General features: G+C 36.5%; 24 protein-coding genes and 1 non-coding gene across 41 annotated transcripts; 14 read left to right on the top strand and 11 right to left on the bottom strand.

Annotated features, from left to right (window-relative positions):
* The first annotated feature begins 14,094 nt into the window (after positions 1–14,094).
* Positions 14,095–16,424, top strand: LOC127789740 (L-type lectin-domain containing receptor kinase IV.1-like). Its single transcript, XM_052318692.1, has 2 exons — positions 14,095–15,633; positions 15,699–16,424. The coding sequence occupies exons 1-2, from the start codon at positions 14,117–14,119 to the stop codon at positions 16,183–16,185; spliced, it is 2,004 nt and encodes a 667-aa protein (XP_052174652.1). The 5' UTR covers positions 14,095–14,116; the 3' UTR covers positions 16,186–16,424.
* Positions 16,425–20,486: 4,062 nt separating this feature from the next.
* Positions 20,487–22,168, top strand: LOC127790100 (putative cyclin-D7-1). The gene is made up of 5 exons (XM_052319387.1): positions 20,487–20,723; positions 21,062–21,160; positions 21,276–21,483; positions 21,695–21,828; positions 21,929–22,168. The coding sequence occupies exons 1-5, from the start codon at positions 20,487–20,489 to the stop codon at positions 22,166–22,168; spliced, it is 918 nt and encodes a 305-aa protein (XP_052175347.1).
* A 2,560-nt stretch (positions 22,169–24,728) lies between these two features.
* LOC127790101 (amino acid transporter AVT1E-like) lies at positions 24,729–28,246 on the top strand. The gene is made up of 11 exons (XM_052319388.1): positions 24,729–24,916; positions 25,736–26,037; positions 26,150–26,364; positions 26,454–26,477; positions 26,564–26,744; positions 26,843–27,062; positions 27,183–27,318; positions 27,422–27,587; positions 27,697–27,740; positions 27,825–27,887; positions 28,033–28,246. Exons 1-11 carry the CDS (start codon positions 24,729–24,731, stop codon positions 28,126–28,128), a joined length of 1,635 nt encoding a protein of 544 aa, XP_052175348.1. The 3' UTR covers positions 28,129–28,246.
* Positions 28,247–30,118: 1,872 nt separating this feature from the next.
* On the top strand, positions 30,119–33,063 carry LOC127789531 (laccase-17-like). The gene is made up of 6 exons (XM_052318416.1): positions 30,119–30,272; positions 30,407–30,558; positions 30,863–31,107; positions 31,228–31,356; positions 31,610–32,569; positions 32,664–33,063. Exons 1-6 carry the CDS (start codon positions 30,144–30,146, stop codon positions 32,792–32,794), a joined length of 1,746 nt encoding a protein of 581 aa, XP_052174376.1. The 5' UTR covers positions 30,119–30,143; the 3' UTR covers positions 32,795–33,063.
* Positions 33,064–40,165: 7,102 nt separating this feature from the next.
* LOC127790565 (cyclin-dependent protein kinase inhibitor SMR4) lies at positions 40,166–40,646 on the bottom strand. The gene has a single exon (XM_052320136.1). The coding sequence runs from the start codon at positions 40,471–40,473 to the stop codon at positions 40,249–40,251; it is 225 nt and encodes a 74-aa protein (XP_052176096.1). The 5' UTR covers positions 40,474–40,646; the 3' UTR covers positions 40,166–40,248.
* Positions 40,647–43,084: 2,438 nt separating this feature from the next.
* LOC127790670 (probable WRKY transcription factor 49) lies at positions 43,085–44,445 on the top strand. The gene is given in 4 exon segments (XM_052320260.1): positions 43,085–43,421; positions 43,526–43,669; positions 43,797–44,226; positions 44,228–44,445. Coding segments are annotated over 4 exon segments (885 nt in total). The 5' UTR covers positions 43,085–43,155; the 3' UTR covers positions 44,273–44,445.
* A 7,347-nt stretch (positions 44,446–51,792) lies between these two features.
* LOC127790699 (ATP-dependent zinc metalloprotease FTSH 8, mitochondrial-like) lies at positions 51,793–71,437 on the top strand. 2 transcript variants are annotated; one of them, XM_052320313.1, is made up of 8 exons: positions 51,793–52,107; positions 52,185–52,413; positions 52,534–52,605; positions 60,768–60,901; positions 63,000–63,467; positions 66,552–67,319; positions 68,523–68,750; positions 70,806–71,437. In XM_052320313.1, exons 1-8 carry the CDS (start codon positions 52,060–52,062, stop codon positions 71,289–71,291), a joined length of 2,433 nt encoding a protein of 810 aa, XP_052176273.1. In that variant the 5' UTR covers positions 51,793–52,059; the 3' UTR covers positions 71,292–71,437. The 2 variants fall into 2 exon arrangements, with proteins under 2 accessions (XP_052176273.1, XP_052176274.1); XM_052320314.1 differs by lacking the exons at positions 51,793–52,107; positions 60,768–60,901 and having other exon boundaries at positions 52,267–52,413.
* Positions 71,438–78,173: 6,736 nt separating this feature from the next.
* Positions 78,174–80,974, top strand: LOC127789634 (uncharacterized). The gene is made up of 9 exons (XM_052318570.1): positions 78,174–78,336; positions 79,069–79,143; positions 79,247–79,312; positions 79,396–79,493; positions 79,576–79,613; positions 79,722–79,809; positions 79,893–80,219; positions 80,305–80,370; positions 80,527–80,974. The coding sequence occupies exons 2-9, from the start codon at positions 79,083–79,085 to the stop codon at positions 80,677–80,679; spliced, it is 897 nt and encodes a 298-aa protein (XP_052174530.1). The 5' UTR covers positions 78,174–78,336; positions 79,069–79,082; the 3' UTR covers positions 80,680–80,974.
* Positions 80,975–83,729: 2,755 nt separating this feature from the next.
* Positions 83,730–87,485, top strand: LOC127790567 (uncharacterized protein At5g02240-like). Its single transcript, XM_052320138.1, is given in 8 exon segments — positions 83,730–84,012; positions 84,458–84,729; positions 85,160–85,196; positions 85,302–85,399; positions 85,950–86,011; positions 86,903–86,934; positions 86,937–87,025; positions 87,130–87,485. Coding segments are annotated over 8 exon segments (993 nt in total). The 3' UTR covers positions 87,250–87,485.
* Positions 84,007–94,017, bottom strand: LOC127790566 (scarecrow-like protein 9). The gene is made up of 2 exons (XM_052320137.1): positions 91,387–94,017; positions 84,007–84,153 (listed from the first exon to the last, which is right to left on the bottom strand). Exon 1 carries the CDS (start codon positions 93,633–93,635, stop codon positions 91,449–91,451), a length of 2,187 nt encoding a protein of 728 aa, XP_052176097.1. The 5' UTR covers positions 93,636–94,017; the 3' UTR covers positions 84,007–84,153; positions 91,387–91,448.
* Positions 94,018–94,857: 840 nt separating this feature from the next.
* Positions 94,858–102,859, bottom strand: LOC127790286 (oxysterol-binding protein-related protein 3C-like). Its single transcript, XM_052319699.1, has 10 exons — positions 102,606–102,859; positions 101,420–101,513; positions 99,995–100,111; positions 99,835–99,907; positions 99,631–99,749; positions 99,232–99,353; positions 98,678–98,854; positions 97,711–97,855; positions 96,449–96,627; positions 94,858–95,274 (listed from the first exon to the last, which is right to left on the bottom strand). The coding sequence occupies exons 1-10, from the start codon at positions 102,707–102,709 to the stop codon at positions 95,025–95,027; spliced, it is 1,380 nt and encodes a 459-aa protein (XP_052175659.1). The 5' UTR covers positions 102,710–102,859; the 3' UTR covers positions 94,858–95,024.
* A 6,808-nt stretch (positions 102,860–109,667) lies between these two features.
* On the top strand, positions 109,668–114,334 carry LOC127790287 (RHOMBOID-like protein 1). The gene is made up of 6 exons (XM_052319700.1): positions 109,668–110,137; positions 111,293–111,456; positions 112,421–112,584; positions 112,697–112,956; positions 113,394–113,520; positions 114,055–114,334. The coding sequence occupies exons 1-6, from the start codon at positions 109,824–109,826 to the stop codon at positions 114,175–114,177; spliced, it is 1,152 nt and encodes a 383-aa protein (XP_052175660.1). The 5' UTR covers positions 109,668–109,823; the 3' UTR covers positions 114,178–114,334.
* Positions 114,335–122,282: 7,948 nt separating this feature from the next.
* LOC127791045 (expansin-A4-like) lies at positions 122,283–124,526 on the top strand. Its single transcript, XM_052320777.1, has 3 exons — positions 122,283–122,530; positions 122,748–123,066; positions 123,676–124,526. Exons 1-3 carry the CDS (start codon positions 122,389–122,391, stop codon positions 123,986–123,988), a joined length of 774 nt encoding a protein of 257 aa, XP_052176737.1. The 5' UTR covers positions 122,283–122,388; the 3' UTR covers positions 123,989–124,526.
* A 2,920-nt stretch (positions 124,527–127,446) lies between these two features.
* LOC127790731 (receptor-like cytoplasmic kinase 176) lies at positions 127,447–130,928 on the bottom strand. 5 transcript variants are annotated; one of them, XM_052320363.1, is made up of 6 exons: positions 130,408–130,925; positions 129,605–129,918; positions 129,227–129,362; positions 128,901–129,043; positions 128,611–128,734; positions 127,447–128,117 (listed from the first exon to the last, which is right to left on the bottom strand). In XM_052320363.1, the coding sequence occupies exons 1-6, from the start codon at positions 130,454–130,456 to the stop codon at positions 127,702–127,704; spliced, it is 1,182 nt and encodes a 393-aa protein (XP_052176323.1). In that variant the 5' UTR covers positions 130,457–130,925; the 3' UTR covers positions 127,447–127,701. The 5 variants fall into 5 exon arrangements, with proteins under 5 accessions (XP_052176323.1, XP_052176324.1, XP_052176325.1 ...); XM_052320364.1 differs by having other exon boundaries at positions 130,394–130,924; XM_052320365.1 differs by having other exon boundaries at positions 130,390–130,924.
* Positions 130,929–139,130: 8,202 nt separating this feature from the next.
* On the top strand, positions 139,131–141,578 carry LOC127790371 (transcription factor AS1-like). Of its 4 annotated transcripts, none has more exons than XM_052319856.1 (3): positions 139,131–139,508; positions 139,788–139,890; positions 140,231–141,578. In XM_052319856.1, exon 3 carries the CDS (start codon positions 140,314–140,316, stop codon positions 141,412–141,414), a length of 1,101 nt encoding a protein of 366 aa, XP_052175816.1. In that variant the 5' UTR covers positions 139,131–139,508; positions 139,788–139,890; positions 140,231–140,313; the 3' UTR covers positions 141,415–141,578. The 4 variants fall into 4 exon arrangements, with proteins under 4 accessions (XP_052175816.1, XP_052175817.1, XP_052175815.1 ...); XM_052319857.1 differs by having other exon boundaries at positions 140,252–141,578; XM_052319855.1 differs by lacking the exon at positions 139,788–139,890 and having other exon boundaries at positions 139,132–139,508.
* Positions 141,579–145,635: 4,057 nt separating this feature from the next.
* On the bottom strand, positions 145,636–146,772 carry LOC127790372 (metallothionein-like protein type 2). The gene is made up of 3 exons (XM_052319858.1): positions 146,610–146,772; positions 146,114–146,194; positions 145,636–145,994 (listed from the first exon to the last, which is right to left on the bottom strand). The coding sequence occupies exons 1-3, from the start codon at positions 146,672–146,674 to the stop codon at positions 145,901–145,903; spliced, it is 240 nt and encodes a 79-aa protein (XP_052175818.1). The 5' UTR covers positions 146,675–146,772; the 3' UTR covers positions 145,636–145,900.
* Positions 146,773–151,541: 4,769 nt separating this feature from the next.
* Positions 151,542–151,614, bottom strand: TRNAK-CUU (transfer RNA lysine (anticodon CUU)). The gene has a single exon. It is a non-coding gene; the product is annotated as a tRNA-Lys (tRNA).
* Positions 151,615–151,829: 215 nt separating this feature from the next.
* Positions 151,830–157,146, bottom strand: LOC127789540 (uncharacterized). 6 transcript variants are annotated; one of them, XM_052318436.1, is made up of 9 exons: positions 156,788–157,146; positions 155,755–155,999; positions 155,621–155,671; positions 155,265–155,332; positions 154,748–155,029; positions 153,268–154,675; positions 153,061–153,141; positions 152,883–152,963; positions 151,830–152,778 (listed from the first exon to the last, which is right to left on the bottom strand). In XM_052318436.1, exons 2-9 carry the CDS (start codon positions 155,915–155,917, stop codon positions 152,174–152,176), a joined length of 2,739 nt encoding a protein of 912 aa, XP_052174396.1. In that variant the 5' UTR covers positions 155,918–155,999; positions 156,788–157,146; the 3' UTR covers positions 151,830–152,173. The 6 variants fall into 6 exon arrangements, with proteins under 6 accessions (XP_052174396.1, XP_052174395.1, XP_052174394.1 ...); XM_052318435.1 differs by having other exon boundaries at positions 153,268–155,029; positions 155,265–155,329; XM_052318434.1 differs by having other exon boundaries at positions 153,268–155,029.
* Positions 157,147–163,434: 6,288 nt separating this feature from the next.
* LOC127790830 (probable protein phosphatase 2C 4) lies at positions 163,435–166,261 on the top strand. Its single transcript, XM_052320533.1, has 5 exons — positions 163,435–163,913; positions 164,100–165,096; positions 165,238–165,351; positions 165,489–165,753; positions 165,844–166,261. The coding sequence occupies exons 1-5, from the start codon at positions 163,435–163,437 to the stop codon at positions 165,957–165,959; spliced, it is 1,971 nt and encodes a 656-aa protein (XP_052176493.1). The 3' UTR covers positions 165,960–166,261.
* A 2,128-nt stretch (positions 166,262–168,389) lies between these two features.
* On the bottom strand, positions 168,390–179,229 carry LOC127791232 (dol-P-Glc:Glc(2)Man(9)GlcNAc(2)-PP-Dol alpha-1,2-glucosyltransferase). 4 transcript variants are annotated; one of them, XM_052321089.1, is made up of 9 exons: positions 178,994–179,228; positions 178,813–178,901; positions 172,895–173,228; positions 171,713–171,983; positions 170,298–170,435; positions 169,971–170,175; positions 169,411–169,553; positions 169,249–169,333; positions 168,391–169,113 (listed from the first exon to the last, which is right to left on the bottom strand). In XM_052321089.1, exons 1-9 carry the CDS (start codon positions 179,081–179,083, stop codon positions 169,074–169,076), a joined length of 1,395 nt encoding a protein of 464 aa, XP_052177049.1. In that variant the 5' UTR covers positions 179,084–179,228; the 3' UTR covers positions 168,391–169,073. The 4 variants fall into 4 exon arrangements, with proteins under 4 accessions (XP_052177048.1, XP_052177049.1, XP_052177050.1 ...); XM_052321088.1 differs by having other exon boundaries at positions 168,390–169,333; positions 171,779–171,983; positions 178,994–179,229; XM_052321090.1 differs by having other exon boundaries at positions 168,391–169,333; positions 172,895–173,187; positions 178,994–179,053.
* Positions 179,230–180,215: 986 nt separating this feature from the next.
* Positions 180,216–183,793, bottom strand: LOC127789526 (actin-like). The gene is made up of 5 exons (XM_052318410.1): positions 183,636–183,793; positions 182,183–182,252; positions 181,630–182,023; positions 180,669–181,282; positions 180,216–180,566 (listed from the first exon to the last, which is right to left on the bottom strand). Exons 2-5 carry the CDS (start codon positions 182,240–182,242, stop codon positions 180,501–180,503), a joined length of 1,134 nt encoding a protein of 377 aa, XP_052174370.1. The 5' UTR covers positions 182,243–182,252; positions 183,636–183,793; the 3' UTR covers positions 180,216–180,500.
* Positions 183,794–193,589: 9,796 nt separating this feature from the next.
* Positions 193,590–195,003, top strand: LOC127790493 (cyclin-dependent protein kinase inhibitor SMR3-like). The gene has a single exon (XM_052320031.1). It carries the CDS (start codon positions 193,925–193,927, stop codon positions 194,369–194,371), a length of 447 nt encoding a protein of 148 aa, XP_052175991.1. The 5' UTR covers positions 193,590–193,924; the 3' UTR covers positions 194,372–195,003.
* A 3,298-nt stretch (positions 195,004–198,301) lies between these two features.
* Positions 198,302–203,649, top strand: LOC127789810 (uncharacterized). Its single transcript, XM_052318813.1, has 6 exons — positions 198,302–198,944; positions 200,474–200,531; positions 200,612–200,729; positions 200,831–200,948; positions 202,023–203,202; positions 203,342–203,649. The coding sequence occupies exons 1-5, from the start codon at positions 198,459–198,461 to the stop codon at positions 202,074–202,076; spliced, it is 834 nt and encodes a 277-aa protein (XP_052174773.1). The 5' UTR covers positions 198,302–198,458; the 3' UTR covers positions 202,077–203,202; positions 203,342–203,649.
* A 1,765-nt stretch (positions 203,650–205,414) lies between these two features.
* On the bottom strand, positions 205,415–243,219 carry LOC127790102 (transcription initiation factor TFIID subunit 1-like). Its single transcript, XM_052319389.1, is given in 21 exon segments — positions 205,415–206,003; positions 206,006–206,096; positions 206,945–207,330; positions 207,333–207,951; positions 208,029–208,076; positions 208,349–208,468; positions 208,608–208,810; positions 209,246–209,569; positions 212,875–213,034; positions 214,911–215,117; positions 215,576–215,720; positions 216,109–216,275; positions 219,129–219,252; positions 220,525–220,916; positions 226,099–226,258; positions 227,061–227,119; positions 235,091–235,197; positions 236,390–236,469; positions 239,065–239,140; positions 240,128–240,187; positions 243,108–243,219. Coding segments are annotated over 21 exon segments (3,897 nt in total). The 3' UTR covers positions 205,415–205,746.
* Positions 243,220–258,746: 15,527 nt separating this feature from the next.
* On the bottom strand, positions 258,747–260,679 carry LOC127790384 (dof zinc finger protein DOF2.4-like). The gene is made up of 2 exons (XM_052319880.1): positions 260,494–260,679; positions 258,747–260,292 (listed from the first exon to the last, which is right to left on the bottom strand). The coding sequence occupies exons 1-2, from the start codon at positions 260,545–260,547 to the stop codon at positions 259,411–259,413; spliced, it is 936 nt and encodes a 311-aa protein (XP_052175840.1). The 5' UTR covers positions 260,548–260,679; the 3' UTR covers positions 258,747–259,410.
* Between the last annotated feature and the right edge of the window lie 4,438 nt (positions 260,680–265,117).

The raw sequence follows: 265,117 nt of genomic DNA on the forward strand, positions 1-265,117 counted from the left end.
AATGTCATCGAGTTGTAGCTGCTATGTTTAGTTTTCGTAGGGTTTGTCTATGATTACGATGTTCAGAGGTTATGTAACATTTTGATATTGTAAAGGAATTGTCGGTTATATATCATTGAGGTTTCGATCTTGCTTCCGCTGATGTGATTGTTGATACCTGTCTTAGTTTATTATTAAATTTTGATATGCTAAGAAGGTACGATCGGGATTGACGGGAAATGATTATGATGAAGGTATATGTATTGAGAGACTTATGTTGTGTGTTCGATGTTGAAAAAAAAAAAAATATTCCCGAAATCTCGAATTAACGCTCGTTGTGGGAAAATGGGGCGTTACATTTGGTATCAGAGCAAACTAGCAAAAACCCCGATTGGAGACTCAGGGGTACTAGTGGAAATTGAGAATGATTGAGATAGGTTTGCAAATAGGTGATGTGAAGCATTGAGGTTCTAGTATTAGAATGATTTGATATTTGCCATGGATCCTAGGGAAATGAGAAACCTAGGATGGTTCGGTTAGTGTTATTGAGAATAGAGTCTAAGGATTCTAATGATTGAGGTTACCTCTAAGAAAGTGTCGGTGTTTTCCTTTTTCAGATGGTGAAAACTCGAAGAATCACGGATCTCAATGAGCGAGATGAGGAAAGCGGTAGTAGCAGTCATCGAGATCGCTCTGTGAGTCGTGCCACGAGCAGTCGCCGTAGTCGCTCTACAAATTCCGCTACGAGTAATCACCGTAGTCGTTCGACGAATCGTGCCACGAGCAGTAGACGACAAGAAGAGCAATCAGGTCCTAGTGAAAGTAGGCTTGATCGAATAGAACGAATCTTAGAGGGCGTGCTGACACATGTAACAAGAGACGAGCCGCCAAGGCACACCCCCCATGTGCTGGATCAGTATCGTTGGCAAAGACCCCCGGTGTTTAGAGGAAAAGCGGGAGATGACCCCAGTGCAGCTGAGTACTGGATAGAGCAAACTGAGAAGCTGCTCCAACATCTGCAATGCAGTAACGAAGAGAAGGTTAACTGCGCTACATTCATGCTAGAGGAAGAAGCTGGACGATGGTGGCAATCAGCCCAGCGGGCCCTACAAAGGACACCCAGGCAGGCAGCACAGGATCTAAGGCCGAGACAAGCTCAGGCGATAACCTGGGAAGTATTCAAGGAAGCTTTCAATGCTAAGTACTTTCCCCAAAGCTGGAAGGAAGAGAAGACTTGGGAATTCATGAATTTGAGGCAAACTGATGAGTTGTCGGTAACTCAATACGATGTCAAGTTCACCCAACTAATCAGATACGTGCCTATGTACGAAACGGACGAAAGACAGAAGGCGCAGAAATTTGTGAGTGGATTAAAAGTGGATCTACAACAAGCCCTCAGCTCGTGTACTATCAACACTTACAACGAGGCATTGGACAGGGCTCTGACCACCGAGATGAACCTACTGCGAGTAGGATTGATAAGATCTGATGAAAAGAAGAAGGATTTGAAAAGCACGGAACATAAGTCAGGAGGGAAAAATTTCAAAGATAGCAAACCGTGTCCCCGATGCAATAAAGAACACCCAGGAAGAAATTGTTCTCAAGGGCATGTCACGTGTTTTTCGTGCGGCGAAAAAGGACACAAGGAAAAGGACTGCCCTAAGAAGAAAGATGCGCCTCCAACTGGGAATCGAACGGGGATCATATGCTACTCGTGCAATCAACCCGGTCACTACGCTAGTGAATGTCCGAAAAGACAGAAGATGGATCAACCCGGGAAGATAACCATGACGCCAGGACCTCGCACCGGACGAGTCTTTTGCCTAACAAGAGAAAATGAAGAGGTTTACCCTGGCTTGGCAAGAGATGACGAAGAAACCCATCCGACAATGACCAAAGATATGCCGAGTTAATTCAATGTTATCAATTTCTGTGCCATCTTGGCAGATAAGTTAAAGTTCAATGTTATCAATTTCTGTGTCATCATGGCATTGGCATTAGAGTCGGTTGGGAGTCAATGAAATGTATCTCGAGGACACAATTGGAAATAATAATAAGTGTTATGAATTATTTTGGGATTCGTGTAACTGCCTGTTCAAAGCTACAACGGGATATTCTAGAAAATAAAAACATGTCTGGTGAGCTCGGATCATAAGGAGATATAAGCAATGAATAATTGCTAAGGATAATGAGTGGTACTTAGGACATTTCAATTAAGAGTCATTAGCAAGTATCACGGATTAAATTTCGAGGACGAAATTTCTTTAAGGGGGGGAGGATGTAACACCCGAGAATAATTTTGAGGATAAAAATGATATTTGATAAAGGGCATAATTGGAATTTTGGGAAAAATAAGACTATAGGGCACACTAACACAGCTTTGGACGACCGAATTAATCAGAGGGAGTACCTCGGACCCTAGATAGCCAAGGAAAATGGTATAGTATCGACGAGCAATTAAAATTATGATTTTTAGTGATGAAAGAAATGAGATCGGGAATAGTTTTCGGTACAGCAAAAATACAGCTGCCAATTAGGCCGCATTACCGAATTATTATAAACGATGTCCAAAAAGTCAAAGGAGGGTATCAAGGACTAGTATTCGATGTATAGAACAACCCTTAAGTGGTTTCAGGTTGAATCGAGTGGATTTGAGGTCAAATAAATCAATCGGGCCTAAGTGTAATTTTCTAAAAATGCCCGAGGGAGGTCAAAACGGTAAATTTTCAGAAATTTCAAGGGGGAAATGAGAAGTAGTAATCTTGAGGGTCTTAGTGAGGGTGTTAGAAAGATCAGGGGCTTGAGGATAAGGGCCAAAATGCAAAAGAGAAATTTCCAAGGACCAAAATGCAATTTTGAGAAAGTAGTACAAGCATGGCCGATTTGGCCATGGATTTTGTAATACCCGAGAGTGATTTGAGGTCATAAATAATATTTGATGAAGGGCATAAATGGACTTTGTGGAAAATAAGACTATAGGGTACACTAACGCAACTTTGGACGATCGAATTAGTCAGAGGGAATACCCTGGACCCTAGATAGCCAAGGAAAATGGTATAGTATCGACAAGTAATACGAGTTATGATTTTAGGCATCAAAAGAAGTTGGATCGGGAACGGTTCCCGGTACAGCTAAAAAAAAAAAAAAAAAAGGCAATTGTGATTTAGGCTGAAATACCGAATTATCGTACGGGGCATCCGGGAAGTCAATGGAACCCCAAGTAAGTTCATATTTGGCATATAGAGTAACCCTTCAGTAGTTTTTGGAAGAAACAAAAGGGTTTGTAGCTAAAACGAAGATTCGGGCCTAAGTGCAGTTTTTTCAAAATTAACGGGGGGAGATCGAAACGATATTTTTTCAGAATTTTAAAGAGAGTGTTTTGGGATATTTCAAAGGGTTATAAAGGTCTTTAAAGAGAAGTTCAGTTTTTGAGCCGGGGGCAAAATCGTAATTTTTGAGGTTGGGGTAAAAGTGTAATTTACCGAAAAATTAGGGGCATTAGCGCAATTAGTCCATTTTTCAGGGACTAAAATGTAATTAAAAATTAGCCCGGGGACCATGTTGAAAAGGGTCTAAGTGCAATTATCCAAAAGTTCGGGCCAAAGTGTAATTCTTGAAATCTTTTTACTAGGGACATTTGGGAGATTCAGGAAAAAGCTTCATAAATGACTTTAGAGATAAGGATGAAGTCTCATGATGACGTTAGAGATAAGATGAAGGCTCATGATGACTTTAAGGATAAGATTTGTATAAGATTTGATTGGATAAGAAAAGATTTGATTTGGATAGCAATGATTGCAGAAGATCTTACAAGATTTTGGAATAAATATATAAAAGATATTAGAAGATTTGGAATGATTATAGAAGATTTACAATGATTGTAGAGAATCTTAGAAGATTTTGGAATGATTACAAAAGATATTAGAAGATTTGGAATGATTATAGAAGATTTACAATGATTGCAGAGAATCTTATAAGATTTTGGAATGATTACAAAAGATATTAGAAGATTTGGAATGATTATAGAAGATTTACAATGATTGTAGAGAATCTTAGAAGATTTTGGAATGATTTGCAAAAGATATCAAAAGATTTGGAATGATTATAGAAAATATTAGAAGATTTGGAATGATTGGAAAAGATTTTGAAAGATTTGAAATGATTGCAGAATATATATTTCTTGGTGGCTAAGTTTCCTAAACATATAAATAGGGGCTCAAGGCTAAGGATTCTCTCATTCGAAGTTGTGATACATTTGTGCTAGACGAGAGTGCTTCGGGTTTAGTGGATAGAGGGTTTTTAAAAGCATACGCGAGGCATCACACGCGTAAAGCACTTAGGCAGCGCGTGAGGACCTGTAAGGAGGTGGTTTGGTTAAAAGACTTGAGGAGTTGCACGAAAATTGAGGTTGGGCACAAGATTCGAGGTGTTCTGAGTTTCGTTCAAGGTGAGTTGTTCGCTACCAAAATTTGGCTTTCTTATGAGTGGTTCTCCTCCAAAACTTGATTTATTGTGCTTGTTCTATCTGAACATATGGTGATTTCATGCAAAATGGTTTTGTGCATTAAAACGGTAACCGGTGACGGTTGGATTTATGAGGGAGGTTTGTCCCTAAACGTTTTGAACTGTGCATTGCATTTTATAAATGTTGTTTATACGATGCATTGAATTGTGAATTGTGGCATTGTCTTGAGTTTTATGTGTACGTATGGAATGTCAGCCTCGGATGTTGTCTGGATAGTGTAGCCATAATTCTCCAATGGCGTGACGGAATAATAGGGGTATCTGATGCTAGTGTGCATGTCAGGATAGCCGCCTTGGTTTCCGTGCCAGACCGTTTGGTCAGGGAAGTTACACTAGGACGACTAGGTGATCCATACTGTGTTGTTCATGTGGGATGTCAGCCTAGGATGTTGTCTGGATAGTGTAGCCGTAATTCTCCAAGGGCGTGACGGAATAATAGGGGTATCTGATGCTGGGTGTGCATGTCAGGATAGCCGCCTTGATTTCCGTGCCAGGCCGTTTGGCCAGGGAAGTTGCACTAGGACGACTAGGTGGTCCATGTGAAATTTTGGAGTTGGGATTGTATGGTGGTTCCTGGATGCTTAAGGTGGGAACGTATTCTGGTGAGATGCGTTGGCAGCCCCATTTAAGCTAGAATCGCGTCGCGTCGTCGTGTCGTCGAGTCGGTGTGGTGGCATAGCTTTTAGAGAGATTGCTCTTTCCCCATGGTAGGGTTAAGCGCGTGGGAATTCTCTTGAGCTAGGGCTTACCGGGTATATTGGTTTATTTCATGTCTTGCATTATTCATGAAAAATGTGTTTTGAACTCTCACTTAGATGATTCATCATCTAATTTGGACTTTGTCCCTGGAATATTCAAACGTTCCAGGTGAAGGCAGCGGTGCAAAAGGGAAAGGAATCGTCGAGGAGTGACGGCGATTAGCGGATAGTTTACATTATGTCTTTTCAGTTATGTTATTTACTTTTGAAAACGTCATGTAAACGTTGGTGCAACTTTATATATAAATAAAGTGGTTTTGGTTATGACCTGTTGAGGTTTCGATCTAGCTTCCGCATTTGTGTTGGTGAACCTGTCTTGGTTTATTAATGGTTCATAGTTGATATACTGAGAAGGTGTAACGGGATCTTCGGGGAATGGTTTTTGTGTTGGATTTTTGTTTGAAAAAAATTTATCCCCGGAATCTTACGTTACGTTAACGCTCCCGAGAATTGGGGTGTTACAGATTTGGCCGGAAAATCCGGCCGTTTGACAGCTTAGGATCGGCAGAGAGTGGCCTAGGCTAGTCTAGGAAGCGTGTGGGGAAAGATTTGGCCGGAAATTGGCCACGTGGGGGTCGAATTTTGGCTATAAATAGCCAAGGGTTTCGGCTGAATGAAAAGCAACAAATCGCTCAAGTTTGAGAGCGAATCGAGGGAAACCAATAAGGGGCTTTTGATCCTTGAGGGAAGAGGATCATTTCTGGAGATTTTGGGAATTTTTGGGATAGTTTAGAGGGTGTTTTCGCATATATATACATTCGGCCGTATATATATATATATATATGCATATTGCGTGAAATACCAAATCGGGTTCTAGAGTGATCGATCCAGCGATATAATAAGGGGCTTTTGTTCGCAAGGTGATGGGTAACTGATCTGGAAAGTTTCGTGCCAATCGGAGTTCGAATCGAGGGTCAATTTGATTCGCCGGAGTTCGGTGGCGGGATAGCTTCGGCCGGATGTTTTTGGCCAAATCGGAAAGCTTCCGGTGGTCTTTTCCGAGCAAGGTTGGTACCATTGGGATCGACTAAGGGAGAGGAACAGCCTGGTGTCGTCGCTTCAATTTTCCGGTGTGACGTCGCCGGAGAAAATGACCGGAGGTATTTTTTGTATTTTTTTAAATACTGAAAATATAGAAAATTCGATAAAAAATAGAATTAAAGGAATTAAAATTCTGAAAAAATATCAAGAAATTCAAGAAAGATGAATAGTTTAATTTGGTGAATTTTTATCTTGGAAATTTCTTGGGGAAATAATTATTTTTGATTTGTGAAAGGAAATGTAAATAGAAAATAAATAGGAGGAATTTTTAGAAAATTCTGAAAAAATTCCATAAGTATAAGAAATTTATTTATGAGTTTTGGTGATTTTTCTTGAAGTATATTCGAAGTAAATAGATGAGAAATAAATTTTCTCAAGGAAAAGTAATTATGGAAATTTGAGAAAATAGGAGAAAAATCTGGAAAATTTCCAGAAAATCCCAGAGGTTTATAAATATTGTTTTATGAATTATCATGTAAAAATATTAGAGAAAATAGTTGTGTAGATATTTATTTTGGATTATTAGAGAAGAAAATGAGAGAAAAATAGGAAAATTGTGAGAAAATTAAGGAAAATTATAATTGTTGGATAAATGTGATGATTAGGGTGCCTTTATGGTTGAGACGAAGTGACTCGTGGAAAGTTCGAAGAAAGCACGCAAATCGAGACAGGCACGCAAATCGAGGCGTACCGTGCTTGTCGAGAAGAATTTGAAATTTCGTCAAAGGTGAGTAGTTCTATCAAAAAACTCGTTTGTGGTATATGAATGGTTATTGTGAGCGTTCGCCCCCAACTTTGTTTTGACTTGTGAGCGGTTTTCATCCCTATGGCTTGGGTTTTTGTGATGTATTGTCTAAATGATTGTTTACACGTGCATTAAACGTTGATTTTAAGTGATGCATGTTATGATTTAAGTGATGCATGTTATGATTTTCGACCATTGGCATGTTTTGTGTCGTCCATGCGGGATGTGGGTGGTTAACCTGTGACGTGGCCCAGAGTGATAGCACTCGGGATGCGTACCTAGGATTAATGCTAGGTGACCCACTTGGGACGGGGCTGAGACGGACTTCACCCTACGGGACCCAAGTGGCGGGGCTGAGAGTGGACACCACCCCGGTTGTTGGCTCAAGTGGCGGGGCTGCGAGTGGACACCACCCCAGGTTCCTTTGAGCAATAGCATTAATGCCGAGGTGACGTCGATTTCGAGGATAGTGCTGATGTGACACTCTTGGGGCTAGGGTTGCGTTGGATTTTGGATTGCTTTTGAGTTGGAGCGTAAAGCCTAACAATGACAATGGGGTGATTCCCGGGTTCATATGTCGAGGTTGTCCCTCTTAAGCAGGATCGGTTTGCCAATGGGTCGATGTGGTCGTGTCGCCTTTAGAGAGATTGCATTTTCCCCGGTTAGGGCTAAATGCTGTGTGGGATTCTCTTAGGCTGGTGCATGTTGGGATTTATCGATTTTGGGTACATGATTTTGCATACATTCATGAAAACGTTTTTGAACTTTCACTTAGATGATTCAACATCTAATTTAAACTATGTCCCTGGAATATTCAAACGTTCCAGGTGAAGGCAGTGACGCCAAGGGAAAGAATGTCATCGAGATGTAGCTGCTATGTTTAGTTTTCGTAGGGTTTGTCTATGATTACGATGTTCAGAGGTTATGTAACATTTTGATATTGTAAAGGAATTGTCGGTTATATATCATTGAGGTTTCGATCTTGCTTCCGCTGATGTGATTGTTGATACCTGTCTTAGTTTATTATTAAATTTTGATATGCTAAGAAGGTACGATCAGGATTGACGGGAAATGATTATGATGAAGGTATATGTATTGAGAGACTTATGTTGTGTGTTCGATGTTGAAAAAAAAAAAAAAAATATTCCCGAAATCTCGAATTAACGCTCGTTGTGGGAAAATGGGGCGTTACAATAACAGATCTAAAAAATTAGTCGACTAACATCTTTAAAAACTCTTTTTGCCTTATACTTCAAACTCATTTAAAAATATTTTAAACTTTTAATATAAATAAAAAAACATGAGATACTTGTCATTTGTCTTAAGATATGGTTTTCAATATCATTTTATTTAATCTCTCATTGATCCTGATTTGAGATTGAAAGATGTACGCTTGAGAGATATACACTTGACTCAAAATTTTAAACTTAAAACTTATTTTGTTTTAATTCTTTTAAGCTCTTTGAAAATATTTTTGAACACTATTTTTAATTAAATAAAAATACAATATTCTAAATGCCAACAAAAAATTTATCACAAGATTTTTAACATTAGATTGCAAGATAAAATTTATTTTCATTTAATATTTTTTAATATAATATTCTAAATGCCATTAAAAATTTATAACAATATATTTTGGCATTGAATTTAATTTTCATTCAACAATTTTGATCAACTAACATTTCAAATGTCATCAAGAAATTCATAGGAGGATTTTGACATTCAATTAAACAATGAAATTAATTCTTATTTTTGGTACTTGATAAATCATATAAAAATAATTTAAAGCACCAAGTCAATAAGCATCAATACAATTAATTTTCATCATCAAAACTATATCAAAAGCAAAGACATCAATCTATCAAGAACATACACGGTCTTTTGCCCTTAAAAATGTTTGCTTCATTTGTCGAATTGTTCAAAATCAATTTGTAAAAATCATTTAGGAGATTCTTTATAATACTTGTTTGTGCAAATTTTCATCTATAGAAAATTATAAACTATTTGGTTTTCATTTTAACAAAGCACTTGAAATTGATCTTTGTTTCTAAATCATATACTTTGATTTAGAGTATAAAACACTACAAGAAAAATAGTATTTAGCGACGAAAAATCCGTCGCTACAACATCAAAATTCGTCGCTAAATGCTAAATTTTAGCGACAGAATTTAGTGACGGCACAAATCAACAATGAAAATTTCTGTCACTGATTAAAAAAATAAAAAATAATTAAAAAATTAAATATTATTTTAACGACGAAAAAATGTCATTTAAAGATTTTTTGTGAAGAAAAAATATTTTTTTCATGGCCTAATGTTTTAAGCCAATTGATGGCTTAGTTTAAGCCGAATGAAGGTTTACAGTAAATTAGTATTTGATCTTGCATAAGTTTAATCAACCTAAGTTGTACAGAAAGTTTTTGGACAAGCTAAGTCAACCAAAGTGGTAACTTCAGTTGACCAAAATTAGCCAGAATGTCGGCATCTTATCTTAGGTCGATTAGGCTTTTGACTGAAGTTATGCGTTAGGTTGCTAGACGACTTAGGTCGACCGAAGTGGCAACTTCGATAGACAAAATTCCAACGGACTTCTCTGTTTGTCTTTATTTTCTGCATCCTCTTTGTTGCTCATTCAAAGATAGATTTATATAGATATTTTTCTTTTCTTGTACTTTAAAATCATATCTTGATAAGTGTACATTTTTCTTATGCAAAAAAGTAAAATCTCTCTTTGAAGAAAAAATGGTTTGACTTCAAATTTGTTCACTTTCGTAGATTTTGATTTTCTTGTCTCTAACCTTATGAACTTTTTTGTCTCAAAAAGCTTATGGCTAATTTTGATATCAAGTTGTCTCCTCAACTTTCTCTTATTGAATTTTTGTACAATGTATTTTTTCTAAGGTGTTTGTAAGCATAAATTCCTATAGATGTTGAATTATATTAATTGGAGTCTGAAAAACTTGAAGATTTTTTGAAATTAAAAATTACTTTTTGCTCCTCTTTGTAATAACTAGTTTTTTGGAGATTTATATATATAGGGTAGGTTTGGAGGCTTAAAAATATATAGAACAAACTAATTGGAAGAGCTTACAAACAAGAGTGAGAAAGTTCAAAGTGATGAAAGTGTGTTGACTAGTAGAATTCTCAACATTGGTGACTTATTTGAAATTGTCTCTGGTTGTAAATTTTTTGTTTTACTCATTTGTTGTGTGAAGGGTTTGATTTGCTAACAATATGCTAGTGGTTCTTGATTAAGCTAGTAATTATATGATTGGTTCTAATTCTAATTAAAAGTTAGTGCATTCTATATTTCTCTAGAGAAATCTTAAGCATTGTCTTGAGAGAAAGGAGTAGGTTCTTAAAAGTTAAATCTCTATAAAAATTCTCGTGTTCTTTGTGGTTATTTAATTTTATTGGTCTTATTCCTATTGCAGCCACCATTTAACAAGATCACAATTTAAGAGTTTTCAGCAAGAGCTAAAATCATAAAATTGTAAATCCTTACTTCTAGCCAATTCACCCTCTCTCTTAGGTATTTTTTGAGTAACACATATATTTGCTGACTACAATTCCTAGTAAGGCAATTCCAAAAACTCTTTTTGAACTATGGATAGACAAGAAACCCAGTTTGAGGTGTTTACATGTTTGGGATTGTCCAACAAAAGTAAAGATTTACAATTCATATGAAAAGAAATTGGACTTTAGAATAATTAGTGGTAATTTCATTGGATATTCGAAAAAGCCCAAAGGGTATAGATTTTATTGTTCTAGTCACAATACTAGAATTGTTAAATCTAGAAATGTTAGGTTTATTGAAAATGGTGACATTAGTGGGAGTGAAAGAAAACATGATGTTAGTATTCAAGAAGTTAAGGTGGAAATTCCTATGCCCAAGACTGATACGGTTGTTGTTACTTAAGTTGTAATTCAATCAAATAAAAATCAAGAACAAATAAATGATCAAACACTCTATGATGATAATGTCAATAATGAATCGATAGTAATTAGCATATTAAGGAGATTTCAAAGAGATAGGAAATTTGTTATTTCTGATGATTATATAGTTTATCTATAAGAGTCGAAATTTAATTTAAGAATCAATAAAAATTCAGAGCAAGCCACGAAATGTGGTAATTTTACTAAATGGTTAAATGCTATGAAAGAAGAGTTAAAGTCTATACATCAAAATCAAGTCTGAGATCTCATTGAATTGCCTAAAGGGTGTAAAAGAGTTGGATGTAAATGGTTCTTTAAGATCAAACATAACTCTAAAGGCAATATTGAACAACATAAAGTCAAACTTATTGCCAAATGTTTTACTCAACATGATGGAATTGATTATAAAGAGACTTTTTCGCCATCTCTGAAATAGATTCTCTTAGAATCATTATGGTTTTAGTGGCTCATTATGATTTGAAATTACATCAGATAAATGTTAAAACTGTCTTTCTTAATGGGGATTTAGAGAAAGAGAATTATATGGATCAAACTGAAGGCTTTTCAATTAAAGGAAATGAACATATGGTGTGTAAGTTAAAAAAGTCAATATATAGACTTAAACAAGTCTCCCATTAATGGTATCTGAAATTTAATAATACCATCACTTCTTTTGACTTTCTGGAAAATATTGTTGATCGGTGTATATATATGAAGGTTAGTGGGAGCAAATTTATTTTTTTTATTCTATATGTTAATGATATTTTGCTTACAACTAATAGTTTTGATTTGTTACATGAAACCAAGAAATATCTCTTTGAGAATTTTGAAATGAAAAATATGGGAGAGGCAACCTATGTGATAGGAATATTTCAGAATAGAAATATTCTGTGAAAAATTACTAGGATTGATAGAGTTGTCTCAAAAAGTCTATATTAATAAAATTCTAGAGATTCAAGATGGAGTGCTCAATAAGGATAATTCCAATTCAGAAAGGAGATAAATTTAACCTTATGCAATGCCCAAAAAATGAATTGGAATGATAGAAAATAAGAAATATTCTTTATGCGTTTGTAGTTGGGAGGTTAATATATGCTCAAACTTGCACCAAACCAAACATTAGCCTTGTTGTTGGAATACTTGGTAGGTATAAAAATAATATAGGTCTTGATCACTGAAAAGTTGCAAAAAAAAAAGTTCTTTGATACTTGTAAGGAACAAAAGATCAAATGTTCACTTACAAAAGATCCAATCATCTTGAGCTGATTGGATATTCAGATTTAGATTTTGCAAGATTTGTTGATACTAAAAAATCTTGGGTACCTGTTCCTATTAGCTGGAGTAGCAATTTCACGAAAAAATGCAAAGCAATCTATTATCACTGCATCCACTATGAATTTGAAATCGTCGCATGCTTTGAGGCCACTAATCATGGTTTATGGTTTGTGGAATTTTATTTCAGGGCTTTAGATTGTTGACAATATTGCCAAACCATTGAAAATTTATTGTGATAACTCCGTAATAGTATTTTTCTCTAAAAACAATAAGTATTCCAAAAGTGCTAAACATATGAAAATTAAATACTTAGCCGTTAAAGAAGAAGTTTAGAAACAAATATTGTTAATTGAGTATATTAACATCGATCTTACTATTGCAAATCCCATGACAAAGGGACTATCGCCCAAAATATTTAACAAACATGTTGGATGCGTATTTTTGGGCGTCATTAGTGATAATGTAATTTGACTCTATTAAAGTTTATACATTTAACACTTTGAGTTCATTTATGTGTTTCTAATATTTCATGTTTTCTATTTGTATGCATAATTGTTTTAAATGATGTTGACAAGAATATATAGTTTTATAAGAAAGACATTGAAGTTGGACCATTATGATTATCTTTATTTAAGGTAATGTTAAGTTTAAATTTAGTGTTGTAGTACATGGATGGGATTGTGTTGAAAAAAATTGACACACAAAGTGGCACAACTCACATTAATATTTTAACTTAAAAATGACATAATATTATATATAACCAAAATGAAAAGAATTTTAAGTATGACATTCGTGCACATTACGTTCTTTTTATTAAATCGTAAAAGTAATATTATATGAGTCGAGTGGAAGAATATAAAAATTATCTTATGGTTCACATTATAATTGATGAAAATATCTCATTAAATAAATGAGTAACAATTATCTACTATGTTACATGGTAATTGAAGTGAATATTTTATCAAATATGATAGTGTTAATTTGATGAAATAATTAAAGGGTTTAATAAGATAATTGATTACCTTAAAATTTAATTTGGTTTAGAAAATATGTATAACTCTTGATGAGTTTTGATGATAAACTATTTCTACTATTATAAATATGGGTTTAGTCATCTCCCTACTCAATACAAAAAAATAAATTACAATTATATTTTACATCCATCATTAGATTGGAATTAAACGAGAGAAACCAAATTTTGGCTATTTTTGTCATCAACCAGCAATTTCCTTTACAAGCTTAATTTATAATGGATCAAGGTATGCTTTTATCATATTACGTGAATTACAGTTCTACGATTTATAGGCATGATGATTTATTATTTGCTATTATTTATATAAATAATATTATAATTTATAAATAAAGTACACGATATACTCTGTTCATATCAAAATATATAAGTTAAATTGACTCTAAAATATAAGTTCAGGGATATAATCGAAATAATAAAAAATTTAAATCCACCCACTTTTAATTAAACAAGACATAGTTTTAATTATAGTTTAAATCCACTCACTTTTAATTTCAGCTGGGGATTTAACAAGCTTCCAAATGAATTGGCAGAAACCTCTTAGACCCACAGGTACATGCATCATTATTAAATGGTAAGGAAACCAAATTTTTATGTTGGCAGTAACATAAAATTTATCTAACGGAAATAAATTGAGAGAAAGGTGGTGATTAGTATGCAACCTAATTACCATGACGTTTCCACGCGTGGGTTTTTCTTTTCTCTTCGGCCTTTCCACGCTTGACTTGTATGCAAACCAATTAATTAAGGAAAATGCTATTAGTAATTGTAAAACGTAATTAGTAATCATTAAATAGACAGAGATGGGGAGTTGCCCGCAGTCACAGCCATGCTACTCAAGCTTCTGGTCCTTCTTCTTCCCTTGCTCCCCCAATCTGCGACCGCCGATGACTCCCACTTCGCCTTCAACGGCTTCAAGCCGCCCAACCTGATCCTCGACGGCATAGCCACGTTCACTCCCGGCGGCCTCTTGGCCCTCACCAACTGCACCACACAGGTAAAAGGCCACGCCTTCTACCCGAGCCCCGTCCACTTCAAGAACTCGCCCGCCGGCCCGGCTCTCTCCTTCTCCACCACCTTCGTCTTCGGCATCGTTCCCGAGTTCCCCACTATCGGCGGCCATGGAATTGTCTTCGTCGTCGCTCCACAACGCGGGCTTCCCGGCGGCCGTCAGAGCCATTACCTAGGCCTATTCAATGAGCACAACGATGGCAAGGAGACCAATCGTGTTGTGGGGGTGGAGCTCGACACGATCTACGACAGCGATCTCAAAGATCTGAATGACAACCATGTCGGAATTGACATCAATGGACTGATTTCAGTCCAAACCCAGCCAGCGAGCTATTACGTCGAAAAAACCCACCGGTTTCAGAACCTGAGTCTGATCAGCGGCAAAGCGATGCAAGTCTGGGTGGAGTACGATGGCTCGGAGAAGAAAATGGCCGTCACAATCGCTCCGATCGGTGTTGAAAAGCCGTCAAAGCCTCTTCTGTCTTTGTCTCAAGACCTTTCTCCGATCATAAACCAGGCCATGTACGTCGGCTTCTCCTCCTCCACCGGCTCACTCGTCACATCCCACTATATTCTCGGCTGGAGTTTCAAGATCAACGGCGAGGCTGAACCGCTTGATCTTTCTGAGCTTCCGAAGCTACCACGAATGGCACCCAAGAAGACATCCAAGTTTTTGACAATTGGGTTGCCTCTGATTTCCTTGGCTTCGGCTATTTCCGGTCTGGTTTTCCTTCTGGAAAGGAGGAGAAAGTTCGCCGAAGTGGTGGAAGAATGGGAACGTGACTATGGCACTCATAGATTCAAGTTCAAAGACCTATACATCGCCACTAAAGGATTCAGAGATAAAGAGCTTCTCGGCAGTGGCGGATTTGGGAGGGTTTATAGAGGAGTATTACCAACTTCAAAGCTTGAGATTGCAGTGAAGAGAGTCTCCCATGAATCCCGGCAAGGAATGAGGGAATTTGTGGCCGAAATTGTCAGCCTCGGCCGGCTCCGACACCGGAACTTGGTCCCGCTCCTAGGCTACTGCCGGCGCAAAGTCGAGCTCCTTCTGGTCTATGATTACATGCCCAATGGAAGCCTTGACAAGTGTCTCTATGACCAACCAAAATTCACCCTCAATTGGCAGCAAAGATTTAAAGTCATCAGGGGTGTGGCGTCTGGGCTGGTTTATCTACACGAGGAATGGGAGCAAGTGGTGATCCACAAAGATATCAAGGCCAGTAATGTGTTACTAGACGGGGAATTGAACGGAAGATTGAGCGATTTTGGGCTTGCAAGATTATACGATCATGGAACTGGTCCCCAGACCACTAATATCGTCGGAACTATCGGGTATTGCTGAATTGTTAATCACCGCTTCATCTAAAGTCTTATACTTACACATTTACTTTGAATAGGTATATCGCGCCGGAGCACGCCAGAACCGGCAAGGCCTCGACAAGCACAGACGTGTACGCTTTTGGGGCGTTCTTGCTAGAGGTGGCGAGCGGGCGGCGCCCAATAGAGGCTAGCAGCATGGGGGGAGGTACGGTGCTGGTTGATTGGGTATTCTGTTTGTGGAGCAAAGGCGAGATTTTGAGGGCGATGGATGCCAATTTGGGAGGCGAGTATGTGGTTGAGCAAGCGGAGTTAGTACTGAAGTTGGGGTTGCTGTGCTCGCACAGTGAGCCGGCGATGAGGCCGACGATGCGACAGGTGGTGCAGTACTTAGAGGGAGATGTTGGACTGCCGGAGCTGGCGTCGATTGGCATCTCGACGACTGAGCTCACTTTCTCAAACCCAGAAGGATTCAGTGACTTCGCTTTGTCGTATCCGTCTTCCGTGGACAAAGGGTTTACACACTCGTCGTCTATTGCGGAATCGCTTCTCTCTGGTGGTAGGTGATGCCGCCATCGATCCATGGCTATTCCATGAATTGAAGTGAAAGCTTTTTGTCAGCTCTATCTCTATTGTTAATTCTCCGTTAACTATTGTCTTGTATTCCAATTGGTAGCTTCGTTCTCTTATATTACACTTAAAGACGAACAATTATGAGAAAAATTATGTAATGGTGAGAGTAAGTTGGGATAAATAATGTTGTTAATGTTTTTTAAATTTTATTCTTTATAATAAATTAGTTTTTAATTTTAATTTTTATATTAATTATTAAATTTTTAATCTTGTTACAATTTAGTTCATTATTAAAAATTTTGTTAAAAAATTATGGTGAGGCAGATATATAAAATAAAAATAAAAAATACAGAAGTAATGAATTGAAATACCATTCTCTTTAGAGACATTAATTATAATTTAGAGACATTTTTTTAAATACATTATAATTTTTTTAAATACTTTTAATTCATTCTGAAATACTCAATTTTAAAGACATGAAAAAAATTCTGATATCCCATCCAAAAATCTTTAAAAGCCCTTAAAATAAATTTTTAATTCACTACAAATCAAAATATGAATGTAAAAAAGTTTTTCGTTTTCATTAAAATAATATAACGTGCTTTAAATAAAAATTTAGTTTGTACTACGAGTTTGAAATGTTTAATAATATTTGATATTATATATATACATACATATATATATATTGATGTGGCACCAACTGAAATTACTAAAATACCCCTACGCGCTGATAGTCTCACCTGTCATGCAGATCACCTGAGAGACCGACACGTGGCAAGTCAACACTCCGGAGCGGAGCCCGGGAAATCCGGGCCGAACCGTAAGACCCGTTCCAACTTGACCGAGATTCTCGGGGGTCGTGCCCGCTCATTTCGGGTACCTCAAAAGGGGTTCGCCTATAAAAAACAAGGACTCTCGCCAGGTATATTCACGTTCTACAGCTCTCTCATTTATTACTACTTGCCTTTACTCTACTTATTTGAGCGTCGGAATCCACCCCGGGGGATCCAAGCCCCGGCTCTCCATTGTCTTGCAGGTTCTACACCCGAGGTCCGACATCCCCAAATCCGAGGTACCGTTCCCGAGGTCCAGTTGCTGAGGTGGCACGTGATGGTCAATCCCAAAAACCATCATCATATATATATGATTCTAACACGCTACACAAAAATATGCATGGCGTCTATAAAATGTGATATATCACAAAAATAGTGAATTTTTCGAAATTTACGCATCAAAAATTTCTTTTCTCTTCGAACTACTTATTTAACCTAAAATTTTTGAATATTTCAGAGAGGTGAACTCAAGTTAAAAGATGAGTATTCTAAAAATAATATAAAATATAATATTTATGTACAATTTATATATAAAAGAAAAAAAATATTTTGACATATTATGCGTTACATATCGAATCAGATGAGTTCTTTTTAAAAATTTCTATATTTTCTTTTTAATCCCTTTTTCTTCAATTTTTCAAAAAAAATTCTGCTAAAATTAAAGAGATCGTTCTCTTTCCTTACCAAAATTTTACTACATATTTTATATATATGTAAAATTATATATATATATATAGATGGATAGATATTTGTGCAAAATATTCAAAATGCTAATTAAAGCGACAGCACGTCGGCAATTGGGTGGAAATTCAGGAGTCTTCCTTGGCGGCTGCCTGTGTTGGAGAAGATGAAAGAAGGCGACCTAGCTAGTTATCAATTCAAAGTACAATTAGTTTCGTAGATGTTTCAAAAGATCTGTTACATCTATATATATATACTCTCATTTTGAAGTTATGGCTTGTGGACCCTTAATTAGTTAAGTGTGCGAATGAAATCATGGCTTGTGAAAGAAGGCAACAGTTTTCTAAGCATCCAAACAGTTTTGACCGGTTGGTCTTTGTTAATGGGACAAACTGGATTATATTGACTTAATTGTGGCAATATCATACATGATCTGTTTAGTGCATGCTAGTTCGCCAACTTAGACCTTTCATATATCAACTGAATTTGCTACATATTGTGTGTGTGTGTGTGTGTATTTATATGTTGAATATATTGGTTATAATTCCAGATTGTACGTTGTTATCTGTTTTGTATGTCTATTTTCAGTTCATGATGATGGTTGTTAGGTTTTGCTTTAATTACTTTGAGCATGGATCTTTCAACTCATCTTAATTCCTTCACTTATTATATATGGGTTTGGGTTTCTCCCATGTTTCATATATATGTACTGAAATTTGCTGATCAGTGAAAAAAATCCCATGCTGAAAATTGAATTCTGGTCTTTCAACTTAATCTTTATTTATGGTATCTTATAGCAATCAGTTGTTGGAATCCTAATTAAGTAGGTAATATATATGTGCTGATTACCATTGAAGAAAGAGGACCAGAAGTTGAGAACTTTGCTTAATACTTAAAGCATTCATCGTCAGTGTAATCTTACTAAGCCTGCTGAAGGTGCATGGTTGTATTCACCATCAATGTACGTAAGCATGCTCATGATGTGCTGATGATTACCCATCTGCTGATTTTGTTGTTGAATTTGCCCTCTGAAGGTTGTGAACTTTTCTGATTGTAGCTGGCTTTATAAAGCTCTTGTTTATGGAGACTAATCTTCATCCATTGTTACTGCAATATATATATATATATATACATAAATATGTATGTATGTATATATGGGTAAATTTCATACATGTACTACGTGGTTTGATGCGTTTTCGAGTACATTTTCTGTACTTTAAAATTAACCCAAGAAGTACTCGTGATGTTCGAACAACTGATGAAATTTTGCGGGTCAATTCCATAGTGTTGGCTAGAGAGAGAGAGACCAGAACGATTGGTTATCAATGCTTTTAGCAATTGGAATCTCGAAAGCCATATGGAGAAGTCAATTTCAATAGACTTTTAAGTTAGAGGTGAATCCAAAGAGAGATCGACTCCGCGAGAAGGAAAAGGTAAGGCCTTGTTTGGGGCAGAAGAAGAAGAAGAAGAATCAACCACAAATATTCAATTTTCATCCTAAATCAAAAGAAGCCCTAACACTTAATTTCATCTTCTTCCCAAATTATAGAAATCCCTAACCTCAAATTCGATCTATATGTATGTATGTATGTATGTATGTATGTATGTATGCATAAATATATATCTATACACACGCAGATATTAGACAATAATTCATCTTCAAAAATGGCATTCTTTTGATCTTCATCTTCTTCTCTTTACATCCATCATTAGCCATCATCGACTAATGGGTCCATCAATTAGCAGCGATGATTTCAGCAATTAGAATCTCATCAATCATATATTATTTTGTTATTTTAACTTATAATAGACAATATTAACATTTAAAAATTGAGGGGGTGTGTGCTAAAAAAATATAAACTTTAAAATTTAATTTTAAAATATGAGAAATATCCTCAAAAATACCATAAATCACAAAGGGTCAACCCTATATGTATATACAACAGATGATTTTCTTCCTTCGCATAAATCTACACACACATACATATATATATATATATAAAATAATTAATGTATCACTTATTTTAACAAAGAGTTTCTTAAATGTGCGATAAAAATTGATATTCGTGAGAATTATAATTCCATGAATTGGGAATTTTGCCCTAAGGATCAATATACCATTAATTTTTAAAAAATGAGATAAACTATCTATGTTTATATTAAAGGTCTCAAGTGAAATTTACTTTAAATTAAATAATAGGGTGTTACTCTAAAAATGATTAAGAAAAAGAAAAAATTAATTTCGGAGGTAGTTGAGGTGTGGAGCCAGGATGACGTGGCAGGAGAGTAAATGGAAGGGCGAACAGTGGAATATCCTCGTGTGCTCACGCAATTGGTTACTGCAGTCAAAAAGGCCAATAAAATGTCTAAATGAGCGAACACACGCTATACAATCTCCACACCAACGGCAGCATTAACCCCTTTTCATGAGGAACGTCTCCCCATGTTTATGTCACTCTCTCCACTCTCCAACCACCCATAACCCCCACCCACGGTGGCCACTCTCCTCTCCTCCTCCACCGCCACCCACAACCTCCTCTCTCTCTCTCTCTCTCTCTCTCTATCTGTCAATCTATATATATATATATATATATAAACTTATCATGAATTGATGATCAGATGGAAGCTGTACAAGTTTTGTTTGGAAAACAAGCAAGAGAAAATAAATGTACGTGTGTTTAAAATCCTTTCTCCAATGAACATGTAGCAAGTAGTCTACTATAGCACTCATATATACTCATGAAACGAAGTTTTGAAGTTGAGAGGTTTGAGGGAGAAGCAATGGATCATAGCTTGCTGTGTGATGAAGTTTGGCTTATGAGTGCTCCTAAGCCAGAGAGTCATGGCAGTATCAGTATTGCTCCATTCGACACGACTGAGGAAGATTACCATCAAGCTTTCGCTGCATGCCTGCAGAAAGAAGCAACTTTCTTGCCTCAATCTGGATACCAGCACCTTCTTCAATCTGCCTCTCACTTGAATTCTCTTCGACTCAAAGCAATGCAGTGGCTTGTAAAGGTAATTTTCTCCACGTACGTTATAAAACTGCTAGATAATTAATTTCATGCACGAATCAAAAAACAAATTAACCTCTCTCTCTCTCTCTCTCTCTGTCTCTCTCTCTCTGGTAGTGTAAAAGCCGGCTGAATCTTTCATGCCAAACTGTTTTCAAAGCTGCAAATTATTTTGATCGCTTCTTCTCTATCGATCATTGCAGAGTAAGTACTAGCTTTTTCTTATATGAATTCTCTCTCTCTCTCTCTCTCTCTCTCTCTCTCTTCATGGATTAATCATATTCAATAATTGTAGTATTATTCTCATGTTAGACGTATTTTTTTCCTTAAATAAACACGCAGAGATGGGAAAATTCGATGGTTGAGTTAGTGGCCATTGCATGCTTATCTGTAGCCTCCAAGTTTGGTGAGACAACCCATCCTTCTTTGCATGAAATTCAGGTAACTGTAACCATAATTAAGGACCCTTTTCTATATTTTGTGCATGCGTGTGTTGTGGTCCAACCTGGCTCTATAACACCTTATTCTTATATATATGCATATGGTGAGACTGCAGATGAAAGATCTGGACCATTCCTTTCAGTCTAGCTTGATCCAACGGATGGAGTTGACACTTCTCAAGGCCCTAGGCTGGCGGCTTGGCTCTGTAACGCCTTATTCTTATGTAGAACCACTGTTGATATGGAATAGAGATGCCCTCGGTTCTTCGCTATTTGAAGAGTTGACTGCCAAACTCACTAAGCTGCTTCTGTCCACCCTTTCTGGTAAAATTAATGAGTATATTATCTATCAATTGAGTAAAATGTCAACCATTTTCTAAACCCTTTTCATTTTTGATACATATATATATGATCTTGATGCAGTTATAGAGTAGAGACACCCATTTCATTCAATTTTAATTCATCTTGTTTATTTTTCATAGTTTTCTAGGTTTATATATGAATGAATCCATTAAAAATCCATTTAATTTTGCAGATTCGAGGTTCCTGGAGTTTCGGCCATGTGTCACCGCCATTTCTGCGCTAAGATGTATCATCGAGGACTCTGCTCCATTAACAAATAATCCTCACCTCGCCCATGTCACAAATCTCATTCCAGAAGATCAAAAGGTGATAATTATTAGATATTTCATTCATTTGCTAGCTGTGATGTTAAATGAACACTGCATGTCTTGCTTAGATGTTTAATTTCTTCTGCTTTTAAATCTAGGATTATTTGATCAAGTGTGATAAGATAATGGAAGAGAAGCTGGTTCACCCAACTCAAAACTTAACAGCTCGACGATGTTGCTGTTACTGTTGCTGCCCTTCGAGTTCAGTAACTTTCGTCACAATGGAACAGGTCGATGAATACCATTGCCAATTGGAATTGCCGCTCTTGAAGATGCCTGCTTTTAACATAATCAATCACAGAAGCAGCAAAATGAAGAGGAAAAGGGAATTAGAATGAGTGAAAGTTTGCATTGCAGCATCCTATAGCTATCACAATCTCTTGATCATATAGATAGTTGGGTGGTTAATGTAACTTGAATCTGATCACAATTCTAGGGTTTTCTTTTCTTTCTTTTTTTTTTTTTCTGGTCTTAGGAGATCATTAAATTAATTAATAATGATCCATGAAGATGGCGTGAAACATTCAATTACATCAATGAAGTTTCAACTCTATATACCTTAAAGATTGGAATTGCACAATAGGAAACAAGCTCCAATTGTATAGTTTGAAACAAGCTCCAAGAGCTTGGAACAACAAGATTGATTTTTATTTCCAACAAAATGAACTTCAAAAAAGCCCAAATAAACCATCTCTTTATGTGAAAAAAGCAAAAAATGGAGATTTTCTTATAATTTGTTTGTATGTTGATTTGATTTATATGGGAACAAATTGGAGGATGTTAATTTGAAGATTTTAAAAAGGCATGATGGAAGAATTCTAGATATGACTAATCTAGGTGTTATGAAATATTTCTTGGAAATTCAAGTTAATTAAGCAATCAAAATGGGAGATTTTTCTGTCCCAAGAGAAGTATGTTGAACATTTATTGAAGAAGTTTCATATAACAGATTGCAAGTCTATCCACACCCATGTCTATTAGTGAAAAATTGTAGCAAGACGATGGAGCCCAAAAGGCAAATGCAAAGATGCATCGAAGTTTAGTTGGTTCTCTTATCTATCCTTCTAATACCAGACCTAATACCATCTAAGTTGTGAGTGTTGTTTCCATATTCATGAGTAATCCTAGCAAACTTTATTATGTAGCAGTAAAGAGGATTTTATGATATTTGCAAGGAACAAAAAACAAAAAAAAAAATGGGCATTAAGTATGTGAAGGAAGCAAGTAGCAAGCTAGTTGGTTAGACCGACAGTGACTGGGCTGGAAGTTTGTATGATCGGAATAGTACATCAGATTACGTTTATAGTTGGTTAGACCGACAGTGATTGGGCTGGAAGTTTGGATGATCGGAATAGTACATCAGATTACGTTTATATTTATAGTTCAGGGACAAAAATTATCCCTTGGAGTTCAAGAAAGCAGAGGATTGTTGCACTATCTTCTGCTGAAACTGATGAATATTCAACATGAATTGAAGCTACTTGTGAAGGTATTTAATAGTTGGTTAGTTAAGGAGACCTTTGACTGATTTGCAGCAGGAAGTTTCAAATGCTACTACTATTTGCTGTGATAATATATGTCAGTTATAGCAATGAGCTAGAAACCTGCTTTTCGCACAAGAAGTAGTAAGCTCATTGAACTCACGCATCATTTTATTAGTGATTGGAGAAATTTGTTTGGAGCTTATCAGGACAGATGAGCAACCTATAGATGTACTCACCAAAGCTATAACAAAGCAAAAACTTGAATGGCTGGAGGAGATGTATTTAGTTCAATATTAACTAATGAAAATATCAACTTAAAAATTTTAAAAAAAAATTCTAATGGACTAATCATGAAAATAATTCAACCCTTTTCACAAATTTTTAATTTTATCAAATTCTTAATTTTGATAATTTGGTCCAAATTGAATCAATTGGATGCGATTTTATCCAAGATGTAAAATCGATTTAGAGGAAGTGTGTATATCTAACTTGACATATTAGGTGTTAGATAATAATAATATTTGTGAGATTCATATGTACACATAAATAAAAAATATATAATTTTTTACATGTAATTTGTTTACTTTTTTTTTCTTTCATCTTTTTTTCTTTTTATATGTTACTTTTTTTTTTTTACTTATGTGTTACATATAACTCTCACAAATATTATTATTATGTAACACCTAACATACCAAGTTAACACGAAGATACTCTCTCTAAATTAATTTTATGTTAAATAAAATTATATCCAATTGAGTTAATTTAGACTTAATTGTCAAAATTAAAATTATTGAATAAAACTACAAATTTGCACCCAAAAAAAATAAATTATTTTCATGCACTTCTCTAGTCTACTAATTAAAATCTGCAAAACCACCAACTTATTCTTCCATCTTCTTTGATTCGTTCAGGGCTGGCAATTGTTGGATGGTCACGAGTGACGATAGATATCTCATTAATTAATGCCGCTCGTGAGCTTGAGATTAATCTACAACGTTGGACTAATTAATGATTAATAAAGAGATAGAATTATATCGCTAGTAACAGTAATGTTTGATTCCCAAGACAACACGTAATTACAATTAATTAAGATTACTTACGTGAAGTTTATGATCAATTCATGATAATTCATTTATGACAGACAGTAATCCTAATCCACTTCGAATCCGACTTCTTCTCTTCTTCGTATCCTTGTTCTTCCCTCCTTGAGACTCTTCGTCGTCTTATATATTTGCATTCCCATGCAAATTCCTGTCGAGAGAAAACATCGTACAGAACGCTGCGTTACTCGTCATTCCATCACGTGATACATAGATCCAGCACGCATATATAGAAACATAGATTTAGGGATTGTAATCAAATAGGATCGATATATCATATATATATATATATATTGAGAGAGAGAGAGAGAGAGATGAAGGTGGACGAAGATTTTGTTATGGATCGCAGGATCGATTTCGAAACAGACGACGAAGAGAACCTGGCAGAAAGGGTTTGTGATGCCGACGGAAGCGACGACGACACGGATTCCGACACCATGGTTCCATCTCGAACCGCTTCCAATGTCGGCGGCGACAACCCTACCTGGCCGCAAAGCTACAGGTTCTATGCCTACACATGACTAAACCTTTCTTTTATATGTACACTCATTCGGATTTTGATTTTGAGTTATATATATTTGATATCGATATATGTTGGTGTTCTTTTCTTGATATTTCTTTCAATCCCGGAGAGTATCATTTAATTCTTTCGCTTGTGTTGGGCTGTGCTAATTTTTTATTTCACCCAATTATATATATTTTTCAATGGGGAAAGGCAAATTCACATTAGAATAATCTTATCTTTTTATATTGGGTAACATACAATGTTTTGAAAAACGTAGTTGGGACATGTTCTAAGGCTTGTCTAGGGCGAGACAAGGCTAAATTTCTTAAAACTAATTGCAGAAAGCAGCTGTCATGGGTGAGACGAGACTAAATTAGCTAGGGTTAAATAGTTGTGAGAAAAGTAAGGTTTTTTAGATGAACACCTAAGTGGGTGGGTATGAGGCATTATACGAGACGATGAAATACTTAAATTTTAATATATATGTATTATCATTAATTATAGTTGTTTGACACTTTAACTTTGATTAGAAAACTTATGATAAATAAAAATTTGAGGCAAGAGGGCATGATTTTAGTCCTTTAGACAAGTATGATAATCTAAATGATGAAATGATTGAGAGAATTACTAGCTTGAACTTAGCTTAATTATTTCACTAAGAACGATTTGAATTGGCTAAACAAGTGGAGAGACACATGAACATATATAAACGTATATTAATTGATGATTGGTGAATTAGAATCAATACAAACAGACATGGCATGGTAGGATAAGGGATGATATATTAATTGTCATTGTTCGAACTGTGACTTGCAGGCAGTCGATCGACATGTATACGACCTCAACGCCCCCCACCTTCAGCTTCCTTACCGGGTCGAGCTTGACAAGAATAACCAGCTCTTTCGGACCAGCACAGAGGAGACCTGGTGCTGCTGCTGCTCCTGGTTCTCCCCTGAACGAGCCCCTCATTTGTGATTCAGCCATTGAAGAAGGAGAAGGAATGCCTGCCTCATACCTCCCTGTATATTGCTCTGCAACCAGCAAGCTTCCAAGTCTCTCCACCTTTGAATTGCCCCAACCAGAGCAGAAGTGTTCATATGCTCAATCCCTCCTTAATGGTTAAAAAACTTTCATTCCATAACCTTCTTTCCTACTTCGATATGTTCAAACACTTTGCTGGCTTGACAATGGTCTTAGCTTGGCTCTGATACCACTTATAACACCATGCAGCCGTCAATGTCCTATGCGGGATAGGCCTCCTTTCGACTCCTTATGCATTCAGAGAAGGAGGCTGGTGGAGCCTTGCCATTCTCTTCGTTTTCGCCATCATCACTTGCTACACTGGACTTCTGCTGAAACGATGTCTCGAGAGCTCACCTCATCTCCAGACCTTCCCGGATATTGGCCAGGCAGCTTTCGGGGTTCCTGGCCGCGTATGCTTATCCGTAAGTTTGATCTGCAAATCAGAATTTATATAGGTTAATAAGAGCTTAGTTAACTAGCATGGCTAACACTTGGATCTTGGTCAATGCAGATAATTCTGTATGTAGAGTTATATGTAAGTGCACCTTCTATGCCCCTTTGTTTATTTTCAGACTCTGTTTGTGTTGTCTAATAGAACTGGCTCTGTTCTCTTCTATGTAGTCATCCTGCGTGGAGTACTTGATCATGATGGGTGACAATCTTTCAGCATTGTTCCCAAATACCCACATGGCTTTTGCTGGGACTTATCTGGATTCGTCTCAAATCTGCAAGATTATATCGTTTCTCGTCATTCTTCCAACTGTTTGGCTTCGAAACCTTACCTTGCTTTCATACATTTCGGGTTCGCCTTCTTCTTCTTCTCCTGCTGCGTCTATTCTCAAGTTGCGCATTTGAGCCACATTTACGTACTGATCTTCGCGACATGTTTTCTTTTTCCAGTTGGAGGAGTGGTCACTGCTCTGCTTGTGTCATTCTGCTTGTTATGGGTTGGGGTAGTCGACAAAGTTGGATTTCATCCGAGTGGAACAGCTTTAGACCTTGCCAAACTTCCTGTAACAGTTGGCATATTCGGTTTCTGCTATGGCAGCCATTCAGTTTTCCCAAACATTTATTCCTCCATGGAGGAACCATCAAAGTTCCCATCTGTTCTACTAATCAGGTGATCGATCGTTGGCACACTAAAGCCAGCCCCTTAACACTATTCTTAGACTCCTCTAACATACCAAAACTCTGAGTGTAGAAGCATTGATTTGGCTAACATTTGGTTACTCTGCTGCAGCTTTGTCACATCGGGCCTTTTGTATGCTGGAGTTGGGGTATGCGGCTTTCTAATGTTTGGGAACTCAACTAAATCTCAGTTCACCTTAAACATGCCTCCAGAATTCGTTGCCACGAAAATCGCTGCTTGGACAACAGTATGAAAACAGAATAGTCTTGGTTATCAGCATGAAACAGAGCTTGTCAAGAAAATTGGAAAAATTATCTACTTGTAATGTGTTTGATCTGTTCCCGTTGCAGGTTGTTGCGCCACTCACGAAGTACGCCTTGACAATCACTCCGGTGGCATTCAGCCTCGAGGAACTCCTGCCCTCAGCTCGGTTCAGATCTTACAGCGTGTCGATGCTCATCAGAACAATATTAGTGTTCTCAACTCTGATTGTGGCACTGTCTTTTCCATACTTTGGTAAGAACACTTTGAATCCCGTACTAATTCTGAAGCAGGGCAATGAGCTTATATATATACTATCCTAGCCTGGTCTGGTAAAGCTGATTCTTTCTCTATGAAATTGCAGGCTCCGTCATGGCTTTTATTGGATCTCTACTCGTTATGCTCGTGGTAAGTTTATCGCCACATTCACCCGCTGAATCGACTGCCTAATCTTGCAGCACTGCTAATTAACTTTTCCCTGTCCTACTGCAGGCTCTAGTTTTCCCTTGTGCTTGTTACCTCAGCATTTGCCGCGACAGGGTGACAAAATTACAGGTGACACTTCGTTTATGCCCCCGACATTCTGCCTCTATTAGTCATCTTTTCACATAACCAAATCATCTTTATTATGCTCCACGCGTCTTATCTTTGCGACCACCTCAATAATCTTCTTCTTGTTCCTCGTTTTTTCGATCTGCAGATCTCAGCTTGCATTCTTACAATCATGGTAGGGCTGATATCCGCAATTGTTGGCACATATTCATCGATCACAAACATAGCAGACGAAAGCGGATGATCCAAGTAATTTCAAGGGATTAATTCAGATATATATCCAGCTTCAATCTAGCTGCCAAACCATTTGTAAATCCCAGTAAAAATCATGTAATTAAACAGAAACAAAGCATAAGGAGACCATCCCAGTAATGCATTTAGATAGAGATTAATTAGTAGCTGTTATTAATCACAGATTACTTCTCAATTTGTAATGCTTATCTCCTTTGATGAGAAAACAAATTTTCCATTTTCTTTTCCTTTTGTGTGTTTGTATAGAACTTGTTCTTTTCTAGTCAAATGAATGATCGAAGACGGGCTTGCAACAACAAGGGGCGGGCTCCAACAACCAATCCGTAAGGGACAATTAGCACCTGCAAGTACTCTGATACGAAGTAAATAAAGGAGTAAAGTAGTTAAATATGGGTAGGTTAGAAAGAGAACATACCTTAATCCTAAAGAGAATTGGGTTATATATAGGAGGAGAGTGCTCTACATACATACTTCGTGTGTTTGCAAGGTGATGGGATTAGGTATTCAAAGTCGATGAAAATTCTCAAATGGTAGTATAGTGTCGATGGAACCTTCATTAATGTGAATGGAATCCCCATTAATGAGAATCTTGAGTGAACACAAGAACACCTAACATGCGATCGTAATGATGCTAGCAAAGGGCAGAATTTAACTTTGGCTAACGATAAGATCGCGGGCTGAGATTGGGCCGTGGGCTAACACAATGCCAAAGGCCGACAATTGGGGTGTGGATCAAAGGCCAAAATTGGGCCCATACCGTCCAAAACTGATTGTTTACTTTAATTACACTGAAATATAGAAAAAGCTTGATATGACCGAGAAAACAACAGCTTCTGGTATCTACTGTCCTTCGAGGAACATGACAAGAGGAGATACCAAACGTTGCAGATACCAAATCAAGCGTTGGATTGAGGCAACTGTACGTGGCACTCCAGAAACAACATATATATATATATATATTATAATCTACAAAGAAAATTGTCAATTAGTAACCCAAAAATATGATTTGTAAGTCAAAAAAAAACTGATTTGGTTATGATTTAATCCCACGTTATTTGTTTTCCACGTTGTCTTCGTAGACGAAAAATTTTGAATATTTTAAGAATATATATGTTTTTCAATTGGTATTAGGCATAAGTCTAGAAATTGAAAGACACCTATGCTAGAAACGAATATGCATAGTGATAGAATGACAATATATCATATATTATTTAGGTTTTAATAATAGTATCATAAGTTGCTTCATTCTTAAACCTCATTTATATAACAATGAGATTCAACTACTAAAGAATGATAAAAGAGAAGGGTGAAATTCCTAAAAACTCAAGTAAATTCTTGTACAGTTGTACTCATTGGGCTTAAAAGTCTTAAAGAGCAACACAGTATCATCCACCAACCCAGCTTCTTCAACCCTGTCTCATCAGTGAACAGGACATGGCTAATTCTTTATTAATCAAGTACTTCATAAAGATGGTAATCGGTCAATTGCTGCATAAATACACAATCATAAACAGAAAAATTTTCGACAAAAATTCATGCTCAAAGCTCACGTAATCCTCATCAATTATATCTTATCTCACGTTAATGATGCTGGTTTTGGTGAGATTAGATGAAATGTCACATGTTGGCATGGAAGTTTGGATCATTTGGGAGGCAAGAAAATTACACAGATAGCTAGCATGCACTTTCCCGCATCTTTCCCATGAAGAGTGAGCTTTCAACTCAAATATTACAAATCATAATCAGCAAGGATAGGTTGACACATAAAGATGAGAAAATTGGTCGGGAAAGTTTCTAAATAGATTTTCTTTGGCAACACTCTACAGTTATTCTCCAACAACGGTTGGTGGCATGGTGCTACCAAGATTGACTTCAGACCCAGTTCTACATTTGTCACCTAATCAACCAAACCAAACACCCTTTCTGAGCTTCTATCTATTTATACACATATATATATACATATATATAGCCATAACGTTTTGGGTAGAAACAACATCAAATAGAGAAATGGGTGTTTCTTCTCTTCGTCACTCAAGAGAGGTTTTCAGAGTTTTTTTCTCAATCTCAGCATTCTACCAGATCTTTCTGGGGATTTCAGTGACCCAGGCAGCCATAACCAGGCACTATAAGTTTAATGTATGCATAAATGCTAGAATATTTGTATCATTATTGGTCCTCCCTCTCTCTCTCTCTCTCTCTCTCTCTCTCTCTCTCTCTATCTATATATATATATATATACATGACAAGATTGTTTTTCTTTTTTTGCTTAGATTCAATTGCAGAATGTGACGCGATTATGCCACACGAAGAGCATGGTGACAGTGAATGGGAAATTTCCAGGGCCAAGGATTGTGGCCAGGGAGGGGGACAGGCTGCTCGTCAAAGTGGTTAACCATGTTCCAAACAATATCTCCATCCATTGGTGTGTACTACATATATATATATATATATGTTCATTAATGTGCTAAATGTTTGCAATTGATTGTGAACAATCAAAAACTGATTTAATTTGGAAGAAAAGAAATATCAATGATGGTGTTTTGTAATTGCAAAAGGAGCACTATCAAATCAATTATCTTAGTACGTACCACTCTTTATTAAAGTTCTATAAGTACATCATTTGACCTAGCAAACAAATGAAATTATATAGCTGTACACTGCAAACGAAATCGTCGGGATGAACATTGTTAGTAAAGGGTTGACACCATGTTTATTTCAAATTACAGGCATGGAGTTCGACAGCTTCGAAGTGGATGGGCTGATGGACCAGCGTATATAACTCAATGTCCCATACAAACTGGGCATAGCTATGTGTACAACTTCACCATTGTTGGCCAAAGAGGAACTCTATTTTGGCACGCCCATATTTCATGGCTGAGATGCACTGTCTATGGCCCCTTAATCATTCGTCCAAAGCTTATGGTGTCTTACCCATTTGCCAAACCCTACAAGGAGGTGCCCATAATCTTTGGTAATAAAACACTCATAAGTTACAACTAAACAAACCTACTTAGACTCTCGTACGTTTTCTCTCTATGAAACCCTAGAAGATTGCCTTGCTAATACAGACTAAAAAAACTTGGATTTTCAGGGGAGTGGTTCAATGTAGATCCTGAGGCAGTGGTAAGCCAAGCTCTCCAAACTGGTGCTGGCCCAAATGTCTCAGATGCCTATACCATCAATGGTCTTCCCGGGCCTCTCTACAATTGCTCTTCCAAAGGTGTAGATATAGTCTATACCTCAATATATACATATATATACATTTATACGGCATGCATGCATGTTTCTCGTTTGATATTTAGAGCTCTAAATATTTAAAAATGCCATGCATATGTTGTTATTTTACGTAAGAATAATGGAATAATAATATTTAGTCATCTCTCTTGTAGTTAGAAGGCAGCTTAAATGAGCGAAATATACTATACTACTGTTGTATTGGTTTTAATGCATAATCTTGTGCTGATGAGTGGCAGACACTTTCAAACTAAAGGTGAAGCCCGGAAAGACTTACCTTCTCCGACTCATCAATGCTGCACTTAATGACGAGCTCTTCTTCAGTATCGCTGGCCACACTCTCAAAGTCGTCGAAGTCGACGCCATCTACGTTAAACCCTTTGAAACCAACACCCTTCTCATCACCCCCGGCCAGACAACCAACGTTCTCCTCACGACAAAAGCCCACTTCCCCAACGCCACCTTCCTCATGGCCGCCCGGCCCTACGCCACTGGCCAGGGCACGTTCGACAACTCAACCGTAGCCGGAATTCTCGAATACCAATCACCACCCAAATCCACCCCAATCAAAAACCTTCCATTGTTTAGACCATCGTTACCTTCTCTGAATGACACATCTTTTGCAGCCAATTTCACGGGAAAATTACGCAGTCTGGCAAGCTCTCAGTACCCGGCCAATGTTCCCCAAAAGGTTGACAAGCGATTCTTCTTCACCGTTGGCCTAGGAACAAACCCTTGTAACCAAAATCAAACTTGTCAAGGTCCGAACGGAACAAAATTCTCGGCTTCTATCAACAATGTTTCCTTTGTATTGCCATCTACGGCTCTCCTCCAAACCCACTTCTTTGGACAGTCGAACGGAGTTTACAGTCCAGACTTTCCGTTCAGTCCTGCGAGGTGGTTTAACTTCACCGGAACACCACTGAACAACACCATGGTGAGCAATGGCACGAAGGTTTTGGTGCTACCATTCAACACGAGCGTGGAGCTGGTGATGCAGGACACGAGCATTCTTGGAGCGGAGAGCCACCCTCTTCATCTCCATGGCTTCAATTTCTTTGTTGTGGGACAAGGGTTTGGGAATTTTGATCCTAACAAGGACCCTAAAAATTTCAATCTTGTTGACCCCATTGAGAGGAACACAGTGGGCGTGCCCTCCGGCGGCTGGGTTGCCATCCGGTTTTTGGCCGACAATCCAGGTACATTCCCATGCCACTTGATCTTAGAACAAACAAATTAATTGTTCTTAAACAAGTATAAAAATCTTAACTTTAACTAATGCTGTGTTTGAAGGGGTATGGTTCATGCATTGCCACCTTGAAGTGCACACAAGCTGGGGTTTGAAGATGGCTTGGCTTGTGTTGGATGGAGACCTTCCCAACCAGAAGCTGCCCCCTCCGCCGTCCGATCTTCCCCAATGCTGATCTTGACTCCCTCACAAAACAATTCCCTCTGTTACTTGTTTTTATTTTTTTCCTTTTAGTCTCTATTTGTGTATTTTCTTTTTCACTGTTTCAACCCACATGAGTTCCTTTTGATTCATCCTCCGAGAAAGAGTAGGCAATTCTCTCTTTTTTTTATTTCCCTTGTAACATTTGGAGTGGAATATGTTGATGGGCAACAATGCCTAAATAAGGCTGTTTTTTATTCAATAGCCAAATCCATCTTTTTCTCCTTAAATTTTATATGAAAAGTCTACGTATCACTTTTTGGAACTTTAAATTTGACTTATTATTAAGTACTTAATATTTATAATTTATATCTATTAACTATTTAATAATTATCCATTCAGCATTGAGCACGGAATAGACATGCTATTAAACACTGAGTAGTGACCGAATATTCGACCAAAAAAACTAGAATATATATATATATATAGACTGATACGCACATATACATATACCCACTTATATATACACACATGCTTATGTTTACAGAGTATTGTATAGGTCGCCAGTCGAAGCGAAGAGGAAAATGAAGGAGGGTCAGTCACAACTCACAGGTTGTCGATTGGACCGAAAAAGACAAGGAATGGTGGCCTGCTCGTTAATAGCTAGTCAAAGTAAAGAGGATAGAGAATGGTAGGTCGGTCATGGGTCGTCGGCTAAAGAAGGGGAAGGATGGGTCGATCATGACTTGAGGGTCATTAATTGGAGCAAAGAGGAAGGGTTGGGATTAGTTGAAACAACAACGACCGAATGGAGATTCAATTCTTCTGTTCAAGTTGAAGGTAGATGAGGAGATGAAATTAGAACTTTAATTTTATAGTTTTAGTGATTTCAATTGAATCAGAATCTTGACTATTTTATTTGGATCAAAACACTAAAAACTAGAATTGAATCTAATCCTTGCGTTTGAAACTAGGATGGAAATGAAATTAAATAACATATAATTTGACCATGCTATATACAACATTAAAAAATTACTTTAATTGTTAGGCGTTACTCTTTAAAATGAATAACATCGAGTTACATGTGCATGCTTCTATATTTTAATTAGAAGAAATTTAATTAAAATTAAAGTAATTAACCAATAAATACTAAAAACATATTAATATATATATAATTATAATGATAATTAATTAAGTACCTAAAATGTAATAAAAATGTATCATTCACACACAACCAAATTGGGAAGGGATAAAAACCCATCTATTTAGGTATAATCTTTTACAAAATACTTCAAAAACAAAGATTGCATTATCTTTGTTTTTTAATTTTTAATTTTTAATTTTTAATTTTGAGTTTTGAGTTTTAAATTTATTTTCTATTTTTTTATTTTGATAGTCTATTTTTAGAAAATTAAAAATACCTTCTCTTTGTTTTTTTAAAAAATTATTTCTCAAAACAGAAAATTAAAAAACGCGTTCTCTTTGAAATTTTGAAAATAATTTTTTAATGATATTTTATTAAATAAATTTAATTATTCAAAAACGTAAAACTATTTAATTTTAAATAAATAAATAAATTAACTTGAAAAAAAAAAAGCAAGTGCAATCATAATGTGATTATAAATAGGAAACATTAAAATAAAAATTAAAGACGTAAACTAATATTATATAATGTGATTATAAATGAAAAGATTACATCAATAGAAAATGCATTTACTTTAGAATTTTTAGAAAAAATATTTTATAATATTTTATTTAATGAATTTAATTATTAAATGATAAAATTAACTCTTTTTAATAAAATTTTACTATTAAAATAAAATAATAAATTTAATTAATAAATTACTAACATCTAAATGATAATTTATATTAAATATTATTATACATAATATGTGTAATATACTTAATAATATATTATATGTTATCTCATATTTTTAATTATAATATAAATATATTATATTTTTTAAAATTTTAAATAAATATATAATTTTATTTTTAAAATTTAAGAATAATTTTTGTTTCCTTCTTTTCTTTTTCAGAGCCAAAATACGGAAAATAGATTGTGTTTTCCATGTTCTGGATATAGAGATTATTTTAGTTGAAAACAATCAAAACAACATTTTATTGTTTTGAGTTTGTTTTATAAAAATTTTTCTTGTTTTCGAAAATATATTTTTGAAAATGACAAAGTAAACTCATTTTCATTGTTTTAGAAAAATAAAGACTAAAAATAGTCTAAAAACAACAAAAAAAACGTAGCCTAATTAATAGGCTTAGATTATGTGTGTAAATGGGGATTTGGTGGTGCTCCATGTGGATATACTTTTAGTTGAGGGATTTGTGTAAATATGTGTTGTTACATGGATAAAATAATTAAATTTGTTTAAATTGAAAAATAATTTAGTAGAGTCAGGTGAGAAAATAGGGAGTAAGGTTTGCATTTGTGGGCGGCACTAACAAGCGTTCGGCTAGGGAACGACTCGATCCGTAGTTCTAAAAAGCAGAGTATGCAAGGTTTTCCTTAATCCTCTATCCGGGAAAGTTGGATGGGTGCCCTAGAAAATTCTCTAAAAGGGTGCATGGCCTTTGGATGGCTGATGGCTCAAAGAGTTTTCAAGAGTGGGTGGTCCCTAAGAGATCTTCGGATGGGTTCGACTCCAGGAGAGTTGTGGGGGGTCTTTGGGAGGTGTTACGGCTTGAATGTCTCTAGATGGGTCTTTCGAGTCTCCAGATGGTTTGCAACAAAGAAACAGTTAAAGGCACACGAAGAACTTTCCTAGGCGGGCCTTCCGATCCCAAAGTTAGATATTTTCATGATGCAGAAGATTGTATGCGAATGGGTTGTGTGTGTCTTTGAGACCTTTGGAAAGGTTTAGGATGATGGATCTAAAGTGTTGGGTTTTGCTTTAGGTTTGGATCTTCGGGTGTTAGATTTGGATCTCAAAGATGCAGGTCCAGGGGGTATTTATAGACGTCAAGGACTGGGCCACATGGCAAAGCGAGACACATGGCACATTCATATGACTCGACCCTTCGACTAAGGCACCTAACTCTTCAGGTCTACAGATGAAGGTCAAAGGGCCTAAAGGTACCTTCAGGGATCGAAAGCCTTGAAGAGTATCCTTCATAGGCTTTCCCCCGAAGGCCCCGAAAACTCTTCGTGTCTTTGGGATTCAGGGGCTTTTTATAATACCCAAAAAATTCTTAAGGTTATAAATGGCATCATTACAAAGGGTATAAGTGGAATTTTTGAAAAAGTGGAGCTATAGGGTACACTATCACAGTTTTAAGTGATCGAATCCACCGAATAGAGTACCCCATACCCTAGATAGTTAAGGAAAATGGGATAGTACTGACGAATGACTCGAGACATGATTTTAGGTGTCAAAGAGAATTGGATTGAGAATGATTTTCGGTATAACTATGGATCAGGTTGAAAAATTGAATCGACGTAGGAAATTTCTGAAAAAGTCAACGGAGTGTTTTGAGGACCAATATTTTATATATAGAACAACACTTGAGCGATTTCGGGTTGAAATGAATGGACTTAAGGTCAAATCAATCAATCGAGCCAAAGTGTAATTTACTAATTTTACCCGATGGAAGTCAAAATGATAGTTTTTCAAAAATTTCGAGAATGAAATAAAGAGTACAAAACTTGTGGGCCTTATTGGTGTTATTGGAAAGATCAGGGATGCTATGGAAATGGTCAAAATGGCATTTGGAATAAACATGGGGGCTAAAGTGAAATAAACCAAAATGCAATGTGAAACCTACAAAAAAGGGCCGTCGCACTTTCGCCTCACGTGGAGCCATTTTCCGGTGATGGGACTGCCGAGAGAAGGCTGGGGAAGGTTGTATACGGCGTGGGGAGGCTTGGGGGCCAAGCATTGGCCTTTGATTAGTTCAAAAATGGCTAGATTTCGCCTATAAATAGCTAGATTTTCGGCTGAGACTTGGCACACAAATTACTCACGTTTGGGAGTGAATCGAAGGGAAGGGATAGAGGGCTTTTGTTTTTGAGGGATCAAGGATAAAATCTAGAGAATTTGATGAGGTTTAGAGCACGTTTGGAAGCTATTCGAAGCTTGGCCGGAAACGCAAGGTGGATGTCGGAGTTGTGCTTGCAATTTCCCTTTTGGGGCATTTTTTGGTGACCTTTCGGGCAACCAAAGGTGCCATATGGATCAACTGAGAAAGGGCTTCAAGAGGGTGGGATCAGATCGATCATCCAAGTAGTTGCCAGCGGCCGAAATCGAGGAAGAAGATCGACGCGTGAGCTACACGCGCCAAAATTCACCTGCAGACACGCGCTTGGCGCGTGGCATAGGCGGAGTATCCTAGCTTAAATTTGAGTATAAAGTACTGGTGTTTGAGGTTTGACACGCAAATCAAGGTCGTGCATAAGGATCGAGGCATTCTGAATACGTTCAAGGTGAGTGTTCGCCCCCAAAACTTGTTTTATTGTGAGTGTTCTATCGAAAAACTTGGTTTAGGCTTGTGAGTGTTCACCCCCAAAACTTGGTCTTATTGTGAGTAGTTACATCCTAAAAACTTGGTATTTGTTCTATCTAAATGTGTTGTGATTTCATGCAAAATGATTTTGTTGCATGCAAACGGTAATCAAAGACGATTGGTTTCATATGGGAGGTTCGTCCCAAACGTTTTATACATGTGCGATGTATTTTATAAAATGTTGTTTATATGATGCATTGAGTAGTGATATGTGGCATTGTCATGCATTTTGTGTCGTTCATATGGAATGTCAGTCTGGGATGTTGTCTGGATAGTGTAGCCATAATTTCCCAAGGATATTGTCGAAATAACATATAAGGGGTATCTTGTGCTAATGTGTCTACCAGGATAGCCACCTAGGGTTCCATGCCAAGTTGTATGGCCAAGGAAGTTACACTAGGACAATATGTGCCCATATGGGACATGAGTTGGGAATGGGTAGTGGTTCCTAAATGCTTGAGTGAGAACGTAATCCTTGACGTGACTAAGTTCTTGTGTTAATGTAACCTTCTTGGGTCAGGAGTGGTAACGATTGTTCCCTATGTATTGGGGAGATGCGTTGACCTTGCCCCTCTTAAGCTACGACCGTGTTGTGTTAATGTGTCGATATGGTAATGTTGTCTTTAGAGAGATTGTTCTTTTCTTGTAATTGGGTTAAATGTTGTGTGGGATTCTCTTGGATTAAAGCTTGTTAGGTTGTGTCGGTTTGTTCATGTCTTGCATACATTCATGAAAACGTGTTTTGAACTCTCACTTAAATAATTCATCATCTAATATGGACTATGTCCCTGAAATATTCAAACATTCCAAGCGAAGGCAGCGATACGAATGGAAAAGGAATTGCCGATGAGTGACTGCGATTAGTGGATAGTTTATAGTATATCATTTCCAATTATGTTGTTTATTTTGATGACGTCATGGAAAACATTAGTTTGATTTTAAAGTTATGAATAAGATAGGTTCGGTTATATATTATTCAAGGTTTCGATATAGTTTTCGCATTTGAAGTGATTTACCTGTCTTAGTTTATTAATAATTCTAAATTGATATACTGAGAAGGTGTAACGGAATTTTCGAGGAACGATTTATGTGTGGAGTTTCTGTTGGAAAAAATATATATATTCTCGAAATTTTAAGTTATCTAACGCCTTGGAAAAGTGGGGTGTTACAATTGGTATTAGAGCGAAAATTATTTGAGGATTATAGATTTCGTTGGAAATTTAGAAACTATTAGTTGGAGATCAATAGTTGAAATCCTTACATTGAGTAATGGGATAACTAGTAGTTATCAAGAATGATCAAGTTGGGAATAATTCGGTTTGGATCGAGGATTTTAGGGATATTGAACTTAGGATAAGTCGATAAGTGCTATAGAAAATCAAGTTTGAAGATTTTGAAGATCAATTTTGAGAATAGGGATCTCGAAATGGATGTTGTGAAGATTGAGGTCAAGGTGTCTCACGGAAACGATTCGTGGGAACGAGTCAAGTAGATTAGCTCAAATGTTGACTTAGAGAATGAAATAGTCAGGATGTAGTATTGGGTCTCGTAAAGGTTATTAGAGATTAGAAATTTTGACCATTCATGATTTGGGATTAGAAATTTTGACCATTCATGTGTCGAGCGAGAGCAACGGTGAGTGGCCTAGGAGTAAATGATGATGGCAACAGCAGTGATGGCAGTCGCGACTAGTAATGGTAGTGATAGATTGAGCGAAAGAGAAGGCGAGCGAGAGGCAACAAGTGAGAGTGACGGTGAACGGCCGAGGAGTGAACAGCGATGGCAGCAACGACGGCCAGTGACAGCAACTCCTTCATCCTTTTGTGGGTGTATGTATATTTGGTTTATTTTTTGAATATTTTATACATGTATATTTGATTTAGTTTTAGACAATTTCTAAAATTTAGTGACAATCAAACATCAAAAGTTGAAAAAATATCATAATTTCTAAGTAAAAAATTAAATTAACCAAACACTTTCAATTGACATTTTCTCTATAATTTAATTCTAAATAATTTAATTATCTAAAAAATATATTTTTTTCATACAAATTCAATCAATTAGTTTTGTTTTGGGCTGTCTTTGTGGTTCTGTTTTGTGAAGTGTGGCTGAGGCTGTGTCTAAAATGGAGGATTTCTTGGGTTGGAGTTAGCTTATATCTAATAATAATAATAACCCACCTTTTTCCAACTACACCGACACACCGCCCAACAACACCATGGTGGCAGTGGTGCTTCCGTTCAACACCAGTATTGGGGCAGAGTCTCACCCGTTGAACCTCCATGGGTTCAACTTCTTCATTGTTGGCCAGGGCTTTCGCAAATATGATCCAAAGAAAGATACAAAAGTTCAACCTTATTGACCCGGCGGAGAGGATCACCGCCGGCGTGCACTCTGGTGGTTGGGTGGCCATTCGAGACAATCCATATGATCATTAAAATTATTCAAAAAATGGAAATGGAGTTCAATCACCGTTTATTATAATTCCAATGCTTTTGCTGTGGATTTTCGTCGTATAACAGGTGTATGGTTCATGCATTGCCACCTGGAAGTGCATAAGAGCTGGGGCCTGGATTGTGATGGACGGAAAGCGCCCCAATCAGAAGCTGCCGACTCCACCATCCGATCTTCCAGAATGCTAGCTGAGACCACATTTTGATGGATTCCATTGTATTTCCCCGATTTTCATACTCATTCTTCGGCAACATCATTCATTTTAATTTTAATTTTTTTGTTTTTTTCTTCTCCAACCTCTTCGAAGGAAGAGCATCGGAGAATTCTTTCTTTGATTCGATATTTGTTGTAACTCTTTCGGATAATACATGAATGAATTCATCTTTGTTACTGAAACCCTACTATCTCTGATTGCATCTCACAAATATCAACAAACTAAAGAAATAATTCCTTTTACTGCTAAAACGAATTAAGCATAAGAAAATTACGGATAAGCGTGTACAAGGAAATACCGCCGGGCTAGAGGCAAGATTCAGCTCTTCGGCCGACAGCGAATAGAGCTTCCAGATCAGGCGGATGGAAGTACCCGCTCTTCGGCGGCTCCCTCTTTATCCGACTCGACGACTTCTTCTTCTTTGGAGCCGGCGGGCACTCCGAGGCCGCCGGAATTCGGCTCTCCTTGTGCTTCGGCGTCGTGCAATAATCCTCCTCGTCCGCCGCCTCCACTTCGCGACCGATCTCCATCCTCCGCTGCTCTGTATTGAATCTCCGAAACGATGAACAGTTCGACGAAGAACAGTTAATTGCAGATGAAAGTTTGCGATTGAGAAAAGGTAGAATGTGGAGGAATGGGGCGCAATGGCCGGCGAGTGGCGATGTGGATTTGGCGACAGTTAAGAATTGATTGTCACCGACTGGGCTTCGCGATGCGAATTGCGTGTTTTGACTTGACGTGGCCCACGAACGACCGCGTTTCGGGGTTTGTTAATTCAAATAAGGCGGCGCCTGCCTTGTCACAGTTCATTTCGGGCTGCGCCTTGCGCGGGAACCCGCCCCGAGTTTCCTTCATTTCAATTTTAACTTTTAATTCGGGTTCGGGGGACACGTTACATGCCAAATTCATTCTTCTATTTTTATTAAATTAGTTATTATACTTTAAAATTAATTAAATAAATTATTATATTTTTAGATATTAGTGGGTCAAATTGATCAGTATAATGATCCCATATCACTATGTTAAACGTTTAACATGTGATTTTAAGTATAATTTTAAAATTAAGCTTTGATCATAACATAGTTAATCTCGTTAATAAATTTAAATGTTATTTAGTAACATAAAACAACATCTAATATAATAAATAAGATAATTCTAGATTTAAAAATATAATTATTTATTTAATTTTTAAAAAAATATAATAATCAATTTAATCTTAAACTAAAATATGATGATTAATTTTAAATACAATGATTAATTTAACACACACCTTTTTTTAGTTTTAATTATTTCATTTTTAAGGCCAAGTGAAAGGCCCAGCCCAGTATCGAGCCTCGTTAAGGTCAGATATGGGCCCTTTATTAGTGGCCCATAGAAAAGTTGGGCCCATTGTCAACCGCAGCCTGAATGCTGTCCCATGCTTCTATGGTTGTGTATATAAATGATTATTTTCATATTTTTATTATTATATTTTTACATTTTTTTATATAGTTATTCAAATTTTTTATCATTTTAATTACACGTTTAAATTTATATTTTCGATTTAATTTAATCCATGTACTTAGATATTTTTTTGTATGATAATTTAAATTTTTATTGTTTCAATTACATCCCTTTATTTGTATTTTTGAGTTAATTTAATTTTTATATTTTAACGTATAAAAAAAATTGAAGTAGAATAAGTTAATTTAATTTTTATTTTTTTCACACTAAAATATAAGATTTAAATTAATTTAAAAATATAAATATAAAAATATAATCGAAATAATAAAAAGTTTAAATAGATATACGAAAAATTAAAATATTTTGTTATTAATTATTAAATTATAAAATTTATTTTTCTAATATCAATCACGGGCACAAGTACCAAGTCTATATTGTGCAACAAAAACAAAATATAAAGATAAGTAAAGATATTGGTTAGGGTTCGTGTCGGGCCACGGCGGCCGGAGAACCTCTACCCCAAACCAGGCGATGGATCGAGTTGCTAACCTAAGCCCACTCTGCCAGGTCAACCCTTTTGTCTCCATTTGAAGGGGTCGGTCTCGCCTAGTATTCCGTGACTACCAAAAGTCAACCCCGCAACGTTACAAAACGTTCCCTGGCTCCCAGGTAACCCACCCGTTTGGATCTTTTGTTTTATTTTAGCTGCTACTGCTTCTTCTTCTTCTTCTTCTTTAGTGGTTGACTCTTGCTCGTGTCTAACAATTGGCAAACCAAAATCCATGTAAAAAGTAACCACCGGTGGTTGACTGGTGGTTCTGGTAAACTGGCCAGCCGGGGTCCACCCTTACCTTCAAAACAATGCTGAAAGACAAGTTAGATATGGGCACTTGAATTGAAAAATGTCAACTCATACACACACACACACATACATACATATATATGGCCCCCTCAAGGCCAAGAGTCAAGACAAATAACTAAATAAGAAAAATGTGACAGATCATATGGGGTGGGAGCTGAGATCTCCTGTCTCATCCCTCGTTCTCTTTGTCTGTAACTCTAATTAAATTAAGTTACTTTATCAAATTAATATATAATAATGTATATTAATAACATTAAAATATTTAATTTTTTTCTTTTAAAATTCTTTCTACAATTCATAAAAAAAAAATTCATCTCTTTCAGATGAAGAATGAGTTTTTTCTAAACAAAATATTTCTATCAAAGTATTTTGTTTGAAAAAAATTTATATTTTCATCTAAAAATAGATTTTTTATTAATTATAAAATAATTTTTAAAAAAATCAATTTTTTATTGTTATTAATACATATTATTATAAATTAATTTGATAAAATAACTTAATTTAATTTAATTGAAGGGACAGAGAATAGGACAGGAGATCTCAGCTCATGTGGCGGTGCTATGGTACCATATCATATATATTATATAATACAATTTTAGAAGATGAAAGATCAGCGAGGTGATATACCCTTGACCTGCATGAAACCTCAAAAAGTCAAACCTAGGGCCTACATTAATCATACACATGGTACATTACCCTTTTATCTCCACGACCATAGAAAGTTGGCAGGCACAAAACACTGCCTCATAATCTGAGGGCAAACACGTAAAATCACAACCACCCCTTCATCTACTCCACCGTCTGTCTCACTCTCGCAACCCTTCAGCTTCCTTCCTCCAATATTATTATTATTCCATGCCACCATTATTTCTCAACAGCCGAGCTTCCATTCTCACGGGCCTTTCTCATGGAGGAGCTGATGAAGAACACGAGTGCCACTAACTGGCCATCAAATGGCACTGAAGATGATAATGATGAGCTTCTAAGAGAACTTCTAGACGATGCGTCACCATTCTTACTACTGCCACAACAGCCGGCGAGTGATCAATGCAAATCCAGCCCTTCCGATACTGAACCAACCGCAGTTAACAGCCGCGCCTCCTCCGCCACCCCCGGCGGAGAGGTTGAATTCGGCGCTTCGCCGGATACAACCTGTACCACAACGTTTCGCATGTAATTTAATCAATCAATGTTTCGTAGTTTGGATCTTTCACGCGTACTACTGTTTGAGATGATGAGGCTGCGCGCAGCTGCTTAATTTTCTTTTATTTGTTCAGGATTTCGATATTAGAGAAGGGTTGGAGTAAGGTAGAGAACAAGTACACTCTGAAGATCAAGAGCTGGGGTACGGCCATGGCCGACGATGGCTATAAATGGAGGAAGTACGGCCAGAAATCTATCAAGAACAGCCCATATCCCAGGTGTTCTCCGTTTCCATATTCTTTCTATCCCCTCCTCTCTCTCACCCGTTGGTTTGATTTCTGTCTTACAGTTGCAGAAAAAAAAAATTAATAAATGACTTATCTTCTCCGGCGAATCTGTAAACAGGAGCTACTACAAGTGCACGAACCCCAGATGCAGCGCCAAGAAGCAGGTCGAGAGATCCAGCGACGACCCGGAAACGCTCATCGTCACCTACGAAGGTCTGCACCTCCACTACACCTACCCATTTTTCCTCCTCAGCGAGTCGCCGCCGCCGCCGCCGCCGCCGCCAGCCGGGGCGAAGAAGCTGAAAATCGGCCAGGCGGCGTCGGGAAGGCCGGAAGAAAAGTCTCCGGCGGGGCCGCTCCGTGAATCGTCTTCTGGGGACTGTGATCAACAAGAGGGAATTACGTTTGCAGCCCCACAAGGCTTGCTCGAAGATGTTGTGCCTCTGATGATCAGATACCCATCAAACAACTGCCCCTCCAACTCCTCTAATTCCTCCTCTTCTGATCCTTCTCCACTCCCCAATTCTCCTTCCTCTCTTTCTTGGTCGCCCCCTAGCTAATTATTCATCTTCATGCTTTAATGTTGGGTTGTGAGCCAGCTCTGGTGTTGGCCGATGATATCTAATTAATGTAAATTAATAAGAATATTCATAAGGTATTAAATTTTCATCTTACTGCGAGTGTTATGTTGTAGAATAATGATTTTTGTGATAATGATTTTTGTATGTGATTTTTAATTTGTATTGACACTTATATGTATGGGTGTTTCCCGATTGAATCAGATCAGTCTCAATGGCCCAAAAGTATATTTATGCTTTTAAATTTTTGTGTTTTTTTTTTTATTGTTTCAAAAGTGTTCCTAAACTTAGACCAAAAGACTTATTTATGTTTCTAACCTTTTGTGTTTTTTTCTTGTGAAAACTAAAATTTTTCGTGATTTTAAATAGAAGTGTTCAAAAAAATCGGTGCACCGCAGAAACCGGCCAGACCGAACTGAACCAGACCGAACCGATCGATTTTTTTTTTTCGCGGTCGAAAACGGTTTGAAGGCTGTCCAAACCGCGCGGTTTGCGGTTTGGGCAGCAAGCGGTTCGGTTTAAAACCAAACCGCCTAGAAAATAAAAAAAATTAAAAAAAATATATATATATATATAAAGGCACCCAAAGCCCAGCGCAACCCCCTCCCCCACCCACAACCCTAATCCCTAATTGCAATCTGCAGAGCCCCCTCCCCCACCCGCAACCTAAACCCTAATCGCAATCGACAGCCCTCTCCGGCCCTCCCTCACCCTCGCAACCCTTCCCCAGTTCCCCTTAATCGGAATCATCTGATCGCCCCTACTGCTGCAACCTTCCACCGTCTTCCCTTCTGCTTTCTCTTTCTCCTCCTCGTTGGATTATCGTGGTAGCCCACGCCCAAGGTTCCACCACCGGCTGCGACAGATCAAGGCAAAGGAGAGGAAGCTCGGGCCGAAGCGGAGAGAAGAGAAAGCCCGACAGATCGAGGCAGAGGAGAGAAAGCCCGACAGATCGAGGTAGATAAGAGGAAGCTCGAGCAAATCGAAGCAGAGGAGAGGAAGCTCGGGACATATTGACATAGCTGGGGCCGAAGCAGTTCACCGATCTCACCAACGAGGATCCTTCCGTGTACTTGGCAGCGAAGATCGGTTCTCCAATAGGTAGGTATGTGTATTTTTGGTATTGTAATCCTTTGGTATTGTCTGGTTCCTCAAAATGTGCATCATGGTGAGTTCTGAAATCTTCAGGAAGAGACAAATGTGGTCCGTCTGAGTAGCCCTTTGGCTCGAGCAATTTGATTATATATACTTAGTCAATTTTTTTTCCCCCCTCTTATGTTTAATAATTTATGATACATTTATGTTACAAATAAATGTATATAATTATGTTTAAAACAAACACAAGGTGATAAATAACAATTGACAAAGTACTAAGAATACATACATGTTGTTACATGTTTCATGTAAATTTTGTGATTGAATGGCATCAGTCATGTAAGTTGGGTATGTATCAATCGTCCAAATGTCTAAAACCCATGATGTAGTTAGTCTTTGAGGTTCCAAATAATAATTAATTACCATCCAAATGAGGGGGTTCATAAACAGAGTAATTGTTTCCAATACTCTTTAATTAACATACATTATGTTTTGGTTAATTTTTAGAATAAGAGACAATGGGGATTTTAAATCATCACCATCTTCACTTGAACCCAAGAATCATCTCTCATTACATTGTATTCCATTCCAGAATGATGCATTTTAGGATAAACAATCATAAACAGACAGCATGTAAAGTAAAATAAATCAGAAACACACAGAAGATAGCAATCAAACTAACAAGTAGTAATCTTTCTTTTAATGAGGAACATGAATGTATCATAAATTGATTCATAAATATATACTTGTTTGATAATTGCTATGACTTGGTGACAAGAAATGAAGTTGCTAATATTCTTAGGTCTATAGTCAATGTTAATTCCAAAGAATTCATTTCTAAGAAAATATCTCAATAAAAGTAGCACCAATGATTCATTTCAGATTTTTTATTGCTTCAATGGCAGATGGAAACAGATAGTAGCACCAATGATTCATCCATTAAAAACCTCAATGAAGGCAGTGGTTCTAAACCTCCATTACCTTCTAAGTTTAAGGACAAAGGAATGAAAAAGAAACCTAGGCAGCAATCTGAAGTATGGGATCATTTTATAAGAAATGAAGATGACCTTTCTGACCCTAGAGCTGTGTGCAACTATTGTGATAAAAATTATGCAAGTGATACTAGAAAAAATGGGATAAGTACTCTTTGGAACCATGTCAACAATCAATGTAAGAAGAATCCTTACAGAGTAGAAGATAAGAAGCAGAAGATTTTACATTATCTAAAGAATAGTGACAATAAGGATGGAAGTGTTGGAGGTAGTAATCTTCTAGCTGTGGGATTTAGTCAAGCAACTTGTAGGATGGCATGTGCCAAAATGATTGTCATTGATGAATTGTCATTTAGGTTTGTGGAGCAAGAAGGTTTTAGATTATTTTGTGGTGTTGCATGCCCTAAGTTTGATCCTCCTTCACGCACTACAATTGCTAGGGATATAATTAATCTTTACAATGATGAGAAGAAGAAGTTGAAGTCATTTTTTGTTAAGAATTCACAAAGAGTCTCCCTTACCACTGATATATGGACTTCCATTCAAAATATCAATTATATGGTGCTTACGGCTCATTTTATAGATTTTGAATGGAAAATGCAAAAAAGAATCTTGAACTTTTGTCAAATTCCAAATCATAAGGGAGAGACAATTGGTAAAGCAATTGAGGCGTGTTTGAAACAATGGGGTATTGAGAATGTTTTCACAATCACAGTTGACAATGCTGCTTCTAACAATGGGGCTATTGGGCACATGAAGAAAAGATTACAAATTTGGAAGAGTGTTATTTGTGATGGGGAATTCTTACATGTGAGATGTTCAGCTCATATTCTTAATTTGGTAGTGGGTGAAGACTTAAAGGAATTGGACTTCTCTATTATGGCTATACGTAACGTAGTTAGATATGTTAGAGCTTATCCTTCAAGGTTGGCAAGATTCAAAAGTTGTGTCAAGAATACTTGTAAAGAAGAGAAGGCTCTTGTATGCTTGGATGTGCCAACAAGGTGGAACTCTACTTATTTAATGTTGGAGCATGCACTGAGATTTGTTGACGCGTTTAAATTGTTGGAAGAAGAGGATTTGCTCTATTTACAATATTTTTGTGAAGAGGATAAAAATGGGAAAAGGCCTATTGGGCCACCAAATTTTAAAAATTGGGAGAATTGTGCAACGTTCTACAAATTTTTGAAGACTTTTTATGATGCTACCCTCATGTTTAGTGCTTCTTTGAATGTTACAATAAATAATTATTTTCATGAAATTTGTAATGTACTTGGGAGACTAAACAAATGGTGTAACATCCCGCATCGAGCGATAGGAAGGACCGGAACAACTTACCCTGATGGGCCTACACGAACTTCCCAGGGGGTCACCCATCATTGGATTGCCCCAGGTCAAGCACGCTTAACTTGGGAGTTCTTTGCCAACATTCAGCCCAAAAGGTATCCAGCTGGTGTTGTTTCCTTTCTTACACTATCCTCGATATATACTAACTTCTCTGGGCTCTCGGGGTATTACATTCTCCCCCCCTTAAGCACATGACGTCCTCGTCATGCGACCTTACAACTGGTCCCAGACCTTCTCCCCTTGGGGGCTGCCATCCTAGAAGCCTGCCAGAAGCCGCTCCTTATACAGGCCCTCAAGCCCCGGCGCCACTCCCCGCCCTCATCGAACTGCTTTCGCCAAGGGTCGGCTCTGATACCATCTGTAACATCCCGCATCGAGCGATAGGAAGGACCGGAACAACTTACCCTGATGGGCCTACACGAACTTCCCAGGGGGTCACCCATCATTGGATTGCCCCAGGTCAAGCACGCTTAACTTGGGAGTTCTTTGCCAACATTCAGCCCAAAAGGTATCCAGCTGGTGTTGTTTCCTTTCTTACACTATCCTCGATATATACTAACTTCTCTGGGCTCTCGGGGTATTACAAATGGAGTTCATCTTACGAATCAATCTTGAAAGATATGGTTTCTAGCATGAAGATAAAATTTGATAAGTATTGGGGCAACATTGAAAAACAGAATATACTTCTTTATGTGGCGGTTGTGCTTGATCCTAGGTACAAGATGAAATATGTCGCTTTTTGTTTACGCAAGCTTTATTCTGAAGATGAAGTTAAAAACGTAATGGATTCTATCAAGAGCGCTCTAGGGAAGTTAGTGCATTTTTATGCAACAAATAACTCAAATGGACAATCAGGAGAACATAAACAGGGTGGGACAAGTTCTGAACAAAAGATTTCAGTTGTGGATTCTGATGAGGATGATGATGTTAACATGTTGAAATCTGATTTTGAGAAAGAATGTATTGAAGATAATGCTTTTGAAATGAAAAATGAGCTTGAAAGGTACTTAGCTGAGCCTAATGAGGATATAAGAAATAATACTTTTGATATTTTGAATTGGTGGAAGGTAACTTCATCAAAGTACCATATCCTATCAGAGATTGCTTGAGATGTTCTTGCCATCCAAGTGTCAACAGTCGCTTCTGAGTCAGCTTTTAGCACTGGAGGTAGGGTGCTTGATTGCTTTCAGAGTTCATTGAGTCCATCTATGGTAGAAGCTTTGATTTGTTACCAAAATTGGTTGAGAGGGACGTCTTTACCATTGGATATGACTTCAGTATTAGAAGAGCATGCTACTTATGAATCAGTTGAATCTGGTAATTTTTTATTCACTCATTAAACATGTTTATTATTTTATTTATATTAACTCTTAACATTTTATTTTTCTAACTTTATTGTTTCTCTTAATATTACAGATAAGTCCACTATGACAACAGATACTGTAAACATTGATTAGTGATGAAGTTGGAGTTAGAGGCTTGGAGCATGTGTGGTTGTGTTATGAACTTTGAACTTTTAAGTTTATATTTCGATCGGATTGTAACTTATCTTATTTTGAATGGTTATGTTATTGCGTGGCATGTTTTTGCCGTTTTGAACTTTAAATACTTAAGTTATGATTGATGGTTGTCAACTATAATTCATTGTTAAATAGTTGCTAAATATGTAATTGCCAATAGGTTATAATTGCTAAATAGTTGCCAACAGGTTATAATTGTTGAATATGTTGAATAGAATAATTGCTAAATAGTTAAATATGTTATAACAATGTTGCATGTTTTATTTATTTATAACAGGTTGGAGATTGTATGTTAAACAGGTTATTTTCAAACCGCGGTAAACCGCACCAATCCAGACTGCAAATGCGGTCTGGATTGGTGCGGTTTGGCTGCACCCAAACTAGACCGTGGTTTGGTTTGGTCTAACCGCACTAGCGGTTTGACGTGCTAAAAATGGTTCAGACCAGCCAAACCGCACCGTGCACACCCCTAATTTTAAATGTACCACAAAACTGCACAAAATCACTTATTTAAATGTTTAATCAAATAATGATACACACATGCACTGTTATAGCAGTTTTCTAGCATTTTCTCAACTTTCTCTCTTTTCTCCTACATCTCTTCTCTCTCCAGTGTCTCTTGTCTTATTTTCTCTCTCTCCAACGACATCTTCTAAGTTCATTCTCTCTTTCTAGCATTTCTTCAATTCAGAAAACACAATTAGAATCACAAAAAGTTCAGAAACATAAATATATTTTTTGTCTAAGTTCAGAGACATATTTAAAACCACAAAAATTTAGACTGCATTCTCTTTAATTACTGTTTTCAGTTCGTTTTGATTTTTTAGTTTTTTAAAATCCTAAAAACGCATTTACTTTACTATTTTTAAAAATGTATTTTCAAAAATAAGAAAAAAATTTATAAAGCAAACCGAAAACATTTCAATGTTTTCAACATGCCAAAACACACTGAAAACATCAAAATGAAAAAATGAAGAAAAAATAAAATAAAATAAAATTATTCTTAAATTTTAAAAAAATAATATATCTATATTATAATTAAAAATATAGGATAACATATAGTATATTATTAAGTGTATTACATATATTGTGTATAATAATATTTAATATAAACTATGTTCAATGTCACAAATTCATTAATTAAATTTATTATTTTATTTTAATAGTAAAATTTCATTTAAAATAGTTAAATTTATTATTTAATAATCAAATTCATTGAAATAAATATTATAAAATATTTTTTAAAATTATAAAGTGTATGCATTTTTTAGTTTTTTTTTAAAAAAATAATTTTTTATAATAATAAAAAGAACGCGTTTTCAAATATTTCAAAATAAATATTCAAAATACAAAAATAAAAATAAATTAAAAATTAAAATACGAAAAAGAACACAATCTTAAATTTTTTTTAAAAAAATACAAAAGTTCATTAACATAAACATGTTTTTAGCCATCATGATATGTATATATGTGTGTATATGTATATGTGTATATATATTTGTGTTTGCATATAAGATATATTTTAAAAGGTTAAAAGTTAAAAATTGTTATACGCTATTCCCGCATCACCCCTTATGGGTCAAGTTCAGTTCAATGGATCGGCCCAATCACCTAGAGCTCGAAAAATTTCGGCAATCTCGTCAAATGAAATCCATACATCATCGAAACCCGAAACTCATAAAGCAAGCATCTTGCGAGCTCCTAGTAAAACCCCTTAGCGAGCTCTCAATGATCGACTAACGGGCTCGCTATAAAACTCTCAGTTCGCTGGACCGCCCAAGTCGCTGGCCTAAAACCGTCAGCTCACATAAGTGGTAAAGCTGTTGAAAAGTCAGAGGTAGGGACTATTCACTTTATCTGCAACAACTCATGCCCCTCGTAATGAGGATCCTACTCCCGATTTTGTGTAGACAATAAGGGTTGTTTGTCCCATATTATGTAATCATCGTATTTCTATATGTTATCTAAATTGTAAAAGCCTTTCAGTATAAATAAGAATCATAGATATCATGAGGGGCGGGGACAGAGACAATAATCAAATACCACCATTCTGAGAAAATAATCAGAAGGCGGTTATGGAGTAGGTATCGTTCTGGCCGAAACCACGTAAAAATTTCGGTGTCGATTCACGTCCGAGATCTTTATTTTCTTCTTCTTGGCATTTTGGACTTATTCACCGTGGCCCAAGACGAATCAAGGGTCGACTGAAATTGAACGTCGACAAAAAATATTAAAAAGCTTTAAAATTTAAAGTAGGAGTAATAAAGTAACAATATATATATACATTGTTTTTAGATAATGTGTATTTATTATTTTTTTAATATTTAAATAATTTTATTTATTAAATAAAAATAATTTAAATTTAATAAATAAATATAATTAATAAAGTTATTTAAGAGTAATGGTATTCAGAAATGAACAATAGTGATGTGCATCATCAATTTTACTAAAGATAAATAATATTATTTATTATTTAAATGTCAAAAAATATAATAAATATATTTTGTTTTAAAATATAAAATATATTTATAACTTACTTTTAAAATAATATAGTAAACTAAAGATTCAAAAACGGCAGATGATGCAATCTGTTTAGCGCGGGGGCCGGAAACGGAAACCGACGTCTAAGCAGAAGCCAATGGCGGTCACCTTTCTCTCTCCGGTAACAAACAAGGAAGAACCTCTTCTCTCTATCTCACTCACTCACTCACTCACTCACTGCAACAGCCTTCGGACTCTCTGGAAATCGTAACAATGGATATTGTAATCGAATCTCCCAAAAGTAGCCCGTTACTTTGGGTGTAGGGTTTCCAAATACCAAATCAATACATGTTTAGATCATCGTCGCAATGATTTATTCATGGCTCGCTCGCTCCTCTCGCTCTGCATTTCGTACGGTAATTTGTTTATATATTTATACGTAAATGCGCCTTTTCCGCGGTTGATTTCTCATTTTATTCGATTTATCGGGCAGAATGTTATTTCTGGCAATCGCTGTGTGAGGAGAGTCGCTTCCGAAGAATTGTTCTCTCCAAATGCTTGCACTGATTGGGGATTAGGGCTCGTGAGGGGTTATTTGACTTTGATTGGAGCTGGGACCGGGAAACTGCCTATTCCTAAGGCTTGCTTGTCGGAATTTAATCCCATTTTTGCAAAACCTGGGCATAGGCGGCTTTTCTGTAGTCAAGCTCCAAAGAAAAGAAGTAAGAAGGATTTCGTTTTATGATCGCGTGTTTATGTTATGGTTGTTTTTCTTTTCTTTTTGTTAATTTGGTTGTTGCGGTTGTGGATAATTGTTGTGTTTTTCTGATGTGTGTTTGTAGACTATGAGAATTATTACCCAAAAAACAAGAAAGAAACACCGAGAGAGAACAACCAGAGGTCACAATCTAAAGGTACGTGGGCAATTTCTGGAAACTTTTGATGAATTGGATGGGCTGCTAGCTACTTTTACAACTGGAAGTATGTTGACCTGTTAAGCATAAGTGTTTGGGTTTTTAAGTGTTTTTGACCCCTTGGGAAATGTGGACAAGTATGATTCCGTGTATAGATACATATAGTGGATTGATATGGCTGGGTTACGATTTGACAAGTCTCGAATCTGAGACTTATTCAATTCTGGAAATTATAGTAGCGTGGGAATTCAAATTGGAGGGAGAGAGAATTTGAAAGAAGGAGAGATAATTGAGAGAGAAAAGAGGGAAAGATATTGGAGGGAAAGATTTATGATCTATTTCCTTAGCATAAATCCTATCCTCAGTGGCTGTTATCCTTTTATAGGCGGGCTCTAGTTGTAACCGAAATTGTACAAGCTGTTAGAGCTACAACCATTTGGTACAACTATGGCTTATTACAGCTACCAGGCTAACTACAGCCTTGCATTTAGCTGCTAATTACGTCTATGCCCTTGTCCACCCTTTAGGGTTGTGACATTTCCCCTCCCCTTGAGATCTTTATTGTCCCCAAGAAAGAACAGAAGTTGGGCTGCTTGGGGGTACTACTTTCGCAAGTCCAGGTAGGTACTCCCAGGTTGGATTATCTGGGTGCAGGTGGCTCCATTGGACTAGCACTTCAATTAGGGGCAGTGTATCCTTGTAGGTGATCCTTCGGTCCACAATGGCTTGGGGTTCCGTGGGCACCTCTTTGTCTTCGTCTACTGGGGGAAGATGGGGGCTGGTAGTGGCTGTTGGCTCCACCACTTTCTTTAGTAGTAACATATGGAACACCGGATGAGTGGGTGTCCCCTCAGGCAATTGTAGCCTATAGGCTACCTTGCCTACTTTAGCAAGAACCATGTATGGCCCAAAATACTTAGGGCTTAACTTAGAAGTAGGAGTTGTTGAGAAAGAGTACTGGAGGAACCTCTTGACCTTCAGGTATACTCTATGGCCTAAGCCTTTAAACAACTCTTGCCAAAAATGGCTTGTAAAGATCTTGTCCTTGTCGGACACTATTGATTTTGGAACCCCATGAATCTTGACTACCGAGTCAAGGAACTGTCTAGCCACCTCTTGGGCCGTGAATGGGTGGGTGAGACTTATGAAGTATGCAAACTTTGTTAACCTGTCTACAATCACCAATATAGCGTCCCTGCCTTTTGATTTAGTAATCCTTCAATAAAGTCCATAGATACCCCTTCCCAAGCCTGTTCTGGAATGGCCAATGGTTGGGGTAGACCCTGGTAGGGCCACATGCTCGTGCTTGCATCTCTAATAGGTAGGGCAGGACAATACAATTCCACTACTTCCTTCTTTAATGCTAGCCAAAAGAACATCTATCTTACTTTGCGATATGTAGCCCAAATTCTAGAATGGCCCCCTAAGGGAGAGTCATTTAAGGATTGCATAATCCTTCTTTTGAGCCCCTGATCGGCCTGATCATTCCCCACCACTATCCAGTTGTGATATCTAATCAGCCCCTTTGTCACGTACCCCCCCTACTCCCAATAGGCCCTATAGCCAGTTGCTTTTGTAGTTCTGTTAGCGACTCAGTATTTTCATAGCTCTCTATGACCTCTTTTACCTAATTAGGGACTATAGCTGCGATGGCATTGCAGCTGGCCTGTTCTTCTCTTCTGGAGAGTGCATTGGCCACTTTATTTTCTTTCCCTTGTTTGTAGTGAATCATATAATCCAAACCCAGCAACTTGCATACCCCCCTTCCTCTGGAGTTGAGTGTGTAATTTCTGCTACAACAAATACCTCAGGCTGTCATGATCAATCTTAATGATGAAGTGGCCGCCCTCTAGGTAGTGCTTTCACTTGTCCACTGCCACCAAGACTGCTATTAGCTCCTTGTCGTGCACACTTAGTCCCAAATGATTTGGAGCTAATGCCTAATTGAGATATGCCAATGGTTTGCCCTCTTGCATGAGTAGTGCACCCACTCCCAAATCTCTGGCATCTATCTCCACCATAAAGGCTTTTGAGAAGTCAAGGAGAGCTAATACAGGGGCTTGTGTCATAGCCACCTTAAGCGTTCCACATTAGTGCCCTCAATTCTTCGAACTTATCCAAGTACTTCGTCACCGTTCCCACCTGCTTTAGCATCTTAAACTCCTCGATCATGTCGGACATGTTTTTCTCCCCAAATCTTACACATAATTCCTCAGCAAACTCATTCCATCCAGCCTCTACCTCCCTCGCCTTAATCCATCCCAGATACCAGGAGTTGGTAGTATCATTGAGATGAGTTGATGCCATGGTTACCCTCTGCACCTCAAATACATTATACAGTTGAAAAAATCTCTCTCACCAACAGATCCATCACCTAGGCTTGGATCCATCAAACAAGGGAATCTCTAAACGGGGTATAGGGGTGTGGACATTAGTATGAGAATTTAGACCTCTTACTGGCACTCCGATGTTCGCCTCTAAGGGCTCACTTGGCTCCCTCAATCTGTCGGGTTGCGAAAGTATTTTGTGGTCTGAATGACTGGGATCCGTCGGAATGATTGGGAATTCAGGCAGTAGCCTGAATTGTGGAAGGGCAGAGAGCATATTGAATATGTTGTGGATCCTCTGTCCGTATTGATCAATCATCTCCCGATGTTTTCCTAACTCCTGTTGCATGGCTTCTCTAGCAGCAACTTGATCCTCCCTTCCTTGAGCAATTTCCTCACGAGTCTGGTTCATTCCAAACTCCAACACCTCCATGCCCGTCTCCAGTTGCTTCAAGCGCGTTCCTTCCGCCATTGTTTCTGCTCAATCTAATACTGCCTTCAATCACTGAGGACGTCCGCTTTGATACCAAAATGATAAGTCTTGAATCTAAGACTTATTCAATTCTAGAAATTATAGTAGCTGTGGGAATTCAACTTGGGGGGAGAGAGAGAATTTGAAAGGAGGAGGGATAATTGAGAGAGAAGAGGGAATGAAATTGGAGGGAAAGATTTATGATCTATTTCCTTAGCATAAATCCCATCCTCGGCGCATGTTATCCTTTTATAGGCAGCCCCCTAGTTGTAACCGAAATTGTATAAGCTGTTATAGCTACAACTGTTTGGTACAACTATGGCTTATTACAACTACCAGGCTAATTACAGCCTTGCCTTTAGTTACTAATTACATCCGTGCCCCTGACTGCTCTTTGAGGTAGTGACATGATTGAACCTATAGCTGTAATGCAATAACACGACGGTTCTGATTGGTTATCCACTCTATTCTCCACTTTGGTTTTGTACTTTTGTGTTTTATTGCTAGCAGTTGGGGCCTACTGTTGTTCATACAGAGTGTTAAATTCACAGCTGTCTTTGCAAATTATGATAATGCCTCATTTTTGTAGTTGATGGCCTATTATTACTGAAATTGGACATTTTGTTAATTATGAATAAAATCCCAGCTATGTTGGCCATGAACGGTGTTTCCAGTAGAGGCTGATACTGAGAAATGCAAGCACTTCAAGAAAGTGTTTTGTCATATTAGACATTGATAATTTGATATTTGATGGATGTTACTGATAATTGTTAGATAGTAGTCTAAAGGAACCATATTATTATTATTTAACTTTTCTATAATTGGATATTTTGACAATTTCTTTTGTTATTTGTTCAAATGTGACCATTATGTAATTCGACACTTTAGGACACTGGTGTATAATGGAAGCTGTGTACATATCTTTACATTAGTAGGCCCCCGTGTTGCAAGTTTAAAGTTATGTTTTTAGTGCAATCAAGATGATTTGGAGATAACTAATAAAGTTATTATTATCTTTTGATTTTCGATATTTTGATTTTATCTTGATGTATTTAATTTTATTAGGATGCCTATTGCGTTATATGGTAGAAACTTAGTAGTGTTAGTATGATACTATGGGTGGGCACATGCTATAAATGATTATATAAATACAAATAAATGTTCAGATTTTTTTTTTGTTTCGTTTGTTGTGTTCTTTTTTTTGTAATAAAAAATGTTACAAGCAATTTTGCGTAGATAGTTTTGGGTGGTTATTACAGGAAATTTTATGTGTGTTGATGGAGAAACCAAGTAATTGGTTAATGAATTAAAGGGCAGTTTGGAGAAACAAAATCTTGATAGAGCTTCAGTGGATGGTAAATAGAATCACTAGATGATGGGTATTTTGGGAATAAAGAAATCTTGGCAGGGCTTCAAAATTAGGTAACATCAGATCTGGTGTTTGCTTGTGTAATAGAATAGATTAGGTAAGATTAGTTTTAGAAGAGTTTTAGGTGTTTTATAAGTCCTCTTCAGCCTATAAATTTCACCTGTTCACTAACAACAATAATACACCAAGCCTGTAATCCCACTAGGTTTTAGTTATATGGATTCTAACTCGCCAATCATCCCTACAAATGATCATGCCATCTCTAAGGTAATTATATTTTATATCACGTCTAAGAATATTTCACCAAATTTTGCTTTCCCGTTCATTACATTTATCTTTTAATTCTATAAGCTCTTCTAACAAGCACATCTATTGATCTTCTTCTCACAAATTGAAACCATTTAAATGCATACAGGCATTCTATCTTTAATAAGTACTGTTCAAATCCTTATGGATAACACCATTTCTAGTTTTATTTTTTCTTGTAGCATCATCACCTCAGCTATGCTAATATTTTACACATTGATACTTGTCTAGCATTCTGTGTCGTATAATAGAGATGGTTTTATAGCCATCCAATAATTTTTGTTTCTTTTTTAGTTTTAGATGGATTTTACAATTGCATAAAATGTTGGAAGCATTTTCTCCATTTTAAGAATCAGCCTTGTGCACATTCTTAGTGTAATGTAATTGTAAATGAAAGAATTTAATTATCTCCTCTACATATCCTTAACACACGTTTTTGCTATGTGATATATGTCCTTAATAACCTTTACTTAAGTAATTCAAACTTCCTGTTCTAGAACTCTTCACTATATCTTTTGCAACTTTGTTATGGGCTTTTTCTAATTTATAGAATCATATATAAATAGTTTTATTTATCTTTAGATGTTTTCATGAAACGTCTCTATAAATAGATAGCTTTTCTTGTTGACCTATTAGGCAATAAACCAAATTCATTACGGTGACATTAATTTTTCTTCTTAACCTTTATCCAAACATTATCCTTCAAAGTAGTTTGATTTTTCTATAATTTTCACAATTTTAAATATCTCATTTGTTCTAATAGACACCAAGGTGTTCTTTTTCTATTCCCTAATTCAGTCTTGAATATCTGATCTTGTATTGACTCGTTCACATGTATCCATAAAACTGCTCCTTCCTTTTTTAAAAGTGGTGGCTCCGCTTGTAGAAGGATTAAAATATCAAGATGTTTAAATGTCGTCAATCCAAATTCTTAAATATCAAACATATAAAAAGGTAAATTATAGTTGGCACTCTTGAGCTTTAGCCTAACTATAGGCAATACCCTTTACATCCTAGAAATTAGACTCACCTCTTTTAACTTTACAAAATTCGTATCCCTTTGCTCTCATCATTAGATGAAAAAACAAATCATATCAAACCTTTATTCCCTTATGTGGGATCAACCACATGAATTCTAGATTTTCATTCATTTATCTTCTATAAGGCTGCCCATATACTTAATGTCAAACCCAAGTGTCTCATATCAAATTTTTTTGGGCTTCCCTTACCTCATTTAGTAACTACTTGCTCCATTCCATCAACTTTTCTTATAGGAACCTCTATTGGTTTTGTTCTCACATGATGAAACCATCTTAATTATGCCTCCCACACCTTATTTCTAATATGACCCCTCTGACCTTATTATGAACATCCATCTTAGGATCCTTATATCTATTAATGCTCATATTTTGCACATACTACCATTTTACCATGCAACATTTTGTGCCATACAACAAAGCTAGTTTTATAACTATCTTATAAAATTTTCCTTTTAGCTTTAGTGGAATTTCACTGTTACATAAAATGCTAGGAGCACTTTCTCATTTGAACCAATCCGCCTTAATTCTATGAGTAATATCCTCATTAATCTTCCCTCTTTGGATGATTAATTCGAGATATCTAAATTGGTATTTTCTTGGTACCGATTTAGATAGCCTATGTTAAAATTTTTAAAATGCCTTCATTTTCTCTCTCCCCTTTTCTGGCAGAACTAGGTGGGTTCAGCTCTTAACCGAGGCTCTCTGGTGGGTTCATCTCTGAACCCAACAGCAATGCTCTCTCAAAAGCGAGGCTAAGTTAAAGAATTTGAACCCTGCAACGAATGGGGCTCTCTCACTCCCTTCCGTCCTCTTCTCAGTGACGGTGGCCTGCCACCACCAGTGCATTTTTTTTTTTTATTTGCAGTGGATTTTTAGAATATGTTTTTTATAATCAGAAAATACATATATATATATTTAGTTTATATATATAAACTATCAAAGATAGTTCATATCAATGTTTAAAAACCAAACCAGGATATTGAACTCAGAAGGGGAGAGGTTCATGGTTCAATTTTTGGACTAGGGTTGAATTGGGATATATTTTTATAAAATAAATTAATATAATCATTAAAACTATAATATAGAAATTAAAAATAAAAAATATCATATAATTATACATTGAACTTTAAATTTTAGGTGACAAGAAATTAACAAAAACTTTAGGAACAAATAAAAACAATAAATAGAAAATCTCTTTATAATGTGAAGATATTTTCCCATCGCCATTTCTGTCCCTGGCCATCATTAATTTGCTTCTGTTCACAGCATTCAAATTCACCATTGCCAATTACATCCTCATAAATGCAACACCAACCCACTTTCGATTTCTCTTTCTTCGATGCATTACTTACAAGTTATGAATTCATCTAGATATCTATTCATATGTTCATCTTCTCCCTTTTCCTCTCTCCATATGCTTTTCTGTGTGCATTCCCCTCTCTGGTTGATCTTCTCCACCCCCTCTTGTGCTCCATAAGCGGTGACTGGTTTGTCTTCTTCCCCTCTCTGTATCTGTAAATTTTTTTTATGTCCTCATCAGTGCCAAAAGTGGATGTTGGTTGTAGAATCAAAAGGGAGTCATGAGTTCATCAATGTGGGCTGTGGATTTGTCATCTTCAACTCTGTAAAATCTGTCTAATTTTTTAATTTTTGGTGGTTTATTGTGAGATCAATTCAACACAATGACTTTGGTTTGTTGGCTATGTGTGAAGGATCGGGGGCAATTCAACCCGCTCAGTTCATTCAGTTTGCTTGTTCACTAAAAAATCAGCTGGTATTTTGGTTTGAACCAAGCCAGATTCCAAATTGGTTCCTGGTTTTTCTGGTTGAATCGGATGGTTTGGTCCAGTTTTCACATCATCAGTTTATATATATTTTATAATTTCAGTGCATTTTTAAATGTATAGTATATTTTATGTAATTAGAAAATATATTTATTTATATTTTTAGTTTCTACATATATATAATTTTCAGTGTATTTTTAAAATATATTTTTTTTGTAATTAGAAAATATATTTATATATTTAGTTTAGAGAGAGAATTTAAAAAAGCATGGATTTATGTTATTTTTTTAATGGCAAGGGAGTTCAACATCATTTTCAGCATGTGGGGGCTTCTCGGCTGTAATTTGACTACATCTCAGGGGTAACAGTGTAGCTACTCAACATACAAAAAATAATTGTGATTATAGTAAATTTTTGATCAAATAATTTTTTTTCATGAAAAATTAAAATAGAAATGATTCCTGTGGGATATTCTTTATAGGCCTGTTAACAACTCATTTTAAATTGGTCAATGAGTTTTGTTGCGTTTTGGTATGTTTGCGTATAAACAGGTAGAAATGTTACTATGAAATTTTTACATTACAGTGGAAAGAAGTGAAATTATGTTCCTTTATTATGCATGAGTTTACATTTATGTGTAGAAGAATGTAAGCTTTTTTCAGCAGTGCCATTATCAGTAGATGTACAATTTGATACATATGAAAGAAATGTGCTTTTTGAATTCTAGAGGTCTGGTCAGCATGCATATAGCTCTGCTCACTAGCTTTTTTCTGAAATAAAATTTAATCTTTGAACTTGAGCTGCTGTTTTCTCTGTCTGATTAACTTGTACGTCCGTTTGATTCATACTAATTATGTTTACCAGAGGAATCAAGCACTGGTGATCACAAGAACTTTCAGGAAAACTTCATGAAACAGTACCAAAGTATAGTCACGCTTTTGTTTTTTATTGCTTTTGTGCTCTCATCAATTTTTGGAAATCCTCATGAGCACAAGCAGGTCAGTGTTAATTTCTTCTTAGTTTTTTCTTTCTTGTTGTCACATTATGATTATGTGACACACTTTTGAATATCAATACTGTAATCTATTTGACATTATTGATTTGCTGCTAGGAATTTAAATATTTTCATTTGGTCCAGAACTTTTAAAGATGTAAAAGCCGTAATGTTCTTGGAGCATTTTGGCATAATTTTTTGCATTGTTTAAAGTAGCATAGCCTGCAAGTAAGGCCATGTATCTACAATGCCAAGCTTGTCTAAAAAGACAGTAAAAGAATAAACAAAAGAAGAATACCCTTTAACCACTGAAAGAGGAAATGGGAAATGTCCCTGATGTAGAACCTGGGACAAATCACAAAAAAAATACACAAAATTGTTGGAGAGCAAATGACAAGCTGAAGTTGACCCTTTCCCTCAATCCTCTACCTTAAAATCCCCATCCAGCCTAAGCTGTTAACCTTTTTAAACATGAGACTACTATGACAATTAAAAAAAAAATGGTAAAATGGTCCTTGTGGCACAGTCCTAACACACACAGTATTGTATCCGATTTCTCCACTTATTCTCAAACCCTATCCTTTCTGAAATACAGTCTAGGAAGGCCCATCAAACATTGTATAAGCTTGTTCTAGATCTGGCTTACAAATAGCACGAGAATTTCTATACAATCGAGATTTCACACTCATTTGCAACAAGCATAGTATCTAGAATCTGCATACTCTCAACAACATTCTGGGGCTCAAAGACTACTGTTCTCTTCCCTACTTTAGTCTCTTGGTTGGCAATTTTGCTAAAATTCTATAAATGTTTTGCACCAAAGCAACAGGCGTGAAATCGTTTAATTCCAATGCTTATCCTTTCTTAGGAATTAGCACTAAGAAAGAAGCATTCAAACTGTTCTCAGATCTTGTGTTCTCATATTCCTTCATTTTGTCTAATAAATTTGTACCTACCATAGACCAACAGTGTTGGAAGAGAGCTATCTGAATCAAGCTAGTCCAGGGGATTTCTCCTAGTTACAGCCTTTTAATTCTTCAAGAACTGACTCTGAAAGGGTCTTTCTAGCCAAACCTTCTTATCCTTCTTATACTTGTTTTATAGTTTTATGCTGGTAACTTGTTCCTATCCACTTAAACACTTACGTTAATCATTCTTAACTTAGGCCAGACAAGGGATGGGATCGGATTGTTCAACCTTTAGTGCATGTGGTATGTGGGATTTGAAGCATTATGTGTTTAGGGTGGAGTTTGGGAAGAGTTTTCCTTATGAAACCCAAGTAGGGTTGACCTAAACTCATCTGGATCTGCCGGCAACCCAATGAACACCATGTTAAAATTTGAAATAATCATTAGAAGTGAATATGAGATAGAATGATTAAAAAAATACAAAATGGGAAATGAGAGAGGGAAAATAAGTGCTTTAGAAGAATAAATATTTTATCAGTTCTACTTAGAAAATTCCAGTTTTAAGGACAATTTTCGTAGGAGTATTTTCTTTGTGGTTGTGGTCCTCAGACTAATTGTTTGCTATGATTATTGGCAAGCTTGCCTTTGAAACAAGCATGAAAATGTCATTGCTTAAATAAGTTTCCCCATCCCCCTCCTTTATTATTATGATGGTGACAGTGATGATGATGATTTTAGGGCTAGGCATCTTTTGGTTTGTTCATTCCATGTGGTATTTGTTCCATATCATTACCATCATTTGTCTAAGATTGCTGTCCTTTACAGTGGTTGTAGACTGATAACTTTTCATGTGTAATTCCTGGGCCAAACTTTCATGGTTTATACTGGTGGGCTTCTGAATTCCCTAATCTATTTTTATCACCCCTTCTTTCTTTCCCTGGTCATTTTCTCTTTTTTAATTTATAGTGTAGTTAAATCATAGCAGACTGTCATACCAGCACTGTTGCTATTGTCATTACAACAGGCATGGATTATCTAAAATAGACTCCTCTTTTCTTGCTTTTGACAAGTGCTCCTGGAAAAATTGCTTGCTAAGGCTTCCCCCCCCCCCCCCCCCCCACCCCCCAAAAACCATCTTCTCTCTCTCTCTCTCAGATCATCTGTCATCTGATTAGTTTCTTTCTATTTCTGCAGATTAGTTTTCAAGAGTTCAAAAATAAGCTCCTTGAACCTGGTCTTGTGGATCACATTGTTGTTGCAAATAAGTCTGTTGCAAAAGTCTATGTGAAGGGCTCCCCATCTGTTACTGATCAAACCAATGATCAGGTTGTCCAAGTTCCTACAGATGGTGTGAGCCAATACAAGTTCTATTTCAATATTGGAAGTGTTGACTCTTTTGAGGAAAAGCTGGAGGAAGCCCAAGAAGCCCTGGGAATAGACCCTCATAATTATGTTCCTGTAACATATGTATCGCAGATGAATTGGTTCCATGAACTGCTGAGGTTTGCCCCGTCAGCCTTGATTTTAGTGTCCTCACTATTCATAAGACGAATAATGCAGGGTAGACCAGGTGTTGGTGGCTCGGGTGGCAAGGGTGCCTGGGGAATTTTCAACATGGGAAAAGCAAATTTTACAAAGATGGATAAGAATTCAAAAAACAAGGTTAGCCGTTTATTTACTTTTTCTTGGATTTCTTGTATTAGCACAATATGTTTATGGTAACAGCTTTATTTACTTTTTCTTGGATTTCTTGTATTGGCACAATATGTTTATGGTAACAGCTAAGTTAATCTGAAAGGGTAATTCGCTTAGACCCAATCATTTGAATCCCAGTGCTGACTGACACAGGCATCCCCCATTGTTGGCCTTCACAATAGAATGTCTTGATGAGTTTGACCTTGTAAGGTTTTGTATTATTGTTGTTTGGCCACAGAAATTTCTGAATACCATTGACTTTGAAATGTGCAAAGATAACAAAGGCCATGCTCATACAAGTGACATATAAATAATTCTTTGACTAGAAAGGGGAAAAATATCACCTCATTAAATCAGTTCCCTACAGAATCTTTAACTAGAATTTGTTTTCCTTTTGAAGTTTTTTTTTTTTTTTTTCGTCCCATGAGTGAATTGATTAGTTTTTAGAAATATAACCCAAAAATTGAATGCATATCATCATCCTCCTGAAGTCTTTCCTGATCAAGCCAGAGCAGTTTCCATGAATTGATTCATGTTTAGTGGCACTGATAAAAAATCAAAAATTTGTTTGAACAAAAACATTAGATTAACCCACTCTAAGGTATATATTGCTAAAAGATTATCATGAACTGGAAAACAACAGAAAAAAAAAAATTATGCGAACCCAATTCAACAGACAATAAGAAAATGGAAATGTTTACACATATATGTTACCATATGTATCTTTCTATCTCTGTTCTCTGATGATTGCAAGCAATAGATACACGCGAGTCCATGCATGCACACATGTTTATTTATGTCTATGTGTTCCTCTATTGTTAAGATTAGGAGCTCTTTAGATACCCAATCAATACTTTATTTGCCAATTCACTCAACACTCCTCACCAGAAATCAATCACCAACAGAAAATATAAACTGCAAAATACAAGAACAGAATTTAACAAAGAAAAATGAAAGAGATACAACCAAACCAACACAAGAGGCGCCCAATGTATCTTGGTTCAGGCTGCAAATACAGCCCTACATCCAGCCACAAATCTGAGAGCAATCCACTAGAAATCTGATGAAAAGCAGTTACAAGACCCCTATCCTCTATCACACGAGTACACTGCACACTCATAGAGATTACAAAGACTCTCCTTCTCACAAAGCCTTTCCTCTCTTTACAGCAATCTCACTTGCATTCAGAGACAAAGAATGATAGTTTGTGTTCTGTCCGATTGCCTTGCCAACGCCTTCTATTTATAGACAATAGGAGGCGGTAATTACAAGGTCTTTTAATTTAGCCTACACAAAGACTAAACTAACCCTTATAATAAAACATATAAGTTAACTTCTCTCTAACTTAGAATTTCCAGCCATTTTCATTCGCCTAAGGGATCTGCTGTTCTCTTAATCTTCTAGACAGATTTCTCAATGCAAAAACCCAACATCTATGTTTTATATTTTGCAGCTTATTGTGAGGCAAGTGATTGCAGAAGATTATCCTGAAGGTGGAGCAAATAGAGCATAAGATTGACAAAGATAAAATGAAACATAAATAGACTGAACAGTGGTACACGTATACCAGAAAATAAAAATGTCACACGAGAACACCATGCCTTAATCTCACCATGTGGTTAGCTACATAGATTCTAGCTTGTCAACCATCTCTATCCATGACTACTGATTCATCTTTTTGTGCATATGTTCGGTGTGTTCTATATTTTATAATCTGAAAAGGAAAGTAGAAGAGGGAGGGTGTTTATGAACTAGTCCCATCAGAAGCAACCACCAGTTTCTCTTCCTAAAATAAAGCCATCAAGCTTTGCTTTGTACACTAGACAAAGAATTACCCTATTATCCTCTTTCAAAAAGGCTGATCAATTTCATTTTGCTTTGTACACTATTCTCTTTCATAGAAGCTTATTATGGATTATTCTTTTTTCTCCTCTTTCAAAAAAGCTTATTATGGATTTTTCTTCTTATTCTTCTTGGAGGTGGCTTGGAGGTTTTATGTGCTGATGGTGGACTAGCTATAGGGGAAGATTTCCTCATTGTATTTATTGGTGCTGAATATGTGTAACAGTGTAGATCAGCAGTTATTAATGACTGCGTAGTCACTAGTCAGTGAAGATGTCCCCATTTTATGTGTTGGTGCTGAATAGGTGCAGTGGTGTATCTTATGTCTTACCAGTCATTGAAGGTTGTGGTGTAGCCAGCATATGCACTAGGGGTTAGACAGGGATTTTGGTGTTGATGGTGATTGTGTTCAATGGAGGATGGCATTGGTTTTTATTCATTTATTGTTTGAATTTGCGTGTTGTCATGACCCCTGGAGGAATTTTGTAATTGCATTGTATTTGTATTTCTGTTGATTGTACTTTGATGCTATTTTTTATTGTAACTGAAACTGTAGAGGATGGGGATGCATATGGAAAATAACAAGAATCGTTTCCCTCGAATTCTCTGTTCTCTCTCCCTCTCGAACCCTCTGTTCTCCCTCTCTCCCTGAACTAAGGTTGTTTTAGGTAGAATCCGGGAATAGAGAGAATTGGAGGGAGAGTTAGACAGAAAGAGAGGGAGAGTAGAAAGAATAGAGGGAGAACTGAGGGTTCAAGGGAGAGAGAACAGAGAATTGGAGGCAAAAGATTCTTGTTATTTTCCACATGAATCCCCATCCTCTAAAGTTAGCCTATTTATAGACTTGCTGCTCTTCAGTTATTGTAACTGAAGGTACAATCAAAAATTGCAGCAAAGTACAATCAACAGAAATACAAATACAATGCAGCAATTACAGTATTGCCCCTGAGGTCGTGACATGTGTGTGTTGGGGGGGATAAACTATGAGACATTTTTTATTTATTATTAATTTACTTTTATATTTGTATGAATGGAAAAAATACTTCCTTTGTAAAGTTCATGTGATTGTCAGCAGGGGAAGTCTCAGCCAATGTGCACTTGTGGGATCAAAGTGCTACTAAAACTAAGGCTGTGTGAGTTTGGTTTATATGTTGAATAATAAGTTATACTGCATTCTATGCCTTGATTGCTCCAATTTTGATGATTTAGGTATATTTTAAAGATGTGGCTGGTTGTGATGAGGCAAAGCAAGAAATCATGGAATTTGTTCACTTCCTCAAGAACCCAAAGAAATATGAGGAGCTGGGAGCCAAAATTCCAAAAGGTGCTCTTCTTGTAGGCCCTCCAGGGACAGGGAAAACACTTCTAGCTAAAGCCACTGCTGGTGAATCTGGTGTGCCTTTTCTGTCCATTGCTGGGTCTGATTTTTTGGAAATGTTCATCGGAGTTGGACCATCAAGGGTCAGGAGCTTGTTTCAAGAAGCAAGGCAATGTGCTCCTAGCATAGTTTTCATTGATGAGATAGATGCGATTGGTCGAGCAAGAGGGCGTGGGGGATTTTCACAGGGTAATAATGAGCGTGAAAATACTCTAAATCAACTGCTTGTGGAAATGGATGGTTTTGGAACCACCTCTGGAGTGGTTGTACTAGCTGGCACAAATAGACCTGATATTTTAGATAAAGCCTTACTGAGACCAGGTCGGTTTGATCGTCAAATTACTATCGATAAACCTGATATAAAAGGTCGTGACCAGATATTTCTGATCTATCTAAATAAGTTAAAACTTAATCAAGAGCCGTCATATTACTCTGAGAGACTTGCTGCTCTGACTCCTGGATTCTCTGGAGCTGACATTGCAAATGTTTGTAATGAAGCTGCTTTAATTGCTGCAAGGAATGAGAGTACAGAGATTAACATGGAACATTTTGAGGCTGCTATAGACCGGGTCATTGGTGGTTTGGAAAAGAAGAACAGGGTATGTTGTTTCTTGCATGTTTGGTTCATTTATTTTTTTGAAGCAACATTTCAATTCTTTATCTGCTTTGTTTTGTAAACACAGATGATTAGGGGTATCAGAGAAGATAATTGGTGGGCATCTTTCACTAGTTTGCAGCTTCATTGATTGCACACTGCTGTCTACATCCTCCGCACAAGCATCTTGTGTTAAATACATGAAAAATAAAAATGAAATGGATAGTGGAGACTTAAAGATTGATAAACGTCCCTGATTTATTTGAAAACTTAAATATAATATAGGAAATGAACCCAACCACGCCCCCCCCCCCCCCCCCCCCCCCCAACCCGCCACCTAAACCCACCAAATGATTTCTTTTTATGGTTTAAACCTCGAACAAGGCCTGGTGGTTGCTATTGTCTCTATGATATGGATGGCTCCTTCTGACCTACATGCTGTTTATTTGGCTAAAAGGAAACAGGAAAGTTAATGTTGGAGAAAGGTCTTACTGTCTGAGGACTAAAATTCCTTATTTAAGTGTGACAAGTCGAATAGTTGCCATCCAACTAAAAAATTTAAGCTATTAGCTGGTGTTACCTACCCTCTTATATGGCTCAAAATCTCTCCTACCTCATATGATGTGAGATTTGTGATACTCTTACACCCAATTCATTTCCCCCTCTGAGTGCGTTGGGCCTACTTGCCTACTCCCAGTGGGGTTTTTGGGTTGAAATTAGATTAAGAATTAGATCATTTGACACCATTTTGTCACCAGTCAGGCACGCTTGCTACTCAACCCAAAAGTTTAAGTTATTAGCTGGGACTACATACGCTTTTATATGGGCTAGACTTCTCTTTTCTTATCCTTACTGCAGGATTTGTGACATAAGCCTGTGGAGAATGGCTGTGTGACTAAAATTTCCAATTTAAGCCCAATATCAATTCATCCTAGAAGGAGGACTGACCTGTGGAGAATAGTCACATGACTAAAATTCCCATTGTCAATGCATATTCATTGCGAGACTCTGGATATACTGCAAAATAGATAGCGATTTCTATTTATTTAGCTGGAAATAAGCTACTAACATGATTGCCTAACATACTTGATAATGGAATACAACTGCAGGCACTGTGAAAATAGAAATCAGGGGCTAAGAGAAGTTATGATTAAGGATGAGAATTGTAAAAAGTCAGACTGATCCATTTACTTGTTCACACATTCAGGTGATAAGCAAGCTGGAAAGGCGGACTGTTGCTTATCATGAATCCGGTCATGCTGTTGCTGGTTGGTTCCTGGAATATGCAGAGCCATTACTCAAAGTGACAATTGTTCCTCGCGGTACAGCAGCTCTTGGGTTTGCTCAGTATGTTCCTAATGAAAACCTCTTGATGACCAAAGAGCAGCTCTTTGATATGACATGCATGACCCTTGGGGGTCGAGCAGCTGAGCAGGTGAATTTATCAAATCTCTGCCCTTTTCATTTTCATATCTATCTTGGTTGAGTTTTGGGTTATTTAGCATGGACATATACTTGACCGGTATTTGATGCATTAAGCAGTGAAGTTTCCAATTGCAATAGGAAATATGTCAAGGCTTGCTCTTAAGAAATTTTGCTAAAAGAATAAACTATTAAAATTCGTGTGACTACAAATTCATCAGACTCTTGCTTTATATTCATGCTTTTTGTTTTTGTTTTCAAGTTTCTATACTCTTGCTCTGTATTGATTTCTTATGTTTTCAAATAAAGACCTGATCACCTTTTTTATTTTTTGTGATTAATCATATCAAGAGCATGTTTATAGAATATTTTTTTTTTATTTACATTACTTATTGGAGTCCTATAATTTGCTGTGTTTATAAATTCCAAATTAGTCTCCTTTTTTCCAGCAATGATTCAGCATGCCAGGGTTTTTTTAAAAAAATTATTATTTTGGTTGATTATTTAGCCATCCATTAGTGGGATAAAGGTTGGATATGTTGTTGTTGTTGTATTTAGCCATCCATTGCACTTTAGAAATTAATAGCTTGGTTGCTTGTCACGAGTGCTTGTTTATTCCTTCTAAGGGAGCGTTTGTTAAAATGAGCAAGATAAGGTGGTATCAAGATAAGATTGTGATGTTTTTCGGACCAAAATATGAAATGGTCAAGATAAGGACGAGAAGCATTCCAAAATTTCTATCAGACTGTTTATCAAATTTTTTAGAATCCACTGGTAACTGTACTTTTTCTTTCCATGTATTTATTAATACATATGATAAGCATCAAGATAAGGGTTTTTTTATCAAAATATCCCTATTACCAAATTTATGATTAAAATAGTATTTTATGATTAATATGAATTGTCAAAAAAATTAAGATTAAAATTAAAAATAATATTTTATTTTCTAAATTCATGTTCAAAAATAAATTTAAAAAGAGTTGAAAAGTATAAATAATAATTGTTAGAATTACAATAATTCCACCTAGATAATTAAAAATGGCCAAAACATATTTTTATAATAGATAATAAAATATAAAATTAAATAAAATAATTTAAAAACTGATGAAAGGAATTATATTAGTTGATAAAATATATAGAGAGAGAGAAATTTAAATTTTAAAAATCAATGAAATGAATAATGTCATTTAAATTTTAAAAATTGTCAAAACATATAATAATTTAAAAATATATTAAATAATATTAATTATAAGAGTTAAATCAATAAGTTTTTTTAATAAATTTAAATCTTTAAAATGCATTAAATGGCATTAATTATCTTTCAAGGGGCAGATAAGTAATTGAGTCTTATCTTGAAAGAGCCAGATAAATTTATCCAAGAGGGGAAGTCAGATACATTTATCTTGAAAGGGGGAGATAAGAGCGCACGTGAGACCTTTTCCGGAAATAGTCAGATAAGCTTAACAAACACGTTGGAAAAACCAAACATCTAGAATGCTTCCCATATATGATATTTTCTCTCTCTTATCTTGATTAATGAACACCCCCGGAGCAAACATTCCTGCAAGATAAGTGATTTCACTGCAGAGAAAAAAAAATGGGTAGTACCTGCAAGCATCAAACAAGAAAGAAAAAAGTGAGAAGGAAGTCAATAGGATCTCATCTCATGAGGATGTTATGAACCTATTAATGATAGAATCTGGTAATAATGCCAAAAAAAGAAAGAAAAATGGTAGAATCTGGTAATAATGCCATTGCGTGGAAGATTTTTAATTTTTCTTGCACATATTCCAGGGTTATATTTCTCACTTTATTGTTATGTGGAAAATGATTCATGGTCCCGGAACATTGCTTGGAGGATGAACATATTTTTGTATGCTTTTTGATTGAATCGATATTGATGCCGTTATGGACAATCATCTGATTTGCAAATTATGTTACTGTAAAATTGCTCATAGTTTACCTCTTATTCCAGTTGATCAGTTTGAACTGGATGTCTGATTTGCCTTTCAATTTACCCTTTGAAACTTATTTCTTTCTGGGGAGTCTGATTTTCCGTGGGAAGCAGGTGTTATTGGGAAAGATTTCAACAGGAGCCCAAAATGACTTGGAGAAAGTGACCAAGATGACCTATGCCCAAGTGGCCGTCTATGGCTTCAGTGACAAGGTGGGTCTTCTTTCCTTTCCCCAAAGGGATGATGCATTTGAGATGACCAAGCCCTACAGCAGCAAGACTGCTGCAATCATTGACAATGAAGTAAGAGAATGGCTGGGAAAGGCATATGATCGCACTGTACAGCTGATAGAGGAACACAAGGAACATGTTGCTCAAATTGCAGAGCTTTTGCTTGAGAAGGAGATTCTACATCAGGATGACTTGATTCGGGTGCTGGGGGAACGCCCATATAAGAGCAGCGAGCCTACAAATTATGACAGGTTCAAACAAGGGTTTCAAGTAGTGAAACGAGATGATAAAGAAACAAAACAGACTCAGGTTGGAACCATAGAGAATGATGGGTCGCCACCTGTGGAACCTGAGGTGGTGCCAGCATAGTGAATAAAAACATTTAAATTATTATTGTAAATTAAGTACATTTTTAAGTGTTTTTGTTCTGCCTGCTCCCTCTATTTGGGGCTTATGCTAAATTGTAGAAACCAACTTTTATCTGCAACTAATGGTAAATGCAATTTCTTCTGCTATTGAGAATGCTTCAATCATCTCATGAAATGGAACAGCTATGATGATTTGTCTAATGTAGCTGTGGGGGGGAGCTGCTATGATTTGATTAGAACTGAAAATTCATAACGAAAATGAAGAATAATGTGCTACATCCTGAGCTGAAGCTGCAGATCCCTTGTCTGATGTCCCAGGCTGATTTATTTATTTATCAGGATGACTAGTTATTTGTTCAATGTGTATGTTTACCTTGTTTGTTTTGGAGTCTAAAACAATGACAGGAGCAGAGCTCTTTGGAAGCATTATTCTTCCTTTTTGAATTTATCATTAACAGCAATACAGGATGCGTATTGTGCTGACTCCTCTCCATGTCAACATTACAATTGCAGAGATAAAAATTCCATAAATCCTTCAAGACCCACAAATGAACGGCCAGAGAAGCTCCATGCCAGGTTAGTTCTAGATCGGAGCTTGCATTCTGGATTACCCATGGACATTTCAAAATAGTTGCGTGGTGCAAATTAAACTCTCTAGCCAATAAAGCATCAATAATTATAGAGCTTTGCTTTCATTAATTTTGTAGCATATAGACAAAGTATGAAGAGGTTATTATCTTTAAGATGATCTTGTGGTTAGAAAATTTGAAAAGGTCATCTTTACCAAATATTGTATCTTTACCATAGTCAATCACTTGCTTGTTTCGTTTGGGTTCAAATTGGATTCTCTTTCATAGAACTCCATCTCTACAAGCCATGTACTGATAAGGCTAAGATTGGGCATATCTTATTGCATCCCAGGAGCCACTTTTGTAGTGCAAGTATTGCTACTTGTGTCTTAGAAAATATGTTGCCAACTAGCAACAACCTAAATGGCTTCCAACTAGGGAAGCTGATTAACAAACAAAAAAATGCTCTCCAACACTGCAAATAACTAATAAACAACAACAAACAAAACACCAATCATTTCTGATGTTGGTTGGTTCAAGCAATTTTTATTTCCTCTTCATTAATAATATATTTCCTTATGTCTGGATCTTGAAGGTTTTTTCTTTTTTTCTTTTTTTTTTTTCTTTGGTGTTTATCAAGTTGGTTCTAAACTCGAATAAAGGATGAAGATTGCAATGAGTAACCAATACCCAATATAAAAATCATCAGAGTTTTTAAATATATAAATTATAAAGCTAAAGATTGTGATGATGGTGATGAGATTAGTAATACTATGATGAAGTCTACAAGATTATATTTATGAATGAATGATCTTTTGGGCATTTGAAGTTTACGGCGCTGCAGTAGTGGTTTGGTTTCCAATGCCTCGACAATGGAATATGCCAATTTTTAAAGCAAGCAAAGTGGTTAGTTCCCTCAACTCTGAACCATGATTTGCAGATTAATTTAGTGGAGTTTGCCGTCATCTCATAAGTTTAATGGAAAGAAAATCATCATTTCATATGAAGAAGCAACAAGTACAGACACCCCTGCACATCAGCTACTAGATTACAAATTGTACCAGTCATCGGACCTCCCCACTTACTCCAAAAGAGAAAAGCACTTCCATTTTATTCATATAAGCCACAAGCTTATGTCACATCAGACTAAGCTTTACCATGCCTTTCTCCCTCAACTCTTGCCTAATGTTCTCTTTTTTTCTTGCCTAATGTTTGTTATGCGAAAAGAAAAAATTAAATCTAAGGAATTTAAGATCATCAGTATTTTCAATTTTATAAGTTATATCGTTTTCTGTATTCTACATAGCACCCTCCTCCTTTGAAGCACACGATCTCCTCTCTTTATTTTTGCATCACACCTCCTTTAGTTTTTACATCATTCCCCTGCTCCTTGCTAATACTGCACCCTTGTTTTTATACATATCTTTTGAGTACCAATACCTAAAAGTAGTGTATCAATCTGCCTTGTCCCACCAAAACTAAAAGTGGCACGAGAGACTTCAACAAACCACAAAGAAGTATTTAAAATACTCAATCTTCTATCTAACTTCACTTGTAATACTTAAACTTCCACTCATCTCATTAAGATTGACTTAAGAATATTTGTCCCTCTCAACAAGAGTCACTTTGGTGACCCTTTAATAATATAAATAAATGTTAAAGAATATTTAATTTTTATTTTATTTACTTTTTAAGATGCAAAATCACTAACTAAATTTTTATATTCAAATTCAGAAAGTAAATCTTTTTCAATTGACAATATAGACAAGAGAAAAAATTTAAAAACATAAGAATTAAATAAGTAGAAAGTGTAGGGAGTTCACATTTAAGTCTTGCAAATTTAATGGTCACCAATTTATTTTTATTTTTTTTCTTTAATGCTTAGATCAAGGAGGATTCCACAAACGAAATTGTCGCCATCCAAATAATCATTTTAACAAATTGTCCTATTAAAATAATATTATTTCTTATCTTTTTTTTTTCTATTACTATACTAATTTACGTATCACTATTTATTACCTAATATTGAAAAATAATACGTGAATTTGAGGAGTTTGGGGACCTTCTCGTTTAAATAACATCTTACTATTCACTACTTAACATTAAAAATAATTTATGGACTTAAGGAGGGAGTCCTTTCATTCAAATAGAATAACAAAATAAACATAAAATAAATTAAAATAAAAATCAACATAAAATAGAATTAATAATTTTACATCTCAAAAAATTAAAAAATATATATATCTTAATTAATAAGTGATTTTGAGCCCATAGATCTTAATAGCTTATGCCTTTAAGTCAGATTGCATTCTCATAGAGATAATTCATTAAATTTTCAAATACTTTAAATAAGACCCTATATTAGAGATCTTTTTATTAACATCGTAACCCCGAGATTTAATCGTAAGACATAAAATATTTGGAAAAAGTGTGGCATTCATGGTCTAAAAAGCTTGAGAAGTTACCATAGAATTAAGTTGTTTTTGTAACAATATAATATGAAAACAATCTGCAATAAAGTTGCGTACACTAAACTCCTCTGCTGACTTTTAAACTACGTTTCCATGATCTGTATGTACTGGCCTTGTTAGGAGGTTAGCAAATTGTTATTATAACTCTACTTCAATATTTGGGCTCTGGCGTGTTGCTGTGCATTATTTGATATCTCAATAATTGAAAAGTTGCTTTCTGAGGATAACAGTGACAGATTAATATACTTTTATTTAATGAAGTGCATTATCTGTCATGTACTTACAAAACCATAGGTTATATATATATATATATAACTTTTGAGACATATTTATCAAGTGCCACCACCATTATTGCACCCACTAATCATGCTTCAGAATCCAATACGCTTTTGATTAACCCCTTAGCTTAAGATTTTCTATTTTAATATTCATATGAAAGATTATTGTTATATGTGTTTGACAAATTTAGTTTGTTTGTGGTAAGTATGCATATAATATTTTGTCCATAGACCTAAGTATCGAAATAGAAAATTGTACCCACACAAGTACAAGTAGGGAGATGGGTACAAGGCCCTCTGTAGGCATGTTTTAAGTAAAATATATATATATGTATTTTTTACTTTATTTAACATAACGTTAATATATTATTATACATATAAGGTTAGATTCATATAATTGAAACCCATGATTACAACGATTTAGATATTGTATGAAAATGTTATTTTCTAATGCTAGAAAGAATGGTGCAATGTTGCTCTCCATTGGTGTTGCTTTACCACAGCCAGTGGAGGAGAGGACAGAAGCCATAAATAAACTGCAAAATTAGATTAAACAATACAGTTATCAGTGGTAATAAGCCAACACAGTTGCATCACAGTCAGGGCCAGCCAGCCAGCCAGGTGGTTGAAATAATTGAGAGGGGAGAAGATTTCAATTGAAAGAGTTGGAAATGATCCTTTCAAAGCAATGTTCTTTTCAAATACGCAACGATCTTTCCCCATATCATAACAAACTAGTCTTATTAATTTATTGTCCATATATTATATAACTGAGGACTACTTTGTTTGAATGGCAAGTATAAGATTAAACAAAGGGTCTTACCTTTTTCCTTTTTGGGCCTTTTGCATTTGCTCTCTCTTTGGCACTTTTCCCACCCTTTAGTTGCTCTCTTTCTCTAACCTTTGATCCAATTATTGTCCTCCATTGCCAAACAACTCCAAGGTCTTTGTCAACATCTTCCCCAGCTCGTCCTTTTCATACTATATTTTTGTGCCACGCAGTGGTAGACATCTTTAACGAAGAGGTTAATTCAGTGATAAGAAGTTATAATTATTTCTTTTTCAATATATATATATATATATATAAAGAGAGATATACACACACACACAACAGCCATGGAAGAGTCTTTTCATGCATGATGAATAAATAAAGTAGTGGGTGGGATCCCAGGAAGATGGCTTTGTGGGTTGGCAATCTTTCAAGGCCACAGCCCCAAGTTTTTTGTGATAATTACAAGGCATTTTATTGGGGAAATAGGGTTTAGCATATAATGATCTTGATTGCTCAAAGTTTTAGGAAGATGATAAGGTTGAGGATCAATAATTAATGCTGTGTTTCATTCTCTTCTTAATTATTGAGATCAATCTCTTTTGTATTAAGATTATCTTAAATTTTAAAATAAAGAAATATAAATCATCAATGTTACATTAGGTTTTGGTGATTTGTTCCTAATTGTAAAATTATGTATTCTATGAATGTAAATGGGGTAATTAAACATAAAATTTGAATGAATAAAGAAGTAACAAGTCTAATGGCAAGAACAATATTACAATATTTCATTACTTATCTATGTTTTATGAAACACGATGCCATTATTACAATTGTAAAATGTCAAATTATGTGAATATATAGAGAAAAATTTGTATAGATTTAGTTCATTTAAAGATTATAAATTATGAATTTTGTTCGTTTTCACTTTTATACACAAATAATTCTCTGTTGCCTATTTAGTTTCTTATCTAATAAAATTATTCAAAGGCATGTTTAAAAAATAATAACCCTATAAATTTGGCCAAATATATATTTTAACTTCTGTATTTGCACATTTTTTTTTCATTTATACATTTGAACTTTTATTGTTTCAATTACACTCTTAAATTATGTAATTTCAAAATAATTACAGGAGTCAACAAATTTGTTGAGCATAATGAATTAAGCATAGTTCAAATGTGTAATTGAAATAATAAAAAGTTTCATAATATAATTGACTTGAAATTATATAATTTAAGAATATAATTAAAATAACAAAAAGTTTGAATATCTAAATAAAAAAACATATAAATACAGAGATTAAAATATATATATTACCCTATAAATTTCATTCACATGCAATTGCAAAGTGGTTTGTTGAAGGGAAATTGAGACTCTTAATTTGGTGGTTTTGGAGGGCTCTTTTGCCCTCACAAATGGGCAGGAAGGAATCAATTCTGGGCTACTTCTAAACTATGGAAAAATCCATCCTATGAGCTGGAAAGCAGTCCCCATGGTGCTGAAAGGGGTGAAGATGGTTTGGGCACACCTAGAAACCTAGAACACAGTTTGCCCTTTTCCCCTAAACTGGAAGGATCTCCTTGTGATGGCCAGCTAATGCTGTGGAAGGTAGATTCATGGTAGAATCCCACCTAAAAGGACTAAAGGGCCATCCCCTTTCTGCATGCTCGAATGTTTGTTTCCCGAGAAAATATGTGGGCTCCTTCCTTCATCAGCACTAGCTAGATGCATTACCACATCTTGATGTTGCCCTTTAATGGCATTCAATGAATCTAGAGGAAGGTATTTCGCAGTACAAGTCCTTCCATCCAAATCCTATAGTTTGTACATTTATATAGTCAATCACATCATATTCTGTGATTATTCAAATATATTATATTTTTTAAAATTATTATATAATTAGTTCTGATCATTCTCATCTATATATCTTCTATTTAAACAAAAGAGTGAGATAGAAAACAAAATAGTAACTAATAGAACACTATCTTTCATTCTCCTTTCGTTTTGTTGTGAAATTTCTATAAATAATTTATCATTATTCTTTTACAATATCTCACTCCATCCCTTTCATCCAAACTAGGGGTGGTAGTACGGGTGGCGGGTCATAATCGTATCGTGTTGAGACACACGTATAATATATATCAAGATAATTCGAATACGACCCGTTTAATAATCGTGTCAATTTCCTTAAAGTCGAACACGACACGCTTATTAAACATGTAACACGACACGACCCGTTTAATTTGTTTAACTAAGCGTGTCATGTCACCTGTTAACCTATTTAACCCGTTTAATTTAAATGGGTCGTATTGTGTCACCTGTTAAACGTGTTATTTCGTGTATAATCGTGTTAACGTGTTCAGATCAACCCACTAACCATTTCAATTAAACGTGTCATTTCGTATATAATCGTATTAACGTGTTCGGGTTAACCGTTAACACGTTTAATTAAAAAGGTCATTACGTGTCTAAAAGGATTAGACGAGTTAACCCGTCCAAGACACGAAAATAATTATGTCACAAACGGGTTGATCCATTTATGACCCGAACCTGATTAATTCCAACCATAATCCGCTTAATTCCGTATTATGTCGTGTAATCGGTTCGTGTCCAAAATTGCTGGCACTAATCCAAACCTAGCTAAAGCGGTAAATGAATAGAGATAAAGGTAGAAGCCATTCATATCTATCATTAAAGATTCTTCAAGAGTTCATCTATGTACAATTTTGTTTTCTCCAGCAACCAGCATTAAAATAATAGTTTTTGTTATTTGTTTAATTATGTTTTTGAGGGAAAGACGCAACGGCGGTTTGGCTATTTAAACTGAGGCCCAGCCTCGTCTTCCTTCTCCCTCCCCACTTCTCCCTCTGTTTCTAGCTCTACCCTGTATCCTCTGCCATTTCATCCCATCCCATTACTTTGCATTCTCTCAACTGACATTGGGTTCTCGAATTTGGTGAGTTCTAGCTCTAATTCTTCTTCCATGTTCTGATCTTCAAAGTTTTCTTGAATCTCTTGCACTCTGTTTACATTTCCTGTCATCGTTACGGCAGAATATTGAGGAACTCTCTGATTCGTCTGCAAAATGGGCTCTTCCAATTCATGGCTTTATCATAGATTTTTCTTTCTCAGTTGAGAACCAATGGGTCCACTTGTTCTTTTCTAAGAAACTATCTTCTTTTTTAGTTTTGTTTTTCGTTTACTTTTCCTCTGTAACTTTTTCTCTTGATGGATCGCTTATCTTAATATACCAAACATAATACCTGATTTGGGAATGGTTCTTTAAGATGTGAAGTGAAAAAAGGGGCTTTCTTTTTTTCGTGTTTTCTCATGGCATCAACTTTGTTTGTGAAACTTCAATTAATAAATGTTAGTGGCTGTCCATTCCTTGTTTGGAGATTGTATTTGTGAACAGCTACTCTTTCCTTTTGGGGGCTTTTACAATTTAATAGATGCCTTAGAGCTGTATGTTTGAATGCTATACCCACAGAGTTGTGAGCTTCAAGTGAACATTTATTGGCTCAGTATGATGGTTGTGGATTTTCAATTCACAAAAGCAGAGAAGCCTTAACTATTGGAATGGATACGGACTTCCATAGTGGAAGTATGAGCATTCCCTTGATGGAAAGCTTTCCATGGTGGTGTCTATTGCTCATGTGTTTTCAATTTTTGTTTCTTTTTCCTGTAGTTCTTTAGAAGAAAATGGAATTCGAGAACCGATACCGCCAAGCTCAGAGGACAAAATATGACTCTCTTCTATTTGGTATGTTACTACGATTACTGTTGCTATTGTTGGGCCTAAGAGACGAGTACTGTTAAACTGAGTTATCTTAAGCAAGGCTAATTAACTGGATTCAAACCTGCAGATTTAGATGATACCCTCTATCCCCTTAGTTCTGGTTTGGCAGCGAAGTGTGGTCAGAATATTCGAGGTAACTCCGCGCCATTCTTATGACTCTGTGTTCTCATTTGTTATTCTGGTTCTCTAACTCAAAATCTGGGTAAACTTGTCCAGATTATATGGTTGAAAAGCTTGGCATAGACAAGAGTAAGATAACCAACTTGTCCAATCTACTCTACAAGAACTATGGGACAACAATGGCAGGTCTTAAGGTATGGCTTTTAGTCCCTCAACTGTCCGCAAGTGTTTAATCCTAAAGCAGTTTTAGTAATTCATCTGGTGTTCCATTTGCAGGCAATTGGCTATGACTTTGACTATGATGAATACCACAGGTGTGGAAATCCTGCCAAACGGGATTAAGGCTCATGATTGTTGTTGTTGTTGTCATTGTTGTTGTATTTTAGATTGTTTACTTGGCTCTTGGCTTCCCTGCTTTGCAGCTTTGTTCATGGGAGGCTCCCTTATGAGAATCTAAGACCAGACCCTGTTCTGAGAAGTCTTCTGCTTAGCTTGCCTATTCGGAAAGTCGTAAGTCCCTTCTCCCAGACATGGAGCATTTTGAAGGCATAGTCGTAAATTTGTTTTCTTAATCTTTGCACTTGTGCTTTCAGATTTTCACAAATGGAGACAGAGTCCATGCTGCCAAAGTCCTCAGTAGACTTGGCCTGGAAGACTGTTTTGAGGGGATAATCAGCTTTGAGACTCTAAATCCCATTCACAAGAACACCATATCTGATGATGAAGATGACATTGAGTTTCTAGGGTCAACATTAGCTTCTACTACTCCCACTAGTAGGACTGAAATATTCGACATTATTGGACATTTTTCGCAACCTAATCCCGGGTCTGGATTACCAAAGACCCCAATTCTCTGCAAACCATCAGAAGATGCCATCGAACGAGCTCTCAGAATAGCCAACATTAACCCCCAGAGAACAGTGAGTAGATCTCCTTCAGGATTTCATACTGTCTTCTTCCAAAATAACCATTACCATATAATGACTTCTCTTCTCGTTGTTTCAGCTATTCTTTGAGGATAGTGTCCGCAATGTACAGTCTGGAAAGCGTGTAGGCCTCCATACTGTGCTGGTAAGTTCTTTTTGTAATTAAATTGCATTGCAAATGCCCTACAAAATTACTGGTAAGCTAGAATTCATGTAGCCTACCCAACCCAATGTAGTGGGATTAAAGTTTAATATTCTTGGCTAAATGGGGTGCTCTTCGATATCTTCTGCTAATGTGCAGGTTGGCACTTCACAGAGAACTAAAGGAGCAGATTATTCATTAGAAAGCATCCATAACATCAGGGAAGCATTGCCAGAACTTTGGGAAGGTGACAAGATCTCTGAAGTAAGTTACTCCGGCAAGGTTCCTGTGGAGACATCTGTGACAGCTTAGACACAAGTCCAGTGGATTGACTGCAATGCAATGGCCCAATTTCAAGCTCAAGTTCCATCAAGGGACCCGTCTTCACCCCTCATGCAATGTATCTACTGTTGTATTTATCTTGTTTTCTGGGGAAAAAAAAAACAAGAGGGAAAATCAAGGAATCTTTGCTCTTGTGAGGGGGAGAAACCATGTTTATGAGATCTTCATCCCAAGTTTCTTTTCATATGATTGAATGATGTTGATGTCTTGTTGTGGTTCATAATAAATTCGATTCCCATCTTGTGGTTTTCATCTTACATACAAATGTTGTATATGAAGTTTTGTCTAATGATAAAAGCTTTTACTCTTTTACTTCTATTTTTTTTTTTTAACTAAAAAATTCATAACACAGGGAAAAAAAAATTTGTATACAAACAATACTAGAACATACCCCGAACAAAAAACAAAAGCACAAAAAAAACTAATAATACAAAATAGAAAATACGAAAACTCTAAAGGTATAGACCTTTAAGAAATCACAAACTATCTAAGATAATCCGGAAGAAGACACCATAAACGCTTTTTTATTCAACTAGTAAAATAAATCAATAGTTCAAGTGGATAGACTCCTAGAATTAGAAAATTATGGAGAAAATATTTGTAATGATAAAATGATTTTAATTATCAAATATATTGTGTTAAATTTATTTATGTATATTAAATATAATTTTGTATTATATTTGAATAATCTAAGCATTAGCACAAAGGTATGGATTGGTAGCAAGGGTAGAGTAACTTCTAGAGATGCTCATTGGTTAAGTCAATTAAAGTTTTTCTAAACCTAGACTTAGAATAATTCATAATCAATTTAAAATTTTGGATTCAAAACCAACCTAATCACAAGGTAAAACTAAATTAACCCAACACTATTAACTTTAAACTTGATTGTGTTTGGTTTCACTTCCATTCCAAAATTTATAATTCAAAATTATGACACAAAAATATTAAGGACTATAAACCTATTTTAGCATAAGTTTTGATAGTATACAAAGCATAAATAAAATAAAGGAGCATAAAAGCATATTAATAGATAGCAGGGATTTGATATTGGATATGTAAGTGGAGCCATATTGGATATAAACTCAATTCAATGTCATTCAAATCCAACAAAAAAGAATCCGAGGTTAAATTTAAAGTTTCAATCGAATCGAATCGAGCCAACCAACAAGTCAATTTCTAGGCTCAAGCTGGATACGAGCTTAAGCTCAGTCTTGCCAAATCTATTTAATTTAATTATTATATTATTATAGTTATTTAAAATTTGATAATTTTATATTAAATAATATATTTATAAACAAATTTGTTCATGAACTATTTGTGAGTTTTTAATCGAGTCTATTAGTATTCACAAGTCTTTATTTGAACATGTTTGCGAATTTTAACGAGCTGAGGTTTATTAAACTCAAGATTGACTGATTTACAAATCGAATTTCAAAATTAGATTCAATTTCGAGTTATTTACCTTAACAAACTCAAATAAATTTTTATCGAGATAAACACCGAGCTACTTGCAAATAAATTGAATCATTTACGATTGTAGTTAAACGAAGTTAAAAAATACTTAAACCAAATTAATTTATTCACATTAGTTCAAAATTTTATATTCGATTCTCAAGTTTAGCTAAACCAACAAACACACATAATTACTCCCTTATAACTAAATAAGTTATATGTTTGAGTTATGAAATTAATTTATTTATAAAATCTAGATATAAAGTTACATTTATAAAATTAGCTTCCCCTATTTATTACAAAATAAAAAGTTATACACACTAAAAATATTTCTATCTTTAATTTAAATAATAACACATATTATGATATAATTAAGCCCTAATGTCACTTCAATCGATTGAAGTGACATGACAATACATTTGTAATTGATATATCACACAAAAAGACTGAAAAAAGCCCAAAACAATTTTTGAGGACTAAAAATAAAAATTAGAACCTTCAGGAGAAAATGGTCTCCTGGAGATCAAGAACACTTCTCCAAAAAAAAAAAAACACAATCTCCTAGAGAATAAACAATCTTCCGGGGACAATTCATCTCAAAAATAGATGATTGAAGGCCAAGAGACCTATTAGCCTTCCCAAGATAGTGAATAGGAGACTATAAGCTGCCATGTCAATTTTTTCTTAATTAGAAGGTTCCAAAAAAAATACAAATAGAATAATTTTGATATTCAAAAATCTTTATGAGAGTTCAGCGAATATGATAGATATTATTTATAAGAATTCTAATCCTAATAAATCTGAAATATTAAGATAGACATTATCTAAAAAAAATCTTAATTTTAGTGGATTTGAAAAACTCCATATTTCTTTATAAATAAATGAATTCTTATTTCTAAAAAGATAATATTAATTTCAATACCATATTCGAGTCTTCAATATCTAACTTTAGTATCAAAGTGTTTACACATAAATTATCATGTATCCTTTAATTATTATTTTTTTACAAAATTCAATCAATTTAACGATGATATTTTTAATTAATAAATTTTTCATAACATTCAAACAACAATAATAATAAATACTTTGTCTCACATAACATACGGGAAGTATAGGCTTTGCTATATTGCCCACTACCGAACAACATAGCATTGGCCCGCTTTGCCTGATAGTGAAAAAACGCGAGCCAATGCATGTGGGGCCAGGCACAAATCCACGTGTATCTCTCAAGAGGCAAATGTTAAGTACACTGCAATTTCACTTTTGAGGACAAAAGAAATGAAAAAGAACTACAGGTTTCACTCGAAGCCCAAACAAGGTGGCCCACGGTCTCAGTGATAAGGCCCAACCCAAATTCCCAAAAACTGGAGAGTGGAGAAAACGCGCGCGTAAATGAGCGTGGGGATCAGTAAATCCTTTCAGTTACGGAGCGCAGATAAGATTATCAATCAGAAAATGGATAACAAAATCCACCGGAACCGAGCGCGTATGTGTATACTCTCGCTCGCGGCTTCGAGATAGAATTTCGCGGCTCACCGGCGATTATCTCCACCGGCGGATGGGCGAAAATGGGACATACTAGCCCCTCTTTAATGGCCACCGCGACACGTGTCCCGCCGGTACCCTTAGCTTCTCCTCCAATTTCAGGCCAACAACGTCAACTTCCGAGCTACTGCTTCTTGGCGAAGTCCCTCCTCGTACCGGCATTTCAAAGAACTTCAGCTCTTGTTACGTCTTCATCGCCGTTTCCTTGGAAGTCAAGAATTGAAAAGAGGGTTTACGTGGTTCCAGTGGCGATGGCGAACTCGAACCCAAGCACAGCCCTTGTTTCGGGGGCTGGAGGAAGAACTGGTATATGTACAGTAATTTATACTCATATATGTACACTTAATATTACTTTATATTAACAAGGGATGAGTCTAATGGAATCAGCTCCATCAGTATAATGAGTGAACGACTTCTTGTATTAACTCAACTGACAATTAGAAGATCCTGCAAGAGATTGAACAAATGCCCTGTAATTAATTCCTTCACTCCTTAAACTTCAAGTGGTCATTATGGAAGACCAGAGGGGAGCGAGTTCAATATTGTTGCCTGAAAAACTAAAATTGATCGGGAAAGTCGTGACTTCATTCTTGTTAGACAACTACACCATTGTTTAGGATAAAGATCTCTTGTTGTTAAGTTACCATGGTGCTGGTAAATTTTCTTCTAAAGATTTCTAAAATTTTCCATTATAACTACTCTTATCTTCTTATTGTAGCAATCAGGGTTATAGCTTGCTTGATTTTTGCAGGACAAATTATTTATAGGAAGTTGAAGGAGAGGTCAGATACTTATGTTGCCAGAGGCTTGGTCAGGACAGAGGAGAGCAAGGGGAGAATTGGAGGTGCAGATGATGTTTTTATTGGAGATATAAGGCATTTTGACACCATTGTTCCTGCAATCCAAGGTATTGATGCTCTTATAATTCTCACTAGTGCCGTGCCAAAAATGAAGCCGGGGTTTGATCCAAGTAAAGGTGAGAGGCCCGAGTTCTATTTTGAAGATGGAGCATATCCTGAGCAGGTAAATACATTTTTGTTTGAGTAATGTAGATAAGAATGTTAAGATGGATGTGTGGCCATACAAGAAAAGAAAATTAGATATAAGGTTATTTATAATAAAGTCAGAGTGAGTTATATTGAAGATAAGATGCGTTAGATACGATTAAACTAGTTTGATCGTGTGAAAAGAGAGCTAGTAGAGGCCATTGTGAGGAGAGTGGATTAAATGGAATAAGTATTTAGCAAAAGAGGTAGAGAAAGACCAATAAAAGCTTGGTGGAAAACACTAAGGTATAGAAATTATTGGAGAGTTAGAATTCATGTAGTTGACCCCGAATAGTAGGATAATGACTTTGTATGTTATTGGTTGTATCATGTATAAATGTTCACAGTTTTCAATCTATTTAGATCTCTCTCTTTTGTCTCTACTGGCTGAATACCTTTCATGTTAGGTTGACTGGATTGGGCAGAAGAATCAAATAGATGCTGGTAGGTTTTCAATTTTCTGTTTCTCTTGCATAGTTTGATATAAATATTACAGGTTAGTTGTAATTTTGGTATGTGATGCCTTGAAGTTTTGGTTTTCTTGTACAGCTAAAGCTGCAGGAGTGAAGCATGTTGTGCTTGTTGGTTCGATGGGAGGAACGGACCCTAACCACCCATTAAACAGCATTGGAAATGGGAATATTTTGGTATTCACCTTCTTTTCATCTCCTTATACTTTTTTTTTAAGCTTTTGCTGATTCAACAATTTCATCTTGTCTTTCTGAATCTACGCTATATAAAAAGCAAGAGTTTGGTTCCACTGCAGCTACACCTTTTGCATTGGCTCCAATAATAAGTAAGACTACTACTTTTTTTAGTTAAACTTAAAGACTTGTACTTCACTATTTTGTATATTCTCTGCCGGTAATTGTTCAAACAAAAGATCTTTTAGACATATAATGAATTAAAAATAGTCTCACGTATAGTGTTGGTTTCTCAAAGTCGGACCTATCTTGACTATAATATATCAAGCCTTAATCCCACTATGTAAAGTTGGCTACATATATTATAGGTTATCAATCCTTTCTAACTCATATCATACCTTAAAATCTCCTACCCAGTTTTTCTTGATCTTCCATAAACTAAAATTATTGCTTCCCCTTTTTCTTTCTGTTTGCTATGTTTATCCCTTAAAACTGCTTTTGTATGAAATTGCAATAGCAAGTAATTTATTATATAATTTTTACCATATTGCAGATCTGGAAGAGAAAGGCTGAACAGTATCTGGCTGACTCGGGAATCCCATACACAATTATAAGGCATGCCATCTGTTTTTAAATTTGTTCCTTTTGATAACTGATGCATTTTTAACACGTAGCAGACTTCATACAAAATAGTAGATAGGTGCTTCAAGCATAGTCTTTCCATGAATTTTGATTTTTAGTCACAAGCATTTATAGAGTATCAGAATGAACTCTCTCATGAAGCTTGAAATGTTCCTAGTGATGGTTGGGAATTACCCTTTCCCTGCATGGTCCAAAAATGGGGCTTAGAAAACACCGGAAGATACCCAATCCAGGCATTTATTATAAACCACGGGGAAGGAACAGAATACCGGGGATAATGCCTAGTAGTTCTAAACACCAATAAGCTTTCTCATCACCAGCAGTTGTTGGGTTTTCCTTGACTGCCAAAACAAACACCAGGAAAATTTTCCCAGCTTTTTTTCATGATTTCCCAGCATTTTACAAACTCCAGGAAATCCTTATTTTGTAGTGACTGCAATGTAGCTGCTCACAGCCAAGGGTAATAAGGACACTCCTCACAATTCCTTCATATTGACTTTCCGTTATAACTAAAATTGAAATTATTTGAACTATTTGATGTATTCAGTGGTTTTTCCTGATTGTTTACTCAAGTTTCTGAATTACTGTTTGACCCTGCACCATTGATGATTCTCAGTTTTCTATGAGAATTACTGCTAAATTTTGATGATTCTGAAGTAATGAAATTTTATGACCCGTGTCTTCTCAAACACTACCATTGAAATTTCTCCAAATGAGGGAAAAGATTACTATTATCAAAGATCTTGATATAATACTGCTATCAACAACTACTTTTGAACCCAGTTTCATTTTTCTTAGTTACATTGTTGTTCAATACTCCAGTAGCAAGTGGACTGTTTGATTTACATATTTGTACTTGTACAGAGCTGGAGGCTTGCAAGACAAAGAAGGCGGTGTGCGGAACTACTTGTTGGGAAGGATGATGAGCTTTTCCAGACAGGCATGAGGACTATTGCTAGGGCTGATGTTGCAGAAGTCTGCATTCAGGTATTGCTTCTTGAGTGGTGGTCTGTGAAGAGATTGTGTTTCATTGGTTCTGTTTGTTGCATATTAGTTTGACTCTGGAATAATATACTCCATCTTGTGAACAGGCCCTACAGTTTGAGGAGGCCAAATTTAAGGCATTTGATCTTACCTCAAAGCCTGAGGGAACTGGCACACCAACAAAGGATTTCAAGGCCCTCTTTTCCCTGGTCACAACTCGTTTTTGATATACAGCAGCAGGAGGTATACATTTGGAGCCATGTTATCCATCTTCAGAGTTTTTTGGTATTAATGTTGTCCACTTTGTGTTGTGCCCTGGGATTTTGATCTAAAAAGTAACATAATTTGAGCAAGAATTAACTCGTATGCATTGTTTACCAAAAGCATGTATGTTGTTATGTGACAGTTGATTAATATTTTTCAAGTCAAATTAATATCTATAAGGGGCATTCCTTGAATTTTATTCTATGCCTGTTGAATAAGTTTTGGCTGGATGAACATTGTGAACAGGTGATCTTTGAGTATTGGCTTATTGTTTTTTATTCAATTGAAGCTTGAGGTTTTTTTTTTTTTTTTTTTTTCGCTTGGCAAAGTCAAGCTTGAGGGTTTCTGAATGATGCTCTTAGATAATTTGATTGGCAAGTCTGTGGAGTTCAAGCAGTTCATCTTAGTGGTTAAGGTCACTATTTTCCCAGGTTAATAATGTGTATGTATATGCAATTGTGTATCATGAAGCAATAGTAGGCCCTATTTCTCAAGCTGTGTTTGACTCAAAATCTGGCATCCACTTCTAAACTAGAAACTTAGAAGATACTAACGTTCAAATTCGAAATCGTATTTTGGGATGAGCGCTTGAAATTTCACAAAGGAAAAATGTTGAAAGTTACCTGAATTTGAAAAAATTAGATGCTGAATCTGTTAAAAGTACACATTTTATGTTTTGTTATGCCCAACTTTGAAGAGGTTACTGATTGAGGTTATGATATCAGGCTGGTGTAGCCCCATGAACAAAATAGTTTTGCCATGCTAATTTATAGTGTTACCTTCTTATTCTATTATTGGCTAAATTAACTGGTAAGTGCTTACTTTTCAAAATCAATCAGATCAGTATCACCTCACTAGTACTCTGGAAGACATCATAATGGTACCAATCCAACAAAGAAAGCACCTAACTGGCTTTCTGCTTTCAACAAAGCAATTTTTGTTTTATCATTGATGGAAGTCCTGTTTAAAACATAGGGTAATGTGCCCTTCACCGAGGACCAACACTGGGCTGCAACCAAGGATATTTTTTCTTTTTTGTTTTTGTTATAAACATCATTTGATTAATATGCATTCATTGTTGATTGAATCATGCTTGTTTGAATCAAATCATGTGTGCTTTTATTCCACATTGAAATATATTTTTCTTTCTCATTAGTGGCAAGGTTTATACGATTAGATCTAAAGACTATATGGAGTCTATGCTTTCAATATCTTGTTCTCATTGTGTTCAAACACCAAAAGTAATGTAAACTTCAAAAATATTCAATGTGTTTAGGACATTGATAATTTGTATGATGGAAGCGGCAGGACAGGGTGTCCAAGGGGGGTGAAATTTCCAGCTTCCTTTAACTCATCAAAGGCAAGCTTGAGGTGAAATTAGAATTTCCAGCTCGCTTTAACTCATCAAAAGTAAGCATGAAATGAAATTAGAATTTCACACACTCCTGTTCAGGTGCTCACATCAGACAAATTTTCGTTATCCTTATTTTTATGTGAATGCCAATGTAGTACCCCATGTTTTTATGAGGTTGTCACGTAATTAAGATAAGTTTGAAATGCCGAAAAATGGGCTTGTAAGGACAACAAGTGACCGAAAATCAGCTGCAAGAAGTGCCCTGAAGCTTATATACCTTAGGAAAAAGGTATGAAATCGACGAGCGTCTTGAGACGAGATTTATGATGCCGAAAGAAATTAAATTCAAGACGATTTTCGGTAACGGCTAAATTATAGCCTGAAAGACTAAATGATGGTAAGGGGCTTCCGAGAAATCAACGAAGTCCTGAGAAAGCTCTAATTCTGTGAATAGAACAACCCATAAGTGGTTTCGGGATGAAATAAAAGGGTTTGTGATCGAAACACGCATTTGGGACCTAAGTGTAATTTTTAATTCTAGTTGAAAGAAGTTGAAAACATTATTTTTCCAAATTCGTTGGGTCAATTGTGAAGCATGAGATTTAGGGGTTCACGTTGTAAAATATCAAAGTCTGAGGACTTGAAATGAGGCCTAAAATGCAAAAAAGAATTTGCAATAGGGCAAAAGTGTAAATTTCGAAACTAGCAACAACATGGCCAATCTGACCGCTGCACATGGAAGCCAAAGTCTGGCGATGGGACGACTGATCTTGCCAGGGTATGGCCAAGCATGGGCCTAGGAAGCATGTGGGCGAAGTTATGGTTGTTGATTGGCTAAAGGGAGGCCGAATTTTGCCTATAAATAGGCGAGGGTTTTGGCCGATTTTGGAGCAACAATTTGCTTGAAGTTCATAGTGATTTTGAGATATTTGATAGAGGGTTTTGCTCTAGAAGTCTTAGGGATCATTTTTGGAGATTTTGGGACATTTTCGTGTTGATTTGAAATAGTTTCAAAGAGTGGCCGAAATCGCAAAGGTCGTCGAAGCCTGATTTTTAAACGCCCGATCAAGGCACCTCCGGCCACTGTTTCGAGCATCCAAGGGTCATTGAGGTCGCCTTGTGGAGTAGGTTCAAACGGTGGAAGAAAAATTATCATCGGAGCGTCGCCTAGCGATCGAGAAAAGGAAGAAGACAACTAACGCATGCATCACACGTGCGAGTCTTCAAGCTCAATCCACACACAGGCGCGTGGGTCGAGGTAATTTCCTGAATTTTTTTTAATATTCTTTAGAAAAATATTTTATGAATTATGATGAGAAAAATTTGGGAAAAACCTTGAGTAGGTAATTATTTTGAAATTATCAAAAGAAAAATAGGGAGAAAATGGAGGAAAATTATGAAGAAATTATGAAAAAATAGATATTGATATTCTTTTGAATGAATATGATGTCTAGGGTATGTTGAGGCTCAAGATTGAGTAATTGTTTGATTATTGAGGCCTAGCACGCAAATTGAGGTTGACATATATTTCGAGGTTATCGTTATACAAAGGTGAGTGGTTTTACTCCAAAAACTTATAAGTGTTATGTTTTGCCTATGTTGAGCATGATATTCATGAAAATTGCTAAGTTATATGTAATTTATGTGCATCTTGACATATCTATACATGTATTGTTGTATCGATAGTCGTGATTTTCCACATGGCATGATATTGTTGGCATGCTGATACTTGTGAATGGGATGGGATGTTGTCCTCATAATGTAGTCGTAATTCCCTAAGAGTGTTGCCGGAACAACATATAAGAGTATCTCGTTGCCTTGTGTGCATGCCGAGATGACTGCTTAGGTTTCGTGTCGGGCTTGATAGTTAAGGAAGTTACACTAAAGTATTTGTTTATTCATGTTTGTGCATCATGCATTTATATAATTGTTTTTAAACCATCACTAGAAGGTTCATCTTCTAATTGGGCTATGCCCCTGAAACATTCAAACGTTTCAATTGGGACTTCCAGCAAAAGCAAGGAAGTGGTTGAAATGTAACGGCACGAGGTGACATGTCCAATGATTTTGACAAGTTGTTCTGGTATTTTGCTTCTTCATGAAAGAATGTTACGTATTACGAATGATGTTTGAGAATCGATCATATAATATTATTATGGTCCAATGTTATTTTGAGGTATTTTTTGATTATATCTGAGGTACAAATGTTCATCCGAGAGATGATTCTCCATGTATTCTTTTTGAAAATGCGATATTATACTATGGTACGATTTCCTATGTTATGATTAAAGTGAATTCGATTATGTACCATATCAGGTTTCGATTCTTACTTCCGCATTTGTAATGATATGCTGGGGATTTTCTTTGAAATACGGTACTTGAAGTGTTAAGAAATGTATCGTGGAAAAAGAATGTATATTTTTATGTTGAGCTCTAACATAGTGACATGCTTTGAAAAAGCGGGGTGTTACAGCTGATATACTTTTTCCGAGGATATCTTTAACATCATGCGTAAAAGAGAGTTGATTGCAACAAGAATGCAAAAGAAAAGCCTCTAGTAATTTATACTGCAATCTGTTGGACTGAGAGTTATTCAATCAGAGGAATAAAATACAAGGCAAGGTCAAATAAGCGGGTAACCATCAAAAGCAGCTACCAAGTATAACATTGACCTAGTGAGTTAGTAGTAAATCCATCGGTTGCAAGTAAACCTAACTAGCAAGAAGGGAAGACACCAGATTCAAACCTGTAAATGTTTTTCTGGTTAGTCAGTCGTGCATGCTCTAGGCACTCATGTCTGTAAGTTCACTAAATAGGTTTCCAACAAGAGAGTGCATAAATGATTCGCCCTTTCCATCCCTGCAGCAGCCACTGGCTGTCTTCATCGATCAGAAAATCCTTGTGGTAGCTAGACCTTACCTTTTCTGTTGCCCCTCTCATGATCTCCCGTTCAAAAGGGAGCTGCATGAAACCTGCCCTCAGGCTACGGACTTGCCATTGCTTATATGTCTCTGGCCTCTCAACTCTCTCCCAGCCCTCACAAGCTATAACATTCAGAGCTTCCTTCCCAAAGATCTCCCTCTCAATGAGCATCCTCTCATGGTGCTCTCGAGGTACATTTGTTTCAAGCATATCAAACAGTGCTGAGAAATGGAACAGAACCTCCCGGAACCGGGTGACAAAGAAAGGGGCACCAAAAGCCCCATTAACAATCCCATGGATGAAAATATCAGGATTGATCCTTCGAATTAGATTAAGAACCATAATTCTAGGACTGTTCACCAGCACGGTCTCATCGTGTAAATTCTTGGCCGCGTACAAACAACTAACTACAACAAACTCATCCTTCTTGATCTTCAGATCCTCAATCTTGATGCTATCCCATTTCTTTGCTATGGCATTGTACTCAAATGGGACATTAAAATACTTGGCATAATCGGTCAAACGATATCCTGTCTCCTCAACTCCTGCTGCCGGACGGAAACCAGGTTGGGGAAATCCTATCCCAGTAATCCGAATCTTCGGAGGTCCTCCCACTCTTGCTGAGATACGTTGAAAAAAGGTGGGCCACTGGAAACCATATAGTATACCGAAATCTACAATGTGGATCCTCAATGCGTCCTTTGCCTTTATCATAATTGTCTTGTTTGAAACAAAATTTGAAATTTTCCTGAATGGACATGATGCAAGATACAGATGGTAAGCTTTCAGGTAATCAGAAGCAGATCTTCTTCTATTGACGAAGGCTTTATAAATCTGGCTACCAGTGCCAGCCAAGCGTGCCTCAAGACCATTGGCAAAGTAATGAGCCAGCCTTTGATTTCCATCTCCAAAAGGAGAAGAATGCAGCCTGATTTGTTTCAGCAACTCGTATGCATTCCTGGGATCAGCAGCAGCAACAGCTTGTGCACAATGAATCAAGAGAGTTCTCAAGTCTACTACTTCCTTTTTGCTATTCTGTTTCTTTCCCTGGCCCTTTCCACTATTAGGCCCTCTCGATTGCCCATCATGCTTCATATTTTTGCTCGTTCCATTCTTCAAAACTTTGCGATAAGCTGCCAAGGCAGCCTTACCTTCCCCCATGCTATGCAGCAAGACTGTATCAAACATCTCTGACCGCAGAGTGATTTCTGGATAAACAGCCGGTTGCTTGCTGCTTCTCTCGTCTTCTTCTTCTAAATCTATAACCTCCATGTGCGGATTCTTCCTCCCCCTAGGCAAGTGCTCTCCCTCTTCTTTCTTCTCCACCTTAACAGACACATCACCAGTTTCTATCTTTCGTTCCTGAGGAGACAGCCCATTTCTCTCAAAATTAATCAACAGCCCTTCACTGCTTGGCAGAAACTTTTGTGCTTCTTCAACCCCCTTCCTGAACTGCCAAATAGATTGGCTTTCGCTCTGAAAATCAGCAACATGAAAGGGGCTGGGAGCCTCCAAGAACCCATCAATAACATTGCTGCCATTATTTGATGAGCTAACTGACAAGTAAGGAGTATATAGAGCAAGATTTTTCGCAGCTGAATAGCTCGGATTGAGCAAGTAATCACTATTACTTCTGGTGCAATACTCGTCATGATCGCTGTTTTGGTGGACAGAAGTTGAGTTTTGATCAGGAGAAGGCGGGTACTTCTTGCCAAGAACCTCATAGAATGACTTCTCTGCGGCTTGAAGATCCAGAGATTCTTGAAGCATGCAAGTTTTGTCTTCCATATCTTCTTCCATAAGCATCTGATTTATATAGCTCAAAACCGCATCAGAGAAATCGCAGTCCTCGTGAGAATCTTCCTCCGAAGTGACAACCGAACTCGAAGCTGCAATTGCATTGCTCAGAGACGGATCATTCCCAAGGTATTCGACTCCTCCATTGCCATTTGCGAAGGTGCTACCATACCTGGATCCTTTCACTAGATTCCGACTCGATAAATGGGACACGGATTGTTCTCCCAATGGCATCCCTTTCATGGATCCCCCAACCCTCCCAACTTCAGGATCCATTATCGTCTAGTCTGCAAATTATCCACTAAAATCCAAGGTCGTCGATTCAAAAACCGAGTAAAATTTCTATACATAGCCGGAATCCAGTAAAAGGCGCAATGTATTTGCTCCAATTAGGCAAATATTAGGAAAACCTTATAAGCTTAAATAGGTGAATCAACAGGACTCGAAAGATCAGTTTAACTTGGCAGTAGGAAGTATGAGCTGCAGATGCGAACAGTCGGATCAAGAGATGGCATTGGCCACCTAATCCTGCATTACGAAGCCATGAACGAAGCACTCGAGAAGCTTCGGAAACCCTAAAAGAAAGTGGACAAGATGGAGAGAGGTTGCTGAGAATGAGGTCTTCACGTTCAACTCTCAGAAGAAGCTCGAGTCTTCACAAAGAGGAGTAAGGACGGAATAATCGCGGCCGTCAAATCGGGTCGTTGCCACCGGCCATAGCCGGTTTCTCGCATGACGCGTGTACGACGAGGTTTGAAAGGCCCACTTACACTGACACGTAAGCTCACGTCTCTTTTTTTCAATCAAAAGAATTCTCCCTTTTCTTTTTTATTTTAGAAAATTAAATTTTTAAAGTTAATCATGAAAATAATTATTATTTTTTAAATCTATAATTTTATCCATTTTTTTAATTTTAACAATTAAATCTAAATTGATTCAATTAAATATAATTTTATCTTATATATAAAATTAATTTAAAAAGTATATTTATATTAATTTGATATATCAAATGTCTTTTAATAATAATATTTATCAAATTTAAATGTACATATAAAAATATATATATTTAACTTTTAAAAAATAGAGAAATTATGCATAAAAAGTTACATTATTTTATTTTTTTTACTTATGTGTACGTAAATCTTACAAAAATTATTATTATATAACACTTAATATGCTAAATTAACATAAACACTCTTTCTAAATTAATAGATAAAATTATACTCAATTAAACTAATTTAGATCTAATTGTCAAAATTAAAAAGAATTAAATAAAATGATAAATTCACAAAAAAAATAAATTATTTTCATAATTAACCCTAAATTTTAACATATTATTAAAAGCTTTAATTTTATTTAAAAACTTTTAACACTTTCTAATTTCATCACAATTAATTAGGAATGAACATTAATTATTAGACTAAAATCTAATTTTAGAGGTGGGCAGATTAATTATTTCTAATTTAATTTAATATTCAAATTGATTTTAGTACTAGTATTTCAAAAGCTCATTTGGTATTTATAACAGATTGAATGATGTGATGTGAATACAACGAACTTGCAGCAGCTACATGTAAAAAATTTCTCAAGCTCACACTGAAAGGAGAGAAATAAACACCCAATTGCTATCCAAAAACACAAACCCAAACAACCATAATGTACATGTCATTCTGCGGCCAAGTCTGGATACTGCCAAGGATTGAACTCTGTTGAACTGAAGTCAGTCTGTTGAATGCTGTCGGAGCTACTACTCGTAGCTGCGCGATACTCCTCGTATTTGCCGTTGTACTCATAAATGTCTAAGTCACCCCATGGTGTAGTGGCGATTTCAGTTGATGGATCGAACCATCTTGGAGTAAATTGTTCACCCCTTGTCTCTCTCATTCTCTTCTCGGCGCGCTGTCTCTCCTCCAGGCTGAGTGAGAAAACCAAACAAAACAAAACTGGCCATCATCAAAACTCTAGTTTCTGTGGTACTTGACGAGCAAAGTTAACTTCTAAGTAAGTAATTGGGCTGCTGACTCTTATTAATATGGAGCCACTCTCAAATTTGCAAGTTCTTGTGTTGCAGGTCGCATTGCCTTTAAGCAAATGGGACCAGAAAGAAGCCTCAAAGAAACTGAATTTCAAAGTATACTATGTGTGCTGGTAATGAGAATCAAATTACCAGATGCTGAGTCAACAAGACCCATCAAAATCATCTAAAGATCAGAAGGCATGCATGCACAGGAATGAAGACTGGGCCTAAGGCCCGATTGCTGGTATTTTGTTATATGGCAAATTCAAGGGTTGAGTTATATTTGGTAGAAGAAGCTTGCAAATAAAGAAGCGTGATATTGGTTTGAATTTCAAAAGTGGCAGCTTGCTGTATTTTGAAATAGTGAGAGCAAGAATTCTCAAAATAGTGGTTTTTTTCTGCTTTTGGAGATTGGTTTAAATCAAAGGCCAGGAGATATGGCAAGCCACTAGGAACCATTTATCCTTGATTAAAGAGGATATGGCCTGCCGAAATGAACAGTATCACGTGGAGAAAACAAATAGAGAAGAGGAAAGCAGATGCTTGACCCTTGCAAGGATTTGGCAACTTTACAAAAAACAAAATCTAATAATCCTCATTACTCATCTCCCTATTGAAAAGAAAGTTCGCATGTATATTGATATTCTAACCCTACCAGAAGTCTAGGACTCCAGAATGAGAAAAGTACAAAACCTTAACTGAAATGCCCTAGCACAAGAGGAGCTCCATATAAGAATCAATAGTACTATCTAACCAGTAACTTTGTGACCCAAATATCCCCAGTATCCTAAATCCAAATGTCAACTGGAAAAATTATAAAATGTTCCCAGCAATTTCAGACTTCAAACAAAAGGAAAAGACTAAAATTCAAATCAGGAAAAAATTTCGTCCCGAGATGCCATAGACATGTTGCATTTGAAATTCTATATTCTGGCCCTTCTTTTTCTTTCTAGTTCTGATCCATGTGTATATTTTAGGTTGCCAATAAGCATGTGCACCGTATACATTAACTATGTGTATGTGCATTTATATATATATATATATATATAGAGAGAGAGAGAGAGAGAGAGACCTGCTCTTTTCTGAACCAGCTTTGGATAAGTCACCCTTCTCAAGTGCATATCTATCTGGACGCAAACGAGAATCTGATGCCAGTAACTTCTTAGGTGCAGTGTCAAAGCTATTTATCTTGTGCGCAAAATATGTGTACTGAAATCTGTCATTTTCAGGAACTTCAGCAAGTCTCCATACCTGCAAAGTAGAAGCATCAGAACAATTGCCAGTCAGTGTTGTTTGCAATTAAATAATTTGTTCACCAGCTTAACTACCAGCAATTTGAAAAACTTTCCAGTCAAAAAAAAAAGTCATTAAAGATGTTATATGGCTCTTATAACATAGACACCACAACAATGACAGCATGCTAAAATATGCAAAAATATGTCAAATTTCAAATTTCAATGCCTTTTATACTCTTTTGAGGCTGACTACAAAAATATGTCATGGAGTAGGGTGATATCCAACTTAATAATCTATTTGCATCAATTTCCAGACCAGTCCAAGGAGAGCAAGACAATCAACGTGACAAACAACACTTGGAACCAATGTAAATTGCAATTGTCCAACATAAAATCTAAGCCTTTTCTTCCTTTTTTCTTTTCTAGATGAAAAATAACTTTAGAATTAAGCTGAATTTCCACATAATGCTCTCCCAAACAAATTGTTTTGGTATTTGAATAATGGACTTTCAGGTCTTCTGCAGATTCACACACCTATAAAATCACTCCATTAAGGGGCTTATACTTGTCACATTCTCCTTTCGGAGTGTGCTAACCATATGAACTTCCATCGTAGCCTTTTCCTGCAACAATAATTCACTCCGTGAAGGGGATTCAGAATGTGCTAGATGAACTTCTCTTTAAAGAATTTTAGTCATTCATTTATCAGTTCTCTATTCTCCAGACTTTAGGTAGGCCTATATGCCATATCAACCCCTCAACTTTGCACCAGAAAAGGCCACACAAGCCTAGTCTGCAGTCCCTCTATCTATAAGTAGGACATGTAGAATGTATAACAATTTTATGGTCGGCCACAAAAATTGACCAGCCAATATACATTAGTGATGACAGCTAACTTATTCTCAAATGCACATAAAGTGATGTGACAGATGAATCAATTGTAGAGTACTCTGGAAATTCGATTTACCACTTTTGCTTTTAAGTTATGGTATTTGATCAGGCAGATGAATCATCTTAACTTTCTTGATGGAAATTCTTTTTACCACTCCTGCTTTAAAAGGAGATTGATGCAGCTAAGCAAGAAAGTTAATGCACCAACCTCTTTCAGTTCAGTGCCTGGTAAGGGTTCCCCTTCTACATCACAAGGCTGATAACTCATTGACTCATTCCATTTCCCAGTCATCAATATCTTTGGTTCTTCAGCCGCATTATACACATAACCATCCACTTCATAGCGACCAGCACTGCATCCAAAACAGATATGTATACAGGCATGAAAACAAAAATATTCAAGAACTTCAGATAATATTCCAAAAGTAAAAGTAAACTAATTGGACAGAAATCCCCAAATCAAAGTTAGACTGAAATCCCCACCCCACCCCCTGGCCAAAGAAAAACAAACAACAATTACGCATTTACTTTTCTAATTTTTCATTACTAATAGATGTAGTAGAGAAAAGGAGATAAATAGAACAACTTCTAGCTGACTTGGAAGCCCCTCTAAGAAGACTACGACTCCTCTGAGCGTCAAATGCTGGTGGTCATAATCAGCTTCATCAACCACCTTTCTTGTCCGAAGTTTATATATTTCAGTTAACACAGATTGCTCTTGCTGACTCTGAATGAATAGTTAGAGGTGAAGAAGGTAAAAAAAAAAAAGTAGTTCTTGACTGTTGGCAGTTAGCTCTACAAGTTATACCCTTACTAAATATAAAAGCCAAAGGACACGTGCCACTCTAGATTGGTCATTCAACCATATAAGAAGCACATTCAGTACCTTGTAGACACATAGCTCAAAGCAGTGGCATATACAGCACCTTATGGACACGTGCTAAATTAGTAACAAAGAAAACGGAAAGGATTGACTAAATAGATGAATCAGAGATTATCTAGTATATTGGCGACCTCACATCAGGAACAAAAATCCCCTGCATGCAGCTGTGATCATTAAAAACAGCAAAGACTTATTTAAAAAAACAAAATAAAAAGGCAGCATACATTCATGTTAAATATAAGTCATATAACAGAGGAAATTGACAATTACAATTGAAGTAATGACATCATACCCAAACCAACCACATGGCTGAAAATACAGCACAACTTTGTCCCCTGTGGTCAAGTTTGTCAAGATCATTTCACCAGGTGAATCAACCCAGGTTCGTCCAAATATCAGATTGTTAACTTTTGTTGCAGGTGGCACCAAATCTAGAACCACACCATCTCTTTTCAGGGTTACCCTCGTCCTGCATATGCATTTATTGATAAGTGAGTTAATGGTTGAGTGCATTTTTCACCACAAAGATTTGAAAAGGACAACTGCAACAAATAGATAAAATTTCAACAACCACCACCACCCTAAACCCTAAACAACAACAACATATCAAGCTTTTATCCCATTATGTGGGGTTGGGTCTCAAAAATAAAGTTAAAAATCACACACACATTTGTTGAGTGGTTAAATGATAGAGGGGGTGGGGAAGTGATACCGGCCTCTCATCTTGTTAAACATGTATATAGAGCAAAGCCTAAAGCCTAATATAATAAATTCTATAACTGCTACAAAGTATAGATACTAAATAATAGAACTATAAATTGAGATTGACAAAACCGAAACTCATACCTTCCAAGAGGATAGATTTCAAGTGAGTTCCCGAGAAATTTGGTCTTCACTTTTGAAGTTATACCATAAATAAAATGGTCATTTTCAGCATGCCCAGCACTTATTGGAGGGTGATGGCTAACCTGAAAGCAAAATTCATTGGAGGACAGTTGTTATTGTGCATAGTATTATAATGCAATTTTTTAAGTCAAAAGAAAGAAAAAAGAGATGAGACTAAGGATACTGATTAAAGTTATAATTGCAATAATGTTGATTAATAGCAAAGTTTCACTATTCAATCTAGTCTAAATCTAAAAACGGCACAAAGCGAAAGTTGCCACTAGGCCATAGTCAAAAGGAATCGTGAAAACCAAACACAAACAAAGAAAACATATCATGTAGAGAGGCACTTAAGCTCACCTGCTCTGAAATAAATGTAATGCCTCCATGATTGACCATTTCATAAGTTTCACCAAGTATTGGATTAAATGGCTTCCATGTTCTTTGGAAGGCATAATAGACTGATATAAAGAAGGATGCTGCAATGGGAAACAATTAATCTCATACCAGGAAATGGACCAGCAAAAAAGGGAGAGAGGAGAGATGGGGCAAAGCAACTCTTACAAGCATACACCAATCGCATGCAGGGATCATCACACTGATCAGCCAAATCCAAAAGGTGGGAATATTCCATCAGCTGTACATTTTTACAAACATGGATATCAAGCGAGTGTAGCAACATCAAAGAAAGTATGTAATGCATACATATACAACTAACACAAACCTCTGCCATTTTCTGAACCATTGACATTGGTTCAAAAATAAGAACTGGTAGTGTCACCATTGATGTGATGTCAGAGCCTATATATTTTTGCATCATCTTCCAATAACTGTCACGATCCTGGGAAGCAATAAAATAGAGATAGTGTGAAAAAATTAAAATAAAAAACAGATTGTAGAAGAGATGGCTTGAAGTTTACATGGTAGGGCCAGATAAAAAAGAAAAAAAGAGCAGTGTCACAGATATAAAAGAAAGAAAAACAAGATTAAAAAAAAGACAGACAGATCTGCCTTAATTTTGTTGAGAGGGAGAGAGATGGACAGCAATAAAGTCAACGGAACATATCCAGAATATAATAGTTATCCTCAATAAATACTCTTCTCCATAATGCACAACATTATACACATAAATAATTTGTTCAACAATACTTAACTGCCTCAAACAATAATATTAAAAATCTTAAAATTTCTCTAGCAAGCCTACTAAAATACACAGAAATTCATGATAAGGCATAAAATAGAAAACAGAGAAAGGAACAAAGAAAACTTGAATCAGTATAAAGAACTGCGAGGGAAAAACAAGGTATTACACCTTCCATCTCACCCTTTGTGCTCCCTCTTTAGGATCTTGAGTCCACCCATCAAGATTTACCAATCATATATAAGAATTAACGAGAGTGTTTAGAATGTGTGTGCATATATATTTGAGTAAACATGTGCAGAAGTGATGGTTTGGATTCAAGGATGTCTTTTCTTCACCAACAAGAAAAGACAAGGACAAAGAGGGGTAACTGATATACAAAAGGGGAAAAAAATAAAAGCCTGCCTAGATTTACTAACAATCAAGTATGGGCAATGATGCATGTTAAAGTGAATACGAAGAAAACTGGATATCAGCTCTCATCAACAAATAATTTTTCTTTCATGCATAACATTTGACAATCAGAATCCACATACACAAGTAATTATTGCAAGCCATGATTCCTAATAGTCATGAATTACATTAATCTAGGTGAATATTTAAATACTCACTGCATGAGTACATATTGCAATTTATGATGCCTAATAGCCTGGATTATACTTATCAATTTAGTTAAATATTTAAATACAGATGTGCACACATACACGTCACCGCTCTTGATGCCTAATGGCCTGGATTATGCTTATCAATTTGGTTTAACTACTTAGGTACACACAAATGTGCAATTCATGATGCCCAATGGCCTTGGATTATACTAATCAACCTAGTTAAATATTTAAATAAAAATATGAGTATTCTTATCAACCTAGTTAAATATTTAAATAAACTTATGAGTATTCTAACAAACACAAAAGGCCATGGAAATGATAAAATGAAGCAGAAAATTCGATAGGTAACAAGGCAAAACTTGCACCAGTGATATAAAATGAAAGAGAAAACAATAGGCACCTCCAGCTTCCATCTTCCTCTCTGTGCTTCCTCTTCTGCATCTTCGGTACCACCTTCGGGATTTATAACTTGCAGGCCCTCATACCCCAACAAACTGGAGGAGAAAAAAAACACCAGCAGGTCATGAAAACCAGATTCTTCAGCACATGAAGTTAAGAGACCATGAATATGTGACACTTCATATTTTCTGACTGGCATTACTCAGCTCCCCCATCGTGCATATGTGATGATAGGGAGGTGTGCAAAAGAATTTCAGGGAATGAACTGTATCACAACTTATAGCGATACTCAAAGCGGGGCAGAATAAAATATTTTAGGAATTCTTAATGATGCAATACATATATCAATAGCAAAGACCCCAGCATCCATGAAAAAGCTTTCAGACACTTCACTCTTGGCATATGCTACTCAAAAAGCTCTATTGCCCTCTTAGTGGAAGAATTAAGCACAAGATCAAGAATTGTGCATGAAATCCGATGACAAACAAGTGAGCAAACAAAATGGAAGAGTTAGCACAACATATACAACATGCATCCATAAACATGGTCAACTAGTAAAAATTGCTAGCTGAAATTCCTGAACAAGAGAAAACAGCATCATAGACATTATCAAAGTAAAATAAATTAAGGTCAAGTTCCAACATTCTATACAGGTAAGAGAGATTCTTTCTGGCATGATAGCTCCCCTCTACCTTCAACCAGTCACATTGATTATTTATCTTCCACCTTCCCCTCCGTCATTCAGGTTGTACAGCCATACTTGGAACTCGGGATGAGTACTACACAGAAATAAATTTTCTCTTCTTAAACATTCTTTTCAGGTTCAATTTTTTTGGTGCCAACAACCTGATGAGCACCCACTAGGTGTAAATAAGTAGAGAAACTAACAGGTTTAGAATATCTATATCTCTACTTAACAGCTCAAGTCAACTAAACATATTTCAACTAATTTGGTCCAGTTATATGGATCCTTCCGACAAATAATTTAGAATACAAGTCCCAAAAAATTAACCACAACAGCTGCAGCATCTGAGTTATTTCTTCTTCTTATTCTCCTTCCAGTCTAGAATTTTATGAATTCCAATAAACTTGAAAGCACAGCCTTCCAACAATTTCAAATTCATAAAAAAAACAGCGGAACTGAGCAATAAAAATAGCGGAGAACTGAGTGGAAGGACGCAAAATACCCGTTGACTGATTTGTGCATAGCGCTGCCGAAATTGGATAAACTGGAGGCGATCGATGAGAAGAAACCGCCTCCTCCTTGCTTTTTGTGATCCGGGGGAGTCATTTCTCCCAATCCCTAAGAAGATCGAACTGTAGGAACAGTGGGCGATCCGAATTCGAGTCACTCGGCACGCAGAGCAACGCAGATCTGAACGAAGAAGACACGCAGCAAGATAAGAGAGAGAGAGAGAGGGGCACAGAGGTTTGTGATTATTTATTGCGTATTGTAATTATATAATAATGAGGTTACAGCGATGAAATGGAAGGATGCCCGTTGGCGGGATCTTTGATTTGAAGTAAAAGACAAACAGACCCATTTTTAGGGGAATTTTGCTACTTTGCGAGCAAAAGGTGAAATTTCTCACCCATAAATTTTTGCATCTCAGTTTTAAAATTTTTGTAGGAGAGTTAAATTACGAAATCTATGATCAAGGTTTGAGTATGAAATTTACAACAGTCTAAGGCCTCTTTTGGAGCAATTCGTGCTCGCCCTCAACTACTGGGATAATCAATGGTGCAAATGATAAAACTACCCCTCATCCAAAATTAAATTTATTTCACCTGCCATTTCCATAGCCATCTCCTCTCTCATCTCTCCTCTCTCTCCCTTTTTCATGGTCACCTCTAACAATCGCCTCGCCTCATGCCACTACATCCTCATTTTTAACTACAGATAAAGAAGATGCAGCAGCGATCAACATGAGGTGAGGTGAAGGCGGCGAGAGGAAGACGATTGCTAGAAATGGCAATGGGACGAGCAGGTGAAGCAAATTTGCAAATGGGTTAGCGGCATTTTTATCATTTGCACCCTTTTCGGTTACTTTCTTTCTTGGTAATCGGGTAAAGTAGCAATTTTCTGTAGAAGGTATTTAGCTTACTATTTCACCACTTATAAGCTATTGAATTAGCTTATAAGTTATGTAATTTATTTTTTGATACGTTTGGCAACTTTTAAAAACTTAAACGTTCTACCTCTCTTCATATTTTTTCAAATAAGCTCATGTGAGTGTTTTGAGTTGACCAAGGAAATATTTAATTTACTCTTAAACAAAATACATATTTCTAACCAAACCCCATTCTTCATCCCTCTACCTTCTTTCGTTGTCGTCACCACAGCCATCTTCAGTCGCCGCCTCTAGCCAAACCAATTTCTTTTGCAATTGCCATCACCATCCTCGTCGTTTGCCGCCCTCTATCTATCTGCATCGTCGTCACCCATTGCCTTCAGTGATGCCTCATCTCTCCATCGCCCCCACCGCATCCTCTGTTCATTGCCCCTTCCTTTGTGTGTGTGTATATATGTGTGTATATATATATATTTAACATATATATTGAATTAATATATTTAATATCTTTATTAAAATTTAGTATTTTTATGAATTTTATTTACATTATTTAACAATATATCTATTTTCATCTTTCTGTCAAATTCTGATAACTTATTAATTTTTTTAAACCAAACATATAACTATTAACTCATAGTTTAAAATCATATTTATTTAAATACGTTATCAGCTGAAACGCTATCTAATTTTTAAACTTTACACAATTTAAAATCTTAGCAGCTTAAAAGCTCTTGAAAGAAGAGGTGAGCCAAATAACCTCTTAGAAAAAAAAAATTAGTGCTTAAATTTTAAACACTAATCTCGTCATTAATAAATAAAGATTCCAAACTTGTGCATGTTTATATAATATATTAAACAAAAGAACTAGGGTCATAAATGAGCCAAGCCATTCTCGAATAGTTAGGTGCTTAACTCAACAAAAATTCATTCGAGTTCATTCGCTAAAGTAAACAAGACGAGTTTGAATCTAAATTTAAAGTCAGGTTTATAAACGACTCAAGTTTGATCTCAGTAAAAATTGACTCATCAAATCTCGTGAAAATATTCGATTTGAGGTTCGTGAATACTAATAGACTCAATTAGAAGCTCGTAAACATGTTCAATTAGAAGTTTGTGAATAATTCATAAACAAACTTGTTTATAAATATATTAATATATTTATTTATAATTGTAAAAATATATTATTTAACATAAAATTATCAAATTTTAAATTATAACAATATAATTAATTTGAATATGTTTAAAATTATTATATATTAATTTAATCATTTAACATAATATAATATATGTATATCTAATAAAGTAAAATAACAAATTAAGTTTAAACAAAATAACAAATTTTGGTGAGCCCGAGCTCAACTCATCAATCTTTTGATAAGCTAAGCCTGAGCTCAAGTCAAGCTTTGAGCTCAACCTCGTTAGAAATTGACTCATGAACCAAGCCTAAGCTTAGCAAAACTCAAGTCGGCTTGGTTCGATTTTATTATAACCATATAAAGAATATTATAAAAAAATATTGCTACATGCCTTCTAAACTAAATCTATAGCTATTAAAACATGAAATTGAACAGATCCTCAGTGTAGGTATGATGAATGCACATGCTCACACATGGAAAAAGATCCTATTGAATGACTTAATCCACGCACATAACAAGTCTAGCCTACAATCTTCTTATTGATCCTCTATCGCTCCAAACCCTTTGGGACAAAATTCAATTATTCACAAATAGCCAAGAGATCCCGTACACAATAAGATATGGCTCCAAATCTAAAAGGTCAAACCCATAAATGTGCAAATGAGACCCAACTTTTTCATCCAAAAATTGTTGCTCCTTTCATAACTTGCTCTTCTGGATGGGAAGTAGAGATAGAAATGCAGAAACAACACATTGACTTTGAAATGATGAAATTCCCTAACACCTTTATTCTATTCCAACTAGTCCTTTTGACAAGTGATTTTTTCAAAAGACAACATCTTTGAGTCAGAGTTAGGTATAGAAATATTAAACTATCTATATTTAGTATGAAGTTACTTTTAAACTTGCTAGGAATGATACTTAGTGGTTATGGTTATTGTGGTAGCCTTACACTTAAGGACTTAATTGGTTTGAAAAAAAAGTTGGTTTAAGGGTTTAGGTTGGAATGAGATATTGATATTTGAGAATTAAGGCTTTAAATATATTAGGGTAAATTATATTTACTACCTCTTAAATTTGATATAATTACTCAAACCCTTTTAATTTGAAAAATATAGAAACCTTCATTGAAGTTTAACATTTTGTTAGTAAACCCTCAAGGGTTAAAATTTAAAAAAAAAAAATACCAATAATGGGCGCTGATTCATTCATTCTTATTTCTTTTCTCCTTCTCTAACATTGATGGTGGTAGCGAAAATAGCAACAGTATTTTCTTCATTATCTTCTTCTTCTTTTTTTCCCTTTCTCGTAAATCCAATACCAACTTGGGTTCCACCTAGCTAGCTCCTTAACCTTATCTTACCTCTATTCATTTTATTTATTTATTCAATAACTTTGTATTAGGCTCCATATTATATTATCATTCGGGCTCGTATCTTTGGTTTGTGGCCACAAACATTTATTTTTTAGAATAAGAGATATAATAGAGAAAGATGAGGGAAGAAAATGGTAAGAGAGAAAAATATAAGGTAAAATTATTAATTTACCTTACTTTTTAACAATAATAAAATCTATAATTTCTCAAACTATTAGAGAGGTATTTGTAATTATGTCATGCTTAAGGAGTGGTTGTTGTGTAACCATCCCTTGAGATTTGGCCCGTGTATAGAGATTTCCTTTCTAGTTTAAGAAATTACAAACAATTCCACAATCGATTAAGTAATAAGGTAAATTAACAATTTTACCCTACTTTCGATCCCTTTAATTTCTTTCTTCTCATTCTTCTTTCCATTTTCTCTCTTATCTTTCTCATTTTAAAAAATAAATATTAATGGGCACAAACTAAAAATGAACTATGTGATAATGATCTCATGGAGTCTGTCTTCTTCGTCTAGTTTTACCAAGTCATTATCAACAATTGGGACAAATTGATTCCACAAATCTCACTTGCATAGTCAATCTCAAACATCGATTAGGATTGAGACTCAATCTTGAGATATGAAAATGGGATTTGTGTTGGTTTGACAAATCCAACTTTCACAATCGGAGTTTGAATCATGATCTTGATTGATGCCTAAAATTGAATCTTTTACAACTTAATTTGAACTAGTTATATAATTTTCATGTTTTAATGTCATTATTATTAATAATGGGACCACAACCTCCAAGATAAAATTTGTAAAGAAAATAAACATAAATTTCCTATCTAGCTCCTATATATTCAATAAAAACTTAAATTAATTAAACTATTGTTAACTGACTTGAGTTTTTTTATCTTAATTCCAAAATACTTAGAAGATTTTCAACGAATTATCCAGAAATAACATTACATATTCAAATAATCTCAAAAAAATCCTTAGATTAAGCAAAGGCGAGCCTCGATGTCAAGAAAATGAGTAAAGGTTAGATAAGGACAGAGCTGGCCCTAGGCCAGGGCTACCAGGGCCACAGCCCAAGGCCCACAAGTGAGGGGGCACAATATTTTTTTAAATTTTATGTATATATGTGTATAAAAATTAAAAAAAAAAATGAACAAAAGAAGTTGCCACTTATACCATGTGAAAAGAAGATTTCATTGCTATTTTTATTTTGTTGGTACATGTGATGATTGTTTTTATTTCGATTAATTGTGGAGGATAAAAGTAGAGTTGTCAATGGTTAGGATTGGTTCGATTCTATAAGAATCCAGTAACTGAACCATTTTTAAAAGTTCCAAAAAAATAAGAATCGTAATCGAATCATTACATATATAAAACCAAGTCATGACCAATCCGTCACACCGGACCGGTTTCAGTTCGATTTCGGTTATATCCAATTAATATTTAACTTCTAAACATTTTCGCAAAATATGAAATTACAAACAAATTTGTTAATTAAAATAAACCCATAACTTCATTAATACTTCAAGTCTTGAAGTAAAAGTATAACAAAATAATTCATAGACTATCTCATCAAATGAGATTACATCGACTATTTAGTATAGCAATAGCGCATAAAAGGTTAGAAATAAAAGAGTTCATGAATCCTGTTAGTTTCATAAAAAGTGATACTATTTATGCATATGTATATATATATATATACTCAAAAAATTATAATATATATAAGTATAATATCGATTCCGGTTCAGTTCGAATCATGGTTTGAAAAAAAAAAAAAACAGTAACCAAACTAAATATATTGGTTCTTAATTTTTTAGAATTAGAACCTAATCATTGAACCATAAAACCAATCCAAAATGCATGGTTTGGTCTGGTTTGGTCTAGTTCACCAGTTTTTTGATATTTTTTGACAACCCTAAATGAAATGAAGATTGATCAAATCAAGAAATACTTACGGAGATTTGGGATGAAGTATATAGACTCAAATATGTTGTTTTCGTTTTTTAATGTAATATTTACAATACAAGGTACTCTTTTTCCTTCATTTGGAATTTTGTCTCATTGAATTTTTTCCAAATAAGGTTTTAATGAGGTTCTAAATTATTTTTTCTTATGTTTTGTAAATTTTTATAATTTTAATAAAATTAATTAATTAATACTTTTTATTTTTTTATTTAATATGTATAAAGGGCACATTTGAAAACATTTGTCCCAGACCTTAAAAAATTCAGGACTGACTCTGGATAAGGGCAAAAATCGAACTAGGTGTTGAAGAATGGGGAATATCACCATTACTATTACTATCATTACTGTCATCAAGGAAAGGAAGAATAGAGAAAGCATTGTCGTCATTAAATAAGGATAAAGAAAGATAGGAGAGAGAAAAGATGATAAGGGAGATTGAAATAAGAAGGGATTATTGTTATTTTGAAAATTTTAACACCTAGCGGCATAGATATTTTTTAATATAAATTTAAAAATTTAAAAAAAATATATAATCTTCTAAGTTAGAGGTTGATGTGTCATAGCTAAAGTTCTATAAAAAGGTTGAAAAAACTCAAGATAATTTCTATTTTTTTTTTTTTGAAAACATACAAAAGGTTATGACCGAAAACTAATAAACCTTCAAGCCTGGAGACCTTGGTCTCTATGAGACGAGGAGTTCGGAGACCTTGTAGTCTTTTGGAGAGAATAAAACTAAGAGATTGTAAGGTCTCTAGGAGATTAAGAAGCTCGAAGACCTTGTGGTCTTTTGCAAATTATTAAGTTATAATTTTTTGGAGATGATATAAACAGAATATCGAAATTATTAAGTGGTCTTTCAAAAAAGATGGAGTCGAGACCACTCAAAGATTGAAAATCATCCAACAACCAAAGACTAAGAGACAAATGGGTCTCCCAGAGACCTATACTGAAGGACAAAAAAGACTATAAGCTCGCATGTAAATTTCACCTTAAGTAAGGGGTCCCTGAACAAAGCACAAAACAAGATAACTCTTAAATTCAAAAGTTTCGCAAAAAGAATAAAAATTATCTATAAAAAATTATAATCCTAGTGGACTCGAGAATAATAAGATAAATATTATCTAAAAAAATCTTAATTCTAATAGATTTAGAAAAGTTTCATACTCCTTGATCAAATAAATAATTTCTCATTCCAAAAGAAATACGTCTTTGACACTAGTTTTAATACGACGTATCATGTTTTAATGTCTGACTTAAATATCAAAATGTTTATACAAGAATTTTTTTGTATCCTCTTATTTATTTTTTTGTTTTTTGCAGACTCCAAGTAGTTTGGCGACAACTTCTCTGGTTAATAAATCTATTGTTTTATTCAAGTGATAACAAAGATAATCTATATAATTATGTTAAAATTAAGAAATAATTAGTGTAATTTACCTTTTTTTTTAATAGGGTAGGAAGCCCATGCCTAATTATAACACTTTTAAATTTGGACTTCAATTTGAATTAAATGGAAAAATGTTACGCCTTTTATATAGTTGACTTGTTTTTGGTTTCATTATGTTTACTATTTCCAGAACTGAAATGTCTAAAACCTATAGAAACATTTTACGTGGTTGTTGTAAATTAGTTGAAATCCTTGAATATTTTGAATTTAATTTTGTGGTCAATAACACAATTATAACCAAACGGGGCCTTAGCTTGCACTCGTCGGTAGACAGAGTCTTGAGCATGACGGCACGATTGCTAATGGCGTGTAGTTTGTTGACCTAACCGATCACATTGGCATTTCTTCAAACACCTCTCGCCCCACCATCATATTAGTCATTACCCACGTTTCCACTTCACCAGCTATGGCCGGAGCACCGCCGCCGCCGGACACTAAGTTCAGGACCCATTCACGGAGGAGCACCGCCTCCGTCGTCCACCCCGTCGACATCGATACCGCAGCTCACCCCGTTGTGTACTCAGAAATGAAGCATTTCAAGAAATGGTTCCCGTGGCTGGTTCCTTCCTTTGTGGTGGCCAATACTGCGATATTCGTGATCACCATGTACGTCAACAATTGCCCCGACAACTCTGCTTCGACGTGCGTTGCTGGATTCTTGGGGCGGTTCTCGTTTCAGCCCTTCAAAGAGAACCCTCTTCTTGGCCCTTCATCATATACGTAAGCTCCATTTTTATCAATATGTATCGCTGTAATTGTACCTAGACGGGCCTAGAGATTTAACTGAATAAGCATGCTTTGATTGCCTGTGGATCTGCCGACCTGTTTCTGTCTTCTCTACTTCCAAGACAGGCTTTTCAGTAACTTTTCTAAAAGTTACTTTTAGAAAATCTATCCGGAAATGGGCAATTTAGAGTTGCTTTAGATAGGTTGTTGCGCGCGCAACCATGTTAATTTGATACTGAATTTTGATATCGTGGCTGTAGAGGAGAATTAATTTTATGGGTGCTTTCATGTTGGTTTTATAAACCTATGAGAGGAATACTGTTTTGTGTAGCTCGAGATAACTACATATGAAGGGTAAGAAGAATTTTGATTCCACTTACTGATAGGCTGCTGTCATCCTAAGGTCCTGGACTTATAGAAGAATATCTCCTCAAATGAATTGATTTTCTCCATGTCATTTGTGGAGATTTAAGTATTTTGAAACCTAGTTTCCCTTTACTCTTCACAAACACACGCACCATATTTAATTAAATTTTTATAAATGAAGACATTGATATGTCAAGTTGGACAAAATCCAACATTGATAAATCCCAACTATTTGTATCATGAACTGGTTTTGCTGTTTGATTTGTCTAAGGATACAGTCAATCAGGCGCTACCGTATCTTTCTTTAATCTTCTTCTCTACAGCCATCAGCCCATGTTCTTGTCCATATCTCCCGTCCTCACTAATAAATATTCTTGGTTACACTGCACATGCTAATTTGTCTCATTTTTATGTCACAATAAGCCTTTATTCCTCTTCCCTTATATGACAACATATGTGTATTTCTTGCATTAGCATGCACAATCTCAGGAACTTTTTTCTAATTTCCTGGTAGTTATTACTGTATAGATTTTGTATCCCTTTTTCTTCCTTCTCAATTTCTTGATAAGCTTGGGAAACTTGTTGGGTGAGTGATTGTGTGAATGCTTCTCTACTATCAATGAGCTGTTTAACATATGGTTTACTGATAAAGATGGATTTTTCAAATTCTCTGGTGTTTGAAGTCAATCAAGTAAGCTGTGACTTTTCTCCTTGCTTGTACATTGAGCAGAAGATGAAGAAAAATGATCAGTAACTAATCAGTTCTCTGTCTTTTGTTTTTAGACTCCAGAAAATGGGGGCTTTAGATGTAAATAAAGTGGTCCATGGGCATCAGGGTTGGCGCCTAATCACTTGCATGTGGTTACATGGTGGAGTTTTTCATTTGCTGGCCAATATGTTGAGTCTTTTAGTTATTGGTATTCGACTGGAGCAAGAGTTTGGCTTTGGTATGTATTAAAATTTTTGTTAAGTGTTATTTTTAGTATCACCATACACAATTTATCTATCAATGTTCTGAAGAAACTGCTGAATTTATTATTGTCTCGTTGTGATTACTTTTACAAAAACATCTCAATCTAAATCCCACTAGGTGGGGTTGAGCACATGGATTCTAGCTCACCAATTTTCTAACAACGTAAATTGGAAATGAAAATTTGAAAACATGGACATTATAGGGATGCAGCCATATAATATATGTATATACACACACACACATATATTGTTTTTTTTAAAGTAACAGTATATTCTCATAGAAGTTGCCATTCATATCATAAATTTGAATATGATTCAACAAATTCGAGTAACACTATTGTTTCAACCATATACCCTTAGGCAACAAATGTAACAAGCATTATGTAGATCCACCAATTCATAAATAGAAGAAATCATCACCCACCAGATAATTGCAATTTTAGTTGTCACATCAAGATATCGCCACTAGGCATGTCTCCCAATATGTCCTGCATACATATTTTTGACATGTCCAGATCATGTAGCAATAAGGCACCCATTTGTGTTGAGCATGCTGCATACCTGTTGGTGGTTTCTATTTTGGAGATCTTGATATATTTGTTTTGATAAACTTAAGATCCATGGATTTCATTTTTTAAACATGCTCTTATCTTAAGAGAACTTCTTGAAGCAAATTGGTGCCAAATGAGTCAAATCCTCTTATATTGTGATCTTGGTCTATAGTCCTTAGTATACAGGCTTTATGAGAAATTTATTCTTGAAGTCATTTGCAGGAGCTATAATTCACTGTTATATTGTTTTAGTTTCCTTTCTTTGCACTCTACAAGCTTATAATTGTTTTTCTAAATATGCCTAGCGATTTCAATCATAGTCAATGTTGTTAGAACTATTTGATATTTCCATTTCTTTGATATCCCTCTTTCTTGCTTGACCATTTAGTGCGGGTTGGGTTGCTGTATCTTATATCTGGTTTCGGTGGGAGCTTGTTGTCATCTCTTTTTATCCAGTCTAACATCTCTGTTGGTGCTTCTGGTGCACTTTTTGGATTACTGGGAGCCATGCTTTCTGAACTCATCACTAATTGGACTATATATGCTAATAAGGTATTTATCTCTCTGCTGTTAGCTAAGGGCTTCTGAACTTTTTTTTTTTTTTTTCCCTTATTGCGATTCTCATTTTTCTTGTTGTCTCACACTAGCCAATTTGTATGGTTAGGTAGCAGCATTTTTGACACTTGTGGTCATCATTGTAATCAATCTAGCAGTGGGGATCCTTCCACACGTGGACAACTTTGCTCATATTGGAGGATTCCTCTCTGGTTTTCTTCTTGGGTTTGTATTTTTGATTCGCCCCCAGTTTGGATGGATTAGCCAAAGACATGCTCCTCCAGGATATTTCTCCTCTTCATCTAAACCTAAATTCAAGATGTATCAGTGCATATTGTGGATTATTTCTTTATTCCTTCTGATTATTGGGTAAGCTGGAAATTGGAACTTTTATTTTGTTTTCAGTATGTTCCTGATTTTTGCTAGATTAGACAACTAAAAATAAAATTCTTTTGAGTTGCAAGCTAGTTACTTTCTGTGGCTACCTTAATTGTTCATGTCAAGGTGTTCATTAGTTTAGAACTCACAGCTCTTTGTAAATCCTTCTTTCCCTGCTCCAACTTTTATCCGAAAATTTACTGCAAACAAAATTTAAATGATCATTGACTTGTAAAAGAATATTGTAAGTAGGAACATACTCTAAGGCTGTTAACGAGTGTGTGCCTGAATGTTGAAATAGTGTAATATCCGTCCATGTTTAGCAGTGCCCCTAAATCAAGCCATTCGTCCAAAATGTCTTAATTCGATATTTTCTGCTTCAAGTGTTTTTATATGCTCTAATTTACTTAGAAGCCTTATTTTAACAGGTTCACTGTTGGGTTGGTTATGCTTCTCCGTGGGGTTGATGCAAATGATCACTGCTCTTGGTGCCATTATTTAAGTTGCGTTCCTACTTCAATGTGGAGCTGCAACACACAGAACGTGTCCTGCTTGGTAAGTAGTGATGGCACACCATTCTTCTTTCTCCTAGAAAAACACGAAAAGGTTCACGTATGTTCATTCAAAATGGGTTAATTGTCTCATAGGATTCATAATTTATAACTGTCAAAATGGAATTCTTTATGGACTGGACCAAACCATCTAAATTCATTAGATGTTAATTGTCCTATTTGAAGAATAGTAGATAAAGATGCATGGAGAAAGAAACTGAAACAGGAAAGTTTACTACATGTCTGCCCCCGTTTCTTCCCAAAAAACACTTTAGAAGCTGGGTATTTTCCTATTTGCTGGATAAAGCATGCTCTTATAGCAGGCTCTGTTCTGGAGACAAGATCAGATTTTACTCTTTTGACAATTCATATTGTTTCATCGAAATTGTCCTAAAGAAACTTACTGTTTTCCGTTTTTGTTTTTGTTTCGTTATCTTGAGGATTCGATTGCCTATCTTTTCTTCTTCCTTCTTTTCAAATTCATATCTGTAATATGTGCTTGAATTTGATTGTGTGATCTCAAATGCCATTCTTGCAGTCCGATCAGATAGCCGACCAACTAACCCTGACATGCTCAGGCTCGGGCAAAAGCAAGACATATACATTGGCAAATGCGACCACTTCACAGATCCAGGGGCTCTGTTCTCAGCTTTGCCGTTAGTTAACACAAACTGCATGGTGCTTATATGTGTAGTTTTAATGTATAAATTGATAGGGTTTTGTTGTTTTTAAAATTCTCCCCATTATTTCCTTGCAGATGCATATTTTCTGTTGTAAATTGACATGTTTGTGGAAATAAAAGCTCATTTTTCGGCTCAGGACTTGGATGAAAAGCAACTGAAAGTTTGTTCAGTATTTGATATTCCTTTAATGTCACAGTGAGGAACAAGAAGCTAACTTACAACAATAACACAATATCGATTTGGGCAAGTCTTGAAGCTCAATTGTAGATGTGGGCCAAGCTATGGGGTTACAAAGATGTACTTAATTTTCATTAAGTTTTAAATATTTTTTCTCAAAAGGATCTCAATTTAGAATTTACTACATAATGTGGATACAAATATTTAGAATACAATTTCACATTCTTCAACTTTATCAAGGGTCTCTCAATAGATAAGATCGTTTTTAACTTCAACAAAGAGAGGAATTTTATGTATTTATAATTATAATTGCAATAAGATAGAATCAAAGTCACAATAGTGTCAATGAACCCTTATTGTAAAAAGAGGTTTTATAGCCTTTTACTATGTTATTAAGCAGTGGGTAAGTGTCGAAAAATATTTTCCACTTGATAAAGGTTAAGTGTCCATGGAAGGGGACGAAAACCCGAGGGTGAGATATAGTTATAGCAAAGGACAGAGAAGGCCAGATGGACTTGGGGGCCCAAAAACCCAATTGGATTATCAGTCAGTTGTGAGGGAGATCTGGTTTGGGGCTCTGTTGTTCCCTACCACCCACACATCCCATCCCATGCCCCCCTGTTCCTCCCCCTTACAAGGGACTTTAGTTTCAAGTATCAGCAACCCTAATCACATCAGTATCAACCTGCTAAAACAATAAGTAAAATGTTACTATCCAATGCACCAAATAATAAAAATACCCTCACCTAATTGATAGATTCACCACCCTTGCCCTTGGTTGTCTTTTCTCTCCTCTATCATGGTTGCCTCCATCAAGTTTCGCCTCACCTCATCGATGCCCCGCATTGCCTCACCGACCGATGATGCATCTTTTCATTCAGCGCCTTGTGCAACCATCGTTGCATCTTGTCGTCGTCTCGTTGCAACACCTCGTGCGATTGTTGCTACATCTTATCGTTATCTCACGTCAACTGTTACTGCATCATCTCGTTGCCTTGTCGTTGCAAGCCTGATTGGGCTTCATTCGTGGATGAAGCCTGATTGAGCTTTTTTGATAAAGGCTAAGTGATGAACTTTAATTCAATCATCGAGCCTATCATCCTATCAGTATAAGTAGCACTGTTCAACTATAATACGGAAACTTGTAAGTTCTCTTCATTTAATCCCAACTCAAGCCCACAATTATACAAATCAGAAATGACATCCAAAACACCATCCTTCATGAGGCGGCCACTACCAACAAAGCAGTTCCTGCCTCCGAGGAAATGCTCTGCCTAGCACCGGAGTTGCTGGAGATGTGTCATTGTGTATGATGGGTACTGGGTAGAGTGGGCGGCCTTCTAGAACTTGTTTGTACAGTTCAATCACCTTCTTTTCATCTCCTTTCTCCATAGCTTGTTATAAATCTCTGCTAAGCTTCTCATCTTCATCACGGACAGCCATGACAGACACCGAAAAGCCTGTCTTGTAAACAAAGAAGACAGAAAACGGGAGTCAGAGCCACAGGCAATCAGAAAGCAAGGATGCGTATTCATTCTGTTAGTGATCTCTAGGCCGTCTGTCTATGCACAATTACAGTGAAACATACGATAACAAAGAGCTTACGTATATGATGAAGGGCCGAAACAAGAACCCAGCAACACACGAACGAAGCAGAAACGAAGGTATTTAAGCCACGGGAACCATTTCTTGAAGTGCTTGGTTTCTCGGTACACTAACGGCCGGGCGGGCTCTGAGGCGGCGGCGGCGGCGGTGCTCCGCCGTGAATGGGTCGTAAACTGAGTGTCCGTCGACGGTGATCACTGATCAATCGGGCATTGGCTATTGAACTACAATAATCTTAATTAAAGAGTTTTTTAGCAAGTAACTGACCAGTAAAAAAATATAAATGAAAATGAAACTAGAGGCCCATCAACAAGCCTCTTCTTCAGTCTTTTGAAACTAAAGCTCGTCCCTTGGGAAGGGGAGGAACAAGGGTACATGGGGTGACATGAAATAACAAAGAGAAGCCATGTGAGTGGTGGGCCACAACAGAGCCCTAAACCAGACCTCTCCTTACCTACTGGCCCATCCTTCAATTGGGTTTTCGGGGTCGATTCCATGTGGCATTCTCTCTCCTCTGCCACCCCATCTCCGCCATCTTTTTTGGGTTTTGGCCCCTTTCCCATCAACACCCCAATTTTTTTATCAATGGGACAATGTTATTCAACCATTCACCGACAACTTTACAATATAGAGGTAGAAAAAGAAAATTAAAATTTCATGTGAATCAATAATCAATGGCCAAAGTACATGGAAAAGATTTTGGGGTCGTTGTTTTAGTTTTTATGAAATATTTCAGATACCAAAACGTTAAGAAATATCAAATGAATGTTTTTGGGTTATTTTTACATTTTTAAAAATATTTCAGAATCATTAGATAATATTAAAAAAATATCGAAAACGAGTTTCCAATTTAAAAATACATTTCTGTCCACAAAAAAGGTTAGAAACGAATTTTTTTTTATCTCTAACCGAAAAGTAATTTTAAGTGTTTATATTAAAAATTATATTTTTAAAAAAGCTCATATATATTTTTTATTTATATGTTTCTTACATTTTCATTTTTTACTTTTTAAAAAATATCATTTATCTATTTTTATTTCGTATCATATTCGTTTTATTTTTCGTGAAATCTAGAGGATCACTTGTTTTATTTAAGATTTTAGAATTTAGTATTTAGGTTATTTATAAATTTTAAAAATTTATAATATATAGCTATATACTTTTTGAATTTTAAGTTTTTAGCTTGATATATCTTAAAATTCATTTAATTTTTAAACTTTTCAAAATAAGTCACGAACCCTTTTAAATGGCTAAATAAATTGAGGAGTGTCGTAGTAGTTAGTTAATTTGACAAGTTTAACAACTAGTTGAATAAATTTATTCACTGTTGCGATTAACAAAGTAAATTTGGATACAATTTTTTTTAAAATTTAGTTAATTTTATTTTAAAACAAAATTTCAATTCTTAATCGATGAAAATGAATTAACCAAAATATGGGTTTTATGTTATGAACAATGATCTGTTGTTCGACACTAACATGATAATAGATTATTAGGTGGATGGGTCCCTCATGTGTGGGACCCACCTACCTCTACCCCTATCCAAAGATTTATTGTGCAATGCCTACAACAAATTAAAACCTTTTATGTTATTTAAAAGATTGTATCTTAGCATAAAACTCTCTTCATTTTCGTTTTAGATTCAATATTTTTTGACTCCTATTATTGTAGTAACTTATTTTTTTACATTTAAATTTCAAGATAAAATAGAATAATTTGGCCACCAATAAAACTAGTAAACTAAAAATATTAATTAAATGGACAAAATCCCCTTAAATTTGACTTTGCTTATTGGGGAAATGAGCGGATGAATTGGCATGAGATATGTAGGGCACCAGCTCATTCACAAGAGGGCAAGCAAAGCCTCCTCACATGGCCTTGTGTTTGAGAGGTCATCATTTGGGCAGCTGGGTGTCCTACGTTTCATCAATGAATCACTCTCTTTCTTAGATCCGTGCCCTAAAGGAGAGGGGGCGGTCTTGCTCTTTTATCATCCTAAATATATTGTATATAATATCCTCCTACAAAACTATTACCGTCAATTTTATATTTTTTATATGTTTATTTAATTTCTTATTATTTTAATTATACCTATAAATTGTATTTTTATATGAAGTAATCCAAATTTTTCGTTATTTTTATTACATTTTGAACTTATATTTTTTAGTCAATTTAACTTTTGTATTTTGATGTAAATAAAATATAACGTTTATATTTTTTTTTACATATAAAAATATAGGGATTAAATTAACTCGAAAATATATATTCAAATATATAATTAAAATAATAAAAATTTTAAATTATCACATTTAAAAAAATTAAAATATAAAAATTAAATTAACTGTAAAATCAAATTTATAAATATAATTAAAGTAATAAAAAATTCGAACAACCAAAAGGCACAGTCAAGAAATTTTTTCAGTGAAGGCGAAATTTATTAAAAAAAATAAAAATAATATAGTACTATAAATATATTAAAAGTTTACATAATTTAGTCAATACCTTATAATATTTTTTTCGAGAATTTAAAATTGAATTATTAGAATTTATAATTTTAATTTATCAATTAATTTTTTTTATAATTAAAATAGTTAGACTTAGATAAAAACCTAACTTAACATGCTAATGTCCTCTCCCCCAGCATGAGCATGCTTCCTCCTCACGTGTCTCGCACATGTCAACTCCTTTTACACGCGTCTCGTTTTTTACAAATCATTTTGTTTTATTTTATTAGACTTGATCTGTTAATTACTTTTTAATCCTTTCACTTGCACGGTTTGCAAGTAAAATTCATATTTTTACTTATATATTTTTATATATTTATTTAAATTTTTTATTATTTCAATTACAACACAAAATCTAATTTCCGATTACATTCCTCAAAACCATTCGAGTCACCAGCCATCTGAATACCACCTTTTTAGGAAATTTTTCATAGTATTCAGATAATATATCTAGATTAGCTTTGGAACTACTCTTTCTCGAACAGGAAATTAACTCATTGCCCTCACAGGCAGAGTACGGCTGGTTCCTCAAGTAGCAGATTATACTAAAAAATGCAAGTTTGAGTCATGACAGTCGTAGTGTTGGAGTTTCACCCTCTTATAGGAGTGACTCCTTGTAGGCACAATGCACTGTGTCTCCTATCTAGTGTGCTGTCGTGTACCGTGATTAACTCATCTCACATGTGTGGGGTAGTGTGTGAGGATCCCCTTAAGGTGAGGAATTTCACTTTTTGCACCAAGGAAATTGACTCATTCTTCAGTAGTGTCATTCACTAGCATATACCTTATTCTTTATTTTTTCACCAGTCTTTGTTGAGTTGTTTTTTAAGATAAATAAATTTAATTATTGTATTTCTATAATAACAAGTTATCATACGAAAAATATATGAAAGTATATAGATTAAATTGACTTAAAAATATATATTTAGAGGTATAATCAAAACAATAAAAAATTATAGTGATCACAAATACAAAAATATAGATTTGGCCAAAAGTTAGAATTTTTTTCTAAATTTTAAAAATTTCACAAAAGTATTCATAATTTCATGTTTTATATTTATAACATTGTTATTTAACATAGAGAAATTCTATTCGCAGCCACTTTTTGCTTTTTGCAGTCATTAAAAAATTATTTTTCTCTTTTATTCTTTGTAACCACATTAATAACTTTTTACAGTTAATTATTTTCAAAAATATTCTCTTCTATCACCACGTAACCATCCTTGAAACACATTCTCAAATTCTCTTTTATACACACGTAAATACACACGCATATATATACACACTGTTACCAGCATAAAAATTCTATAGAAATAGAAAAACGAAGGTGTAACATTTCTCCCAAACTTAAGTTGAGCAAGATGCAATTTTTCCTCCCTTTTTATTCAACGACTTTCATAGTTTAAATACAACAAATCTTCGAAAAAAAATAGGAACCATTAAGTTGAAAATAAGAAAAAAAATTGCAACCTATTTCTACTACCAACATATATATATACACACACAATGGCATAACACACACATATATATACGCACACATACATACATATATATATAAATACACAGTAGGCATGGGCATAATGGCCATAGCTGCCCCATTCATGGCCCCCTGAACCCTACGATTCGGGGCCTTCAATATGCCTTGAACCTTGGGTTCGGGGCCATTAAAGAGCCCTGAACCTTGTGGTTCAGGGACTTTCAAGGCACCCAAACCACAGGGTTCAGGGGCCCATGAATGGGGCGGCTATGGCCGCCATGCCCATTGTGTGTATTTATATATATATATATATGTGTATGTCTGCTCACATGTGTCTATATATATATTTATGAATAGATATCTCTGTGTATGCAAGCATTGCGTGTATACAGTGGCAGAGCCACATGTAGCCAAGGGTGGGTAGATTTTTAAAAAAATTATTATATATAATAATTTAGTATATTTTATTTTTTTTCTAAATGTCCATCCTAAATTTTTAAAAAATTCTAAATTTTGGATATATTAATTGATGAAGATAAGGGTGTCGGGTGATTGGCTCTTATTGTCAAAAACCATCGGCCACGCAATGGCGGAGCCACATGCAGCCAAGGGTGGGCAACTAGCTACCCTAAATTTTTAAAAAAATTATTATATATAATAATTTAGTATTTTTTAATTTTTTTTCTAAATGCCCACCCTGAATTTTTAAAAAATTCTGGATATATTAATTGATGAAGATAAGGGTGTTAGGTGATTGACTCTTATTGCTAAAGACCACTGGCCATGATGGTGGCAATTCCTAGTGCATTTACGTCCATTGGGTTTGGCCAAAAGTTTAAAATTAGATTTATGAAATTTAGCCGTTAGATTTGATCGATTTTTTGTGTCAGTTGGTCGATAGAAATAAGGGTGTCGAGCAATTGTCTCTAATCGTCGAAAACCATCGGTCATGGTAGTTGGTGGCAACTACCAGTGCTTTTTTCAATATTGGCCGGAAATTAAAAATAAGATATATGAAAATTTGACCCACTTTTCTTTTGTGTATGTTAACTTCCATTGACCATTTCTTTAACTATGTTTTAATTAAAGGGATTATTTTTTTTATTTTTTGTTATAAATTTATTAATTATATATTTGAAATTATGGCGGAAAACATATTTTCTTTCATGAAGTTTGTTAAGATTCGGCTACGTAATTGAATTGGAGATCAACGATTGAATGACAGTCTGTCATGAAGTTTATCAAGACTCGACTCGACTGCGCAATCAAATTGAAAATTAATGATTGAACGACAACTTAATTGTTTATATTAAAAAATAGATATTTAATAAAATTAATAATTATATTATTATGCGACGTTATTAAAATATAAAAATATGTCGGTTGTATTATTTATTAATATATGTATTTTAATATTATATTATTTTTAATTTTTTATATTTTTTAATTTTAGACAAAATTTAGAGTTTAGGATTTAATTTTTGTCCACCCTGCCTAAAATTTCTAGCTCCACCACTGCATGTATATATATATTTATGTATATATGTATCTGTGTATGCGGAGATGTGTGTATATGTGCACATGTGTCTGCATTAAAATTTCTAGCTCCACCGCTACGTGTATATATATATTTATGTATATATGTATCTGTGTATGTAGAGATGTGTGTATATGTGCACATGTGTCTGCGTGATTGTGTATATATATATGTGTATGTATTCTTTTCTTTCTTTATTTTCATTTATTTTTTGTTTTCACATCTCATTTTACGTTTTACTCAATTGATATTTTAAGAGAAAATAATTAGATATGGGTGTGAAACAAGAGAAATGAGTGATTTTAAGGAAAAAATAATTTTTCAATGATGGGTGTGAAATAATAAGTAATTGTGACGACCAATGAAAATAAATTACAGAGTTTGATCAATGAAAGAAAATGTAATGTGTGATTGTATAATGTGGGTGGTTAAGCATTAAAGATGAAGAATAAAATTATATTTTTATTTGAGACTATTTTAGGTATATTGAGAAGTTGGTGCAAGGAGCAAAATTGTAGTTGCGAATAACATTTTTTATTTAACATATTTTTCTAAATGACGTGAATAACCCCAATCTTATTTTTTTATTATATTTTATATAAAAAATAAAGATACAATGAGCACCTAATAAAATTATAAAATAGATGAGTAAATGATTAGAGAATTATCATAAATAAAATTATTTTATTAGATATATTGGCTCTAAACAATTTTTTTAGTATTTAATAAAAAACAGAGCATTAAATGATGGGGCTCCTGCCTTGTGATATCTCCACTCCCCTCCCCTCCTTAAGTACTGCTTCCACACTTCACTCCTTTCCCATTCGCCATTGCCCCTCTCTCTCTCTCTCTCCCTCTCTCCCTTCTGTGTGCTTTGTTGAGAGTGAAAATGGCTATACTGAGAGTGCTCCTCTGCGTTTCGCTTCTCTCGGTGGCGGTTCACGCTCGAATCCCCGGAGTTTACACCGGCGGCCAGTGGCAGACTGCCCACGCCACCTTCTACGGCGGTAGCGACGCCTCCGGCACCATGGGTACACTTCTTCTCTCTTCCCTAGCCAAACTACTGCATTTATATCTTTGTTTTATCATTCTGTTACACTTTCCCGTGTTCTCCGTTTCCCTCCATTATTTTGGAAACCAGATCTTGCGCATCTGCTTCCAAGTTTAAACCCTAATATCTGGTACAAAACCACTTCAAAGGAGACGAATCGTGTGAACTTAACTGTGTTGAGATGGTTTTCGATCCAGGCGGAGCTTGCGGATACGGAAACCTGTACAGCCAGGGCTACGGCGTGAGCACGGCGGCGCTGAGTACCGCGCTGTTCAACAACGGGATGAGCTGCGGCGCGTGCTTCGAAATCAAGTGTGGCAATGACCCCAAGTGGTGCCTCCCCGGCAACCCCTCCATTCTGGTAACCGCCACCAACTTCTGCCCACCGAACTTTGCCCAGCCGAGCGACGACGGCGGCTGGTGTAACCCGCCCCGCGAGCACTTCGATCTGGCCATGCCTATGTTCCTCAAGATAGCCGAATACCGCGCGGGAATCGTACCCGTCTCCTACCGCCGGTGAGTTTGTAAAACGAAAAGTCCGTCTTTGTACTTGTATTTGACCGGTATACCCTTCCACTTTTCAGTAAATTGCATTCTCACTAGAGCCCAAACCTTGCCTCGGAATTCCCCAAAAGCCTGCGTTACCGCCATGTGACCCGTTAAGGGCATTTATGGGAAAATGTTCGAACCCTAGCAGGGACTGCTCCCGATTTGTCAGATCTCGGGGCCCTTATGCACTTTGACGAAAATGCCCTTCTTAATTTCAATAATTTGCGGAATCTGCTACCGGTAGATGGGGATCCGCTTTGGTTCCGTGTCCTTTTCCCAAACGAGGCACCCGAAAACCCGGTTCGGTTACCCCCTTTTGTTAATTTTAAAATTGGCTTCATAAATGTATAAGTGAATATGTTTATTGTTATTTATTTATTATTGTTCGTTATAAATAAAATCACGTAAATCGAGATGGGTGCTTGAAAATTGAAGCTTCCATTTGGTGCGCCCCGACAGGAGCTGCAGGGTCCCACGTGGCTGCTGTCGGGTCGGATTTACGTGTTGTTTTAATTATCAAGGTTTATTTAGATAGTGAATTAATCACACTAATTAGTGAAAAATGTGATTGTATAGGGTGCCGTGCAGAAAGCGAGGAGGGATCAGATTCACGATCAACGGCTTCCGTTACTTCAACCTGGTTTTGATCACAAACGTCGCGGGTGCAGGGGACGTGGTGAGGGCGAGCATCAAGGGCACCAGGAGCCAGTGGATGCCGATGAGCCGCAACTGGGGGCAGAACTGGCAATCCAACGCTGATCTGCAGGGCCAGGCCCTGTCATTCAGGGTCACGGGCAGTGACCGCCGCACCTCCACCTCCCTCAACGTGGCACCTTCCAATTGGCAGTACGGCCAGACCTTCGCTGGCAGGAACTTCCGCGTCCTGTAGCTATAAACCCGAACCCGAACCCAAAATCATTTCCCTGCTTCGATTTTTCTCTTTTTTTTTGGGGAAAAAAACTGAAGTTTACGGGCGGGGGGAGAAATGGGAATAGAGAAAGATAGGTTAGGCTAAATGGGTAATTTTATGTGCGTGTACTAATATTTGTTTCTTAGGCTTGCATGGTGTCTGTCTGTGGTGAAGCTGGTAAATATAAGATCCAGCTAAGGGTAAAACTGTCCTTTTAGAAGTGGTGGAAGCTGAGGCGGCTGCAGGAAGGAAGAAGGCGAAACCGTGTAGCCCGCAGCTTATAATCGATAGACCGTAAGTGAAACTAATATGCAAGTTTCTGTTTACAGATGTCAGATGGTGATTGGTGCATTATATGGGCGCACATCAGCGATCAGGCAATGTGTTTGGTTTACAAAGATCTCAATGGTTTTGGACGAGACTTTGTAGTTTATGATTATGTGTTCTTTTTTTTTTTTTTTTATTATTGTTATTAATGGAAGTTCAAGTTAATCTGAAATAGTTTGCTTTTATTTGGATTTGTGATTGATTATGAATAGAATCAACACTTTTATTATGGGATGTTAACACCAAATATCAATAAAAGGAATGATTTGAGATTATAAATTTGGATTAAATGTTAATTAGACACTTAAAAATGATATTTTTATATTAAAGTATTTTTTAAAAAGTATTTTGAATAATAATTTCGTGTATTAGAGTATTTAAATAATATTATTGGTACATCATGATTTATACCTTGAATTATACAATGTAGTTAAAATATTTAAAATACTTATTACTCAAAACAGTGAGGTGAGACGGCGTATAATTAAAATATCTCACTCAAGATAATGAGACAGTGCAAGCGGTATTTTTATTATTTGTGATATATTGTGTAGTTTAAGGTGTAGTTTGGAAGATATCAATAACATAGTGTTGTGGATAATTTATTAGAGAGCAGTTGAAATTATAATATATGTCAAAATTATCAGAGAATAATCATAGAAGGCAGGTAAAAATTCTAACGTATCGTTTGTTATTTGTTTATTCTCTTTGTATTCGTATTTATTTTATTAGTGCGAGCAGATGAATCACGATCGATCAATTTTAAACATCGAGACATTATCCATAACATTTTTATATCTTTCAATGAAACGAGTAAAGATTCTTACCCAAATGGTTATCGTCAACTTATAGCTTTTGTGGAAGTCTCCAAGAAGATTAAAAGAAGAATAAAGTTGGGAATATAAGGGTGACCACTCATGAAAAGTGTCCCAAAGGAAGGATCAATAGTCGGCCTTCTAGATGCCTCTTGATTATGGGTATTCCAAGAGTGTGATATAAAAGAAAAAGAAAAGAAAATGTGGCTTGAAAACAAGGGTGAAAAGTGCCCTATGGTCCAAAAGAACAAGGGTGGGCCTGCCTTGGTGAACCGGCCCATTCTCTTTGGGCATGGGCTTTTTAGCTTTATTCTGGGTCGTCTGCGGCCCAAATTGTTTTGGGTCCTGGTTTATCACTTTCATTTTATAGTTTAGTCCTTACTACAAAAAAATTGATGAAAACCTGTGTGAAAGAGATTATAAGATTGGCTAAAATACATAAATGGTCAATAAACTTTTTATTAAGGTACTAAAAAGTCAATGAATTTGAATTTGTAACTAAAAAGTTATCGAAGTTTAATTTAGTATACAATTCTATAATTACTATCATTTGCTATTAAAAGAGGTTAAAGGAATATTAACGTGACAAACAATGTGGTCAGCTAAATAACATAAATGATCACTGAACTTTGTACAAAAACATAAAAAAGTTATTAAATTTACCACTAAAATATAAAAAGATTATTGAACTTTACATTAAAGTACAAACATATCAATATTTTGTTAATAATTTTTAATAACAATTGACAATACTTATAAAATTATATATTAAATTAAAATTTAGTAATTTTTTTGTATCTTAGTATAAAATTTAATGACTATTTATGTTATTTAATCTTATAAGACGTTACCCAAATTGATTCAAAAACTCTAAATAAAGGCCATACTTTACAAAGAAAGTTCTGATACAAACTTTAGATTGGCATTAGGGGTTTGGATATTAATATAACTCATCTTTGCAAAGAGGTGAAGATCTTGATGGGGAAGTGAGGAGTGTGATTTTGTTCACCCCTTTAATGGGGGTGAATGTAATCCCGTCAATTTTGCTGTCGTCACCTTGCCTCATCGTTGCATTCTCATTGAATGTCATTGCATCCTCCTCTTTTGAGGCGGTCAACGTGCGATAGGCAAAGACTAAAGGCTTGTTGGAGAAAAACAAGAAATATGAGAGAGGAAAGGAAAGCCCCCATTAGTTTCTTTCTTTTTTTCGCGGGGGGGGGGGATGGAAGTGGGAACCGTCTTAGATGCTAACTTAGTAATTGACACGAGTTAGAGGGTGTTTGGCTTACCTTTTTTTTTTTATATAGCTTTTAAGTTATATAAAGTTTAATCGTTAGATAACGTTTAAATTGATAACGTGTTAGGATAAATGTGTTTTTAAACTATAAATTAATAATTATGTGTTTGATTTAAAAGAGCTGATAACCTATTATAATTTGATAAGAAAAACAAAAATGTACATGTTGAATGATGTAAATTTTATAATTAGATGTTGATAAATTATATATAATTATTAAAAATATATTAATACAATATTGTTATATATATTATATATAACAATAATATATATTATTATGTTTTATATATATATATATACATACATACACAAAGACAATGGTAGAGGAAAGGAGAAGCACATATGGAAGAGATGAGGGTGGGGACGGTAACGGGTAACTGTTGATGGGGCGATGAACATCCGATGATGAAGGAGAAGTTGAAGTAGATGGGGGTGACGACAATGGTCGACAATGGTGGCCTAAAGAGTTGGGGTGACAGGTGATAGGAACAGAGGTTGAAGAAAAATGGTATGACTAAAAATTAACAAAAAAATGATGAGAATAAAATAATAAAATTATCAATCAATATAACTTATAAATTAATAGCCTTTTTTTACAAAAGTTGATAGAGCAACCCCCCCGGAAATCAACTTTTACAAAACTTTGTGATAATAGTGTTTAAGCTACCAACTTGAATGTTGATGAGGTATACCAAAACACGTCACCAACTTTTGCTTTTTAACAGCTCATAACCGGTCAAATTGGTAAGTCAAAGACCCTCTTAGACACGTCGTTTTTATAAGTTTGAAATCATAGGTTTAAATTGGTCAACATTTACGGCCTTGGCCTCTCATTAATGCAATGGTATGAAATGAAAGGTAGGGTCAGACCATCACTCTCAACCTGTGTGCGTTACGGCTTTTATCAAACAAAGCGCATCATCCAAAAGGAAAATTCTTTTTTTTTCTTAAAACGCGTTTTCTAGTCCAACCTAAGACAAATAATTAGAAAGAACAAGTGAAAGCATCAAAAGAAAGTCAACATCCATCCATGATGGCTGGCTGTGTCTTTCCAAATTCAGTAAAAAGAACACAAGTCGAAGGTACCTTTTTGAAAACAGCAGCAGGGAGAAAAGAAGTAACTGTACAATGCCGCAATCAACCATAGATACATTACAAGCCTGAATTACTGCAGTTGCTGTAAATTCCACACGGGAAACATAACCACAGAGAGAAAGAGAGAGAGAGAGAGAGAGAGAGAGAGAGAGAGTCTTTTAAGGTTTGGGATCTGCAGTTGTTCTGTTGGCTTCTCGGCCGGTTCTGCAGGAAGAATGCACACGATGATTAGACTGGCGGTCCTTTTGTGCAAGTCTCGCCATGTCCTTCGAGTCCTGGAGCTGCTCTAAAGCTTTTACAACCTCATCCATGCTCGGCCTTAGCTTAGCTTCTGGACTGAGGCATTGAAGTGCAAGGTTGCCAGCCTTGAGGGCCTGACCAAGTGAATACTGCCCTTCCAGACGAACATCCAAAACACGAAAAATTTTACGTTTGTTCTTCAGGTAAGGTTTAGCCCACTCAACCAAGTTATGCTCCCCAGATGGCCGGTTCTTGTCTATTGCCCGTTTCCCACTCAACATCTCTAGAAGAACAACCCCAAAGCTGTATACATCACTCTTGGTGGTTAAATGACCTTCACAAGAAGAGGTTGCCATGTTTAGAAATGGTTGGAAACTAGAATTCATATAGCTAAACCTAGTTAGTGGGATTAAAGACTCGTGTTTGTCAAAGGAAGGCAATGGTTCCTCATACAATTCAGAGACTAACGGAATTCAGATGTCCGATTCAGATGCAATCACTTAGTAGTTATGTCTGGACTAGAAACATAGAAACGGCTCAAATTTTTTGGGAAAGTGAAACTGAGTTGGTCTATGAGATTCCCACATTGGGCAGGTGTTGGGAAAGGTCAGAGTTTCAGGTCTTATGCCGTGTCTGGGGCTGGCACAAACCAACCATTATCCAAAGTCACAACCTCTGAAAATTAAATTTAATAAGGAACAAAGACAGATAAAGCAACATCTAGAAGAAGATAGAATAAGTGTAAATTCATGAAGAAAAGAAAATCTAGAAACAAATGACTTCATCTGGATTGATGAATTTATGGAAAAACAGCGTATGAAAGATACCTGTTTGTAGATAATCTGGTGCAGCATATCCATAGGTTCCCATGACCCTAGTGGACACATGGCTCTTATCACCAGTTGGCCCATCCCTAGCCAACCCAAAGTCAGAAAGCTTAGCATTGTAGCTCTGTGAAATTAAAAGAAAGAGGCAGAAGGATAGCAATAAGTCAGTAAGGAGTCCAGAAGACAATCAGCTATATACTTATAATGCAATCAATGGATGCAACCGTCGTTGCAGAATTTATTTTCTGTGTTTTTAGTGAATTTTCCCAACAAGAAGTAGAGGAACACACTGAGTCAAGCAGGATATTAGATGTCTTGAAGTCGCGATATATAACTTTTGGCTGAGCATTGTGAAGAAAGGCAAGTCCCTTTGCCGCACCTAGAGCGACATTCATACGAATGCTCCAAGAAAGAGGTTGGAAATAAGACCCTCCTGTTTCAACAAGATTATGATGTGTCAACATTTTTCCTACAAGTAATATTCTGAAACATCAATTATAATTCACCTAAGAGCTTTCTGAGTATTGGGATTTCTGAAGCTAAATTTCTGATAAACCAACATGGTACCAAAAATCAACAAGGCAGTAATAGAAGAAAAAGTAAATACATAACTTACGCCTGAATAAGTGGTTCTCCATGCTGCCTTTAGGCATGAACTCATAAATCAAAAGCCTATGGTCATCCTCTAAACAATAACCAATCAATTTCACAAGATTAGGATGATGAAGCTGCCCAAGATAATTGATTTCTGCCTGCACATCCAAAGAACGACTATGTCAGATGGATCTAAAATAATATGCAGTACAACATTGCAAAGACATAATTTGCCAGAAAAACAGAGAGTATAAACGTCATACAGAAGCATTGATTTGGTTTGCATCTACGGTAGCCTATCTTAAACCAGACATGCCTTATCCGTCCAAGTTTTCCCACACAGAGAAGTTTACATATTGGCATAATTGGGGCAGTAAGACAAAGTGAAAATTATACTCACCAACCATTCCTTATGACCCTGTAAACCATCTTGATTAAGCTTCTTCACTGCAATCACCAATCCAGTCCCGGGCTTTGCAGCCGTGAATGAATGCTCATCAATCCACCCTTTGAAAACCGAGCCGAATCCACCTTCTCCCAGTACACTGTCTGGACGGAAGTTCCTAGTGGCCATTTTGAGCTCGTTGAACGTGAAGTTCTTCAAGTTGGAGGATTCCAAGATCTCACCATCGCTCCGAGGTGTAGGGGGTCCTGTAGCTGACTTGGTACTCAAATTACTTAGCTCTTTTCCATCTTTTATTGCATTCTTTGCTCCTACACAAACCAATTTCATATGTTCCATAGTCTAGCAATTCTCAAACTTAAACGTCACTATACTCATCAATTGTATGGTACAAACAGAGCAGTCACAAATACCATTCTGAAATTGAACAAGTAAATTTCGATAGATGAAATACACTAAAAAGGTTTGCACAATTTCCAAATAATCTTTTTTTTTTTTTTTTTTCTTGGCTTTATACATTTCCATAACAAAAAAATCCCCAAACTACACGACCCCATTGAATTAAGAACAACACAATCATATGGCTCAAGTTGGCTGAATGTTGATTCTCCAAAACTGTATAAACAACAATCAGACATCAGAAAACGCAGAATGGGTATTTAATTTCATCCTTTTTCCTAGATATCAACAAGAATCTATGGAACAAAACATCAAACAGATAATAGGATACGGTAATCAAATGCAATCCTTCAATATAGATACGTAGAGCAATACATACATACATACATATATAGAAGCACCTGTAACAAATGGGTCGGCCTTGATTCTGTTGCTCAAGCAGTTCCCCATGGAATAATCAAGGCCCTAGGAGCTTCACACACAATCTCGGCTGAAGAGATCAGCAATTAAAGAGATGAAGAAAACACTAAAGAATCATTTGCTCTGAACAACTTGATGAACCAACCGTCCTGTTCAGGTTCAAGGAACTGCGAGAACAACTCAACGAGGCCCCGTGACGGAGAAACCCAAAAGGGAGAACTCAGATCTAATGTGAAAGCACTGATTTTTCTGTCCAGAATTAGGTGTCAGCCGCCAACCGTCTAGAGCTCTGATGAATCCCCCCCCGCAATTTTCTTTGCCCCCGCAACTTGTTGGGTTTGACGGGGAAATTGGTCGGAAAAGGAACCCAGTCACGGAGTAACTATGCAAGCGATCTGTTCCTTGTTCTACTTTATTTTTCTGGATGTTGGGATTTTGGAATAATTAAATCGAGGACGCCGAGGACAAAGTGTGAAAGTGTGAAAAGGAACGCTTTGACGTTGTTGAGTTTCACAAGAAGCCTTTCTTGAACCTTTGCCAAGCAGGCAAGCAACAGTTGACTGTATTTTTGTCTTCAGTGTGTGTGCGCGCGCGCGCGTGTGAGGGGGGGGGGGGGGGGGGGGGGGAGTCCATTTACTAAAAATGTCTCTGTTAAATCATTTACAATTTAAAAGGCCTTTGATTTGTTCAGAGAGCGAGAGAGAGGGGGGAGAGTCCATTTACTAAAAATGGCTCCCTTAAATCATTTACAATTTAAAAGGCCCCCTTGATTTGTTCTTCAGGGAGCTCTTACAAATCTAGAATCAAGATTTTATAATATATTCTGTCCCCAGACTACTACTGTGTATGACATGGGCTGTGATGCTCAATTGCTCATCAGCAGCCGTTGAGTATTGTTTTGTGATTTATTATTTATTTGAAGACGTAGCCCTTCAATCAATCATGAGCCTAATCAGTCTTGTGTTGGCATATCATCATCATCATGTGCCATTGTTAGGGGAAGAATGAAGTCATGTAGATGCTTTAATGTTATCGTTTCCCCACCTGCCTTGCCATTTTTCTTTTCTTTTTTTATTGGAAGGGGTAATTTGATATTAACGAATATTCTTCGTAGAGAAGGATAGATTTAATTCTTGTCATGTTTTAGGAGCTTAGTCTCGATAGATTTTTGTCATTAATGAAAAGTGTTATTTGCTAAGTTTAAGTAGGAGTAGTTGTATTGTTAGTTAAATTTATTTATTTTTAAATTAAATTATTAAAATAATAATAAACAATAAAAGAAATACTGATGCTATCTCAACGGCTTCGCTATTTCAATTCACAAAGTCAAATATAAAAAGTCAACCTCAAAATCATTCATCCAACGAAATTTGCCAAATCAAATTTCAATCGCCAAAAATCTTGTGAACCTCAAAATCTTCCCCATATGTGGCGAAGGAAATTTGAGAGAGAATCATTGCTATCTCAACGAGGTAGAGGTTGATCGACTAGAGAAGATAAGTTTCAAATGCAGCAACAACAAATCTAGAGAAGACAATTGAAGAAGAAAAGGTGTAGGAGAAGGTGAACATGCAACGAGAAGTAGACCAGGCAATGATGAGAGTGACCAGTATCTAGGTTTGTGTATGTATATGATGTTGAGGAAATTTGTGTTGATTTGTGTATTTGATGAGTAATATTAAAAATTTGTGTATTTAGTTATTGTTTTATATATTTGATTATTAATTTTATATATGTATGTATCTGATTATTTTGTGTATTTGATTATTGATTTTGTATATGTGTATCTGATTATTTTGTATATTTGATTATTAATTTTGTATATATGTATATGATTATTTCATATATTTGATTATTGATTTATGTATTTAATTATTAATTATATATAATAAAATAAATAGAATTGAAGTTTATAAATAAATAAATAAAATAAAGAATAGAATATGAAATGTGGTAGGAATGCACATAATTTTTAAGATAAAAAATAAATTATTTATAATATAATAAAAAGTATGATAGAAATATCTATTAGAGTCTCCTTTCTATCAATTATCAAAACAAAAAAAGAAGAATAGCTTGCCTAAAATAAAAGGCACTTCCCCCCAGCGGTAGCCCTTTGGTCCTCCATTACTTCTGCTTCCTGGCATGGGCGGAGCCAAGTGGAGGCAGTTGCCTCCAGATCTTTTTTTTTTTTTAATTACATTTAATTTCTAAAATTAATTTAAAATTATTACATTAAAACTTAAGTTAAATAGGTTAAATGGTCTAAATCTACTAAGTCCTAAGTCCTAATCTATTTAATTTTCAAATTTATCTTATTTTTTTGCTTTTTTTTCTCAATGCTCACCCAATTTTCTTTTTTTCGATTGTTATTGCAACAGTTGAACGAATATTTTTTATAATAAATATTATGAATAATCGATTACGTAATAGTATTGAAGACCAATGTATGAATGATAACTTAATTGTGTATGTTAAAAATAATATATTTAATAAAATTGATAATAAAATCATTATACGGCGTTATCAAAATATAAAAAGTCATAGGAAATAATTATATATATATTTATTATTATTATCTTATTTTTAAAATCATATTTTTATATTTAAATTCGTCCTCACTGAATCAAAATTATGACTCCACCTCTACTTCCTTTAAATTTCTGGTCTGCTCTACTTATATTGCAGGTAGATAATTGTTATGTTATTTGTATTACGTAACTAGACCTAGTCACACAACTCCCGGGGGCATATAAGGTTCACAAAATTAATACAAAATTCATACTTATCAACCTAACTACTAATCACTATTAGCTATATATACTCTCGTAATAACGCTTGAGATGTTCACACTTTTCTTTTTTATTTTTTTGATAGTGGGGAACTAATAACAATTAATTTGAGTGCACCTTAAATGAACCCTAAATTCCCACAATAACTCATAATTCTTGCACAATAAATAAACCAACCGATAGTTGACGAGTTCAAATTTATTAAGAATGTTATATTCACAAACAAATTTAGCAAACTACTATAGCAAATTAATAAAATTCATAATATTGAGATAATATGTCACGTCATATTAAATTTTTTTTAAAAATATAATCATATGCATTTATAAATTAAACTAAGTGTATACATACATATTATAAATAAATTAAAAAATAAACGGGCAACCTTGGCCACAAGGGTTAGAGATGCCCCATTGCCAATCACCTCGTCAGGTTAATAATACTACTCACTAACACCACAACACATAAAAGAAACAAATCACCACAATCCAACATTGCAAGAGTCATTTAGGTAGGGGTTTAGGGTTCTATCAGTTAGGAATTGCCAAATTAATTTGTGTCAAAAATTGAATTGAACCGATCAAATAAATTTTTAAAGAAAATAAATTAAAAAAATAAAAAAACTAAATCAACTGAAAAATCTAAAAAAATTAAAATATCAAAGTGAGAAAACTATGTCGATATTTTGGTCAATTCGGTTATTTTGATTTTTTTTCAATACAAAGACGAAGTGAACTGAAATAATTAAATTTGAAAACAAATCAAACCAACCTATGGTTTGAATTGCATTAAATCGATAATTTTGACTAAATTGATTTGATTATTTTAATTTAATCGAAATATTGCACGCTACTAATTGTTAGAAAGAGACGAACCACTGCAGAAGAAGAAACAAAAATTGAAGAAGATGTGAAGAGGGAAAGGGTACGATTGAAGGAAGTGGAAGGAGAAATTGAAGAATGATGAGGCCATTTGAACCTACTCCAAGCATTTAGGACTTAACATATGCACCATTCCAATGGGGTTTCAAATACAATGAAAAGGTACAATGTTCAACCCTAGAGAAATCGAGAACAATGGTGAAATAGAAGATGCTTGCTGCCGGTAGCGGTTCTACCCATTGATGCTACGTACGTACATGTGTATAGAGATTAAAATATAAGATGATGATAGATTTTGTTCTAAATCAAGATGGGTCTATTGTCCATGTAGCAGTAAGTACCAAAGGAAGAGAAATCCAAGGACATCAACCCATAGTCAGGTCCTCAAAATTCTTGTGAGATTTACTGTCGTCGCTGACCTTTCCGCCGGGCACCGATTTATTCTTTCAACTTATTTATGATGTATATGTATATAGTTTAATTAATATATGTTATATATGATTATAATTTTTTAACTTTTACCTTTTATATCTACTCAAAACTCTCTTTATCTTCTCGTTTATATACTAGTATTAACTTTAGCCTTACAATCTTAGGAAGATGTTATGTGCATATGATCTCACCACATTCTCCCAAGTATAGGTGTAATTTCTAGCATGTAAAAATTAAAACTAAAAAAAGTTAAAAAGAAGTAAAATAATGGCAACAGATAATATTTGAAATGACCATCCTTACGCGATTCTTATTGCTCGTATCTTTGATTTTGATAGAACAAGTAAATCGTAAGTAAAGATTTTGATTTATTACTCATGGTAAGAAATTAAACTCATTATCTATTTATGTCAATTTTATTTTATCATAATCCAATTAATTAATTTATAGCCTAAGCGTAACAACTGATAATACTTGAAATTATCATTTTTATACGATTTTTTATTATTTGTGTCTTTAATTTTAATAAATAAAATAAATCTTAAATAAAAATTTTATCTTATTACATAAAATAAGGAATACGATCTATTAATATTAATATGAATCCTTACTTATCATCCTATGACCTATATATCCTGACGCGACAGCTAATAATACTTGGGGAACATGCGATGGTTGGTAAGTTGAAGTCGGCCGCCAATCAAATATAAACTGAACTCTTTCCCAAGGCTAAGATGGCTTGTCCTTACATTGGATTCTGGACCCGCCCATGCGGTGGTTGGCGGTTCATTTTGATAGTTATTTTGTGTTTTTACCAAAATTTGGGCTGGGCTTGCTTAAGGGCACTAATATTGCGATCACTTTTCCGTTCTGGCCTATTTGTAATCATCTTATTGGGCCGTCTCTCAACCCAAGTCTTCAGGGCTATAGAAATAGAAACTAGGCTCGGTACCGTGGGCCGAATAGGTAGTCAAAATGGAAACATTTAATAGCCAGCCTGTTACCAAGCTCGGATCGTAACACCAGTGGCGAACTCGGTTTTCCCCTCTTCTTTTTCAATTTTCAATTCGAGAAAACAATTGAGCTAAGTTGCCTGGAAACTAAACGAAAACGTTTTCAAAATGATATGAAAATGTAAAAATATGATAGCGTTTTTTTTATTTTTTAATTTTAAATTTATTTTTACTTTTCTATTTTGATAGTTTATTTTTAAAAAATTAAAAACGCATTTTTTTGTCATTTTAAAAAATTATTTTTCAAAATAGAAAAGTAAAAAATGCTCTCTTTCAAATTTTGAAAATAAATTTTTAATAATATTATTTTATTCAATAAATTTGATTATTTAGTAAATTAGAAATATTTAATATTAATATATTATTAAAAAATATATATTTTAAAGTTAATGAATTTTGTAATATTTTTTTCATTATAATAATAAAATATAAATAAATAAATATATTTTGAGTTTTCTTTATAATTTTTTTTATTTTTAAAAATATATTTTTAAAAACAATAAAGAGAATACGTTTTCATTATTTTAGAAAATTAAAAATTAAAAATGACTTGAAAACAACAAAGAGAACGCAATCGTTTTTTAAAAAATAAAAAATAAAAAAACGAAATAAAGTGTAAATTAACAAAATATAAGAATTTCTTGTAAATATAATTTTTAATATAAAAAATTATAAAAATAGGACAAACATAATACAAATAAAAATAAATAATAAACATAAATTTCATAGCATTCAAACAAATAACTTCTACATCAGTTTCATAATAACTAACTCGATCTTATAACTTCTTACAATTACTTGATCTTACAAATTAATTATGCAATAATTATTCCCAATATTTTTGATTTTTTTGAAACATTTTTTTCTCATAAACCAATAATAGAATATTTGGATCACTTCCAAACCTGATAGACTCAATGAGCCACCCCGATGAACTCATGAGCGAGTAGGCCATTGTCGGGAGGCTTTTCCAAGATTTGATAAGGTTATGCCTTTCGAGTGGCTCTCTCCTCTTTGCCCTTCGAATCAAAACTTTCATTGGTGTCGGGTAAGGTTTCCTCTCCAACTTGCTCATACGCAGCTTACATACATCTACGTACAAATCATCATTGTCTTCTCCTATTCCAACAGTTAGTGTGGGAAAATCAGGGTTTTTTTTTTTTTTTTAAATTCAACTTCAATGTTAATAGTACATGTATAGATGAACAATACCCATATAGGTGAATAGTGCATGAACAATTGTACTAAAAATTGCATCAAGAAAGATTGGAGGGATCGTAAGTAGTCTCAATTAAAATTTAGACTCCTTAAATAGTTTTTTCCTAAACATGCACTTAATAGCACAATATGTCACTAACATTACTACAAATATACTTGATAAAAAATTATTGAATATGACAACAACTAGAATACTAAAATATAACGAGATGCGGTCAATTAGTCTACGTCTTGAACACCACCAAAATACTTCACTAATTTTTAAAAAAGAAATACAAAGAGAGAAGAGAAAATATACAATTTGTGGAATGATTTTACAAAGAAATGGAGAGTTTATTTTATAATAAGGAAACCCCTCCATCCCACTCAATCAACGATGTGGAATTGGGAAAGCAGCCACAAATCAATAGTTAGGGTTCTGAAATCAAATCTCACCGGATTGCTTATCCTGCCATTCAAGGAATTGAAACGAGGGAATCCTGAGAATATGCTTCGGCACTGCATAAAATTTTGGTGCTAGATTGGAATAAGATTTTTTTGAGATTGAATTTTTTTTTTTTTTTTTTTGAAAACGAATACGAAATGTTGTTGGAAACAACCAAAATTGGGAAAACTCGAGAAATAAAAAGGGGAACCTGAATAGTGTTCCCATCGCCATTTGAAGATTGAAAATGGTTGCCAGAGAAGCGAACGGAAGGGAAAAACAAGCCTTTAACCTCTAATGCATGGCAAGAGAGTAGCAAGCTCGGTCATCGAAAATGTGTTTTGGCAATTCTTTGTAATTTGCGAGACAACCAAAAAGTTTCGCAAATTATAGAAATGATTCAAAAAAAAATTGGATCATTTTTGCCATTTTCAAAACGAAAAATGATTGGAAAATGCCAGGCCTCTCTTACCTTTTTTATGTGCTTCATTTGAGGTAGTCAAATATATTTAAAATTAAACTACTTAAAAAAGAAAAAAAACTATTTTATTTACTGAAATATGTTAAAAAAAATCTTCAATCTTTTTACGCCATCGGGCCGTCCCTCTGTGAAGCAAACACAGATCCCAATAGGCCTTGCAGGCTTTCCTTAGTACTGTCTCTGCGGGTGCTAGTGCTAGTGCTAGTGTCATGTTAGGTGCACATCTTTACTGAGTAATCGCTGTAGGATGGACGGCTCTTGAATTACATCTAAAATAATTATAAACATATAATCCAGCTTTTGCTTTTTTGGCATATATTTTGGGGGCCACGAGAGATAGAGATAGAGAGAGGACAATTCACTGGTGGGAATGAATGGCTGGCTGGTTGCTTCCTCCCTTGCCAGAAATGACAAAACCCTAGCTTTTTCAGAGGTGGGCTCGGAGGCCAGGCCAGGCCCAGAGAGAAATAGGGAGGATCTCCCTCAATTTTACAATACCTTCGATGTGTCACCGTCATCATTTTCCCCTCCCAAAGATACCCCTCCTTTCTGTCAATTCCCCTTTCACCCCCCTTCTGATCCATCTTTCATTCCCTCATTTACCGAGCTTTCCCTTTCCTTTACCCCCTTCCCTGCCAGTAAAACAGAATTTTCCCACCCCCATTTTCTTTTCTAGGAGCAGGTCTGCTAAAAGGGCAGAAGGGTAGCGTCAGGCAGAGGACTCAGAATGGTGCAGGATATAGGCTCAGGCTGTGACATTATATTTTACCCCAGAATTGAAATCATGGATAAGAAAAGAAAGGAAGTGAGACCATCGTAAGGTACCCACATGAATCATTAACAAAGTGCACCGTCTGTTCACTTTGAATTAGATCAGATTTCTTTATATTCTTTATTTGTTCTTACTCTATATTTTCTTTTTTTACTTCCCACTCTTTAAATATCAGTAGTTAATAGAAACGATAACAGACAGAGGGAGGGGGTGTAAGCGTATTATTGACATAAATGGAGAGAGAGATGCGACGTAACGTTTCACTGACAGCTGAGCAGTCCGGCAGTAACGTCCGGTCTCCATCAACCCCGTCCCCTTCCACCGCGAAACGCGGACTCCAGTCCCCTCTTCCCACTTAAAAAACACTACAATCAATCACATTACCTCTACTGCCTCAGCATCAACGCCTAAGATTGTTCATCATACGGTACAATCGTACGCTATTAATGCACGCTACAATTCCTCGTTCGCCTTTGAGAATCAAGCTTATCATCAAGTAACTGGGGAGGGGCCCTTGGGAACTATTTACGCCACATGATGTGGAGCCGACGGTTTGATCTTAGCGTGGACAACTTATCTATAATGGGGTAGAGTCGCACAGTAGTAAATGTTCTTTCGCTGGTTAGCAAAGGTCACATCCACTGTTTGCCTAAGTAAACACCATGTTATATACTTACTAGAAAGTCAAGGGCTTAGAAAGATCATGATGGAGAAGTAGTTGGGAATCGACGGCTATTAACAGTGGCTGCAACCATCAACGAGCTGCAGGGAATGATTTGGCCCCCGTATGGTGCCTTACCTAAGCACATTCCTTTGTACACGTCACCGACGGGGGGAGAGGGAGCCATGAAATCACAGCCTTAGCCCTTTTCTACTCAGTCGCGTGCCCTCCTTTTGCGCTACTGTCAGCTCTCTCCCCCTCTCTCTCTCTCCCTTGATTTTTCTCTGTTACTGTTGTTGGCCTATTTTATCTTCTCCAGAGCTTGCCTGTCGTGCTGCTCTGGTTCATAGAGAAATCGAGAAACAGAGAATGGGTCGTCGAAGAAGCTGGGCCTTCTAAAACGCAAATGTAAGCCTCTTATACTTCGTTTCTCTAAGTGGATTGTTCTTTGTCTGCTTCCTTCTTGCAAAAAGATACGTGAAGAAGAAAAAGTTTAGAGTCTACAACCTTTCCTTTTGGTGGTGAAGTTGCTTCAAAATATGGGCGATTGTTGATGTGTTTGTGCCCAATATTTGCTTATGAAGCACCCGTACATGCTGAAATACCTGACTGATTTTCTGAGTTTTTAAGTTTTGGGTTAATCCCATCAAAGTTTTAACTCGAAAAAATGTGGAGTCAATCTTGTAGCTTTCGACCATATTGATGATTCATGAAAACCAGCAAACCATCCTGTTGTCTAGCTCGAACACTGACTTATACTGTGATTTGAGAGTTATCAAGAAACCATATTGTAAGTATACTGCCTTGTCTATTGCAATTTCTGTTTTCACAAATACGAACACACTTCAACCAGAACATAACAGGATTCATGCAAATAATAAGGGAATATTGAGGGAAAGGGTAAAAAAAGGGAAGAAGGATATTTTATGATGGTTGTACATTTGCAAATATAATATGAAATTTGGGTATGTACTTGTACTTCTCAACGATATTAGGGATTAATAAAGTCTAGAATTAATGTAACCTAACCAGGGTTAAGGATTGCTTTAGCTGTTGTATCAGTATATAAATATATTTTTGATTTTTCGGTCTAGCATCTTTCTTTAAGATTGAATTTTTGATATTGCCAGGCTGATATGTTGGTCTCCCAGATTGTTTATCAGAAACATTATGAAGAGTTCAAGGCAATGGGCACTGGTCTTTGCCCCCGGAAATGAAGGAAAGGCAGAGGTGGCGACCTGAAGAGGATGCTCTGTTGCGTGCTTATGTCAAAAAGTATGGACCAAGGGAGTGGAATCTTGTGTCACAGCGCATGAACACGGACCTCAGCAGGGACGCAAAATCGTGTTTAGAGAGGTGGAAGAATTATCTCAAACCCGGGATCAAGAAGGGATCGCTCACCGAAGAGGAGCAGCGCCTTGTCATCCGTCTTCAGGCCAAATACGGCAACAAATGGAAAAAAATCGCGTCTGAAGTCCCCGGGCGAACTGCGAAGAGACTTGGGAAGTGGTGGGAGGTTTTCAAAGAGAAGCAGCAGAGGGAACAGAAGGAGAATAACAAAGTTGGAGACCCGGTAGAGGAGGGTAAGTACGATCGGATTCTAGAGAATTTCGCGGAGAAGCTCGTGAAAGAGCGGCCCACCCCGGCGTATCTCATGGCAACTTCTAATGGAGGATTTCTGCACACTGATGCACCTGCCCCTCCACCACAAAATTTACTTCCTCCGTGGCTTTCTAATTCTAGCACCACCTCCAATGTTAGGCCACAGCCTTCCCCGTCAGTCACACTGAGCCTCTCTCCGGCAACAATTCCGCCCTCCCCGGCAATAATTCCACCATCCCCAGCAATACCTTGGCTGCAGCCCGACAGAGCATCGGACAACAATCCTCTAGTCTTGGGCAGCTTGCCACTGAATGGGGCAACAGTTCCTTGTGGAGAGAACTTGCTGATTTCTGAGCTTACAGAATGCTGCAGGGAATTGGAAGAAGGACACCGCGCATTGGCAGCACACAAGAAAGAAGCAGCCTGGAGGTTGAAGAGGGTGGAGCTGCAACTCGAATCCGAGAAAGCTTGCCGGAGGAGGGAGAAAATGGAGGAGATTGAGTCCAAAGTGAGGGCTCTTAGGGAAGAGCAGAAGACTGCACTGGATAGGATCGAGGCTGAATACAGAGACCAATTGGCGGGACTAAGAAGGGATGCAGAGGCCAAGGAGCAGAAACTATCCGAGCAGTGGGCTGCAAAGCACCTTAGGCTTACAAAATTTCTAGAGCAGATGGGTTGTAGGCCCATGCATGCTGAGCCTAATGGCCGGTGAGACGATTCGCCATCCATGGTTGGAATGGATGTCGGAAGATTGTCGATTCACCATGGCTCATGTTGCGTGCTCCTGTCTCCAGAACATTACGTCTTTCACTCTTGTATGTTTTATTGCCAGTCTTTTCACTTATGATATTCTAAAACAGGTTTATATTTAAATTAGTACCTGCTAGCCGATCTGAGTTGTTATGCCTGGTTCGTCCTTATTTTGAAGCTTCACCGAGCAGTCCTGCAGTTTGTGTTCAGCTGCAATGCATAAAGATAAAATCTGTTTAGTGGGCAATGCTATATATGCAGTAGTGTTGTAATGTTTTTGGATGGTCTATTGAAACGCTAGTCCTGTTTGCTATGATCCAATGGGACACCTTAATCTGGTGTGGCTGCGCCTTGGTTGAGCTGCAAATCTCAATCCAATGCGCATCAGAGTGCTTCAGAAATTGTCAACACATTGCTTGTCAAGCGTTTCGGTGCGGAAGGTGTCTATACAATCGGTAAACATCTTTCCACAGGCGAATTATACATCCTTGGACTGCAAAATGGTTTAGAAGGGGAAAAGTTGTAAATATTATCCAATACAATGATCCTGTGCAGAAAAGAACGAAGTTGTAAATACAATGAGATCATAGCATATTGTTGAAAGAATCAAGTTGTCAACGTTCTAACACAGGAAGTTCGTAATAAATTAGGATTCGTATCAATAGGTTATAGATTTGATTCGTTTTTTAGCACAATAAGGTAAAGTTTTTATTTGTGATTTATATTATTTATCAAAATCGAGGACGGTAGTGATTTCAAAAATCGAGTTTTCAATAAAAGAAGTGAGACCCAAATATAAAAGACAAGAAGAGAAAGGGAAAGTAAGATAAGAAATTCTGGGTAGCAGATTGCACCCAATAAATTCTGGGATGGAGACGGTACGGTTCACAGACATCTTATGATTTATCTAATTTTACAACCATGAATCTCAACACATCCATGCAATATCACTAGCCCACTACCGTAGAAATTATTGACTTAACAACAGCCAGACCATAGTATTGCTGTGCTTAAACATCAAGGTTTTAAAACCTGGACTGGATCGACAAGTTCAACTAATTGAACCGCAATTGGTTGAGAAATTGATTTTCTGTTTTCCTTGTGCAATTCATTTTGTGGGCACTCCTTGAACTGTGTTGTTGTAGGCTTAAGCATCTGTTTGTACGGTTTAAATTAGAAGAAACATTGGACAAGCAAAACCTGCTTATATTTTTTTTTTTATGGATACAATGTACATTTCAATAATACAACCAACTCAATGATTGAAGCATAAATTAACATCAAATTACAATAAATTCAAATCATATGAATCCAACAAGTTGGAGAAAAAAACCTAAGATATATTTTTTAAATTATTATTTTGTTAATTAATTTATTGAGTATGATTTAATTATTATATCACAGTTTAAAGAAGGAAGTCGGCACTCTGGAATTTTAGATGGAGCAGGTTTTCATTTATTAACTATTACTAATTGAAGCCACCCACGCCATTGCATGGATAAATTGGAATTATTTTGAATTATAGTTAAAGAACATAATAATTTTGGGACAAGACTATTGAACAAGAACAAGTAAAATAAGTCAAAAATAAAACTATAGAGAAAATTTTCAGATGAACTTACCACCATAAAATAATCTTTTGACACCCCATGTTGACTTCTTTCTTTCTCGACTTTATTTCTTCACACAGTAAACTTATTTGTATTTGGAAAATTAGTTTCTCTTTTGGATTAAGTTCACTTTCGAATCTATTATTGATGACTGAGTTGTGACCTCAAAATTAAAGATTTTAGTTTGGTAAGATTGTGTAATTGAAGGTATATTCTAATTTTTTTGTAGATCTATATAATAAATATTAAGATTTTCAAATGTTTTATGACTTTTTCAAAATATATTGAAAGACTCTCAATTAATTTGAATTTTAAATACTACATTTCATTTCAGATGATTATTCAGTCAAAATGACAACTAGTTGGGTTTTTATTCTGATTCCTCCCAACAGTGATTCTTAAGGAGTTCCACCAACAACTATAAAAAATTCTTGAGAGTTTCTTCTGGAGGAGTTTTTTCTTCTTCTCCAGTGAGACAAAATGGCTTGAATTCATCAATAGGGAATACACATTTTGAGTAAAGAGAAGGAGCTCTTTACAAATAACAGAAAATGGGAAAGAAGCTGCATTTGAGTAAAATTCAAGATAGAGAATCATATGGAAAAGGTGTTCACTATAAATCTCCACAGTAAACGTTGCGTTTTAAAGAAGCAGCAAGGAAAAAGAAACAAGATAGAATATGAAACACTACTACTATTTTGATAGACAATGCAGAATGTGAAATTTGTTGAACAATCTGGTGGAGCTCAGAAAAATACATATGAAATACGATTTGGCATTTTAAGCACAATATACTCCGCAGATTAAGAGCAAAATTCATAATCTAATTCAACCATGTGATGCCGACTTGTATTTTGGTCTTGATACACTTTGATAGTTTGATAGTGTTGGGAGCAATCAGTTGAAATACACAAGGAATTGTAACTGTCAACCAGTCAATGACCATGACAGGTATCTTATTAGAGGAAGAAGAAACTACTCTGAACATCATAGATAGGTCTAAGGAAAGTGAGAGTTCACAGGAATTGAGATGCTATCGGGGTTAGAGGTCTACCTCAACCTGGTTCAACAAGCCTTACTGAAATTTGATATCAAAATTTACAGAACTTTTTGGCAGTTCTTACTTCTTATATCAGTAAGATTATGATTGTTTCCTAGTCTTAAATTCAATTTCATTACAACAACGTCCTCAGACAAGGCGAGAAACTTCAACCATGATCGGTATCTAAAAGCTCCTTTGTCTACCGAAAACAATTGCACGTTTCAGATCCTAATTCAAATTAAGCATGGACTTACACTCTTTCAGTCGTGTAAGTGATTTTTCCTTCGATCAAGTGGCTAAATAATTACTCGGGATAGGTTCACAAGAAAATTCTCAATCCCTAGAAAATAAAAGTGACTCGATCGAATCCCAAAGCCAAGGCCGCACCATTTTCAGAACACCAATCATTCACTACGAACAAAGACAAGGACAAGTTATACAAAACACGAAAGCTTCTTGTTAAGGGCACCGTTGACAAAAAAGAGAGTAGAAATTGAATTCGATTCCAACAGTAGAGAGAGAACCTGTCGCGGATCTGGAGCTGGTCCTCCATGGCAGATATCCTCAACTTATTTTCCTCGGGAAGAGATTCGAGAATTCTCAGCATGCTTTTGTCCATCTTCGATTCGAATCCTCCGAAACGATCGAGGGTTTTTTCGTTCCGAGGCTTTACCCCGCGCGCGCGCTCTCTCTCTCTCTCTGTCCCTCACTCTCTATAAAACCCGAGTTTGCTCGTGTTTAAAATTTTAAAACGGTATTTTCTTTGCTCAATAGTCCTCTAACTTTTACTGAACTGCGGTTTTGCCCCATTGTCCTTTCGAATTACTTGCACTTTCTACCGTGTACTTTCGCCCAATCTTAATTTCATCTCGTTTTCTTCGTTGCACTCGGCGGTGTGCGTTGGTTGGTGAAAGCTTAGGTAAATATTGACCAAACTTATATTTTTCTTAATGTAATTTCATTTATTATAATTATTTAAAATTTTTATTATTTTAATTACACCCATACACTTAAAATTAATTTAATGTGTACTTTGTTTATCTCACATATCAATCTATAAAATTAAAACCTATTGTGCAATCGTTTTTTTTCTAATAGTCAAACTACCACTGACCACTTAGATAAAAAAAATTGTACTTCACCAATTTGGATTTTTTTTTTTTTTTTTTTTTTTTGCACACCCTAATTACCTTGCAATTTTTTTACACAAATAAAAATCTCACCTTTGTATATTTCTCTCATTTACTTTGATGTTGCACAAAAAGTAGTACTCTAAAATTAGGATAAATTTTACATCCAACCCTTGTAATTTGGTCATCTTTAAAGACATCTTAATATTAACACTACAAGAAAAATAATATATAATTTCAAATAATTTTGCTAACAAATTTAGTTTGTAATTTAACAAAAAAGTGTTGATTGAAAGCAGATGAGCCATATTAAGAGCACTTCTCATCGAGTCATTTAGTTAAGCTGAAGCACGGCAATGATATGTCATATGATAGCAACCAGAGCAGAGAGGACTGTGTCATCATTTAACTCTATACTTTACTAATTAACCTGCCTTCTACAAACACACAGAATTAAGAAGACTCCAAGTCACCATCCATTAATGGAACCAACCCACAATAAGATGATCACCTTTTTATTCTAAACACATTAATTAAAACCCCCAGGAAGCTCCACTTCCACACATAAAAGCTTCCCTAGCTATATGCTTAATTAAGATTAATTATTATCGTTGATGGCTGGGTAGGAGCCGCTCCGCTTCTGGCTGGCTCGGTGCCGTGCTGCTCTCATTTGCAAGTGCAGGTGTCGCAGCTGCACTTGGAGCCGCACTGGCAGCCGCCATTCTCAGCCCCCACACCCATCTCAGATGCCTCAAAGTATCTGCACACAACATAGACATATTATATCATATTAGCTATCCATATAATTAAGATCACTTGATATGAAGTCAAATTAACATATAAATAAGATTCACATAAAGTAGAGATATAGATTGTTACTTCTTCTGGGGTGCAACGCCAACAAGAAGGGTCTCAGTGGTGGTCTTCTCTGAGTAGGTCAGGTCAGGATACATCTTGCACCTGTCATTGATATTTGGAACAAAATTCTGAAGAATTAGGCTTCATCTCCGTAAGATTGTAATAATTCATAAAAACGAAGAAAATTCATTGCATCAATATGTATAATTTATTTTGTATAATATAAAAGGTACTCTGTGTGGTGTGGCAGGACATTTTACAGAGAAGCAGATAGAAGTCTCGAGGATCTGTTTGTTTCATGTTTTCCGGGAAAAGTATTTTTTTTCCGAGAAAAGGAAAACGATCGGACGAACATGTATACAAATTATACTGGCAAAAGCGAACCAGAAAGATTATAACGTAATCTAGAAAACCGATTTACGTTTCGAACTTCAAGAAGGTCAGCATAGAGTATTATTTCCCGAGAAAGTTTCTGATCAAACAAACACGATGGGAGCGAAGGGAAAACATATCATACCCTCCACAGCCGGAGCCGCACTGGCAGCCAGAGCCGCAGCCGCAGTTTCCTCCACAGCAAGACATTTTCTAGGCAGGGAAAGTTGCAGAGAAAGCTCGGGAAAACGAGAGAAAATTGAAAGTTGTCGGTGGGTGGGAGTGAGATGTTGAGGGTGAAGTAGCAGTGCTATTTATAGGCGAAGGGAAGAGAGAGAGAGGAATTATCGACCGCACACGTGTCATGATCTGCAGGGGCCCGGGCTAACATACCCAGGCAAGTTCAGCATTATTACTCAGTTTTTACTTTTCAGCTTTTTTTTTCTCTTGCTATAAGGTATCCAAATTTTTATTTTTGTTCTTATATTTTTTATTTTTTGTATTATTATTTAATTTTTTATTATATTAATTACACACTTATATTTATATTTTTAATTAATTTAATTTTTTTCATATAACAAGTCAAATTTTTTATTATTTTAATTATATTTTTTTAACCTATATTTTTAAAATAATGAAAAATTTAAATTATTACGAAAAAATAAAATATAAAACTTAAATTGATTTGAAAGTTAGGTTTAAATATATAATAAAAATAATAAAAAATTTAAGTAATCATAAAAAAAAATTATAAAAATATAAATATAAATTTAACCTATAAAAATATCGTTAAATTTTGTCATTTTGATCCTATAGCACCCTCAATTCAGACTTTAATTTATTGTGGTCTAAACTCTCTAATTTTATAATAATTAAATAATTAATTATTATTTTTATACTATCTTTTGTGTTTATTTTCTTGATTATGTAAGAAAAAATAAATTATAAATTAAACATTTAATTATTAAGTAATTATGAATTCAAACTCATTATTCATTAAATTATACCGATATATCGCTAATTCTTTTATTATCTAAAACTAAATAAGTATATGTTCATTCATATATCCGTGGAGTCAGGCGATGAAATGAAGATGGCTTGCCTCACCCATATAAATATTATTTTAAATATTAAAATTAAATATGCAAATATCGATTCTAAGTGTAAGCACCACCTGCCGCAATATACGGATGGATGCTAGCGAGCACTTGGAGCAGAGAAAGAATGGTTCCGCTTCTCTCTGCGCAGCAGCAAAACCAATTCCAAGGCATTCTCAATGGCTCAGACTCGTCTTGGTGGGGCCTCGCTGCACCTGCTCCCCCTATTGTGAATGTCGAATCCCTTTATTTTAATGTGATGATTCGGAATGCTGGGTTGACTTTGTTCAACCTAATTAAAGTGTTAATCATGTGATGTTGGATATATTAATATTGTGTCACATTAGATATAAATATCTTGTTTCTATAACGTTTTTAATTAAAAGTGATAATAGTTAGAGTCCATTATCACTAATTTTATTCAAAGTGGAGGATGTTGGTAGTGTTGCACGACCTCAATTTTGTTCGAAACTTACTTAATTTATAAAGGTGAGGATCGACCATCCAATATATCATTCAATTTCATTGTACCTTATTGACTTGAGCTCTCAAGCAATTCTATTTTTGGTGGCTTTGACTAACCAATCTTAATCTACTCCACTAAGTCAAATTGTTTAGTAATTAGAAGTTGACATCACCAAAATTAACTTTAATATAAAATGATAATTGATTCATGAGTATGTTGTTAGGACTCTAACCTATTGTTTGAAAAGTAATTGAGGGTTAGCATGACAAATGTGAACACTCTCACTAATATACCATTATAGAGATTAGAGATGATTATGTTTTAGTAGTTACAAAGCTTAGTGGTGCAATCTCCAAGTGTTTATGAGTAATTAGGTGCTTATTTTACCAGAAACCTTTAAATTCTTAAGTAAATTTGCCTTATGATAATTGGGAGTTAGTTTTCTCATTACAATCTTTCCAAAATATCCTTTAATTTTTGTACATAGTTGTGTATATTTCTTTTTCTTGTTTATTTGTTCATAAGACTTTCTTTATTTGCTTGTTTAGTCGTTTGTTATAATATTCAGGATATGTTCTAACATAAAGATGTGAATACGCTTGTAGTTTCTCGTTTTATAAAATTCTTGTTTACAAAAAAATAAAAAATATATTCTTCAATGATAAAATCAAACTTAATACCAAAAATAGAGCAAATTAATTATATATATTAAAATGCATGATTTGTTTTTTGGAATTCGTGCTTTTATATAAACATATTTGTTACAAACAAATAGAGATAACAAAATCTCCAAACACAAACACACCGTCAAAATCTCACACAAATGAACTCACACGAACTGAAAGGTTAAACGCAACCAATATTGACAGTATTTCAAACATAAACCAGAAACAAGAGGCGCAAGATTTTATAGTGGTTCATCCCAAAAATAGGGCTACGTCCACTTGAGCTCTGGTGAGAAGAGCTCACTTCCACTAAATAGATTCAATTTGATTACAGAAAACAATAACAAAACAACCCTGATTTTCTAAAACAGCAAGCCACAAAATCACTTATAGATTAGGAGCTTTCCTTACACAACACAAAATCAGGAAGCCCTTGCAGAAGACGAACTATACAGCATTTACAGAGAGAAAACGAGAGAGAGTAAAAGATGAAAACCCTAGAAAATGACTGACCCTCTCTCAATCCCCTCATTCAAGCTCGTCTTCAATGCAATCAGAAAACGACAATCTCGAGGCGAGATATAAACGAAATGAATGGCTCGGATTGCCTCAGCAAAAAGCAGCGCCGATGGTCTGGATTGAATCGTGCACAAAGGAGCAGCAGCAGGCAAAACGACAAGAGATTAAGAGCTATGAGAAATGGGCTTGGCCCAAGTTGGCTGCATCTTGCGGCCCTCCAGAGGCGCCCAAAAGGGCAGCCCAGGTTGCCACAAGAGGCCCCCCAGACTTGGGCCTCTTTTATGTTTCACAAAATATAACAATATTATAAGATGAGAGATCTATAATCCTGCATCGTGAAAAATTAAATTTTAACTTCTCAGTTAATTTAGATGAGTGAAGATTTGGACTTGAATTAGGATAAATCTAATTATTTGAGTCAAGACTTTTATTTAAGACTATACTCAAATCTAAATCTAAATATTTTGAGATACACTTCATTTCTAAACAACTTTAACAAAACATATTTTGGTAATTTTTTTTTTACTCAAAATATTTTTCATTAAAAAGTACATATAAAATCTCTCAAGATAACACGAATAATCTAACACACACGTTCATAAACTTAGCTTATTGCAAGATTGAAGAATCGACTCTATCTCCTTGTAACTATCAATAATATGTGTATATTCATGATTATGAGTTTTGACTTAAAGTACATGTAATGTAAGGCTTAGCTTGGAACACATGAAAAGTTGATTTTCGAGAAGGTGAAAGGGTTCTAATTGTGCGTTAATCGAAGGACTTTCGTGTCTCTTACATTAGGAAAAAGTACATGTAATGTAAGGCTTTGGATGTGAGAAAAAGGGAAGGGCTACGAAGCAACTTTAAGCAGGAGTGGTTGTTTGCTTGTGGAGTGCAAAAGAAAGCAACGGCCCACCCGTTTTGCCGCGAAAGGCAGAGAAAGAGGCAAAAGTATGAGAGCTACGGGCACATGATAACTGGGGGCCACGAAGCAATAATAGCGGATTGTACAATGCTATATAGATTATTAGTAAACGGAAATAGTGGAGTGTACAATGGTGTAGATTAGTAAACGGAAATAGTGTTCAGATTGTATATTAATGTAAATATATAATATATTAAAACGGAAATAGTGTTCAGATTATTAAATAACGGATTGTATAATATTAAGCAATGGTGTAGATTATTTAATATAATATATTATATATTTACATTATATTAATGTAAATATATAATATAGTGGATTGTACACCAATAAACGGAAATAGTGTAGATTATTATTGGTTAATTATACCAATAATAACTCAATTCTCTATTCTATTATTGCTTGGTCACTGAACTTTGAAATGTTATTCATTGATATTTTAAAACGATTACTGCTTAGTCAAGTTACTGAACTTTGAAATATTACCTGTTAGTCACTGATATTTCAAAATTGTTACTATTTAGTCACTGAATTTTAAAATGTTACCTATTAGTCACTAATATTTCAAAACTGTTACTGCTTAATCATTAAACTTTAAAATATTATCTGTTAGTCATTGAAGTTTAAAATATATTAATGTAAATATATAATATATTAAATAAAATTTTATTTAACTATCAAATCCAAGTGTTCAGTTAACATTTTTAATTAAAAAATAATAGGCTTAATTTTAAGTCAAAAAGACTATTTTGCCCGTGAATTGAATGGTCAAAGTTTTAGGGGTTAGGGTAAAATTGACTTTTCATTGTGTGAGGTTACTAATACTTTGGAAAAAAAACCATTATTCTAAGGGATAATAATTGAAAAAAATGAGAAAATAAGAAACTTTTAATCATTTATTCGTATAATACAGTTGTTGAAAACAACTTAAATTATATGAAAATGGAAACAAAAACGGAGAATAGAAAAAGAATACAATATGAAATCAAAAAGATTAAACGTTACTCTTTAAAAAAGTAGAAAACAAAAATGTAAAAATAAAAAATATAATTTTTTTTGTAAATATAATTTAGGCTTGAAAATTTTAAGTTTTTACAAAATCAAAAATGAAGAAGAGATTCTATTTAGACTTAAAAATTTTGAATTAGAGATGGATTTTTTTTTGCCTTTAATCTTTTCATGGACGAAACGTGCTTCTAAATCGAAAATAAATTTATAATATTACAAATGACCATAAAATTTTTTTAAAATTAGAAAAATGATTTATTGATATTTTTCAGTATTTCAATATAAGAAACATTTGGAAAACTCTGAAATAGTGTCCTGAGGCGCTTCTGTGTATGAGACGACAACAAGTGCTATTTAAGATTTTTTGAGAAAAATATAAAATAGTAAAAAAGGTCGCCCACCGTGGGGCTCGAACCCACGACCACAAGGTTAAGAGCCTTGCGCTCTACCAACTGAGCTAGACGGGCTTTGTTCATCATTTTTGATAACATTATTAAAAACCTAGCTTCTTTCTGAAATTACAAACCAAATATCACTTGGAATGGCAATGAACGCCCACGAGAGAAGAAAGACAAATATAAGCAGGCATGAACATGAGAAGAACGTGACATGTTAATATAGCACCAAAAACATAGTTTAAAAGTATAAAATTCACGAGATAATTGTTGAGGAATTGTCCCATGCATAAAGTCAAAATTAAATAAACTACCCGATAGACATGTAGAAAGAGAGGAAATGGGGGTACCTCGTCCAAAACCCGACCTACTTCTCAAGATCGTAGCCCAAAGCATTAACATCCACAATTAGTACAACAGAGAATGGTGTATCATCTCAATTTGCTATACCCATGATCAGACAAACAAACAAACAGACAGACATAGCAGAAGAACAAAATTTACTCCCCAACTATGCTCTTCAACTTAACCAAACTGCAACAAATGTTCTATTTACTATAGCTTTGATCACTACTGTACAGAATGAATTGGAGCTTTGGATGGGTAGGGCACCCCACCTGTGCTTCAGGTATCAGGTCCAAACAAGTTCGTCCAAGAGATCGTCGAATATTATGTCCTCGAGCTCTAAACAAACGCATTCGGATTCAAATTGGAGGTTCATCCAACCGTCACTCCTCGCTAAGTCCCGGGTGACAGCGTCGTCTAGCGACTGATCGACCTCGGGCCTCCAGCTCAAGTACCATCTTATGTTTTCCCATACCTCTTCCAGGACATGGTGCCCCACGGGGAATGGCCGGATCTGGGAAGTTGAGGACAAGGGCACCGGCCAGTAGGTGAAGGATCTCTCGTGTATCTCTAGCAACACTTCGTTGATCACATCAAACAAGAGCAGATGGTTAAGGTTGATGGCCTCTTCTTCGGTTTCAGACGAGTCGAGTTCGGGGACCAAGTAGTCCTCAACTTCCTTAAACAGGGCAGGGTCCAGTGGCTGCTCAGGGGAATGCCACATCCCTAGTAACTCATCCCTGCTGAAGCCAGATAAGTCCAGAGCATATTTGACAAAATTGAAGTGGTCTACGTTGCTTGTATCAACAAGAACCCGTAACAATTCGCTGTTGAATTCCTTGATAGAAATGCCGGCCTCATCTTGCAGACTGGCGAAAGACTCGAATGACTCTGCTTTGTTAAGAAAAGAAAGAAAGAGTATTTGTCAAACCAAATCCATGAAATAGCCCTTTCCTCGTCCATAGGACACAGAGACCTCGGGCTGAGGGGATTACCGTTCACTAGATCAGCAGCGACAGCAAGCCCGAAAGAAATGCCAGCCTGATCTTGCTGACTGGCGAAGGACTGGAATGACCCTGCTTCACCAGAAAAAAAGAGTCACCTTGTCGAGCCAAAGTAATGAATTATCGCTTTTTCATCCATATAACAAGAATATGGGGCTGAGGGGATTACCGTTCTCTAAATCAGGAGGGAATGCAAGTTCAATAGCATTGCTAGCCTGATCATGCTGACTGACAAGGGACTGGAATGACCCTGCAATCGTCAAACCAAATTAATGAAAGAATCCATTTTTCGTCCATACAACACAAAGACGATGTAAGAATATGATTGAGATCGAGAGTACTCTGTGAAAACCAACATAATAGAGAATGGATAAACCTTCAGACACTGAAAACTTTATTGTGCTAGCCATATCGTCGTCAGAAGAGTCGAGCACAGAAATTGAACTTTGTTCTGGCAGCTTACTAACAAGACTTGTTATGGTCAGGTTTTCATTCTCCTGTTGAGCATCACTTTCTGCTGTGTTCAAGCTTCCCAAATCATCAGGAGTATAATCTACTTCACCTTCTGCTTTCTCATTTGCCAATGATGTCGATCCCATCTCGTCCTTTGGAACATCATCTGACTCCCTAAGTTCAGCCAAGTTTTGATTTCCACGCCCTGCAGGGGCATCTAACAGTGTCTCATCCAACCTAACACTGGGTACATGCACACTGTTGTTTACTTGGGTCCTAATTGACATTCCCGAAGAAGTAGCATCGAGATAGTCCTCATGGTGGAGATAATACGGTCTAAGATCAGGCAAGGACAGAATCCTTTCCAAAGTTTTTGAAGGCTTCCGGCTAGGCGAAGGCATCCCTTCTTTTCTCAACTTCAGCGTGCCAGATATATGATGTTTGGGTTCTGCATTGCAACTACACTCGTACAGTTGACAATATCTATCGAGCGATCCATCAAAAGATGGCTTTCTAGAGAGTTGGGGTCCACTTTGACGATCTTTTTCGTTGATAATTTGAGAGCTAGATTTACCAGCTTTGACAGCAGCTGTCTCATGGGAACCAGCAACCTCCTCCCTTGCATCTTTGGAGGGTTTACGGCCATAAGGAATTTTGTGAAAAACAGCATCCATGGTAATCCTATGGGTTTCCTTTCTACCCTCCCTAATAACATGTTTTATCTTTTTCTTAAGATTTTTGAAACCCTTTGTGACCACTCTATTCCCCTCTCTATTCTTCACCCCAGAGGTTGAACCATTAGAAGAATTATCTAAAGACTCAGGCTTTAGCATGTAGACTTTTGGAACATCTATCGTAGATCCAGATTTCAGTGGAACCCAGGCTTCACTACCTCCTTCTGTAGACTCTAGTTTAACCGACTTTTGAACTTCACTACCAGTTTGTGTCTTCTCTACCATTTTCACTCGACATTCTGTCTGGTGCTCATTCTTAAGCTTGCTAGGCCCAAAATCTCGTTTGCTTGACCCACCAGCTAAAGGAAATGACATTGACTTGGTGAATCCTTTCCTTGAGCTGAATGTTTGCCGGCCATGGAAGTAGTGTCCCAAATAAGAGGTTGGGTCCGGTAGAACTTTCAGAAATGATTCCTTTTTCATGTTGAATGCATCAAGAACATCCAGAAACTGCTTTGACTTGTGGAATGAAACATCTTCATCGAAGTCCTCTGAATTTCTTCGTTCCAATGCCAATAAGAATTGCTTTGCTTTGTTTAACTTGTCCTGAACAATCTTGTCATTTTCCACTGGCAGCTTCCCGTGCTCACCACCAACCTGGCTATTATTCCCCATCAAATTCACAGTAAGCATTGTGGAGCACAGCTCACACGTTTTGTTGCTGGTTACCTGTTGCTTGGATTGCAGCGAGTCAAATGTACTAACAGCAGAAGAGTTCTCGTTGTCTTTGCAAACAATCTTTGGACTAGCATCAATTGAAGGAACTCCAGTACGTGGACTTGAATCTGAAGCTTCTACATTATGGACAGAATCTGTTTGTGCTGTTTGCAGTCGTGTTGGGTGTGAAGAAGTCCTGTAGTGTCGACCCTTTCTCTTCGACCTCTCGTCAGCGATAAAAGCTTTTATTCGAGATTTCATTGAGCTTTTGGTAACTGGAGTATGCTCTGATGCCTTCACTTCAACATGAGAAGTTTCAAAATTAGACACTTTCTCAATCACCACTTGTTTAATTTAGGTTCAGCACGTTAGGGAAAGAAGTACAAATAGCAGCAGCATTTATATTGCATTTGTATCTCAAGGAGATTCAACTAAAAATCTGAACACAAAACTCAAAGGTCGATTGATCATACCATTTGTGCAAAACATTGAAAAAGCATACTACAAAAATCAACTTGGACAAACTTACAACGGGGTTTTGCATTTCAGTATGCACATTCTCTTCGACTCCAGAATCAGTGGTATATACACTATCTGCTGCATTCCCAACCCATATAAACAACAAAAAGGATTGTCAACGAATAGTTATAGCACACATTTCAACATAAAGGCAAGGGAACCCAATGCTTGGCTGCCAGTCAAGAACTAAATGGTTTCACGTTTGAGAATAATAACCAGAAACTCAATGAGATGTTGACCATGGAACATTGAAACAATCTCCATTTGATTGCAGAGAACCTTATGTACTTCAGTAGAAAATGTATTCTACTTTAATATTTCCTCAACTGAAGGACCAAAATTTTGTAAAAGTTTCATGTACATCACCTTCTTTTATATTTGGTTTGCCCCCTTCCTTGGCGGTTTGTCCTTGTTTATCTATCCAATCAAAAAAAGTTTTTCATGTATATCACATTAAAACAAGAAGAAAACACACCTAAATGAGAATCAGCATTGCTTACCCATGGCATGCCTTTCACCTCCATGCCTTTTATGTGGTAGCATTTTCTTCCTAACTTGAGTCCAACGATGGTGGTAAAGAATATGAAGCACACCCCACGTGCATTTTGGATGATTGGCCTCTACTGGGATGCCAGTCTCACGATGATGCAGGTTCTTACCCATTTGATCGAGTTAACACCTCTGAACCTTTGGAACTCACTTCACTAGTTAGCAAAAATTCATACAGTATTCCAAGTTACATGACCTGATCAAAGACCCAGAATGAAAAGATTAAGAACCATTTCGACGAGTAGATCAAGGCCGGTCAATACTCAATACATCAGCATCCATAGGTATGGCTGTACTATGAAATGAGCAAAACAAGAACCACCCATCTCACATATCTCTGGTGATTACCATCAGCATGTTGCCAACTAAAACCGTAAAAGTTTACATGGCAAAGAAGAGCATAGCCCTAAGACTTGGATAAATCACTAGTTATTTACATTTTCTATCAATATAGGAACTCATCATTTGGAACAAAGCCTTCATGTAAATTGTAGCATCGCAAAAATGATTCTCTGCACATGAATCTGATCATATAAATAGCAAATTAAGCCATCCAAACCAAATGATTCCAATCAGGGCCTAAAGGTTTGAAGGTTTCTCCAATATGGTAATGCTTCAAATTTATGTCAATTATTCAAAGCAATTGAATCCAGAAACAGAGCAAGACAATGATGGGAAATCAATAAGTCTTATCAATTTGAAAAAAAAAAAAATCTAACCCCCATCTAAAATCACAAAACTAACAGTTCTGATTAATCAGGTGTAATTCGCACAATGACTGCCGAAATATTTCAAATAGATAAAGGGAAATGATCTGATATTTTTCCCAACAGGACGCCCTTGCGATCAAACACCTTTACCGAAATTAACAGGAGATGATCAACGTTATTTCCCCCCGTTTTCTCACCCGCCAAACAGAAGTTGCGATCACATGTATTATTCATGCAAACATAAAACTGTCTCCGGGTATGGCGAAAACAGTACCTATGATGGCTTTTGCGGGAGAACCTGCCAATGAAAGGAAGTTCTTCTGCTGCTCGGCTGCCATGCATGGAGAGAGAGATGAAAAGGGCGTTACAATGGTTGTTGTCTGGTTCAGCGGCATGGGTTGGGTTTGGTTTTGGAAACAGGGACGCCACACCACAAAGCGAAGCCATGGATTTCGGCTGTGGATCTTTCCATTTTTCGCCTTGCGAGCATTTGGGTGTAGAAAACTTCAATTTTCTCGGGAAATTTTTTGTGGAATTATGATTTTCCATGATCGATAATAACCAAAATCCATCATTGTAACCCACTTCGCATCGCATGCCCACCAACGCCGTGTTCCAACCTCTCTCTCTCCCCGTGTGGACTCTGACGTTAGCCAAAAATTTCTTTGCTTCTTAAATTTTATATAAAATAAATTAAAAAATCTACCCAAAACCTCCAAATTTTCAAAGCGATTCCATATTTAATTTAATAAAATCTCATTTAATTTTGTTTATTAAAATAAATAACTCGATTTTAAGTTTAAATTTAATTTATAAATAAACTAAATTTAACATAAGTAAAACTCGTTTTTTTTAAATTCGCAATCATACTCAATTAGGAGTTCACAAATAGTTTTTAAACAACCTCATTTATAAATATATTAATATATTTATTTTATAAATATATTATTTAATATAAAAGTATCAAAAATTAAATTATTATATATATTAATTTAATTATTTATCATAATATAATATATATATAATAAAATAAAATAAAAAATTAGATTTAGCTAAACACCATATAAATAATTGTCAAAATTAAAAATCCTTAAAAATAAAAAGATTGAAGATTAAAAAAAAGATAAATCAAGAGGCAAACTCGTGAACGAGCTTTTTTAAGTTCTATTGAGTTTGAATTTATTGGCAAACCAAAGCTCGAGCTTGTGTCAATCTCAAGCTCAATTTTACCAATAGGTGCTTAAGTTTGTGTCGAGCTTTTCATTAAAGCTCGATTTGACTTTAGAAATTGACTTGCCAAACTAAGATTAAACTTAATAAATTTTAACTTGATTCGATTCAATTGCAAGTTATCTTTGGCTCTTCACTTGTGAACTCTTATTTTAGACAAATAATTTTATGATTAGAGAAAAAGAAAACATCTTAAAAAAAATTACATTTTACATCTAATGAGTACTAGCAATGTGTAAAAAAAAAGAAAGTCAAATCACTCAAACTGCAATCTCTCTATTTGCAAAGTGTTTGGGATTTAGGAAAAATTGAATATGGGTAGTTGGTTCGGCTTCATAATTCTATAAATTGATAAGTAAAATCGATAGTCCACCCCTTAACTGAATGAAGCTCGTAAAATCTTTAATAATTATTAGTTTAAAATCATATTTAACCAAAAAAAAATGAACAACATTGTTCAAAATCTAAATAATATTTTAAACTTTGTGTTTTATGATTTTTGATATTTCATAAAATTTCTTTAATTTTTTTGGGTGTGTATTAATTCATGAACTCCAATTAGTATATTGCTTACACTTCTTATATTGCCCAAACTACTAAGCAATAGTTTCGATGATTTAAAACTCGTAATGGTTTAATTATAATTTGAAAAGTAATTAAATCGTCATTAAAAGTTAAATTTGAAAAATACTTTCCAAATTGATCTTTGTACCACCCTAATACGTACACGAGACTTTCATACCAAAAAATATACAAAAAATATATATATTTTTTAGCACTTGCACTTTAAAAATTCTAAAATAGAATTATCCTCAAATACTAATTTTGTATTTATAATTAATTATTTCATATACTGTAACATAAAAATATTTTATATTAGAAAAGCCACAAGCTAGAAAATCTGATAATATTTTGTTTGTAAAAGAAAATCAAGGGCCATGGAGGCATAGTGGGCTTGTACAGTCATCTTGTCTTGTAGGCCCAGAAGCCCAAGTAGCTGACCCAAAATTCCACAACATGTTGGGTTGAAGTGTATTTCAGGCCCACTTAATAGTTGGGTTGGATTCCAAAGCTGAAGGCCCACTTCACAGCCATTGTTTGGACGGGCTCTCACATCTTTTATCTTAATCTTTTATTTATTTTTTTAGTATTTTTTATTCATTTTTATTTTCTTTTGAATAAATAAAAATGAAACATTGTTGTTATGCGAGCCCAAAAAAAAGGCTCACAAGCCCATCAAGTGACCTAAAGAACCCTAGTAAGAGACTAAAATGAGAGACTTGACCAAGAGACAAATGCGTCAAAGCCAAAAGATTGTGGTTAAGGGACTTTTTCTAGAAACCTCTCTCGACATCATTGAAAGACTCTTTGGGGAAGAACTCATTGGCTACTCAATAGCAAGAAAATTTATATTCGAGAGACTGTTGAGCCACCCAAACTTATAAATCTCTCTTTAGATCATCCAAGAAATCTTTTTCAGAGACTATAAATTCTGAGAGACATAATCTTTAGATATTACTCATATGAGATCGTGAAGAATGAGTTAAATCTACCTCTAATATGCTCACCTACAAATTTGAAATGGTGTCCGATATACTTGTCGAAGAATACGATTTTTCTAATATCATTCTCTTTATAAATATAATAATTCTCCTTCGATTGAAATATGCTCAAAACTCTATAAACTATAGTAATTACAGTTCTACTTTCTTTGTATTCTACTCTCGAGTATTGACTTAATTATTAGAGAGTCCGCACGAAAAGTCACTCGCACCTCTAATTAAAAATATTTTATTATTGTATTTAGATAACAACAATTGTATTTGAAAATATTTTCATTTTTTGTTAAATATCTTAAGAAAACAACTTTTGACCATACCCTAATCGGGGCGAGGTTGATCAAGTCCCTATCAATTTAGGATATTTTCCCGACATTAAAGCGAGATCCTCAGCGAGAGTATCTTCCATGATTGTTGAGGTAAGGTTGTTGGTGGTGATTGGTCCAAAATTTTTGAATTAGGTAGACAAGTATTTGAGATGTAAGTAGATTTTTCAGTGAGGTAAAGAAAAACATGACACGTAACATCCCTTTAGAAAAGGCATGTGTCATGTCATGAATAACTCTCTAAAATAGTGTTTGTTAAAATGAGTAAGTTAAGATTGTAATATTTTCTAGACCAAAATATGAAATGGTCAAGATAAACTTTAGAAATCATTCCAATGTTTTAATCAAACTATTTGTTAAATTTTTTAGAATTTATTGAATTACACATGCGTTATTTCTTCTTATCTGTAAGGTCTAAGATATGCTTATTTAGAAGGGAGAGAGATAAATATATCTGAAAAATGTCAAATAAAAAGTCACGTCACATGACTTTTTTTTCAAAAGTTTTTAAAAGCCGTCAAATAAATTTAACAAACATATTGAAAATGACAAAATTTTGAATGTTTTCTATTTCTTAACTTTTTCGGTATATATCTTAGTTAATAAACACAATCTTAAAAATAAAATATAATAAAATTTACATAAATACAAAACTTCTCATAATACGACGTCGTTTTCGATTTTGAAACCGTAACAAAATCAAACAGTTTCTTTTTCAACTATCAAACAAACGATAGCCGGCCGATTTTCTTGCCATTGTTTTGTCAAATTTATGTGAACTCGTCGGGGGTTAACTCACTCAAAACTCAAAAGTCATAAACGTGTGAGTGATTTCATCTAGAAGGAGAAGAAGAACAAATCTAGAACGCCGCCCACGACTAAAACTAAATCAATCACAAAACGGTGACGTACGATACAACAGCCACTCCCAACTAATTTGATGTCACTTGGATTGTTAAATCTACAGATGGTGTCATCTACCAAATCCACTGCACATGTACTAACTCCACTCCCCACTATCTAATCACTAAATCCAAATCGCATCTAATGCCACACCACTAATCACTAACATATTTCTTCCCAACTTATCTCCACTTTTAGTGAGCGGTAAACTTGGAGTTAGTGATTGATTAAATTTTGAAGTAGGTTTGTCTAGATAAAAGAAGGATAAAGGTAAGTCGATATATAATAATAAATTTATTTATAGTCGAAGAGCGTCTTGATCAAAATCTTTAAAAGGTTTTCAAGGAAGAAAATTGATTAAGAGCGCGACTGAGTCTCCTGTGTGAGTCCTCCAATATTTAAGTCAGTCTCATAATTTGAATGTAGAATGTAAAATAAGTAGAACCGTAATCAACGTAAAATTTCGAAAAAGGATTCTCCTATTTATAAAGAGGATTAGGGGCAAATTTAGAGAGGGCAGGCACGAGCTGCAACCCCTCTCCCCCCCCCCCCCAAGATTTAGCCCTCTTGCAAATCTGACCCATTTGGGGGAGGAGAGATGAAATGGCTTATGGATCTGGGGGTTAGCCCTCCCCCAGATCTGTTCCTAGATCCACCCCTAGAGAGGATGATACTGAAAAACCCATATTTTTCGATAAACATATCGAATGGCCTTCTAAATTTGTAAACAAGTACATTAGAGATAAATTTAACTCGTTCTTTATTGTCTCATGTGAATAATATCTAGAGATCAGGTGTCTCAGGGCTTATAGTGATTTGTAAGCAAGGACATTAGAAATAAATTTAATTCATTCTTTACGGTCTCGTGTGAATAATATCTAGAGATCAGGTGTCTCAAGGTTTGTAGTCTCTCAAAAAGTTTTCTCGTGCTAATGAGAGAAAGGCTTTCAAGTCTGGATAGCCTACAAGAGTCTCCCAAACAGAGATTTTCTTATTGTTGAGTCACTTATGAAGTTTTTCTAAAATGGTCCCTTGGAAACGTCGAGAAAGGTTTCCAAAAGAAGTCACTTTGTTCTCTCAGCCTGAGATTTGTCAAGTCTCTTGGCCTAAGGTCACTCAAGTCTGAGCTTAGTTGGGTTACTCGTGTTTCTAAGTTTCTCGATGGACTTTTGAACTTTTTTCTTTAGGCCATGGCCTATTATTGGGCATAACATGATATATTATTTTTTAAACTTCATTTATTTAACTTGGGCACACTTTGAATTTTAAAACTCGTCCAATTAATCCCTACACTTTCTCAAATTAGCCACGGTACCATTCAAAATCTAATTAAGCAAATATACAATTCAAGGACCATCCGAAGGAAATAACCAATATTTAAAAAATATACAATTATTTTATAAAAAATATATTATTATAAACTCATTTATTGATATTATTGTAAACCCATCAAAAATTAATAGTTGGGCTATGGACAAAGATGAATAAAGATTTTAATTTGTATTAATAATATTTTTACAATAGATGAAAAAATCATAATCATTATATTTTGAATAGAAATGTTATTTAGACACTTAATTTTAATATTTTTAATAACATTCATACATTAATGTATCATAAATTTAAATTAATACATGAATATTATTAAAAATATCAGAAATAAATATCTAAATAATATTTTCAAATTTCAAAGTTTTACCATACGCGTTGCATTGTGGTGGTTTGACCATGAGAGGAGTCAACGCAATTGGATTGTAACGGGTCAAGTCAAATACATGGATGGCGGCCAACCCGACATTTCAAACCTCACTTTGGATGGGCACACAATTATTATTTAAAACGTTTGTTTTAAGAGAATTTTTTGTTTCTATTTTTTTTTTAAAAAAGAAAAATTGTTTTCAAATTTCATCTTCTCTTAAAAATAATAAAACTGAATGTGTTTTTTTGATAACTTTATTTTATTTTTAATTTTATTTTTATTTAAAAAAATTAAAAATTAAAACGAGAGACTAATAAAATAAATCTTTTTAGAGATTAATTGACGTCACGAATCTCAAGTTCAAGACTAAGTCCAAGCCCGCATTTGTACCTAAAGCTAGATTTCTTCTTATAAAGATTAACTCATGATATATAATTCAATTGTCGACATGGCATGATCATAGTCATTGATTAACTCTACATTTGATTGTCTATATGATGTAATAACGACTCTTTTCTAACTTCATAATATGCTTATATAAATTTATAAATTTTAAAAGTGAAATAACTTATTAAGACCCTTTCAAGGAGAAATAGATGATGACAATAGTGCTAACTATTGAGGTTGTGAAATGAAAGACCCTCCCAAGAGTAGAGGTCAACCTACTTGGTAACTTCCCATATCTTCAATTCTTTAAACAATTAATTGTTTCTCTTTTAGGTTAAGTATCATAAATGAGATTAAAGAACGCCACCACTTACCACTATCATATTCATACGTGACCTTTTGACTTTTTTGAAAACTTTAATTTTCATATGCTTTGATTTGTTTCTTCTGTTTGTTTAATGAAATGAGGTGCCGCTATCAACCCCACACGCTTTACAATAGAACAAATGCCTAAAGTCAACCACCCCCCAATAGCCCACCAAGAGAATCAAACCCAAAACAATAAGAAAGAGAACAAATCAAATCCACCGAGCCAAACAGCCCTTAAAGAAAAATATCAAAGTCAACTCCCCCCCCCCACCCTTCTCTTTCCTCTCTCTCTCCTGCGTTTAAATTATGCTCTTCCGTCTCTTTCTTCTCCGACTTTCTCTCTCTTTCTCCACGCCAAAATCATGATCAACGAGAGCATTCAAGCTTAGACCTTTCTCTCGATCTCTCTGCAATTCGAATTTTTTTTTCTTTTTGGGCTTTTGTTCAAATGGGGAACGGTGTCGGAAAGCTGAAGTTCTGCTTCGCCGGAGACGCGGGGGATATATCAGGCCGGCGACACGACATCGCCGTCTACATCTCCGATCACCTCGACGAGGGCTTCGGCCACTCCTTCTGCTACTTCGGCCCCGACCCGAATGACTCCGCCTCCGCCGCGCAGACGACGGCGTCGTCGTTTAAGACGATCTCCGGCGCTTCTCTCAGCGCCAACACGTGCACGCAGCTCTCTACTCTGATCATCAGCAAGGCCTCTCTCGACAAAGCGTCGTCGTTTCAGAGCTCCGACTCGTTCACCGCCATACCTCTCCAGCCAATTCCCCGGAACTCGATTCCCTCCGTCCGCTCCGGCCCGATTCCCCGCACCGCCGGCTCAATGTCCGGTCCAGTCGAACGGTGGTTCTTGTCCGGCCCGATCGAGCGCAGCCTGATCTCCGGTCCCCTGGAAAACCAGTATGACCACATTCAAAGGTATCATAGGATTCGAAACAAATTAACAATTACATATTTGAAAGATACCTTTTTACTGTAACTTAGTACTAAATGGCGGTGCTTGTGAATCCGATGTAATAGGTTGTGGTCGAGTCCAAGTCTCGTTAGTTTCAGTTACTGTATCATTAGGTTTGGGTTAACTGATGCTTGTTTATCTGGCTACAGGTACAAACCGAGCTCCAAAAAATGGAGTTTGATCAAGCGTCTTAAGCTGATGATCGCGAATTCGATCACTTTGCCGGCGGGACAGCCAAAAGGATGGGATTGGGCTACTGGGTTGGAGAAGAACAATGAGAATGTGACGGTGAGTAGTCAAACGAGCTTGGCTGATGAGAGCGATGAGTCCTTCGAGAGTTCGAGCGTTCAGTGGGCGCAGGGAAAGGCCGGCGAAGATCGAGTTCACATCGTCGTCTCCGAGGAAGACGGTTGGGTTTTTGTCGGGATCTACGACGGGTTTAACGGCCCGGACGCCACTGATTTTTTGCTCAGTAATCTGTACTCCAACGTTCGGAAGGAGCTCAAGGGATTGCTATGGGATGATGCTTCTGAAACGGCCAAAAATTCTGCTGCCATGGAGATGGATAAGGTGGCTCAAGACGATGAATTCGATCAGTCAGTGGTTGCGGATCAATTGTTTGATAATGGTTCCCAGTGGCTTGGACAAGAAAATCACCCCTGCAGAAAGAAACGGAGGAAGTCAATGAATAGCCATTGGAGGTGGAAGCGAGAATGGGAGAGGGAAAGATCGGAGCTTGATAGGATTTTGAAGGAGAAGTCGAGGTATTCGGGTTGTACGAATAGGCACTCAGATGTTCTTAAAGCGCTTTCAGAGGCGTTGAGGAAGACGGAGGAGTCGTATCTGGAGATAGCTGATCTGATGTTAATGGAGAATCCGGTGTTGTCTTTAATGGGTTCGTGCGTTCTGGTGATGTTGATGAAGGGGGAAGACGTCTACTTGATGAATGTGGGGGATAGCCGGGCTGTTCTGGCTCAGAACCCCGAACCCGATATCGGGATCGGCAAGGCAGGCCGGCCGGACTTGGAGAGGATCAAGGAAGAAACGACGAATGATCTTGAAGCATTCGATGGCGACGAATTCAGTCCACTCACAACCTTGGATGCCCTTCAGCTCACAGTTGATCACGGCACCTCCATGGAAGAGGTGAAGTTCAAATCCAATCTTTCTGTCATTTGAAGATTTTTAGATTAGAAATACGAAATATTCATTGTTCTGAGAATCCTGTTTCTTCGAACAGAAGAGGAGAGTTGATCGATGTTTGTTTACCCTGTTTCGAAATTTCAGGAAGTGAGGAGAATCAAGAAGGAACATCAGGACGATGCCACTGCAATAGCCAACGACCGGGTGAAGGGCTCACTGAAGGTCACTAGGGCCTTTGGTGCCGGATTTCTCAAGAAGGTATACTCCTAATGTTTTTCAACACAATCTAGATTGGTCCGGGTTCAGGTCTATTCGAACCCTGAACTGAACTGAACTGAACTCGACCCACGAGCACCCCCCCCTAATTCTAACATAAAAACACCGACTTTTTGCAGCCTAAATGGAACGATGCACTTCTAGAGATCTTCAGAATTGACTACGTGGGTAACTCCCCATACATCAACTGTATCCCCACTCTCCACCACCATAGACTCGGCCCAAGAGACAGGTTCTTGATCCTGTCCTCCGATGGACTCTACCAGTACTTCACCAACGAAGAAGCCGTCTCTGAAGTTGAGATGTTCCTCTCTTCCCGCCCAGAAGGCGATCCCGCGCAGCATCTTGTTGAATTAGTTCTATCTCGAGCTGCGAAAAAAGCTGGTAAGCCATTCATCTAACCGACTCAATATAATAATAAGATAAAAAAAAAAAAAAAGCAACCAAACGAGCTAATTTCTTGGGAACCTGCAGGCATGGATTTCCACGAGTTGCTCGACATCCCACAAGGCGATCGTCGCCGCTACCACGACGACGTATCCATAATCATCATTTCCTTCGAAGGAAGAATGTGGCGATCATCCCTGTAAATAGCAACAATATATATATATATATATATATAGACACACACACACACACACAGAATCAGAAGACGGGAGAATAAAAGTATTTTGCTCCATTTTTCTCCACAATGTAAAGCTTCAAGAAGTTGCAGAGATGGCTCGTTCATGCAGCAGGCTGCTGCCATTCCAGAGTTTTGAGCTATAGGTTTCTTCTCTTTAGATTAGATCACTGTAAAAACCTAAAAGGGTTTCATGAGTTTTCCCCTTATTGGTCCAATTTCATTCATTTGTTATATATATATATATATATATATATCTACATTCTCCTATTCAGCTTATTCTCTTCATCTCTTTGAACCCCTAATTACAGATTAACATCATAAGATTCACCATGATCAGTTTTGTCTTCAGTCAAACAGCAGCCATTAGAGAGATATTGTGAAGTTGCATCGACAAATTCATCACTGAATGAATCATGGAATGATAAACTAAATAGCATAAATGATTACTAAACTTTATATTAAGGTATAAATAGATCATTGGATTTCAATTTATATTCAAAAAATTACTAAACTTTAATTTAATATACAATTTCATAACTACCGTTAATTATCATTAAAAAAGATTAACAAAATATTGATGTGATTAACAACGTAGTAGACGGTTAAGTAACATGAATGGTCATTAAATTTTGCACTAGAGTACAAAAATATTAATATTTTGTTAGCCTTTTTAACTACAATTAACGATATTTAAGAAATTATATACTAAATTAAAATTTAGTAATCTTTTAATTATAAATTGAACTTGAGTAACTTTTTTTTATCTCAGTAAAAAAAAATTCAGTAGTCAATGCAAAGGTTTATTCACGATGAATCTTTCCACGCGTTAACGTTAATCACTGGATTAGCCACTAATCCAGAGGGCAATCGACGCTAATGGCTGGGGTTTATGGAATAAACAAAAATGTCAGTCGCTGTCAGTGGGGTTGAATTTCAAAACCCAGTAATTGTTTAGAGATGATCAACTGTTCCAAAGTCATAGCAGTGCCATGGGTTTACCCACAGAGACAGCTTTGCTCAACCTGAGCTTCTTGACATTGGAACTGTCATATGATCGATCAGAAGGCCAATTCTCTGGAGCCAAACAGGATGATGACAAATACATGATTCTCTACTTATATACGTATTTGAATTACAAATACATGATTGAAATATTTTCTCGAGAAAAAGAATCCAAATCAAAGAAAAAAGGGTGGCTGTGGAGAATTTGGACAATTCCCATGATATACTTGGCCAAGGGGTTGAGCTGAGACTTGTGGGTTGACTCCAAATGGCATCAGATAACATTCTTTATTTTTTATTTTATTTTCTTCAACCCACAGAGTTCAAAATAATTTAAAATAATAGAACAAATTGGAGGATAATGGTTGAAACTATATCATCTTGGGGTGGAAGTGGAGACAGTGGAATCCACCTTTTGATACATTAATTCGCATGGCATTGATGCTTATGTTTCCAAACTTTAATCATTTTCGTTTAATTGGGCATCCATTGCTTTGTAGAATAGATGCCAAATTTAAAACCTTATCTTCTTCTCTCTCTCTTTTCAATATGTGCCTTTCATGTGTGATATTTACCAGCTATGCATCCTGTACTAACACATTACTTTTCATTTTGCTCAAAACAAAATATCTTACATTATCAAGTGTTGTTTTTAATGGATACGAGCCTTGATAACTACAACGAGATTGATTCTTTGTGATTTAAAGAACATATATTCAAGTTGTGATAATAGTCTCTTTATTTGTATATAAATGTAACTCACAAAACAAAGAGTCTCGTACGCTAGTATGTTTTATCATAACCTGCTTAAAACATGGGTACGAGATAGTTAACTAAGATGGGTAGGTTTTGGATGAAATCTAAAATCTGATAACCTAGCCATCCTCAAGCCAGTGTGTTTTGGCATAGTGATCTAACTCTGTTCTATAGACAACCAATAGTGTATTCCTCTTCCGAGACTGAAGCAGTTTCATATAATAATCAACGCATCAACTTCACTCCATGAACAAGAGCCATTTGTAAGGTGCCTCAGAAACAACACAGTTTCTTGATCTGTGTCTTACCTGTGAGGTTGATCACATATGATTTCCTGAGTATTCGACAGCTGTACAGAAAATCACATACAATTCTCTTGTCCAGGAAAATCTTGGGATGATACGTTGTCATTGGTGTTCATGCCCTCGATTATATCAGAGGGGATAAATAACAGGTGTGAGGCTTTGCCTCATTGCGCATAGCGAGAATCGAACTCACAACCCACCAAACTAACACTGCCATATCACGTGTCCAACCGTTCAACCTATGCTGTCTAAGAAAACCTTTTCCTGATGACAGGAAGCCCGAAAAGCTTTCTTCCCATTCCCATGCTTGATCAAAAAGGAATGCCTAGTGCAACGGGTTCCCTGTTTTATGGGCATTGGGGGAGGGTCGTATTTGTAAGTAGCATTCCCATGCTTGATCATTTTAAGGTAGTCCAGGGGATGCCCTTATCTAACTAGAAGATGGAGCCTGATGAGAGCACACAAGTCTGCCAACAGATACCCACAAGATGCAGATCTAACAGGTGACTCTGCCCATTAGATTGTCAAAGAAAATGACGGGTCAACAAGAAACCTCTGTTTCTAATAGAGAACCTACAAGAGTTTAATTTCGGTGCACCCATAGTACAAGTAGCTTTTTAAACAATTATTAAATTTTGGCATGTTATTATCAAATTAAAATTAAACTCTACTGAAAGAATGCAGTAGATGGAATAGTGAAGAGAAAGAGCAAACAGGCTCCGTCAATGAAGCACATAAATATTAGAAAAATCCCAAGAGCCATTAGTTAACTGTTGCTATCACAATAAGAGCTACAGAATAGGGGAAAAAATATAGAGATTCATTTCTTTAACTGCATTAGAGTTAAATATTTTCTTTATCAAGAGTGTCCACTAAAAATCACTTGGTTGTCAAGTGGAAAGGCAAGCTTTTTCTTTCCGAAAGCCAAATGGTGGTATTCAAACCCCCAATCATAACTACCTGGGAAAACTGTGATTACAACCTCTTGGAAGATCCAGAATTTCTCAAGCCTTAATTTACCATATAAATCTCTGTATCCCAGGCTCATGGTCCCAGCTGTATGGCCGAAATAAGAACATATATATCGTGAAGATATTTATGACAATGTATAGGATCCCCATTAAGAGCCAACTTCTGTAATCATTGATATGCAAATGGAGAATCAAGAAAAAGAAAGGTATGGTGTAGTACCGGAACTCTATTAATGGAGCAGGAACTAGAACTGCAGCAGAAGCCAAGAAATAAGACAGCACCCATATCTTCTTCTGAGCTTGTGCTGCCAATGAACAAATGAAATGTTCAGTGAGGTGGCAAAAGACAAGAAATCTGTAAGAACTTAAGAATTGTACCAACCCAATAGATTGAAGATGGAAAACCACGAGTAGACATAAAGTGGAACCAGAAGGTACTTCATTGACCAATGAGCATTGATGACTTTCCGCCAGAGATAGAAGGGGTAGTGCCGATTATCAGCAAGAAGATAAGGGTGTGCTATGCTGCAATGGTTGGTTTGCAATGTCACAAAACATAACCAAATTTTCAAAACCATCAACCAAAGAATTCATTTTATTGGGACTGTTGATCTTGGAAGCTAATATTTCACCATTTAACTGAACAACTAAAGCAATCACGAGTCTTAATCCGACTAGGTGGGGTCAACACCATTTAACAGAATCAAGTATAAAAAATATTCAAAAAGAAAACTAGAAATTAAAAAAAAAAAAAAAAAAACTGAAATCACCAAGAGTTGATCATTAATATTAGATCTTAACCCCAACAAGAGAAAGGGTGGACGAGAAAGGGGGAAATTCACCTAGCCAATTCTATTAAAGTCAAAGACTGAATTTTGATGGTTGAACGGAAAAAATGCCTGCCACGTTTTGTTGGTATGAGCAAGGGTTGGGGGATCTGACCTGAAAAAGTGCACTGAAAGGAAGCCAGCAATAAGGGCTGCAGATAATTGAAAGAAACTGAGTAATCTATCCTTCCAGAATGACTGCAACAAGGCCGCAACTTGATGTACAGAAATGTGGAAAGGAGCCATAAACAGAGCAGATACGAGACTAAAATACATTATTTGTGCAAAATGTGGTGTAACTGCATGAGCATCTTTTGCACCTGCATTACAAGGATTCAGAATAAGAAAACAAAAACATCTCAATTATTTTGTTAGGACAAATAAAAGAAAGAAACTAACTTTCAAATCAAACATGAACAATGAAAGGGAAGGTGGCTGTTACCAAGAACTACACTCCCATTCCAACTGACAAAAGCAACAAAAGCCACTAAAACCATAAAGAAAGGACTAAGGGAAACTAAAAGCTCCCACTTAAGATGCCATGCCATATAAAAGATGCGTTGAATCTCATCAAAAAGACCTGCAACAAAGTAACGTCAAAGAAGATGTTGTTAGCATTGCAACCAAAAAGCATGAATCACCAATTGGGCAACAAAAACCATGAGAAAGCCCCCAAGTCGGACAAGGATCTGCAATTGTATCCGTCACACCAGTTTTTTTTTTTTTTCAAATTACAGTTGTCCACCAGATAATGGTATAACAGGAAAAGATAGTCAAAATACTGATGCAACTTCATGAAGCAAAACACTATTTTTTTTTTCTTTGTTTTTTCTCTGCCACCAAATGGCGCACCATAGCAGATAATAACAAAATAAATTTGGAAATGTTGGTCATGCTTTTTAATGAAAAAAAATCTATTAATATGAAACCCATAGATCTGTGAGCCACAACATGTTTGTAGAAATGAAAGAAGTTAGCATTCAAAAATCAGTATCCATGACATTAATATATTACAAGAGTTTTGCCAACAAATGCATCCATCAACAATACAACCCTCAACAATGCCACACAGGGCACAACTTAAAAGCATGTGATAAACCAATTTTAGAGACAACACAACTGAGAATGAATACATAAGGCATCAAACATTTTTTGCAGGTGGATGTGGACAATACTGAGCCCAACTATGGCATTGGCCAAGTCTTGATGGTAAAGTTGTTCTATTTATGTGCTATATTGTTGTACAAAGTAAGTGAAGTGATCTCGGCTAAAGATGCACTTTACATATATACTTCACCAGTCTCGTTGTCTGAAAGGGTAAGTATCAGCAACTCAGCTCTAAACTGACTCCAGAGACCCACAATAATGTGCACTAGGGATGCCCTTTGTTGACATAGGTCCTAAAATTAGTATACATACACTCCACGAGTTTGCTGACTGTTAACCAAAGAAAATTCAGGTAGTTAATATTCAGCTGCAACATACTTAAGAGAGTATCCTACAAGATTCTAGTATAATGAAACTTTTGCAGGCTTTACAGGAGAGGAATTAACTCATCAATAATTCACAGCCAAAAGTCCATTGGAAACATTGCTTATATCATTCCACCTGGAAGTAATATATTTGAATGATATTTTGACATTGGGTTGAGTCACCATATACAATGTTATGTTTAAATGACTTTCCAGCAGTTCAAAGATAGCAAAAGCCATCACATCATTCTTCATTTTAGAAAGGGTCATCCCTGCAGCAATTAGAAAGCTTGTATTCTCCAAGATTGAACCAGGAGATTGACAGAAAAAGTTTATAGCTACCATATTCAACATCAAATAGAAATTAACATGAGACAGACAGGACCTAAGGAAGACTTTGTGGAAGGGGCACTTCTTTGAATGGAGTAGTTCACAGTCTCCACAGTATTACCATGCCTTCTCTTTCTCAAATTGGAGCCTTTCGTGACACCTTTATCAGAAGCTAATTGACTGTCTTTCCTCACTGATAAACCAGGCTCATCTGACCGCACATTTGTTTGGCTGGGAGTCAGAGTGCATTCTATAACCCCACTACAAGCAACAAAAAGCACCCATATAATATTTGTCTGTCGAACAAATACAGCCAAAAGCCCCAACTGCAGATAACCGAATGATCTCAAGTTAGCTCTTCATAAGAAACCGAGCCCAACTAAAAATAAATTATTTTGATATTATAAAGTGGTGTCTCCATTGCGAGAATACTTTGCAATGGTTGTTTTTGTGCATAGCTTACCCTTTCTTTACAAAGAGGCTGTTCAAATTATTTTGATACCATGATCCAGGAAAATATATAGAAGATCAAGAGAAGCTATTCTGAGGCGAGCTAACAGAAATGGAGGAAGTTTGTAGCAAAAGTGGGAAAGGAAAACCAAAGAAAACTTAGTAGGAGATTCTCATACGTGACATGGATATAATGTCCTCGTATAAGATATGGCCATGGATAGAGATACATGGAGTTCTAGTAGCCAATTAAGGCTTGGGTGCTGGGGGAGGTTGTTGATCTGGGAAAATGAATCACACATGCTTTTGTCTTTCTTCAAAAGTAATATGTTCTAAAAGAACACATGATACATATAGTCATCTCAATTTTTTGGGTCCCATCTCAATTTTTTGGGTTCTACTCTTAGCTCTTTAAGGTCTTCAAGTAGCATCAAATTGAAGAGGTAGTGCAAGCCTGCTAGAGATCTTTCGCCAAAGAAATTGAAAAGCAGAAGACTTTTAAATAAAGGAAGATTGTTTGCCAAGATCCTAAGTCTAACAGTCATTAATAAAGATAACTGATTAGGGAGCTAGAATCCATATACAGGATGCACCTTGTGAGATTAAGGCTTAGATGTTGTAATTACCTAAAAATCATATGGAAGGAAAAATACAACTACTTAAAATGGTTGGCCATAAAAAGGAATGCAATCCTAGAAGTTGCCTTATCATGATGCATAAGTATATATTCTGCAAAATGTTTCATATACAAGCAAAACAGAAAATTAGCTTGAGCTGGTTCCATTACCAATGCACTGAAGAGATAATTCTTCTTCAGACAAGCAAGATACATTGCAAGTACTGCAGTAAGTGATGCAACATCTGTATAATAAAGAAATGTGAAGAACCAGTGGAGGGGGTACAATGCTAGAACAATTGCATTAAGGGTAGCTTTCATTTCATCTAGAGCTGGCCTCAACTGGGTGATTATCTCATAAACCAGAATACTGCAAATTACAGCCAAAATGGCATTTGTGGAGCGAAGAGCCACAGTTGAACAGACGTCAGAAAATGATGAGGCTGCTTGGATACAAAACATGCCTGGAAAGAAACAAGCAACATGGGCAAGTGAAAGGAAGTACCTGCAAAAGTAATAAATTGCCTGTATCAAGTTCTATTGCTAATATATTTCTTCTGATCTGGACACATTAAAGATATTTTCCTTTTCCTTTCACCTTTTTATGTGAAGCAAGAATATCTAACATGTAGCCTTCAACAACATAAGATACCTAATCATGTTGTTCTTGTTATGATTTTGTCATTGACATGATCCCTTTGGAAAGGAATCTACAAATCAGGACACTAAAAACCTGAGCACTGAGTTTCAGCACCCCTGAACTGGCCAAATATCAGGAACAATCAGAGCATTGTACTCAGCAAGCAGAAATACCCCCTTCCCTGATAGAACATAAATACTAAAAAGAACAATAGGAAGTTTGATATATCTTTACAGACACCATGGATCCGCTCAGCATCAAATCCAAATCAATAAAGAAATGAACCTATTTCAAAGAAAATGCATATAAAGTAGGAAAAGTCAGATATCTAATAAAAAATTTATTCAACTCATTCTAGTTCCTTAATTACACATGTTCATTTAACACACAGCTTTTTATACATTAATTTAGTGGCATATATAAAACAGCTTTACAAAGCACATTGCTGTCATGATCCACGTAGCAAGGAGGGGGAGATAGAGTAATTAAATGTAATAGGAAGGGAGGAATAGCTATTAGCAGAAAAAGTAGTAGAGTATGCTATAAGGGGGGTACATGTCTGTTGCTGCTTAGGCAGGTTGTACATTCCCTTAGCTGTAAGCAGTTACCGCACATGGGCAAGGAATCCAGCTATATATTCAACTGATCCTTGCCACGGATGGATAGGAAATATTCTAACGGAAATTCTGACATTCTCTCTCTCATTCTCTCCCTTTCTCTCTCTCTCCCTGTGTTCTCTCTTTCTCCCTAATTTTCTCCCCCTATCTTCATTCCTTCTCCTTCGAACAGTCCACTGGACGAAGGAATTCTAGTCAGATCCTTGGGAGCTGACATTTTGGTATCAGAGCTTGACTTGGGACATGCTCGGAGCTGTAGGTATCCTCGCCATGGCGGATGGAACGAGGATGAAACAAATGGAAAACCAACTACAGCAAGTTGCGACATCCATGGCGGACATGCAGACCAGAATGGGTACACTTGAATCCTCAGTAGGAGCGGGGGTGGATAATCGAATTACTCAAGCAATTGAGAGGTGGCGAGAAGAAAACCGAGAGCAGAGTGCTCTGTTGAGGGGACAACTGATGGAGCAGATGCAACAATTCGTAAGAATGTTCGCATCTCAACACCCAATGAGACTTTCAACGGAGTTTCCTCCCAGGGATAGAACGGAACCAATCCTTCTTGGGGTAGGGATGGAGCCTCCGCATGCTAGAGCATCAGAATTTAAATTAGAACCGGAGATGATGGAAGAAAGCATGATGGGAAGAGCCCGCAATGCTCCGTTCATGGTACTTATAGACAGTGGGTACAGCTTCTTGGATGAAACCATGGCCCGAAAGTTAGAGTGTGAGATCTCCAGCTCACACCCTCTATCAATAATAGTAGCTAATGGAAATAAGGTTGTGAGTCAGTCCTCCTGTGTGGGGTTTTGCTGGGAAATGAACGGTGAAGAATTTGTGGCAGATTTGAGGCTATTGAAGCTGGGGGGTTGTGATGTGGTGCTCGGTGTAGATTGGATGAAGGGGGTCAGCCTTATCAATTTCGATTTCAATAAAATGGAGGTAACTTTTGAGAAGGATGGAAAGAAAAAAACCCTAACAGGCAGTCAAGAGTCAGGGGTGTGTAAAATGATTTCTAGAAAGAGGCTGCAAAGGATGTTTAAAAACAAACTCTCCCGGGTGGCCCAACTTTTCACTATACATGCCATAGAATTCACACAAGAACAAGGAGTGCAGGACGGGGAGTTGACAATGGCTGTGAACAATAGCTCACATGAACCCTAGAAGGTACAAGAACTCGACTCTCTTAACATGCTCTTAATTGAATTTAGGGACCTTTTTTCCGAGCCAACTGCTTTGCCACCCAAAAGATCACTTGATCACACCATTAACTTAAAACCAAATGCCGAGCCTGTTAACCTAAGGTCTTACCGATACCCACCTAGACAGAAGATTGAAATAGAAAAACTCATCAAGAATATGTTACAAAGATCCATCATACAACCAAGCCATAGCCCATTTGCATCTCCTGTATTACTTGTCAAAAATAAAGATGGTTCATGGCGGTTTTGTATCAATTACCGCTAGCTCAATGCCATGACCATCAAGGACAAGTTTCCCATACCTATTGTGGAAGATTTGCTTGATGAATTAAAAAATGCTTCTGTTTTCACCAAACTCAACTTAAGATCCGGCTATCATCAAATTAGAATGAGGCCGGAAGATATCCCCAAAACAGTTTTCAAAACTCACCAAGGGCATTATGAATTCATAGTAATGCCATTTGGCCTCACCAATGCTCCCGCAACTTTCCAAGCCTTAATGAACCAGATTTTTGAACCTTATTTATGCAAATTCATATTGGTTTTCTTTGATGACATTTTGATCTACAGCCCCACTTTTGCCCAGCACTTAACCCACCTAAAAACTACCCTTGAGGTCCTTAGATTCAATAAATTGTATGTTAAAGAGTCGAAGTGTGCCTTTGCACAAAAGCAAGTGGAATATCTTGGGCATACTATATCAAAAACAGGTGTGAGTACTGACCCTAGCAAGGTGGCAGCAATGGTTTCTTGGCCCAGGCCTCAAAGTGTCAAGGGGCTGAGGGGATTTTTGGGTTTAACCGGCTACTACTAACAGTTTGTAAAGGATTACGGTGTAATCAGCCGACCTCTCACCAACCTGTTGAAGAATGATGGATTTCAATGGGATTCCAAGGCGGAAGAAGCTTTCAGAGAGCTTAAGCAAGCTATGAGTCAAGTACCCACTTTAGGCCTACTAGATTTTAGCAAGACTTTTGTTCTAGAAACGGATGCGAGCGCTAAGGGTATTGGGGCAGTGCTGGTTCAGGAAGGAAGGCTGATAGCATTCCTAAGCCAAGCTCTAGCACCTAGGCATCTTGGGCTAAGTATCTACAAGAAGGAGCTACTGGCGGTATTATTGGCAGTGGAGAAATGGCGCCATCACCTAAAAGGAGGGAGACTTGTGATTAAAACAGATCGTGAAAGTCTGAAATTTTTGCTACAACAAAAGTTGCACACCCAGCTGCAAAGGAAGGGGATGACAAAGCTAATGGGATTGGATTATGTAATCCAATATAAGAAGGGGAAGGAAAACCTAGCAGCAGATGCGCTATCTAGGTGCTTTGAGGAAGGAAGTCTAGTTGCAATCACCACCCTCATTCCTGATTGGTGCCAAGAGGTAGTTGACAGTTACGAAACGGCTGGAAGAACTAAGGAACTTCTTCAGCAGCTGGTAGTAAACCCATCCTCAAGACCCGGTTACACTTTGAGCAATAGCGTAATCAGGTACCAAGGAAAACTGGTGATAGGAGAGGATGAGGAGTTAAGGAAGAAAATAATAGAGGCATTACATGCCTCCCCCATAGGGGGACATTCGGGAATTGAAAACACCTATCACAAGGTCAAACAATTATTCCAGTGGCCAGGAATGAAAAGGTATGTCAAGGATTTTGTACTAAGCTGTGATACTTGCAGGAGATGCAAATCCGAGAATATAGCTAAACCAGGGCTACTGCAACCTTTGAATATACCTAGGAGACCATGGGAGAGTACCTCAATGGATTTTGTTGAAGGACTTCCCAAATCTGAAGGAAAATACTGCATCATGGTGATAGTAGACCGGTTCACCAAATATGGCCATTTCATCGGGCTAGTTCATCCCTACACTGCTCAAGAGGTAGCAAAGATGTTCTTGGATCAGGTAATCAAGCTACACGGCGCACCAAAGGCCATAGTATCTAATCGCGACAAGATCTTCACGAGTTTGCTGTGGAAGGAGCTGATGGGGCTGCTGGGAGTTAAGCTACATATGTCAACGGCTTACCACCCTGAATCCGATGGCCAAACCGAAAGGGTTAATTAGTGTTTGAAGATGTATCTAAGGTATTCTTGCTTCTTATAGCCAAGAACTTGGCACAAGTGGCTTCCCATGGCCCAATGGTGGTACAACTCTAGCCACCACAGCTCTATAAAAAGGTCTCCTTTTGAAGCACTCTATGGCTATAAACCACCACTTCTACCATCCTTGGGAGACTCTTCCACAGTGGCAGCTTTGGATGTTTATCTCCAGCAAAGGCAGCAAGCTTTACAGGTGCTAAAAAGGAAATTAGCTACTTCTCAGAACTGGATGAAGCAATTTGTAGATAGGAGGAGTGAAAGAGAATTTCAGGTGGGAGAATGGGTGTATTTGAAGCTTAAACCAGGTCACCTAAGGGCCTTACTGCAAAACCCTAGCTCCAAGTTGAATCCAAGATACTACGGCCCATTTCCCATCACTACAAAGGTGGGAAATGTAGCATACCGGTTGCAACTACCAGAAGGCTCCAACATCCACCCGATATTCCATGTGGCACTCCTTAAAAAATTAGTAGGAACTCAACCACCAAGTCCTACCCTACCCGACCTCCCAAGTGCCAATGACAGTATTAAAGAACCGGTAGTTGTGCTAGATAGGAGGGTGATCTACAAGCATGGGGCTCCTATTCCTCAAGTACTCATCAAGTGGTCTCATCTCCACTCGGATAGCAACACATGGGAATACCTTCCGGACATGCCAATTTCCAAGAGTAGCCAGCCTCCTCCACATTTCTTGAGGACAAGAAAATTTTGAAGAGGGGGGTAATTGTCATGATCCACGTAGCAAGGAGGGGGAGATAGAGTAATTAAATGTAATAGGAATGGAGGAATAGCTATTAGCAGAAAAGGCAATAGAGTATGCTATAAGGGGGGTACATGTTTGTTGCTGCTTAGGCAGGTTGTACATTCCCTTAGCCGTAAGTGGTTACCCCACATGGGCAAGGAATCCAACTATATATTCAGCTGATCCTTGCCACGGATGGATAGGAAATATTCTAATGGAAATTCTGACATTCTCTATCTCATTCTCTCTCTGTCTCTCTCTCTCTCTCTCTCTGTTCTCTCTTTCTCCCTAATTTTCTCCCCCTATCTTCATTCCTTCTCCTTCGAACAGTCCACTGGACGAAGGAATTCTAGTCAGATCCTTGGGAGCTGACAATTGCGGCATTGTGTCTTCAACTCAGCATGTAGATTTCAGAATACATATTTCTTTTGTCAATGTTTCTTTCCAAACCAGAAACGAAAACCTCAATTAAATAGTTAAGTTCTATTCGATGGAGTGAAGCCTTGCCTACCCTTCAATCATCTATAATGAAAAATATAAGTTCCAGTCTTTTCTTTCTTTCTTTTACTTGTTCTCCAACAAATTCTAAAGCAGCCAACCATAAAATTATCCTTCTCATTCAGTTTGGTCCTTAATCTTATGAGAAGGGAAGAAGACACCCCCCATCACTTAGGTTTTTCCACTGAACATCAAACAAACCAAATGTTTATAACTGTATACACAACTCAAGATAAATAGATGCACCGAAGGAAACAAGAAAGCTAAAGGGAGGCAATTCTGAAACATACAATCCAGGAGGAGTGGTGATCATGGGATCCCAACTTCCGAAATTGCCCTTGCAGTACTGCTGCGCCTGCGGGACATGAAATATCTCATCCTGCCATCACACACACCTATCCCGTGAATCAACAAATATCAACATTCAAGCATGTATATGTGCATACCAAAGGGGGTTTCTTTTGACAGTACCATGTAAGGATCAGGAACAATGCGATTGACGAGGATTGAAATTGGGATAATCCATGAGCTCACAATCACTGCAACTGCTAATCTGCCCATCCTGTCTCTCTCTCTATATGTATATATCTATATATGTATTCATATAATCCAGAAAAAAGCTGCGTTCATGGGCAAAAACTTGGTGAATTCGTTGGTTCATCGGCTAATGAAAACCCACTGCTCACCGATCGATTTCACGGATTTGGGGGGAAATAATTTATTGATACCGAGAACGGCACGATTCGTACAGTATGAAACGACGACGTAGTTAGCTTGCCTCACTCACCCTAGGCGCTGGACAAGTTTTCCGTTTCGAAACGTTAAAAAAGACCGAATCAATTTTTTTTTTTTTGTAATTTTAAAAATATTTTAGTGTATATTTATAATATTAAAAAAATATTATAAACGCATTTTCATATACGAAGAGATTAAAGACAAATGAAAGCACGTTGTTTCCGTCTCTAAAGAGGTTAGAGATAGAAAATTTTTTGTCTCTAACTCAATATTTTTAAATTTATTATTCTATTATGCTTGATTATTTTTTTAATTCATTTTTTGTTTTTAAATTTTGTTTCTAATATATTTATTTATTTCCTCCAAGTTTTTATTTTTTATTTTTTAAAAAATATTATTTTTTTATTTTCCTTTCGTATTGTATCCATTTTCTATTTATGTTTTCAGACAATCTAAGGAAATACAAGGCCTTAAAATTAGTTATAATTTTTGTTTTTATTATATTTAAAATACTAATTTTAAATTTTGAAAATGTATATGATGATGGTTTTTTTTAGAACCAGAAAAAGAATATTCATCAAGTAAGGTGGGAGCCCAATTACTGTTGGAAGCTTAAGCAATCTTGAAAGCATTGCAAACCCAAGCAAGTTCTCCTTTCCTTTCTCTCAAAGGTTGAGATGGTATTACTACTTCAACTTATGTCCTTTTAATGGGAAATTAAATTATTAGACTTGAAGGAGCCGTACTCGTGTACCAGTACGACGTCATTTATACGGCTCAAGTAAAATTTACGTTAAAGTTCTTGGTTGGCAGTTGAGGTTTAAGACTGGGAGCATCCATCACGAGTGAAGTTTAGGAGACACTCATATGAGCCAACTGGCAAATGGGAAACTAAAGCTTTTGCTTTTCATAATGCCCCCACTAGACACTTTAATGATTCAATGGAAGTGCTTGAATTGGTTTCGAAGAGAAGCAACTAGAGAGTTTAATTATTCATTCGATTATGAAACAATCCCTTGCATAATAAGCAACTGCAGAATTAACATTATGCCTAGAGGATTCGGAACAAGCGTATCTGAAACTGTTACGTGAAACAACAATCAAAGAATTGGAAATTATCAGGGAAGGTCATTGTCCAGAGATCTTAAGATACTGACAGGGTAGAAAGAAGCGCTTAACCAAGAACAGGGAAAGCGAGCAGCAAATTTTCTCCCATGGGGTCTGGTCCGGATTTTCGCTGTCATTAGAAGCACTTCCTATGTACAATCGAAGGGCCAGACTCGTCATATTCTGCCTTTGCTATCCACATCTGCATTCAAAATGGCAGCCAATCCTCCAATTAGAAACAGTGGAAAGAGAATTCTGAGATGAATAGGGAAGAGGAAATGAATACGTGAAAGAATTAACGAACCTGCTGGAAAGTGCTGAGGGATGCCAGGATGGAACCTCCAATCCAGACGCTGTACTTCCTTTCTGGTGGAGCTACCACCTTAATTTTCATGCTACTAGGTGCTAATGCTGTGATTTCCTTGCTCATTCTGTCAGCAATGCCAGTGAACATGGTAGATCCACCACTAAGTACAATGTTTCCATAGAGATCCTTCCTGATATCGACGTCACACTTCATAATAGAGTTGTAAGTCGTTTCATGAATACCAGCAGCTTCCATTCCGATCATGGATGGCTGGAAAAGGACCTCTGGACAACGGAAACGCTCAGCCCCAATTGTGATTACCTGCCCATCAGGTAATTCATAGTTCTTCTCAACGGATGAACTTGTCTTGGAAGTTTCAAGTTCCTGCTCATAATCGAGGGCAATGTATGCCAGCTTCTCCTTGATGTCCCTCACAATTTCACGTTCAGCAGTAGTGGTGAATGAATAGCCACGCTCGGTCAGGATTTTCATCAGGGCATCTGTGAGGTCCCGGCCTGCAAGGTCAAGACGCAGGATGGCATGGGGAAGTGCGTAACCTTCATAGATGGGGACAGTATGGCTGACACCATCTCCAGAGTCCAGAACAATACCTGCAAAACATGAAAATAAGAACCAAAAAGGTATGGTTTATGCCCTGCCAACCCATCATCAGAATCACGAAAACTCGTGTCATGGATTCAGTAGTTTTACCTTGTCCCTATTTGGTAAGTCAGAACTTGAATATGGAAACAACAAAGTCAACGTCTAAGCACTTAATGCATAAAGAATATTAACATGATTGACAAGTATTTGATTTCTGTCCTAGCTTAGACCGATCCTAGCTGGCACTGACTTGAGGGGTTTTCTTGGAAAACCAGATCTCATATTGCAAATCATCCTAGAAACAAGACAGGGAGTAACTGATGCTAAGATAAAAGATATTGAATGAACAGCTCACCAGTTGTGCGACCGCTGGCATAGAGAGAAAGAACGGCCTGTATGGCAACATACATAGCAGGAGCATTGAAGGTTTCAAACATTATTTGTGTCATCTTCTCACGGTTAGCCTTTGGGTTTAGAGGTGCTTCGGTGAGGAGAACTGGATGCTCTTCTGGAGCCACACGAAGCTCATTATAGAAAGTGTGATGCCAGATCTTCTCCATATCATCCCAGTTATTGACAATCCCATGCTCGATTGGGTATTTTAAAGTTAAAATACCTCGCTTGGACTGAGCCTCGTCCCCAACATATGCATCTTTCTGCCCCATGCCAACCATCACACCTGTATGACGTGGGCGGCCGACTATACTAGGGAACACAGCCCTTGGAGCATCATCTCCAGCAAATCCAGCCTATAAGAATAAGTTAGCAATATCATAATTTACCGGAGTTCCGGTATGAAAAAAATGGCAATATTCAGAGTGTTCTAATATGTCATCCGAAATAATTAGGAAGAGCTCTGTCCTAAAGAGATTAGACAAGAAAAGTAGTTAAAGGTGTTGACTAGATACCTTGACCATCCCAGTTCCATTATCACAGACAAGAGGTTGAATCTCCTCGGTCTCTGCCATCTTCTAAAGCCTGTCAGTTAATATGCACATAAAAAATTAGAATGCCGTGGGAAAACATAAACCTACAAATCAGAAATTTCTTCGCAGGAGGCATCAACTTAGTTGATATCATAGGAAATCTAAAAAGAAAATACCTAGTAAATCTTTCATTAATAAGATAGGCATTGCCTTTTGGCCATTAATATTTGAAAATCTAGCAAAATCATTAACAAAAAGATGAAAGGAGAGCAACAAATCTCTGGCATAACGGTTGACATTATTTTCCATATAAAATCTATGGCCTTAAAAAGAAATCATATTTATACTAATGAACCTTGCAAAGATAGCCATGGAATTCGTAACAGCATCTCACAAGCAACATCCACCCAGTTCTACAGGGCAAGAAGACTTCAAAGGGAAATGGTTTTTGATCTTGAATCTGAGAATCAAATTCTGCTGGACAATACCTCACTTCTTATGTTTCTTGACAAGATAAGCCAAAATCTGATCAAAGAGATAATTTATTGGCAAACTTAGGGCACCTTAAGACTGTTAAAGTGTCTGGCTCAAATGTTGAGAAACCAAATTATGCATCAAATTTGATCATATTTACCAAATAAGCCTAGACTTTCCCTCAGTCTTCTAAATGAGCTGAATTTCAAATTAGTAATAATGCATCTAATAGAAACTCAAAGTAGGTGCCCGCTCTTATTCGGTGTATTCGTGAACCATGCGCTGCCATTTCATGAGAAACACCAAGTATTTTAACTGCCAAATTCATGACTCACGAGCATAAACATCAAGGGCAGATCCTTTGCTCCAAAGACAAAATCCAAATCAAACTAACATTGTCCCATGATAAAAACAAGGATTGTTCTAACCAAAAATAAAAAAAAAAAGTTTAAAGATCCAAGCAATAGAGCCATGGATACCTATGTTATAATACGAGAAGCTCAGTTGCACGATCTGTCAAGCAAAACGAAGCAGTAAACGGAGACGACCTCACCACTTCAATAGAGTCTAGGAACGCATCTAGCACACGCATATATGTCTATCTTCGTACTTACACATAACATACACATAAACATAAGCATATACTTGTGCATCGGTCCCCCAAAATCACAATGCAGGTCAATCATCAACTCAGAAACTCATCCGCAAAACAATTCAGGCTCAAACAAACAGTCGCGAATAAACTGCATCCGACACATACGCGTGAGTATCCGAATCACTCAAAAGAATTCGAGGAAAACGTGATTTACTTGCAACTGTCGCCAATTTCCGATCAAATCACTCAAGAAACTTCAACAGAGAAGCGGATTTCCGATCAGCATCCGCCAATCGGTAACGAGTTAATACACATTTGACAGAGAAATATTCTGAATGAAGATCGAAGAGTCGTGAGAGGACTCACCTTTTTCAATAACCTGCGACTGTGTCTGTGAGAGAGGAAGAACGAGTGCGTCTCCGGTGAAGCGCCTCGAGTTTGAAGAGAGATTTGTGGCAAACTGTGAGATGAGAAGGCTTCTTTGCCTGTAGATGGGAACAAGGCCCTTTTAAATGAGCGTCAAAAGCGGCCTTCTCGCTCCGATAGGCGCGACCGTCCGTTGTTTATACGTGAAAGGAAAATTATCCACTCTTAACGCCCCAGTAATAATTTGAATATTTCCAATGTTATATTTATTTTTCAAATTAAATTAACATGCAAGTATATATATATATCATTAAGTTGTCGCTTATAGTCACGTTTAAAAATAATATTAAACGTCAGGTGTCGTCTCTTCATTAAAATAGGTTAAAAAAATTATTTATTATTATTTGACGTGTAAAGAGTTATTATTTATCTTATATTTATAATGCATGAAAATATTTTGATGGTCTCCTTTTAACATTTTAATGTTGGAAAATATCAACAAAAAAAAAAAACGTTTTATATGGAATGATGATATATTAGAACTTTTTTGGGTGGAAAGATTTATAATTGTATAGTTGTTTTGTAATAATATTAAAATAAAATAAGTGTTGGGTGTGAGTGACTGAGATGGGGCCAACTCAGCCGACCCAACAGGCCGAGAAGAACATTATAGTGGAGAACATGACCTTGGACTCCACGAAACCTTGACGACTCCTTGGGCTTCCTCCAAAAGCAAAGGCCTCCTTCGTCATCAGATCCATATCCAAGAATTCAACAGTAGTGGGGTTGGTTGGTAACTAAAATGATGTCGTTCGCATTGTTGGTCATAATTAAAATTTCTAAATTATTTTAAAATAGAAACTCCTGTGAGTTAAATATTTGAAATAATTTTAAATGGAAGTGTTATTTAGATATTTAGAAGAGACATTTAGTGCGACACTCTTCTTTTAATATATTATATATTTATATTAATTAAATATATAATATAATACACAAATAAAAAGTTTGACCTTAAATGCTATTCTAAATATTTAACTAACATTAAGATAGGATTAAATCTATATTTTTGTCCATGTTTTTCTGTATGATTAATTGAAATTTTTGATACTTCGATTGCATTCTTAAATTTAATTTTTGTACTTTGAATTTTTTTTTATATGACAACTTAAATTTTTTTGTTATTTTGATTACACTTCTGGATATATTTTTTAATTAATTTAATTATCATACCTTCATGTGTAAAAAAATAAAATTAAATGACAAAATATATGTCACACTTTATTTACATTAAAATACATGGATTAAATTGATTCAAAAATATAAATATATGGTAATTAAAATAATAAAAAATTTGAATTACCATGTTAAAGTATAAGGGTTAAATAGATTAAAAAATATAAATATAATAAATATAATTAAAATAATAATAAAATAATTATATAAAAAAATATAAAAGTACAAATACAAAAGTATAGGTTTGGGCTTAAAATAGCGTAGACACGAGGACATACATGATGGATGGAGATGGGGGGGGGGGGGGGGGGGGGGGGGCGCAAAATCACGAGGCATGTGGATGGCGGGCAATGATGCCCACCATCAGGATTGCGTGCGTGTTCATGCTTTTACCGTACGCCACCACCACATTACCAAATTATTAAACCAACCTTGCCTAATTAAATTATGATAAAGGCTATATAGTTTTTCAAGATATTGACATTTTGTACAATTGGTGTACGTCATTTTTATTATATATTATATTTCATATTTTTGCTATATAATAAATTTTTCATGTTACATAAAATACTATTTATAACATATTTAGTAAATTTCATGATATTATGAGTATTTTTCACAAAATTTATGTTCTTAAAAGAGGTTCTCATTTCAAAAAAAATAGACCTCTGATATTGATTTTAATATTGTGTTTAAGTCTTTAATAAAATTTAATACATAATTTAAATATTAAAGTGTTCACGCAATGACTGTCATATGCTTTTTAATTGTTTTATTTTTTTATAGAATTTAAGTAATTTGACAACGATATTCTCAAGAAATAAATTTATTGTTATATTCGAACGACAACAACTAAACTTTTGACAATGATATAAGTTTTATTATTGATAATATTTATAATAGATCTTCAATTTATCATTTTTGACATATAAGCTAAAATTATATCTTACGTGGTTGGAGTTAGTAAAAAGATATAAATACTTTCGATACTTGAAAAATTTTAGTTATATTTGTTGTTATTATTGTTAAAATTTTTATTATGGTAAAAATATCTTCACACTATCTATCTAACAAATTAGTCAAAATTTAATAATTTGTCATTTTTTTATCTTTCTTTTGTTTAATGATGGCTAAACCATTATCAAACTAAACAAAAGAAATCAATTAATAGTCAAATTCTAACAAATTTGCCATAAGATTAGAAAATATGAAATGAGTCCCTACAAGCGTAGCACAGTTGATACTCGAGTAACAGATTGCAGACAAGAATGCAGGTTCGAGTCATGGTAGTCGTAGTGTGGGAGTTTCACCCTCTTATGAGAGTGGCTCTTTGTGGGCACTATACACTGTGTCTCTTGTCTAAGGGGCTGCCGTGTACCGTGATTTACCCTTCCCACATGCGTGAAGCAGTGTGTAAAGGGTTTTTAAGGTGAAGGATTTTACCTTTTGTAGACAAGAAAATACGAAAGGAGAGAGAAAGTGTGAAGGTATTTTCGTAATATTAAAATTGTTAATATTTATGAAAAAAAGATGAGGGAAAAGTACAACTAAAATTATAAAATTTGAGAAATCTTCGTCATTTATCAAATATGAAGGGTGTTTCTATATTATTTATCAAATCTTAGGGTCTCAAGTGCAATTTAACCCTGAAAAAGTGAATTATATAACTGCTACTTTACTCTTTATCGTTATAAACACCAAACTTTTATTTCCGTTAAAATTCGAACATTCTTTTAATTTTATGTCAAATTATGTCAACAAAAGTTGAGGGGAACATATTAATATAACTTCAAAAAATTACTTAATGAGTTTAAGTTAATTTAGCATTATTTTAGCAAAAAAATAAGTTAATTTAGCATTAAATATTATGAAATTTATATTAATATATGCAGTTTTAGCTTTCCTTAACAAAATTCGATAGCAAATAAAAAAGAGATTAAACTTTAAAAAAATTAAATTTTAATAATTATGGTGATAAAAATTAAAATATAATAACTAATTTATTACAAAATAGAAATTTCTGAAACTACACAAAAGCGTCCAAAATAAGAGAAAATTACATTGACCATCCAACTTTTAAATATATTTTCCATATCTATAAAATATCAATATTTAAAATGTAATTTATTAAGCAATTTTTATAAGTAAGGATAGTATGTTATCCAAATTAGGATTAACATTGAGTCGGTTTGGATTAAAATATTAAAATTAAATAGATTGAAATTGCATAAAACATTGAACTGAATCAATCGAATAAATACAAAAACTAAGGCCTTCTTCTCTTATTTTCTTTACTGTTTTCAATTCATTTTGAGTTTTCAATTTTTTAAAATATTGAAAATACTTTTATTTTGTTATTTTCAAAACTAAAAAAATATAAAAAAAACTCAAAATAATATTTTATTATTTTAGGTGTATTCAACCAAAGCTAACTAAAAACACCCTAATTGTTGAAAACACGAAAAACACCCAACACCCCACCCTATCCCACCACAATCTCGTGCTCATATCTTATTCTTCTTTTCTATTCTTTTTTGGCCGTCAACCACCACTGCCATCGCCATCAACGCCGTCGATCGACATCACATCTGTCATCACCGCCCCCATCTTCTTTTCTCCACTCTTCTCTTCTAGCCAATCACTGACCATCGCCGTCAACCGACAACCCCAGCATCGTGCCCGCCACCGCCCATCTCCGAACGACCGAGCATCACTTCCTCTTCACTAATTTCTTACTATTGCGACTCCTCTCCTCTTCTATGATTTGATTTTGTTTTGTTTTATTTGATTTTTTTGTTTTATTTTATTTGAATATTAAACTGATTATGTAATATAATTTTTTTTGTATTATTTTTTTAATAATATTTCTAAGATTTTGGATTTTGTCTATAATAAACCAATGTTATATTATTTTATAATTTATAATTCCTTTCTTCAGTGTCTCATATTGTGGGTAATCTAAATCTTAAAATTAACATCGGTCAAAAATAAATTTATTATAAAATTAATAGTTGAATCAAATTAAAAATTGCTTTAGAAAGTACTTTACAATTTTAATATATTACATACAATTAGATTATCAGTTATCTTTGTATTTATAGTTTAAAGTCTTTGAATCAAATTTATAATTTACTAATAAATATTTACAATTTATTTTGAATCAAATTTATTGAATAAAATATCATAAAATAATTTTTAAATTTTCAAAGTAAATGCATTTTCTAGTTTTCTATTTTGAGAAACAAATATTTAGAATGATAAAAAGAACGTGTTTTTAGTAATTTTAAAATACATACTCAAAACACAAAACTAAAAATGAATTTAAAACTTAAAACTAAAAATTGAAATACGAAGAGAATACCACCTAAACAAATAAAAAATCGAAAAAATTGAACAAATATGAAAAAATCAAAATGACAGAAAAAATTGAAAAGCAACCAAAAGCAAAAAAAAAAAAAAAAAAAACGAACAAACCAAAAAATCAAAAAATGGGCAAAATCGAAGAGTTACACAAGTAAATTTTTCAATTAATCGAGTAAGCTTTCCCAATTACTCGAGTAAACAATAAATTTACGTAAGTAATCCTAAATATTACTCGACTAATAAAAAGTATTAGCCAATTATCTTTTGAGACAGAAAAGGGATGAAAAATCTTCCATTTATTACTCGACTATCCTTGAGATTGTATGTGAGTAATTTAATTATTACTCAACTAATGAGTAATATTAGTCAATTAAATTTTAGGACAAAGAGTGAACTGATTTTTGAACTACTATTACTCGAGTAACGAATAATATTAGTCGACTAATCCATGAAGGATTCCTTTAAAGTCAGAAGGACGAGTTGTTACATAGTACAACTCGTCCTTGGCACTTTTGAAGGTATAAAGGCTTCTAACGATCTTGGGCGAAGGGGGGAGCTACATTTCCTCATGAAAAAGACGGTTAACGAGTTTAGTTGGGCATATAAGTTCAGGGTGAGCTGAAAAGGAAAAAGTTTGAGGTCATTCAAAAGATCTACTATGTAAGGAAGAATTGGAAACCTAAGCCTAGACTCTAAGAGTTGGGGAATAACGACGACAAATCCCTTTGACGGGAAGGTAGCATGGTCTTCTGGCGAGGGGACCATCACACGACAACTAGCAGGCAAGTGGTACTCCCTCGCGCATGACTTCAAATCGTTAAATGTCATTATGGAGGAGTAGTGCTTAAACACCTCGTGAGCTGCGTGCTCCTCAGAAGCTCATTGTCTCGTGGTGAGGATGAAAGATGTGGTAGTTCCTTCGGCAACTTCAGCGTCGTGAGAGGTCATCCCTTATACGATTTTCGTCCATCCTTCACACGGCTCTGAAGAGCTTGAAGTGTCCATATCCCCTACTGAGTAGTTGCGGCGCCTTTGATCTGAGGAGGACATCTACAATAAAGTTAGAGTTGGGTCGCCATAAGCAGACTAGCCCCCACGAGCTAAAAATAAAATAAAATCCTAGGGACATTTTCTACTTGTCAAGTTGCGCGTTGTGCAACAGGAGAATTGCTCAAGGCAATGGGGCTGAGTTTATCAGCCCGTTAGCCCTATAAAATAAATGGATGCCAACCCAATAATCATCAAGCTCGGAGGTTAGACAACACGTCACTTGACGCCCTAACAACACACAGCCATCGCCAGGAGGCGAGGTGTGGCGTGGAAGAGAAGTCGACAGAGGAAGTTAAAAGCAGTGGTAAAGTGAGTTGATAAGTTGAAATAGGCTTACCATTTCAGATCGATTGTTGCGAATACCAAAGGTGAAGGTCAATACTTAGCAAAAATGAGACGATGAAAGGCGAAAAAGCTTCGAAGCAATCGATAATAGAGTTTGGGAGTCGAAAGGTAGAAGAAGATTGTGGGAGCAAGAGGCATTTCAAAATGACACGGTGAGGGGGAAATGAATTACCTAACGCTTATATAGGTTGGGTTGTTTCCACTGTTGGATGAAGAGACCCACGAGTTGCCCTAGATCTAACGGTGACACGCAGAGTCATGAGGCCCACGAGCATAATGATTAAGCGGTTACGGGGAACGTGCGCATTAAAAGCGCATCAAACAAGACGTGCAGCATAAAACGACGTTATTTGAAATGATTGGGCAGAAGTCTGAAAAACGGATTGATAGTTCGCATAGCCCAATTCGATCAGTATACATTAGCTCCAAGTTCGAAGATCGCACTGCGAGTTAGGGGACTAGTGTTATATATGGATATTTTCTGAACCACTCCTTATGGGCTGGACTCGGCCCAGCAAGTCGACCCGATCTCCTAAAGCCCAACGGGCCCAATGCCGAGGTCGTTAAAGTAGGGTTGCGCGTTGTTAAAGTCCGAGTTTAGATCGCGGGAACTAAACAAGCTCCTAGGGATGCTTTTCAGCTCACCAGCTAAATTCAGCTCGCATAACAAGAAGATTACGGAATAATCGGAGACGATATCCATCTACCTTATCTGAGGCAAATCAAATATCAAAAATCACGGTGTAGGTTCTTGATAATTCGAAGACGATAAGGAAATGCCATCCGCTGAGCATAATCTTTCTACATTTAGAACTCATTCAAATTGTAAACACCCACTCTATAAATAGGGGTCAACAACCATTGAGTAAAAGGATGAGCAATAATATATTGTGACTCTGCCGGAATTATTAGAGAACAGTCGTGGACTAGGCATCATTCAGGTCGAACTACGTAAAACTTTCTTACGTACAGATTGTTCTTTGTTCTATTTGCTTCTCCTCTTTACATTCGTGTTTATTTCTATCAGTGCGGGTTAACGAATCACAGTCGACCAATTCCGAACATCAACATCATACTTGATTTGCATATTAATCAAGTAATCAAAATTATGTTTGAGTAATTGGTCTGTTAGGTTATTTCGATTTTTTTTCAATATGAAAACTGAAACAAATCAAAACAATCAAAATTGTCAAATTTAAAAATTAAACTAACTAACCTTTAGTTTGAACTAAATTGAACTGATGATTTTAATCTATTCAATTCAATTATTTCAGTAAATCGAAGTTTTACTCACTACTAACCCAAACACCAAATGATTAAGCGATGGAAGATACACTTTTTGCATAATTTTAAATATAATAATATTATTAAAATTAATATAATAATATTAAATATCTTATTAGAGATGATCATCATTGTCCAATACGATGTTAATTTGCTTATTTAAGGAGAAGATTTATTAAACTTGTGAATTAGATTGCAAGGAAACGAAAAAAGGAAATAAATACAATATAAAATGAAGAAATGTTATTTAAAAAAAAATAGAAAACAAAAAAATATAAAAAAATTATAGAAGTCTTTTTATAAATATAATTTTTAATATAAAAAATTATTAAAAATAGTTATTAAATATAAAAATAAATATAAATTTCATATTCAGACAAATTTTTAAATATATTATGAAAAAAAATTAAAAATTTTGAGTTAAATATTTGCTTCTAACCTTTTCGTAGACGAAATACGTTTTCAAAACTTATTACTAGATGGGAAATATTTTTAAAATTATAAAAATAATTTAAAAATATTTTTTTTTTATATTTTAAGAGAACTGAAACAAATGAACACGAGATGTTTCCGTGTATCATAGATTGTGAATTCATGTGGCACATGAAAGATGGTTGGTTGTGGAGAGTGGAACAAGCAAACAAGCATCGACCCACTTAATTAATAAATTCCAAACTTATTCACTCAAGCGTCGATATATATAACTGTTGGTATGTTATTATTGGACGACATGACATTCAATCAAGAACAAGTGTACATCCATGCACCATGGTGACTTGTCCACTCCATCGAGAGCAAGCCCACGTAAACTACAAAATCCATTAATGTTTGCGTTTGTACATATGCGTGCCTTATGGCAAGTGTTTATGTCTTATATTATCATTCAATTAAAATTATGATTATAAATAAAATTTTTATAATTATTGTGATCTCTCAAACACAATAATAAAAACTTATTTGTTGAGGAGAATTGTCTTTAAGTTTTGAGAATCTGACAAAAATGAAATCGTTAAAGGGTGCAAGACATTTCTTGATTAAATACTCCGATATTTATATTGAATTTTTGAAGATCACAAAAGAAAGTGTATAAATTTTAAATTAATAATAATTGTCCATGTACACCTTTTAGAATGAAGATTCAATACTTATTTATAATAAAGTTAGAGATTTTATGACATGTATCTCTGATCAACATGTATGTAATCCTTATCAAAATAAGTCGTGCCGATGTCTCTCCACCCAATAAGTCTCATGTCATGATCGTTTGGGAAAGGGAAACACTTCCTCTCTCTCTCAAGATTCGCTTCCAAAAATTTAGATTGAATCCCCAGAATTACCTTAATTTCTTTTGGGGAGGGGTGGAGGGCTTGTGTTTTGTTCTAGCCATTTAATTTACTTAGAAGAAATAGCAGAGCTTACCACTATTGAAAAAGTCTTTGAGAGACTTGAAAAGAATCGAAAGAGTTAATGGGTGATTAAGAAGTCTTTGAGAGAGTTCACAAAAGGCATTTTGGAAGATTTGACAAGAATTGCTCGAGTAAAAATGAAAAATAATCGAGAGTTTCTTTTAAGAGGGAATCCTAAGAGACAAAACAATAGAGGTTGTGGGAATTTGGATTATTTGATAAAAAGACAACGGTAATTGGATGAATAGAAAAATATCCAATGAGGCAAAGTCTATGTTAAAACCAAAAAGAAAAATGTTACCACCACTAGAAAAAATATATTTTCGAAAAAGTCTCCTAAAAGATGATCTGACAAACGCTAAAACTCTTTCATTCAAGAAACTTGAAGAAAAAAAAAAAAGGAGCAATTGATGTGTAGTGAATCAAGTCTAAAACTAGAAAACAATAAATAAAAGCAAAAGAGTCACAAAGAGACTAGGAGACCTACTCGAGAGAAAGGTCTCTGGGAGACCCATTAATCGAACTCCACAAGCTCATCCATGTCTCTTGGAGAGCCCTCTCACATGGCATTCCCATAAAAAACTTGCAAACTTACCTATGAAATTTCCTCCACAAATTGTGCAAGGATATAAATTATCTATAATAATTCAAATCCTAATCAATATCAAAATATTAAGTATACTTATCACAAGTTTTTTGAGTTAATTATATATAGATCGATGAACCCTCGTTCTAAAAAAAAAAAAAGATAACACACTTATTATTAGTTTAAGAATTCTATATATACTTTCTCACATAATTTTTAGAAATCTGATTTAAATATCAAAGTTAGCATAGAGAATGCTCTATATATATTTTCGTTTTTGTAAAATTTTTAAGATTTAAACATGGCTCTCTCTGAATAAATTTTATTATTGTGTTTGAGAGGGAAACAATTATATATAATTGTTGATATTTTCAATTTTATAACTGTAATCTCATTTAAACTCGTTCTTCCCGTTAGGCGATAAATGAGTTTTTCTGAAATTAATCTAACCACAGCCGACTTGACCCTTCTAAAAGTGTATGTTGTGAGCTGAAAGGAGCATGAGAAAATGCTCATTGGTGTCCCATGGAGCAAGGCCACGTGCAGAGATGCATCAAAGTTACAGGAGAGAGAGATACAGAAAAGAGCAAAAAAGCCCAAAGTGTCTCTAGACGACCATGGAGTAATGGCCACGACTCTGCAACATGGATGCGAATGAGAGAGAGAGAGAGAGAGAGAGGGTGGGGGGAGGGGGTGGTGGAGGCTTTCAAAACCTTGTTGGCGAAGGATCCGAGGCACATCTCTCTCTCCCTCTCTCTCTCTCTCTCTCTCTCTCTCTCTCGCAGAGGGTTCAGTTAAATCCGCTTTCCTCTCTCTCTCTCTCTCTCTCTCTCTCTCTCTCTGTGTCTCTATCTGTGCTAGCTCTGGTACCTCTAACGTGAAGAAAGAAATCCAAGAAGAAACAGAAAAAGATCGATGTCGATTTGATGGTTATAATTCCGAGCTGCGATCTCGGAGCTTCTAACTAACGACATCCCGCTCACGTGCACCGAATTCCGCCCGCAAAATTTGCTTCGGGGGGAATGTCCAGTTCAGATCTCTTCCCCCTCAAAGACGACGAACACCAGGCCGAATTCGAGGTTTCCTCCAAGCCAACGTTAGAATTTCCAGCTGGGTATGAAGAAGTATCGACAGAGGATCGGCCCAAGCTTCGCGATGGCCATCATCGAGAACTTGACAAGTCGGAGCTGACAGCTTCTTGCGGAGAATCCAAGGTCGCCGAAGACGACGCCGACGGCTTCAAAACCCCGACATCTTCGGCCCACAAAATTGCAGCGACCGTGCAATGCCCGCCGGCACCGAAGAAAGCAAGGCCACAGCCGTCGAGAAAGAGAAAATCCTCGTCGCCGCGCCGCCGGAGTCCCCCGCTTGATCTGTCCAAGGAAGTCGAATCCATGTTTCCGCCGCTGCTTCCAGAGGATTCCAGCCGCAAGATTAAGAAAGCTCGGAGGGACGATCCATCAGATTAAACAAATTTGAACTTCATGTGTACAATTTTCAGCACAATTCGATTCCTGTCCCCTCTCTCTCTCTCTCTCTCTCTCTCTCTCTCTCTCTATACATATAAATATATATATGCGCAATTAATTATTTCGTTTAACATGCATGTTTGTTCGTAAACTGGTTCATTTTCGCCGGCGATCTGATCAGTTGGTGGGATTGGTCTAAGAAGCTAATCCAGCTTTCTAAAGCTGCGAAAGATTGTTGGATTGATAAAGTAGAGACCGAGGAAATTAAAAGCGGGCGACATGGACTTTGCACTTTGCTGCATCCAACATCTTTTGTGATCAAGGTGTTATTCAGTTTCATGGGAGAGAATATATTCTCATCATTATTACTGTTCTTCGAAGATGCCATTTTTCTTTCCCTTTTCCTTTCTTTTCTTTCGTTTTCACAGTCAAGCTCTGGCTGTGAAGATCTGATCCACATTGAATCGAAATAGCAAGAATTTTGAATCAAAATCCACCTTATAATACCGCCGAAAATATTCAGACATTGTCCATCTGTCGTCTCCTTTTCAATGAAAATTCTTGTATATATGAATGTGAAACCCAGTTCCCGAGAGAGGAAGACATATATGCTCCATGGTGAATGGTGGTAATGATGATGACTCATCAGATACATACATAGATGGCTACTTAGTTACAGACAGTTTATATGGTAATGAACCAAAGTCTATATTTTTGCTATTTAAATCTCACGTTTTTTTTTTTTTTGTTTTATACTTATCCAATTTTTTCGTTATTTTAATTATATTTCTAAATTTATATTTTTAAACTAATTTAATTCCTATAATTTATTTTTTTCTAGAGATTTCATTATTTCAAATACATCTCTATATCTATATTTTTGAATTAATTTAACCCTTATATTTTAATATAAACAGAATGTGACATCTACTTCATTTTGTACATATCAAAGTATAGAAATTAAGTTAGCTCGAAAATACAAGTATGAATATATAATCAAAACAACGAAAAGTTTGAACTGTCACACGAAAAAGGTCAAAATATAAGGGTTAAATTAATTTTAAAATCAAGTTCATGGGTATAATCAAAATAAAAAAAAAATTGAGTGACCACACGAAAAAAACCGTAAAAGTATAGAGACAAAAATATAAATTTAGTCTAATAATTAACTAATTTAATGTGGCCAAATCTATATTTTTGTCACTGTACTTTTAAATTTTTTGTATGACTATTTGAGCTTTTTATTATTTCGATTATGTCCATAGATTTGTATTTTTAAGTCAATTTAATTTTTATATTTTAATTTTTTTATATAATAATTCAAATTTTGTATTATTTCAATGAAACTCACATGGTAGCATCACAAACGAACAAGTATACGGTGATTGAAGTCCAAAGCAATCTTCAACTAAAGAAGTACGTAAACCTAAAGCTTAAATCAAGTTAGAAATTTAACAAGTTTGCAGAGGTAAAAGTTTGAGAAGTGAAGTTTGGGCCCATAATAGCTCTAAGGTTCTGCATAAAATCTTTTAAGAGTAACAAGTTCTGTCTAAGAAAATTGGCCTGGTCCAAGCCCACAATTACATTGTCAGCTTGCCCCATTCGACCTTTTCATGTGGCTCACTTTTGGGCCTTTTCGGCCCGGTTAGGAGTCTATATGAAGACATGCTTTTTCAAGAGAATAGGTATCTCATTAATTACGTATTGATTATATTATTATTGCATCATTCTCGAATATATTAGCTTATTTAGTGTCGAAAGATTTATTGAGATATTGAGTCTTACCCTCTTTTTGAAAGTAGAGCAAGTCCAAATAAGATCGAAGTTAAGACTTTTAATAATATTTCAAAATCGAGAAGAATTAGTAAAACATACAAACCATTGTTCGAATTGAGTAATGATCGACCCATTATGATTTATTTTTGTTGTTCGTGTTGGAATTTTCAGCGATATATCATAATTAGTCTTGAAAATTATTTTTTATTTATAATTGATTTTTTATTTAGTTTGTAATCCTATTTTATAGTTAGTTGGAAATTGTTGTTAAATAAGAAAACCATAAGGCATGTTCTCTTTGCTGTTTTTAATCCGTTTTGAGTTTTCAATTTTTTAAAACACTGAAAACGTGTTCTCTTTTCTATTTTCAAAAACGCATTTTCAAAAACAAGAAAAAAATTTATAAAGAAAACCCAAAACAACATTTTGTTGTTTTTGGTGTTTTCTGTGAAAACAAGTACAAAAATGGAAAACACGGAAAACGCACGCATAGAACCCCCTCACCCCAACCCTCCAATCTTGCATCTCTTCTCCGTCTCTCTGTCTCTCTCATCTCTTATCTCTCTCTCTCTCAAGCCTCGCCCAAAGAACAAGCTCCCCATCTCCGTCGCTGCCGAGCCACCATCGACCTCGCCCGCCACCGCCAAAAGCCGTCGTCGACCGCTCCCCTCCCTCCGCCATTCGATCTCTCAACCGCTGTCAACTGCTCCTCTCATGTCTCATCTTTTCTTTCGACTACCCCCCATCTCTGTCACAATCGTGAGCCGCCATTGACCTTACCCGCAACCGTCGACCACCTCCTACCATTAAATCTTGCTGGTTCTATCATCTCTCATATCTTCTCTTAATCACCCTTTGCCATTAGATCTAAGGAGATTTTACCGTTGGATCTTGCTGGTTATTGGGTATGTTGGTCGATGGGGCCTTGTGTGTCGGGTGGCTGCCTCTGATCGTCGGAAACCAACGGCCAGGGCGGCCGGTGGCGACTGGCGGTGTCGAAGCTGTAGGGCGTTAGGGGAGAAGAAGAATAGAGAAAAAGAGATGGAAGAAAAGAAAAAAAAATAATTAAAAAATTTTAAAAATAAAATTATATATTTATTTAAAATTTTAAAAATATAATATATCTATATTATAATTAAAAACATAAGATAGGATATATTATATTATTAAGTGTATAATTTAATATAAATTATTGTTAAGATGTATGTTAATAATTTATTAATTAAATTTATTATTTAATAATTAAATACATTGAATAAAATATTATAATAATAAAAAAGAAATAATTTTTCAAAATTTCAAAGTAAACGAGTTTTTTAGTTTTTTGTTTTCTGAAATAGTTTTACAAAATGACAAAAAGAATACGTTTTTAAAAATTCAAAACTGACACTCAAAACATAAAACTAAAAATGAATTGAAAACTCAAAACTGAAACACAAAGAGAATACCACCTTAGTCTTGGTGGACAAAAAAAACCTTAATTTTGTTGAACAAGGAAACTAGTCTATAAATAGGATGGTTGGCTTGATAGTCAATGGAGCAAATCATTTGTGAAATACCAGTGAGAGATAAGAATTTGGCGTAATTGAAACTTGGGTTTGAGAGAGAATATTGAGTTTTGTAGTTGTAAACTTTATTACATAGTAATATTTTTTCTCTGTTATTCTGATGGTCGTGGTTTTTTCTTTTTAAGATTTTTCACGTAAAAATTTCTTGTGTTTTAATATGATTGAATCATCTTGTGTTTTATTTCTCATCTTATTTTATTTACTTCAACTGTTTGAAATTAATTTATTTGCTAATTTACTTTTTTCATAATTCTTTTTAAACATTAGTCATAATTTAAAACATAGACTATGGTGGGAAAAGACATAAAATATTTGTTAAAAATGTTTCTAAATTTGTATATAAATTAATTAGGTAATTAGTGGTCATCATTACTCAATACGGGGATGGAGATGGAAGTAAATTATTTGATAAAAATAAAGAGAAAAAAAGAATGACTGGTAGCTTGGGCCTAATTTAGAGATATGGGCCTTCAAAGCCCAAATAGATCCCCTGGGCCAGGTGTTTCAAATCCACTCAGGCCCACGGTCTATATATCACATGAAGGTAGAAGCTTTCAACCTTTTTCTTCCTATGTACGACGTCGTTTTGTTGCAGTCTCCATTCTGCAATTTGAATTCTCGTCGTCACGCTTCCGCGCTTGGTTCCCTTCGCTCCTGCAGAGCTCCGATCCGAGCCCCAATTTGGGATTTGGATCTCTCTCTCTCTCTCTCTCTTCCCCCCCCCCCCCCCTCCCCCCCCGCAAATGACATCGCCAATCACCTATCCAGTGGACGACAAGGACCTCGATGACGCCGCGCTCTGGGCTGTTATCGACTCCGCCGCCGCCTCCATCTCATCCGCCACGAAGCCCCGCAAGGCCTTCGGTCCCAAGATCCCCATCCATCACCAACACAGCCACCAACCTCCGAGTCCCTCTTCGGTCTCCAAAAACGCTCGGAGCTATTACTCGCCGGAGAGCGATTGCAGATTGGCGAGGCCGCAGAAAATGGCGAGGCATTGCGTGTCTGATCTGACCGAGGCCAGTCCTCCTCTGGCTGTCATAAAGCATGTGCAACGAACGCCGTCGTACAGATCCCCGGAGAGCGGAGGGGTTTTAGTGAAGGAATGCAGTCCGACGGCTTCGGAGTGCTCACCGGTGTTCGAGGAGAGGGATTGTATGAGGCACAGCTTGTCTGGTCGGTTTCCCTCGGTGTCGCTCTTTAAGGAGTACCAGAAAGCTGCCATGGCGGTAATTGTTACTCTCGGCATCTACTTACAAGCTTCTTCATTCGATTGCATATTTGTTAGGGCTGTCAAATAAATCTTGGGCTTCTCGAGCTCGACTTCCTTCGTCAAACAACTTGTAGATTAGTTGTTTATTTAAATAAATCGAATTCGATAGATTTTAAAACTCATCAATTTTCAAAGGTGCGCTTCATCCACCTGAATAAGCTTCTATATATTGTTGAACCTCATAATTAGCTCAACTGCAGCTGTTAACAAATTAAACATGGACGCCTAGTTGAAGCTCATGTAGTTTTTAAATCAATCTTGAGCAAACTACTAACCGCTTGACTTGGATAATTTACAATTCTAATATTAGCTATCTTTTCTTAGTGGTAAATGTTCTAGGGGCCAATATTTGGAGTACAAGAATATAGATAATCTATTCTTGCTAATTAAGAATCTTTAAGAACTTGGAGTTCATTTCAAGGTTTAAACAAATTTATTGCTATAACCCCTGTTTGTTGCAGCTTAAAAGTTGCAACTTCTAGCTTCTATCTTCAAAAAAGTTGGGATGTAGTGTTTGTTTTAGCTTATAGAATTCTAACTTATAGATTCTACTAGCTTTTAGAAGGGGTAGAAACTGGCTTTTTCAAAATTGGGGTACCCCAGATTTTACAACTTCTGCTTAAATAATTACATTTTTATGACAATTTTGCCCTTATTTTTAGCAAAAAAATTACTCTCTTGTCTATGCAATCATGGGTTTTTCTTTTCCACCGCCATTTCCATTTTCAAATCTCTTCCTCTCTCTCATCATCTTCCTCTCTCTCTCTATACTTTAATTAATTTTTTTATAACACTTGAAACTTATACATATATACTAATTAATTTTTAAATTATCATTCTATAACTACTAAGGGTATTATGGACAATTATACAAAAATAAATTATTTTACAGCTTATGGTATCAAACACCACAACTACTTAACTACAATTTCTAAGAAACTGCAGCAAACAGGTTCACAACTTATTTTAAGTTTTAGAAGCTATAATCTAAGAAGCTATAAGCTATAATTTCTTTAATTAAGCTGCAACAAACGGGGCCATAATGCTATTGAGAATAAACACATAACTTATACTCCCCGAGTATTAAAGCAAACTGTTTCGTCGCCCTGGATACAATGTCCCTGGTATTGAGCATAAGCACATTCAAATAACTTTTTTTTTTTAACTGCTTGCATGCGATTACAAGCTTAATCCCACTATGGGATCACCTACATTAAGTCTAGCTCTCCGAACTTTGTATACAATTCATGTTGGGAAATTAAAAATTTTTATGCCAGTTGTCAGTTGCCTAATGCAACCTTCATTTTTTTTTATCTTGTCTTAGAACTAATTGTGATAAAGAAGAATACCTTCAACACTGGAAATGTTAATGAGATTGTTTAACTCACACAGAGTTCTGCTTAGGTTTCTTTGCCATCAATATGCTTGATTGCAACTCAATTGTGGCTAGAGTATATGATGTGTTTGTGTTGCTACAATGGGCAGATTTTGGAGAGAACTGATTACACTATGATTTCTGGGAACCCTTTTATTAAAAAGTCAGGTATTTCAGTTTGTCTTTTCCTGTCTTCTCCTTTTGACATATATTTTTATTGTATCATAGGCTGCATACTTTGTCTACAGGTTGGAGGAAGATATCCTGCTATTTCAATATCTCTTACGAAATCAAAGACAAGAGCATTGAGTTTGATGACCGTAGAAATGTTTTGCGTTCTGAATTTGTGGTTCGGGCATACATGAAGTACAGTTTTTACTTCAACAATTAAGTAACAATTTGCAGTTTGCTTTCACATATCTAATTTATAACTAGTAATTGCTAACGCCCCCTTTATTTGTTCCTAGTGGTGGTAGATTTTCAGATGGATGGGGATCCTGTGAACGAAGTGAGAAGAGATTTTCAAAACCAAATCATGATATTCCAAGCACAGCAGAAACTAGAGCAAAAAATAAAGCATGCCAGGTCTGTAGAAATCTTTCCAAGCAAGTTCATTCCAAATTCTTTTAGCGATGTCTTTGGGTTAGTTATTTAGTTTTTTTTCCCAAAATTTATTATTTGTTGCTGTTCCATATCCATTTTAATGCTTATAAGTTTAGTGTTATCAAATCTGTTGTTCCATGTAGCAGATGCTAATTCAGTTGTTCATTGTTCTGCGCTAAATCTTCTCTGCAGGCATGCTCTATTCGCTATTTGTTGCAAAAACATAGTTTGTGCTTGATCTTGAAAATCAAGGTTCTAGTTGGCCTATGGACTTATGTAGTCTTCATCACAAGATTTGGCAATCGATATGTTTTTTTTAGATAATTTGACCATTTCCTAGGGGTTTCCCAAATAAGATGCATTCAGACCGGGAAAGATCACTAGTTGAACAGTTATTCAAGTCCACTATTCCTGCATATTATCCTCCTCAAATAATATATATATATATATATATATATCAATTTGCTCTTTGGCTTACAAGAGACTATAAGCATCTTATTAAAAATGTGGATGATGCTCGTAAGAATTCCATTATAGGTACCTTGAGGAAACTCTGTCCTCGTGGATCACAAGAAGTAGAAGTCAGATCATTGAAAGCACAAAACGAGTGAATATTTCTAATCATATATTCTTTAGGTAGCATTAATTGTTTGACGTGCAGAGCTGCTTCATTGTTGTCATGACTTAGGCTGGGTTCACTGATTGGAAAATTCTACTTGCTTAGATGTGGTGTATGGCCTACCTTATCTCACTTGTTCAAATATTTGGCCCTTGTGTCCAACATGTGCAGACATACTTTTGACCCTATTACCTTCATGATTGCTTCTTTGCCCAAAATTATCCACTCTTGCTAAGTTGCTAATGCTCATCCCATTTCCTTTTTCTTATAGGCCAATGATTTATTCTCTGATCTTTCTGCACTGCTGCTTGCCAAAACTATCCTTTTCAATTCTGTTGCCTTATCAGCTGTGAATTATCATGTTCTGTTGTATATCTATCTTACATTACTCCACAAATTGTGGTTATCAAGCGGACGCATGTTCAATTTCTGTGCAGGACCTGCTAGGAATTGGAGAATATAAGCCCGGTGCAAGCCATGGTCATCAATAACAGTAACCATTTGCAGTTCTGGGATCCATCGTGACTCTAGTCCCGTAGTTTACCAAGACGAAAATGAAGAAACTGTTATTACAACATTTACTGTACCATCAAATGATCTTACTCAGATCAAATTTAGAAATGAAAACGAGAGGGAGTGTTCAATCCCCAAATACTCACTGAACCTTCCTCAGTTGCTTCAGTACTACTACTTCTAGCCATTCTGCTATACTAGTTCTGTCACAAACTTGTTTAATGCCGCTGGCCTGGCTCTGCCAGCAACAGAATCATTGATTAAACTACAAACGTCTGAGATTTACACTCATTTGTAGTGTTTATTGCACCACTTGAATCTTTTTAGCTCTGTCCAGTAGTCATACCTAGGAGCAGGTGAACCTTGGACCGAGTTAAAGCAGCCTCCGCGAACATGAAGATAAATCCACCTCCAATGGACACATATATTTTTACGGTATACCTTTGCCAGAATGGCTTTTTTTTTTCGGGGGCGTAGTTAAGACCGTTGGATGGGATTGTGATAATATAACCAAGGAGACCATGAATTTTGACTTTTGAGTGACGCGTAACAATGACTAATCACCAAAAAAAAAATATCACTCTTACATCATGCTTTTACACTGTTTGAATACAAATTTTCTTGTAACATTATCTGTCGAAATATTATAGGGTTGTGTCGGCTTAAAATTTGATAAATCAAACAACATAAATTTTAAACAAATGATGGAGGTGAGCTAGAGTTCATGTGGGTTCTGCATACTAGGATGGAGGTTTGTAATCATTGGCTATGCTTATTCATCCAATAAATAAAGAGCAAAGAGATCTTAATTCCCATTTGTCCAAGTTTTCCTCACTCCATCTGCAAAAGGACATGATTGGTGTTACCATTAATTTCTAATTGCCAAATAAAGTGAAGGCTCAAGGCTGACAAACCTGCTTTTGTCTATTGTTGTTTGTTTCTTTAACTTGCGAGATCAACCAACAACGAAGCTTCCGGAGGCTAGTTTGGTCATATAACGAAGAAAGGTTGTCCCTCCCACCTATTCCCTCTACAAATATTATTCCTTCCCATTCCAGCAGGCAAACTGGGTGTACGAAACCAGTGTAAACTACGGGGGAAATGGTAAGGTAAGCGTCCTCTCTCTCTCCGGGCAATGTCCTTGAGTCCTTGACAGAGCATGTGAAACTTCTCTTTTACTGCTTTCTCTTTTTCCATCACTGTTCTTTCACGCTTTATTTGATTTTTTTATTATTATTGACAGAAATGAGTGAAACTGTGGGAAGGACACAGTCAGAACTATTCGACTGAGGTGTCCTGGTTGGATTCTTCCTTCGAAATCAATCAAAGGCTCAGTCGGCTCCGGATTTTACTTGGGAAGGTGGAGCTATGTCTCAGCTGGTAACAAATGTCTTCTCTCTGTCTCTCTAGCCACTTACTGAGATTCTTAGATTACCTATTGAACCTTTACGATGCCCTCTCTCTCTCTCTCTGCAACTGTATTATCATCTTGGATTCACTTATATATATATATATATATATATGGTATGTGGTGATTGGACATAATTTATACCGTAGGAAAATGGGTGGCCTCTTGGACTTCAGCCTCTGAATTCAAGAGTTGGGCTAGTGAGAAATCACGATCGCAATGGGTCAATTTCTTTCAGCACTCTGCTCACTGGTTCTCCTTGCTCTTCCATCGGTTCCTCTTCAGATCTTGACACAGAGGTCAGTTTCCTTTTGCATATGTTTATCGTGTCTTCTCCCATCTAAATTTTTTCGCCTACCCAAGAAAAGAAAACAGCTTCAAGCTATTGCAAGAGAAATCTGAACCTGGTATCCCGGCTAGATGCTGAAACCGTATTTAATCCTATCAATATATTAATAACCCAGAATTGTGACCCTTTTTTTTCCCTCCCATTTTCCTGTGACTAATAAACGTATAGATAATGGAGCAAAAATGAAACATAAAACGTAAGGAGCAAACAAGATACCTTATGAGTAAGTTCAGATCTGTTAGCATTTCCTCAAGGTCCAGTGTTCATGTTATTTTGTTTTCCCAGTCAGACTGGGCCATTCTTATTTAGAACTGAACCCACATTACTCATTTTCACGTGGTCTCCGTTATGGCTTTTGACTCCCTGTCACCGAGCATAAATATATATTGTTAAATTCTGCCCGTACATTAAGCATACCTTTTTTTAATTTTATATATGAAGTGAGTTCAATATTCCTCTTGATGGTATTGATTAACAAAAATGGTGCTACAGAGAGGAACGAGGGATGCGATGATTCTAAACTCAGTAAAAGGATTCTCTCATCGTGATTTAGAATGAAAAAATAAATATATGAAATATAAATAAGCTATGTGCTTATAAATGTAATATGTTGGATGAGTTTGTTCATTACAGGAGGAGAGTAGTTACGTTGAATACTCTTTTAACTATAAAAATATAAAAAGGCTATTTGAAAACAAGACCAGCTTTGTCTGAATATCTTAAATGTGGTCACTAAATGGTGCAATATTGCATGCAGTCCACTTCATCTTTCTTGAGGGACAAGAGCATAACTCTGGGGAGCCTTATAGGCGTGTCCAGCATTCTAGAGCTGTCAAGAAGATCCATAAGAGGAAGACCAGCTGAGAGCTCGAGGGAGAAGAAGACAAACAAGCCGAAGCCATGGTTCTCACTGTGCTCGAAGCTGGGCACTGATGCTGTGAGCATGAACGAAAACACCCAATCTCTTGCCCACTTTCTTCAAGCAGAGAGACAGAGAAGAGCTGACAACAGTAATAATCCTAGGTGATTTCAGTTCTCACATCTCGAGTCTGTTCGTAGATGTGCCGCCTCCACAGTGGAGGAAGATCCGACAAACAAAGACCTGTATGGGCATGCCTATTAATTGGTACGGAGCCCTAGATGTGGGCAATTGATTGAACTCTCGTTACTTGCTCCTCACCAAACATTTTCCACTCTTAGAATGGGAGTTGGGATATTGAAAGTTTTTCAAGGTTTTGCTAGTGAGAGGTCATTTCTCTCATTTGGAAGCACGTATGATTTAGTAAATGCTGCAACCATCCTGCCAAGCACAATTAAACGGGCCGGGCCGGGCTGGGTCCAATCTGATACGATCCACATGTGGCCCAGCCTAACATGACACGAGCCCAAATAGCTCAACCTGCAGGCTTATACCATATTATTGTATAAAAATATAAGAACGGAATTGCCCAAAAACCATTCGCTTTGGGTACGAAGGTTACTTATTATAAATAACAGAATTAGAGCTTACGCTGACAAAACACACCAAACAAAAAACCACCATACTACAAAACAAAATCAATTCATATATTTGTAAATGTAAAAAAAAAAAAAAAAAAAAGAATAATAACATTAGGCCCATCGAAAGCCCAGTGGCGTAGCTCGTATAGGGGGCTGGATCCTTGGGAGCTCATTTGATTATTTCTGTGATTAATTGTATATAGGCAGGAAGAAATGTAAGATACAGAAGAAATGTCGATGCAACCATCGCAAAAGGAGGAATATTACATACAAACAACAGGAGAAGAGAGAGAAACGAGAAGAGAAGATGAAGAAACAAATGGGGGGTGGGGGAAAGGAAGGATGTAATTGACAACATTCTATTCTTTCTTTCCAGTGAACTGCCCCCCTTCTACTCAATTCCAGCTTCAGCTTCCATCAACGCTGCAGCATTCTCATCTAACAAAAAGTCACAGATTTCCAGGAGCTGATCTGCAAGGGGGGGAATACCTGGGTTTCGCTTGTCATTGTATATATGAGCATTGAAGGTGATCTGCCAAACATCGTGCCTGAATTCCTCTCGGCTCTTGTACTCGAACTTCCTCACCTTCTCCCTGATTGTCGACAGATCCATGGGGCGCCTTATGACGTCCAAGTAGTCCGGGCCGCCTTCTTGGACACCGGTTTTAAGAAGAGGTAGGATATGTCATACTTCTCCTTCAGGGTTTCCAGGATGCCCTCTAAGATGTTTGCCAAACCAACCTGCAAGAAATCATACGAGTACAACTGAGTAAATTATGATTCCAAGTGGGTGTCTAATTCTACCAAAAGCCTAACTAAAACTAATGGCTTCTTGACTTGTAACAATACTGTCTTTGATAGCATGAAAATTCCATGAAAAATGCCTCATCCAAGGAATTGGATTCTATTTTTGTTGTTTGACATACTACATTTTCTATAGAATTAAATTCCATCATACAACCATTAAAGCATCATTTGGCCTTTTTTCCATCGAAAATTCCATCTAGGGGGAGGTAATTTTATTTTACATGCAAGTTGGAAAATATTTTCTTTTCCAACTAAATGCTGCTATCAAACACACCCTAAGATTTGCCACTGCCAGAAAGAAGATATGCTTGAAAACCTCAAACCCTCTTCCCCTCCCAATCCTCTTTCTTTTTTTTCCCTTTCCACAAGGAAAATAAAAGTTAAAAAAAAAAAAAAAAACAGAATACATGGGCACAAATTTCTGAGTTTTGCTGGCATTTGACATCAGATATAGGAAAATGGGTACACCTGTTTGTGCAAATCAATTTACCAAAACTGGAAAAAGCTTATAAAGATAATAATTCAGATCATTATAGAGATGTTTTTCGAAAGTTTTAAGAAAATTCAATGTCATAGTATCCTTTCGCCTATTCCTCTAATTAGAAGCAAGCAATCTGCAACTGCAAGTAGTGTGTGCAAGGATTTACCAATATTTGTCTTAGTTTGTTCATCCATTAAACCAAACAAAACAGCAGAATGGCATTCCAGAGGCAGGTAATAAAACTAAACTGACAACGTAGGTTGAGAAAAGATGGATAGAAGAAAAAAGTGAGTACAATTACCTCTCCCACCCTACGGCATTTTTTTGGTGGAGCATACTCTGCACCATACCTTCCCAATTCAACTATTGGCTGCCTCTTTGCTGTTCGTTCTCTTTCTGGTAGCCTCCTATCAGTTCTTCTGGGACGAAAGTCATCTGTATAATCATCTGATTCATCTCTTATTTCAGGTCTTTTCTTTTTCTTTTTCTTCTTTGCCCTCTGTTGTTCTTCTTCCTCCCTCTCTCTTCTTAGGGCTTCTTCATATCTCCTGAGCTCAGCTAACCTCTCTTGCTCTTCCAGTATCCTACTTTGTTCATACAATCTCCTGGACCTCTCTTCTCTTTCACTCTCTGCATTTCTATGTTTCTCTTCCTCTTCCCACCATCTTTTATCCTCTCTACTTTTTTACTGGAGCTCTCTTCGGGTAAGCGTTTGCTTTGATGCTCCGCAAGAAGGGACAATTCAATAATTTTCTTCATCTTCCTGTACTCAAGACCAGCTTCGCCATCCCTGCTATCCTGGTCAACATTAATAGTATCCTTTGGGCGTTTAATAATAATCTTCTTCCGGGGCAAGTCTTTTTCCGTCTCTACTGGAGGCTTTATCACAATAGAGGGTTTGTGAGATTCAACAGGGGCATCATCGGATTTCATCTTGTTTGAGAATATTATCTTGTTAACCTTAACGGCTGGTTTATTCCCAACTTCTACATCTGATGTCACCGGTCTTTCAGAACTTTGTGAGGCTGAAGGAGTAAGTCTATCAGGAACTTTGTCAGTGGTGCCACATTTGACCTTCAGAACTTTTGTCTTCGAACTAGATTTATCCTCCTCAGGAACTTCAAGGAGAGCCATTTTAGTTGCACCTTTTGGTACAGGCTTCTTTGTCACAGTTTTCTGCTGAGTTTGACCCAGGCAATCCGAGGAATTAGCCCTTGTGGATGCCTTATCTGGTTCTGTACCTTCAACTTGTGTATCTAAATCTTCTCCATACTTTGGGCAATTCTTGTTGGTCCTCATGTGCCCAAGCTGGTATCACAAGTGAGAAATCAAAATGAAATAATTTCATGTTTCTCGGAGGGCAAGACAACCTTTAAGCAGCATACCTGTCCACAAGCTCCACAGACAAACTTTTCTCTAGCGGATTTCTTTTCCTTGACAAAATGTATACAGGCGGGGTGTGATTAAAATAGCATTTAAACCAAAAGGCCACAGATCTTACTGTAAGGAAAACTAAAAAAAATGCATCTCCCAAAAAATGTCACTTCAGATTCATGACTGGTGTAGAAAACTACATAAGCAACAAAGAAAAACACATGCACGCACGTGAGCGTGCACACAAATTAAAAAAAAGAAAAAAGAAAAAAAAAAGCTGTTGTTTGTGTCTGGACTCATGCAGTTAAGAGAGAGAAATAGACATAATTACCTTAATTCCATCCCCCAATATTTTAACTTTCTTGTTAAGTAAGCCCATGCTTTCTAGGTCATTCTTTTTCATAACTTTTGCCTTTCCAGACAAGTTCTTCTTAGCAAGAAGCTTTTCCTCCTGCTCAGCAAAAAACGTTAACAATACCACAATGATGCAACAAAACATTTCCAGCGCGCCAGTTATAAAATCTATATAAAAAAAGGTAATCCACAAAAATGTGCAAATAGAACAAAATCAAAACCAAAACTTGTCTAACCTTCTTTGGATTCCAAATTATATTTTCTTTTGATGTATAAGATTCATCAGGTTGGCCAGTCCTCGCCATTTTCTTAGCCACTGTACTAGTTTTCTTGACCCCTTCTGCATTATTGTAACTGAGACTCAAGTGTGAATCCACAAGTCCCAATCCCTCCCCTGCAGCTCTTGGCTTTTTCTTCTTTTTTCGCTCAGCTTCATCATCTGGGGGAAAAAAATATGGTGAACTACATATGATGATGCAGATTTGTTTCCTGAAACCCCGCAAGCCATTGAGGCAGCCAGGTAACAACTTAAAACGTTTTAATCACAAAATCGGCAATACACAGTCCACTCAAAAGAAATGACATCTTAAAGAACATGTTTACATGCGTCATAGTAGTCTAAACTTCTAGACTAGAAGGGAGCTGCTCAATTATATTCATTACATTTCATATGCATGGATTCACAGATAAAGAGATATAAGCAAAATTGGAGGAAAAAAGATCATTCAGAAAGATAAAATTACCTAAACTTCATTCAAGGCTTAATTACCTCTGCAGAAGGTTGGCATAACCTTCTGAAATCAGTTATTTGCTCTAATAAAATCACACACGAAAAAAAAAAAAAAAAAAAGCTACTAATTTGTAAAATACTTACCGTCCATAAGCATCCTGCATAGTTCTGCTGCTTCAGCAGCCTCATCTTCAATTTCTTCTTCCGCCTGAGCTTGCAATGGGCGCCTTCTCATTTTAAGCCCTTTCATGCCATCTAATTTTTCATGCTTGGATTCATAGTTACCCTCCCCTTCTTCACATTCTTCTGCATCCAGCAAATTTTCTACGTCCCCAGCAAAAGAATCCAGGTCACTATTTGCTTCAGACTCACTCTCATATTCATCACCATCAACAGCAGAAAGACTTTGAACTTGCTGATCCCATATTTCCTGACATTTTTCTCTCATTTGTTGCTGAAGCTGGAGAACTCCGCCTGGGGATGTTATCCACTGCCGGTCCCAAGCCCGGATAAAGGAGGAGGGTTGTGTTAGGTAGCCGACAGCCAATGTAAAACTTAGTCGGATCCAAAACATGAACTCTAGACAAATTATGAAAAATCGTTTGGGCGTGGGCGTAACCCTTCATAGCGACGCGCTACACTACCCCCGTGTAGTGACAAGTGAGCTAGGGCCGCTGCATCGGCGCCCGGATGTAGTGATAAATGAGCAAGGGTTCCCGCATTTGCCTGGACGGATGTGGGTAAAGAAGCTAGTCTAAAATCAAAATCAAAACCAAAATCAAAATCAAAAACAAAATCAAATTCAAAGTCAAGGCCAAAAACAAAATCAAATCCAAAGTCAAGGCCAAAAACAAAATCATAGATTAAGGATTGGGTCATGGAACATAGGAATATTAACGGGCAAAGCTATGGAAGTGGTGGATGTGATGATTAGGAGAAAAATTAATATTATGTGCCTTTAAGAGACGAGATGGGTAGGGAAAAAAGCAAAAACTTTATCAGAAACTGGTATAAAATATGGTACACAGGAACTGATCGAGCGAAAAATGGAGTGAGGATTATTACGGATAAAAGCTTAATAGATGAGGTAGTGGATGTAAAGAGAATAGGGGATAGGATTATTATGGTGAAGATTAGTCTAGGAAGAATGACTATGAATATCTTTAATACATATGCACCACAAGCGGGGTTAGGTGATGAGATAAAAACAAAATTCTGGGAGGACCTAGAGGGACTTATACAAATGACAAATGATACCAAGAGGAGAGAAAGTGATTATAGGAGGTGACTTAAATGGGCATGTGGGTAGAGACGGAAACGGATATAGAGAGGTACATGGAGGGTATGGATTCGGGGAAATTAATAATAAGGGTAAATCTATCCTAGATTTTGCTATGGCATATGGGCTCATCATAACCAATACTAGGTTCAAAAAAGAGGACGAAAACTTAATCACATATAAAAATATCACCTCAAGCACCCAAATAGATTACTTCCTCATGAGACAAGAGGATCGGTTATGTTGTAGGAATTGTAAGGTGATACCGGGAGAGTGTTTGACTGCTCAACATAGACTTCTAGTACTTGACGTCCAAGTAAGAAATTGGAAGAGAAAAAATCACATAAAACAAAATCCAAAAATCAGGTGGTGGAATTTAAAAGGGGAGAAACAACTAATCTTTAAAGAAAAATTAAGGGGTAGAAGGGAATGGAATGGAGAAAGACAGACAAACCAAATGTGGAAAGAAATGGCTAATGCTCTGAGAAGTACGGCAAAGGTAGTCCTTGGAGAGACAAATGGTAGAGCCCCTAACCTTAAGGAGTCTTGGTGGTGGAATGAAGAGGTACAATTGAAAATTAAAAATAAGAAAACTTGCTATAAGGCAGTATATCAATGCAACAATGAAGAAAATCAAAAAAATTATAAAGAAGCAAAAAAGGCAGCAAAAAGAGCTGTTAGTAAAGCAAGGTCAAAAGCATATGAGAATTTATATAAACGACTTGATACAAAAGATGGAGAAAGGGATATATATAAATTAGCTAAAGCAAGAGAAAGAAAAACACGGGATTTAAATCAAGTGAAATGCATAAAAGATGACAATCAAAATGTTTTAGTAAATGAGGGAGCGATTAAGGAGAGATGGAAGGAGTATTTCACAAAATTATTTAATGATGGTGGTGACACAAGAGTTAGGTTGTGACATCTTAGTAACTCCGAAGGGAATGTGAGCTACACATTCTATCGACGTATAAGTTCAAATGAAATAAGGCAAGCATTAAAAAAGATGAAAAATCATAAGGCAGTGGGACCAGATAATATACCAATAGAAGCATGGAATGCATGGGAGAAGAGGGCATTTCCTGGCTAACGCAACTATTTAACGCCATCCTTAAATCAAAAAAGATGTCAGATGAGTAGAGAAAGAGTACTTTGGTTCCTATATACAAGAACAAAGGAGATGTTCAAAACTGTGAAAATTATAAAGGAATTAAGTTAATGAGTCATACCATGAAACTCTGGGAGAGAGTAATAGAGTAGAGGCTCAGAAAGGAAACAAAGGTGTCAGAAAATCAGTTTGGTTTCATGCCTGGTAGGTCAACAATGGAAGCTATATATTTACTGAGGCGTCTAATGGAAATGTATCGAGATCATCAGAAGGATCTACATATGGTGTTTATAGATCTAGAAAAGGTCTATGATAGGGTCCCTAGAGAAGTATTATGGAAGGTTTTAGAGAAGAAATGAGTCAAAATAGCCTATATATAAGCCCTTAAGGACATGTATCATGGTATAGAAACAAGGGTCAGAACATGCGGAGGGGATACTGAACCATTTACAACTACAATAGGATTGCATCAAGGTTCTGCACTAAGTCCATACTTATTTGCCCTAGTAATAGATGAACTCACTAAAGATATTCAGACAGATGTGCCATGGTGTATGCTATTTGCAGACGACATAGTGTTGGTGGATGAAACAAAAGAAGGAGTGAACACTAAGCTTGAGTTGTGGAGAAACAATTTAGAATCTAAGGGATTTAAATTAAGTAGAAAGAAAAAAGAATATATGGAATGCAAATTTAGTAAAAATGCAAGAGTGGATGATGTTATAATAAAATTAGAAGACCAAATCTTACAAAAAAAAGACCATTTTTGATATTTGGGATCAGTGATTCAAAAAGATGGAGAAATCCACGAGGATGTCGCACATAGAATTAAGGCAGGTTGGCTAAAATGGAGAAATGCATCGGGGGTGTTATGTGATGGTAAAATCCTATTAAAATTGAAAGAAAAATTTTATAGGACAGCTATAAGATCAGTCTTGCTGTATGGCTCAGAATGTTGGGCAGTCAAATACCAGCATGAGCAAAAGACGAGTGTAGCGGAGATGAGAATGTTAAGATGGATGTGCAGACATACAAGAAAGGATAAAATTAGAAATGAAGTTATTCGTAATAAGGTAGGAATAGTGCCAATCGAGGAGAAGATGAGAGAGACTAGACTAAGATGGTTTGGTCATGTGAGAAGGAGACTAAGAGATGCTCCTGTGAGGAGAGTTGATGAAATGGAACAATTAGTCACAAAAAGAGGTAGAGGTAGACCCAAGAAGACTTTGGGAGAGACATTAAAATTTGATATGAAATATATGGATCTAAATGAGGATATGACAAAAGACAGAAATACATGGAAGTCTAGAATTCATGTAGCCGACCCCACATAGTGGGATAAAGGCTAGATATGTTGTTGTTGTTGTTGTTGCTGAAGCTGGAGAAAGGACATACGCTGTCCACGTGCATACTTGCTTATTGTTGTTGGGTCAACCTTGATGCCAGATTCAGCTTGCTCACTTGAAAGCTTCCGAATCATAGCAATTCGATGCCACCTAGTTTGTTTTGCAATTTGTTCCTCTGGTACATTGAACTTGAGGAGAACCTGGAATGGACAGCGTACTGAACTAAGAACAACAATACACAATTTAGGCAAAACAGATTTCCTTAAATCTTACTGAACAAAAGATGTAAAATGTACACAGATCCTATTAGGAAACCTGCAACTTCTTGTTAAATTACTTTTTCTAGATTGTTGCTCTTGATGGTTGTTATTTACATCAGAAAATGTCTCACCAACGAAGAAATGATCTATTAAAGGTAGACATTTACACAACTTCTGGAGTGACTTCCAAAATACAAAATCCTCAAGATTACACTACAATCACCCAAAAAGATTATAAATCTCTTAGTCCGACTGGAGTGACAAGATCACTATACTATATGAGGCAACCGCAAACAAATGGGATAGATCCGTTGAAACTCCTTAGTGATAAGAGTTTGTTAAACTCTGCAAATTATCCCGTCTAAAAGAGGGTATATATTCTCAAACTCCAGGTGGCAATCTGAACTTGGTCCATCCTACTCAGAATGATCACTTGAATGCCCCAAAATCTCATCCTCGGCCTGATGTGGATGGATGTTGCCTCTGACAAGCCTTCAAGCTTTGACCACCAAACCGCAAGATACAAATTAAAACCAAAGCAGAAAAGCTTTTTCACTCCTTCCTTGTCCTGCCAATCAATAACAAGGTCAAATGACTCAGAGGAGACTCCTGACTGAATATTCAATTGTCCAAGATGGTGCCAGTGCCCCAATGACTCAAAGAAGATCACGCAGCAAAGAAACTGCTGCTGGGCATTAATAATCTCCTGAGTGAGCAAAACTTCAGGTCCCAAATTATAAATGTTATCCCTCAGGTCAAATGCCCTAATCCAATTCAAACATTTTAAGGTTGAGCTATCTTGCATGTACGAGCCACATATGCCATGTGGTTATCTTTTGGCCAAGGGCCTACAAATTTTATACCACCACTGATTTCATCATGTTGCCTTGTATCATGCATAGGCCTGCAAGTGAATAGAGCTGCTTGCAAACGGCTCGAAACTTATCTCAATTAGGGCTTATTCAAACTTGCTTATTTAGTTAAATAAACAAGCATGAACTCGATTTTTAAGCTCATTTAGTATATGAGCCAAGCTTGAGCCTTCAAGTGCTTGGCTCATTTGGCCTCGTGAACAAGCTCGTTCATGGACCATTTGCTGCCTCATTTATAGGCTTGTATGGAACATATTTTGAAATAATGGGTTGTTTTTACAATTGATACATTTTTTACCATATTATTTATACATTCAACATATAGATATATATTGAAATACATTAAGTTTATATGTTCTACATAAATGAGCCTAAAATCAAGCTTATAACGACTTTAAAATTTAAAATTTATGAAAAAGCTTTTATGAAGCTTGCTTATAGCTCATTTAATATAAATGAGCTAAGTTTGAGGTTAACAAGCTTCTAAACAAACAAGTTTGAGCCTTGCTTTTGAGCTTGACTCAAGCTCGAGCTTGGGCTCAAATCTAAACAAACAAACTTGAGCTTTTATGGGCTTAGCTCATTTGCAGCCCTAATCATGTAAGGCAATCCTGCTCTAAATTGGATGGTGAAATACAATTAGCTGGGCAGCATGCTTTTTAACTAACAAAAGCAAGAATTTTGCATCAATATCGTCACACAATAGGCAGTGTAAACAAAACTTAAGTTAACCATTAATGCCACTCTTGAGCCAAAGGAAAATTTATGCTTTACCCAATCATACCGAGCAGAGAAAAACTAGAATGTAGCCTTTTTGAACTGGATTAAGCATTGAGGTATAATGTCCTCTACATAAAACTAATTTCATACAAAGTCTTATCAGGTTCAAGTAAAACATGATAGAACCTGATAATTACTTAAAAGGAAAAGAGAAATAAGCACACCTCTCGTGCAGCTTCCATGCTCAATCTATGAAGATCAGCATCTGTTCCCGTCACAGTTGAACTTCCCCGACTAACAGCTGTTTTTTTCTTTGTCAGTGCATTTGATATTGGTGCCTTTGGAGCAGTGCGGACATAGCTGAAACCCAGGCCCCTTCCAGATGGATCACCAACACCAGTAATTTCCAAACGCTCAATATTTTCTCTGTCCTGCAAAACAATGAAGAAAAGAAGATCAACACCTAAGTGTGGGCATGCAATGACTTCCTTAGGCTGGGAGGATATGGAGCTTTCCGAGGTATAATCAAAGACACAACAGTTGTAAGCTCGAGCATGTTAAATTATGGAGTATAAATATGATGGGGGAAGATCCTAGATACTGGATTGCATGGAAAAAGGGAGGAGGGAGAGAGAAAGAACAGTTTAAAAGGTGAAATTAATATTATCATTCTCCACTGTAAATGCCTGTAAGCTGACCAACTTCCCAGCACTGAGTTAATGGTGGACAGTTTGAATCATTAAGCCCCTCAACAAAAATACCATGCAACTGTCCAAGTTCAGACAAATATTTGACCAACAAGAGCATGAACAGCAGAACTACTAAGAAATCACGTAACAAGGTTAATATAGTTGCCTGACTTATTTACACGGAAAAAAAATATAGTTACCTGACTTGTACAAGCAACAAAATTGCTACTCAAGTTCCATGGTGTTATCTGCAGTTCCCTCTCTATATGTGATGCAGCAGCTAATGCAATTGCTTCATCAGGGAGCTAATTCACGAAGCTCATAGAGCCAACTATACGATTCATCCTGGCACTACGAAAATGTATAGGGAATTGAAAAGTGTATATTGGTGGCCGGGAATGAAAAAAGATGTAGCGCGACAGGTGGCTCGGTGTGATACCTATCAAAGAATCAAGATTGAGCACCAAAGACCGGCTGGAAAATTGCAACCTTTGGAAATTCTTGAGTGGAAGTGGGAACATATCACTATGGATTTCGTAATAGGATTTCCAAAAGGACCCTCGGGGAATGACGCGATTTGGGTGATTGTGAACAGATTGACAAAGTCTGTACACTTCTTGTCAATGAAGACAGGACAACCTATTAGCAAACTAGCTCAGTTGTACATAAAAGAAATCGTCAGACTACATGGGGTACCAGTCAACATTGTCTCTGATAGAGATCTAAGATTTACCTCTCGGTTTTGGAGAAGCTTGCAAGAGCGTCTGGGAACACGCTTGCAGATGAGTACTGCATACCATCCACAAACAGATGGCCAGTCGGAACGAACCATCCAAACATTGGAAGACATGCTGAGAGCGTGTGTAATTGACTTCTCAAAGGGATGGGAAGAACATCTGCCTTTAATTGAGTTCACATATAATAACAGTTTCCATAGCAGTGTCAGAATGGCCCCCTACGAAGCTCTCTACAGTCGAAAATGTAGAACTCCTCTATGCTGGACGGAAGTAGGAGAAGGGCAAATAACAGGACCTAAAATTGTGCAGCAAACAAATGAGAAAATCAAGATAATCCAAGAACGGATCAAAATGGCTCAGAGTAGACAAAAGTTTTATGCAGACCACCGGAGAAGAGACTTGGAGTTTCAACCAGGCGATAAAGTATATTTGAAGATCATACCCTCTCAAGTAATATCCCAAGGAAAGAAGAAAGGGAAGTTGAGCCCTAGATACATCAGACCATATGAGATCTTGAGCGAGTCGGGATAGTTGCTTATCGTTTGGCATTACCTCCGACAATGTCCAACATACATAATGTTTTCCATGTCTCACGACTCTGGAAACATGAGCCTGATCCCACCTAGAAGATTCTTGTAGAGGCTATCGAGCTACGAGAAGATTTAACATATCTCGAAGAACCAGTCGAAATTTTGGATACAAAGGAACAAGACGATACCGTTAGTGAAAGTCCTGTGGAGACATCACAACATTGAAGAAGCTACTTGGGAAAGAGAAGAAGAGATTCGGCAAAATTATCCAAACCTCTTTGACTTTATGGAGACTTAAGAAAATTTCGGGGACGAAATTTATTTTAAGGGGGGGGGGATGTAATACCCCAGAATTTGATGTAAAGCTTGAATGTTACAATGAAGTGAATGATATTTTGATTTAGGGGAAGGAGATAGATCCTTAATTCTATTGAACTGCAAATGTGGAAAGAAGGTCAGAAGTACCTAGGAAAAGATTTAACAAGATAGGATCTTATGATTAAAGTGTTTCAAATGGAAGTTTAGGGCTAAAGTGTAAACAGAAATGGTTTTAGGGCATTAAACTAGATCCAAGTGCAAATATCACAACTTGTAAAAGGGTTAGCTTGTTTCCAACAAAAGGAATAAATGCAATAATGATTCCTTATCCTAGAAGACATGAGTTGGAGAGATAGGATTTGAGAATTTTACCCTAAAGTCTTAAGGAAGAATGGTTGTAATGATTAATTTTACCCTAAAAGTCTAAGATGACATAACTTGGAAGACTAGGATTGGCTTACAAAAGAAGAAGATAATAGTGTTTATCCTAAAGGCCACATGGGGGTGTATTTGGAGGCTTAAGATTGGAAGGAATGGAGACTTGCTTTGAAAGATAGAATCAAAGAAGGAAAAATCAAATATTGTAATGATAGCTAGGGTAGAAAATGAGGTAACCTAGGGGCTAAGAGAAATCTTGAGATTTGGGACTTGAGAGACTATAAAAGGGGAGGAGGAGAGACCTATGTGAAACTAAAAGCATAGGAAAAGAACAAGTGCAAGAAATCCAAAGAAAAAGCAAAGATAGAGATACCTGGTCAGAAAGTAGCAAAAACAGAAAGGAAATCAAAGAGGTAAGCCGATTTTCTTTCCGTAGGGTCATAAAGCACGAAAAGGGGAGTCCATAGGTTTAAACGGAAGGTGAATCGGGGTTCAAATGAATAAGATATAGCCGTTTTAATTTCTAGGTGCAGAATTCGTAAGAAGGAAGGAGACGGCGCGTGCATCACACGCGCCAGCCACTACTGCGCGTGGCCACCCTTCTGGTGGCGTGTGACAGGGCCTCTTCCTCTGTAATTTTGTGGTTTTGCTCCTTAAATCATTCTTTATGTTTATATGTAAAAATATCTTGGATTGGTGACTCGAACTGTATGAAATTGCAGCTAAACCGGGCTAAAATTCCTATAAACGGTGAACCGTCAAGGCCAACAGCTAGGGTGAGTGGTTTCTTGCATTATTTGTGCTTCATATTGATCATCTCTTGAATCATTTGTGTTGAATGTGGACCTAATCACTTGCTCTCTTTGTTTAGCATGTTACTTTTCTTGTTTAATCATTTCATGGCATGTGGTTTTGTGGCAAGCTAGTGGCCGTCATGAGTGGCTCTTGGAGTCACATATGCGTGTTTAAGGTGAGCATGGCATGCGCAGGGATAATTGCAACACCCTGGCATGGCTTCCACAAATGGGGTTTCGCTTTGCATACTTGCATTTCATACATGATCTATTTCTTTCTTAAAACCATCTCACTTAGATTCATATAATCTAACTTGGGTTGATGCCCCTGGAACGTTCCAGATATGTTTGGTATGTCAGGAGCTAAGGAGGTGAGCGAGGCAAACAGGAAAGAAACTATGGCCGCTTAATACTTTTCTGTTACTTTATGTAATCTTATTAAAAAATGTTGTAATAATTCGGAGATTATACTTCTTTTTCTTATGTTAGACTTAAACTCTATCGTAATGAAAGGCTTGTACATGTTATGCTTGTATGGGAAACTCTTTCAAACTTTCTGGCAGGTTCGATCCATGGTTTTCGCTATTTAGGGTTTCCCTAACACCTCTTGGGCGATTAGGTGTATACCTACCTGTGATACTTGAATTGAGGAGGTGTTACAGTGGTATCAGAGCAAGATTATTATGATTTTGGGTAAGATATGATTTACCTGACTTTGAGGTTTTTGATGTGTGACAGGATATGGACCCCAACGAAATAGAAAACCAACGCCAAAGGGCTATTACGGGCTGGTGGACTGCGGTGCTTCAGGGACGCGTCATGTAACCTGTTGATGTTCTGGGAACTTTTCTTCACATAGTTGTTCCTGTCATACAGCAAGTCCCGCCAGGCCCAGTACTCCCGTATATAGTAGAACTCCAATTGGGCTACTTGGTGTCCATATTAACCCCAGAGATGCAGGGATTGGCTCATCAACTTTTGGAGCAAGCTATTTACCCTGACACCGAGACATTTGTTGACCATTTGCGCAAGGCAGAAGAAAACCAAGGAATTGGAGACGTGCCGGTAGACGTGGATGATCTTGTAGATTTTCCTAAGGAGAGGGAACTCACGCCTCCCACTGCATCAGAGTCAGAGGAGGAGTAGTCTACCATGAGTTAGGAAATTTTGTGGGTTGTAGATATGTACGATAGAGGCCAAATCGGATATACTGTATTATACTAATGATAGTAGGATAGGCATAGTACTTACCCCTTACTTGCGGGAATTTTGGATTGTATGACAAATAGTATAGCAAACTCGGATGGCATAGATAAGGCTTTAGTAGCTGTGTAAAACGAGGATGTAACGAAATAATAGTAGTATATGTGTATAACAAGGATGTAATGAATTAGTAGTGGTATAAAAAATGATGGTCTAATGTAAGGTGTAGTAGTATTGTGTAGATGGACATGTACTTGTGTGGTGGGAATGGAAATGGTAAACAAAGCATGTAGACCCTTTGGGATTTTGGACAAGATTAGAGATGAAAAGGATAGAGTTTGAGAAAGACCTTGCAAGCTCTCGGAAGGATACAGGTATTCTAAGGACCTAAGGGCACTAGAAAAGTATTTTGTGAGATAGTGATAGGTCTGATCATAAGAGTTAGTGTTATTTTCTTTGAGGATTTTAGAAGCTTCAATTATGATTGTGTGAGACAAGCCTAGTTTCTCTGTTTTATGGGTTCAAGCATGTGATCCTTAAATGTCGTTCTTATAAACTTTGTGGTTGTTTTAGATGGTGAACACTCGACGATCCAAAACCATCAAATTCTGGGGTATTACATCTCTCACACAATCATAATTGAAGCTTCTAAAATCCTCAAAGAAAATAACACTAACCCTTATGATCAGACCTATCACTATCTCACAAAATACTTTTCTAGTGCCCTTAGGTCCTTAGAATACATGTATCCTTCCGAGAGCCTGCGAGGTCTTTCTCAAACTCTATCCTTTTCATCTCTAATCTTGTCCAAAATCCCAAAGGGTCTACATACTCTATTTACTATTTCTATTCCCACCACACAAGTACATGTCCATCTACACAATACTACTACACCTTACATTAGACCGTCATATTTTATACCACTATTATTCATTACATCCTTGTTATACACATATACTACTATTATTTCGTTACATCCTCGTTATACATAGCTACTAAAGCCTTATCTATGCCATCCGAATTTGCTATACTATTTGTCATACAATCCAAAATTCTCACAACTAAGGGGTAAGTACTATGCCTATCCTACCATCATTAGTATAATACAGTATATCCGATTTGGCCTCTATCGTACATATCTACAACCCACAAAATTTCCTAACTCATGGTAAACTACTACTCCTCTGACTCTGATGCAGTGGGAGGCGTGAGTTCCCTCTCCTCAGAAAAATCTACAAGATCATCCACGTCTACCGACACGTCTCCAATTCCTTGGTTTTGTTTTGCCTCGCGCAAATGGTCAACAAATGTCTCGGTGTCAGGGTAAATAGCTTGCTCCAAAAGTTGATGAGCCAATCCCTGCATCTCTGGGGTTAGTATGGACACCAAGTAGCCCAACTGGAATTCTACTATATACGAGAGTACTGGGCCTGGCGGGACTTGTTGTATGACAGGAACAACTATGTGAAGAAAAGTTCCCAGAACATCAACAGGTTGCATGACGCGTCCCTGAAGCACCGCAGTCCACCAGCCCGTAATAACCCTTTGGCGTTGGTTTTCTATTTCATTGGGGTCCATATCCTGTCACACACCAAAAACCTCAATGTCAGGTAAATCATACCTTACCCAAAATCACAATAATCCTGCTTTGATACCACTGTAACACCTCCTCGATTCAAGTATCACAGGTAGGTATACACCAAATCGTCCAAGAGGTGTTAGGGAAACTCTAAATAGCGAAAACCATGGATCGAACCTGCCAGAAAGTTTGAAAGGGTTTCCCATACAAGCATAATATGTACAACCCTTTCATTACGATAGAGTTTAAGTCTAACATAAGAAAAAGAAGTATAATCTCCGAATTATTACAACATTTTTGAATAAGATTACATAAAGTAACAGAAAAGTATTAAGCGGCCATAGTTTCTTTCCCGTTTGCCTCTCTCGTCTCCTTAGCTCCTGACATACCAAACATACCTGGAACGTGGAACGTTCCAGGGGCATCAACCCAAGTTAGATCACATGAATCTAAGTGAGATGATTTTAAGAAAGAAATAGATCATGTATGAAATGCAAGTATGCAAAGTGAAACCCCCTTTGTAAAAACCATGCTAGGGTGTTGCAATCACCCCTGGGCACGTCATGCTCACCTCAAACACGCATATGTGACTCCAAGAGCCACTCATGACAGCCACTAGCTTGTCACAAAACCACATGCCATGAATGATGAAACAAGAAAAGTAACATGCTAAACAAAGAGAGCAAGTGAGTAGGTCCACATTCAACACAAATGATTCAAGAGATGATTAATATGAAGCACAAATAATGCAAGAAACCACTCACCCTAGCTGTTGGCCTTGATGGTTCATCGTTTATAGGATATTAGCCCGATTTAGCTACAGTTTTATACAGTTCGAGTCACCAATCCAAGATATTTTTACATATAACCATAGAGAATGATTTAAGGAGCAAAACCACAAAATTACAGAGGAAGAGGCCCTGTCACGCGCCCTCACGCGCCACCAGAAGGGTGGCCATGCGCAGCAGCGGCTGGCGCGTGTGATGCACGTGTCGTCTCCTTCCTTCTTACGGATTCTACACCTAGAAATTAAAACGACTATATCTTATTCATTTTAACCTCGATTCACCTTCCGTTTGAACCTATGAACTCCCCTTTTCGTGCTCTACGACCTTATGAAAAGAAAATCGGCTTACCTCTTTAATTTCCTTTTTGTTTTTGCTGCTTTCTGACCAGGTATCTCTATCTTTCCTTCTTTGCTTTTTCTTTGAATTTCTTGTACTTGTTCTTTTCCTATGCTTTTAGTTTCACGTGGGTCTCTCCTCCTCTCCTTTTATAGTCTCTCAAGTCCCAAATCTCAAGATTTCTCTTAGCCCCAAAGTTACCTCATTTTCTACCCTAACTATCATTACAATCTTTGATTTTTCCTTCTTTGATTCTATCTTTCAAAGCAAGTCTCCATTCCTTCCAATCCTAAGCCTCCAAATACACCCCCACGTGGTCTTTAGGATAAGCACTATTATCTTCTTCTTTTGTAAGCCAATCCTAGTCTTCCAAGTTATGTCATCTTAGACTTTTAGGGTAAAATTAATCATTACAACCATTCTTCCTCAAGACTTTAGGGTAAAATTCTCAAATCCAATCCTATCTCTCCAACTCATGTCTTCTAGGATAAGGACTCATTATTACATTCATTCCTTTTGTTGGAAACAAGCTAACTCTTTTACAAGTTGTGATATTTGCACTTGGATCCAGTTTAATGCCTTAAAACCATTTCTGTTTACACTTTAACCCTAAACTTCCATTTAAAACACTTTAATCACAAGATCCTATCTTGTTAATTATTTTCCTAGGTACTTCTGACCTTCTTTCCACATTTGTAGTTCAATAGAATTAAGGATCTATCTCCTTCCCCTAAATCAAAATACCATTCACTTCATTGTAACATTCAAGCTTTACATCAAATTCTGGGGTATTACAATCAGAGTAATTAGAGGCAATAGGTTTAGAGGCTGTTTGGCTTACCCTTTTTTATTGGAGCTTTTATGTGAGGTAGCTGTTAGTATAAAAGTTGTGTAGTGTTTAAGTTGATAACGTGTTTGGATAAATATGTTTTTAAACTGTCAGTTAATAGTTATGTGTTTGATTTATAAAAACTGATAAGTTGTCAAAACTTGAAAAAAAGACTAAAATAGACATGATACTAAATAATACAAATAAAATTTATAAAAATTCTATTTTTTATAAAAAAATTATAAATTAATTTCTAAATGTTAGATAAATTATAAATATCTATTAAAAAATATATTAATACAATATATATTACATCTTTTATTTTTTTCCTTAAAAAATATTATCATTAATATATATATACAATATATATACACTTACAGTTACGGTCGATTGGGGATGCCTGGTGGAGGAGGCGGTGGCTGATGGCAACGGTGACTAGCGATGGAGGGTCGACGGCGCTGGGCGGCGGATCTGGATCTGGAAGAAGGACCGGTGATGGCACATTGCGGCGGCTCTAGCTGGGCGACGACGGGCGGCAACGGCAGCAACAGGTAAAAGGCATAAGAGAGGTTGGAGAAGATGATGGGAGAAGAGAGCTTCTGAGGATATAATGGTATTTTTCTCGATCAACGTAGCAGCTTCTTTTGCCAAAGCTAGGGGGTACCAGCTTTTCCTAAATGCTGTTATAACAACTTTTCAGCCATATAGTGTTTAAGCTAATTATTCAAGCCAAACGTTTAACCGCCAAAAGGTGCATAACTTATAAGCGGTTAAACCGCTAAGCCAAATAGCCTCTTAATAGATTCTGCCAGTGTGTTAGTCACGAGGTGATGCTGAGGATGCTCCCCCTTGAGAACATACCGGCAGTGTAAGATCAAGAGGAAAGACGAAAAGGAAAGAATCATTAGTTACTTCACGAGAAGCATGAGAGGGATAAAACGGGAGACCCTCATAGAAAGTGACATCAATAGACACAAAATTTGCAATTGGTAGGACAATAGCACTTGTATCCCTTTTGGGAGGGAGAATACACAATAAAGATACACTTGTGGGCCTTGGGGTCTAATTAGGTTCGAGAGAGAGCATTGTTGTGAACATACACAAAGCATCCAAATACCTTAGGATCAATTGAAGATATATAGGGAGCATTTGGATATAGAGTACAGAGCGTGCTAAGGGGAGTTTGGAATTGCAAGGTTTTAGAAGGAAGACGGTTGATCAAATAAGTTGTTGTAAGGACAACTTCTCCTCAATAGAAATGAGGAATATTGGTAGTAAACACCATAGCTCTAGCCATTTCTAGGAGATCTCTATTTTTCCTTTCAACCACCCCATTTTGTTGGGGTGTATATGGACAAGAGTTTTGATGAAAAATACCATGTTCGGCCAAGTAGTTTGTGAAATCATGAGAAAAATACTCTCGGCCATTGGCAATTCAAAGGATTTGAATAGAAGTTTGGAATATATTCAAAATGAATTTGTGAAATATTTGGAAAATGCTACTAGCTTCTGATTTTCCTTCATTAGGTACACCCAACAAGCTCTAGAATGATCATCAATGAAGGTTATAAACCATTTAGAACCAGTGATATTAGGACATTTAGAAGGACCACAAATATCACTATGTATCAAGTGAAATGGTTTTGAGGGTTTATATGGTTGAATAGAATGGTGTGATCTAGGCTGTTTTGCAAGAGTGCACTGTTCACATGAAAAAACTTGCTTTTTATTGATGAAAATTTCAGGATACAAGGATTTTAGAAAAGGGAAGCTAGGGTGTCCTAAACGTTTATGCCATAACAAGACTTTGGCATTGGTTGTCAACTTTAGGACAACTTTATTTGAAGAGGTATTTGGGAGATCCCCTGCCATCTAGTAAAGACCGTCCATTGCCTTAGCACTGCCAATCATCCTCCTCGATGCTTGATCCTGAAATAAACAATAGGATGTGTTAGAAATTGGGAACACTGGCAGCCTTTAAATCACCCAAGAAACCACTCAAACACCTCACAACACTCACAGCTCACCCAACCAACATACCACAACACAACCATATACTAAAAAACAGAAATTTAACGCAAGAACAGAACAAGAAATGAAAACATCAAACCACACAAGGAGACAAAGATTATCCTAGTTCAGGCCGGCTTGAATCAGCCCTACATCCAGCCTTCAAACCCGAGCACAACATCTTTATTTGATAGATGATCAGTACAGCAACTCCCCTCTTTCTCTCTCTCACAATACAAGCCTCTCCCAAGAATGTACAAAGACTACTTACACACACATATAGCCTTCCACTCTCAAAGCTTTCATGAAAAACAGAAAGAGAACATGCGGCCCTCTAACCCCTAGCCCTCACTACTCTATTTATAGACAACAGTGAAATTTCCTAGGCACATAATTGATATTTACAGTTTGACCCTCAAACTTTAAACTAATTACACTTAAGGCCCAACGCCTATCAACTAACCATTAACCGCATATAAACAACTGCACAAAATCCTATCACTAACTCGAGACAATCTTCAACAGGATGGGTAAAATATTACACTGTAGTTCATATCCTTGGTAACTCTACTAACTGATAGTAAATTGTGTTGCAACCCAGGAACATGTAGTACATATTTGAGACTTAGTTTCGAGATAAATATTGTTCCAATTCCCAAGGCAAGGGAGGTTGTGCCATTAGCCATAGATATATCAATAGAGGAGTTACAAGGTGTACACTCAGGCATTAAACATTCAAAATTTGACATATGATTTGATGCACCAGTATCAACTATCCACACATTCTTAGGAAGCCTCTTTGAAATTAAGGAATAGTGTTGAGAGTTCCTTGCAAGGCTATAGATGTTGTGGTTTGAGAATTAGGTGAACTTGATTGGGTTGTACCTTGATTGAGCAGCTTGTATAAGGCTTGGATCTGATCTTTAGATAGATTCAAACTTGGGTTGTTTCTGGTTTCATTGGACACTTCTGCAGCATAGGCTGATCTTGGGGCTTCCTTTTGGATTCGTGGCTTCCAATTTGCTAGTTTGCCATGGATCTTCCAGCAGGTCTCCTTTGTGTGGTAGGGTTTCTTACAATGGTCACACCACATTTTTTCCCTTGATTTTTAGATGGAAAATCTCCTTGTTTGATAGAGGCAAGGATCGAATTTTGATGATTTAAAATAGGATCATTTAGGTGTTAGAGCATTACTTTACACCTGCTTTCCTCTCTCCTTACTTTTGCAAACACTTCTCTAAGGGATGGTAAGGGCTTTGTGCCCAAAACCTTTCTCCTACCTTCATCCAAATCAGGGTTAAGACCATGTAGAAAATCAAAGATACGATCTTTTTCTACCATCTTGTTGTATTTGTTACTACTATTAGCTGGACATTCCCAACTGACAATATAAAACATATCCATTTCATGCCATAATTCCACCAAAATATTAAAATATTCAGTCACACTGATCATACCTTGTTTTGTTGTTCTAATGGCTGACCTGAGTTCAAAGCATTGAGAGGAGTTTTCCAAGTCAAAATACATCTCTTGGACTGAATCCTAAATCTCCTTTGTTGTCTCGTAGAATAGGTATGTTCTTCCAATTTTTGGTTCCATAGAGTTGATTAACTAGGCCATGATAGTAGAATTTTCTGCCTCCCAAAGGCCATAGGTGGCTACCGTAGTTGGAGTGGGAACTAAACCGATTAGATACTCTGCTTTGCCCTTGACTTTAATCACCAACATTATCGATTGAAACCACTGTCTAAAATTACTCTCATTTAATTTGTGTTGAGTAATTTGTAAAGGGTGATTATCAATGGGGGTTGTGGAAAAATTTGATGGAGAAGGAGATGGAGGAAGGGCTGCTTGGAGAGCTTGCGGCTGAGGCTTCTGTTAGGGTAGGGTTTTGGTGTGTTTTGGCCATGATCGAAACAACTAACACGTTGTTGCTGTTTATGATCGAAACAGTAGCTCTAATACCATGAAACAAGCTTAGAAGAACATGAATGCTTGCTTAATTTCTATTGAATGTGTGAGAGAATAAATATAGGTTACATCCTAGTTTTTCTCCCATAAATTAAGAGAAAATTTAGGTAATCTATCCCCTAGAAACTAGGGTGAGTCATCTCCTAAAACTTAGGAGATATACCACACTTTACAACTTAAAATATAACTCAAAAAACTTTAGGATTACATCTATATCAGCCAGTGATGGACCAAGCTTGTCAACCAATGCACCAAGATGTTCTTTGGTATCCTGAAAAACAAAATTATTTCCTTTAGCAAGGTGTTGAATGATTATGATGAGAGCCCAAAGAAAATTCACTGAAAACTGAATTCAAATTCTCACGACAATCCAATTACAAGAAGAACTAGGCGTTCGAGAGACTCTTAACTCTCGCAAGACTCAATACAAGAATGATATCTACCCCCAACTTCTTCCCCCCCCCCCCCCCTCCCATACATATTCTTCCCCCGCTCCTTCCAACAGAAATCTGTTACACGCACTCTTTTCTATCCTTACGCACATGGCTGGCTGTTATGCCAACCATCCAATTTACCCCTTGGACCTTCTTTAGTAAGTCAAGTAAACCGGGGGCCTATCATTACTCCCCCCTCTCCCCCCCAACTTTCACCTTGTCCTCAAGGTGGAAAAATGGAAACTGTTGCTGGATCAAGTGGTAAAGTTCCCAAGTAGCTTCCAATGGGGGTAGCCCCTTCCATTGTATGAGCACTTCGAACCCCTCTAAGTTCCTTCCGGACCCTGGTCGAACTCCCAGCACTACCTCCGGTTCCAACAGCATCTCAAGGTCTTCAGTAAGCTGTCGAGGAAGCTCCACATTAGCCTCCAATGCCCCTCTTGCCTCCCGTAGCTGTGATACGTGAAATACCGGATGGATTGGACAATGAGATGGAAGTATCAACTTATAAGCTACCGGACCTATTGCCTTCTCAATTTGAAATGGACCATAATAGCGGGCAGCCAACTTTTCATTTGCACGGACAGCCAACGATTTTTGTCGATAGGGCCTTAACTTCAAATAAACCCAATCTCCCTCCTTGTATTTCACCTCCCTTCTTTTCAGATCTGCCCTCTTCTTTATCACAGCTTGTGCTCTCATCAGTTGGGTCTTCAATTCCTCAAGGATTAAGTCTCTTTCAACCAGCTATTGTTCCACCATTGAAACAGGGGTGGTTCCCTTCTCAAACCTCAATAAGGGTGGTGGTTCTCGCCCATACACTGCTTGAAATAGAGTCACCTTGGCAGCAGTGTGGTAGGAGGTGTTATACCATAATTTAGCCCAAGGTAGCCATATGTACCATGCCTTCGGTTTTGAGGAAGCAAAACAACGAAGGTAGGTTTCTAAAGTTCAGTTAAGTACCTCAGTTTGCCCACCCGTTTGAGGGTGATAGGCTGTGCTTCTGTTGAGTTTGGTACCTTGTAGTCAAAACATCTCCTCCCAAAATTTGCTCATGAAAATTTTGTCTCTATCCGATACGATGGACCTTGGAATTCCATGAAGTCTCACCACTTCCTTAATAAAAAATCCAGCCACCTCCCCAGCTGTAAACAGGTGTTTTAAGTCCAATGAAATGCCCGTACTAAGTCTGTCCACCACCACCAAAATGGAATCCATCTTGCCTGATTTCGGCAACCCCTCAATGAAGTCCATAGCAATGTCATCCCAAATTTGGGTTGGGATAGGGAGAGGCTGCAAGAGTCCCCCTAGTGCTAAAGCCATATATTTATTTTGTTGGCAAATTGAACAATCACTTGTGTACTTGTGTATATCCTTCTTCATTCCCTGCCAACAAACATTTGCTGCTACCCTCTTGTAGGTTTTTAAGAATCCTGAGTGTCCTATGCTCCCATCATGCCCCTCATGAAGTAACAATGGAATGAGAGTGGAGCCCTTGGGTAAGTACAACTTGCCCTTGTAAAGGAGAAAACTGTCCACTAGCTGGAAGTTAGGGTGTGAAGTAGAATCAGCCTGAAGCCCCCGGATAAGTTTTTGCAGCCTTGGATCAGCCTTCAATTCATTGGCTAACTTATCCATTTGGACCACTTTAGGCACTGTTAAGGCCATTATTTTTGCTGGGTGGCAGATCCTAGACAGCCCATCAGCAGCTTTGTTTTCCAAGCCAGGTTGATATTGTATCTCAAATTGAAACCCCAACAATTTCACCATCCATTTCAAGTATTCCAGACTCACCACCCACTGTTTCATTAAGTATTTGAGACTATTTTGATCTATTCGTACCACAAACTTCCAGCCTAACAAGTAATGTCTCCATTTTTGCACAATAAACACTATGGCCATTAATTCCCTGTCATAAACAAATTTTTTTCTCCCTAACTGATTGAAAGCATGACTGAAATAAGCAATAGGCCTTTGCTCTTGCGTTAACACAACCCCCATACCTTGTCCCGATGCATCAACCTCAATAACGAAGGGCTTCCCAAAGTCTGGTAAGGCTAAAACAGGTAGGGATACCATTTTAGCCTTAAGTTGTTGGAAGGCCTGCTCGGCTGCCTTGTCCCAAAAGAAGTTATTCTTCCTCAACCTCTCCGTTAGTGGCCTTGCTAACCTGCCATAATCCCTCACAAAGTGTCTATAATACCCCGTAAGGCTAAGGAACCCCCTCAATTCCTTAACTGATGTAAGAGTAGGCCACTCTAGCATAACTTGTATCTTACTTCGATCAACTGAAACCCCGAGATGAGATATAATGTGGCCTAAATATTCGATTTCCAACTGTCCAAACACGCGTTTCTTCCTGTTGGCAAAGAGCTGGTTGTCCGCTAGTACCTTTAAAACACAACGTAGATGTTGTGCATGCTGTTCAAAATCTCTGCTATACACCAATATGTCATCAAAGAACACCAACACAAAACGCCATAAATAATCTCTAAAAACATCATTCATCAAAGATTGAAAGGTGGCTGGTGCATTCGTCATCCTGAATGGCATTAGTCCGGAAAGCTGTCTTGGGAAGATCTTCCAACTTAACTTTAATCTGATGGTAACCAGATTTTAAATTGAGCTTGGAGAAGACCCTGGCACCATGCAACTCATCAAGTAACTCCTCTATCACAGGTATAGGAAATTTATCCGGTATAGTGACCTTGTTCAAGGCCCTATAGTCCACACAAAAACGCCGCCATCCATCCTTTTTTTTAACCAACAAAACCAGACTCGAGAATGGGTTGGAACTAGGTTGTATAATTCCAGCCGCCAACATCTCCTCCCACCAGCTTCTCAATTTCATTTTTTTTGCAAATAGGAGTATCGGTAGGGCCTTACATTGACTGGTGTGGTTCCCGGGAGCAGATTTATGATGTGATCCCTCCTCCTGCAAGATGGCAACCCCTCTGGTGTAGAAAAAACCCTCTCAAATTCAGCCAACACCCCCCCCCCCCCCCCGGCACCTCTGGAACTTCCTCTTAAGCTTATTTGATCTCTGTTGCCATGGTTCCCAACTCTAACAACATTCCTTCCCCATTTTCCCTAAAGGCCTTCACCATTGCTTTCAAGCACACCAAGGTCTTACTCAAGCTAGGGTCCCCTTGCAAGGTTACTGCTATGCCTCCTACTTGAAATTTCATTGTGAGGGCCTTCCAATCCACATTCATTTTTCCAACAACCGCTAGCCACTTCATTCCTAAAATCACATCCAAGCTTCCCAAGTCCAGAGGTAAAAAATCCTCTATGATTTGCAGATTTTGGAGATTAAGCTTCACTTCCCTTGCAAATTCCAGCCCCTTGCACTGCTATTCTAGTCCCCATAACTACCCCATAACCTGTTGTCTCCTCCCTTGGTAAAGCCAAATGTCGCACCAGCTCGGTTGCTATGAAGTTATGAGTTGCCCCTCCATCTATAAGCACCACCACCGGTTGCCTCTCGATGTCCCCCTTGAACTTCATAGTTTGTGGTGTAGTCAATCCAACCACGGAATTCATTGAGAGCTCAATTACCTCCCCATCTTGCCCCGACTCTCCTACTAACTCTTCCAACTTTTCTTCCCCTCCTACGTCCTCTACCTCTTCATCATATATCATCATTACTTGCAGTTCTTTGTTTCTGCACTTGTGGCCTATAGTATACTTCTCATCACATCGAAAACATAAGCCCTTATCTCTTTTTGCCTTCCACTCCGCCTCACTAAGCCGCTTGAAGGGTGGGTTACCCCTTCTCCCATTGGTCTGTGGTCGATTTGGGTTAGGAGGACTGACCATTGTGAGTTTTTGGGGCAGTTGTGAGGGTGGCAGAATCCCTCCTCGCTGGTAAGTTGAAATTGGGTTTGGCCCGGCCGGTCCTTTGTTTGAACCTGCTCCAACTGCCCCTCCCTGAACCACTTGATTCCGCTCCTCTATCCGTTGGGCTAAGTCCATCATATGCTCCAAACCCCTTGGCCTCAACACCCTCAACTCAGCCTTGATTTCAGGTTTTAACCCATTGATGAAATGCCCTTCCAGAATGGCTTTCAACAAATTTTCAAGGGGGGGTGGCAATGTCTTGAAGCATTGGCGGTACTCTAAGACAGTTCCCTTCTGCCGAAGGGCTAACAACCTCTCCTCAACAGAGCCTTCTTGGGTGGGTTGGAAACGACTTCTCAACAGAAACTTAAAGTCCTCCCAGCCCCTCACCCTTCATCGTTTTTCCTCCCATTGGAACCAGGACAGAGTAGCTCCCTCCAAACACAAAGCGGCTGCATCTATCTTCTCCTCATCAGTCATCCCAGTCACCGTCACCGCGACATAACGTCCGGCTCTGAATATCCAGTTGTCTGAATCGTCGTCTTCGAAGAGAGGCATCTCCAATTGTCACCCTCTGATTTCTGATCGCCAACTCCCATCGGCACCCCTAGTCTCGGTGCGTCGCACTCCCACATCCGGGGTTGCCTCGGAATCCTGAATGAATTCCGTAGGCTGGCCTCCCATCTTCTCCTTATTTTTTCACTCCCGTTCCTGCTCTTCCCACTTCGTTCTCATCCATGTGAACTGCTCCAGCAAGTTTGCGACATTCTTCTCCATCGATTGCATCTTGCCCCTCATGGCCTCAACTCCCAGTTGCATGCCTTCCATCCTCCCTTCTAATTCTCCTACTTAGTCCATCAAGTTCACCATCAGGATCAGTGATGCTCTAATACCAAATTGATGAGAGCCCAAAGAAAATTCACTAAAAATTAAATTCAAATTCTCACGACAACCCGATTATAAGAAGAACTGGGCGTTCAAGAGACCCTTAACTCTCCCAAGACTCAATACAAGAATGATATCTACCCCCAACTTCTTCCCCCCCTCCCCCCCCCCCCCCCCCCCCCCATACATATTCTTCCTCCACTCCTTCCCAACAGAAATCTGTTACACGCACTTGCTGGGTTGTTACACAACCCAGTGATTTCCCTTTTCTATCCTTACGCGCATGCCTGATTGTTATGTCAGCCATCCAATTTACCCCCTTGCCCCTGCCCTCTGCCCCTTGGACCTTCTTTGGTAAGTCAAGTAAACCGCCTATCAGATTAGCAGAACAAATAACCTGTAACCAGTCAACTTTTTCAAAGGAAAAATAAAAATGAGCAACATGTATGGGAAAAGGAAGTTAAAAAAGGGGACAAAGTTAACATATATAGAATGATCCAAGTTTAAAATCCCAAATAGAATGCTTGTTGAAGTATGGAAGTCATAACAATATAACCAGTCATCAGGTCCATAATCACAAACAAAAAGCTCAGTGTACTGTCAAAGGTCATTTACTGCTCATTGTTTTAATTTTGCACCACAATTTCTGAAACTAATAACACCAGAAAACAGCTATGAGTCAATGCGTCAGACTTGTTTCCAGTGTAAACTGATTATGAATGAGCCCATAGGATAACTGGAGTGTTTAAAGTTTTAAAAAACCTCAAATTCATGGGAAAGGAAGTAATCATATCTTCCATTCAAAAACCTTGCCAAGGGGGCAAGCAGTTGCATGATGTATGCATAGTTAAGCGGCACTGGTAGTTATACAAAATAACAAATCACATGCCAAGTGTAACCTTGTGCCATCCAAAATTCAACAAAAATATTTATGGAAGGCACAAATCCATAAGAAAATTAACAAATACATGACAGAGGTCAGGTTGAAATTTCACAACTAACAGCTCTGCCTACCGAACAGCATCATTTGCTAGTTCATTGATTCATTCCAAATATGCCAGCAAGACAAAACAGCGACTTGCCACAACTTTTAAGGCCACCCATCAAATTTTATGCATGAATGTCAGTAAGCCAAGAACTGTAACTTAAAATCAAAAACAGCCAAGAACATCAGTAAAAACAACCAAGAACAGGTCCTATGTGGAGCAGGTCCACTAAAATCAAGATTCGTAACTTAAATTTTGCCATAGCAACAGAAATTAGACCCATTTTAAAAAACTACCAAATCCTACAACCTATCTGGGGGAGCATTCTTTTGTCAACTGCAACCAACTACCAAGGGATAATATTACATTCATCAATCAGAAAATCTTAGACTCTTTATCATTGATTTGTTCCCATCGTTAAACATCTACTGTTAAAGCACTATGCTAACAATTTAGGAACTAAAATTTTCAGTTACCCTTAAGAAAGGGACAGGGATGGCAATTTTTACATAAAAGCACAGCCCTACCACACACCACACACCATCATTAATGAGCCAAATTTGGGTTTTCAATATATGGGGTACCAGCTGATAATTGGTCGAGCAGCATAGCCTCCAGAACCTGCTCCACTGTGCTTATACATTCCTAAATTGCCCTAGTATTATTTTCAATTCTACAAAAGCAGCCAAAAAGCATAGATAGGATACTTCTTTATGAAGAAGAAGACACGTCATAACAAGCCAACAAAATCAACTTCTTCATGAATAAACTTTTCAATCATTTGGTTCCTTAAAGCACAAAGCAGGAGAGGATGCACAAGCAGTTCAAGAGAGTACTTGCACCCAAGAGCTTCAAAAGTTAGAGCTGCAAAAGAAGCATCTGGATATGTTGTGATCAGCAGACACACTTTAAAAAGGTCCAGAAGAATGCCATGCGTAAAATATGTTCATCAACCATTGCTGATGGCAAATTCTCCAGGTCAGTAAACTTCAGCAAGAAACCTCCATTTATTTTTAACAAGTAAGAAAGCAACTCTAATTTAATTACTTCAGCAAGTTTTAGAGCTAAGATGCCCACCCTTCCTTTCTTTAGATTTTGCTCGTAGAAGTTACAACAAATTGTTCTGTGGCAAAAAATAGTTGGGCAGCATTTCTATCCCAGTACATGCAACAGTGGAGATGGTCACAAGTAGGTAGATTAGTATAAATTCAAATGGTGGAAAATCTAGATATATAAAAGACTAGTTCTCTTCTAATCTTAAAAAACGTGTCTATGCGAATCATTATATTACAAAGGCCCAAGATTCTATTTAAGGAGGTGCATGTTTCATATGAAACAACAGAACTAAGTCCTCACATCTGTTGACTGTTGACCTATAAATAGACAATCCTTTCCCATTTGCTCAAAAACTTCTCAACTCTCAATCAATCAACCTAATACTACCTTAAGATTATACACTAAATTTCTACAGGAACAATCATAAAGATTGGGCTTGATGAACTTCTATAATATGCTTTGGTGTGAGCTCCAAGTCAAGTAAGTAAGAAGCCATTTATCCCCTCCCCCCCCCCCCCAAAAAAAAAAAAAAAAGTCAGAAGCCATACTAGCAGCTAAAAGAAGCCCATCATAAGGATACATATGAAGGCAACATAATTTCACCTGTGGAAAATTAACAGAACCTTGTATACATAAAAAATGCAATAGAACCATATGTAAGAGACTAAGAATTCAGTAAGATATCAATTAATTGCATATCAAAATCAAATGTGGTGCATTACTCCATTTTAACTCACAGATGTTCCTGTTCACTGCAGATGCATAAAGTGATATCATAATTCTTTCAAAATGATATAGACAGATGCATGCATTTGGGCACATAAATGTATAACTTGTCCAAACATATTAATGCATTGCTTTATGGAAGTTCAAATTCATAAGAAAAAAAAGACCACGAATACACATAAATACATGCATACAACTTCACGGTTGGATGTAAGCAATGCACCAAACATGAATACATGTATACAACTGCATGGTTGGATGTGTCCGCATAAAACTCCCTGCAAGCCCATCTTAAATATAACAAAGAATGGTTACCTCATCAAGATAATCAACATCGAGATCACCAGAGTCATCAACATTCCTGAACATTAATCCCAGAAGGCGGTTACCCCCACCTGACTCCTCATACTCGTCCTCGTCATCTGACAAGTTAAATATATCTAAAGTTGAGATGGTGAAAAAATAATATACCCTATCAACAAACATCAAATAATAAGAATTGTTGACACAGTACCTATATACATGCATCCAGTGGAAAATTCTATATGCTTAAATATAGCATAACCTTTTGATCATGAAGTTAAAAAATTGAATTTCGAGGGACTGAAAGCTAATCATTGTGGATAAATCCCAAGTTTGGGCATATAACAATCGAACATTCAGTTGAACTTTCTGGAAATTAGGAGTTCCTTTTTTAAATTTAAATCTATCATTAAAAAAATTGACAAATTAAAACTCAAGCAACAACGATGCCCACACTAAAACTCTTGTCAAATTAATCATATCCTGACAAAAATCAAAATCACATAGCTGAAATAGCAACGAATCTGCAAAGCCGGTTTCAGCTGGAACAGCACAAAGCCTTGTAGTTTCAGCTCAAGATGAAACCAAGGGCTCAAATGCAGTTTGAGGCTGAATTCACTAAGCCTTGCTGAGCTGAAACCTCAATGAAAGAAAGGTGGCTTCAGCACCACAAGCTGAAACAGCCCTTACTGTTTTAGTTTAAACTGTCTTGTGGTTTAAATTTTATTTTAAAATCACATTAACAGTTCTTCTGTTTTGTCTTCCCAACTTGATGTTTGAAGGATTTGACCAAGAGTATAGTGTAGGAATTAATTTTGTTTGGGTTTCATTTTGTCAATTTTTTTAGAATAGCTTTAAATTTTTGAAAAAACTTGAATTTGATTAACAAAATCAGGACTCAACTTTTGTTTATATACTTTCTGGAAAAGGTAAAGCTGAACACAGGACAATATTCCTTTTAGTGTCAACTAGGTACATAATAGTTAAAAAAGAAAAGAAAAAAATAAATAAATGGAAAGCTTCCAAAAGAGATTTGTTGAAAGTTTATTAACTTTAAAGCCTAAGGTATGCCACCTAAGGTTCTATTCAAGTAATTTATAATTAAGAAGGCAGAATACAAGTTGTGGCAACTAAATGACCAACAATATAAACACGCTGCAAATATTTCTTCATCATCAAGCTAATAAAGAACACATAGAGGTAAAAGTGTCATGTACATGCGAGTTCTTGCCAAACAATAATTACAATAATACCATATCAAGCCTTAAAAAATCTCACATAGGGTAATGCCATACAAAAAAAAAAATCTACCTAGCTGCCCAAGGTCTCCAGAAACCCTAGGTTTTCTAATGTTGAATGTGCCGCCACCACCGACCACCAATGCAATGTTGCTATGGACTCCCCACTAACCAACCACTTCTTGTCAACGACTGCGCCTTCCCCATTCGCCCTCCTTGTTGCCTTTTCCCGTTTGCCAGCCCCCGCTGCCTCTTACCACTGTTTGCCGGCCCCTACTGCTTCTTACCACCTTCCTCTGTCACATGCATTTGCTTTGGCTCTGGTAGCCCACTTGCCTGCCCCCGTTTTGCCACAACCAATTCCCCCCATCTCGAGTTCTATTCGCCTTCAACCTCCAAAGTTCTTCCCCTTCCCTCACCTCTGTTAATAGCCCCCCTCAAATCTCCAATAACTCCTGATCAAGCCTCCATACGCAGGTCTCTGCAAGGCCCAGAACTAGAACAGGAAAAAGTCTCTTTGTTCTTAGACGACAGGGATGGATGTTGCCTAATCTCACCACTCGATTTCACCACTTACCTCTGGTCAGACCATTTCCTGTTGCAGTGCATGAGGTCGCACCTGGTAGCTGTTTGTGAAGTTGCATTTGGTCAGATCTGGTCACTCAGGGTCGCAGTCACCATTTGCGAGGAAGCTTTGGGTCACCATTTTTCAACCCGCATCTGTTGTTGCTACTGCTCAGGGTCTCCTTCCAACCCAGATTTCACTGTGGCTGACCTCAATTGGCCATGGCCCATGGGATCCTGGGTTAGGCCTGCTATTCCTGGTGTTCCTCCCATTCCAGATTAGGTATCGACTGCTCTAGATGTGTAGGGAAATTCTATTCAAAACCCGAAAATTTACTCTTCAAAATCCACGTCCTATCAAAATTTTCAATAATTTTAATATACCTCTTTTACCCCCACAACCCACAACAAACTCTCTTCTCCGATCACCTCTCATCCCCGGCCATCACCTAAATATATAAATACGCACTCACGCATACTTATACATATATATATATACACACAGCATGGCCGCGGCCATGACAGCCACGACCATGTAACCCAGCACACACACACATATACACTCACACACCTATATAAATATATACACACACTTATATATATATATACAAGTTCCATGGCCGCGGCCATGGAAACTCCCGCGGTGTGGGGGTTTCTGCAATTCCCGCACCGCGAGGTGCGGGAGTTTTTGAAATCCCCGCACCTCGCGGTGCGGGGGTTTCAGCAACACCCGCACCGTGAGGTGCGGAGATTTCTAAAATCTCCGCACCACGCGGTGCGGGGAATCAGGCCTTCCTCGACTGCTGGGAAGGCTTGATTAAATTTGTTTTATTTTATTTATTTTATTTTAATTAAATTTGTTTTATTATAATAAAATAAAATAAAAAATAATATAAATAAATAAATTCTAAATATCTTATTTTAAGTAATTATAAATTAACTAATTTTAAATTTTAAATCATTGTAATTAAGCATTGAATTTTTAATACTTAAAAAAATTTAAAATTTATTTTATTGAATTACTTAAAAATATGCATATCTAAAAATCCTATCATCATTTAAAATAATTTTTTTTAAATATATATATCTTTACCTAATTCAATAAGATAAATTTAAAAATCCTATCATCATTTAAAATATATTCTTTTTAAATATATGTAATTATAAAAAAAATATATTTTAAATGATGATAGAATTTTTAGATATGTGTATCTTTAAGTAATTTAATAAGATAAATTAATTAATTTTAAATTCTTTTAAGTATTAAAAATTCAACACCATGATTTAAAATTTAAAATTAGTTAAATTATAATTACTTAAAATCCAGAAATTTAAAAATTATTTATTTGTATTATTTTATTATAATAAAAATTTTAATTAAAATAAAAATATAAAATATAAAAATATAAAAAGTCTTCCCGACTGCTGACAGTCGGGGAAACTTGGCTTTCCCAACTGCTGGCAGTCGGGGATTTCAACAATCCCCGCACCTCGCGGTGCGGGGGTTGCTGAAACTCTCGCACCGCAAGGTGCGGAGATTGCTAAAATCCCCGCACCGCGAGGTGCGGAGGTTTTCATGGCCGCGGCCATGCTTTTGTGTGTGTGTGTGTATATATATATGTGTGTGTGTGTGCTGGGTTGCTGTGTGTATATATATGTGTGTGTTTGTGTGTATATGATGTAGAAGGGAAAGAGAGATGTGAGATGATGGTCGGCGATGAGAGGTGATCGGAGAAGAGGGTTGGCTGTGGTTGTGGGGGGATAAAATAGGTATTTTAAAATTATTAGAAATTTTGATGGGACGTGGGTTATGAAGAGTAATTTTTCGAGTTCGCGATAGAATTTCCCAGATGTGTATTGGGTGTTCTTGGAAAGTACACTCAACCCTTAGGCAGTATCTGCAACTAATTGGTCTTCCCAACTCCATGTAACATACATTATAAGACCTATTTCTGAAAGTGTGTTTTGCACATATAACCCAATAACTTGCCTAAATTCTTTTTTTATTGTTACAAAAACAATCACAAGACTTTAAATACATTCTTACCCTAAAGATAGAAGAGGGGTGGGGGTGTTCGCGGTTCGATTTGGTTGGTTTTGAGCCGATTTAATGCACCGAACCACAGGTTCGATTTGCTACCAAATCAAACCGAGTTTGATTTGGTGTGAAAAATCGAACCGAACCGCACTGCATTTTGCTGTTCAGTTCGGTTCGGTTTCAGCGATTTCAGCACAAGGATCGACTCGCTGAACAAAGTCACTGCAAAATACATTCTCAATAAAACAGATTTAGACTACTTTATTTGGATCAAGGCACTTAACAGACACACAAATAACCAGAACAATATAATGTTAATAGAACAAATCGAAAATCCAAGCTAATACATATATACATGTTATAGCATTTTCTAAAAAATAAGTAAAAATGCAGAAAATACAAGACGTCGCTGAAAAAAAGATCGACAGTCACTGAAAGTTTTTCCTCAGAAGCATTTTGTGACTCAAAATAAGTAAACAACAAAAACATTAATTGTGAGAGAAAGAGATAGACTCGGCATACCCGCAATCGGCGATCGGAATGGGATGAGGAAGAAGGTGACGGGCGTCGGGCGAGTGGAACGCTCAGTTTGAGGTGCGTCAACCATGACCAAAGCTTGCAACGTGGGGGTTGTCGGTGGGTTGGCGTCGATCAACGATGTCCGAGGGAATAGGGAGAGAAAGATGATGTAGCAGATGGGTGGGTTAGGGTTTGGTTGGGGGGAAATGAAGAGAAAGATGAGAGGTAACCCGTAGCCGAAGACGAAGAGGGGCGGGTTTTATATTTATAATTTTTTTTAATTATATATTTTATGCGGGGGGGTTCGGTTTTGAACCGAACTGCCAGTTTGTCAAACTACGAACTGCACAGTTTGACAATTTTTCAAACCAAACTGAACCATCAATTCAAAAAATTGACCGATTCGGTTTGGTTCGACCGGAAATCATGGTTCAACGATTTTTTTAAACACTCCTAAAGAGGAAGGGTGGAATTCTGTATGGCTAGTAATAACTTTAATTGTGGAATAAAAACATCACTTATTCCCTCTCACATAAAAAAACTCCCAGAACCTCCAATTGAGGATGTGGCTATATTCTACAAATCTAACATTATTTGTCAACTATAAACAAAATAAAAAATTAATCCTTGCAAGAAACATTTAAAATGAAAGTAAGCGTCCCATTTGCAAGCTGAAAAAAATTAAATTACCTTCATCACGACCATCGTTAGAAGAGCTAGCTGACTCAAATCCCATGTGTATTGACAACTCTGCATCATACACGAAATAAGATAAACAATACAAAATCAAGAATTACATGCGCCATTTATGTGAATAACACAAAAAATATAAAATAATTAATAAAATAGGAAGACCAATGCTTCCATTTCCTCTTATCTGCCGTAAGGATAGCAGAATATACAAATGGTAGATGGTCTATGTTTGTTCTGTTTATCTTTTACTCTTTTTTTTTCCTTTTGATACGCAACTATACAAAAGAAACACCCATGTGAGAGTATACCGTGTAGAAAGGAAAAATCTAAAAACTACATATAAATATAAATCATTTAAAAGAAGCACAGATGACTCTTAACTGGAAGGAAGTAACTCCTTACCCCAAAAAAACTGAGAAGGATAAACTTTCAATATTCCCAAAACCTCTCAAATTCCTCTCCAACGATGACAAAACAATAATCCTCCAAACTAACTCTACCTCTGACCCAAAAACACCAGCCTCCATGACCACAAAAACTCTCATAGAAGAAATGGTAGACTCTAAATTCCACAAATCATTGTATGGTGCCCTTCCCTTTAGCACTAGTAGTACCAATCAATCACAAACCTAATCCAACTACCTCAAGTTGTTAAAAATAAGAATGGGACACCAAATGAGAAACTAAAAAAAAAAAATAGCTACACCAGGGCACCTTCTTCCCCCACAAAATCCTTGAACAAAAATTATCTTTCCCTTTATTAGAAAAAGCCTCATATCATAAATGAACAGAAAAATCTCTTTTCTCCACCTTATCCTCAAATGAGAAAGTGGCAAGTCAAAGAAGGGTGTCATGAAACCAAACTTCCAATGGCAACAAACTAAGGAATTAGAATAAGAAACAATCACTCATAGCCACCAACCTATGTCTAGATAAAAGTCAACCTCCCCTCTCCCCCTCGGGTGGGGGAGATCATTACCTCAAATCAGAAGCACCTTTACTCCTCTTTCTTTGTTGACTACTCTCAATCTCTTAGTAGATATCTGTTCCTCTCTACTCTCTTTTGTCCTACTCTCTATCTCTCTTTGTCACACACCCTCTCAAGAGTGGCATCAGCTTTGAAACGCAAGGCTTGACCTTAAGTAACACATAAACCTTAACACCTGGACATTTATCATAAGCAGAATTTTCTCATTTAAAAATGTTTTTGGCATGACATAAAATATTAAAATGCAGTTCCAGCTATACATTACAAAATCTGCCAATGCAATCTCAGCCATTGGTACCAAAATAAATACTACACACACTCACAAGTCTCCCTATGAGGTCATGTCAGTGGATCCCCCAACTCCAGGAGTCTTCAATGATACTCACTATTAACCTGAAATGGTAAGTTATAAAATGAACTCATAGCCCAATAAATGGCAAGCTTTGCAATAATATTGTAACGCCCCACTTTCTTGGGTGTTTTAAACTGGGACAATCCTGAGATAATATATTTTTTTTTATTTAAAACTACGACTAAACCATATAATTGCTCTTATCCATCCTAAAATTTTCATACATTTATCTCAAAGAGAATCATCATATACATCAAATGCGGAAACTAGAATCGAACATGACATCTTAATATTAATCCTAAATCAACTCTTATATCATCGCTTCTCGAACTTAATCCTTAATACAAGACTATTCATCAATGGAACATAACTTAATACATAACATAAGTTCTTAACTAACATTAATCCTAAATAGGGTTATACATTATCATTCCTTAAACTTCAATCATAAATCATATCTTACATCATAGACTTTCAAAATGTTTAGAGTACAAAGTAGCAGAATTTAAATGTATGGGCTACATATCATACATTCCTTTCACATTCATTTCATCATGCACTTTTCTAAGTGCCATTTCATGCCTCATTCATCATCGTTTCTGCTACAATCTCCATCTGGAACGTTTGAATATTCCAAGGGCAAAGCCCAAGTTAGATGATGAATCATCTAAGTAAGCATTCATTTAAAAATTTGCATGCGTGAGTGCAAAATGCAACAATGTCCTTTCTACTTGGCCGTTTGAGCTGACAAGTCTTTAACAACTTTCATACCGACCTGAGCCAATGTTGCTTGTTCGTACTCTCAAACATATGCAATGCATGATGGATGGTAACGTTTATGTATATATGCATCTCATCATAACATGTCAATGCATCTACGTGCAAATACATCGTAACATAACATGTCAACATGCCAAAACATACTTTGAAGCATACATCATATCAAACATATAGGCATATCATTTAGGGTATGTTTTTAGAAAATACTTTTCATAAATAAATTTAGTTTTTAACCTCAAGTGAGCGACTACCTCGATTTACGTGCATCATCTCGATTTGCGTGTCAACCTCAAAACTCGCACAAGTCACTTCAACTTAAGCCTCATCATCTCGATTTGCGTGTCAACCTCAAAACTCGCACAAGTCACTTCAACTTAAGCCTCAAAGCATCCTAATTATCACATTTATTTAAATAAGTATTAAAACCTATTTTTTATAATTTCTTGCATTTTCTTTATTTCCCCCCTTATTTCTTCCTATTTTTCCTCAATAAATCTAAACTAAATATTTCTCAATTATTTTCTCAAATATTTTACTATGACAATACATAAAATAACATTTCTGAATTTTTTTTGAATTTCTAGAGAATTTTATTTACCTTAACTTAGCCTGTTAAGTTTACTAAGTATGCGTGCTTGAACCCCCCTTTTTTTTTTCTTGCCAAAGTCTCCAGAATACCAATAAATATTCATTTCCCATTTTCTAAAATTTTCTAGAATTCTTTCTATTTTTTTCCTCATTTTCTTTTATTTTTCCTTTCTTTTTCTTTTTTTTTCTTATTTTTCTTTTCTTCTTCCCTTCTTCTTCCTCCCTCCTTCTTCCTCCTCTGCGCCTGCAACGCACCAGCGCCGCCGCACCTTGCTGGCCTCCGCTAGCCGGTCGCTCCTCGCCGCCATAGGTCATCTTCCTCTCGAGCACAACCGCGCTTCTCCTCGCCCGGCCGCTGCTGCAGCTTCGCTCGGCTGCCATGGCCGCGGCTTGCGGCCATGGTCGCTGCTCCGCCTTTTCCCGCCTACACTACTGGCCACCACGGCCTCGTTGGACGCCTCGCCTGCTCGCAGCACCGCTCGATGCCTCAAACCCGTATGCCCCTGCCTCGCGCTGCCATGGCCGCGGCTTGCGGCCATGGTTGCTACTCGCTTCGCTGGCTTGCCAATGGCCAGCCACCGATCTCTCTCTCTCTCGGAATCTCTTCTCTTTCTCTTACATTTGCTCTCCCGAGCTCTCACGAGCTCCCTGCCATCTGCAACTCGGCCATGCTTTGCTGCAAATTCTTCTCTGCCTCAGCTTCCATTCATTCTTCATTTCCTCTATATATATATATATATATATTATACACTAATCTCTCTCTCAAATCATGTAGACCAATCCTTCCAAATCTTGCGCGCACACAGCACACACACACACACACATTCGTGCTGCGCCTCCCACGCCTCCATTCGCATGGCTTCTTGTCCCTCGTTGGCATCACACCAGCACACAAATGAATAATATATGTATTTAATATGTGTATATTACACATTTGGTCCCCAAAATTCATTCTTATATCACTAGGGAATTCTTTAAATTGCAAAAACACTCTTGAACTTCCTATTAATTTGCATTACGATGCTTTAAATCCATTATTAATAATTTTGAATTTACTCGATAAGAATAATTTCACCCCTCGGGTCCTCACCGGGCCTTTAATTCATCCCGTAACCACTAAAAGGTTGATCCTTATGAAAATATCGGAGCCATCCTAGGGTTCTGTTGATTTTCCAGAAGCTTCTTATGAAAATTCGGTATTTCAGCCTAAAACGAAACTGTATTTTAGCTGTACCAAAAACCATCTCAATTCAAATTTCTTTTACTTCCATAAATCTTATTTTGGAACGCTCATCGAGACCATATCATTTTCCTTAGGCATTTACACTCTGAGGCATTCCTTGCAGTCAATTCAGCGACTTATTTTACTATTAAACCCACTTTTCAGTATTTTAATCTCACCAAAATTACGTGACAACCTTATGCTGAAACGGGGTCTTACAAATATAATAAGTGAAAATATAATAACTTTCTTAATAATAAATCAACACATTTTCATTCTAAACAAGTTTCACAGCGCATGCATGGTTGTTTCAAACATCATCATCATCTGCATCTTACCCTAATCAAGTTAAGGACAATTTGCATGGCATTCATAATATCAATTGACTTCTAAATGTCACATTAATAATACGAATCCATGCAAAAAAATAATTTGAAATTTTTTACACTAAATGCCCTTCTTAACTCAACTTTCTATCAAGGGAATGGTGAGCTAAAGTTCCAACATCATCTTCATATAAAAATGTTTCATGAGATAGTGGTGAAAGAAGAAAATTGATCATTTCAGACTTGAATAAATTTTTCACAAGTTTTTTTTACGTAACTCTTTTTCAATCAATGTTTAAAAAAGTGTACTTAAGCATGCTTTAAGATCAAAGAGCAAGATTAGTAGGGCATTTTTTGTGTGAAGCTCAACAACTTTAGCTGAGCACAATTAAATCGAGCTTAAGTTGCGTTTTTAGCTAAGCTTCAAAGGACAAAAAGTGTGCTTTAAAAATATACTTGGTTTTTTTTTTTCCAAACAATATGAATGGTTGGATTTATTTAAATTTTTGCAATAGTATGCTGCTTGTATGAAATCCTTACCCCAAAAAACTATTATTAAATATTAGAAAGGTCAAAACAAATCATTTTTACATTTTTTTTTAAAAGTAGGCTCAATTGTATTTACCAAGCAAAAAATATTGAAGGAAACATGTAATTAGGTGCAAATTAGGAGTTACTAATTTATTCCTAATTGTTGTAAAATAGGGATTGATGATTAATTCTGCATTGCTATAAATTAGGGATTGATGATTGATTCATGATTATTGTAAATTAGAGATTGTTGATTGACTGCAAATTAAGGATTGATTGATTGGAGATTGTTGTAAATTAGGGATTAATTAATTAGGGACTGCTATAAATTAGGGATGGAATTTTTTTTCCTTATTCTTTTGTTTGATCCTCTGTATAAATCATGTTAATGAACTAAAATTCATTTTTTTGTCAAACTTTTACAAGAAGCAAAATAAGACTCACCAAAATAAAAAAAAAGCCTTAGCATATTCAAATCCTTTCAACTAAGAGCCCTAACCAATTCGTCTTCCAAGTTCCATCAAGACCAACAACTGATTAGATTGTATCCTTTTACATGTCCCTTACGTGTTTTTGCTATAGTTACATGAACTTGCAAACTGATATAAAATATAAATGAAAAATGGCATATTATCTTTTGTTAAATTTGCAATGGTCATTTCTATTTAGTTTTTTTTTTAATGTTGCTTTTTTAATAGTTTATATTTTTTATACTTATAGAACTTTATAGTCTTTATTTCATTTAAATTTAAATAAGTTTCACTTTGCTTATGCATGTGCTTTGCTTTGCGCGTTATGCTTAAGCTCGATAAGCCTTTTGTGTTTAAATGCACTTAATGCTTTTCAAAACACTATTTTCAATAAAATTTTTCATATAACTCTTCTCGAGTAATGATGTAGCAAGTAACAACAAAATCTCAATAATTTTCTCAATCTCTCAATGTCAATTGCTTTCTCTTTTGGGCAATGATAGGCTCAAGGGATCCATATATATTGTATTTTTGTTAACCTCAAGATGGTGCTTGGGAATATTTCCTAAGCCAATCCAATTAGGAGTAACATACCACTGTAGCAATAGAAATCTCTTAACCATGCAGAAGTACAGTTAACCCTCTAACTGCCAAAATCATCCTAACTCCACTACTGCAGATGAATCTATTCCCTGGACTTATTGCCACTGTAGCAGCAAATTTTTATATCTTATCCAGATGAAATTCTTTCTCCTCTAACCATTGAGAAACTATGATAATGCCTCTAATTGCTGAAGTCACCTAGACTCCACTGTAATAAACAAGTCTTTTCCTTGGACTTCATCTAATATTGTCCATTTCCTCTTACAGTTACACCATTAAGTAAAATGTTTCTCAAATGGACTTTTCAACCCATTTTCTAAAACCTGCTTTCATAGTCTTTCTCATAGCATTTCTAAATTTCTTTCTCAAATAGCAACATGTTTAATGATATAAAGTCAACAGCATCAACACGTATATTTATTTGTTCATTTTTATCATGATTAGAGAAATATCATATATTTATAATTTATTTTTGTTAAAAATTAAAAAAACAAAATTAAAAATAACATGGGCCACTGCCTATCCATTGAGTGGATTTGCTTCTTAATTATTTGTTTATCAAGCTTAATTAGTGATATACAGTTGGAATAATTGTCCATGGTTATCCATGATCATAATTTTTCAGCCAAATCCCCCCCCCCCCCCCCCCCCACCACACACATATATACAGACACACACAATTTTTATACAAAATATTATATGCATAATGTGAGAGAGTTGTTTTCTCAAAAATTGCCACAAAGCAACCCTAAACATCTAAATTTTCTGTAATAATAAGTTGGACTCATGAAAGTTTTCTGTGATTATAAATTTTTAGTAAAAAAATTGCCCATTAGATTTAGATGAAAGATAAACCGAAAACCAGATAGGGTTGGGCCGGAAAGCTTACCGTGGACGAAGATGGCGACGAGGATGAACGGCGGTCTGCAAGTCGGAATCGGAGGTCGACTTCAGCGGAAATGGCGAACACGAAGATCGCTCGTTGAAACAGAGACCAAGATCGGTACCCGTGGACGAAGACTCCAGATCGATGGTCGAAGACTAAGATCGCTCGCTGAAAAAGAGAGAAAAACCAAGATCGGTGGACAAAGACCAAGATCACTCATCGGATTTACAGAAATAAGAACAGAACGTGGACGGAAACCTTACAGTGGAAGAAGATGAAAATGTTCCGATGGTCTGAAACTCAAAATCGGATATGGTCTTTTGCAGAGATAGGGACGAAAACAAAGTCAGAGCTCGTCTTCTGTGGAGATGGCGACGAAACCCAATACGGAGCTCGTCTTCGACGGTGGATGGCGACTCATAGGAAGTCGGAGATAGCGACGAAGCCCGAGTCGGGGCTCGACTTCGACGGTGGATGGCGACGAAGAGGAAGAGGATGAAGCCGGCTCAAATGAGAGAGGAAAACCCTAGAGAAATCGAGGTGGACAGAAATTTCCTGGAACACCCCCCGACTGGCGAAAAGAGCCTCATGTGACCCTTGCGAAAAGAGCCTCAGGTGACCTAAATTGAGAACTTAATTTCCCTCGAAAACTTAACTTAGTTATTCAAACCCTATAAAAATTAAAATTTAAATGAAAAATAATAATTTTCCATAAAAAATAAGTATAATCAAACGCACCGTCACACTAAAATGAACACCCCTTACTTCATATAGACTGTCCATGTGAATCAGCCTATATATTATATTAAGCCCAAATGGCTACAATAGCCCAAGCTTGGATACATAACTGTGCCCGTAATGGGCTGCGGAAACTTAAAAGCCCACGACAATGATCATTGATTCTGAAGGTAATGGACCCAATGGTTTGGTCCTCCAGTGATTAAACCATAAATTACAGTTGTTGACAGATTAATTACAAAAAATCATAAAATCTCGATTTAGCTTGATTTAAATCAAAGAAAATTTTTAAATCACAAATAAATATTTTTTCCTAAGAGATATTTTTTCATGTTAATATTTTGTATTATTATGTATAATATATTGATAATAAATAAGACTAATCATCGAAGTTTGCCTTAATGTGAGCACTTGCAACAAAAGGTATGATTAGTTTCTATTGTTATAATTTTTAAAAATAATGATAGGAGTCATGACTGATAGCATTGTCATCAATTATGTAACGTCTCCTTATTGGAGAAGATTAAGGAGACCATGTGTCATTATCTTATCTATCTAACACCTCTTAGCATTACTCAATCTTTAATGTTAAAGTTAATAAAAAATAGAACAACAACTATGTAATGAACACTTTTGAGTCCGATAGTTTACTAGTGGAGGTATTGACCCTTATATAAGTAATGCAAGCCAAGATGCTCAAAGGTATTTCCAATATTCACGAGTTCGACAGTCTTAAGTTGGCAAAAAATTCATCAAATCGAATTGAGATATCTAAAAATCTTTTAGTTAGTTGAATTTTGTTAAAATATCTTCTCTTTGTAATTGAGATATTGAAGTTTGAACTCATTAACATATATTTTGGATAAAAAGACACGTGATAATACTTTATTGCTCAAGGGTGAGTACACTTATTAGGTTGTGATTGATTGTCCCTATAAATTATTTAGTAAATATTACATGATGTAATATCTTGTTATATTACGTTTTGTTAATAAAACTTAACAAAAAAAAATAAATTTTAATAAAAATCAAAATTTAGTAACCATTTGATTATGAGATATAAAGTTTAAAGACTAATAATATAATTTGTTCTGCAAGATTATTACCAAGTCATGTAACATATATACAAAAATGGTATTTAGATACTCAATTGAGACATTTTATGTTACATTCATTGTTGATGTGTTGCTTATATATATTGATATAATAAAATATAACACAAAAATACATAAATATTAATAAGAAAATCCCATACTGATAAATAAATTTAACAAACAACCCTTATAAACTATCATAACACAAATAAATTCATAGTAATTCTCTTGTTTATTTACTATTATTAATTTACATAAAATTATTATAAATTTGAATAAAATTATTTTATATATATATTTGTTGTGTTTAAGAAAGTGGGTTCATGCCTAATAATAAATTAAAGTACAAAGAAATAACCCCATAGTCCATCGAGTAATTTGTGTGTGAGAGACCTTACCTGAGACCCTCTCTCAAGAGACCTCAGCAAGTGACTTCACCTGAGAGCCTCTCTTGATGCCTTCAAGAAATCCTCTCAAGATTCATGAGTTGATCAAAATTGAGACTGAGTCAGAGTGATTGAGAGGTTGATAATGTCACCCCAAAACTAGTATAGGTGAGAGACTAAAGAGATAAAGTTAAATTTACCTCTATAAATTCAAAGAGAGCCCGAAATGTTCGCTGATGATTGTGGTGTTCTTCCACATATCAGTTTTGTTCCTTTTATAAATAAATAATTTCTCTTTTAACAAATGTTCACTCACAATTTTACAAAAATTACAACTCCATTGACTTACTACACTTCACTTGAGAAAATAATTTAAGTACCAGAGCATCCACGAAAATCCTCACATGCACCCCTAATGAATTTCTTCTTAATAGGTCACCCGTATCAAGATCAAGACATTCTTTTGCACTAAAAAAAATTATTATTGTTACCCAAAATCTGGGAGCACTGCAATAGGAGCTGGCACTGAATACTCAAGAATACGTAGAACCGAGCGACCAACAATCAGCTGGCCACCATCACTGTTTAAGGGCGCATGAATGAGAGCGATGGAGAGAGAGAGAGAGCAACAATCAGGCGGCTATCATCGCTGTTTAAGGGCACATGTGAGAGATAGAGAGGTCTTTTGGGAGGCTTCATTTTGAGTGGTTGAATGAATGGATAACTTTATTTTGTGTTGGTAAGCAGCATTGGTTGTTGCAAAAGCCAACTTCCTAGCATGTGTCTCAACTTAAAGATTCCTTCTTTCCAATCTCAATTTCATACAAATTCTATATTTTTATATACTTTGACCAGAGATGTTCCATTTAGGAACTTAAAATCATGTATTTTTTTTGAGAATTAATTATGATGCAATACGCGTTCACTTTTATAATAAAAAAAAATTAAAAATCTCAAATCGATCACTGTTAGAGATTTTATATATTTAAATAGAATCGAACCATGTGAGCAGTATAATTTATAGAAAAAATGTAAACATTAACATATTCTCTAATTTACTATTGTTATCTACTCACCTTTTCACTATTGAGTACTAACTTAATTGTTGAAACCCATTCTAAGAAATAAATACTCTATTTCTTTGAAAGTTTAAAACTTGATATTCCATATTCCTGTTCCCCCCCCCCCCCCCCCCAAAAAAAAAAAAAAAAAAAAAATGTATGACATTATCCGTAAGGTTTTTTTATTTTTTTATTAAATGTATACTTATTGCACCTTAATTATTATTAGCATTATCCAAAAAATTATTTAGGATTTAAAAATGAGGTCTTACATAAAAATAAATTATATTTCTTATATATTATCATGTGTTGTTGAATTCTAAGAGATTAATCTATTAGATAAATGATTAATTTTATCTTTTATATTATTATTTTTATTTTTAATGCATAATTAGTCTAAATATGTGTAATTATTTAAGTATTAAATTAATTATGAAATTTAAATTTAAGACCTTTGCCTATTCTAACCTAATAAGTTCCCAAATCCTAGTGATCTATGTGCCAAATTTTAATCAGTCTAACAAATATTAAAATTAAATTCAATTCATAAAATACTAATTAAGAGTGAACAAAATTTTGATTAAATCGAAATAACCTAACCGAATCGAACTGATAGAAATTGGAAGTTCGATTCGATTCAATTTATAGACTGGTTTGGTTCGGTTTCTAAATTTACATTTTTTAACTATTTCAGTTCGGTTTGATCTTTTTATTGAAAAAAATTAAAATAATCAAATCGACCGAAATGTTAATTTTACTCGAATAAGAGAATATTTTTAATCGATTAATATTATTTTTACTCAAATAACAAATTTTTTAAATCAAATGATATTTTTGAACTGAAATATTTGTAATTAAATAATATTTTTTACTTAAATAACATTTATTTTTGATTTTTTCATATTTATTTAATTTTTGTAATTTTTAATTTGTTCTACTTACCGAATGGATCGAATACTCATTCTTAATATTAATACTGACAAGGGGAATAACCATCACCTCGAATACTTAATTACTATAATACCCTAGAAAAAGTAACCATGGGCTCCATGCCCGGTGTCCAAAAGGAGATAACCTGCTGACGCCATCTTGCTCGAATCCAAAAGGGACACGTGGCGAACACACATCACCAAGCTAGCTGGCCCTTTACTCGGCAAGGACTCTCCGAGCTTCTTGGGATTAACTGTCTCGTCAAGTATCACGGAGGCAAGAGATGTTCTGAACTCTTCGGGGGCGGTTACGATTATGAAATTCCTATCAATAAGATTCTGATGAAGAGAACGCCCTCGGTCCCATAATTACGTCAAGACGGATATCTAGTGGCGGTCAGAAGATACATGGCAGACAAGCATCGCCACGTCAATCGAATAGGCACTCAGTAAAGAAATCTCCGAGGCCTCAAGAACAGGCTAACCCACCGAAGGTCACGGAGGCAACAGCTATCCCTAACTCCTCGGAGACGGACATTATCGCAAAATCCTTATCGGGAAAGTTCCGAAGAAGGCGGAAGAGAGATCCCAAAGATCCCTCCATGATCCCTATCCCGAGAAAAGGTAAGAGAAAAAGGTGGGAGATTCTTCTTATCCTCTTATGGAAGATATAGTTTAAAAGGGACAATTAATCCTAGATCGAGGACTAACTTGATCATCGGAGATCGACCGAGGGAGCAAGTCCCCGTCTCCATTGCAGGTACCTTCGGAGAGGCAAGAAATGAGCGTGCGGCTACCACTTCAGAAAATCAATCATCAATTGGCGCCCACCGTGGGGCCGACCGTGTGGGCAACAGGTCGTTTGCCGGTGTGTTTCACACCCCAGGAATAAATTCATTTTTTCTCCTATGCGTAAAAACTCATCATTTCCAAAGACCTGGGAAGGCACATCAGAGCAAAAGGAAAGATTTGACATACCCTCAACGGGGCTAGACCCATCAACAATAACAAAGGATCAGATGTGATCCTTAGGGGGTCCGAACCCCCGACAAAAACAAAGGATCCGATGTGATCCTCGGGGGGTCCGAACCCCCGATAAAAACAAAGGATCAGATGTGATCCTCGGGGGGTCCAAACCCCCGACAAAAACAAAGGATCAGATGTGATCCTCGGAGGGTCCGAACCCCTGGCAAAGACAAGGGATCAGATATGATCCTCGAAAGGCTTAAGATAAAAGGATTAGATACGACTCAACCCCTCAAGGACGTTACGGGGATCAGGCGTAATCCTTGGGGGGCCGGAGCAGAGCCCTTTTGAACAAGCGACAAAGACCAAGTCCTGTGATAAGCAGGGGTGGCAAAAAGGAAGGATCAAGCCTGATCCCAAACGACATTTTCTTGTTTTCGACAAAAAGCAAAGGAAACAAGGCAACAAAAAGGCGGGTAGCAAAAGAAAATTGTGCGAAAAAATCTAACACTTTTATTATTACGACAGCAGGTTTGAATACAAAAATGTTTACTCTAAAGAGGACAAGGCGGCAGCAACGTCGAAGGGGATGGAGTCTACATCCAGGTTCGGGAAGCGTTCTTTGATGAGTTTCCTCATATGCTCGAACCCGCCCCGAAGAACTCCTTCTAGTTCCGCGGCATAAGCTTCGGAACTTCAGAAATCCTCGCGACCATTTTGAAAAGCCACTTGGGCGTCCTTGAGGGCGGATTGGAGTTGGACATGAGCAGTGCGAAGGTCTTCTTTGCACCGAGAATAAGACTCCAACGCTTCGACCTGTCCCTTCTTGGCTTCTTTCAGCTCTAGAGTGAGTCTTTTTATATCCTCCTGAAGCTGGTGATTAACACCCTTAGTGGCGTCCAGTTCCTCCCCAAGTCGGGAATTGGCCTGATTAGCCTCAAGCATGTTTTTTTGGACCAACTCCAAATCCTCGCGCACTTGAGCTTCGGCTTCGTTGGCGAGTCGGGCATCTTCTTGCGCCAGCTCAACAGACTTAGTTAAAATATGAACACGGTGCTCGAGACTCGACAGTTGGGAGGAAAAAGACTCAAGCCCCCAAAGCCTTTCGACCTCAGACTCTAGGGAAATAATCCGGGCTCGAAGTTCGGATTCTCGCCGAGAGACCAAACCTTGGAACTCTGTAAGGTTCTGAGGAAGTGAAAACAGAATATAAATTAAGACCTACTCACATAGAAAAAGGGCAAAGTCAAAAGAGAAAGGAGCACAGTCGCACCCTCAGAATCTCGGCGCAGTAGTCGGTTTCGTTCGGAGTTCGTAGGGTCCCCGGTAGGATCAAAGCTGTTGAAGGAACATTGGTGGCTTCAGGAGTCGGAGGCTCGGAGGGAGTAGCAACCGGGGAGGTGGCCTCCATCCTACGACGCTTCGTCCGGCGTGCTAATATCTCATTCGTCGACAACGCCGAAGCCTCCTCCAGCGAAGCCTCTCCCGTCAGCTCTGAACGCCCCGTTGGTGCTAATGGCGTTAAAATCCGTTTAAAAATCGAACTGATAGGGATGCTGGGAGACATAGCATTGGACTCCGTACCTGCCAAGGTTTGTCTTTTCTGGGCCTCTGCGTGAGCCACAGCAAGCACCTGTGCGATGGTCGCTGAATCTTCTTCGTGAGAGATTGGCGAGGGCGCAGGCATGGTGGAGGCTTCCCGCCGCGCGTTCGGAAAGTCTCTGGTCTGAGAAGTGAGGAACTGGGAAGATGGGTCCCCCGAACCCCCAGCAACGCCCCTCTTGGAAGAAGCCTCTTGGAAGGTCCGAGGATCTTCCTCCACCGCTCTTCTCGACCTGGAAGGTATTGAGTTTTTTTTATTATTCTTCTTGCTCTTTGGAACTCGCTCTGGAGGTGCAGTCCTCTCCGACACTCTCTGGTTGCTGGGAGAAGCCGAGGGGCCCTTACTCCCAGGGAAGTCCAAAATCATTCCTCTGGTGATAGTAGAATACGATATCTCCCAGACCTCTTCAACTAAGAAAGAGATAACAACGAAAATCAAATACAGACAAATGAAGAAGAGAGAGTAAAGAAAAAGATGAAAGAAAAAGAGCTCACAGTTCTCGCCGTCCAAACCCGCTTGGGTAAGGCTGGGATTGGAAAGCCATCATTCTTCCCAGTTCCGACTGTTCTTCATAAGTCGGCAGGTGAAATCTTCGATGCTCTCGACGCTCGGACGCTTGTGCTTAGTATCTAGAGTCCACTCGTTGCAGACAGACCAGATTTCTTGAGAAGAGCCGGATGGCCTGGGGCGGACGAAGACGAAGCGCTCTTTCCAATAATCAGAATCTTTCGACCCGCCAGATTGCATGAGAGTCGAGGCAGAAATCTCAAGTCCGGAGTATCCCTTGCAAGCGAGGAGACGGCCATCTTTCACGATCCGATGGGAGATGGAGATCCACCCTCTGGGGTCGCGGTTGGTCGTGAAGAAGTAGTCGAAGAGGTCCCCGGTTGGCTCAATTTTGCTAGAATGACAAATAAGGAGGAACCCCATCAGGTATCGCCATCAGAAGGGGGACAGCTGGGCGGGAGCGATGGTAAGATGTTGAAGTAAGGACATCACTCTTCTTCGGGGAGGAAGCCGAAAGCCCCTGTCAAAAGCACACTTGTAAATGCAGAGGCGGCCAGCGACGGGATGACACGCTCGTAAATGGTTATTGAACTCTACCTCCCACTCTTCGGGGACGTTGTACTTTTCTCTAAACTGTTGGCATTCCGTTTAGCTCATCCATTGGCATGGAATGGAGGCAGCAGGGTGTTTTTCCCACTCAATAAGCTCTGCGCCGGCGGGATTAAACCTCCTAGAACCAATTATCGCCATGGCAAAGAACTAGAAGAAAGAGAGGCGGAAGAAGTGGAAAATGCTTGCCGGCATAAGAAAAGCTAAAATTGAAGGAAAGTCGTGCGGAGAGAGAAGTAGAGGGGGTGAGGAGTTTCCATTTTAAAAGTTTAAACTGTGGGAATAAGAGACCAAAGGGCGAGCAATAATGAGCATTGATCACCCCGCATTGACAGAGCTCGAAAGACGAAAAGGCCTTGGACAACGCATAGGGAAGAGATACCGCCGTCAAAACCAATCGATTTTCGCGCCCGTCAAACACGCAAAAAAAAAGAGAAGAAAGGAAAAGAAGAAGTTAGAGGGAAGAGCCCCAGGAGCTTTACTACTCCTCGAGCCCTTCAAGCCGAAGAGCTCAAGGAGTGGGGGGGGCAAGTGATGAGGAGAACGCCCTTGGTCCCATAATTACGCCAAGACGGATACCTAGTGGCGGTCAGAAGATACATGGTAGACAAGCATCGCCACGTCAATCGGATAGACACTCAGTAAAGAAATCTCCGATGCCTCAGGAACAGGCTAACCCACCGAAGGTCACGGAGGCAACAGCTATCCTGAACTCCTCGGAGACGGACATTATCGCGAAATCCTTATCGGGAAAGTTTCGAAGAAGGCGGAAGGGAGATCCCGAAGATCCCTCCATGATCCCTATCCCGAGAAAAGGTAAGAGCAAAATGTGAGAGATTCTTCTTATCCTCTTCTGGAAGATATAGTTTAAAAGGGACAATTAATCTTAGATCGAGGACTAACTTGATCATCGAAGATCGACCGGGGGAGCAAGTCCCCGTCTCCATTGCAGGTACCTTCGGAGAGGCAAGAAAGGAGCGTGCGGCTACCACTTCAGAAAATCAATCATCAGATTCCAAGAAGAATAAGATAGAGATGCTGAAGATCTCCCAAAAATCTTTATCTCAGCACGAGAATAAAAGAAAGGGGGCAAAAGGGGGTAAGGGATCAAACTTTTTAATTCTCAAGCATTGGGAGTGATTTTTGACTTTTGATCTAGTAATTTGACTGGATCGTCGAAAGTGAATCAGGAGAATGAGTCCCCACCTCCATCGCAGGTGCTCTAACAAAGATAAAAGGGGGTGATCAACTACCGTATCATCCAATACTTAAATAATTTTAAAAACCCACGGAATCCTCGGACTTTCATCTATGCTAAGCTGTTAAATCGTCTTTTTAACTAGGGCTGCTAAAACTATGATAAGCTGCAGGGAGATTGTCAGACGCATGAGTAAACAAGATTACGATCATCCTGAAGCCTGATGGACGATCGGACGGCCGAGGATCGATCAGGCGTCCCGAACTGACATCTATAGCTAGCGTGCAGGAGTACACTGACAAATTCAAGCATCGAATCCATTCCACACATATTATTCTTGCGAGTCTTCTGACTCGCTGCTTTTGACCCGATGGAGCTGCCCGCCATTCCCCCGCCGGTCTTCGTCAAATTCTTCTTCGGGAACTCAACCCGAGGCTCGGCTTCGAAAGCCACCACTTTGGTTTCGGCTTTCAGCTTTGGAGTTCGGAGGCTATCATTTGTTGTGCGCCACGGATTGCGTTTGGCGTCTTTTGAGAGTTTTGTCTCTCCTTGTTGCCCTCGCGCAACGGTCTCAGTACATTCTACGATTATTATTATTGTTTCAACATCACCATCCAAACATTCCCTTATTTAGTAATAATATATTAAAATAAAATAGGAAACTTTTACCTTGCTTGACCACGACCACCCATAACCCATACAATGCAAAGGAGTGCTTCGTACAACGTAGAAAATGTGTTTTATAATATTGGTAACTAGAATTTAGGTAGATCTCACAGAAACAATCCGGAAATAGAGGAAGAAGAGAATATTTGAACCCTAAGCAATCAATGCACATTCCCATAGGGAATTTGCCTTTTGAGTTACCAAATGGGTTCAACTAATGTTCTGTTCAATATAATTATTATCAAAATTTTCAATCCGTGAGAGGTATTGGTGGATATAACATTTTTGTTTTGCTAATATATATAAGTTGTTTTAGAGGCGACTTAATTATATATTTTGAAAAATTAATGTTATAGTATGTGTGTGTTTGACAAATATGAGGGTCTCAGCTTCTTTTTTTGTTTTGTTTTGAGATAAGCCAATTACATGATGACACATGGTCATTATTTAGAAGGTGTCGTGTGTGTCACCTTATGTTGCACGAAAATGGCTCAAAGAAGTCGTTTACTCGTTTTCAAAACATTTCTATTTTCGTTTCGAACTCTATTTATGTATATTTTTTTAGAAAAATATTAATTTTTACGTTTTTATTTTGTATCAGAAACGTTTCTCATTTTTGTTTCTGTGTAACCTAGATGTCATCCTTCCCTCTCCCACAAGGAAAATCACCTTCATTTAAAAAAATCCTCTAACCAATTTAGGAGCTACAAAGGCAGGTACTATTAGAAGTCCCGTGAACGAAGAAAATTCTGGCAAGGATAGTCGGCTGAACCCCCCTTAAGTTGGACTAGATAAATGATAACATTCCCCAAAATAAGGGAGGGATTTTGATACTTGCTCATTCCTTATTTGCTTTTTGCAAGAATCTAGCTAATGCTTGGTGTTTTAGATATATATATCCTAAGTCCCAACAACATTAAGTGTGGTTACACAACCATATTAGTTTAATGTGTAGATGACGTCATTATTATAATTTTGAGAGACAAATTAACTAACTAAAAACATTTAAGGTTTGTTTGGATGTTTTCATTTGATGTAGGTAATATTAATTGTTGAAGTAACCACTAAAACAAGCAAAACATGTACCTATTTTGAAAGAAGCCAATCAATAGCATGAGCTGTTAATGTAATATCAGCGTCACTTGATTTGCTATGTCATATTCGGGCATAGAATGTCAATTCTAGACGTGTCATATCTAAGTCACAACCCACTTAATTAATTTGCCATAACTTTAATTAATTTGCATATATACAAGAATTATGTAAGATGATATAATTTGTATCCTTAGGTTGCCCCGGCCATTGTCACAGACCCAATTCACTCTTAATGTATATCCCACTTAGTTAGAGTTGATTTAACTCTGAATTAACTCTTTTTATAAAAGAAATTAAACTGTCATAACATGCATATATATTGTTTATGAGAACATAATTATATAATAATTATGATTTGGGAATAGATGTAACAACTTGTTAAGCAAGAGACTAGCTATCATCACACAATACAATACAATATATATATAGGACGATGCACTGATGATAAATGGATGTTTCACCTTCCATTGTAGTCACCTAAAACACATAGTACAGCACGGGAATTAATTGAAGCAACCATATATATGTAATTAGTCAAAGGTAGACCCTTCTAAATCTATATATATATATATATATATGTTAAGTTTGAAGAAAATAAGACAAAATTTGATGAGCTGAATTAAAAAAGTTGTCGAGGAATAGAGGGACAACCCACACAAGTCGGCCTAATAGAAAGAGGTTATATTATATATATATAGTCGGCTTGTTGTGTATTTATTATGTATTGGACAAATTTATTCGTGGGTTCTCATCGATAAAAAGCAAAAAAGAAGCAATTCAAGCAGAATTGTTTATGTGTTTCACTTATCCATGCACAATGAATCTTAAAGGGTGATTAAAACCACTACTATTCCAATACTTGACAGAACCAATACCGATGTCATGGTTGTCAACTCTAGCTAGAGAACACTCATTAATTAGATGATTGGTGTAATATTATCTATCCCGATCGAGCATTGGATTCTGGATATAATGATTGAAACTTCACCTTCATGCATGAAAGTCGCACATTACAAAGAAAAGGGGGGAGGGGCAAAAAGAAAGTTGATTCAATCAACAATTCCCTGATTGGTCAACATGAAACCCTAATCTGTGAATCCACTTTTATTTCATGATCTGATGGAGAGAGATGCGAATATTGGGGTGCCAATTCAAAGAGGTAGAACAAGGAAAGAGTTGAGCAAACATTCCCATGATAATTCAATGATTGCCATTGTTGAAGCAGATGGAGATAAAATATAGCTTTCTCAGTGCTCAATTCAATATAGACTCCTCATCATCATCATCATATGTAAATATTATATGTACATATATATGTCGAATCCCAAGCTATTGATCACTTCTGCAAATTAATTATAAGCATTAGAAACACTACGAAAGGTTAGACAAATTAAATTCAGTACCACAACTCTTACAATCATATCTGCAAACATGCACGGCCATAACCAAAGAAATTAAACTAACAAAAGAACAGAAAAGTAAAGAAAATGAAAAAAAAAAAAAAACCCGAAAAGAAGATAAGGCATAAACTACCATTTCTAGGGTTTCTGATGATCTTGGAGCTAAAGAGAAGCTCCTTATTTCATCCTGAAAATCCTCCTTCTCGTTCATCTAACTTTAGGGTTCTCCCTGATCTTGAACCTTTACTTTGAGCCAAAAACATAGCTTTATATAGGATGTGTTCATAAGGGAGTACTAGTGGAAGAAGAGCCAAGTCCAGAAAGATCAGTCCATGGAGTACCAGTCCAGTAGTGATGTTCGGTTGCTGGGATACCCTCCATTTTCACTGAAGACGGCTGAGTAATCCCCGGAGAAGACAATTTTGGCCTGATTTGACTGCTTTCTCCGGCGAAACCCGGCTGCTCGAACACACCTTGAAATGGGTATAATCCAGATGATAAATCCAAACCCGCAGCCAGTGAAGAGAGCTGCGTCGTCGGCTGAAATCGCCATGGTTCGGTTCCGCCAAGTGAGTTACTGCTTACCAGCTGGAAGTTCATCTCACTCGGTGTCGAAATTCCGCCGAAGTTCAAGCCGATATCTCCGGCGCCGGCACCATAGTCGCCGAGCTGAGTCATGAAGCGCAGCGGCGGAAGTTGTGGCGTGAGGCCTAATATACTGGCGGCGGTGCAATTTGAGGAGACTGCGCAGGATGAGCCGCTGCTGGTTTGGCAATCGCCGCTGACGGGAGATTTTGAGCTGCTTCCGGCCTTGCTTCTCTTGTTCCTCCGGCAGCCGCCTCCCACCGGAACGTTTCTGAGAGCACCGCCTCTGGTCCAGTACCTCCGGCAGGTCTTGCAGAAGTGGCGGGGCTGCGAGAGGCTGTAGTTGTTGAAATAGCAGAACTTGGTGTTGGTCGAATCGCATCGTGGGCATTTTAGGGCGGCCTCAGGCATGGGTATGTTGGCCATTCGCGCCCTGTCCGCCATAGATCCCGGCCGGATTGAGCCAGCCCCGCCGCCCACATGATGAATTGGAGGCAGTGGAGCTGAAGGAAGTGGTGGCGCTGCTGGATTGTGAAGGTTTCCAGTAGTGCCTCCGATTCCAGCTTGAGGGTTTGGATGCTGTAAAAACCCAGAAAAATGAAAAGCAAGAATGAAATATCTGGTATATTCAAACTAGCTAGCTAGACATGTCAAAGATCAATGTTCAAAATAAAGAAGAGAAGAGAGGGGCAAAAGAAAAGTGGAAGAATATTTCTCTTTTTCATGTTCTTGCTTTATTGGCAAAGAAGCCATGGAAACCTATGGTGAAGAAACCCTTACCTGTTGTTGCCAATTGGAAGGATCAAGATAAGCTGGAATGGATGAAAAAACCATTGTTTTTGATCTTCCTCTCTTTTTCTAAAGGTTTGATAGGGTTCTTGAATTAATTGTAGTGGAGAATCGCATCAGCAAGAGGGTTGGCAAGGATGGGGGAGAGAGAGAGAGAGAGAGAGTATTAAAGTGAGAATATTGATGAGTATAAGGAGAGGAGATAAAGGAGAAGCTTTATGCTCTATATATATGCATTAGGTTGCTATTTGTTTGCACTCTTGTCTATCTTTGTCTCTTGTTGCTTTTTAGGGTTTATTTCTTAGCCCTTAAGCTGCCACTGAGCCTGTACAAGTAGAACTGTACCATCTTTACATGATTAATTCTCTGTTTAAGAATTTCTATTCATTTTTAGTTAATGTTAATATTTACATTTCAAGAAATAAAAATGGGTCCGGATCATTTTATCACTTTACCTGTTAAAAACTTTGTAATATTATAACTATGATGGAAAGATGTGATTAAGACCATATACGTATGTAAACAAAATAAAAAAAAAACCGGCAATAGACTTACAACTATATATAACAAGTTATGGAAAATGCTATTTGTACATAATGGATGATCGAAACATGTCAAAATGACAAAAATGCCCTCCACCTGTAATTGTTTCCCCTTCTCTTCCCATCCCATGGTTGCCTCCTCACTCCTTTTTCTCCCCTCTTCCCATGGGAGCCTCAAGCAACCGCGACACTCATTGCCTTGTGTCGCTGTCGCATTGTCGTCGTCGTTGCCCCCGCTAACCGCCATTGCATCCTTTCATCGCCTCACTGAGAGGATCGCGTCGACTCCTGCACCACTGTTGCCCCCACCCGCCCGCCAACAACAATCTTGCATTCTTTCACCCATGAAGTCCGATAGAGACTTACTCCCCCCAACTTCATACATGGATGAAGCTCAATCGGACTTGACCATATGAAGTTCAATCTCGGGCTTCACCCATATGGCTATGAAAATTGTTTGATCCGTAATCAAGAAGTGCCTAAAAATGTCAACGACAATGATAGGTGGGGATGCTGGTACATGCAACTAGTGGCTATGGCTGGCAAGTGGGGACAACAACAGTGCGAGCTAGGGTGCAGGTGGGGGCAACGATGAGTTTCTCAAGATTGGAGGGTTTCACGGAAGTGATTTGGGAAAGGGTATTTTTATTATTTTTATCATGTGTGCATAAGTTTGTGTGCAAATCTTTTATGTACATGTATAGCAATGTCCATGAGTAAATTAACACAAGGATAGTGATTAGGGTTTTTAGGTGTTGTGTCAGTGTCTCAGTGGTTCATTAAATGTTAATAATTAAAAAATTTAAAATTAAGTACTAAATTTAGTGGGATAGTAAGTACCCTATTAAGGTTTCATTTGGCAGCATATTATAAGTTTTTTAGTTATTTATACTGCTGACAAGTACAAAAAGCCTCAAAACGTTAGTCACTATGGGTGGGCAATTTAGGAGGCATTTAATATGCCAAATCGTATGTACAATTTGGTATTAAATCAAACAGCGCGGTCTGATTTGGTGCACAGAAATCGCACCAGACCACATTGCATTTTGCGGTGTGATTTCCACAGCTTCGTGCTTTTCAACTGCTTCATTTGGTGCTTCTTCTACTGGCTTGTGAATTTTTAATTAAAACAATAAAATCAATGCATAAAATCATAGCTTTTAAATTCTTATAATATCCTGGAGTTCAAAAATAAAATAAATTACAATCTAATAAAAAATACAAACTTAAAAGTTCAAAATCTAATCTACAATATAACCACATGTCCATAATATAAAAATTCACAATATAATTCATGGTCAAGGAAACATATATTTTAATTTTTATATATTTTAAATTTATTTTTATTAATACACTACTTAGCCGGTTCGGTTTTAACCAAACCAAGAAAATCGCAAACCGCAAATCGTGTGGTTTGAGAATTTCTCAAACCATGTCGAACTACTCCGTCCAAAAAATCGTTCGTTGCAATGTGATGTAGTTGCGATTTGCCCATTTTTTTTGCCACACACCCTATTAGTCACAACTTTAAAAAAAAGCCTTTTAACGAGGAATTCAATTCATTTTTCAAGTGCTATTTTTTTTTATATATAAATAAGAAATTCATTAAACGAAAACACCACAAAAGCATCTACAACATCAAGCAAGAACATATCTCGAGCCTCAAAACAAAGAAAAACCTGATACAAGGAGCAAACAAACAACTAATTAAAGAACAAGCATCTAAGCAGAGGGGACAAAAACAAAGTACTAAAATGGTACATATATCAGAGGATGAGAGCAATACGCACTTCTGCGAATAGAGAGGCCAAGGAGCATAGAGAGCCATCAAAGGAGCAAATTGATAATCGTCAATTCATAAACTTTCCTAAGCATTAGATCAGAACCTTTGCACGAGGTGTTGATGCAGCTCTAATAGCTTTCACATGACAACTTTTAAAAAATATTTATAAGTATAAGTTTGAGTCTAAATTCCATGGTAAATCATATAAAATAAAGGCTAAATTTTGTGCCTAAACTGTAGAGAATATTAGTCTGGAATGGGACAATGACCTACGCAAATAAATTGTTCAGAGGATTAAAGGAAAAAGCGAGCCCAAACAGTCCAATAAGGGTCCCGACCGAGTGAACCTTTTTCCCACCAGACCCCACCCTCTCTTTAATTACTTTGCATGGCAATTATTGTATTTATTTACTTTATATATTGTATAAAGATTATATAAGTTTTATTTTCTTCGTATTATGGGCCATGGGCTGTAGTTTGAGATTACCATTTTCTGGGCGTGGAGCGAGCGGATCTCTGATATAAATATGGGCTTTCTAATGGGCCACTAATGTATGGGCTCGTTTCGATCTTCAGGTCTAATGGGCCTCGAGGGTAAGATTTCAAGAACTGGGATACGAGTCATGAAACCATTGGGCCCAGGCCCAAAAAAAGCATGCCGGGGTGAGTCAGTGGGCTGCTTGTCAGCGCACTAACAAAGTCGTGTCTATATTTTTCTTCTTATACTTTTACCCTTTTTTTTTTTTTTTTAATTATTAAATTTTTTTATTATTTTAATTATATCTCTAAATTAGATTTTCAAATCAATTTAATTCTTTTACTTTAATTTTTTTTCGTGAACTTTTCATTTTTTGATTAAGATTTATATTTTTAAATTAATTTAACCCATATACTTTTATGTGTAAAAAAAAAAATAAAATGAGATATAAATTATACATCACATTCTACTCACGTCAAAATATAAAAGTTAAATTGACTTAAAAAATACATATTTAGAGATACAATATAAATAATAAAAAATTTAAATTATCATAAGAAATAAATTAAAATACAAATATTATTAAAGTAACTCTAGAATACATATTTAGTTGTGTAATTAAAATAATAAAAAAATTAAATAATTACATGAAAAAATATAAAAAAAAAAAAACAAAAATATAAGTTTGCCAGCATAATAACATAATGTGACTGTACTAATATAATATTATAATTTTTTTAATAATTACTATAAATTTAAAATCATAAATATATAACTATATTATTATATTATTAAATAGTAGCAGCACGCTACCTTTAGATTTGAATATTTTATGTTGAGCAAGACCTCCACCAAGTAGAAAGGGAAATATAATAATAATACAATAAAGAAGTGCCAACCCTTCAACTGAACTCATGGTGGCATCTGACGCACATCTAACCATTATTTAGATTCTTACCAATAAAATATGTTGCTTTACTGTGTTATCCACGTACACTGACTGACCCTCCCATTTGATGGATGGTTGTTAAATTTGAACTAAGTGTATCTCTCAATCATAATCATTTCAATGGTCATTCCTTCTTTATTATTATATGATTGATGTTAATTTCAATAAATTCAATATGTCAACTCTAAGTAAGTTAGAATAAGATTTGATAATACCAATTTCACAATAAAATCACCTCAATGGTGTGTTTAAGTCCGTTCTTTTTCTTGTATCGATTTGATTCGATTAATTTTTTCAAAAGTTTGATTTTTAATTTTGTAGTTGGAAGAGTCAAATAATCGAATCGACCCAATTTTAAAAAAATATTATTTTAATATTTTATAAAACGACGTTATTTTCTTCGATTTGTATGTTTCCTATCGATTACTTTAATTTTCTTCGATTTAATTGTTCGATTCAATTTATACGATTTGAGTTCAATTTTTTTGATTATCGATTAATTAATTCGATTTTTTAGCTTAATCAGTCAATTTGATTCAATTTTAATTCTCACGTTTAGTTTAATCGATTATGAATTTTGATCAATTCAATTATTCAATAATCGAATCAATCGTTTGCACACTCCTTGGTGTGGCAACCTCACCTACCTAAGAAAATGTGAAAATTTGGTGAATTTTTGTGTAAAAAGTAATATTAAAAAGATACCATAATACCATTTTTGAATTTTATTATAATAATATTATTCTATTAAATTACAAATTTTAATATGGATCATCTTGACGAGTTCCATATTTCCGAAGACTATATACATCTCTTATATAGGAACTTAATCATGGTTTGCAAGGTGTGCCTCTAATTGGTAG

This window comes from Diospyros lotus, chromosome 14, assembly GCF_014633365.1.
Source record: "Diospyros lotus cultivar Yz01 chromosome 14, ASM1463336v1, whole genome shotgun sequence".
In the NCBI taxonomy this organism is placed as follows: domain Eukaryota; kingdom Viridiplantae; phylum Streptophyta; class Magnoliopsida; order Ericales; family Ebenaceae; genus Diospyros; species Diospyros lotus.

Coding starts and splice junctions, on each gene's coding strand:
- LOC127789634 (XM_052318570.1), top strand. CDS start 79,083: ATGGAATTCGAGAACCGATACCGCCAAGCTCAGAGGACAAAATATGAC. Junction 79,494..79,575: donor CAACAATGGCAGGTCTTAAG/GTATGGCTTTTA, acceptor TTCCATTTGCAG/GCAATTGGCTATGACTTTGA. Junction 79,810..79,892: donor GCTTGCCTATTCGGAAAGTC/GTAAGTCCCTTC, acceptor TTGTGCTTTCAG/ATTTTCACAAATGGAGACAG.
- LOC127790699 (XM_052320313.1), top strand. CDS start 52,060: ATGATTTATTCATGGCTCGCTCGCTCCTCTCGCTCTGCATTTCGTACG. Junction 63,468..66,551: donor ATAAGAATTCAAAAAACAAG/GTTAGCCGTTTA, acceptor TTGATGATTTAG/GTATATTTTAAAGATGTGGC. Junction 68,751..70,805: donor GGGGTCGAGCAGCTGAGCAG/GTGAATTTATCA, acceptor CGTGGGAAGCAG/GTGTTATTGGGAAAGATTTC.
- LOC127790493 (XM_052320031.1), top strand. CDS start 193,925: ATGTCCAGTTCAGATCTCTTCCCCCTCAAAGACGACGAACACCAGGCC.
- LOC127790371 (XM_052319856.1), top strand. CDS start 140,314: ATGAAGGAAAGGCAGAGGTGGCGACCTGAAGAGGATGCTCTGTTGCGT.
- LOC127789540 (XM_052318434.1), bottom strand. CDS start 155,917: ATGGGTAAGAACCTGCATCATCGTGAGACTGGCATCCCAGTAGAGGCC. Junction 155,333..155,620: donor CAAACCAAATATAAAAGAAG/GTGATGTACATG, acceptor TTGGGAATGCAG/CAGATAGTGTATATACCACT. Junction 152,964..153,060: donor CCCTCCTGATTTAGAGAACG/GTAATCCCCTCA, acceptor CTGGTGAAGCAG/GGTCATTCCAGTCCTTCGCC.
- LOC127790565 (XM_052320136.1), bottom strand. CDS start 40,473: ATGGAGATCGGTCGCGAAGTGGAGGCGGCGGACGAGGAGGATTATTGC.
- LOC127790287 (XM_052319700.1), top strand. CDS start 109,824: ATGGCCGGAGCACCGCCGCCGCCGGACACTAAGTTCAGGACCCATTCA. Junction 110,138..111,292: donor CTTGGCCCTTCATCATATAC/GTAAGCTCCATT, acceptor TTTTGTTTTTAG/ACTCCAGAAAATGGGGGCTT. Junction 112,957..113,393: donor TTATTCCTTCTGATTATTGG/GTAAGCTGGAAA, acceptor TTATTTTAACAG/GTTCACTGTTGGGTTGGTTA.
- LOC127789810 (XM_052318813.1), top strand. CDS start 198,459: ATGACATCGCCAATCACCTATCCAGTGGACGACAAGGACCTCGATGAC. Junction 198,945..200,473: donor ACCAGAAAGCTGCCATGGCG/GTAATTGTTACT, acceptor TACAATGGGCAG/ATTTTGGAGAGAACTGATTA. Junction 200,949..202,022: donor CAAAAAATAAAGCATGCCAG/GTCTGTAGAAAT, acceptor ATTTCTGTGCAG/GACCTGCTAGGAATTGGAGA.
- LOC127789531 (XM_052318416.1), top strand. CDS start 30,144: ATGGGTGTTTCTTCTCTTCGTCACTCAAGAGAGGTTTTCAGAGTTTTT. Junction 30,273..30,406: donor CCAGGCACTATAAGTTTAAT/GTATGCATAAAT, acceptor TTTTTTGCTTAG/ATTCAATTGCAGAATGTGAC. Junction 32,570..32,663: donor GTTTTTGGCCGACAATCCAG/GTACATTCCCAT, acceptor CTGTGTTTGAAG/GGGTATGGTTCATGCATTGC.
- LOC127790286 (XM_052319699.1), bottom strand. CDS start 102,709: ATGACTCCCCCGGATCACAAAAAGCAAGGAGGAGGCGGTTTCTTCTCA. Junction 101,514..102,605: donor ATGCACAAATCAGTCAACGG/GTATTTTGCGTC, acceptor TTTCTCCTCCAG/TTTGTTGGGGTATGAGGGCC. Junction 100,112..101,419: donor GAGGAAGATGGAAGCTGGAG/GTGCCTATTGTT, acceptor ATTGCTTCCCAG/GATCGTGACAGTTATTGGAA.
- LOC127790731 (XM_052320363.1), bottom strand. CDS start 130,456: ATGGGGAACTGCTTGAGCAACAGAATCAAGGCCGACCCATTTGTTACA. Junction 129,919..130,407: donor GGCCGACCCATTTGTTACAG/GTGCTTCTATAT, acceptor TGGTTTGTGTAG/GAGCAAAGAATGCAATAAAA. Junction 129,044..129,226: donor GGAGAACCACTTATTCAGGC/GTAAGTTATGTA, acceptor TTGTTGAAACAG/GAGGGTCTTATTTCCAACCT.
- LOC127789740 (XM_052318692.1), top strand. CDS start 14,117: ATGCTACTCAAGCTTCTGGTCCTTCTTCTTCCCTTGCTCCCCCAATCT. Junction 15,634..15,698: donor AATATCGTCGGAACTATCGG/GTATTGCTGAAT, acceptor TACTTTGAATAG/GTATATCGCGCCGGAGCACG.
- LOC127791232 (XM_052321087.1), bottom strand. CDS start 179,083: ATGGGCAGATTAGCAGTTGCAGTGATTGTGAGCTCATGGATTATCCCA. Junction 178,902..178,993: donor TTGTTCCTGATCCTTACATG/GTACTGTCAAAA, acceptor GTGTGATGGCAG/GATGAGATATTTCATGTCCC. Junction 173,229..178,812: donor ATCACCACTCCTCCTGGATT/GTATGTTTCAGA, acceptor TTACTTTTGCAG/GTACTTCCTTTCACTTGCCC.
- LOC127790830 (XM_052320533.1), top strand. CDS start 163,435: ATGGGGAACGGTGTCGGAAAGCTGAAGTTCTGCTTCGCCGGAGACGCG. Junction 165,352..165,488: donor GTGCCGGATTTCTCAAGAAG/GTATACTCCTAA, acceptor GACTTTTTGCAG/CCTAAATGGAACGATGCACT. Junction 165,754..165,843: donor TCGAGCTGCGAAAAAAGCTG/GTAAGCCATTCA, acceptor GGGAACCTGCAG/GCATGGATTTCCACGAGTTG.
- LOC127790384 (XM_052319880.1), bottom strand. CDS start 260,547: ATGGTTTTTTCATCCATTCCAGCTTATCTTGATCCTTCCAATTGGCAA. Junction 260,293..260,493: donor CTTCCAATTGGCAACAACAG/GTAAGGGTTTCT, acceptor GGGTTTTTACAG/CATCCAAACCCTCAAGCTGG.
- LOC127790372 (XM_052319858.1), bottom strand. CDS start 146,674: ATGTCTTGCTGTGGAGGAAACTGCGGCTGCGGCTCTGGCTGCCAGTGC. Junction 146,195..146,609: donor TGCGGCTCCGGCTGTGGAGG/GTATGATATGTT, acceptor TATCAATGACAG/GTGCAAGATGTATCCTGACC. Junction 145,995..146,113: donor GGCGTTGCACCCCAGAAGAA/GTAACAATCTAT, acceptor TGTTGTGTGCAG/ATACTTTGAGGCATCTGAGA.
- LOC127790566 (XM_052320137.1), bottom strand. CDS start 93,635: ATGGATCCTGAAGTTGGGAGGGTTGGGGGATCCATGAAAGGGATGCCA.
- LOC127791045 (XM_052320777.1), top strand. CDS start 122,389: ATGGCTATACTGAGAGTGCTCCTCTGCGTTTCGCTTCTCTCGGTGGCG. Junction 122,531..122,747: donor CGACGCCTCCGGCACCATGG/GTACACTTCTTC, acceptor TTTTCGATCCAG/GCGGAGCTTGCGGATACGGA. Junction 123,067..123,675: donor GTACCCGTCTCCTACCGCCG/GTGAGTTTGTAA, acceptor GTGATTGTATAG/GGTGCCGTGCAGAAAGCGAG.
- LOC127790100 (XM_052319387.1), top strand. CDS start 20,487: ATGGATCATAGCTTGCTGTGTGATGAAGTTTGGCTTATGAGTGCTCCT. Junction 21,161..21,275: donor CTTCTTTGCATGAAATTCAG/GTAACTGTAACC, acceptor GTGAGACTGCAG/ATGAAAGATCTGGACCATTC. Junction 21,484..21,694: donor GCTTCTGTCCACCCTTTCTG/GTAAAATTAATG, acceptor TTAATTTTGCAG/ATTCGAGGTTCCTGGAGTTT.
- LOC127790101 (XM_052319388.1), top strand. CDS start 24,729: ATGAAGGTGGACGAAGATTTTGTTATGGATCGCAGGATCGATTTCGAA. Junction 26,365..26,453: donor CTGGCCGCGTATGCTTATCC/GTAAGTTTGATC, acceptor TGGTCAATGCAG/ATAATTCTGTATGTAGAGTT. Junction 27,741..27,824: donor CTCTACTCGTTATGCTCGTG/GTAAGTTTATCG, acceptor GTCCTACTGCAG/GCTCTAGTTTTCCCTTGTGC.
- LOC127789526 (XM_052318410.1), bottom strand. CDS start 182,242: ATGGCAGAGACCGAGGAGATTCAACCTCTTGTCTGTGATAATGGAACT. Junction 182,024..182,182: donor ATGGAACTGGGATGGTCAAG/GTATCTAGTCAA, acceptor TTATTCTTATAG/GCTGGATTTGCTGGAGATGA. Junction 180,567..180,668: donor CCCTCAGCACTTTCCAGCAG/GTTCGTTAATTC, acceptor TTTTGAATGCAG/ATGTGGATAGCAAAGGCAGA.